The sequence below is a fragment of the Physella acuta genome, unplaced genomic scaffold (genome assembly GCF_028476545.2).
Source record: "Physella acuta isolate Inbredline_101_S28 unplaced genomic scaffold, ASM2847654v3 ptg000078l, whole genome shotgun sequence".
Lineage (NCBI taxonomy): Eukaryota > Metazoa > Mollusca > Gastropoda > Physidae > Physella > Physella acuta.
In genome coordinates this window covers 544,879-808,199 of record NW_026731598.1, presented here as the reverse complement: position 1 = coordinate 808,199, position 263,321 = coordinate 544,879, and the positions used below count along the sequence as shown (strand labels likewise).

General features: G+C 38.5%; 11 protein-coding genes across 23 annotated transcripts; 4 read left to right on the top strand and 7 right to left on the bottom strand.

Moving 5' to 3' along the window:
- Nucleotides 1–7,250: 7,250 nt before the first annotated feature.
- LOC131954444 (ATP-dependent translocase ABCB1-like) lies at nucleotides 7,251–30,990 on the bottom strand. The gene is made up of 28 exons (XM_059318119.1): nucleotides 30,859–30,990; nucleotides 25,112–25,284; nucleotides 22,017–22,240; nucleotides 21,605–21,711; nucleotides 20,960–21,131; nucleotides 20,295–20,466; nucleotides 20,015–20,139; nucleotides 18,597–18,771; nucleotides 18,326–18,439; nucleotides 18,043–18,153; nucleotides 17,787–17,912; nucleotides 17,280–17,483; nucleotides 16,694–16,864; nucleotides 16,160–16,321; nucleotides 15,956–15,974; nucleotides 15,700–15,809; nucleotides 15,534–15,551; nucleotides 14,528–14,677; nucleotides 14,323–14,424; nucleotides 13,587–13,664; nucleotides 13,137–13,220; nucleotides 12,670–12,873; nucleotides 12,204–12,445; nucleotides 11,405–11,564; nucleotides 10,613–10,810; nucleotides 8,803–9,009; nucleotides 7,970–8,116; nucleotides 7,251–7,547 (listed from the first exon to the last, which is right to left on the bottom strand). The coding sequence occupies exons 1-28, from the start codon at nucleotides 30,899–30,901 to the stop codon at nucleotides 7,350–7,352; spliced, it is 3,996 nt and encodes a 1,331-aa protein (XP_059174102.1). The 5' UTR covers nucleotides 30,902–30,990; the 3' UTR covers nucleotides 7,251–7,349.
- Nucleotides 30,991–39,222: 8,232 nt separating this feature from the next.
- LOC131954352 (tubulin alpha-1A chain) lies at nucleotides 39,223–47,677 on the bottom strand. Its single transcript, XM_059317970.1, has 3 exons — nucleotides 47,162–47,677; nucleotides 41,641–42,577; nucleotides 39,223–39,867 (listed from the first exon to the last, which is right to left on the bottom strand). The coding sequence occupies exons 1-3, from the start codon at nucleotides 47,442–47,444 to the stop codon at nucleotides 39,732–39,734; spliced, it is 1,356 nt and encodes a 451-aa protein (XP_059173953.1). The 5' UTR covers nucleotides 47,445–47,677; the 3' UTR covers nucleotides 39,223–39,731.
- An 841-nt stretch (nucleotides 47,678–48,518) lies between these two features.
- On the bottom strand, nucleotides 48,519–52,792 carry LOC131954421 (uncharacterized). Its single transcript, XM_059318088.1, has 3 exons — nucleotides 52,205–52,792; nucleotides 50,779–50,925; nucleotides 48,519–50,135 (listed from the first exon to the last, which is right to left on the bottom strand). Exons 1-3 carry the CDS (start codon nucleotides 52,413–52,415, stop codon nucleotides 49,840–49,842), a joined length of 654 nt encoding a protein of 217 aa, XP_059174071.1. The 5' UTR covers nucleotides 52,416–52,792; the 3' UTR covers nucleotides 48,519–49,839.
- A 2,481-nt stretch (nucleotides 52,793–55,273) lies between these two features.
- LOC131954254 (uncharacterized) lies at nucleotides 55,274–62,029 on the top strand. Its single transcript, XM_059317835.1, has 8 exons — nucleotides 55,274–55,441; nucleotides 57,032–57,175; nucleotides 57,470–57,572; nucleotides 57,810–59,958; nucleotides 60,165–60,368; nucleotides 60,663–60,781; nucleotides 61,153–61,282; nucleotides 61,607–62,029. Exons 1-8 carry the CDS (start codon nucleotides 55,383–55,385, stop codon nucleotides 61,771–61,773), a joined length of 3,075 nt encoding a protein of 1,024 aa, XP_059173818.1. The 5' UTR covers nucleotides 55,274–55,382; the 3' UTR covers nucleotides 61,774–62,029.
- An 816-nt stretch (nucleotides 62,030–62,845) lies between these two features.
- Nucleotides 62,846–67,472, bottom strand: LOC131954429 (nicotinamide riboside kinase 1). Of its 2 annotated transcripts, none has more exons than XM_059318101.1 (8): nucleotides 67,364–67,472; nucleotides 65,441–65,971; nucleotides 65,242–65,332; nucleotides 65,031–65,085; nucleotides 64,464–64,590; nucleotides 63,915–63,986; nucleotides 63,577–63,680; nucleotides 62,846–63,103 (listed from the first exon to the last, which is right to left on the bottom strand). In XM_059318101.1, the coding sequence occupies exons 2-8, from the start codon at nucleotides 65,479–65,481 to the stop codon at nucleotides 63,003–63,005; spliced, it is 591 nt and encodes a 196-aa protein (XP_059174084.1). In that variant the 5' UTR covers nucleotides 65,482–65,971; nucleotides 67,364–67,472; the 3' UTR covers nucleotides 62,846–63,002. The 2 variants fall into 2 exon arrangements, with proteins under 2 accessions (XP_059174084.1, XP_059174089.1); XM_059318106.1 differs by having other exon boundaries at nucleotides 65,441–65,494; nucleotides 67,364–67,426.
- Nucleotides 67,238–71,588, top strand: LOC131954389 (coiled-coil domain-containing protein 124). Of its 7 annotated transcripts, none has more exons than XM_059318069.1 (5): nucleotides 67,238–67,304; nucleotides 69,330–69,517; nucleotides 70,106–70,271; nucleotides 70,699–70,816; nucleotides 70,929–71,588. In XM_059318069.1, exons 2-5 carry the CDS (start codon nucleotides 69,359–69,361, stop codon nucleotides 71,137–71,139), a joined length of 654 nt encoding a protein of 217 aa, XP_059174052.1. In that variant the 5' UTR covers nucleotides 67,238–67,304; nucleotides 69,330–69,358; the 3' UTR covers nucleotides 71,140–71,588. The 7 variants fall into 7 exon arrangements, with proteins under 7 accessions (XP_059174052.1, XP_059174044.1, XP_059174025.1 ...); XM_059318061.1 differs by lacking the exon at nucleotides 67,238–67,304 and adding an exon at nucleotides 67,527–67,637; XM_059318042.1 differs by lacking the exon at nucleotides 67,238–67,304 and adding an exon at nucleotides 67,527–67,694.
- A 315-nt stretch (nucleotides 71,589–71,903) lies between these two features.
- LOC131954459 (HAUS augmin-like complex subunit 6) lies at nucleotides 71,904–91,236 on the bottom strand. Its single transcript, XM_059318161.1, has 21 exons — nucleotides 91,156–91,236; nucleotides 88,499–88,616; nucleotides 88,057–88,152; nucleotides 87,860–87,941; nucleotides 86,671–86,800; nucleotides 86,240–86,411; nucleotides 86,004–86,111; nucleotides 85,818–85,902; nucleotides 83,427–83,600; nucleotides 82,984–83,086; nucleotides 82,116–82,206; nucleotides 81,621–81,732; nucleotides 81,261–81,372; nucleotides 80,793–80,916; nucleotides 80,232–80,400; nucleotides 79,458–79,556; nucleotides 79,203–79,278; nucleotides 78,969–79,073; nucleotides 77,051–78,502; nucleotides 72,654–72,704; nucleotides 71,904–72,481 (listed from the first exon to the last, which is right to left on the bottom strand). The coding sequence occupies exons 2-21, from the start codon at nucleotides 88,594–88,596 to the stop codon at nucleotides 72,435–72,437; spliced, it is 3,486 nt and encodes a 1,161-aa protein (XP_059174144.1). The 5' UTR covers nucleotides 88,597–88,616; nucleotides 91,156–91,236; the 3' UTR covers nucleotides 71,904–72,434.
- A 1,819-nt stretch (nucleotides 91,237–93,055) lies between these two features.
- Nucleotides 93,056–108,627, top strand: LOC131954373 (uncharacterized). Its single transcript, XM_059318002.1, has 4 exons — nucleotides 93,056–93,134; nucleotides 98,643–98,703; nucleotides 105,295–105,488; nucleotides 106,590–108,627. The coding sequence occupies exons 3-4, from the start codon at nucleotides 105,303–105,305 to the stop codon at nucleotides 107,487–107,489; spliced, it is 1,086 nt and encodes a 361-aa protein (XP_059173985.1). The 5' UTR covers nucleotides 93,056–93,134; nucleotides 98,643–98,703; nucleotides 105,295–105,302; the 3' UTR covers nucleotides 107,490–108,627.
- Nucleotides 108,628–114,251: 5,624 nt separating this feature from the next.
- LOC131954198 (scavenger receptor cysteine-rich type 1 protein M160) lies at nucleotides 114,252–165,627 on the bottom strand. Of its 5 annotated transcripts, XM_059317767.1 has the most exons (46): nucleotides 165,536–165,627; nucleotides 157,838–157,960; nucleotides 153,399–153,562; nucleotides 152,646–152,820; nucleotides 150,384–150,550; nucleotides 150,008–150,170; nucleotides 149,381–149,499; nucleotides 148,907–149,147; nucleotides 148,354–148,534; nucleotides 147,823–147,980; nucleotides 147,457–147,643; nucleotides 146,849–146,976; nucleotides 145,631–145,960; nucleotides 144,824–145,144; nucleotides 143,939–144,107; nucleotides 143,637–143,794; nucleotides 143,152–143,466; nucleotides 142,195–142,518; nucleotides 140,693–141,025; nucleotides 139,823–140,001; nucleotides 139,214–139,352; nucleotides 138,390–138,689; nucleotides 137,560–137,719; nucleotides 137,159–137,340; nucleotides 136,619–136,948; nucleotides 135,479–135,787; nucleotides 134,542–134,871; nucleotides 134,261–134,371; nucleotides 133,634–133,858; nucleotides 133,376–133,390; nucleotides 132,840–133,045; nucleotides 132,561–132,675; nucleotides 131,473–131,658; nucleotides 131,145–131,285; nucleotides 130,378–130,710; nucleotides 129,819–129,991; nucleotides 124,974–125,133; nucleotides 124,135–124,494; nucleotides 123,250–123,474; nucleotides 122,882–122,992; nucleotides 122,074–122,229; nucleotides 121,762–121,932; nucleotides 120,900–121,226; nucleotides 119,279–119,431; nucleotides 117,390–117,548; nucleotides 114,252–116,522 (listed from the first exon to the last, which is right to left on the bottom strand). In XM_059317767.1, exons 2-46 carry the CDS (start codon nucleotides 157,953–157,955, stop codon nucleotides 115,882–115,884), a joined length of 9,648 nt encoding a protein of 3,215 aa, XP_059173750.1. In that variant the 5' UTR covers nucleotides 157,956–157,960; nucleotides 165,536–165,627; the 3' UTR covers nucleotides 114,252–115,881. The 5 variants fall into 5 exon arrangements, with proteins under 5 accessions (XP_059173750.1, XP_059173734.1, XP_059173742.1 ...); XM_059317751.1 differs by lacking the exon at nucleotides 133,376–133,390 and having other exon boundaries at nucleotides 132,840–133,060; XM_059317759.1 differs by lacking the exons at nucleotides 133,376–133,390; nucleotides 165,536–165,627 and adding an exon at nucleotides 158,411–158,473 and having other exon boundaries at nucleotides 132,840–133,060.
- Nucleotides 165,628–176,042: 10,415 nt separating this feature from the next.
- LOC131954534 (pyruvate kinase PKM) lies at nucleotides 176,043–186,489 on the bottom strand. Of its 2 annotated transcripts, XM_059318305.1 has the most exons (10): nucleotides 186,197–186,489; nucleotides 185,305–185,497; nucleotides 184,037–184,069; nucleotides 183,020–183,231; nucleotides 182,472–182,587; nucleotides 182,071–182,248; nucleotides 179,886–180,072; nucleotides 178,313–178,382; nucleotides 177,399–177,626; nucleotides 176,043–176,431 (listed from the first exon to the last, which is right to left on the bottom strand). In XM_059318305.1, exons 1-10 carry the CDS (start codon nucleotides 186,437–186,439, stop codon nucleotides 176,221–176,223), a joined length of 1,671 nt encoding a protein of 556 aa, XP_059174288.1. In that variant the 5' UTR covers nucleotides 186,440–186,489; the 3' UTR covers nucleotides 176,043–176,220. The 2 variants fall into 2 exon arrangements, with proteins under 2 accessions (XP_059174288.1, XP_059174281.1); XM_059318298.1 differs by lacking the exon at nucleotides 184,037–184,069 and having other exon boundaries at nucleotides 185,272–185,497.
- Nucleotides 186,490–211,338: 24,849 nt separating this feature from the next.
- LOC131954023 (uncharacterized) lies at nucleotides 211,339–214,435 on the top strand. The gene is made up of 3 exons (XM_059317508.1): nucleotides 211,339–211,510; nucleotides 211,827–212,161; nucleotides 213,563–214,435. Exons 1-3 carry the CDS (start codon nucleotides 211,447–211,449, stop codon nucleotides 214,304–214,306), a joined length of 1,143 nt encoding a protein of 380 aa, XP_059173491.1. The 5' UTR covers nucleotides 211,339–211,446; the 3' UTR covers nucleotides 214,307–214,435.
- Nucleotides 214,436–263,321: the final 48,886 nt, after the last annotated feature.

The following is a 263,321-nucleotide window of genomic DNA, read 5'->3' as shown; positions in this document are numbered from 1 at the left end:
TTACATCTTTACCACCATGTAATGTCTACCTTACTACTGATTACATCTTTACCACCATGTAATGTCTACCTTACTACTGATTACATCTTTACCACCATGTAATGTCTACCTGTCTGATTACATCTTTACCACCATGTAATGTCTACCTGCCTGTTACACCTGGCACACCTGAGCTGCGCCCTCTAACGACCTTACGTCGGGCCGCCAATCTTTCTCAGTCAGGCACAACGTTACATTTCTTCAACCGTGACGTGGATACTGCAATCATGCCATACAATTTCTCAAGCCTTTTTATATAAGGAGGTCACTTTACATGGAATTTTCGTTTTTATATGGGTGACCTTTGTTTATGGCCTACATTTGGATATTCATTTATTTCTCTAGAGATACGTGTGTATCGATACTTTATTTAGAAGTTCAGATGATTAATCGAAAATCTGATTCATTGAAAAACTGATTCATTAAAAACTGATTCATAATAAAAAAACTAATTAAATATTCGTTACATTTCAAACCCTCTTTGTAATGTCATGTGATGAGTCTACACGTCTACCCCCCCCCCCCCCCTTCCAGCCTTCACTAGTGATGTCTGTCCATGATGTAGATCAATACGTTAAAAAAAAACTTCACCAAAATCTGTTCACGCTACAAAAACTAGATTAACACCAAACACTTTGTCAATTATGACGAAAATTGTTCCTCAGCTTATTAAACTCCCTAACCTAACCACTATACACCAACCATACCACTATACACCAACCATACCACTACACACCAACCATACCACTATACACCAACCATACCACTATACACCAACCATACCACTATACACCAACCATACCACTACACACCAACCATACCACTACACCAACCATACCACTATACACCAACCATACCACTATACACCAACCATACCACTATACACCAACCATACCACTATACACCAACCATACCACTATACACCAACCATACCACTACACACCAACCATACCACTACACCAACCATACCACTGCACACCAACCACACACCAACCATATCACTACACCAACCATACCACTATACACCAACCATACCACTACACACCAACCACACACCAACCATAGCACTACACATCAATCATACCACTATACACCAACCATACCACTACACACCAACCACATACTAACCATACCACTACACCAACCATACCACTACACACCAACCATACCACTACACCAACCATACCACTATACACCAACCATACCGCTACACCAACCATACCACTATATACCAACCATACCACTACACATCAACCATACCACAACACCAACCATACCACTGCACACCAACCACACACCAACCATACCACTACACCAACAATACCACTACACACCAACCACACACCAACCATAGCACTACACATCAATCATACCACTATACACCAACCATACCACTACACACCAACCACATACTAACCATACCACTACACCAACCATACCACTACATACCAACCATACCACTACACATCAACCATACCACAACACCAACCATACACCAACCATACCACTACATACCAACCATACCACTACACATCAACCATACCACAACACCAACCATACACCAACCATACCACTACATACCAACCATACCACTACACATCAACCATACCACAACACCAACCACACACCAACCATACCACTACACCAACCATACCACTACACACCAACCATACCACTACATACCAACCATACCACTACACATCAACCATACCACAACACCAACTATACCACTACACACCAACCACACACCAACCATACCACTACACACCAACCACACACCAACCATACCACTACACCAACAATACCACTACACACCAACCACACACCAACCATACCACTGCACACCAACCACACACCAACCATACCACTACACCAACCATACCACTACACACCAACCATACCACTACACCAACAATACCACTACACACCAACCATACCACTGCACACCAACCACACACCAACCATACCACTACACCAACCATACCACTACACACCAACCATACCACTATACACCAACCATACCACTACACACCAACCATACCACTACACACCAACCACACACCAACCATATCACTACACCAACCATACCACTACACACCAACCATACCACTACACACCAACCATACCACCACACACCAACCATACCACCTACTTCCGAGTACCTTACCCCCACTATTGCCATAACTAGGTTACATCAGCCCGACCCGAGCGTCCTTATACCCTAATCTAGAAAACTGGATTTGTCAACTGTCTTATCTTTACAGCCGTGAAAGCATTAGGGCTTTTATTACTGTATTGCTTGCGGTGAGGTAAATAACCCATTGAAAAATAAAGTATTTGGAATAAATTTACATTGACAGGCTGCAATAAACGATGTCGTTTTTGACAGACATTTTTGTATGCCGCGCGTGTATTATTCCCAAATTAGGCAACGTAGGTCACATATATTGTGACACAATACTAGGCTAAACGAATGAGAATTTTGTCGAGAGCCAAATGTCAAATTTAAAAAAAAAAAAAAAAAACAATGAGTCGGAACCAGCAAAAAAAAAAGATAATATAAAATTGATAGGTTAAAAACATTTTTGGCTATTATTGTTAAGATAAAGGTTAGTAATTTAAAAAATTGAATCGCTCTAGTTTATTTTGCCCTGTTAATTATTCTATGAAAATGGCCAATAGTTCCCTAGTGAATGATCACTCTAATAACCGATGTTCTAGGGCGCGGATGCCATAAAAAATAAAGAAAAACTGATACATTATCTACAATATCTTTAAAGGTGAGTATAGATTGCCTATGCCAACATCTCAAAGATGAAAGGGCTTACACTTACATACCAACTTTTTACTTAAGCTTTTTAATCTCACGGAGTTAATGCCCTCTGTATATCTACGTCTTTTCTGTACTTAAAGCATTAAATCTAAACGATTTTTTTTATTGAATAAACTACTTGATAATAAACGATAAAGTATAAATAGAAATAGGAGATTCCCGAAACCACGTTACCCATCGCCATTTAAAAGTCACTCGAGCGTGTCATTGGTGTCTGACATGCGCATTGACTAAGCCAATGAAATGCGGTCAAGCCAGTATCTAACATTGGTGTGGCTCTGTTTGCTTATCGAGTCTGCCATGCATCAACTTCTCACTCCTAACAGTCGCTAAGAAAGCCATTTCCTGCCTGTATCGTGATGGCTATGGAGGTTGGTAGAGGCCAAACAACGAAACAGTTAAACTTTTGTTGAATGAACTTATGGCATTTGATGGAAGATTCCCGACTTAAAACTTAAGCAGGGCTTCTTTGTTATAACAACAATTTATATTTTGTTATTATACCTATAAGGAAATATTTCTGACGATTTTTACCTCCCCCCTCCACATTACCACAAAAAGTCAAGATGCCAGAGTCTACCTCTTTGAACCTCGCCACACATCGTCCCAAAAGTCCGACTCCCCCCCCCCCACCACCCCAATTAACATGCGCCTTGTTAGAGACTAATTATGCTAGCCAATTAAAAGACTGTCTTGTTAAAGACTTACAAGGCTAACCAATTAACAGACAGTCTTGTTCAGAGTTTCTTCCAGGCATCTCTTCGGGGGGGGGGGGGGGGGGGGGGAAGAGAAGAAAGTCTACCGACCCCCCCCCCCCCCCCCCGAACGAGATGGATTTTATATAGTAAACATACACTTTACTAATGTCCGACCCCCGAAAATTTCAAGTGCCCCCCTCAGAGAAAAAAGTGGAAGAAACACTGAACCCAACTCTAGACGTTGATTTAAGCCTAACCCTAATCCTGACACTAGACCAAGCCCTAGCTGAACCTCAAACTATGACGGGGGGGGGGTGAAGGTGTGTGTGTGTAATTGACAGGGGGGTAATGCCCTGTTCCCCAAATCCATATGTATTATAAGCTTATGAACCACTTACATTTGGAGTGTTTCTTAAAGAGAAATAAATGTTTTAATGTAGTTTGTCTATTCTAATTGTTTTGAAACTATTCCATCTGGACTCTAAAGGGTAGAAGGCTTTAAGAAGAGTCCACTATTGAGCGAAACAGGGGTGAAAGTTTTTGGAACATTTCAATAATGTAAAGATAACAGTCTAAAATTACTCTCCAACTTCAACAGAAATGACTTAATTACAGTAGCCCTTTAATAATTGCTACATAAAAAATAACACAATGCTCTATTCACATTTTCTCTTTAATTCACAATACAATGATAAATATGTGCTGTAGATAATAGGCACCAAATTCTTATATCATGAACAAATTCAACACTCCACATATTTTGAAATTTACATGAATGAAACTGGTAAACTAGTTGTAATAAATTACTTTAAATCAATTAACATGTACACAAAATTAAACTCGTGTATTTAAGTACAAATGAAAAGTAATTTTACGCTGTTAGAAACACTACTATTATGCTTTAGAAAAATATCTATGGCCTGAAGAAAATGTTTTTATTTCATTCCCAAATGTACGCCTCAACTAGCAAGTCAATGCAAGGAAAGAAAGTCATATGAAAACTGCAACAGTCAGAAACAATATGGGTCATATTCTCAAACTCATTGATTCACACCTGGTCTAGATATCTTATCTTTTAAACTGATGTTTCAATAACACATTCATAGGAAGTAAAGCTGAACATTACATGAAATAAAATTTAAAAAACCAGACTTTTGATGGAAAAAAAGCATTAAAAAATTACCTACTATAATAAGAGGTAAATTAGAACAATATCAAATCAATCATATTAAAAAGTCAGTGATAACACAATACAAATTCACCTGGATATGTATATTAATTTTTAACAGTTACATTTAGAAGCAACACGCAGATGGGCAAAAACTGCCTGGTCAAGTGGAGGAGTTGAAAGAAACACCGGTTGAGGGGTTTGGTCTAACCTACTGGCATTATACACATACAGCATGGCAAGTTCATTGAGAACTTGAACTTTGAACTTTGAAACATTGGACAACAAGTGAATGCCAGTTCACCAGGTTTTAAAGATTCAAGTTTTTAAAATCCTGATTATATCATTAACACAGATTTCTTATATCTTTCATATAACATTGTGCACATCAGTAAAAACATATCAACAAAAAAACAATTTAATTTAATTTTTAACAACTAAATTCAACACTTTTAAAACAATGATTTTTAAAATTCCTCACATAAGGAATAAAGCTCATAAAACACGACTAAGTTTTAAAATGACTAGCATCACTAACTATTTTAACTTCAGCTATGATATACAAAACCTAAAGATGTCACACCATGCATAAATCTTTTTTATTTTAAACAGAAACTGAAAAAAAAACACAATTATTGCAAAGAATAAAAAGATTGTAAAAAACTGACATGAATTAATTTGATTTCAACATTTAACAACAAAGTGTATTGATAACATAGAATCACAGAATTATCTATTTACAGAAAACAGATCTTAGAACATCAGCTATACACTTAGCCAGAAGTAAAATATATCACCTCAGTTGGTTGTAAATTGGTTATACAAATGGATTTCTAAATTTGTAAAAAATAATTTATGTCTGTATAATTAAATTAAATAGGTTGATTAAAAAACACGTCATTATTAACTCATGTTATCAGATTTAGCACTACAACTTTAGCAAATAAAATCTGGACATTAAAAAAAGACAATGTTTGTAAACTAACTGGTAACTCTAGTTACACATTGTTGCCACGAATGTCAATCCAATTATCAAGCCCAGGTGGATAAACTTCCAGAGGTGTTGAGGTCACTGGGTACAGTGAAGAGGTTAAATATAAATATTTCAATGACAAAATAACAAACTGGCATTTAAATAAATATTGCAAGTATGACAAAAAGTAAATATGACAGAAATATAAACTAGTGTAAAGAAAAATATTTTTGTACGTGTTAAAGCCTGTTAGTTTGTACATGATTATTTTCAAAGGACCTGAAATATCATAAAGAGATGGAAACACATTAGTGCCTCATTGAGGTCTTGACCAGCTTATAATACAAGCCCTGTTTATAAACCAAATTATTGCCTCATTGAGATCTTGACCAGCTTATAATACAAGCCCTGTTTATAAACCACATCAGTGCCTCATTGAGCTCTTGACCAGCTTATAATACAAGCCCTGTTTATAAACCAAATCATTGCCTCATTGAGCTCTTGACCAGCTTATAATACAAGCCCTGTTTATAAACCACATCAGTGCCTCATTGAGCTCTTGACCAGCTTATAATACAAGCCCTGTTTATAAACCAAATCAGTGCCTCATTGAGTTCTTGACCAGCTTATAATACAAGCCCTGTTTATAAACCAAATCAGTGCCTCATTAAGCTCTTGACCAGCTTATAATACAAGCCCTGTTTATAAACCAAATCAGTGCCTCATTGAGTTCTTGACCAGCTTATAATACAAGCCCTGTTTATAAACCACATCAGTGCCTCATTGAGTTCTTGACCAGCTTATAATACAAGCCCTGTTTATAAACCACATTAGTGCCTCATTGAACTCTTGACCAGCTTATAATACAAGCCCTGTTTATAAACCAAATTAGTGCCTCATTGAGTTCTTGACCAGCTTATAATACAAGCCCTGTTTATAAACCACATTAGTGCCTTATTGAACTCTTGACCAGCTTATAATACAAGCCCTGTTTATAAACCAAATCAGTGCCTCGTTGAGCTCTTGACCAGCTTATAATACAAGCCCTGTTTATAAACCAAATCAGTGCCTCATTGAGCTCTTGACCAGCTTATAATACAAGCCCTGTTTATAAACCAAATCAGTGCCTCATTGAGCTCTTGACCAGCTTTACAAGCCCTGTTTATAAACCAAATCAGTGCCTCATTGAGCTCTTGACCAGCTTATAATACAAGCCCTGTTTATAAACCAAATCAGTGCCTCATTGAGCTCTTGACTAGCTTATAATACAAGCCCTGTTTATAAACCACATCAGTGCCTCAATGAGCTCTTGACCAGCTTATAATACAAGCCCTGTTTATAAACCACATCAGTGCCTCATTGAGCTCTTGACCAGCTTATAATACAAGCCCTGTTTATAAACCACATCAGTGCCTCATTGAGCTCTTGACTAGCTTATAATACAAGCCCTGTTTATAAACCAAATCAGTGCTACATTGAGCTCTTGACCAGCTTATAATACAAGCCCTTTTTATAAACCAAATCAGTGCCTCATTGAGCTCTTGACCAGTTTATAATACAAGCCCTGTTTATAAACCACATCAGTGCCTCATTGAGCTCTTGACCAGCTTATAATACAAGCCCTGTTTATAAACCAAATCAGTGCCTCATTGAGCTCTTGACCAGCTTATAATACAAGCCCTGTTTGTTCAACAGCTCCGTGTGTGTGCCAGACTCGGCAATCTTCCCATGGCTGACCACACAAATCTTGTCAGCATTCTTGATGGTGGACAGCCTGTGAGCTATGACCACACACGTCCTGCCCTCCCTTGCTTTATCTAATGCTTCTTGGACAATCTGCAGTACAAGAAAATAGAAGCACCATTACAAACTACAGAGCTATGTTAAGATAAATACATTCAGCAATAGGTGTTGAAATAGAGGCCTTATTTAGAACAGCTAACTCTCTATAAGGACAATCGGCCACACTTGGGTAAATTTCATGTTTACATTTAATTCCATTATATTTGATTTTAAATGACAAACATTGATTTTTTAAATCATTAACATTGAAATAAAATGCAACTCCGCTTAAAATTCTATACTTTTTAAAAAATACAATGTTTATGTATATTATAGCACTTTAAATTTTTTTAAATATATGGGTTAGGAGCAGTGAAAACTGCCTTCAACAAAAAACTATTTTAAAATTTTGATTTTTTAAAACGAAATGCCTTCAACAAATAAAAAAAAAAAAAAAAAACATTAAAAAACCTGACCTTTTCACTTTCTGTGTCTAATGCTGATGTAGCTTCATCCAAAAGAAGAATCTTGGGATGACGAACCAGTGCTCTAGCTATAGCCACTCTCTGTTTCTGACCACCACTGAGTTGTGTCCCCTTGGAGCCAACATTTGTATCATAGCCCTGGGTAGAAGAATTTGGAGAACATTCTATCAATAGGATCTGGTGCTAAATATATACCAACATATGGCAGCACTAAAGGGGTGTACGATGACTAATGATCTAGTGCTAAATGTATACCAACATATGGCAGCACTAAAGGGGTGTACGATGACTAATGATCTACAGAGTTTGTTCCAGGCATCTCTTCGGAGGGGCTCTGCCCCCCCCCCCCGAACGAAATGGAATTTATATAGAAAACATATACTATAACCAGTGTCCGCCCTCCCCACCCCCCGCAAATGTCAAGTGCACTCCAGAGAAAAAAGTCTGAAAGAAACACTGATGATCTAGTGCTCAAATTATACTAACATCTTCAAATGTGGAAATACTAACAGATGATAATTGTCCCAAACCCCAACACCTAACTTGCTGACAAAGTTAAATTTCCTTTTTTTAAGATGGTCTGTACATAAACAAATTACAATACCATGCCTGTTATTTCACAGAAGTAATAAACTCATAATTTGGAAATGTTCTTAGAACAAGAAATTGGTGTTGTGTTCTTAGGTAGATGGGTTGGCATTTTGCTAGTCTCAAGGTCTGGTGTTTTGTTACTGGCATTTTGTTACAGTCTCAAGATCTGGCATTTTGCCGCAGGTCTAAATGGGCCTTCTGTTTTAAAACAATTGTATAACCAAACCACTCACCTCAGGTAAGTTTGAAATAAAGTCATGAATGTTCGCACCACGAGCAGCTTTGATGATTTCATCCATTGAGACTTCACGCGAGTTGTCTCCGTAGGTGATGTTCTCAGCTATACTCCGGTCAAACAAAATGGGCTCCTGGGATACTATCCCAATCTGGGCCCTCAACCACTGAAGATTCAGTGCCTTTATTTCACTGTTGTCAAGGAGCTATATGCAATTTTAAAATATTAGCTTTTAGAGTTTACTAGTGCATTTACCTATGAGAGTAATTCTTAACAAAATCACAACACTAACAAACACAGGACTTTTCAATTAGAGCCAGTTTAAACAATCAACAATCTTCCACATCATAAAACCTCTCAATGAGCTAAACAAACTCACCACACTTCCACATCATAGAACCTCTCAATGAGCTAAACAAACTCACCACACTTCCACATCATAGAACCTCTCAAAGAGCTAAACAAACTTACCAACTTCCACATCATAGAACCTCTCAATGAGCTAAATAAACTCACCACACTTCCACTCTCCACATCATAGAATCTCTCAATGAGCTAAACAAACTCACCACACTTCCACATCATAGAACCTCTCAATGAGCTAAACAAACTCACCACACTTCCACTTTATAGAACCTCTCAATGAGCTAAATAAACTCACCACACTTCCACTCTCCACATCATAGAACCTCTCAATGAGCTAAACAAACTCACCACACTTCTACATCATAGAACCTCTCAATGAGCTAAATAAACTAACCACACATCCACATCATAGAACCTCTCAATGAGCTAAACAAACTCACCACACTTCCACTCTCCACATCATAGAACCTCTCAATGAGCTAAATAAACTCACCACACTTCCACTCTCCACATCATAGAACCTCTCAATGAGCTAAACAAACTCACCACACTTCTACATCATAGAACCTCTCAATGAGCTAAATAAACTAACCACACATCCACATCATAGAACCTCTCAATGAGCTAAACAAACTCACCACACTTCCACTCTCCACATCATAGAACCTCTCAATGAGCTAAACAAACTCACCACACTTCCACTCTCCGCATCATAGAACCTCTCAATGAGCTAAACAAACTCACCAACTTCCACATCATAGAACCTCTCAATGAGCTAAACAAACTCACCACACTTCCACTCTCCACATCATAGAACCTCTCAATGAGCTAAATAAACTCACCACACTTCCACTCTCCACATCATAGAACCTCTCAATGAGCTAAACAAACTCACCACACTTCTACATCATAGAACCTCTCAATGAGCTAAATAAACTAACCACACATCCACATCATAGAACCTCTCAATGAGCTAAACAAACTCACCACACTTCCACTCTCCACATCATAGAACCTCTCAATGAGCTAAATAAACTCACCACACTTCCACTCTCCACATCATAGAACCTCTCAATGAGCTAAACAAACTCACCACACTTCTACATCATAGAACCTCTCAATGAGCTAAATAAACTAACCACACATCCACATCATAGAACCTCTCAATGAGCTAAACAAACTCACCACACTTCCACTCTCCACATCATAGAACCTCTCAATGAGCTAAACAAACTCACCACACTTCCACTCTCCGCATCATAGAACCTCTCAATGAGCTAAACAAACTCACCAACTTCCACATCATAGAACCTCTCAATGAGCTAAACAAACTCACCACACTTCCACTCTCCACATCATAGAACCTCTCAATGAGCTAAATAAACTCACCATACTTCCACTCTCCACATCATAGAACCTCTCAATGAGCTAAACAAACTCACCACACTTCCACTCTCTACATCATAGAACCTCTCAATGAGCTGGACTGAGGTACTTTTACCACAGCCACTGCTGCCCACCAGCGCTAGGGTTTGACCAGGGGAAACAGAAAACGTCAGCCCTTGGGCAACTTGAACAGTGGGGCGTGTTGGATATCGGAAGGTCACATTTTCAAACTTTATTTCTGCCTTGTAACTTTCCTATACACAGATTTCAAAGTGTTAGAATCATTTTCAAATAGAAAATAAATGCTATACATCACAATAATGCAAGCGATCACTCTACTATAAGCGATCAAAAACGTGATTTTCTTACAGTTTCTAATACTGTTGACTCTCTACAAGCTCCCTGATAAAAGTCAATAGTATTATCTAATCAATAGTAATATAACTTTTACTTCGGCGCCCCACGTTTTTGATCGCTTATAGTAGAGTGATCGCTTGCATTATTGTGATGTATAGCATTTATTTTCTACTTTTTAGTTCAATCAGAAAACGTGGGTTTTTTAAAACTTTTTTAATGATTATTATTTTAAAAATTTACAACCCATGGTCATCTATTTTGCTCAACATTAGTTCATTTTAAGGAACAGTCTTCAAATTATTTTTATAATTAAGTATAATAATATTATTATAATTATAATAAGTCATTAAGAAGTCATTATAACTAAGTTTAAGTTCTAAAAAATTTAAGTCCAATTATATGTTAAATAACTTTTTAATTTGTTAAAATATTTTTAAAAGTTTCTAAATGTCCCACTTTGATACAGATAACAAAAATACAAGCCAACTTACAGGCAACTTCTGTCCATCAGTGGATGTGTAATCAAGAGTGGGCTTAGAGTCCAGTAAATATATGATGTGTTTAGCAGCATTCTGAGCCTTGCCAACATCTGGGGCAAAAGCAGTTGCATTCCCCATGCCCATGGCTCCAAACACAATAGCACCAAAAACCCTAGCCAGATATTAAGCCAAAATTAAATTAACTGGCAATATCATACTGGTGTTAATGTATAAATTTATGTATTCACAATAATCCTACAAGAAATAAACTGTTTTGCCTCCAAGCCATTTGGATTTAAAGTAAATTTAATTGCAATGTAATGGGTAAAGCACATTCTGTAGTTTAGAAGTTTTAATGCAGATTAGCTCTAAAGCATCTTCAGATCAAACCTGTTCATATCTACTCATGATTGGCATTTTTAATTTACCAAAGGTAAAACTAAACTAAACAAGGGAATTCACTTTTTCCAAAATTGGCAAACTGGATGGTCAACTAAATGGGGTTAGGGACAAAAACAATGGTGAAATCTTGACTTTTGTGTACAATTTTCTCATTCAAAATTTTGGCAATGCTATTGATTAAACATTTTTTTAAAAAATATATAGGGATGGTTAAGGGTAGGTAATCAAATAATATACCGGTCTTAAAAATATAACTTAAGTACTTTTTCCACTGAGCCCTTCATATAAACTTATATTTTTTTAAAAAGAGAACACCGCATATATTGGCATTAGCAGATAAATAATGATAGAAAACTTAATCCCCAAAATCGATATTAAAAAAAAATCTATAAAAATCACGTTTGCTTACAAAAAGACATCTTCAAAATCCATTTCTTTCTCTTCAATAAGATAAGCACCCAAAACAAAAGCCGCAGCGTAGGCAAAGTAGATGATGGCCTGAGAGAAGGCGTAGGTTAATCCCACAAGATGAGCTCTCTTCAGTGCTTCATTGTACGGTGGCTCCACCTTCTCCATATACTGCTTGAAGAACAGTTCTTCCTTGGACAAGGATGCAACTGTACGAATATTTTCAATACTCTCCACAGCAACCTTTAAAATTGAAATTTGTATTAGACATGAAATATTGAAATGTAACATTGTAATGTGGACTACATTGCTCAACAAACATTATGTAGAAAAAAATCATAATTAGGCACACATGTCGAACAAAATAATTAGACAAAATATAATAATGTAAGCAACATAATTCAGCAAATGACCTACTCATACAAACAATCTAAAGCGTCTCACTAGAAAACCCCATAACGTTTTACCTTGCCAGCTCCTTCCAAAGCTTTTTTATTCTTGCCAGCTTGCCCAGCCAAAAGTTTGACCTGCATCATCCCACCCAGAGCAATAAATGGCATGAAGGCCAGAATAAGTAGGGTCAGCTGCCAGCCGTACACAAAGGAGATTATGATAGCCACACCCATGTTGGAAAAGGCCATAAGGGCCGTGCCCAGTCTGATACCTGTTACCTACAGTAGGGAAAACATGACAGATATGACATTGTAGACATGACAATTGACAAGTGAAGGTTGACATGAATAATGACACTGAAGATGGCATGACAAATAACACTGAAGCTAACATGTTGTCATGACAAATGACAAAACAGATGACACTGAAGATGACATATGACAAAACAGATGACAAGACACAAAAGAGAACATAACAAATGACACTGAAGATCACACTACAAATGACATTGAAGATGACATAATAACAGATGATTCCCTACCCCCTGGACAAGTGAAGCATCAGTAGCTAGTCTTGTAGTGAGTGCCCCCACACTGTTCTTATGATCATCATACCAGCCTATGTCCTGTAATACAACATACACTTAGTAATGTAACTTTAGATGGCTCCAATTGTATTAGATAATACCAGCCTATGTCCTGTAATACAACATACACTTAATGTAACTTTAGATGGCTCCAATTGTATTAGATAATACCAGCCTATGTCCTGTAACACAAAATACACTTTCAAATAACTTAAGGCATAAAAGTAAAAGATGGCTCCAATAGTATTAGATAATACCAGCCTATGTCTGACAACGCAACAGGACTTGTTAAAAACTTTAAAATTATCTTTGACATGTGACTATAAAATCTGGACAATTGAGAAAATAAACAATTGAGCCATGAAAAGTCGGACATATATTTTTTTGTAAAAATGTTGAAGTTACCTGTCTCAACATGGATCTGAAGGTTAGATTACGTAGCCTCATAGTGAGTGCTTCACCTGAGCGGCCAAACATGTAGCCCTACAAGTGAAATCAAATTTCTAGTCTTAGAATTTACATCTTATTAATATTACATACATTTCATTACATTATTATTTAAATTTACATCTTATAAATATTACATACATTTCATTACATTATTATTTAAATTTACATCTTATAAATATTACATACATTTCATTACATTATTATTTAAATTTACATCTTATTAATATTACATACATTTCATTACATTATTATTTAAATTTACATCTTATAAATATTACATACATTTCATTACATTATTATTTAAATTTACATCTTATTAATATTACATACATTTCATTACATTATTATTTAAATTTACATCTTATAAATATTACATACATTTCATTACATTATTATTTAAATTTACATCTTATTAATATTACATACATTTCATTACATTATAATCATTATTTAAATTTTAAAAATATTACATACATTTCATTACATTGTAATCATTATTATAATCATTATTTAAATTTACATCTTCTAAAACACTAGTCTTTTTGAGCAATTAGTTCATCAATAAAGGAGAGTTTTTGTCCCTTTCTATCGAGCTTACAACAACAAGAACAAATTACCTGTAAAAAAAGTGTAACAAATTACCTGTAAAAAAGTGTAACAAATTACTTGTAAAAAAAGTGTAACAAATTACCTGTAAAAACATTGTAACAAAGCTTATGAGGCCAAGGCCAAACAAGAGCAAACTGTAATCGCGGATGTCATCTTCTTGTTCATCTTTGGGTTTGGAAAACACCTGGAGACCAAATAAAATAACATGGGTCAGTGCCATCTGTTCCATTCAGTGTGGGGGTGGCTACATATTTTCTAAACTTAATTGTTTATATTAAATGACTTACAGCAATGATTTTGCTAAAAATAACAGCAAATGCTGGCTGAACTCCACCATTGACAATACTTCCAAAACATCCAAGAATAATAAAGTACCACTCTGGTGAATTTAGGGCCATCAGTCTTGTGAATGGGGCGTTTGTTAACTTTTCTTCTTCCTGTCAACAAGCCAACAGTTGAAGGGTTAAAATAAGAAGTATGAAAGAGGCATTTGTTAGCCATTCTTATTCCAGTCAAGATGACATTTATAGGGTTAAAATAAGAAAGTATACATAATATAGAAACCAATACACTATTCCTGTCAACAATCAAACTTGTTAGGGTTAAAAATGATACATATTACATAACCCAATACACCATCAAACACAGGTTTCTATAGACACCAAGATAAAATATAAAATGACTTAAGTCATATTCCCCTTACAGTCCAAGGGGCAGATGAAGTAGAGTTCATGTTTCTTGATTTCTAATGTGAGTCAAGTACACATTAGAGCTGGGTGGACTCAGGGACATCCTGCAGTCTTGAGTCTAGAACAAGATCTGAACTCCAGACCTTAGGTTAAGCAGTCAAGTGCTCTACTACCCAGCCATGTCATCCCTGACTAAATTAAGTCTTTTAATCAAAGAAATTCTTCCTATAATATAGTGAGCTTAAGGCTTTTATATTGTGCACTTGTGTTTTTCTAGATTGTTTAAATAAATGGTAAAATTATTTAAAGTGAAATCAATTCTTAAGATACAACAAAAATTGAATTTTAAAATAAAAACATGCAACAAAATAAAACTATGTTAGTATGTGCGCAATAAAATAACTTTTCAAGTTGTAGTTTTTTCCAAGGAAGTATTTATGTTAAAAAATAATAGGCATTTTAAATGTTCATCCCCCTTCCACAATAGAGTATTAATTGTGTTTAAAAAATTAAATTGTAATAATTTAAAAGCAATTACTTCAAACAAAACATTGTAATTATTTAATAGAGCAATTAGGAAATACAATCATGCAATAATTCATACCTCTTTATATTCAAAATCCTTTTATTTTTGCAACAATTGAAGAGAAATAATAACATACAAAGCTTGATACATTTATTTCAAATATTTTTAAGATCAGGTAAATAAAATGTTTTTTTTACTAATTTAATTAAAAGGAAAAATAATTCTAAAAAATAAGAGCTATTACCTCATCAGCTTTAGGATCAACACGAGAAGCCTGCCTCATAAGATCCTTTTGTCCTGCTGAAGATGGTTTGTGCTTGACTTCGCTAAGATCAATGGCGTTTTCTTCTTGTTCTTTTAGATTTAAAAACATTGTTAAAAACTATGTTAAGCCTAATTTAAGATAAAAAAAAATATATTTTGTATACGTTCTGCCTATTTTAAGATAGAAAAACAAACATTACAAATAACAATAGTAAAAATAAAGTAGTAAACAATACCTTCTGCCTCTTTCTGACTCTGTAAATGCAAAATAAAATTGTAACAATCATTTAACTATTTCTAAGTATACTGTATCAGTTATTTTTAAATTTTTATAAATTACTTATGCTTTTAAAAAATGCAACCATTTTAGTATTTCTAACATGACTTTACCATCAGGATAATAAATGATTGATTTATAAATTTGTGAATTCTAAACATACCTGATTAGTAACAAGTTGATGATAAATCCCATTGATGGCCATCAGTTCATCATGTGTGCCTTTTTCTGCTACAACTCCTTTGTTAAAGCCAACAATAATGTCTGCATTTTTAATAGTTGAAAGGCGATGTGCAATCACAAGAGTTGTTCTTCCTTGTCTTGCCTGAACAAAAACATTCAATTTATTTTAATATAATTTAAGTTCAAATTAATTGTAATGCGTTCCATAAGGTAAAATCTAAGTCCAATTTATATAACTTTAATTGTACAGTAGTTTCAAATTTGAATATTGTTTTAAATTAGCACATATAATAAAAACTTTTTAGCATAAAAACCTAAAATTAAAAAATGTTTGAAAATAGATTATATAAATTAAGAATGAGTTCAATAATTAGTCAAACTAAACTTTAGAAAACTGAAAAAGTGACTAACAAGTGACTGTAGTGTTGATTAAAAAAATTTCAAGTAATATTATATTACTTTTTCTTTCAATAGATACAGTGCTATTTAATCCATTTAAAAAATGTCCCCCAACCTTATCGAGGGCATCCTGCACTATTGATTCACTCTCTGTGTCAAGGGCTGAAGTGGCTTCATCAAGTAACAGAATCTTTGGATCTCTGACCAGTGCTCGAGCTATGGCTATTCTCTGTTTCTGGCCACCACTAAGCTGAGCTCCTCTCTCACCAACCAGCGTTTCAAATTTCTGGGGAGGAGGAAAAATAACATCAAACCTTAAACAGACAGGCAAGAATTTTTCCTTTTTTCTTAAAGAAATTTAATGCTTGTTCAAATCTAAACAAAAGGAACATAATTTTTTTTCAAGCATATATAAAAAATTATCAAACTAAGTAACATGCTATAAACTGATTATAAAACAACAAAATCAGACAGTGCTATAGAGTAGATACAATAGATTCAATTTTTTTTATCACTTGTCCAGACCAGTGTCAGATTGAAGTTTACAAGCACTCTGTCTACACTCCATACCAATGGTGACTCAATTTACATTCAAAATCTAAAGATGTTTATCACATCAAAACTCCTAAAGACAAAAAAAAAAGCAACAACAAAAAAGAACCCCAGACTCTAAGTTAGCATCACAGGGCATGGCTACTTACATCAGGTAATTTCATAATAAAGTCGTAAGCATTAGCATTTTTGGTGGCTTGAATGATCTGATCTTCAGTCACATCATCTCTACCATAGCGAATATTTTCCTTAATTGTTGTAGCAAACAGCACTGGCTCCTGGCTAACAAGCCCAATATTGCTACGCAGCCATTTGATGTTCAGCTCTTTAATATTTGTTCCATCTAGTTGTACCTAATTATCACAAGAAAAAACCACTAGAGTATTGTATGTTACTATGTTAAACTATCTTGAATATTCAATGTCTCAATATTTTTGTGTTAGTTCTTAAGTAGCAGCAAATATTAAGATTCTTGAAAAGTGTAGATCAGAATATATGGGTTTTATGTAGGTTTCTTTTTTAAACACATGTATTGGACAAATTTTTAAAAAGCCTACAACATAACATATTTTATATTTACAAAAATATTTTTTTAAAGTTTTGCTAATCATGTATTAGACCCATTAATGAGGTTTAATAATTAAATCTATGCTTACCTCTCCATCATGAGGATCATAAAATCTTAACAAGAGCTGAACTGTTGTACTTTTACCACAACCACTGGAGCCCACTAAAGCAACAGTCTGGCCAGGTTTAGCCTCCAAATTCAAGCCATTCAAAATCTGGACAATAAATTAAAGCATTTTACTAAATTAAGTAAATATTTAATCTGAGGCAAAATTTAAAAAACAACCTGGATATAAAACACTAAAGATTCAAAGGCATTTAAAACAATTTTAATATCAACTTTACCTTGACACTTGGACGAGATGGGTAGCTGAAATGAATATTCTTAAAATTGATAGTACCATGCACATTTGGGAGAGTCTTGCCTTCTTTTGAACTACTATCAATGGCAGATTTCTGTTAGAAAAGTTTAATAAAACAAATTACATTGGAAAATATTGGTAAAGCTGGAAGTCCATTAAAAAAAATATGAGTTGGGATTTGCCCAGAAAATAATTTGAAAGATGATGAAGGCGGCCCAACTTACCAAGTCAATAATTTGAAAGATGATGTAGGCGGCCCAACTTACCAAGTCAATAATTTGAAAGATGATGTAGGCGGCGCCACGTGCTGTAGCTAGAGACTGTAAACTGGGAGCAGCATTACCCAATGAAAACGCCCCAATTAGGACAGAAAAGAAGACCTGAAAAGAATTCAAAGTTAAATCTAGCTGCAGGTTTTAGTCCAGGAATGAACAATTTCTATATTTATTATGCTTTAGAGCATTCTTAGATTACAGTTAAGTTTATAAACCCAAGTATACCTCAACATCAATATTCTATGGCTTATAAAAAACTTACTACAATCATTTTCCCAACAGTGTAGTGGTCGTCTTCTCTGACCAGTTTTCCACCATACCAAAAGCCTAAAGCATAACAGCCAAAAATAACAAGCCAAATAAATCCCATTGAAATTCCATTGGTCAGTCCTTTTTTGATACCAAATTCATGAGCATCTTTTAGGTTGACAGTGTATCTGTTCAAACAAAGATCATATCAGTAATATCAGTAAGGATGGGAAAAAGAAACTCTGTAAATTTAAAATAAAGCAACCAAGTAACAATACTCAATGAATAATGTTCAGTAAAAAATGTTTTAAAATCTTTATTAACCAACAAAAGGTCTGAATACTAAGAAAACTGACTATAATAATGATTAAACCATTTAAAAAATGAATTTTTCACATAGAATATTAAAGTGAATACTACCAAACAGGCATTAAAAAAATGGATTCCTTGTCAACAAAAAAATGTATAAGAAGCTATAGAAAATACACATACATTGTTTTTAAACCCTCAAATGTATTGGCTTTATTATGAATTTCACAAGTAATGCTAGCAAGACATAATATTTCATACATTGTGAAGATATCATTTAATTACAAAACATAAGACATTGACTTGATTAACATTTTAATTGAAGGTATTTATTTTTTGAAAGACGAGCCCATCCCACAACTATTCTGCAATGACAATCTGGGTATAATTTAAATATGTTAGCTCACACAATCAAATCAATTAAAACTTATAAATTACTGTACTTTTATAAGTTGGATTAATTTTAAGTCATATTTTATCAATACCAACATGTTTATTAACAAAAACAGTAGACATTCTTAAACAAACTTAACCAAATTCCAATTCATTCATGCAAGAAGTATGAGACATCCTGGATAGATTATTAATTCAAGGCCAACATTTAATAAGCCTAATTGGGCTTCATGCATTTTAAAGCTGAGGGAAGTGGTTTTCAACACATTTAATAATTTAACTTGATCAGCATCAAACAGGAGTTTAAATTAGGGTTGTAACAGGCCTTTTATATATCTCTATATCATGAAAAAAATGTCTTTTACCTGTGCACGTAACCTGATAAAAATGATGAGCATTCTATTTTAACTGGTAAAAACTATATCAAAATGATGGGCATTCTAATTTAACTGGTAGAAAGCTATATCAACTATCATCTAGCTTGTAACTGATACACAAATAAGGGAGTTAATTCAAAGGAAAACAATCTATAACAATTTAAATGATCATTTGCAACAAAACAAATTTGAGCAACTTGTATTATTGCACTAAAGCAATATGTGTAGCAAACACACAACAAACAAATTGCAGCAACTTGCATCAATAGACTACAGCATTTTGTATAACTCACACAACCAACAAATTCAGTGAACTGGCAGATAACATACTTCTATTGCAGAACTTCCTTACCTCTTAGCCTCTTTCTCCTGGCCACCAAAAGCTACAACAGTCCTGATAGCCCCAAAAACTTCCTCCGCTATAGCACCAGCTTTAGCATAAGACTCTAACTCTTTTGATGTCATTGAAGATGCCAACTAAGAGTAGCAATTTATTAAAACAATTTTTAATTAGACCGAAGTATTTTAAAACAATTTTTTTCATATATATTCCAAATAGGCCTACCTGCATGACTTAACAATTGAACCTGACCTTGTATCAGCCATATAATTTTAACGTTTTGTCAACTAACCTTGCTGAAAAGTCCAGCTGCACCAACCAACAATGGACTGACTGCCAGAATCACAAGAGTTAACTTCCAACCATTGGCAAAGCCAATGGCAAAACCAGCAATAAAAGCTGCAAACCACTGCATGAAGGTGCCCATTTTATCTCCTATTCCGTCTTGGATTTTCGCCACATCACTGAAAATAGAAATTCAGATTCCATACTATTACTCTGTAAATCTAGTGCTTAATTGTGGAATATTTGGTGTTTTCTTTTAGGCTACATGGTGTTTAGTTTTAGGATATGTGGTGTTTAAACTTTCCTTTTTGACATATGACATATATGTGGCATATGAAGCAGAGTTAATCTGTTTCTGTGACATCAGCATATGAAGGAATATGAGCACTATTCCCAGCCACCTACCGGTAACATGCATCTGGTATACATCAGGGCTGGGTGGACTCAGATACGTTATCTAGACTTGAACCCAGATTCAAAATCAAGACTTTACGGTTAGCAGTCTTATGCTCTACCATTTGACTATGCCATCCCATGTTTTAGGCTATATGGTGTTTCTTAAAATATGTGGTGGTTTAGCTTTGGCATGTCAACTCATCTTGTGTAAACTTTTTTGTAAAGTCAAGTCACAATCCTAAGCTAGTCTTAACATTTGTGTTAATTTCAACTCACTCCGCCAATCTTGTGTTGAGTTCAGCAGCTTCATGTGTATCAAACCAACCAATGTCTTGTCTCATGACATTCTTGAGAAATTCCTGCCGGATGCGATGTGCCTGACGCTCAGCCGCAGTCATCCACAACGCCACTTGTAGATAGGAGGCAATGAGTACACCTGCTCCAATAACTGTAAGCAAATGGATTGAGTTTAGAACCATACTCTTCTATACACTAGTTTAACCACGCTTTTTTTAATAACAAGAACTAGTTTGGTTTAGAAAAAAGTTTATGTGATTGAATAAAAAACATTTAGACATCTATTGGTTGTGTTATGGTAGTACCCTTTTGAACCTTTTGGTTCGTGGGGCTGGTGAAGTAAACTTCACCTGTTTTAGTCACAGTGGCGAATGAAGGGATAGTGTAATTAGCACTATGCTCAACTACATTTACTTTCTCTGAGTCAGGTACCCATCAGAACTGGGTGAACGTCCTACTGACTCAAGAATTTTGGGTTAGCAGTCAAGCACTCTATGGTTCTACTATACCATCCCATTTATGTAATGCACACATCATCAGATTCAAGAGTTACACATAATAGAGTTAAGACATACATTCTTAGATGTTATCTTTGATGATATTGTAAGCACAATGTCTACTTACTGCAATAGTAGATGGCGTATTCCTGCATGTCATCGACAATGTCTTCTAAAAGAATGTCACAGTCTTTGCTGTTGTTGTAGTATTTTTTAATATCATCACAGTTATTCCTTCAACACAAACATTAGATTAGTGTAAATATTTGATTAACAATGTAAATTAAAAAACATTAGATTAGTGTAATTATTTGACTAAAAATGTTAATAAAATTTTAAAAATAACATTTGAACCCTTAAACACAAAGATAGATTAGTGTAAATATTTGATTAAAAATATAAAGTACAATTTCATATTTGACATACTTCTAGGGGAAACATAAAAAGCCAATAATTTTTAAAAAATGTAAACAAACAATATAAACAATAATAAACTGCTATATCTGATATATATTATATATTGTTTAATATGAACTTACTGTAAAAGAGATGGGTTTTTTATCACTTGGGATTCATTGAGTCCTTTATATTGTACATATTCTTTTAATTCCTTGACCAGCAACTCAATGTTTTCTGTGTCTACAAACGTGTCAATCATTTCCCCAAAGACAATAATCATGACAGGGAGAGCAGCACCTGCAACTGCGGCAGCTATTGTTCCAATCACCATCATCAACTTGTCTACTGAATCTGAAAACCTGAACTGTAAACAGAAAGTACAGGAAAAAGATTCATGTCAAAAATTTACAAAATAACAAAACAGCACAAGAAAGTATTGGTAAAAGATTCATGTCAAAGATGTTATGAAAATAACAACAACACAGAAAGTATAGGTAAAGGATTAATGTCAAAGGTGTTATGAAAACAACAACACAGAAAGTATAGGTAAAAAATTAATGTAAAAGATGTTATGAAAATACCAACAACACAGAAAGCATTGGTAAAAGATTAATGTCAAAGATGTTATGAAAATAACAACAAACCAGCAGAGGCGTACTACGGGGGGCGGGGAGGGCGGCTGCCCCGGGCGCAGCCCCTAGGGGCGCCAAAAGGGGTAGAAAAAAAAATTAAAAGCTCATTTTAAGCAGCAGTTTTTAATTATAAACAGTTAAAGTAAGAAATTTAACGATTAAGAGCTTTTGCATACGGATTTAACTATTTTCTACCTTGATTGTGTAACTTTAAAACGTATAACCTTAAGAAACAGTGACCGGAAAAAAATCGCTTTCCAGGTTTCCTAGATGTGGGGGGGGGGGGGGGGGGAGAGCGCTTTTTCGAAAACTAAAATAGTAAAATAGCAAAAATTCACACCGGGTTAAGGAATAAATAACTGATATCACTTAGAAAAGAAATTAAGAAACCCATAGTACTAAAGCGTATTTACGATTGTGTAACATAATAAACCGGGAGTGATCTCCCCTAAACTTTCTCGAATATTCTTATATAACTTGGAATATAGACATGATTTTTAATTAATTTAACTTTTAAAAATATAATAGAATCTCATAGAAAAAAGAATTGCGCACCAAGCGAACACAAAAAAAATGTGCATAATCGTGCGCAATATTATTAGTACTTTATAATTTTACATGCGTTTTTTGAGAAATCGGAAATAGCGTAAATTAGTACTTCCGGTCAACGGAAATTACCCAAAATTTGACAGAAGGTAGAGAATTAGATCTTTTACTTAAATGTTAAATTTCATTTATCTATCTGAAATAGTACTCAAGTTATAGGCTTTTGAAAAATTTAAAGTAGAAAAAGTACCACTTCCGGTTATCGGAAATCGCTCAAAAGTTTATACGGATCTACGATTTTGATAAAATACTTATATATGAGATTTCAGCAACCTAGCTGTAACGGTACTCAAGTAATCGTGTTTACACACACACACACACACACACACAGACAGACACACAGACATACGGACAAGATTGCAAAATTATGTTTTTCCGTATCAGTGAGATGTAAAACGTCGAGATTTGTAAAAATCTCGATTTTTTTTTTTGCACGATTACAAGACTTTCTCTATACTTCGTATATACGAGAAAGTAAAAAAAAATTAGTAGGTGACGTTTACAATTCGCTCTACCATTTTTGTCAAAGATGGTGGGTGGGGGGGGGGGGGGGGAGGGGCGCTTTTTCAGCAACAAAAACCGCAGGATTTGTACTGGATCGGTGAGTAGATAACTCTTTTAACACATAGAAAAGAAAACGCTTATTAACACTTAATGTACGATTTCACTACCCAGTTTTGCTCTGAAATAATGCGACTAGTTCTTTGTAAGATTCTTACGATTCTCTCAACTTCAACGTGAGAGATCAGATACTTTTACTTCATTGCATTACATCTTACCTGGATCACTGCATTAAAGAGAAATAAATATCACGAATTATTGTATCACTATCCGATCAGTAAAATAGCAGACTGGTGGGTGGTGGAAAGCGACACTCTTTGCCAAAATTTTAAGTGAGAATAAAATTAGTATTTTGTACTGAACAGACCATTTTTTATTGCTTTTTTCTAACACTTTACTCAACTTAATTGATAATTTAAAATTGTAATATGGGCCTACTATTATCGAAATTGTTCCAAAGACATGACCAAAAGTAGACCAAATAAGCTTGCACCTTCTACAAAGTACACTCTAAAGCAGTGGTTCCTATCTTTTAACTAACAGTTTCATATGCGCAATCACCGAACCCTTCTTAATAGTTGTATCGTCCACACTGACAAAATCTGATCGTGAATCATATGGGTCAGGCGTGTGTCTTGACCTCCGCAGAAGCCCTGAGACTGACTTACCGAGCCTCTTGGGTTCGATGCAACCCACTGTTCTAAACTCTTTTGATTTTCTTCTTATTAGTTTCGGTTTCCTAAGGAAGCACAGCCTCCTCCTTCTCTATTTCAAACGATTTCCTTCAGGACTTATTTGGTATTGTTCTCTTCTCCTTTCCCCGTGGACCTCACACAAGCACCTGCATAGTGATGTTATTTTTTGTCTTTCTCTTATTGTGTCCTAACCACACCTTTTCATTCTCCACTGTCTTTAACCTAGCTCCGAGCCATACAGTAAAATATACATTATATTTAGCTATAGATCATGATTGAATTTTTACTTTCTCGTATATACGAAGTATAGAGAAAGTCTTGTAATCATGCAAAAGGAGCGACAATCATACAGCGTAATTATTAATTTTTTTTCCTGACTGTCGTACACACATACACATATGTATATATATATATATATATATATATATATATATATATATATATATATATATATATATATATATATGTGTGTGGGGGGGGGGAGGCGCCAAACTGAAAGTTCACCCCGGGCGCCGGGAGGGGTCGCTACGCCTCTGCAACACAGAAAGTATAGGTAAAAGATTAATGTCAAAGATGTTATGAAAATAACAACACAGAAAGTATAGGTAAAAGATCAATGTGAAAGATTCTATGAAAAAAATTAAAACAACACAAGAAAGTATGGGTAAAAGATTAATGTCAAAAATTTACGAAAAACAACACACACGCTAAATTTACTTATCAACAGATAACGAAACTTACCACATCTAAAGGCCCAACCATAGGAATAGTTTCCTTTTTCTTCTTTTTTTCATCCTCATCTGTGGCCTTATTTTCTTTCCCATTAGGTACATCAGAGAGATTTCCATTGGTATAATTTGTTATATGATCTTTTCCATTTTGATAATCTGGAGGCACTGTAACATTGTGATATTCTGGAATGTAAAATATTTATAAACACATGTTTAATTATAAGCCTAAATCTATAAGACTGTAAGTTGATAACGAATAAAATTAGATCTAGGGTTAACATAAAAAATGTTACAAATTAGTAGAAAAGTTTTCAATCCAATAAACATACTGTTTTCAATTTTTTTTACATGTAGTCTATATATATAGTATATAGGCCTTGAGCTATATAGTTAAATATAGTAGTATCCAGTCACTAGTGGCAATATAGTATAGGCCTATTTGTCTATTTTATTTATGGTGCAAGCAAATCTAGTAAGTAGAGTACCCTACAGATTTAAGATTAAACATAACTGGCCTGAATCTAGATCTGAGTACATTTGATCTAGGGTCTAGAGGCGACTTAGACCACATGCCTCGTACTAGATCTAGATCTACTTACTTAGTTTGTAGATTAGTACTTAAGTTTTTAGACATCTAGCTAGATCTAATACTGACTAATACCAGTGGTGTAGCTACCATAAAGCTAGCGTAAGCAAGGCATAGGGGCCCAAGGCACTTAGGGGACGTTTTTCCTCTAAAAAATAAAACTTTTACATTGGGATTTTAATATTTGTTTTATATAAATAATTTTAAGAAGAAAATGAAAATACAGTTTCTTTTCTATTGTAGAAATAATTAAAAGTTCCAAAAAGCCCCCCCCCCCCCAGTCCTTTATTACTTTACAATAAGTAGTAGGATTCAGTAGGGGGGGGGGGGGGGGTTGAACAGGGCCCATGCCTAATAATCAGAGATTCTTCCAGACATCTCGGGGGGGGGGGGGGGGCTCACTTTGTATGTTTGTATGTCGACCTACAGACTTAATAGTAACTATGCTTATCTATAGTCTGTTAATAATACAGTTGGATGTAGCATTTTTTCTTTATATTTAGCAGATTCACATCATGGTGTCACCTCAACCTTGTAATAATTGTCAATTTGTACTTAAAAGCCTATTTAGCTTTAAATAATCATTAATGGAAATGGCAAAAAGGGCATTTTTCTTCTGTATATTTTGCAATTTTTTGCCTTGCTGTCACCCCCCAAAATGGTGTCACCAGGTCAGGGGCGGAACGCCATTTAGGGGCCCAGAGCCGACCATAATAAAAAAATTAATAGTTAAAAAAAAGTAAATTTTCTTGCATTTTTGACTTGATGGTTGTTTTTTTTTAAAAATTACAGTAGCTGCGGTTGGATTATCTTTATTCTATAGACACCACCCCACGCTCTTGTATCTTCTTTTTCCCTTTGTTTTAAACAACTGTGAAAGCCGAGTCTTTCTCCTACAATTAAACTTATCAAAGATAAGCAAATGTTCAAACCACTTCCCTGACTTATTTCCCTTATTTTTAAAATAGTCAAATAGGGGTGATCATAAGTTCCTTTTAATAGATTCGTATTAAACAAATTAAAAAAGCAAATATCTTCCCTTAATTATTACTTTTTATAAGTAATTTTTAAATAATAACATTGTATAAAAAGGAAGTGTATTAAATCTATAATATTTAAAAAATTATTAATATAAATACAAAAAAAACATAAAATAAACCTAACTTGAGATACCATTACTTATAACAAAGCTTTCATGTTTTATATTATTTTGACTGACTAAAGGTTTAGAGGGCTTCTGTCAACAATTAATTAAAACTGATTTTCCCACAAAACAGACTAATGCACTTATACACATGACAAAATGTTGAAATTTCATTAAATTGATGTTTTTCAAATCCCGAACAGGCCAGCAATGAGTATCCTATGTTCGTATTTTGTGCTTATATATATATATATATATATATATATATATATATATATATATATATATATATATATATAAGAGGGCCTAAAAAACTTTTTTGCGGGGTGGCCCTTGTTTTGTAGTTCCGCCACTGCACCAGGTGCGGTCCGCACCCCCGCCCCGCCCTAGCTACGCCTCTGGGTGTAACACTACGTTTACACGTGTTTACATCATCCCCAACAATTTAGCATTTTCGGTAGGGTGTTACTATTCTTTTATTATTTTAGCTGGATACAACATAGTTTTGACAGTAAAATTTACAAGGTTTTGTCATGGTGTCGCGCCTAAGTGTTGTCACCTCTTCCCCAGCATTATGATGCTACTGTAAAAACATCAACTGTAAGCCTGTAACATTTTACAAAACTACTTAATAATATAGTGCAAAATACATCAGGATCACTGATCATTTTTGCAAAGGGGCCCGAAAATCCTAGCTACGCCACTGACTAATACTAATCATACTAATGTAATTAATAATAATAATACCAATTATTATAAATCCTAATTTATAAATCCCCACGTTCGCACATCTCTCTCTCTCTCTCTTTCTCTGTCCGCAAAAAATTTTCGCCGGACATCACGTCAGAATCGGCAGCGATATATCGAGAACTTTTTACGGACTTTTGTTGAAAAAAATATGTTAGATGTTTTAAATGTATAACCACAAAATTATTTAAAGAAGAAAAATAAAAAATAAAGGCGTATTCGAATGTAGAGAAACAGTATTATTCATGCAACCGGAAAAGCATTAATATATGTGAAAAAGAACGCATAAAACTGTGACGTCGCTATTGCTTATACATTAACTAATGACGTCATCTGCCGTGTTTAGAATGAAAAGAAATGAACTATTTCATTCAAATTTGATTTAGATCTACGTACACTATGAAATGTATACAATACAATTTTTCCGGCCTAAACTCATAAAATTTATTTTATGTATTTGGATTCTAGATCTAGAGATTCTAGATCTAGACTAAATCTAAATCTAAATCTACGCAATAACTAGATCTAGACGTAGACGCTAAGATCTAGATTTAGACTAACTTCTCTAAAATCAATACCAAAAATAAATTTCTATATTAGGACTAAACTATTTCAAGACTTATTTATTTAATACAAAATCTTTGTTTGGAACTGGCTAATTTGGGATAAAAAAATTAATTTGAAAGAATAGGCATATTCGCGTAAGTTAAGATTTTAAAATACGTGTTTCATTTTCCGTATTTCATCAGGTGCCTAAAAAAAATTAATTTGAAAGAATAGGCATATTCGCGTAAGTTAAGATTTTAAAATACGTGTTTCATTTTCCGTATTTCATCAGGTGCCTAAATAGCGGATATGTTAGTGTACTTTTAACAACGCAGGTGGTGCGGGTTCGAGACACACCAAGTCAACTTGGTTAATGTATTTTTTTTAATATACTCGGGCTAAACTTAAAAAAAAATTCTATTAGGAATCTAGATCTAGATTGTCGGGTGTCCGATAGGGCACTTCCCGGCGCCGCAGGCGCTTCAAATTTGGCAGGATCTTGCCTTGGGGCGACAGAACACGGGGGCCGGTTGGCCGAAAAGTCTACGATGAGGGGGTCAAAACTGACCTCGACTGACCGGTACCTTATATGAGCTATAAATCGAAAAAAATGTCCACGGAGGAACCTCTTCATAACTCTTGAGGTCGTAGACCGACCCTCGGGCGAATTAATTAAGCATTCAAATTCTCAATGTTTTCGAAAGCCTAAGCGAAGCTGGGCAGCATGCCTAGTAAAACTATAATGGGCCACGTTCGCACATCTCTCTCTCTCTCTCTCTCTCTGTCCGCAAAAAATTTTCGCCGGACATCACGTCAGAAACGGCAGCAATATATGGAAAACTTTATACGGACTTTTGTTGAAAATAATATGTTAGATGTTTTAAATGTATAACCACAATTTTATTTAAAGAAGAAAAATATAAAATAAAGGCGTATTCGAATGTAGAGAAACAGTATTATTTATGCAACCGGAAAAGCATTAATAGATGTGTAAAAGAACGCATAAAACCGTGACGACACTATTGCTTACTAATGACGTCATCTGCCGTGTTTAGAATAAAAAAGAAATGAACTATTTCATTCAAATTTGATTTAGATCTACGTAGGCTACACTATGAAATGTATACAATACAATTTTTCCGGCCTAAACTCATAACATTTATTTATACAAAATCTTTGTTTGGAACTGGCTAATTTGGGATAAAAAAATTAATTTGAAAGCATAGGCATATTCGCGTAAGTTAAGATTTTAAAATACGTCTTTCATTCTCTGTATTTTATAATGTGCCTAAATAGCGGAGATGTTAGTGTACTATAAACCACGCAGGTGGTGCGAGTTCGAGATCCACCAAGTCAACTTGGTTAATGTATTTTTTTTTATTTTGCTCGGACTAAACTTAAAAAAAAAAATTCAATTAGGATTCTAGATCTAGATCTAGATTGTCGGGTGTCCGATAAGGCACTTCCCGGCGCCGCAGGCGCTTCAAATTTGGCAGGATCTTGCCTTGGGGCGACAGAACACGGGGGCCGGTTGGCCGAAAAGTCTACGATGATGGGGTCAAAACTGACCTCGACTGACCGGTACCTTATATGAGCTATAAATCGAAAAAAAATGTCCACGGAGGAACCTCTTCATAACTCTTGAGGTCGTAGACCGACCCTCGGGCGAATTAATTAAGCATTCAAATTCTCAATGTTTTCGAAAGCCTAAGCGAAGCTGGGCAGCATGCCTAGTTATAAATAAAATTCTAGATTCTCGACCTAGATCTAGCCAGACGTTATCTAAACTATGATAATGAAGTAATAGATCTATATATCTGTAATTCCTTCTAAAAGCGTCCACATTATAATTGTATTTGTGTAGACTAGTGTAGAGAATGTCTGTTTAAAAACACGCATCCTCTTGAAGTTTACACACTGGCCCATCTTTTTTTACTCCGCTAGATAGGCCAAAATCTTTAATTAATTAAAATAAAAAATACACAGTTATTAGCCTAATAATTTTACACTTTTTTTACAAGCTTTTATTTAACTCACTTCCTCTGTCGTCAGTCTGTCGACAGTCTGTCTAGATTGAAACGCAGGAGTGAAAATTCGGACAGTTCTACTTGACCGACACGATTCACAGTTGGCACGTGGGTCAAGACATGAAGACAATGCAATCTGAAACTAAATTTGACTTAATTGGATGCCTAATTGATTTTTTATGAATTAATTAAAATTTGGACCGACTTAGTAGGCATGTCTAGCCAACCACACCACACGCGTCATCAATAGCTGCGCCATCACGACCACGTAATGGCTGCGTTCAAAAACCATTGCGCGCCTACTGAACGTGATGTTCAGTAGGCGCGCAATGGTTTTTAGTCATGTAACTCTATTATAGATAAAACATGTAAAGTACTGAAAAAAAATTCATAAAAAACGTTTTAATAACAAGCTTTTATGTAATGATGCACTAAAAAGTAGAAAATAAATTATAGACTACTATTTAAATAACTATAAAGAAAAGCGTGGGTGTCTTCCTTAACATTAGTAAAGGTCAAAGGTATCCAATAGATACTAAAGTGACCCACGCTTTTCTTTATAGTTATTTAAATAGTAGTCTATAATTTATTTTCTACTTTTTAGTGCATCATTACATAAAAGCTTGTTATTAAAACGTTTTTTATGAATTTTTTTTTATTAGATCTAGACTAGATCTACATTAACAAAACATAACTAAAATGATTACCGTTATCCGTCGATTTTGGTGAATAATTTCGAAGTTCAGCCATATTGTACAATCACCAAAGCCGAACCGTACGCTCCACGATTAAAAACACAACTGAAATTCTGCTACGCTTTGCCTCACCCAGATCCGATCTTTTTATTCGCGGCAGTTACATATACTGAACCGGCAGGTACCCACCCGCGTGCTGGCCTCAGTGGCGTGCAGAGGGGGGGGGGGCGGATGGGGCCCCGGGCATCCACATCAAGGGGGCATCCACCAACGGGGTAAAAAAATTGTTTTATATATATGTGTATATGTATATATATATATATATATATATATATATATATATATATATATATATATATATATATATATATATATATATATATATAATTATATAATATATATTCTATTTTTTTATTTTTAGGAAAATTTAAAGACTTCTTAGGTTTGTCTACCTAGGCAGAATTATCAATTTGCCGAATTCACCGAAATGTGTTTTTACAATCAACAAAAGTCATTGTACTGTCCGTGTCATAACACTTCAGGGAGAAAGGGGCATCGGTGACATAGTAGTCATTGATATTCCCCGAATAAATGTATGCAGTCTTTCAATTAATTGAGTATCTGATACTTATTTAGGTATAGTGTAGGTAGGGGTATCTTTTAGAGAACATGTCCATAATCATTTTATACTCTTATGGTCATCCATAGAGTATTAAAGCCCATGATTATAATTTATACACTGTAGGGGCATCTTTAATGTAATTTTGCTTATATTCATCATAATAGTTTTGTGGGCATCCAAACAGTAATTATGCCCGCATTCATTTTATATATCGTCAGGGCATCTTTAAAGTAATTTACTTGTATTCACGTTTGTATTTATATAATTACAGCAGTTATGCCATATCCGTTTTATATATTATCGGATGATATTTATTATGCTTATATTCATTATTGAATGTCTGAAGGGCATACATACAGTAATTATATGCCGATGTTCGTTTCATATATTATCGGGACATCTTTATTATGTTTCTATTTATTGCATGATGTTTGTAGGGCTTCCTTACAATAATTATGCCCATATTCATTTTGATGGACGTAACGGCATTCGTAGAGTGTTTAAGCACATAGCCTGTTTTTTAAAATTGTAATGATGTTCTTTATAATATTCATGACCATATGGTTGTTGTTTTTAAATATTGTAGGGATTAAATACAAACTTTACAGTGCGTACTGTTTTGATACACACATTGTAAAGTTGTCCTGAAGTCTCACACGTATTAATTACCGGCATTCACGGCCGCCCGGTAGTACCGTCGAGAAACACATAAATAAGGTGTAGCTGGCTGTCACTTGGTTACCTCCCTCAATTTAGACACAATCCTCCTATTGAACTCGAATCTGGAGACTCTGTTGCTTTTTTTTTTTTTTTTTGGTTTTCCATCCGATAAGCATAAATTTAAATGCACAGTCTGCGTGATCCTTTACCTCACCCCACCAACTTTCACCCACCCCAAAGCACCAACTCATTATCTTAATTGGGGGCACATTATATAGACCCAGTTTTATTTCATCTAATAGTAGAGCCATCTGTATAGTAATTGAGCCCAAATTGATGTAATGAAATGTGGAGGTGGGTTCAGGCCATGGTCAACATTAGTGGATTTCCCCCCCACCTGAACTGGACAGAAGGCGTTACATGGATGTTAAATTTGAGAAAACACGTCCAAGTTGTAGGGAGGTTCTGACATAACGAAGTGAATGGTTAGACATGGACCGATGTTTTAGCATCACATCTCCTTAAAGCATTGACCTTTTGACCGAGTGGTTTAGAGATTTTTAAAAGCCCGTCCCCTCCGTGCATGACAGTAGCATACTCTTATGTACACGTTCCCTAACGGGATTTAGATCTAGATTAGAAGTTAGACCAAGCAAACCATGAAGAAATCGAAACAAGGGTTAGGAACCGGATGTGACCTCAAGTGACCCTACGACTACCGATGCTAAAAATGATGCGTTCAGCTACAGAAAATCTTTCATTTTAACATTTATCTTCCAAAGTAAAGAATACAGCTCTCGCCATAGATATCGTCAACACACTAGATCTACATGTTATTATAGAGGAAATTGTAGGTAATCCTGCATAGAACAATATATTTTAAATGACGACCTTTAACATTGACTGAAGGGAGGGTTGGGGGGGGGGGAGGGGGGGGGGGTCCAATGTGGGCGAGGGAGAAAAGGTCGGACTATTATTTTTTGTTGGCATCCAGTGTTATGATAAAGTTATTTTTTAAATGTTGTCTGACTTTGACGAAGCTTCCACTTATATATAATGTTTTCTTTCGGTTATAAAGCTTCCAATTATGTAATGTTTTCTTTCGGTTATAAAGCTTCCAATTATGTAATGTTTTTTTTCGGTTATAAAGCTTCCAATTATGTAATGTTTTCTTTCGGTTATAAAGCTTCCAATTATGTAATGCAATCAATTGAAAATAAACCACGAGATCAATATTCATTCAATTAAAACAAATGTAATTAAAATACGTAAATTGATATAACTGGTTGTGGCTACTGTTATATCCAAAGCCTTCTAAGACAATGCCTTGTTTGTTAGACTGCCAGTTTAGACACCCACGTCCTATCCCACTTTGGACCTTCAATGATAATGGCAGGGTGGGGATAGGCGTGGTCGAGTCGGCAAAGCTAAACCGAAAAGTCTAGAGTTTGAACCCTCGGGCAGATGAGGCTCGTTAGCTGGGGACAGCCACTCTTCTAGGAGAGACAACACCAAAATCAAACAACTGCTTCCTTTTAGTTTGTTCTTGGTTGGACAAAGGCTATGGAAGCAAATCCAAAAAGAAAAGCAGGCTGAAATCGGAGTCAATGGCCTCAATGGCGCATAACCAGTTGACACGTATCCTTAACTGATGGAGGCGTGGTCGAGTCGGCAAAAGCTCATGGTTGATACAATCGGAAAAGTCTCGAGTTATCTGGCAGATAAGGCTCGATCCCTTCCAACACTAACAATTAAGAACGAAGAAGAAGAATGGCAGTGTTTCTTCCGGAGAAACTCAGTTAATGGACGTCCAGATAACCATATAGTTCTCTATAGCCCGACCCCCAATTTACCCATACAATAACATGTGGTGTGTATGTAGATCGTTGCCACATGTTTTAACAGACGCCAGACCCTACTCGTTTCTATAGGTTTGAGGCGAGAATTTTAATTGGCCAAAATATCGGATGTGCCAAATTGCTCGGCGATTGTTTAAACGTGTGTATTGGCCAGGGCGACATTTTTTACTTCTACGGTCTTTGCGGCGCGGGCACATTCGACTTGGTTTTTCTTTTTCTTATTTAATATCTAGGCCCAAACTTTAAATTAAAAAAAAACATATTAGGCACATCAACGCAAATACTAAACAAACAAAATATATTTTGCTTGCCGTGGAAAATCGGAAAAACAAACGAACAAACACTCGCCATTTGAATTTTCAGTCAATTAAAAAAAATGCTTGAAAAAAAATTTAGGCTAGGCTAAGTTTTAAAATTCGTATTTAATCAAATTATATTCTTATTTTGAAACTTCTGTTTACAAAACTTATCAAAATGGCGGGTATTTTGATTCAGCTTTGTTGCTGATGTGGCCATTCAAATTTGTTCTGAAAAACTAGGTGTTGAGGGGGTGGGGGAGAGATGTAGTAGTGTATAGGCTAATCACGAACTGTTTCTACGATTGCGCAATGTAAATGATGTCTATAGGCCTATGGTGATTTCGTTCTAAAAAATGTAAGCATTTTACCGAGCAAAAAGTTTAAAGTCCACGCAGCTTTGATGGGTAACATTGCTATAAGTTTTGATCTTAACTTGCAAGTAATCACAGGCATTGTATTTCTTGATGGTCTGCATGTTTTCGGTCGCCAGTAAAAAAAAAAACAACCTTGAGTTATTTCAAACTTGCGATTTGCAGTTTAAAGCATGGCATCTAGTGTCAGAGCAAGATGGAGGCCCACGGAGATCCCTTAAGAGTTTACAAAATCTAATTTTAAATTGATGGAAATAAGACATTGTAAACATAACTTTTTAAAGAAAGCACAGACGTTTTGCCACTCTGAAAGTGTGTAAGCCCCCCCCCCCCGAACAAAATGAAATTTATATAATTTATATAGAAAATATATTCTTTTAACAGTGTCCGCCCGCCGAAAAAGTCTACCGCCCTCCCCTCCCCCGCCGAAAATTTCAAGTGCCCCCCCCCCCCCCCGGAGAAAAAGGTCTGGAAGAAACAATGGTCTTGTTAAAGACTTACAAGGCTAACCAATTAACAGACTGTCTTGTTAAAGACTTACAAGGCTAACCAATTAACAGACTGTCTTGTTAAAGACTTACAAGGCTAGCCAACAAACAGACTATTGTTCAGACTTATCATGCCTAGCCAATTAACAGGCTGCCTTGTTAAAGACTAATTATGCTAGCCAATTAACAGACAGACTTACCGCGCTCAAATTAAAGTTGGATTATGCAGACATTTTTAAATCTCGATAGCCAGGTGATGCTCTTTCTAATTAAACGTGATAGGACACATTTGTTCATTGAAATGACACCATGACATTCAGTCAGTGAAATGACACCATGACATTCAGTCATTGAAATGACACCATGACATCCAGTAATTGAAATCACACCATGACATCCAGTCAGTGAAATGACAAGCAGACGTGCAATAAGAGAAATCACAGTATGACATTCAATCTGTCAAATTACACCATGACATTCAGCTAGTGGTATCACACCAAGCTAATCACCACCGAATGAGAAGCCAATCACCACCAAACGCCAGCCAATTAGTCACCAAACACCAGCCAATCACCACCAAACACCAGCCAACCACCACCAAACGCCAGCCAATCACCACCAAACACCAGCCAATTACCACCAAACGCCAGCCAATTAGTCACCAAACACCAGCCAATCACCACCAAACGCCAGCCAATTAGTCACCAAACACCAGCCAACCACCACCAAACACCAGCCAATCACCACCAAACACCAGCCAACCACCACCAAACACCAGCCCATTAGTCACCAAACACCAGCCAATCACCACCAAACACCAGCCAAGCACCACCATACACCAGCCAACCACCACCAAACACCAGCCAAGCACCACCATACACCAGCCAACCACCACCAAACACCAGCCAACCACCACCAAACACCAGCCAATCACCACCAAACACCAGCCAACCACCACCAAACACCAGCCAATCACCACCAAACACCAGCCAACCACCACCAAACACCAGCCAATCACCACCAAACACCAGCCAACCACCACCAAACGCCAGCCAATCACCACCAAACACCAGCCAACCACCACCAAACGCCAGCCCATTAGTCACCAAACACCAGCCAATCACCACCAAACGCCAGCCAATTAGTCACCAAACACTAGCCAATTAGTCACCAAACACCAGCCAATCAATCACCAAACACCAGCCAATCACCACCAAACACCAGCCAACCACCACCAAACACCAGCCAATCACCACCAAACACCAGCCAATCACCACCAAACACCAGCCAACCACCACCAAACACCAGCCAACCACCACCAAACACCAGCCAATCACCACCAAACACCAGCCAATCACCACCAAACACCAGCCAACCACCACCAAACACCAGCCAACCACCACCAAACACCAGCCAATCACCACCAAACACCAGCCAACCACCACCAAACGCCAGCCAATTAGTCACCAAACACCAGCCAATTAGTCACCAAACACCAGCCAATCACCACCAAACACCAGCCAATCACCACCAAACACCAGCCAATCATCACCAAACACCAGCCATTTACCACAAAACACCAGCCAACCACCACCATACACCAGCCAACCACCACCAAACACCAGCCAACCACCACCAAACACCAGCCAATCACCACCAAACACCAGCCAATCACCACCAAACACCAGCCAACCACCACCATACACCAGCCAACCACCACCAAACACCAGCCAACCACCACCAAACACCAGCCAATCACCACCAAACACCAGCCAATTAGTCACCAAACACCAGCCAATCACCACCAAACACCAGCCAATCACCACCAAACACCAGCCAATCACCACCAAACACCAGCCAACCACCACCAAACGCCAGCCAATCACCACCAAACACCAGCCAACCACCACCAACCGCCAGCCCATTAGTCACCAAACACCAGCCAATCACCACCAAACGCCAGCCAATTAGTCACCAAACACTAGCCAATTAGTCACCAAACACCAGCCAATCACCACCAAACACCAGCCAATCATCACCGAACACCAGCCAATCACCACCAAACACCAGCCAACCACCACCATACACCAGCCAATTAGTCACCAAACACCAGCCAACACCAACCAAACACCAGCCAATTACCACCAAACACCAGCCAATCACCAACAAACACCAGCCAACCACCACCATACACCAGCCAACCACCACCAAACACCAGCCAACCACCACCAAACACCAGCCAATTAGTCACCAAACACCAGCCAACCACCACCAAACACCAGCCAATTACCACCAAACACCAGCCAATCACCACCAAACGCCAGCCAATTAGTCACCAAACACCAGCCAATCACCACCAAACACCAGCCAATCACCACCAAACGCCAGCCAATTAGTCACCAAACACCAGCCAACCACCACCAAACACCAGCCAACCACCAGCAAACACCAGCCAATCACCACCAAACACCAGCCAATCACCACCAAACGCCAGCCAATTAGTCACCAAACACCAGCCAACCACCACCATACACCAGCCAACCACCACCAAACACCAGTCAATCACCACCAAATGCCAGCCAATTAGTCACCAAACACCAGCCAACCACCACCATACACCAGCCAATCACCACCAAACACCAGCCAACCACCACCAAACACCAGCCAATCAATCACCAAACACCAGCCAATCACCACCAAACACCAGCCAACCACCACCAAACACCAGCCAATCACCACCAAACACCAGCCAATCACCACCAAACACCAGCCAACCACCACCAAACACCAGCCAACCACCACCAAACACCAGCCAATCACCACCAAACACCAGCCAATCACCACCAAACACCAGCCAACCACCACCAAACACCAGCCAACCACCACCAAACACCAGCCAATCACCACCAAACGCCAGCCAACCACCACCAAACGCCAGCCCATTAGTCACCAAACACCAGCCAATCACCACCAAACGCCAGCCAATTAGTCACCAAACACCAGCCAATTAGTCACCAAACACCAGCCAATCACCACCAAACACCAGCCAATCACCACCAAACACCAGCCAATCATCACCAAACACCAGCCATTTACCACAAAACACCAGCCAACCACCACCATACACCAGCCAACCACCACCAAACACCAGCCAACCACCACCAAACACCAGCCAATCACCACCAAACACCAGCCAATCACCACCAAACACCAGCCAATCACCACCAAACACCAGCCAACCACCACCAAACACCAGCCAACCACCACCAAACACCAGCCAATCACCACCAAACACCAGCCAACCACCACCAAACACCAGCCAATCACCACCAAACACCAGCCAATCACCACCAAACACCAGCCAACCACCACCAAACACCAGCCAACCACCACCAAACACCAGCCAATCACCACCAAACACCAGCCAATCACCACCAAACACCAGCCAACCACCACCAAACACCAGCCAACCACCACCAAACACCAGCCAATCACCACCAAACGCCAGCCAACCACCACCAAACGCCAGCCAACCACCACCAAACACCAGCCAATCACCACCAAACGCCAGCCAATCACCACCAAACGCCAGCCCATTAGTCACCAAACACCAGCCAATCACCACCAAACGCCAGCCAATTAGTCACCAAACACCAGCCAATTAGTCACCAAACACCAGCCAATCACCACCAAACACCAGCCAATCACCACCAAACACCAGCCAATCATCACCAAACACCAGCCATTTACCACAAAACACCAGCCAACCACCACCATACACCAGCCAACCACCACCAAACACCAGCCAACCACCACCAAACACCAGCCAATCACCACCAAACACCAGCCAATCACCACCAAACACCAGCCAACCACCACCATACACCAGCCAACCACCACCAAACACCAGCCAACCACCACCAAACACCAGCCAATCACCACCAAACACCAGCCAATTAGTCACCAAACACCAGCCAATCACCACCAAACACCAGCCAATCACCACCACTAAATGAGAAGCCAACCACCACCAAACACCAGCCAACCACCACCAGTAAATGAGAAGCCAAGCCAGAGTTGAATAAAGACGTTGTATTGCCACCATGGACCAGACCAAACCATCCACACCAGGATCTCGGCCGGTCTAAACACATCTCTATCGTACAGTGGTTTTCTTTCAAAGAATTCAAAGTTCTACAAATTAAAAGTTCGATCTAAACATCTATATAAACACAATACTCAAAGTTATATCAAGTCTGTATGTATCTCTGCTTCTGTGTACGAACAATTATATGCGTACACAAATATAAGGTGTATATCGTCGTCTATAAAACGTCCATGTATGCAGTATATAAATATAATTAAAAGCTAATTGTTGAAAATGATATTCCTTGTGTAACCATCCGTCATGTCGTCACAATATCCCGGAAATTCATGAATTATGAAAGACCAGTTCTAGCAGTCAAAAACTGTCCGTCACACAAGAACAACAACACCAAAGATGTCACAAAGTCAGTCAACAATTCTCCTCTGTGGCTTGGGTGGGGTAAACAAATGGTCGCCTCATCTTCTCTGCTGGAACTTTTTTAGTACTCTTCGCCTTCACCCTCGCCTTCTTCCGCCACCGAATCCAATCCAACTTCTTCATAATCTTTTTCCAGGGCAGCCAGGTCTTCACGTGCCTCGGAGAACTCACCCTCTTCCATACCTTCACCAACATACCTGGGGAGGGGGGGGGGAAGAGGTGCTAGAGACAGGGCACTACTCAAACACAACGACAAGTATCTAAATTTGGTGACATGAGAATGAAACATAGATCTTGACAGTACTCAAACACAACGACAAGTATCTAAATTTGGTGACATGAGAATGACATATAGATCTTGACAGTACTCAACACAATGACAAGTATCTAAATGTGATGACATGGGAATGACACATAGATCTTGACAGTACTCAAACAACACAATGACAAGTATCTAAATGTGATGACATGCGAATGACATATAGATCTTGACAGTACTCAACACAACGACAAGTATCTAAATGTGATGACATGGGAATGACATATAGATCTTGACAGTACTCAACACAACGACAAGTATCTAAATGTGATGACATGGGAATGACATATAGATCTTGACAGTACTCAAACAACACAATGACAAGTATCTAAATGTGATGACATGCGAATGACATATAGATCTTGACAGTACTCAACACAACGACAAGTATCTAAATGTGATGACATGGGAATGACATATAGATCTTGACAGTACTCAACACAACGACAAGTATCTAAATGTGATGACATGGGAATGACATATAGATCTTGACAGTACTCAAACAACACAACGACAAGTATGTAAATGTGATGACATGGGAATGACACAGATCTTGACAGCACTTAAACAATACAACGACACGTATCTAAATTTGGTGACATTGGAATGACACTTGACAGTATTCATACAACACAACGACAAGTATGTAAATGTGATGACATGCGAATGACACATAGATCTTGACAGTACTCAAGAAGGGAGCAGCATAGACGAAGATACAAATACATTTATTTCTAGCACTATTATACTTTGTTGATACTAACGGATTAAGAGTTCTACATCATTATGGGGCGAAGCTACTTTCGCCATGATGGCAAGTTATTTGATAGTGATGAGTGTGTTTGGATACTCACGAATGTAAAATGATAGTGTTGTGTGTGCTATGGGTGTATACTGTCCGAAGTAATTTGATAAATGTAAATTAGCTACGTTTGACTACCTATCAATTAATTAGCTAAGTGTGACCACATATGGATGTGCAGTAAACTAGTGTGTGATCTAGGCGTGCTGACTAACTAATGTAATTAGCCAAATGTTAATCAGCTAAGTGTATGTACATATCCTTACATAGTGTGTGATCTAGTGGCGGTGACTTACCGATGTAATTAGCCAAATGTTAATCAGCTAAGTGTGACGACATATCCCTACATTGTGTGTGATCTAGTGGCGATGACTTACCAATGTAATTAGCCAAATGTTAATCAGCTAAGAGTAAGGACATATCCCTACATAGTATGTGATCTAGTGGCGGTGACTTACCAATGTAATTAGCCAAATGTTAATCAGCTAAGTGTGACGACATATCCCTACATTGTGTGTGATCTAGTGGCGATGACTTACCAATGTAATTAGCCAAATGTTAATCAGCTAAGAGTAAGGACATATCCCTACATAGTATGTGATCTAGTGGCGGTGACTTACCAATGTAATTAGCCAAATGTTAATCAGCTAAGTGTAAGGACATATCCCTACATAGTGTGTGATCTAGTGACGGTGACTTACCAATGTAATTAGCCAAATGTTAATCAGCTAAGTGTAAGGACATATCCCTACATAGTGTATGATCTAGTGGCGGTGACTTACCAATGTAATTAGCCAAATGTTAATCAGCTTAGTGTAGCGATATATCCCTACATTGTGTGTGACTTACCAGTGGACGAATGCACGTTTAGCGTAGAGCAGGTCAAACTTGTGATCTAGCCGAGCCCAAGCCTCCGATATTGCCGTCGTGTTACTCAGCATACACACGGCCCTCTGCACCTTGGCCAAGTCACCCCCGGGTACCACCGTGGGCGGCTGGTAGTTGATGCCCACCTTAAAACCTGTCGGGCACCAGTCGACAAACTGGATGGTTCTTTTGGTTTTGATGGTGGCGATGGCGGCGTTGACGTCTTTGGGCACGACGTCCCCTCGGTAGAGCAGGATACAGGACATGTACTTGCCGTGGCGGGGGTCGCACTTGACCAGCTGGTTCCCGGGCTCAAAGCAGCCGTTGGTGATCTCAGCCACGCTCAACTGCTCGTGGTACGCCTTCTCTGCTGATATGATGGGGGAGTTGATGACTAGGGGGAAATGGATGCGAGGGTAGGGGACAAGGTTGGTCTGAAATTCCAGAAGGTCCACATTCAAAGCTCCGTCAAACCTCAAAGACGCTGTGATGGACGATACAACTTGCGCAACAAGACGGTTTAAATTTGTGTATGTCGGTCGTTCAATGTCCAAATTTCGTCTGCAAACATCGTACACGGCTTCATTGTCGACAAGAAACGAGCAGTCGGAATGTTCTAGAGTGGTGTGCGTCACTAGGATGGAGTTGTACGGCTCCACAATGGCCGTCGAGATCTGTGGCGCGGGATAAATGGAGAATTCAATTTTCGATTTTTTCCCGTAGTCGACAGACAGCCTCTCCATGAGGAGGGAGGTGAACCCCGAGCCCGTGCCCCCACCAAAGCTGTGGAAGACGAAGAACCCCTGTAAGCCCGTGCACAAGTCGGCCAGTTTCCGTGTCCTGTCCAGTACCAAATCCACAACTTCCTTCCCGATCGTGTAGTGCCCTCTCGCGTAGTTGTTGGCTGCATCTTCTTTACCTGAGCACAGAGAGAAGAGAAAACTTTTATACAACTAGATTTAACATGAAAGTAAATCTGTTGTACCTGTATACAAACATTTAAAAAACGTTAGATAAGTTTCTTAAAAAAAAAACATTTAATTTGAATAGTGTGTTGGGCGCTAAAAATAATTGTAAAGCCTGCTTGAGGTCAAGACGACGATTAAATGACGATAACGATTTTCGTGTCAGTTACTGTAAGTAACTGCTGTTACATGGATGTAACAAACATAAAGGCTAGACCCTATTTCACACCATTACACACAATAGAAGTTATTTTTAAACTTCATAAAATATCTTCTGATTCTTAAAGATTGAATATTCAAACCAAATTTACAGCTTACAACCCAGTTATAACCCACAAAGTGATATAATACCCTTGCTTTCGTCCTCTAGTCAGACCACACTGTGACTGCTTCATTTCTACAGTTTTCTATACATCTTCATGACTAACTTGGTGCGATCTTCATAAACCCTAATCATTGCTATTTTTTCAACACATATAACTTGCTACGACCTTCCTAATCCTAACCCTAACAATCTTCGTGGCATCGTTTAGTTACCGATGTCATACTTTGGTGTGACCTTCCTAATCCTAACCCTAACAATCTTCGTGGCATCGTTTAGTTACTGATGTCATACTGCGACTGTCCTAACCATAATCCTTAAAATTTTCCACTCATCAATTCTAGCAGAAAAAAACAACAAGCTGATTAGATAGTGTCATGCCCTGTACTACCTTACAGAGGGAGACACCAGTACCCATCGACAGATGGACATCAGACCATGTCCATTTGTAACTCAAGTCCCGCTAATGAGCACTTCACATTTCTAATGGCCCCATCGATACCTGCCGATAAAAGCTTTCACTTGTTCAAAGGTTTCAGCCGGCGATCAAATGATCATCGATAACAAATTTTAATGCCATTATCGTTCAAAAATTATGTCAACACATATTTTAGATGTATTTAAGTGTAATGTCCGCTTTAGCTAATTAGAGTTCTAGGCATATATGTGGTATCACACTACGACACATGTCGGTTAATTAGTTCTACTTCTTCTTCTTCTTCGTTCTTAATTTTTTAATGTTGGAAGGGATTCTCTCCATCACAATTAAGGATACGTGTCAACTGGTTATGCGCCATTGAGGCCATTGACGCCGAGTTCAGCCTGCTTTTCCTTTTTGGATTTGCTTCCATAGACTTTGTCCAACCAAGAACAAACTACAAGGCAGCAGTTGTTTGATTTTGGAGTTGTCTCTCCTAGAAGAGTTGCGTCCCAAGCCTCATCTACCCGGGATTAGTTCTACACAATAACATATTATGGGACTCAGTGATCGCTTACTCAGATATAAAAGATCAATAGTTTTACAGGGCGTGCATCCACACAGAACCATTCGACATAATGAAAGTAAAACGTTCATTAGGAATTACAGTTATTGCCCTTTGGAAACATAATATTTTTTTACTGCTTGTGACTGGCAAACGTATTTTGCCACCAGGTGTCGCCTAATGAGGTGATATGTCACAAAATACACGGAGCTAATCATTATAAAATTGGGTGGGGAAAACATCTACACATTTATCTATGTTTATAAAATAGATCGTACGAATCTTTATAAAAGTTATGGTAGGTCTTGTTTGTATGTGTTCCGCACGCAACACGGATAAAGATTAAGATAATCTGTTAACCCCGTCTTTATCCCAAATGTGATAGAAAATCGTTTATCCACACGTCGATTATAGTATTCCTATGTAATTGTTTAATTGTTCTGATGTAGGTACTTATACTTTCTAGCTTAAGACAAACCTAAACCATAAGACCTAATGTAAAAGTAACCATACAGGAACACAGTCATCTTCATAAATTGGATAAGTGTGTCGATGATGTTCGCTAGTACAACATGAAGTGATTTTTAAAGCTCTATTAGCTCTAGTCATAATCCTAACCTTTATCCTAAATATAAACTGACACGTTAAGTATCGGAAGGAGTGATAATAGCTATATGAATATGTTAAGTGGTATCGCTGTTATAGGCAAGGATTAAGGACTGGGATACTAACAAAAATGGGTTCAATACTATATAAGACTTTTACCGTTACACAATCGCTTTGTCATGATGCAAGAACGGTAATCCAAGAAATTATACCAATAGCTACACAACAAAACTTAACGCCCTTTGCTCTACTTTTTTGAAAATTGAACCCATAAATAGAAGCCAATTATTTTTCAATGTTGGTCTAGTCACATTCTAAAGACTGACAAACATATTTCACAGAAGCTAATGCTTATAAGTCTTTCCGTGAACCCTGGCAATCACTCAAGATGTTCTATTATTACACGAAAACTAAATTCAGTGTAACAACGTCGGCAGAACATGACAATAACGTAACGATGCTTGTTTTTCTGCCGCTAATGTCGTTAGGATCAGGGCTAAGTAAGATTAAGACCTTATAAACAGCCTACATTACAATGAAAAATCGTTCCATTTCTACTAGTGTCATGATTAGGTTCGGAGTTAATATTAATTAGGGTTATGGTTAAGGATAAAATCAGTACAGGGCTAGAGTTAGGGTAACAATAAATAATAGCTAGCATTCATGAAAACAGAAAAAAGCCCCAGCAAACAGGATCGTTTTTTCTACAAGTAAATTAGGTTTAGGGCCAGAATCAGGAAAAAGTTTGGGATTGGGATAAGGGCAAGGGTTTGAACCAGAGTTAGGGTTATAGAAGAGACACTGTTAACAAAAATTACAATCTATAATCAATCTTCAGATTTACCATTCTAAAGTAGAGTTCACGAGGCGCATATAAGGGGATGCTTTTTTAAAAAATAAATGTAATTTTTTTTTTATAATTCCAGGAACTATTTTGTTAAATTCCATCACTGGTGACTAAAACAACAGGTGACTCAAGATAAATCCAAAGTGTCGTGCAAGTGTCCTGACACACTTGAACTACCACACCAAAGTGTCCTGACACACTTGAACTACCACACCAAAGTGTCGTGCAAGTGTCCTGACACATTTGAACTACCACACCAAAGTGTCGTGCAAGTGTCCTGACACACCTGAACTACCACACCAAGGTGTCGTGCAAGTGTCCTGACACATTTGAACTACCACACTAAAGTGTCGTGCAAGTGTCCTGACACATTTGAACTACAACACCTAAGTGTCGTGCAAGTGTCCTGACACACTTGAACTACCACACCAAAGTGTCGTGCACACTTGAACTACCACACCAAAGTGTCCTGACACATTTGAACTACAACACCAAAGTGTCATGCACGTGTCCTGACACATTTGAACTACCACACCAAAGTGTCGTGCAAGTGTCCTGACACACTTGAACTACCACACCAAAGTGTCGTGCAAGTGTCCTGACACATTTGAACTACAACACCAAAGTGTCATGCACGTGTCCTGACACACTTGAACTACCACACCAAAGTGTCGTGCAAGTGTCCTGACACATTTGAACTACAACACCAAAGTGTCGTGCAAGTGTCCTGACACACTTGAACTACCACACCAAAGTGTCGTGCAAGTGTCCTGACACACTTGAACTACCACACCAAAGTGTCCTGACACACTTGAACTACCACACCAAAGTGTCCTGATACACTTGAACTACCACACCAAAGTGTCATGCAAGTGTCCTGACACACTTGAACTACCACACCAAAGTGTCGTGCAAGTGTCCTGACACACTTGAACTACCACACCAAAGTGTCGTGCAAGTGTCCTGACACATTTGAACTACAACACCAAAGTGTCGTGCAAGTGTCCTGACACATTTGAACTACAACACCAAAGTGTCGTGCAAGTGTCCTGACACACTTGAACTACCACACCAAAGTGTCGTGCAAGTGTCCTGACACATTTGAACTACAACACCAAAGTGTCGTGCAAGTGTCCTGACACACTTGAACTACCACACCAAAGTGTCGTGCAAGTGTCCTGACACACTTGAACTACCACACCAAAGTGTCCTGACACACTTGAACTACCAAACCAAAGTGTCGTGCAAGTGTCCTGACACACTTGAACTACAACACCAAAGTGTCGTGCAAGTGTCCTGACACATTTGAACTACAACAACAAAGTGTCGTGCAAGTGTCCTGACACACTTGAACTACCACACCAAAGTGTCGTGCAAGTGTCCTGACACATTTGAACTACAACACCAAAGTGTCGTGCAAGTGTCCTGACACATTTGAACTACAACACCAAAGTGTCGTGCAAGTGTCCTGACACACTTGAACTACCACACCAAAGTGTCGTGCACACTTGAACTACCACACCAAAGTGTCGTGCACACTTGAACTATCGAGTTTTAATTCATGAACTACTACATTTAACTGTTAAATGAATGTTACATTTCAACATGAATAAATCAAAAGTTTAGAATAAGAATGTCTAAGTCTACAGGCCAACAGCTGTGTTTTAAAGTTAAACAGCTGTAGTCTTAGATCTTAACCTAAACCTAAACTTCCTATGTCAATTACAACGCATCAGTACACACGCACCCCCCCCCCCCCCTAAACATCACCTGGACTTACCTGAGATCAGCTGCTCGGGATGAAAGAGTTGTCTGTAGGTCCCTGTCCTCACCTCGTCTACCACCGTGGGTTCCAGGTCTAGGAAAGCTGCCCTAGGGACGTGCTTCCCCGACCCCGTCTCGCTAAAAAATGTGTTGAACGAATCGTCACCACCACCGATGGTTTTGTCGGATGGCATCTGGCCGTCCGGTTGGATCCCGTGTTCCAGACAGTACAACTCCCAACATGCATTACCTATTTGGACGCCAGCCTGACCGAGATGAATGGAAATGACTTCCCGCATGTTGGCTGGTCTTTCAGCTTGTGTAAGGGACCTACCTTAAATTCCAGCAACCTATTGCTTTTTTTATATCTTCTAAATAAAATGGGGTGAATTTAATTGTTTAATTTCTCCAATATTTAATAAATTTTTGACTTTTTTTTCTTTAACAACACAAACAAGAAAGATGGTTTCTATGCAAGAGTGTTCTGACGTCATCATCGATACGTCAATCCACGGTTGTTCTTTTTGTTTTTCTTCCAGAAAGAGTGCCGGCATTTTTATTAGCAATTTTCTTCGAGATTATTTATTTATGTTATGAAATGTTTCCAAATATTCTTTTTCAAAAAGTTTAATTTTGATCTAGCAATGATGGCGCTTAGTTTAAGGACCAATGCACATTAGATGAGATATATAAAATATCTTTTGCTTTTGGTACACATATTTTCTATTTCAGTTTGCTTTAAACATCTCATGGATTGTAGTTATATCATACAACACGAAGTCGGTACGGAATGTGTGGTTGTATGTAACATATACAAGCTAAGCTGTTAACCTTTTTAGTAGTTCGTTTTTATTAAATTGAACATTAGAAAAGTTTAACCAATACACACTTTTCGGAAAATCGACGATCACAATTTAGTTTTACTTGTATTTTTCAACTACTCCTGTACTCATCAAAACTTAAAGACCAATTTTGTAACTTTGCTTCTAATGAAGTCGGTCTTTTGCATTGAACTGTGTCGAGATCTGTGGCGCAGGATATAGGCGAGATGCTATCTACAGTATGTAGGGTTTGTATGTTATTCTTAAGAGTAACAAAACCTGGCACTTTCTCTAGTAACTTTTACTTTTTTTTATATGCCACATATGGAGTCATTGTATGCATATGACATTGGTAATCGTATTATTTAAACAGTGTTGTATTAATAAAACAGTGTTAGAAATAAAATTCACGCGCGCCGTTCTGCTTATTAAGGTGGCCAGATTTTTACAAATGTTGTACCAAACTAGTTTTTAACCCTCTGAACACAACATAAATACTGTCTCAAACACACATTCCATTCCAGTTACAATCATAGCATGATAACAAAAAAACTTGTTCTTTAATTTAATTTTAAACTTGTAACAAAAATTGCCTTAAGCACAAGACAAAGCGAGATGTGACGTCACTGAATGTGTGTGTAAGTGTGAGTCAAATGTGGTGGTCAAGTCGAGGTCCAAGTTATAAAAAGGATAAACAGTAAATTCATTGAGTAAAAACATGTCATTTTTTTTTCTTTAAATATAAGTGAGACAGATGAAAAGCTAATAATAGAATATGTGTACACATAGGTAAACGTGTTAGTCCCATGGTGCCGTCTAAGGTAAACGCATATCACAGCAACTTTACCTTTTAATCAGGTAGGGCACGGGATTTGGATACAGGTTAACGTATATGTAAGCTTATATACATATACATGAAGTTAGACAAGACAAAACATTGGGCGAGCAACTAGGTGCTAGAACAGTTAAACTGTAGAGTAACTCCACTGGTCGTTATAGTTGTGTTATAATTTTTTTTCATCTCAATGGACAGTAGCAGCTACAACATTTACAATCAAGAGGACGTGTTGGATTTTATATGTCACAGAAACAATATGTTTGTTTATGTTTACCTCAGTAAATCTGTATATCTAGTAGAAGAAAACAGTCCAAGAAAAAAAAAGAAATTTCTTATCGCATGATTATTTTTTTCTTATTAACAACAAATTAAAACGCCGAATTAAAAAAAAATATATCTGTGAGAAAGCCGAAAGGTTTGGGGGACGTGGGGTGTGGTTGAGTAAGTGCTGTATTCAGCTTAGTGTGTGGTGGTGGTGGTGCGTGTTTATGTGTGTGTGGGGGGGGGGGCGTGTGTGTAGGGGGCGTATGTGTAGGGTGAATAGTGAGGGGTGGGGGCGAATATACAAGGCGAATCTATTTTGGCTTCGTGATTTCTCTATACATGGAGTTGTTTTTATTTTTATTTATAAGCCAATATAATTTATTTTCAATTTCCTTCTTTTGAAAACACACACATAGGCCTATACTTGTATGGCGAATTTTTAAAGTAAGCAAGAGTAAAAAAAAATAGAAAACATTTTAAAATGGAGTTGGCCTATTTGGAAATAGTACTTTACATCCTTTTAGACTGTGTGTGGCGTTGATCATTTGATATTTTCATTGATGTTGATATTAATGTGTTTACACTGATGTTTACACTGATGTTTACACTGATGTTTACATTGATGTTTACACTGATGTTTACATTGATGTTTACATTGGAAGAGTTAACACAGCACCCATACAGCACGCTGTCATCTTATGGGCTGTTCTTCCATACAGCACGCTGTCGTCATAGAGGCTGTTCTTGTGTTACCTCTTCACCTCAGCTCCTCTAGTAGCTCCTCCAACGGCTCCCCTCCACCCCGCCCTTGTAGGAGATGGGCGTGATTCCCCGGGAGGGCGGGCCTCGTTTCCGTATGGACATGGGCGAGACGACACTGCGTCGGCGACCGTTGTAGAACTCGTCGTCGTCGTCGTAGTCGGACTCGAAGCTGTCGGGGATCATGAGGGTGCCGGCGATAAGGATGAGGGTCATGGCGATGACGGTCAGACCCAGGGAGAAGGACACGACGTAGGGGTCGGGGACGGTGGTGATGAAGACAACCATCCCGACAAAGCTACAACCACCTGAAAATAGATAAGCATTGGTATATTATAGGCTGGTTATAAACAACATGGACGTACAAAACCTAACGCTAAAGACAATATGGACGTACCAGCGATACAGTTAGGAACAAACACACAACAAAGACATACCAGCGATACAGTTAGGAACAAATACAATATGGACGTACCAGCGATACAGTTAGGAACAAACACACAACACGGACGTACCAGCAATACAGTTAGGATCAAAGACAGCACACAACAAGAACGTACCAGCGATATAGTTAGGAACCAACATACAACAAGAACGTACCAGCGATATAGTTAGGAACCAACATACAACAAGAACGTACCAGCGATATAGTTAGGAACAAACACACAACAAAGACACAACATGGATGTACCAGCGATATAGTTAGGATCAAATATACAACATGGACGTACCAACAATGCCGTACCAGCGATATAGTTAGGAACAAATACACAACAATGCCGTACCAGCGATATAGTTGGCAACAAACATACAACAAAGATGTACCAGCGATATAGTTAGGAACAAACATACAACAAAGACGTACCAGCGATACAGTTTAAAAACAAAGACAGCATACAACAGCGACGTACCAGCGATACAGTTGGCAACAAACACACAACAAAGACGTACCAGCGATATAGAGCAGCGACATGATGACGGCCGCCACCGTAGGTTTCCTCAGCCCCTCAGCACACATGTAGATCATCAGGAGGACGGCCACAAACACGGCCAGACAGAAGGTCACCGTCTCCAGCCCTCGGACAGCGTTAAAGGCATCTGTGGGGTGGGGGAGAGAGGGGGGGGGGGTCACATAGGTTAGTCATAAGTTTATTCATTCACATCGATCTAATGAAGTCGGTACAGAACTATTTGTGGAGTGGGGGAGAGGGGGGGGGGGGGGGGTCACACAGGTTAGTCATAAGTTTATTCATTCACATAGTTCTAAACGTGAGTTTGATGATGTCGATATATGACAACATAAAAACCATAATAGTTTAATGATGTCAACATATCACAACACAAAAACATGACAGTTTGATGTTAATACACGACAAGACAAAAACCATGACATTTTGATGATGTATGTACTGTAGACTTTACTGTAAAATCATAACAGGCAAATGATAAAACTAGACATCCCACTAGGGCGCTTGTACTTTACTGAGATTACAAACAGCTAATTCGTATTAAAATACATTGAGAACCCCTTATAAAAGATTAAACTAAAGTAAGTCTTATGAAATATTACACCTGTATTTAAAAGAAAATCAGTCTATATATGATATGATAAGCCTATAAGATATACGAGGGTGGTGACATGTAGTGTCTCCTCCATATGGGCGCCCATACACCAACATAACCTGCACCGATGTATTAGAAAACCCAGAAAACACACCTCTAATTGAAGTTATCGTGTAAAGAATGAACACCAGTAAATAACCACAACTACAGATTAATAAGACCATGGGACAGACGAAGTAGAGTTCATGTGTTTCAATAACCTCGGCATACAAGGGGATAGTGTGATCAGCACTATGCCAAGCCTCTTTTTGTTTCCATAACGTGAGTCAGGTACCCATCAGAGCTGGGTGGACTCAGGAACGTCTTACAGAATTGAACCCGGTATCTGGAGAAACGAACTCGAGTCTTTCGGGTTAGCAGTCTAGCGCTCTACTGCTCGGCCACGCCGTCATCGAACTCATTATGTCTGAGCTATTTGTATTCTAGTTACACCTAGTGCAAATAATAACACAATTATTTCAATAATTCAAAATAGTCACCAGTTCATTAATTAAAATCTTAAATAAACAAAAAATTGTATTTATTAGTTCATTAATTAAAATTTGCACTTAATTAATCCAATGTAGTTACCAGTTCATTAATTAAAATCTACATTTAATTTAGCCAATCGAGTTAGCAGCTCATTAATTAACATATATAATTCGTTAAGCTAATGTAGTTACCAGTTTATTAATTAACATGTATCATTAATTAAGCTAATATAATGTAATTACAAGTTTATTAATTAAGATACATAATTAATTAATGTAATTACCAGTCTCGTACTGTGATGCCACCGTGGTGTCCGAACAAGTCCCCGAGTTACACGACACCATCCTCCAGAGGCCCACTTTGGTCTCCACCACATTGTTGGTGGTACTGTACGTCATCCAGCTGGTTGTCGCCCAACCCGCGATGTGGATGGCTATCCCAACCAGCAGGATGATCAGGGCGAACTTAGACCAACCCGAGGCTGATCCACACATCTTCTAGACTTTGTGAATCAACTAGACTTGACAAATTTCTTCACTCGTCTACAACACAAACCTAAGATTTCCCGACTTCCTTAACAAAAACTTGACAATCTTTTCACTGCTCTAGAACGATCATACTCCCAGAATCACAAAATCCCTACCACAGTCTCGTATACAGAACTCTTCTGTCAAACAAATCCTTCCAGATCAAATTCCCAAAACTTACTTTCCTCGGGCTAAAAATAAACACCCCCGTCTTTGTTATTTCCACCATTTAAACCCCTCCCATGCCCTACGTCATGGACCTATCAATACACGTTTGCCAATCGCTTGTATGGATCGAATACATACAGTGAACATACTACATACTGGCCGTGTGACGTTTTAACTTTCTATGTCCACAGATGTGGAGGGGTGAGGGGAGTGCTATCAATATACAAAGTTTGTGTCCCTGCTGTTTGTACTGGTATCAATATTTAGCTCCATGACGTCGTGAACAGGTACGATCAGACCAATCGATAAAATTTACGTGCCCCTTATGTAGGGGCTTTGTAGGCAGCTTTTTTTTTCATACGTATCTAGGTTCTGAAAATCAATAATGTTTTTTTTTTCAAAAAATCGATACGGAGATTATCGATTTATTGGCGTGGCTGTGATTTTTAAATATATCAATTATGCACATTTATTTAAGAATTACTAATGGTTTTAACGCAATGATGAATTCAAATTAATTAGTGTATCAACAATGGTAATGTTAGCTTCTAAATAAAACGAGAAGAGCATTTGAAATGATATATATATATATATATATATATATATATATATATATATATATATATATATATATATATATATATATATATATATATATATATATATATATATATATATATATATATATATATGTGTGTGTGTGTGTGTGTGTGTGTGTGTTTTCTAGGCACGATAATAAGCTGGTTCAATGTTTGTGTAATAAAATCGTTGATGGGTAAGGGAGACAATAAAGAAATGATTGACAACCACGTCTCTGCACGCAGCCTCTGCTAAACAAGGAATCGTGCACATATATAACACTTTTTTACCCACACCTACCAGACTCTTAAATTACATTTCCCATGATCCACTAACCATTAATTATATAACATGTTTTGGTTAATCTATTTAAATCGGCATATATCTCCTTATATGACAAAACAAGGAGAAAAAACAATCCTTCATGTTATCTAGTCTATGCCATGTCTGTTTTATGGGTCTATTCATAAAATCCCTCTGGTTCCTTCAAAATTTTGAAGTAATTTTTTTGCCTTATGGTTTAAAAAAAACGTCTTGTTTGCATGGACGTCACCGGGTGACGTCAACGTTTGACTACCCGAGTAGCCAAAAGCTGTGTATGAGTCAGGTGTACTGCTATGACAAAATGATTTCTGAAAACAAAATGTGTCGCCGGTCAGTGTGTGAATTATTCATTTTTTAAAAACTGTCAACAGCTTTTCTGAACGTAAACATAACTTTTTTCCTGAAGCGTGTGTTTAAGTCACCACTATATCTTGATACATAGCCCAGTCATGTCACCACTATATCTTGACACATAGGCAAGTCATATCACCACTATATCTTGACACATAGGCTAGTCATGTCACCACTTGACACATAGGCCAGTCATGTCACCACTATATCTTGACACATAGGCCAGTCATGTCACCACTATATCTAGACACATAGGCTAGTCATGTCACCACTATATCTTGACACATAGGCCAGTCATGTCACCACTATATCTAGACACATAGGCCAGTCATGTCACCACTAAATCTTGACACATAGGCCAGTCAAGTCACCACTATATCTAGACACATAGGCCAGTCATGTCACCACTATATCTTGACACATAGGCCAGTCATGTCACCACTATATCTAGACACATAGGCCAGTCATGTCACCACTATATCTTGACACATAGGCCAGCCATGTCACCACTATATCTAGACACATAGGCCAGTCATGTCACCACTATATCTTGACTCATAGGCCAGTCATGTCACCACTATATCTTGACACATAGTCCAGTCATGTCACCACTATATCTTGACACATTAGGCAAGTCATGTCACCACTATATCTTGACACATTAGGCAAGTCATGTCACCACTATATCTTGACACATAATCCAGTCATGTCACCACTATATCTTGACACATGAGTCAGTCATCTCACCACTATATTTTGACACATAGGTCAGTCATGTCACTCCATCGCTAGACACATCTTCTAATAATTGCCCCCCCCCTCCCCGAAACGATACACACGTTCCCCTATCTAAAGAAACCCTGGTCATGGGCGACCTAGTCCAGACGGTATTTCATTGAGGCCGTGGGCGACAAACTCGAGAATCCTTCCTTTGGCTAAAAGATATAGATCTGGGCCAAGAATATAGCTTTGCCATATCTTGTTTTGTATTGACACGATAAAGTAAACATTTAGGATTTAAGGAGTAATGTTCAGTGTGGTGTCCTGCGGTCAATCGTGGAAACATTTTCACACCTCGCAGTAACAAATTGCCTGCAACAGTAAAAAAAATAAATAAGAATTTAGTTTTTAAGTATTTTAAACTTGCAATTATACTACCCCCCTTTCCTTAACAAATATTCAATCGGCCTACTATATCTATATAATAATCTGCATTTGATTCTGCAGATTTGCCACATGTCTAGGAATAAAAGCGCCCCCCCCCAGGAATAAAAGCGCCCCCCCCCCCCCCCCCCGCAATACATGTTCTATGACCTATGAGTATGAACCATCTGGGAATCACTGATCAATGAGCAGGAGGCTATTTGCTAGCAGTTTAAAAATTAAAGGCTTGCGGAAGCGACTGCGGGAAGTTCAAAGTTGTTTACAGTAGTTTACAGTTATATTTCACAGAAATAAATGGGCCTAAATATTAGAATCTAGAGCTACTAGAAACAAATAAAGGATGCGGCGATGAAGAATTTAATACAGATTCTAATATCTGATATCACTGCTTTTGACGAAAAAATAAAGTGAATACAAAAATAGATAAGCAAGCCCACTGACTACTGACTTAAGACTCCGTAGAGTGTAGAGACTTGATCTAGTCTAGACTCTAGACAGCTAGACTGTCTAGAGTCTAGACTCTAGACTAGAGTCTAGACTAGAGACTAGTAGACTCTAGACTAGTCTAGAATCTAGTTCTAGATTTAGTGTTCTCTAATCTAGACCAGGGGTCTCCAAACTTTTCAGACCGAGGGCCGCATTGACTATCAAATATCAGTTCGTGGGCCAGAGTTTTTTTAAGGCATATCTTCGGTGTTATGGACCCCCCCCCCCCCCCCCGACAAATTTCAAGTGCCGCCACCCCCCGACAACACACTCGGGGTCCAAGTTTGCTCTCAAATTATTCTTCACGTATTCCATATCTATGGTTGAGCCCATGTGACCTTATTAAATTCGCCATCTTCACCAAAGGGATTCAGTACACCGCTAATGTCCATGTATTTTGTACACAAAGCTAGCTGGTGAATAATACAGTGCAGTAACGTTGGTTGTAGAATATTTTTCTCGTTCGCTTGTCCAACCAAGACTTTCTTTATGCCACTAATGTACTTTTCCCCATCAACAGTCAGGTAACTGAGGTTAGTCCAGTCCAAGTTATAATCAGCAAATGTTTTCTTAAACTCATTGCATATATCCTCTCCGGTAACAGTGCCATACATATTATGTAGGGAAGCCAGCTCTTGTGTTATGGTCATGTCTTCAGCCATACCCCTAATGAACACAAGAAGTTAAGAGGTGGAACAGCTGTCCAGCGACTCATCCATTGCAATTAAAAAATAGTCAAACGTGATTGCATTTTTCGCTATTTAAGTCACAATGTCTTCACCAATGTCTGCAACACGGTGGACAAAGGTGTTAGCACCCAAAGCTACATTTTCAAATTATTTTGAATTTTTTGGACAAAGTTCCTCAGCCACCTCTAACAGACATTTTTCCGTGGACAAAAAGATCTCCGCGGGCCGGATGAGAGGACCTTGCGGGCCGCATCTGGCCCGCGGGCCGTAGTTTGGAGACCCCTGATCTAGACTAATGAGATATTAGATCTAGAATCTAGAACTTTTAAGTCTAGTCACATTATTATTAATATTATTCATTAACAATTAACAGTGATTAACTGGTGCCAGCTACTGCGAGTTAAAAACTTTACTTTAAGATTTATTTTTATTTTAAGTCTTGAGAAGTTAAGGGTTAATTAAGTAAGACAAAGTACTAGCCATCTATATTCTACTATATTCTACTAGTCTAGAAACATTAACCACTAGATTCTTAGATCTAGATCAAGCACTAGTGAGGTATAACAAGTAGGCCTACTACTACAGTAGTAGTACTAGAATCTAGTAGTAGAGTTCTAGCTTGAATCTAGTATAGAAAGTTAATGAGCAGACAGACACTCTGGTGTGACTAAATTTAGTCTAGATCTAGTAGCTAGTTACTGGATATAGATTGTAGTAGAAATTTTAAATGCATAGACTTTCAAAATGCATAGATTTATATTTATGGGGATTTAGAAACCAATTCTAAAACACTTTTGTCTCAACATATTCCTAAAATTTCAGATTAGTTGAAAAAGAATTGAAAAATGGTGTGGATCCAAATGCAGTTTATGATGCCTACGATGTGTCCGCAATGCATCTGGCTGCTGGGCAAGGATTTGTTATTACAGAATTAATTCTGCGCTATGGGGGTAACCCAAATGTTGAGTAAGTTAAAAACCTTTATATATATATATATATATATATATATATATATATATATATATATATATATATATATATATATATATATATATATATATATATATATATATATATATATATATATATATATATATATATATATATATATATATATATATATATATATTCATTTATTTATTTATATATATTGACCTGTATGTAACTTATTGATTTTTAAAATTTGTCAATACAATTTTGAATAGTACAAAAAATAAAAAATGTGTTGTATCAGTTTCTGAACTTAATTTGATTATTCAGATCCTCAGAAGGTGTAACACCACTTCATATTGCTGCTTCATGGGGTGATGTCAAGACACTAAAGTTGCTGTTTAAGTATGGGGCCAAGGTCACTCAAGATCAGGTATTTGTTTAAGTATGGGGCCAAGGTCACTCAAGATCAGGTATCTGTTTAAGTATGGGGGCAAGATCATGTAAAAACAACTGTAGACAACTTATGAAATCTTTACCCACACATAATCAATTTTAACGTAATTTATTTCTGTACCAACTCCACTAATGGTAATGAAAACTAAACATTGACCAGTTGTTCTTTAAAAAAATGACCTCATATCTAAAGAAGACTCAATACATTTTTCAGGATGGTAAAACAGCGTATGATTTAGCTGTTGAGGAAGGCCATGATGAATCTGCCAAGCTGATCCGCCAGTACACCGTCAATACAGTTATCAGAGATTATGTGCTCTCAAGTTTGGCTGATGACAAACAACATGAGCTTCAAGACCAGACCCTTGAATACGATCAGTTTCAAATAGGGGAAGATCTTCAACAGCCTGAGACAATTACAGAACAGTTGTACAACTTTTTAGAGGCTGGCCAGAGAGTTTATTTTGATGCCACCTCTCCCAACAACATCAAGCTAGGATCAAAGCTGTTGCAGAACAAAGTGGGGGGCAAGGGGGATTTAGATGAAGCTAAGGATGAGGACAAATTAGAATCTTTTCATGATTCTAATGTTTTTCAAGAAACTTTGAGTGTAAATAAATCCAAGTTACAGCAGTCAAATCCAAATAGTAACAATAATTGTAAGAATGTATCTCTTATTCAAGAAAAAGCAATTACAGGTGGGAAATCCCCTTCTACTGAATTTGTTGTACCTGAAACACTTACATCTCATAGTAAATTATATCCAACCCTGGATTCTGAGAACCACCTAGAGCAGCCAATGCCAAAAGATCTGGACAAGACTCCTGTCAAAGCTGCAAGTCCCTGGTCAAAGAGTGAGCAGAGAAAAGAATCAAGTGATGACTCAACTCTGACACTTGTGAATGACCGGTCTAGTGGGTCCACTCAGGTGTGCACATCACAGGCCAAGGCTAAATATTTAAAGTTCAACTTGCCAAAATCTGTTGCTAGTCCACAAGACAGGGTGGCAGAATTTATTTTAAACTCTGCTAACTTTATGGACAAGTGTAGTATTCTTGAAGCTGATCAGAAAGATAACTCCATTCAGCCATTAGGCAAGAGAGGTAACTCATCTCATCCATCTGCTGCACCTGGGGTAGAATTGGTTCCAACAGAACCAACCAAAGGTAAACAACCTCTACAGTCCTGTGTAGGTAACAAGAGTTGTTTAAATGACACAGGTTTATCTTCAGATTTGTATACAACTTGTGATGAAGGGTTTGATGAAAACACAAGTAACACAGCTCAATGTGACATCAACAAGCAGTGGCCACATAAGTTTGTAGGTTCAAGTCCCATGAAGACTGACCAAGTATTGCCATCCAAGTTACCAGCATTAAGTCAACTGGACACAGACCAGCCCAATCAAGTGATGAAAGCTTATAAGCCAGGCTGGAAGTCCCCCACACAGATGTTGTTGGATGACACTTTGATGACATTAGATGGCAGCTTTCATGTTCAGCACCCTCAGGCTTGTGGCACACACAAGCAGAAAACTACACAACTCTTACAACAACCAGTTCTTAATGGTAAGGACAAAGTATTCGCAGCTCCTTGGGAGAGTCTAAGATATTCTCTAACAGCTCCAAAGAAACGAATTTCCAATGAAAGTATTTTCAGCACAATCTCAGTGAAAGATATAGTGGATGGGAAAACTGGCCTGACACTGGTAGAGCGCCTGCTGCCATCTGACTGTGGCAGCCTCAGTGACCGCAGGTCTCTGGACAGCTCAGTTACCACAGGATCAACTTTCTCTGAGGAGACGCAGATCTACGACTGGTCCATGCTGCAGACCAGGCCAAGTAAACCAGTAGTCCAGCAGACAGGTAAAACAGTAGCCCAGCAGACAGGTGAACCAGTAGCACAGCCTGCCAAAAGCACATCAGACACCCCAAAAACCTCCCATACCAGAAAAAATGATACAGGAAAGAAAGAACCAATCAAAGCCAACTCCTCACCTGCCAGATTGAATGAAAACCTGAAGACAAAAACTTCTTGCTTGGATTCTGAAGCAACTCAAGCCTATGACTGGTCTTCAATTCAAATTACCTCTCCTGACACAAGAACTCACAAACACCTTGCAGAAAGTTGTGATCCATCACAGACCAGCAGCCCTGTCACCAGATCAAAGGTCGAGTTGGACAATAATATTTTGGTGCCAAACCATCTAAAGAAGTTGAGTTGTGAAGAGGTTTCAGCCCGACTTAAAAACTATGGAGAGTTGCTGGGTCCTGTCACTATAGCCACTAAACAGGTCTACCTACGTCGCCTTGCTAGCCTGGAGTCTAACCCTGGTCTGGTGACGCTAACCACTACTTACCCAGGTAAATATTACATTTAAATTACATTAAAATTTGTAAACTCTGTAGATATGTTATTTTCCACAATTTTTAAAGAATCATCCCTCCTTAAATAAGTGCATAACTTAATTTTCCTACTAGTATCAAACTGTTTTTAAAGATAAAACAAGTAAAGATTTATTTTAAAAAAACATATCTATTTAAAGAAACCTCTCAACTTCTCTGCCTAGATTACCCACCAGAAATGATCCAAGCATTGAATGGCAAGTTTGATTCTGCTGGACTAGACCATTTAGAAATGAAGCTGATCGAGTCATTCAATGCCAGCACAGGCCACCAGTGGAGGGAAGGCTGTGCTAAATCATCCTTTACTTACCTCCTCCTTGATCCAAGAGTGACTAAAAATTTACCTTTGAGAGCTAAAGACATGACAGGTTTTTAAAATATTTCGTCTTAGTTTTTGAGTTTTTTAGCAAGTTAATATAGCCACATTTTTTGAAGTAACAATATTTTTATATTTATTTTGTTTATAATTAAAGTATATTATAATTATTTTTATCAATAAAATTGTTGCAGTGAACACTTTTCCCTCCAACAATAATTTGTAATATTCATGTTTATCAACTGCAGTTGATCAAAAAAATGTTTCAAGTACTTAACTGTAACATTATTTATCAGCTTGAATATGCTTTTATTCTCTTGTATATTAACTTTTCTCCATTTCCCAGATTTGGAGGTGTTTACAATCTTCATCAGTGCCATTTTTTACATAGGCAAAGGAAAAAGGTCACGACCCTACTCACATCTATTTGAAGCTTGTTCTAAGCTGAACAAAGACACTTCTAGGGTAGGTATCTTTACAGCAATTAGTTTCATATAGCTAACAGGACCCAACTAGCATATAGTTTAACAACAATGAATTTGTATGTAACTTTTTAACAACAAATTTTCATATAGCTTTACTGTTTTGTACTTTAAATTTAAAAAAATTTTTTTGGTATGTAATGTTTAGATTGTTTTTTATTTTACTTACACTACAGTCTAAATTTAACTCATGGAACAACTCTAAAACTTCAATGAAATGTTAAAATATTACCTTTACTGATATTTAAAGTAACCTGGACACATTTTCTTTAAAACTGGATTGTGACATCTTCTTTTATTATTTAATTTTTCTCTGTATATTTTTCCTATACACCACTATTTTTTTTTCTTCAGATGGGTGCTAAAGTGCAGCATATCTTAGGGATCTGGAGAGATGGTCTGGGTGTTGTATCACTGCATTGTTTTCAGTCAGTTATTCCTGTAGAAGCTTACACTAGAGAGGCATGCATGTTAGAAGCAATTGGTTTGTAACATTTTTTTTTTCAAACATTTACTTGCCTTATAGTTTTCTAATAAGGAAATTTATTTATATAGCCTGTGTAACTGGCCTGCTTGATATCTAAATAATGAGACAACTAATATATTCCATGTTGAACTTAATTACAATTTTCTAATGATATCTTATTAAAAAATGTGTCTTAAGTTAGTTTAAAATTGTTCTATTTTTATTGATTTAACACAAGACAAAAGTATAACTTATCAAATAATTTCTGACTGCTGTCATTTTATTTTTAAAAAAATGTAATTGAGCTGCAGATTTTAAAGTATATTCGAAACAATTTTCTAGGTATTCACAAAGTGACTAACATAAGAAAAGGAGATTTTTATGGAGCTGCTACTAGTTGGAGTGCACAGCAAAGGAGAAAAATGGGTGTCTACCTTTTTCAAAAGGCGTTACAGATCTTTTTAGCTGAAGGGGAACGTCAAATATGCATTCCAGATCTTAAAAACTAGCAAACAATTTTTGTTGAATTAGTTGAGAATTGTTTTACTTGTGTTACTATGTTCTATGTGAAGTTATCTCCCATCATTGTATTACTACATTCTATGTGAAGCGATTGTCTCCCATCATTGTGTTACTACACATCATACCCGTTGACCAATGGCAGCATAAATTCCTTTTTTTTAAACATTTATTCATATTGCCAAGACTGCTGTTTTAAGACTGTTTTATTTTTGTATGATTTTATTTTTTGTAAATACAATTTTTATATTTTAAAAAAAAAATTAAAATTGTTGACACAAACTTGTTAGTCTTTCTTATGATAATTGTCTGACCTGAAACAATAATAATTGTAATACTTGGTTTCAAAAAGGCTGACACCTGTCTGGATATTGGTTTTAGTTAAGCAAGTTAGCATCATAATTTTTACATATTTTAAAAAACCCGGTTGAATACATTTTTAACACCCGCCCACTCATAGGGAGTCCAACCACCTACTACCGGGATGAGAAAGTGGGTATATCGCAAGATCTGCTAATTCAAGGAAGGGGATGGATCACACAAAAACTCCACCACCTGTGGCGGAAGTTGTACCCTACCCTCCTCCTACCTATGGGTGGAGGGTGCACCCCTCCTATCCATGAGGGGGGGGGGCAACCCCCCCTCCCCATCTGTGGGTGGAAGGCTCATTCCACCCCTTACTATTCACCCACCTCTGGCGCACACCACCCTCTACCCCCCACCCTGTATGATGCAAAGAAGAGCACACCACCCTCTACCCCTCCCCTTCATTTTGGGCTGGGATAAGTTCCCCCCTCCACCCAAGAATTAAGATAAGAATTATTGTTTTTAATTAGCTCTGTGTGCTATTTAATCATTGATTTATGTAGTAATCATTGATTTCCACAGTAGGTTATTCAAGGACCTGGAGTTACTCTTTCAGGAGCTGAATTGATGGGGACCATTTATTGCTGGCCCTTTTGATATGGTAGTTTTTCATTCTGAGTTTTTAATATTTAATGGTCCATGAGTTGCTACATCAACTTTATAAAAACAACAAACCGCAACACAAACTGTTCCAGCAAGTTATATATAAACAATTTTTAATAATGTCCATCAGCAATAACAATCAACTTTAATTAAAAATAGTTTACAGAAAAATGTCATGTATGATTATCAAATGAAATTAACAAATTAAGAATGTAGCTTTGCATATGAACTATATGAGCTGACTGACTGGCTATGTTCCAATACAAGATGCTGTTGTCTCTATTGCTGAATTGATACGTTGTAAGATTTCACTGAACAATGTGTTTAAATCTAACATGCCATCTATAAATTCTGAAAAAATAAAATTTTTGTAACCTTTTTTATTTTGGTATTAAGCTAACTTGATAAATTTACATTCAATCTTAATCAAATGACTTCTCTACAACCATCAATTATACTAATGACTTAACATCACAATTAAAGAAGTTACTACAAGAAAACTATTCCTTTATTGTCCAAAAAGTATAAACAGTGCCAATACTTTTTGAGACTGTTGCCACCCTCCCTTCTTGAGAATACACATTATACTTCTCCATTATAAATACCTCCATATCCCTAACTTATCCTTCACCTATTCCAAACCCTATTAGGTATAGGGTCAATAAGTAATCAACAAGGAACAATGTCCTACTACAGTTTTTGGGTGTGGAAAGGTGAGTTGGTAATGTCCTTTTCCCCAATCAAGTACCTAAAGCAATATTCTAGCATTAAATGAAGAGAATGAGATCATCCCCAAACTATCAAAAAAGAGAGGTTGTAATTACCAATGTCATCTTTATCAGTGATTGCTTCCAAATTCTCCAGGTACATTGGCCACACATAGTTTTCAAAATAACCGGGAGGATCTGGGGGTACATACACACGTTTTCTGAAATGATTGAAATTTGAATTAAGCCTTAAGAGGAATATGGAGTTTTAAACCCATAAAACACCTACATGAATATCATAGGGAGCTTCACATATTTTTCAGTGGTACGGAGGAAAACTAGTGATGTTGCAGGGACATTTTTTTCTTTCATGGTCCCAGGGTGAAACATTTTAAGTTGAACCCCAAGCAAAATTGGGTTTTTATAAAATGGAGAAAATTATTCTCAACACTTACATTCTACGTTCCTTACATGTTTCTTGGTTTATTTGAATGAAGTACTTATAATCCATTAGGGATGAAAGTTTACTGAAAATGAATACAAGAAAAATATGCAATGAACAATATATATTCTTTCTGAAGGTAGTTCTTTTAAAAAAATTCTTTTTACTTTATTGGTAATTAAGGACAATTACAAATTGTTGATGATTTTTACCAAGTTACTCTTTGAACCTGGCAGTTTATAGGGACTCGAGTCAAAGGTCTAAACTTGAGGGGCTAGCACTACTGTCCAGCAACTGATTCTCAATAACTGGAACTAATTTAAACTGTGTCAAGTTAAATTTAATGACAGATTATTTTGGTGTGCGCATTAAGATGTTGTAAAAGATTTTCAACACTTTTAAACATATTCATCAGTGCAGATGAAGGTTAACACAAATATTTCTGTATAACATCAAGCATTGGTATTACAGATAGGCTTTTAATTTAGTTAGTTATTTATTAAAAAAATACTAGGGATACAAACAAATGATTGCCAAGATAAGTCTTGTTTCAGAAACATACCTGTGATTAAAGATGAGAAATCCTTCAATGACTAGAACAGATATCTGGTCTGAAACTTTACTGCTGTGTTTTGCTATCCAGGTCTCAACATCACTTGTCATCTTGTTCATATTCAAAGCACTTAGTTCTATTTGTGAAAAATAATTAAAACTTAAAGGTGGAACACATGATCAAACTAATTACCCTTTTGAACCTAGTAGTTCATGGGGCAGATTGGGTAGTTAACCTGTTTCTGCCAAGTCGTATTTACTTTCCCTAAAGTGATAGTGAGTCAGTCACCCATTAGGGCTGGGTGGACTCAGAACATCCTACAATCTAGAGCCACAGGTTAGAAAACAAGACTTTTTGGTTAGCAATCATGAACTCTATGATTTGCTCAAGCAATCCCAAAACACATTATCAAAAGAAAGTTTAAATGTCATACTAAAATAAAAAGTTTTTTTAAAATATATTTATTTATCCTTAAAAATCTAATCAGAAATAAAAATCAGATACAGGATTAAAAAGATTTTTAGAATGTTTTTAGAGATACTCTTCTGCTGAATATGCTAGTCAGGTGTTACTCACTCTCCCAGTTTCGTACGCCATCTTCATCTCTTTCAATTTGAGCATCGTCTGGATCCTGTATTTATGAATAAATGTCTACAGTTTTGCTTATTTCACGTTGTTCATAGCATAATAAAAGAACAAATGATACTGTTAACAACAGTAAACATACAGTATTAAGGTAAAATAATATCAAATGCACTGATTTAAAAAGGGAACTGAGGTCTATTACCAAAAAATAATTATCTTGGCACATAACTTCAACAAATGGTAGATTTTTACACAACATTGCTGCAATCGTTGATTTTCCACTATTAGTAATTCTGAAATAACAAAAACTCAATGAATCTTTATATTTTAAAATGCAGTTTATAAAAATGATTTCTTCTTGTTAATCTAATAAGCACAGAGTAAACAAAAATCTGACTTACCCACCAAGCCCAAAAATCAAATATTTCTTCATTTTTCCCATGCCTTATATTGAACTGGAATGTTAAAATATATCTATGGTTTAAATTAGCCTGACAAGGTAGAGAGTCAATGATACTTCAAGAAAAAAGTCAATTCAAACTGTGTATTTCACTTTAGTCCTTTTTGTCTTCACTGTCATTATCATGATTATTGGCACAATTTTCAGATGAATCAAAATCAGAATTTTCAGAACTATCCACCTCTTCTAAATCTGCAGATGGAGCATTGAGTCCAAATGCAACAGTATTGTCATTCTGGTTTAGCCGACTCAAAAATGCCTTAAGAAGTTTGCTGTTAACATGATCAGTCTGAGTGATTTTTCTTTCAGGAATCAGCTCCTCTGTTGGATTTACAGCATCATTTTGAACTTCTTGGCTATCTTCATTTGGCTGAATCATTTTAAAGTATCTTCTAACTATACAGTTATTTTAAAATAAGATCTTCAGATGTTAAGCTCAACAATTAAGTTCTATAAAATGGTGTAAGATAATCTGAAAATTATACAGAGTATAAGCTTTAGTCATTGAAAGGTTAGAATCATGTTTAAAAAAAAAATCAGTAGATCTAGTGACTAATGTTAGTAGATCTAAGTTAGTTCAAATAGTTGGGTACTGAAAATTCAATTCAACAATCAATGCTAGATCTAGCACCAAAAATATGTTCTGTACTGGCAATTTTCCACTAACTAAACAACAAAACGTTGTCCAATGTCACAACATATTATAATCATTATTTTCATGCTTACTGCATTCTAAATTAAAGTAAATTTTAATTCTCTAGCGCCTAATAACAACTCAAAGAGCCAAGTTCTTAGTTAGTCAGCAAATTGCAACTGAGAATAGCCATTGGACACCAGCGAGAAAAGTCTCAAAGGTATTTGAGAGGTGTATAAATTCATTTAAAAATCATGCACAGCGTAGTTACAATTAATCTGGTTATAAAATCCTGCCTGTCTGGTTTTTTTTCGGACTTTACTAAAGATTGGATGTATTTGATGTTTATAATATTTTCGTTAACTAAATAAAAATTTTAAAAAAAAGCAAAAACAATTTGGTTTTCACGTGTAATGGCGACATAAACAATGGCATCCTGCTATTGGATAGGCCGCCATAGATTTTATTGTACACATTGTAAGCTAAAAATAGAAAACTAGGTCATGGGGTTTTAAATTTGCATTGTTATTTAAAAACTTGATCTGCAAAGTTTTGTAAACAAATAGTTATCGATCACTAAGTTACTGTACAGCCAATCAATATTTGTCTTACGAAAGTGAAACATCCGGTTATAACTTAGGCTTGATGAACATAAATAGAAATGTAGCCTTAAACTCAACAAATTATTTTCAAGTTCTCTGGATTTGCAACTTTTATAGCATTTATTCTAAAAATATAAAATTTCTAAATTAATTTTAGGCTTAAGTTTTTATTTTTTATTTTTTTTTTACGGTCTAAATCTAAAAAGCACGTTTTTATTCCATGTCAACAACATTATGGAAGGAATCTCGTCAACTCGCTGGTGTCCATTGATTGTGTTGTCAGATGGGGGGGGGGGGGGGGGACAGTGGTAAAAGTATATGCTTTCTATGTAAATTCCATTTCATATGGGGGGGGGAGGCTGGCAGAGAGCCCCCTGGAATAATACTTGATCTAGATCTAGATTTAATAATTTAATATGACAGACAGTGAGACACAAAATAAAAAATGAAAAATGTCACATGACCGGAGGTTTTCTCCTTGAGTTCTTACATTTTACTAATTTAATTTAGGTAAGGGCCTACAACCTCGCAAATTTACCATCACCCCGGCGTAACACCTACGTAAAAGGGTGAGTTACTAGTCTAGATCTCTAGTAAATTAGTAAACTTTATAATGTAATCTACGAACCTGGGAAAGATTCTAGGACTACTAAACTAAATAATAAAATCGCTGGTAGGTTGTGAATGTGAATTACGTCCCGTGGCGATCTACTCTTCTATGTTTCCGGATTCATATGAATCCCAAATAAATAACGACAACTTAGTTTAGTAATAAGTTTACTAATAAAAAAAATAATAATACTCGGTTTTATTTTTATAAGAATCTTAGATCTCTAGATCTAAATTGGAATAGAATTGAATAGATCCTAGATAAGATAGATCTATCTCTTAAACTCTTGATGGTAAATTTAGGTATCTAGATCTAGATCTAGTCTAGAGACTGTAGACACTGGATCTCGGTAAAACTCCATTTGGTAATCTATCGTTTTACTTTAGTTTTAGTTTAGGCAGGGGTACGTAAAATCGACCGCGACTAGTAATGTGAAAAACAGGTGACTCCTTACATTTTAATAATTATTTCACATTTTGAGGAGGATTTATGTTTTGAAAAATACAAACATGTTTCCTTGTTTCATTTATGTACCTGTTTTTAAACAATTAAATTAAAACTTTTCAGTAATAAATAATTTTAAATTAGTAATAAATGAACACTAGCGATGTTTCCAACAGATGCAACCATGCTCATTTACTATAGCAGCCATCTTGTTAAAGTTTTATTTTTATAGACTTACAGCGCAAGATTCAGGGGGAAGTCACTCTATTTTACAAATGGCTGCTGTTTATATACTAAAATATAGCAAATCTTGCTGCAGACACTGCTGTTTAAAGTTAATTTCTGGCCTATATTGATATATTTAGCCATTGATTTAGGTTTATTATTCATTTATCTACAATATTTGACACAAACATATCACAATATAGGCCTACTTTTATTACAGCCTTGACAATGAGGTAACATTTTCGTACATTAATAGCCGCGGGCAATTTTACGTACCCAAAAGGATAGATTACCCTCCATTTTAGCGTATTTTATTTTATTCCCAGCTTCACGTTCACCTCCAGTCAAGCATATTTTATTATTATTATATAGATATAAACACAACCGAAACACAAAAACGTTAGGAAAACAATGGGCTTATTTCTTTATGAATTTTTGTTTTTGATAATTACTTTTGTAAAAACTTAAGAAAAATCCAAATTTGGAATATTGAATGTGCTATGACTATGTTAAATGTTATGTAGATCTATGTACTATGTAGCATAAGTATGTAAGTATGTATGTTCTTGACGTATGCTGATAATTAAAGTCAATGTGAACTCACGGTGAACCCTCGACTGTGTAGGTATTTTTTTCACGCTATTCATTTCGAACTGTCCTAATGCATTTTTATGGTTTTTTTAAATACCTTTTCTAATTAAAACTCATCAAAAAAGTAGATCTATATCTAGCTCTAATCTAATTCTAGTGTTTTGCTAACGTGTTTGTGTGTTACGTGACCTGAAGTTTTTGCTCCCTTCTTGCAATTTACTGCCTCACCATTTCGCGTTTCGCAGTTTTCCAACACCCACTTCACTGAACATAATTGAACTACTATAAACTTTTTTGTTAGACTGCTTTTCTCTTCATTGGTCTTTCCCATGCTTTTTTTGCCATGCTTTCCTCACTTTCACATGCAGGCAGTTTTTAAAAAATCTATCAATTGAAGTTTCCTCATCCCTTTCCTCCTGCCTAATGTCGCCAAAATTAGTTAGACAAGTGTCATTAAGTAGCTCAGATGCCAGAACAGTTGCAACTTTTTTAGGGTAGTTAATCTTGGATATTATCCAATACAATCTGTATAAAAAAAAAACAATCGTAAGCAAAATTTAAATTATTAGTGCTAAATTATTAGACACAATTACAAAAACAAATGGATATTTATGTATTCTGTACTGAAGGTTAGGTTTAAAAAACTAGGCAAATAAAGCTATAAATATGTTAGATAAATGCATACAATAATACAATTGATTGTCTTTAACTTTTCAATGAACAGAGGCTGAAGTTGCTTGATTTGATATAGCAATGCCCAAAAAATTTAAAGGTGAAAATTCAAAAGCAGCAGAGGCAAAAGCTAGAAAAGATGCAGCAAAGCAAGCAGAAAATGAAAAAACTCAACGGCAGCTAGAAGACGAGTTATGGAAAGATGATGACAAGCATATTGCTAGAAAACTGCAGAGAAAGGTATGTTAGCTATCACTTAGTCTATCAAGCAGTGGCTTAGGCAGGATGTCTTAGAGACCCCCCACCCCGCCTCACTATTTATCCCTTAAATAAAAATTGTCTCATGTTGAATGACACCTATTGGTGACTTTGCACTCACCTCACATTGTTTACATTTTCAAAAGTGTGAATGACTTAAAACAACAATTGTACATTTGGAAAATCTTTATGAAAAATATGGTCTTCTACATTTAATGGAAACACATTTGAACCCCAAATCATATGACAAATTTCTGCCTATGCCACTGCTATTTAGCACATATAATTCTGCCAATTTGATTAATCATATTATATTAAAGATATCTTGTGCTGTCAAATATTACATTAAGTCATTTTAATGTGCAAGTGCATTAATCATTGAATCAGATATTTAAAATGCCTAGTTGTTAAAATTTTAATAGTTTTTACAATGTAAAATAAATTATCCTTACCAAGCATATTTCCTCTGTTAAAGTATTAATATATCATATATTTAAAAACATTTTTATTGAGATATATATATAATCTGTGTACATTCTTTAAAAAGCATAAGCCAATTTATAATTTAAGGAAGAAAAAGAGAAGAAGAGACTTGAGCTTGTGGAAAGAAAAAAAACACTTCAACAACTTCATGAAGAAGAAATGAGCAGCATCAAAGGTGCTAAGTCACAAGCAGCTAAAACAACAAGAGCACAGATAATTGAGAATCAGGAGAGAATGGCTGCTGCTGCAGAAGGTTGGTAGAGCACATGTTTAAATCTTGGTACTCAACATCCAAACACTTGTGTGGTAAAGGTTTTGTTTTTGGCTCATTTTGAACTCATTGTTCTCACCCACATTTGTTGCAGTTTTTATCAGCTGGTCAATTTAGTTTATGCTTTTTACTGACTTTCAACACAATTTTTTTAAACAACTGGAAAAAACTTCTGTAACTCTAGCATACAACCCTTTGGGGGCACATATTTCATATAAAGTCTTCAGTGGAATAGAGCAAAGAAATGTGATGGGTGCTAATCTTGCCCCACCCTCCAACCTATAATGTAGCTGTAACCCTCCCTGGCAACTATCTAATTGACACTCTGAAAATCAAAACACTAAGACTTGATTTTTTAGTTCATAAAAAAGTGATTGTTTTTACATTTTTTTTTCTAACCAATCAACAGCTGCTAAAGCAAAGGAAAAGATGACTCATGTGGAGAAACCTCTTGAAGAGAATATTAACCGAATAGAAACAGATGGCGATGAAGCTAGAACAGTGGAGGAAGCTATTTCTATTTTGAGGTCATTATTTTTTTTTGTCTTATAATTTTGCTGTGAATTAAACAATATTTTTTTTTTAAATGTGATATTTAAAAAGTTTATCGTAAAGTTAAATGTCTGATTTCCTTTGTAGTGTTGGGGATGAGGTACAAGTTGATCGTCACCCTGAAAAAAGAATGCGAGCTGCCTATATTGAATATGAAGAATCCAGACTCCCAGCCCTGAAAGAAGAAAACCCAAACATGCGTCTATCCCAATTGAAACAGATAGTAAAAAAAGACTGGATGAAGGCACCAGAAAATCCATTAAACCAGAGACACCTGTCTTACAATACAAAAACATAAATCCTCTGTCAATCTACTCGACTGAAGTTAGTTGTTGTGCCCTCCATCTTGCATTCATAAGATCGCAGAGAAAGCAATACAAAGGACGCGTGTAAGCCAGGATATATGTATTAACTGTTTACCAAATGAAAACTTCCTTTATCGGGTATTGTAATTCTGTACATTTAACGTCTTAATGATTTGTTATCCTTTGGACTAATTTCTTCTATGTGTATCCTATTTTAAAATTTATTTTGTGTATCAGCGCGCCAGTGATAAGGTGAGAGGGTGTGTACTTGTCATAGATCGTTTAGTCTCTGGTGGAGGAGTTTCCCCCCAAATGATTTGAACAAGTATCTTTTGGGTTTCTTAATGCTACCTAACCATTAAGTAAGGATCATTAATAGAAGAAATAGTTTAAGACATTTTAATATGCATTAATTCATGAATAAATAAGTTTTATTCTTAAATGTGCTGTTACATTATATTTTCCATGTATGCAGTGGTATGTATTTTTCACCATAAATGTTGATAGAGCTCTATCATTGTTGACTTAACCAAACAACTTTTTAAAAAATTGTATGAAGGTTGTTGGTCACTTGGCTTTTTAAAAAAGGGCTGGCCACTGAAAGAAGTTTGGGAACCTGTGAACTATGCTCACTCCAGGCACATTGACCCACACGAAGGTGTTAAAGCAACCACCTGCCCAACATAGATTGAAAAACATACTCATTTCTACTTGTAATGAAATATACCATAAGCACTCTTTTTAAATACACTAAGTGAAAGAAATAAAATAGTTTATTCAGAAGATGGCAAGTACAAATTTCAACTACTGTTTTTTCCAAAACATGTTAGATTTGTTTTGAGTAAATGTGATTTCATGTTTTATAAAAATAAGGAAAAGCAGTATATCATTTTATATAATAAAAAAACATACAAAGCTTTACCCTAACATAAGTTTTCAAGTGTTACATGATAATTCCTTCATACAATTAGACAATAGTCTAAACATAGCTACCATTTCATTTATTGCAATAGTTCTTGACGAAGTACACTAACTAATATCATCTTATAACATCCACTATAATTAGTGATATACATACAAACATGCAATAATAAACTATAAAACATTAAAATTTTGCCATTGTAGATGAAATATGAAAAGAATCTATGAATGTATAATTCTTTGATTTACTACAAGTTAACTACTATGGTCAAACATTAAATAGAAACTACATTAAGTAGATGTTAAGTACAATCAGCTTTCTTAAATCATATTTACAAAAACTTGAATCAGGCACATAGTTCAAATATTATTTGCTGTCATTTGGATTAAACTGAATGAGATCATCTAATCCATCTGGAATGGAGAATAATAAAAAATATTAATTTTTTTATGTTTAAAATAGATTATCTAAATTATATCGTGTTTAATTCGCTATTAAGTATGTTAAACCTACTGATCAATAAGAAATATTATTTAAATTATCAAAACGGTATAGTGTGAACTAAAGTCATTCGAATATACTTGCCTAACAAATCAGTGTTGATCAAATCAGTACTTAAAAGCCCCTCACTATCATCTGGAATTTATAAAATTAGAACTTAACATTTAAGGAATAATATTAGAGAGCACATAAAATTTAACCTATCACTAAATCAATCATTTATTGCCAGGACTCATTATATTAGAGGTAAACAAAAATTTAGAAAGTTGCTTGTTGAAATAATTTATCTACATTGTTACTGCAAGTTTAAAAAAAAAATCAGTAGCTCTTCTTCTCTGTGGTAGGGAGTGTACTGAGTAAAAGGCTATAAAAGTAATTTTCACCATCTGCTGAGGCTACAAAGTTAGGTACTCTTACAACAGCTGGCAGTTTTCTTATGGTCATTTTGCTACTGTCTATAAGAGTAATTTTAGTGCGTAGTTCGGTCTCATATGCATCCTCGTCAATATTTAATGTCATAACATCTTGTTGCTTTGCATATTAAGGCTCAAATAGCATTGCGAACTCAATTAAGCACATTTGGTTGAAATTGTAGTCTACATGTTCCAGGGGTCTTTTTTCATAATGATCAAAAATATTGGCACAATATCCAGTTGAATGGCCAGACTGGTGAAATTTAAGTACTCTGTACCTTTGTTGTGGCTGTCGAGTATTCAGGAAGATACATTTGTGTGAGCTGTCTCTGACATTGACATAATCTGTACATACATTCACAAGCAGAAACTTGCCGTTTGATCATTATTCTCATGCAAATCTTGAACAGTTTTCGAGACACATCTGAATCTTCCCTCTGGATTTCTTGTATTGCTTGTCTGATGGCAAGTGCTAGTTCAGTAGTCTCTGATTTTGCTATGTACTTTGCTATATAGTATGCTATAGACTCATTTGATCCACACGGTTGTATATCCATATTTGCACCCCAAATCTTTAAAAGAGTAGGATTGTAACTGTTTACCCATATATCCTCCTGTCTTCTTTTCAACAAGCATATTCTTCTGCCATTTTTAATAAAATCATCGGATGTTTCTGCAATCATAGCAGTTGCAGCCTGAATCTGTCTTGAAAATTGAAACAGACACACTAGTGAAGGGTTATCCCCTTTCTTGCAGGTGCTTGTATGACGGTGAATTTGACATTTTTTGACAAGTTCACACAAATCAGAACTCTCTAATGGGATCTCACACTTACACATATTTGATCCAACATTGCGATTCCCTCTAGCCTATCAAAAGAGGGATGGTTTTCAATCCACACTAACATATATAAGTGGGGACTACCACGGTTTTGAAACTCTCTTCGCCACCAGTAATCCTTTAAATGACCTCCAAACACCTCTTGGTTGTTCTTTACAAATTTCATTAGCGCATTGAGTCGTATTACAAATTGCTGACTAACTACAACAGGAAATTGTTCAATCAAACGCTGTGTTTCATATGTGGTCAGATTGTTCGGATTCTCATCCAGTCTTCCGACAGCTACCAACAAAGCTTTGCGCATGTCAAGCCAGTGTAAATCATTACTGCTCAGTGTTACCAAATACGTAGGTAGCCCCAGACATTGTATTGGCCCAATCAGTTCATTAAGTGCCTTTTGCCAATAGGCTGCGGTTCCATGAACATTTTTCAGATACAAATGAATATCTTCGACCTGACCATCTTGCCCTTGAACCAGTTTTCCACATGCAGAAATGGAAGCCTTCACCTTATAAAATTCATACATAGACAGTGCATAAAAAAGATAATCGTTTTGTTGAAACCTTGTGTCACTCCCCATAATTCTGTATTGGTAATAGTCCAGAGGTGTTATCCTTACTTGCCTATCTTGTTTTAAATCCATTAATTCCATATGGAAAGAGAAAGAACCAGGCAAGCTCCTCAGCTTTCAATTCGTGCGTGTGATTAACAATATTATCATTAGTTTTGCGAAAGATTTCATTGATATTATTTGACACTTGAAATTCTTCATCTACGTCTGGCTGGTTACAGTTGATTGGTGCCATGACAGATGTCTCCACGGGTATTGAATGTACATGTTCAGTTTGTATTGGAGCTTCTGTTGACATGTGACTGACATAATCGGGGGATGTAACTACTTCTGGTTGTAGCTGTTGATGTGTGTCATTTTTGTTAGCGTCATTTATTAGATACACGTCAATAAAATTGCATATATTGCATATTTTTTTACCCAGTTGCTTTTTTACAAATGCGATGTATTTCCTCTATTGAATCGCACTCAATAATGCATGCTCTGCCGTTATCAGCGCATGTGCCTTTTGGACCACATGAATGGGAATCGGTGAAATAATATTTGCCTTCATATTGCATAACCCCAAGCGATTTTGAGTTAGCAATTAGAATGCCAGCTTGGTGTTGACAGAACAGTTCATTAAGAGCTGTTCTCAACGCCATGCCTACTCCATTTTTTAGATTTACTTCATCTTGCAAAACTCTATAAAAAGATGTATTGTCATCATATGTGATGGAAAATATCTTTTTAAAAATGGTAAATTTGTTCTTGATTACTATAAAATTTGAAACTTCCAAAAATCCACTTTCATCTATTGGGTGTTCTGCGCTTGGATGAATTAGAAACCGTATCATAGCATACAGCACTGAAGACCAGCAAAACCTGATGTAAAAACATCAGGATTTGCTTGATGCCACGAAGCTCAGAGGATTCTTGATAAATCGTTTATAGGCATGTAAGAACTTACATGTTCTGTGTTCTCCATTAGCAGCACCTGGTTCTTCTTTGACACGAACCAAATCCTGTTAATTAAGTTCTGCATCCTGATCTATGATGACATCTTTGTACAGTGGATTATTGTTATCAACTAGCCAGTTCAGCGCGTCAAAAACCCTGGTGCGAGAGATGGGGAACTCACATGTTGGTCACGACCCCTTATCAACTGCAATTCACGTTCTTCGAAGCATTCTTCTACGAACCGTTTTCTTCGCTTTACAAGTCGTTTATCTTTTTCTTCTTTGTTCTCTTTTGAATTCATTTCTTGGTATTTTTTTCTTTGTTTCTCCAACATTCTTTTTCGCTGAGTACATGTTTCATTACCTTTTTTGTTCATTTTACTTTATTAAATCCTCATAAAAAATGAGGTAAAGAGGTTCAATGCTTAAACAGTATGCACACACGGCTGTATATCAATATGTCCACCCCAAATCATTTAAAGAGTTTACCAATATATCTTTATTTTCTTCCGCCATTACAAGTAAAATCACTTGATGTATCTGCATTCATATCAGTTATGGACTGAATTGGTCTCAGAAATCAAAACAGAAATACTAGACGCAGATGTTTGTTTGAAGATTACCCCCGTCTACAACATAGAGAACAATGGCTGCAACCCACTAAGCCTGCTGATTTGTAAATAGTTCTATATTAGAATTTATTACATTCGAAATATTTAACTCATCATGTAATTGTCACAAAATGTCTGATTGTTTGTTGTTGTTGACTTACTGATGACATAATAGGAAAGAAAGTGACGTATTTCACATTTTAAATCCTAGCCTATTAGATTGAATCAAATGGATTGTGTCTATATCGGTGCACCTATTGAACGCACCGAGTGACTTCAAAAGCGCGTTACTACCGATTCTACCATAGAAAAAAACTATTAGTACTTTATATAAGAAAATTTCAATGGTTTTTAAATTAATTTGGTTATTTTAATTATTTAAATAGTAGATCATTATATATTTACAGAATCTTTTTTTTTTTTTGCTTTTTATTACATAGTATTATGGTATGGCGTAGTCTACTGGTAAAGAACTAGACTGCTGACCCAATTGTCTGGAGTTCGAATCCAGGTTCATATCAGTAGATTGCCCCTGAGTCCACCCAGCTCTAATGGGTACCTAATTCACGTTACGGAAACAAAGGCGGCTAGGCATAGTACTGACCACATTAACCCTTCATATGCATAGGTTTCTCAAGCAGATGAACTCTACTCCATCTGTCCCATGTGTCTTGGGCACCAACGGGAAAAGATGGAGATGGTGATTACATAACAGCTATTAAAAACATTTTTATTTTTCAGTACTTTGCCTGTTTTATTTACACTAGAGTTGCATGACTAAAAACCATTGCGCGCCTATTGAATGCGATGATGCACTATTGAACGTGATGACGCGTGTGGAGTAGTTGGATAGAACTGCCAACTAATTTGGTCAAAATTTTAATTAATTCATAAAAAATTAATTAGGCATCCAATTAAGTCAAATTTAATGTCACGATGCAATGTCTTCATGTCTTGACCCACGTTCCAACTATGAACAGTATCTATCAGTTAGAAGTGTTCGAAATTTCGCTCGGGCGTTTTGATCTAGACGGACGACTGACGACAGAGGAAGTGAGTTAAATAAAAGCTTGTAAAAACACCTAGTTAACAAACCCAGTGTACATACCTAAGTTCTGAAGCAGACTCTGGACATCATTGCTCCATGCACTGAAACTTGAGTTAGCAGCACCTTCACCGTGTACAGATCCTTCAGATGAGCTGTTTAATATATGGGACACTTTCTGTTGGAGCATGGCCAACTTTTCAACAATGCTGTCTGAGGGGGTCTGGGCCAACTTTTCAACTGTCCTGTCTGAGGGGGTCTGGGCCAACTTTTCAACTGTCCTGTCTGAGGGGGTCTGGGCCAACTTTTCAACTGTCCTGTCTGAGGGGGTCTGGGCCAACTTTTCAACTGTCCTGTCTGAGGGGGTCTGGGCCAACTTTTCAACTGTCCTGTCTGAAGGGGTCTGGGCCAACTTTTCAACTGTCCTGTCTGGGGTGGTCTGGGCCAACTTTTCAACTGTCCTGTCTGAGGGGGTCTGGGCCAACTTTTCGACTGTCCTGTCTGAGGGGGTCTGGGCCAACTTTTCAACTGTCCTGTCTGAAGGGGTCTGGGCCAACTTTTCAACTGTCCTGTCTGAGGGGGTCTGGGCCAACTTTTCAACTGTCCTGTCTGAAGGGGTCTGGGCCAACTTTTCAACTGTCCTGTCTGAAGGGGTCTGGGATGAGACAGAAACATTGGCTATGGTTTTGACTTGGCTGGAAGTGAGTAAAATGCCTTGCTTGACAGGGGCGTATGACCGGTCAAGTCCGTTATCACAACTATCTTCACTGTCACTGTAGAAGCTCAGAGGGCCAGGTGACACAAGGTGATCTGCTGCAGTCTCAGTGATCCCTGGGCTCCTGTCTGAAGGTGTACTTAGAACAAAACTCATTTTATCCTGTGTCCTAGGGTGTCTTTCTGAAGGTGTACTAAGAACAGAATGATTGACACATTGAAGGTAGGTTGATGATGTCACCCCACTATCAACAGCTGCACTGTGTTGTTTCCATGGGCTCTGGTATAAATCTTGAGCAGAGTTCCTTGGGCTCTGGTATAAATCTTGAGCAGAGTTCCTTGGGCTCTGGTATAAATCTTGAGCAGAGTTCCTTGGGCTCTGGTATAAATCTTGAGCAGAGTTCCTTGGGCTATGGTATACTTCATTCAGTAAAGCATATTGTGAGACTGGGGTCTGTTTGATTTGGGTCTGGTTAACTGGGGTCTGTTTAACTGGGGTCTGTTTGATTTGGGCCTGGTTAACTGGGGTCTGTTTAACCGGGGTCTGGTATTGCTCTTGCTGCCGAGGATTTCGAAACAGATGTGGAAACGTTCTCTGTTGTAACAAACTGGCCTGCCCATCAGCAGGTGGACGTTCACTGTGACCAGCTCCAGCTGTTGGTTCAGCATCATCACTCAAATAATGGTCAAACATGGAGTTGTTTGAAGCACTTTTTCTGGCAGATGCATTGAGAAAATCTAAGTAACCAGAGTAATCCTTTCTGCCGTCAAATGTTCCCAACTGGGGCATGGAAGGCTCACCTAAAACAGAGTATTGGGTTGTAAAATTTACATGGAACAGTTCATGTAAGCAAACATAAACATTTTTATAGAACAACTTTTAACAGCTGAAATTTTGTTTTAAAACTGTGAATATAAATACTACATAAAAATACATAATTTATTGTTGAAACAGAAAAAGTTACCACGGTGATGGATATAATTAATGTGAGCCTCAGAACAATACAAAATCTAACCTAATGTTTAGCTATTCAAAGTTTACAATGTATGACTTTTAAAATCACACCATAATTACAAAAAAGTTAAACTCATTGTCTTTAATGTTTTAATTTACTTTCCTTCTGCTAGATTTCATTTAAAAAAAAACTATTATAATTTTATTTCAACAACTAGTTTATTGTTTATAATAACAGGTCAGACTTTTAAATCTAAGTTATACTCTCCTAAGTTATAAATATTCTCCTAAGTTAAAAATGTGTATTCGAACCTGAATATTCTTCGATCGGTGAAATCCCATCCTCTTCCGTACCATAAGTTTTTACTTCTATGGGACTTCTGCCAACTAAATTCTTTGTCAAAAATGCTGAGTTGTCTGAAAAATAAAAACATCACTGATTACACTGACATTAGAAGCCTCTAGAACATGTATTGCCTAATGGTGGTGTTAGGAGAAACTATCATCAACTACCACTGGAGTGTTACACAAGGAATGTAAAGTTACCTAGCTGTCCTGGTAGTTCTAACAAATTTTCTCCAATCAAATCTCTTCTCTCATTACTTAACACTGATTCAACAACCTGAAATATAAGGTGAGGATTATAAGAAGAAACAAATTATAGGAGGTAATTCATTAATTTTAGATGTCTGCAGTGTTAATTTCTACAGGTTACTCTAACAAACTTGAGTCACAGACGACAAGCAAGAAGGTCTTACTGTCAGATAAATGAAACAATGAAGGATTTAAGAAAAAACATACTGAATCAACAAGTTCATCAACAGCTTTTTGTTTTGATGTTCTAGGGGTGGATGCAACAGATGACACTTTGGTGGATGCAGAACTTATTTTACCTTTAAGCTGAAATATTCAAATAAATAAACATTGACTTTTGATTATTTTAACCCTTTTAGGCATTAAGCGTGCCTGCTCATATTAAACAAAATGTTACTCCATGTGCCATTTTGAATGTTTTATTAATTTTTCTACTTCTTTGTGCTATCAATTTATGCAAAACAATTATCTAAAGCACTTCCACTTTCATATAAATGACAAAATATATTTTTACAGTTAAGTTTAAAAATGTATTTTGTTGATTTTTGTTATAAGAATATTTCTTCCAGCTGCAGGGAAAAATGGAACACTGTCACCTGGTTGATTACCAATATGTAACAAAAAAAGACTCACTGTCCTCGTTTAAAAGTAAAATAAAAGTTTAGACATATTATTTATTTTTCTTTTATATTATCAAACATAAAATTATTCATAATTAATAAAAAAAAGAAGAGAAATTTTATAACCAAGCACATTTTTACTAACTCTTACTATTTATAAAATCTATTAACCATTTTAATTATCAAACAGAAAAAGAGCACTGCATCTCGTCTCCCAAAACTGAGTTGATGGCAAAACCAGGAAGTAATGGAACTTAATACAACCATGTTCTTAGAATTAGAGTTATTAATTTTTCTGAAAGATTATTTTTTTTAAAGGCTAACATTTTTTATTCTTTAAAAAATCATTTGAAAACAAAACCTTTATTTTTGAATCCTCTTTTGTATGACTCTTCTCTTTTACTGATGGTCTGAGCGGCTTTTGAAGTGCAGTTGACAGATGTGCTGTGGGAGGTCGCTTTGCTTTCTTTGATGGTTTTGAAGGCTCAGTATTATTATTGGAAGACTTATTCTCATTTGTACCATTTGTTCTAGAATTTAATTGTTTAAAGAAATTAGTCTTTTTTATAGCATAAAACAACAATCTTGGTTGCTTAGCAGTTTAAAATGTACTAAGAAGTATAATCATGTTTCTTTTGTGCCCTGTTCTTTTTATTCATGTTTTTATCTGAGTGTTTTTATCAAGATTTTTATCTGGCTGCTTTGTCAAGCTTTTACTTGAGTATCTTCATCACGTTTTTAAACCAGACTGTTGTCATCAAGTTTCTAAACCAGACTGTTTTCATCAAGTATGTTACCTGAATGTTTTCATCAACTTTTCACCTGAATGTTTTGATCAACTTTTCACCTGAATGTTTTTATTAAATTATTAACTGAATGTTTTGATCAACTTTTCACCTGAATGTTTAGATAAAGTTTTTACCTGAGTATTTTCATGAAGTGACCAGGCATGACTTGTAGAGCTTGAGCAGGTTTTGGTTTTGAAACATGTTTGGAGATTCCAGATTCTATTTTGTTAGAGACTGACACAATGACATCTGGAGTACCTGTGACAAACAAACCAATGGTTAAATACACTGATCAAAAGGCAGCTCACAGAGATGTCTAGAACAATGGCTCTAATCCTTTTTGGAATTACCAAACCCCACTAGTTTCATATGCGCATTCATTAAATCCTTCTTTATAGTTCTATCATTGTACTGACAAAATGTGATCATGAACCATATGAGTCTGGTGTGTGTCTTGACCCCCTGAGACAGACTCACAGAACCCCTGGAGTGCAACAGAACTCAGGTTATAGAAACACAGGTCTAGAAAAAAATCAGCTACACTATACAACAAATTGTATTCAATACAGCAGAGAAATATTTAAAAGAATTTTTTGTCTTACTTTTAGTAGAGATGGAAGCAGCTAGAGGTCCTTTAGGGGTCCCTCCAGTCTTAGAACTTTTGACTGGGGCAGGTTTTATATAGGCCGGGTCAGTCAACTCAAACCTGAACTTCTTCATGGCAAACAAAAACAATTTTAATATTCTAAATGAAATCAAGTAAACAAATATTTCTTTAAAAAATTATTATAAGAAACATGTTTTACATTATCACACTAGGTTATGAAAACACAGTTGATGAGACCACACAAAATGGGACCACTTGATGAGACCACAAATTGAGACCAGGACAAGACCAGAGAGAATGAAACTACAGGTACAGGGCACATGATAAGACTATATAACAAGATCAAACAACTTACATCAGAATTATCAGAATTCAATGACCTGGGCAAACTTAATTTGTTCAATTTCTTCTGTGCCAGTTCAATGTCCTGCTTTAATTCAGGCATTGTTTTTTTACTCAACTCTTCCCTGTAGACAAGTGACATTTTTATACTGATATCTGATAGAACACATGACAAAATAACATGGAGAGGCAAATGATCTATGTTCAAATTTCACAAAACAGAACTTCATTTGATGACATATTCAACTATATTATTTTTATTACAACAGTCTAAACATAAACAATGTAAAATGTATGTTATTACATATAATAAAGTAAATCAAGGGCAATATTGTATTGGTTTTTTTTCCAGATTTCTCTATACAAAATTAAATCAGAAAGTTAATGAAAAAAATTAGAAATCTCCATTGAGCAATGGTTGATAAACAAAAAGAAACAGAACTTAAAAAGGATTGTAAATACAATAAATATACATGATCAAAGCATATGTGCATCAATGATCAGTTACCTTATTTCTTGTGTAACCCTCAGGAGACTGTGATGTTTATGAGCCTGAGCACTTATGTGTGGAAGTTCTTGTGAAACATCAGGTAGTTTCTCTGTAGGTTCATAGCATTAAATTATTAGTAAACGGCATTGGAGAGAGGGAAAAAGTTAACATCCAGACAGATTTTGATAAACAATTAACAATTGTATACCCTAATTTAAATGGAATGGTGTGGTCGAATAGTAGAGTGTTTAGTTGCTGGCCCAAAGGTCTCAAGTTGGGATCTCAATATAAACCTGTTACTGAGGGAGGTCTCTGAGTCCACCCAGCTCTGACTTACATTGTGGAAAATACAGAGGTGGGTGGGCATAGTGCATACCACACTTTATCTTTTTATATGCTGAGATCAAGAAACATATGAACACCCAATGGATTGCTAGGTCTGTCTAAGAGGAACTTTACTTTTTTATACTCTAGGAATGTAAATTATTGTTATTCTGAATTTTATTTGTAGATTGGCATAGAGCCCTAAAGATTATCTCCCTTATTGATTGACTGCAACCTTTCAAATGGTCAGGTAAACAAAATGGGCAATCAAAATGTGAAACCTCTACCGTCGATAATATTGGCTATCAATGTGAACCTCTACCATCTATAATATTTACACTCAAAATGTAAACCTCTACCATCTATAAAATATTGGCTATCAAAATGTAAAACCTGTATAGCTCATAAACATCAAATAAGTTGTAGACAATAATATGGGTTTTTCCTTGGAAGTCAAAAACTGTTACTGTTAAACTGATTTATAGAAAATGCCACAGAAGTATTGAAATGATACTAGTTAAGTTTATAAACCGCTAAGCTTATATGAACTAACACACCATACCTTTTTCTAATTGTTCCTTATAAAGCTTTAAACATATGTTCCACAGTAATACAATTGACACAAGATTAAGGCAACCACCAGTATAAACATTGTCGATTTCACGCTGAAAATTTATATCATTTTTTTATGAACAGTTAAAAGTTTAATCTTTAGGCTGATTGACTAAATAAAATACACAGCTTAACAAGTCAATATTAAATTAATAGTTTTTGAAAACATTTTAATTTTGCTTACAAAACGTTACAAGAAAATGTTATACGAATTTCTTAACTAATTTGGTACTTATTCTAGGGCTAAATAGTACAAACAGGTGTAAATAAAATCTCTAAAAAATATTTAAGAAGTAATACATGTTAAAAAATAAATCTAGAAACATCAAATAAAGACCTATTTACTTACACAAGCAAAGTACCAATAAGATGACACTAAAAATAGATTCTTACATTATGAATTTCTTTGTTATGCTCCCTCAGCAAAAGTCCTGGTACACGGACACCCATTTCTGTTCCATCTATTGTATATTTTGAAGCTGTCTTGTTCAGAATAGACTGAATTATTTCCCTTTTCTCTGCTAAGCTCTCATTAAATTTTGACAGGAATTTCCACATGGACCTCACCTTAACGAGTCAAATTATCACAAAGTTAGAGTTTCTCTGCCCTTTACACAAACACACATATAAGTAATGTGAAGCTACAATACATTTTATGAAGCACCTTTCAAAACTCAGGAAAATGGGTAACTAGTCATTCTACTTTAAGGGTAGACACCACGGATAGATTTTTTTTTTTAATTTAACACATTTCTGGGTATTTAATAAGTACATATGTTAGTAGTTGTTAAACTATTGACAAAAATAATATGTGGCCGTCAATAGCAGTACTGGTTGCCATGGGAACCGCGAAAAGGTGTGAAAACTAACACCTTTTCAAATCGCTAAGGCTTTGTTCCCATAAGCAATTTTGTAAAGCGGATGAAAGATTTAGATTTACGAAACCAAACTATACATTTCTACGTTTGTTCATTGCGATAGCTTGTACTCAATTTTTATTACAAATTTTTACGTAAATTTAAGTACAAAAATTAGGGGGTGGTATAACATAAGTATTGATATTTTCTAAAGTATTGTAGTAAACTTAATGTACAAACGTAGTTTTGTAGATGGTATAATGCTAAATGCATGTGGAATGTTTCAGTGCTGTAAGACTAAGGGTTCCAAAGCCTTAGCGATTTGAATGTTGAATTTTGAGTAAAAATGCAAAGTTGAGAAAACGTGAAAAGAAAGGCAGAAAAAGGCACTGTGCGTTTCCTCTTATAGCAAACAGAAAATGACTTCTTGTTATGTGTGGAAGAACCATTTGGCTAATAAAATACGCGTTGATTCATGTTGTAAGTTTTAGATAGATTTTTCTGCGTAAGCAGAAAATATGCATACAACAGAAAATAAATTAATGACTGTTAAGTCTTAAACATCCTATCATTTGATTGTTATTCTCAGAACAGCTATCATCAAACCAGATTAAGTTTTGTTTGTTAGCCGGTCTTCTCACGTCAATAGAATGTCTATTGTAGCTTACACAAGTTTATTGCCTTATGATAATAGCCTACTACACAACGCTGGGTACAACGCTTGAGGTTAGACACGCCCCTTCACCCCACCCCACCGCTGGATAGTGCGTGAAGAACCGATGAGCCATAGATTACCAATGTTCATTCAACCGTGAATAACACGTCTGTGTAGATAGGGTCAAGTACAAGGCCTAAGTGAATGCTTATCAGCTATCCCATCTAGTATTTCCATTCGTTGCTAGCAAACCCTGTACGGAGAGATGGGCGGGCATACACATTAACACAGGTGTCGTATACAGTCCGGTGTAAAGCCTGATAAACGCGTTCAAGCATATCACAGCATGCCGTAACAAGATTATAAAACAGCCGTTGGTTGAATGGCGAGAAGGGGATGAGGGGGATAAAGGGGATGGACTTAGTACATTCTTCAAACTGATAGACATGTCCATGACGCATTGTTTCAGCTTAGTATAATAAAGCGTACGAAACAGTGTTTAATAGTGTTCCAGTGACAATCAACAGAACATTTGTTGGTAAAGTTTCAATTATTAAACTTAATGTTGTTGTATAACTTTAAAACAACAAATAGAAGAGTATACGCTAATGATGTAAACAAACAAGACAGGTGATTGTTTTGTTTATCTAGAAACAAGATGGCTGCCTTGCACACGTGGTTAGTTGCAACCTATCGCAGATTATTTTGATTTACTGTACTATTGTATGATTGGTCAAACGTATCAATGAATCTCTTCCCATTCATAATTTTTACGCACATGCCCATATATGGACTTTGACATCAAATTTTACTTGGTAGAAAACAACGTTTATCCCACTTATTTGTAGAACAAAAGAAAAAGTCACTACACCAGCGGGTACACGAGTGCTTGGCCCTTAGATTGCTGTAAAGTTTATGGTGCCTCGCGGGCAATAAATGATGTAATACTCGCTCGAAGATAGCCGCTGTCCACGTAGTAGTGTGAAAACTTGCCGGGGGGTACCATGTTTCACATGGCAATAAACGGATAACCGTAAGGCGTAGAAGTCCGAAATGTTCGGGTTAGATAGATAAAAGGTATTAGTACCGAATTAAGAAATAAAAATTTTGGGGAGCAAAATTATTTTTTTATCGAAAACATGGGTATCTTGTATCCTTAATAATTAATACAGCAGTAAGGGCCCTATGCTCTGATTTAGATTGGCAATTGCAGTTGATTATGAACACGCTGCCTGTCATACAAAATGAATAAACAATGATAAAATATTTTACTTTTTCCATTCTTTGAGCCCTTTTCACAGTGTAAGCATCAGTGCCAGCATCAAACATCGTCAATGTTCTTTTAGCAGGGAGTGGGCTGTGGAAAAAACTTGATCAATTTAGTATCAGAAAAACTTTCATTGTATTTAGACTCACAACTTCACAATGTTAAAAGCATAATAATAGAGTGTTCCATACCAAGCATGTTTGATAGCTGAATCAGCAGTTATGTTGACTTGTTGCCTCTTCTCGTTCTCTGAATCTCTCAATGACTTAGACAGAGACCTGTATTCTTTCACCAGTTCCCTGAAATTATCAAAACAGCTCATCTTATACTTAGGTTCATTAAAAAACTCATCTTACATTTTCGTTTATTATTCATGTTACTAAAATATCGTTTAAACCTTTTTCAAGCCACTCCGTCCAATACTAACCCACAGTACTCTTTCCATTGATCGTTAGTGGCCAGAATCAATTGTAGGCTGTTAGAGAACTGCCATCGTTCTCTACAACAACTGTCTTGAATGGATGAAACCATGACATTACCCACTGCACTGAGATTTGGAGTCATCGTTGGATACACTAATGCATCCTGAGATTTCCAGCCTGTTGGGAGATAGGAAATTATAATTTTTTAAATATTATCATTTAAGATTTATAAGAAAAATGTTTTTATAAAATTCATTTTCAGTTCATGTAATGTTGAAAAATAAAAATTGCCTATTGTTGGTAAGTAAGGATTAGCAAAAAAAAAAACAGCAACCAAAAAAAAAACAAACAACAAAAACAAAACCACACAAAAATGTAGTATATGTAGAGATTGATTAGAACAAGCTGAAGGTATTAAAAAATTATTTCAACCCACCATGCTCCATTTTCATTACTTGCAACAAAACAAAAGTAGAAAAACTGTAGAGCAAATGAATAAATTTGCGACCACCAGGTGACAATAACAGTGAAGCATTCATTCTAGGAAGATGGGCATCAGGTTCCTCCTAGAACAAAAATGGTGGACAAATAAATTGATTCTACGTTATAAATAAACCTTGTGCTGAGTGCTATTAGGCCATAGTACCTACAACAATTTTTCTGGCTCTCTCAACTATTAGTTACAAAGCTACATGAGACCCCACAGTGGATAACCTTGACTATTTCCAGATTACATTTAAATGTCCCTGGGACAAACACAATCACCACACAAACAACTCTAGCTAACATCAGCTGTTCCGTGGGCCTGGATCCCCTGTCATATACCATCTGGCTGTTACGTCCCTTACATGTCCCCTGCTTGTGTGTGTGTGTTGTGTGCTGGAACGGCAGGTACCCTCCCTTTGGTGTATAGTTGTATCCCTTGGTTGAGTGTGTTTAAATGGAGCGAGAGGTGTTCATGTGAGGTGTGTCAAGTGACGGGTGACAGAGCGTATGCTAGTGTGTGAAGCAGTTAGTTGTAGTGTGGCTGTGGACGTGGAACGTGGTGTTGAGTATTGTTATTTATGTTGTAGACCCCTTTGATCTTTTATTATTTTATTACTGTATATATATTAAATATCTTATTATTATTATTATTATAGAGTGTTAGTGTTATCTACTGTTGTATACGTTATATTTGTCTGTTGTTATATATATACACCCCTAGACAGAAGAACCCAACACTGGCTACAGGCAACATTCCCTCTAAAAAGCAAAACCTTATCAGCAGCTTGTATTTTGTGTGCACTCTGTTCTCAAATTAGTTATACCAAGTTATCTGTATATTACAAAATGAATTCACAGCTTAGAGGGAACATTCATTGGATATAGGTTAACACTTGAAACCCTACTTTAACAGAGGTCAGAGTCACTATAAACCTGATTTAAAAATGCTATGATTTCAGCATATTTCCTCCAATAGGTTTCTAACAAATATTGAAATATGTGAGAAAACTCTTTAAAAACATGATGAATCAGCGGTTACATGCCAATCCAAACCTGGCAAAAAGAGAATTCCACACAACTGATACTTAACAAATAGTTTTTATAAAACAAAAAGCATTGTAGACTTTATATTCACACACCTTCTGAACATGTGTCAACCAAGCGTTGCAAACTTTCCTGAACTGTAACTCTGTTTTCTTGTCTGTCACAGGCCAACAGTCTCTGTCAACACAAGGAGACTTTTAAACATGGATTGACTGGTCCATTCATTGCCAAAATAAAGAAAATCTAGTTGTTTATTGAGAATGTTAGCTTTAGTGGGTGTAAAAATTCTTACCTAAACTGTTCTCTGCACAAAGATGGATTAAGACGATTAAACAGAAAATAAAATACTGCCTCTGAGCCTGCTTTGTTGGGAAGGTTGAACATATTCCTAAAATGAAGCGTGGATTATTTCAATAAGTATACCATGTTCAATATTTTCTAAAAATGTATTTAACAATATTATCTAATAAACTTGAACTGCCTTTGAAATCAGGAAAAGCAAATGAAATCACTTGTACTCAATGCTAGTTAAATATACCAAAAAAATTCTAGTTTTCAAAACCTTCATATATCATCACTCTACACTTTTAAACTCCATTACTTACATTAGACTTCAGAAATAAATTAAAAATGTTCCCACTGATTAAATGTAAACAAAAATCATGTTTTTAAAACACAAGAAATTGTATTCATTAGATGGGCCTTATAATTATAAATAAGCAATCAAGTCTTACTTGTTGAAAGGAATTTTGTACTTTGCTTCCATATCAACAATGTCCATCCCAAGCAGCTGCAGGTTTGTGAATAATATTGTATTCATTTCTTCATCCATTTTATCCTTTTATTTCAGACCTGTGGGACACAGATAACACAGTTCTAAATAGGCTTGAAAAGTGGTTCAAAAGTGTAGTTGTCAGGTCATTGTGAGAAGATTACATAAGCTTCAATAAGATCAAATTTAGATTTTTTTTTAAATATTAAAATATCTTAAAATTATAGCTCCTATAAGTGCTTTCTCATTGTTTTCTTGTCAGCTAGAGAAAATACAGCAGTTTAAGGGTCACCTTTAGTGCATATAAAATCTTTTAATATAGGTCAAAGCCTGAGCAATAGTAATATGACAAAGATGCTTTGAGTCATTGTGAGTTAATATAAACTTGTATGCAAGAGAAATATTCAGCCATTCGTCAATGTAAGGCTAATACTAATAGACCTAATGATATTTAACATTTTGTATTGTTGTACTTGTAGAAAGTGTAAAAGAATTAATTAAAAATTTAAAAAATGCAATTTATTTTTTTAAATATGTAATTTTAGCCTAATTATAAACATTTTTAAAAATCAACAAAATTGATATTTTGGCCTATAGAATACTATAGATCTATATGATGAAAAAATTAATTGAAGGCAGCAGTAACAAAGAAGTTGAAAAATCATCAGCATGTCAAGCAACGGAAAAATCAAAGTTATAACAATACAAACAAAACATTTTTGAAGTCTGTATTACAATTAAAGTAAAAAAGATGTTCATTGTAAATCAGGTGCTGTATAATTTTTTGCAGACATCTGTCATTATCATAGTTATTCATAGTCAACTATTTGTTGAACTTTCATAGTGATCTAAAATCTAATATTATTAATATCATATAATTTAATAGGCCCTTTTGGTAAAACTTCATTTTAGCGTATTTTATTCTCCGCTTCTTGTTTACCTCTAGTTGAGCGTATTTTATTATAACAACCGAAACACACCAAAACATTAAGAAAACACGATTTATTATTTGTATTGTATTTTTGTTTTAACAAATGAATAAAAATGAATAAAAAAACAAAGAGACTGACTTTTTTATAGATTTTGATAATTTACTTTTGTTAAAAGTTGAGAAAAATCCAAATTTAGAATATTTAATGTGCAATGTGCGTGCGTCAGAATTTTCATGGCAATGGGTGAAATACGTAAAAACGTAACTCACAATTGGCTGCAAAGGCGTTTAAGTTTGTATTGTTACAAGTATTTCCCAGGCATGATACTCTATAAATAAACATTAATGAACTCACAATGACCCCAAAACTGAGGCCTACACAATTTCAAACAGCTATTGCCCGAGCTATGACATATGCTGATAATTAAAGTCAATGTGAACTCACGATGAACCCGCAACGGTGTAAGGCGTGTAAGGATTTTTCTCCCACTGACGACCACACAATATTTAATTGGAACGGTTCTAATGCTTTTTTATGTTTTTTTGCCTTTTCTAATAAAAAAAATTGCATTTATAAAAAAACAATAAGTAGATCTGTGTTTTCCTAACGTTTTTGTGTGTTTCGGTTGTGTTTACAATAAAATACGCTCAACTGGAGGTGAACGTCAAGCGGGGAATAAAATACGCTAAAAGCCTAAAATGGAGTTTTACCGGCCCTTTCAATACTTTCATAATAATAAAATTTTTAATAATTAATAATGCATTTTACCCCCTAGGGGCTAGGGTTTTCAAACCCTTCTCGCAATATACCATATTTCCATTTTGGGCATTTTGCAAATTTGAATTTATAATTTGTTAGGCCTACTTAGGCTATTTAAATTTTTATTGAATTTACCAACATCACATCCTGACCAGATCCTAGAGTGACCTAGAGAATACTAGATCTACTAGTCACTAGAGATCTAGATTTCTAGTAAAAAAAACGGTAATCTATCGTTTTGGGTACGTAAAATCGCCCGCGACTAGTAATGTGAAAAACAGGTGACTCCTTACATTTCAATAATTATTTCACATTTTGAGGAGGATTTATGTTTTGAAAAATACAAAATGTTTCCTTGTTTCATTTATGTACCTGTTTTTAAACAATTGAATAAAAAAATTTCAGTAATAAATGAACACCAGCGATGTTTCCAACAGATGCAACCATGCTCATTTACTATAGCAGCAATCTTGTTAAAGCTTTATTTTTATAGACTTACGGCGCGAGATTCAGGCGGAAGTCACTCTATTTTACAAATGGCTGCTGTTTATATAGCAAATCTTGCTTGCAGACACTGCTGTTTAAAGTTAATTTCTGGCCTATATTGATATATTTAGCCATTGATTTAGGTTTATTATTCATTTATCTATAATATTTGACACAAACATATCACAATATACTTCTATTACAGCCTTGACAATGAGGTAACGTTTTCGTACATTAATAGCCGCGGGCGATTTTACGTACCCAAAACGAATCAAACGATAGATTACCAAAAAACTAAAAGTGTGGAAATTATTATTATAAATTAGATATTTTATAGACTAGTCTACTTGATCTCCCTCTAGTTTAGTATTTTGTACTACTATTAGTATTAGTATTACTATTAGTTAGATTATCTAGAATCTAGATCTATTCTTAATCTTACCTCTTGGCATAAAATAATTTAAACTAGAAATGTAGAGGGGAAAATGAAAATAAACATTGAGGACAGTTTTTAAAGAACCGGTGACTCTAATTGACGAACAGCAACAAACTGTACTGACGAACAGGAATATGATAAGAGCGCTTTGCATAGCGAATATTAAAAATTATTAATGAACTCCAATGATAAAGATAAACGCATATAAATGATACTATATTCCAAAGATAGTAAAAAGTAGACATCGCATAGCCTATTAAAGACGAAACCTTTAAGTTCACTCCATTTACGTAAACAACTGACATAGTGACAAAACATCGTTTTAAGTTAAAATCTTAAGCACCGGGAAGTACCCATTCTAGGAGTCATTAAAAATTTGGTATTTACCTACATAACGTAAAATTAATAATGGATAATAGTTGACAGCGGTTTCATTTTCAAGTTCGCAGCTTCTGTAATTTTTGTAACTGGAATTAAAAAAAAAAAGCTCCAAAAAGACGTCACTTTCCAAAACGGTTGTCTTAGAGGGGCGGTTTCTCTCTCTATTCCCCCCCCCCCTCAACCTAGATTACGTCTCTTTCTTGATTTGTTTCAATTAAACAAAGGACATACTTGCTGTTAATTGCTTTACAATATAGCCAGATTGTTTTTGCCGAAAGCATTGCTATTCATATTAATTACATGTATATACAAATATGATTATGAATGCTCATATTTTTAACAATGTCTCGTCAAAGTCAGGTAGATTGGCCTCTCAATATAAAGTTCGCAATATTAACACGTTTCCACCCCCCCTCTACAATACAAAGTTCTAAGGATTTTCTTCTCTTGCTGGCGCTGACATTGGTAATTTTTTTGATTTGGTCCATGCATGGTTTCATCTACTCCATGATTACCTAAATTACCCTGTGTGATTCATCATTGTCTCAACAGTGCGTATGACTGCCGATCGTTTCTTGTTCCAGCTTAATACGAATGTACCTTGAGATTAAATTGATTTAAATAGATTAGATTTTACATTTAAACATAGGCTAACACACACGCATGCACACACGCGCACTCACACATTTACATTTTTAAAAAAAAATTGTTTTTGCCCTAAATCACCAGCTTATAATTATACTAGTTATAGCCGAGGCCAATGACAAAACCAATATTCGACTTATTGACCCCGAACCAGGGACCAGCGACAAACTGATCCCATTAAGTCAGCTCTATACAACAATTTCCTTCCAACAGAATGAGAAAGGCGCCATTTGGGAGCATGGCATACAATTTTAAGCAGAGGTGGCTGGGCATAGTGCTGGCCACATTATCCCCTTGAATGCCGAGATCATTGAAACAGATGGACTCTACTTCATTTGCCCATTTATCTTGGACACAAACGAGAAAAGATGATGATGATCATTATATAGTATAGGCTTCTGACGAAACGGCCTCAGTCAATACTGTAGGATCCATTCCTCAATGCACTAACTAAAGAGATAGCTAGCCAATGCACTAAACTAGTAAACAAAACACGTCTGTCTTACTAGCTCGACATGCATTTATTAATAAAAAAAATTAAATCATCTTCTAACCTAATAATGTTTAGGCATATTTAAATTTGTTGGGCGGGGGTCATCCCTATTTGCCATTGGCGTGTTAAGAGCAAGGAGAGAGTGGGATCTTTCCACCCTATTTGTAGTATTTGAGATAAAAACAATTCGTAAACAGCATTATTTATCATTACTATCTTGTCTAAGACTAGCATATAACTATAGTATTTTAGCAACACTGCATTGATATTGAGTATTAGTTCGATCGCTCAATATCAATGCGATAAAATACGAGATAATAATTTAGATCTCGCTGATCTAGATTTTGTGTGTAGGCCTAAACTACTATCAACACGATCACAGGATTTTGTAAGGGTCGTCAGTGACAGTGACAGAAGTAAAAAAAATAATTGAAAGAAATATGGTGTGTAAGCCTACAGTCACAATGTATGTATTTGAACTTGTTTCTAACTAGATTAGATGTGCTTATTTTTAAAAATTCTTGAAAACGTTTTGGTTTCAATCTTGAAAACGTTTAGGTTACCGGTTTAGTTTCAATTTCTTCTGAAAACAGATGGGAGAGTGCTCAGAGTCTCTCTCGAGTCTCTAGCTAGATCTAAATCTAGATCTAGTGACTAGACCTAGAATCTAGATTAGATCTAGATCTAGATCTAGTCACTAGTCTCTACTGACTACTGACACACTAGTCTACAGTCTACAGTCAGTAACAGTCTAGTGTAGACTGTTACAGACTCCAGTACAGTACAGTACTCAGTACAATGATAGTGAGTCTACACTACAGTTTAACTACTAACTAGTAACTACAGTCTAGTCTTCTTCTACACTTCTACACTAATCTACACTCTACCTACACATTACACACACTCTATGGCTCTAGTCTACCTACAGTTCTATAGTCAAAGTGACAGAGTGTAGTCACAGCAGTAGACTGTAACACAGATCTAGTAACATTTCTTAAGACTAACAAGTAACACTACAGTCACAGAACAGTCAGTAGTCTCCAGTCTACACTCAGTACACTAGTCTACACTCTACACTAAAGTCAAAGTTGAAAGTCTACTCAACAACACACACACACACACAGTTACAGTACACTGACACTCACAGTCAAACTCTGACAGTGGGCTTTATCGCCAAATGAATAGCTAGACTAGGTCTGAAGAGGATTCTTGACTTTTTTTGTACTTAACTCATTTATTGTGAGTTTTTTTTCCAGACATGTAGGCCTTATTACTTATTATTATAGTATACATATTACATACATAGATCTACAAGATTCATCATAATTCATGTTAGGTGGAAACGCAGTGTTAGGCTAGATCTGAGTCTGAGATCTAGAATAAGATTTCTAGATTTTAATTTAAATTATTTGATTGGGCCTGTAGCTCACATTAACTGTGTAGTTAGTTACAGTAGTACTAGTAGATCGAGAATAGTCGCAAATCTGCCAGTTTTTATTTCTGCGTTTCTTAAAAAAACTTAAAACTAATTTACTACACTTGACTTTATTATTTATATTTAGATCTTTAAACTGTTGCCTCTTTATGTCGATTAAACTTGAAATTAAGTTAAAACATTGATTTTAATTTAGTTCTTACGACTTTATTTGTATTACATTCAAACTGTCAATAAACAATGGTTTACAATAACTAATGCTAGCTAATGTTTACGAAACTCAACAAACATCAAATAATTTCCGATGCTATACTGAAGATTACCTGATTCCCTAGCAAAACGAGACCCCAGCCAGGCCTGAGCCAACCAATGTGCATAGAGTCAAATATAAACTCAAACAAAAAAAAACAACAAAAATTCACCAATTTACCTAGCAGTTTTACTAGATCACACCTTTTTATAATAGAAATAGAATTACAATTAATTTAATTTAATTATCAAGAAAATGTACAAAAGCGCAAATGGGGATGGATTGGAAACACCTTACATAAATCAGCTTTCAACATGACTAGACAAACATTAGACGGAAATTCACAAAGAAAGAGGAAAGTAGGTAGGCCAAAACAAACTTGGAAAAGATCATTTGCCAGTGAAACAGAGGCAGTTGGAAGGTCTTTATTAGACCAAACTTGAAGGGATGGCCCTAAACCGGTATGATGGAGAGGTGTGGTTTCTTCTTTATTATGCTTCAAAAGAGGTCCACAGGAATGATGATGAAGATTAAGAAAATGTAAAAAGAAAACTATTTATGTCATTGTAGTTAAATTAAATAACAACACCTGATATATTGGTAAGGTATGGATACTAGTATCCTTGACCACCTTAATGTTGGTTCTAAGCGATAACCTTATTTCTCCTAGAAAGAGACTGTTAAATTTATGTATGTGAAACAGATATTTAAACAGGAAAGAAACTGACAGAGAAAAAGACAATTGACTATGAGAGTACAGGTGAAAGAATGTGCAAATAATTATTATGATAATTGAAATTTAATGGAAGACAATCATGAAATGTATGATCTTCCAGTCTACTTGAAAAAAAAATTCTGCAATTTTTCAGTCCATGGTGCAGGTGAATCAGAGTGTGCCTTTTTCAGTTACCTTGTCTTATGTAGGGATAGTGTGGTCAGCACTCTGCCCAGCTGCTTTTAATTTCCCAAATGTGAGTCAGGTACCCTTCAGAGCTGGGTGAACTGAGGGATGTGTGGACAATCTGGACTGGGGGATGTGTGGACACTCCAGGTTGGGGGATGTGTGGACACTCCAGGTTGGGGGATGTGTGGACACTCCAGGTTGGGGGATGTGTGGACACTCCAGGTTGGGGGATGTGTGGACACTCCAGGTTGGGGGATGTGTGGACACTCCAGGTTGGGGGATGTGTGGACACTCCAGGTTGGGGGATGTGTGGACACACTAGGCTGGGGGGGGGGGTGAAGTGTGGTCACTCTAGACTGGGGGATGTGTGGACACTCCAGACTGGGGGATGTGTGGACACTCTAGACTGGGGGATGTGTGGACACTCTAGACTGGGGGATGTGTGGACACTCCAGACTGGGGGATGTGTGGACACTCTAGACTGGGGGATGTGTGGACACTCCAGGTTGGGGGATGTGTGGACACTCTAGACTGGGGGATGTGTGGACACTCTAGACTGGGGGATGTGTGGACACTCCAGACTGGGGGATGTGTGGGCACTCCAGGTTGGGGGATGTGTGGACACTCTAGACTGGGGGATGTGTGGACAGACTGGGGGATGTGTGGACACTCCAGACTGGGGGATGTGTGGACACTCTAGACTGGGGGATGTGTGGACACTCTAGACTGGGGGATGTGTGGACACTCTAGGCTGGGGGATGTGTGGACACTCTAGACTGGGGGATGTGTGGACACTCTAGACTGGGGGATGTGTGGACACTCTAGACTGGGGGATGTGTGGACACTCCAGACTGGGGGATGTGTGGACTCTCCAGACTGGGGGATGTGTGGACACTCCAGACTGGGGGATGTGTGGACACTCCAGACTGGGGGATGTGTGGGCACTCTAGACTGGGGGATGTGTGGACACTCTAGACTGGGGGATGTGTGGACACTCCAGACTGGGTGATGTGTGGACACTCCAGACTGGGGGATGTGTGGACAGACTGGGGGATGTGTGGACACTCTAGACTGGGGGATGTGTGGACACTCTAGACTGGGGGATGTGTGGACACTATAGACTGGGGGATGTGTGGACACTCCAGACTGGGGGATATGTGGACACTCTAGACTGGGGGATGTGTGGACACTAGACTGGGGGATGTGTGGACATACTTGAGGATGTGTGGACACTCTAGACTGGGTGATGTGTGGACACTCTAGACTGGGGGATGTGTGGACACTCTAGACTGGGGGATGTGTGGACTCTCCAGACTGGGGGATGTGTGGACACTCCAGGTTGGGGGATGTGTGGACACTCTAGACTGGGGGATGTGTGGACACTCCAGACTGGGGGATGTGTGGGCACTCTAGACAGGGGGATGTGTGGACACTCTGGACTGGAGGATGTGTAGACACTCTAGACTGGGGGATGTGTGGACACTCTAGACTGGGGGATGTGTGGACAGACTGGGGGATGTGTGGACACTCTAGACTGGGGGATGTGTGAACACTCCAGGTTGGGGGGGGGGGGGGTGTGGACACTGGACTGGAGGATGTGTAGACACTCTAGACTGGGGGATGTGTGGACACTCCAGACTGGGGGATGTGTGGACAGACTGGGGGATGTGTGGACACTCTAGACTGGAGGATGTGTGGACAGACTGGGGGATGTGTGGACACTCTAGACTGAGTGATGTGTGGACACTCTAGACTGGGGGATGTGTGGACACTCCAGACTGGGGGATGTGTGGGCACTCTAGACTGGGGGATGTGTGGACACTCTAGACTGGGGGATGTGTGGACACTCCAGACTGGGTGATGTGTGGACACTCCAGACTGGGGGATGTGTGGACAGACTGGGGGATGTGTGGACACTCTAGACTGGGGGATGTGTGGACACTCTAGACTGGGGGATGTGTGGACACTCCAGACTGGGGGATGTGTGGACACTCTAGACTGGGGGATGTGTGGACACTAGACTGGGGGATGTGTGGACATACTTGAGGATGTGTGGACACTCTAGACTGGGTGATGTGTGGACACTCTAGACTGGGGGATGTGTGGACACTCTAGACTGGGGGATGTGTGGACACTATAGACTGGGGGATGTGTGGACACTCCAGACTGGGGGATGTGTGGACACTCTAGACTGGGGGATGTGTGGACACTAGACTCGGGGATGTGTGGACATACTTGAGGATGTGTGGACACTCTAGACAGGGGGATGTGTGGACACTCCAGGCTGGGGGATGTGTGGACACTCCAGACTGGGGGATGTGTGGACACGCCAGGTTGGGGGATGTGTGGACACTCTAGACTGGGGGATGTGTAGACACTCTAGACTGGGGGATGTGTGGGCACTCTAGACTGGGGGATGTGTGGACACTCTGGACTGGAGGATGTGTAGACACTCTAGACTGGGGGATGTGTAGACACTCTAGACTGGGGGATGTGTGGACACTCTAGACTGGGGGATGTGTGAACACTCCAGGTTGGGGGGGGGTGTGTGGACACTCTGGACTGGAGGATGTGTAGACACTCTAGACTGGGGGATGTGTGGACACTCTAGACTGGGGGATGTGTGGACAGACTGGGGGATGTGTGGACACTCTAGACTGGAGGATGTGTGGACACTCTAGACTGGAGGATGTGTGGACAGACTGGGGGATGTGTGGACACTCTAGACGGGGGGGGGGGGATGTGTGGACACTCCAGACTGGGGGATGTGTGGACACTCTAGACTGGGGGATGTGTGGACACTCTAGACTGGGGATGTGTGGACACTCTAGACTGGGGGATGTGTGGACACTCTAGACTGGGGGATGTGTGGACACTCTAGACTGGGGGATGTGTGGACACTCTAGACTGGGGGATGTGTGGACAGACTGGGAGGGGGGTGTGGACGCTAGACTCCCAAGATTAGACTGCAAGATGTGTACCACTCTATGGCCTCCCAATATTCCGTGATTTCAATCACTTTAGATTTTAGTTAAAATAATCGATTTATTCATATTTTTTCAAGTTTCATTTTGTGTGTTGATGTTTTGCTGTGTCATGTGGAGTATCAGATCAGTCTTAAAATCGTCGATTGCCCATTTCTCCATTGGTCCATACAGTGATTATTGATAACCGATGGGTTTTGTGTCTACCATTTCATGTCCAACCTCATGTTGTCTAGAGTGTATCCATGGCAACACACGCTCACATGTAAACACACCAACACACTGACGAGGTCACTAAACCTGTCTATTATTTAACAGGATACGCTCCGCTGAACTCATTATCTGAGAAATATAGGCCATACACATTCTCTTACGTCATCGATTTTTTTGTTTTGTTTTAGTGAAGGCGATATAATGGCGTGCTAGTGACAGTTCGATTTGAGTTGAACAGAATACACCGAGGTAAGTCCATATGTGCTTACGTTTAATTACAGCATGTAAGCTTGTTAGAAGACGTCACAGTGTTTTCCCAATTAAATCCATGTTCTTTTCTTTTTTTAACGAAGTCTGGATACTACGTGTTTAATTGATGCAAAATTGTAATTTCCTGTGGTAAAAACGGTGTAGAACCTCCCACGGCATATTGTACTAGGGGTGTGGGCTATAGATCTACCCTTATGTGCACATTTTCCCCTTTTGTTTAACGTGTGTATGAGGAGGCAAAGAGACGTGTCTGTTGACTAAAGTGTCGCACATAGCGGCTGACATCCTGCGTGTCATAGATCACGTGAGGGGACACGCTTGTGTGTGTGTCGCTACCCTAACCAGAATCCTAGCCTTTGGTCCAAAACCCATACCGGTAGACATGAGGTACCTGCTGGCATGTTTTATTAAAAGATGTATTGAAATATACGTATCAGGGCTCTTACATAAATGATGTCACGCTTTTTTGGAGGACTTTTACATCAGCATCGTCACACATCGTCACAAAAAAAAACAGATTCCCTTAAAATGACTTCACACTTCAGCCTACCCCCCCCCCCCCCATCTCAAAATGGTAATTTAATTGTTTAAAACATCGATTTCTTTCTAAAATATTGACTGAGCTCGGTCAACATCGAGTAGTCTATATTAAAATCAATTTCAATTATACTTGACCTAGACAGTTTCATGAATCGCGAAATGATGGCTATATTGAACTATATTCACTTTGTAACATTACTTTTTTAAAAATTCAAAAGTGTGACGCTACATTATCTGAATCCCCATCGCCACCAAATGAAGAAACCTCCCCACTCCCCTATTGGTGTGTGATGTCCTTTAATTTGATAAGTTATTACATTTTAAAATAAACAATCATTACCAAAAGTACAACTTTTATTTCTATCGTTGTTGTCTAAAAGCGTTAAGCCGATACAAGTTAATACACGTTATGTAAAAAGACAATGTGAATGATTGCCGTGGATGAATGATTTCAGTGACGACTCAACCATAGGGGCCAGAGTTTTTCTTATCCAGTTACTGGAACACCCGGAGAATGTGCAATCATCCATAGCGTATCGCTTCGCCTCAGCCCATATAGACATTTCACGCCTTGTAAGCCGTTCTACGGCTATCTCGATGGTTGGCTAATCGCGGTTTTTCTTTGTTGTTGTTGCGTTTAATAGTTTTCCTTTCACACACGTCCCTCCGTTCGAGCCAGGAGTTCTCTGCACGAAAATGGTACATGGTAATACACAGCCCTTTACACAGTTTGTACATAGGTACCATTTCTTTCTTGTCTCTTGTAGCTCTGGCTTAGGGCATTGTTTCACTTCTAGGTACGCGAGTTCCTGTCAAGTACTTAAAATACACGACATAACATGATCGCTTCTCTGTACGGTTGATCCGATCAAATTTCTTTATCCGTGCTTCTTGTAACTTGTGACAATCTTGAGTGTTTGATCTTTTGTTGGTAGTTGTATCGGGGTTAGTTCCGTAGTGTTGAAGGTTATAGAAGTAGAGTGCATCGGTGTTGTTTCTTGTGAAAGTAGCTGTCCAAACTGAAATTACCTATTGATGGCAGACTTCTGTTGTGAGTATGCCCTGAAAGAACTTTTAATTGTAAGCTCTATGACATTAATTATATAAAAATATCTCAATAAATAAAATAGTTATGCGATTTAAAAAAAAAGCGAACTGGTAAAAAATGATTTTCAAAAAGTGCCATTTTTTAGAACCCACTCGAGGCTGATAGTCTACTCCAGGGGTTATATGTTTATTGAGGGCGCGGCTTCGTGGCTGTAAATGAGAAATAAGTGAATTTACAACACATTTTAAAGTTTGAAAACTTAATTTTTCAATTTAGACATCAAGCGATCGGCTCTTGTGCGTGTCATTAAGATTATGCTTCTACGATGCGAAGCTGCGACCAAATGAAACAGTATTGGTATTGGTTCGATTGGTACTCGCAAAACGGTCAATTTTATTTTTCGTAACCGATACTTTTCAAACAAATATAACACACATTCAAACATGTGTTACTGATATAAAAAATTCGATATATAATGATTTCGACAGGACTTAAACTTTAACATTTGTGTAATAAGTACAAAATTACTTCCGGTTTCATTAAGGTTAGAAATAGACAAAGAAATAATTGCTAGTAAAATAGTAGTAATTTAGCAATAACTTTTGTTTTAACATTTGGATTAGTAGAGTCAGGGTGTTATGGTGATTGGGGATGTCATATTATTTAATAAAAATACAATACTACCCCATACACCATAGATCACTATTGTGTATTTTTATCATGTAGAACAATTGTTCTGACTTTTATTGTTTTACTCTTCCTGGTCATTCCGGTAGACATATGTCCCCGGGCGCCGGCCGTAGGGGGCGCCAAAATGGGTTGGAAAAGTAAATTGAAAAGTTGAGGGGGTGCAAATCGAAAGTTTGAGGGGGCGGTGCAAATCGAAATCTTGAGGGGGGGGGGTGCAAATCGATAAGTTTGTCCCCGGGCGCCGGGAAGGGTCGCTACGCCTCTGATCGAGTTGACGCATCTGAGGTGTTGGTATCGAGTTTATGATATCAAGTGGAATGTGTCGAGTTGGTGCTTTTGAGTTGTTGGTATCGAGTTGCTATCGAGTACATGATTTTGAGTTGTTTTTTTTTGTGTCTAATTGATGGTATCGAGTTGGTGTTTTTGAGTAGTTGAGTATTGTTAATGAGTAGTGGTGAGTTGAGGTTTCAGTCGAGTCTGGACGGAAACATCCCAGGGTTACTCCTAGGTAGGCGTCGTGGAGCTGAAAATTTTACAAAATAAACCGGGAGTGATCTCTTTAAACTTTCTCGAATATTCTTATATAAAACAACAGGGGATGGGAACTTGGGATATAGTTATGATTTTTAATCCATTTTAAATACATAAACTTTTTAAAATAAAATAGAATCCAATAGAAAAAAGTATTGCACACCAAGCGAACGCCGAATAAAGATGTTCATAATGGTGCGCAATATTATTAGTACTTTATAAATTTAGATGCGTTTTTGAGAAATCGGAAATGTCGTAAATTAGTACTTCCCGTCAACGGAAATTACTCAAAATTTAACAGAAGGTAGAGAATTAGATCTTTTACTTACATGTGAAATTTCATTTATCTATCTGAAATAGTACTCAAGTTATAGGCTTTTGAAAAATTCAAAGTAGAAAAAGTACCACTTCCGGTTATCGGAAATCGCTCAAAAGTTGATACGGATTTACGATTTTGATAAAATACTTATATATGAAATTTCATCAACCTAGCTGTAACGGTACTCAAGTAATCGTGTTTACACACACACAGACACACACACACAGACATACGGACAAGATTGCAAAATTATGTTTTTCCGTATCAGTGAGGTGTAAAACGTCGAGATTTGTAAAAATCTCGATTTTTTTTTTTTTTGCACGATTACAATACTTTCTCTATACTACGTATATACGAGAAAGTAAAAATGAGAATTAGCCACGCCCATATTTCAGTCACCAGAATACACGTACTTGGTGACTCTTCTCCAGGGCCTAGTGCATTCGATGGAAGTGAAGGCGCTACCCCACAGCGGTCGTTGATTTATTGTTGCCATTGATGCTATGAGTTGAGGAGTTGGTTTGACCGCTCTCGGCCCCGACAGTCAGACCTAAAAAGGACTGACGAACCAAATGACCAAGATCCGTACAAAATGTTAACAGATACCACACTTTGATCTCAGCCATAAGGCCGAGGAATGCCAGAGATTAACAGCGTTGGTGGCTAATCGCTGTTTTATGCCGTGTTACGGGATTTTTACTGAATCGTGGACTGTTTGATATATAAAGGTCGTCATATATCGTTTTGTGTGTGTGTGTGTGTTGGGGGGGGGGGGGGTCAGGAGGGGTGGAGTTCGATAAACGCATGACCGTATCTCCTGTTTTTGTTTTTTTAGAGGGGAGGGAGGAGGGGTGGTGTTTTATACATGCATCGTCACGTCCCACGTGTGCGTTTATGTTGGGGTGGGGTGGGGGCACAGGTGTTCGTTACGATTGTAGGAACAAAAGTTAAAATAAAAAGTCACAAATGTGTATTTGACTGGAATCTGTTAATGCGATTATCTAAATTCAATGTAACTATTTCAGACACGACTGTATGCTGTTTTCTTATGGTAATATTTAGAACACACGTAAAAATATTTAGTCTGAAGTATATAGGTTTTAATTCCGTTATACACATAATATTTAATAGAATTTGGTAGAATTTTATAGTATGTTCCAACCTACTGAGTTTTCTTCGCCTTTTAAAAAAAAAAAAAGCTAAATTAGCGTGGAATGGGGAAAATGCATAGTTAATGTGAATTGATGTCCTCTACACATCGCAACATTAATACTGCCTACTTTTATCACGCTCATTACATAACAAAACATAGAATCAAGAATTTAAAAAAGCCGACAGGGTACAAAGGCTGTCACTGACGCAAGCGTCAACAATACATACAGTGAACGGACAAGGTCAACATAGGAAAGGCCTACGGCATAAAAAAACAACACAAAACACAATGCTCTGCCTACTTTTCTTTTATAATCCATTTTTTCTTCCTGGTATTCAAATAGCCTACACATGTAACAAAATTTCAGGCCGCTGTGTAAATTATTTTAAAATATTTATTCTCGTCCTGTGACTTTCCCCCGCTCATCGTTTGTTACACTTGTCGTCCTATCTCGTATTTGTTGAAGGGATGCTGACTAATGTACGGCTCCCTATATCAGCATAGGATCGACGCACAACGCAAATGTAAAAATTGCACCGTCACATCTATTAGCCACACCCCCCATGTCACCAGCCAGAATTCCACCACTCACTGCCTGCGTGACGTCATAAAAAAAAGCAAAACCGGGCGTGCTTGAATGGATGTATCAAACCCCGACTGCGACATTTACTCCGTAGAACTAACGCCGTATCTCAGAACTTGTAGGGCTGGCTTGGTGCTGCCACACACTTGTTTGATAAAACTGGCAGCAGCTTTTTTTTTTCGACCCATCAACGAATGACCCACGGGTCAAGATATGTAACAAGCCACCCCGCCCCCTCCCCCACCAGTGCCGAGACATTTGAAGGTTAAACTTTTGGCTCTATCGCCTTTTAATCTCTACTTCAGTTGTTTACATAGACATGTACAACAAGGCCATATGACAGAGTCACTATTTTTTTTTCTTTTTAAATCACGTTTATTCAATTGTTTCTGGGTTTTTTAAACATTTCCTCCCGACAACAATTTTACTACAACACAAGCAGCGGCCTGGGCAGGAATTGGTCATGGGAGATGGGGGTGGGGGGTTCAATGGGGGATGGGGGGGGGGGGTTAAAAATGGCTTTCATACCACCATTACAAGTAGCTGTAATTTAACACAAGACACCTTTTGGAGGGCCACATAGCAAGTGGGTGTGGTTATAACCCCCCTGACCCCCCTGTGTACACAAGACAGAATGGATGTGTACAGCCCATCAAGCCTGGTGTGAGGAAGATGAGCTCAGATTCCTGTCTTTTGTTCCCCACCATTTCTAAGAAGAAAAACTGATTCTAAGTGTCAGTCATTGGGCTACATCTGTTCTCTGTTGTCCAGGCATTAATATAGAGCTATATTAGGCTACCCATCATGGAAGGTCAAAGGTCCTCTGTGTGCTGTAAGGTCCTCAGTGTTGTAAGGTCCTCCATGGTATACAGTCCTGTGTGGTGTAAGGTCCTTTGTAAGGTCCACTTAGTGTTAGGTCCTGTGTGATGTAAGATCCTCTGCACCATGTTTTATCCCATACTTTGACCTGCATGTACATCTAGCTGTGCTGTATTATTTTTAGCAGTTGCACAATACAGGGCTTGAATATTTTACATAACCATCAATACATTTCCTTAATTTGGTTTAGATCAGGGGTCTCCAAACTTTTCAGTCAGAGGGCCGCATTAACTGTCAAATTTCAGTTAGGGGGCCAGTTTCTTCCAGGCATGTCTTTGATTTTTCTGGGTAAAGTTCCTCAGCCATCACCAACAAACGATTTTTTTGGACAAAAAGATCTCCGCGGGCCGGATGAGAGGACTACGAGGGCCGCATCCAGCCCGCGGGCCGTAGTTTGGAGACCCCTGGTTTAGATGGTTCATTCTGTATAGTGCTTGATGTCAATTGGATACAGAATCTTCAAACACTGAACCTATGTAATGGTATCTTTATATTGACGTAGTAATTCAAGACAGACTTACAGTACTTATACTCCCTATTGGTAATGCATACACTTACATTGAAAACTTGAGTAAGCTGATATTCATCTGCCCATTTACTAGCGCTTAATGACAATTCTAAAATAACGATTTTATTTATTTATTGTGTGAGTTACCTTATTGCCATGAGAGCTACACACACACACGCCTGAGACTGCAGTAAAGCGTGTGATGTGTAGACATGTGTGAAGTATTGATTGCACCTAAGCTCAGCTGTTTGGTTGCAGCTTATATCAGAAGCTTTAAATCTCCCAATGTGTCAGCTCTGTTTCTTGCTCTGCTCCACAGCCCCCAACATGCGCTCTAAAAGATGGCCAAGTTTAAAATGGGGCCGCCACCCAAAACATTGTATCTGGAAAATGTTGAAGTTGCTGGGAATCATCTTGGTACTGATGGTGCTCATCATCCCCATACGTAATGCCATTCTTCAGTTTGTTCTACCTGGGATGTGGCTGGAACACAGCTCCTTGTTTTTATTAAAGGTTTTTTTTTTCTTTCACATTTTACATCACTGATTAGATTTTGTTTAACTGTATTCTTTACACTTACAGTTTTATTTAATCTCATAAACAATAGAGCTATAGGAATGTTATTTGACTTTATATGTTTTAAGAGTCTGGCTTAAAATTCTATTTTAGCTATTTATATATTGTAACCCTCACTCAGTGGGGATGCTTTTACCCACTGAGGTGTTGTGGTTTAAGACGGGCTGACCCTGAGATTAAGTACACACCGACGCCGACAGTTGTTGTCAAGTACTCGTTTATTTATAGCATCGAGCCATGACGGCGATGCAACACAGTAGTACAAAATGAACTAGCCAAGATAGACCAAAAGATCCAAACAATCCAAAAGACCAAAAGATCAAAAGATCAAAAGATCAAAATAGAAACAGAAACTGTAGCCCTAAAACAAATGTAAAATAAAAAAGTTACATTCAGGACAACACCACGTGTAAGCTACAATATACACGGGTACAATAAATTATGTTTTCGGCCAGTACACAGTACTGCCAACAAGTACCAATAAGTAGTACTACAAAATAAATACTTAATTTAATACATCACCCTAACTAGTGTGCACATGCAGCACTAGCAGGAATACATAAGTATTTTAACAAACATAATTTAAATATCTACACTACCTTCATTAGGTCTACATCTTGGTCCACAGACAGCAGCCTTGCGTGTGCGACACGACTAGGCACATGTCACATGACATGGAACACAAGTAATTTCGCTCACAAAAGCATAAAAAAACGTCAACAGTTCAGTTGCAGTCCCACAGGGGCCGCAACCCAATGAATAAAAACTTCATAGTTTTATCCCCCTTTGGCTGGTAACCATATGTGTTACAATATAACGATTAGCTCTAGATCTATGTCTTGTGTGGTGGTAATCAAGCTCAAACTACAAGATTGGATTTATTTAGACCACACATAAGAAGAAAATAATGTTTTTTTTTAAAAAAAATTAAGCTTTCTTAGAAATAATAATGCTGAACGCTTAATAAAAATTGCCCATCTCCTGTGAGTAACAATGCTGTAGCCTTATAATGATTGTTTATTTTCCCCTGTGATTTAGGTACTGCTAGATAATCAAAGACTACCAGTGAGTGAAACCCCTCTTGGAGAGAGCCCTATTCAACTCAAGATCAACCTGGACGACATCAAAAGCAAATTCACCTCACGGGAAAAAGCTTACTCTAAATACTATGAAAGGGTTTCCTACTTGAAGCAGGAGTCAGACGTGGCGGCCAGCGAGGAGCTGACGGAGCTGCTCAAGTTCCAGCCCATGATGTCGGAGTACGAGAGAGCCGTGGCTTTTTTCACGCTGGACACCTTCATTCAGGCGTGTGAGGCGGCCAACTTGACCTACTTCCTGATCTCTGGCTCGCTACTGGGGTCAGTGCGCCACCATGGCATGATACCCTGGGACGATGACATCGACATCATACTTAACGCCACCCAGTGGCACCGGGTGCGCAACGTGCTGGGCAACATCCAAGGGTTCGAACTTTTTTCTCCAGATAAAGTCCAGTGGAAGTTTTTCATGAGCTCTCTACCCAAAGGCAATAGGCCATTCAAGTGGCCCAACCTTGACCTTTTCTTCTTTAATGAAGATGAGACTCACATATGGGCACAGACATGGGGTGCTAAAGCCTCACTGTGCAGTAAAAAGACAGACATTTTCCCCCTGGGTAGGAGGAAGTTTGAGCTGTGGAACATGCCGGTGCCTAGGACCTCCAGGGCGCTGGTGGCGGCTGAGTTTGGAGAGTTCAGCTCAGCCTGTAAGACAGCCAGCTATGTTCACAAGACCAACGTGGCCTACCCCTCCACCAGCTTGTTTGATGTGGACTGTCACAGGCTGCACCATGTCTTTCCTTTTGTCTTCCTTGAGAGGGGTAAACCAGGCACTGTTAACGAGCTGCGCAAGGTCGGGGGTCAGCTCGTGGAAAATATTAGTCTTATACCTGAGGTGTAATCAATACTAATATTAGTCTCATACCTAAAGCTGAATTCAACACAATACTAGTCCTATTGTAAATTAAGCAACCTTACATGATAAATCATTCGCGTATATCAAAATGGCATGATAAATTATTGTAGTGCCTATATTGACTGATTTTTCTGGACTATTGCTATTGTAGGTTAACTAGGTTTTAACATGGTTCAGTTTTTCTGATTGAATGTGTTCACTATGCAGAGTCAAGTTACAACAGGTTTTTAATTAGTAATATAGTTGTTGATTTTAATGAGTTCATTGCACCAAAACTAAAATGTGAGGAATTAGGCCTCTGTACTGATGACATTGTTTCTGTCTGTGAAATACCTTGTTGATAAATGACTTCTTCTAATCAATCATGAAATTTATGATCACATTTTTACTAATCAAGATCATGTTATTTCACTCAGCTGATTATTACAGCTTTGTAATGCACCATGCTCATAGTCATGTTCATAGTTTATTCTTGTTCCTAGTTTATTTTAGTCATGTTCATAGTTTTGTCATGTTCATAGCTTATTTTTAGTCGTGTTCATAATTTATTTTTTGTCATGTTTATAGTTTACTTTTTGTCATGTTCATAGTTTAATTTTTGTCATGTTCATAGTTTATTTTAGTCATGTTCATAGTTTATTTTAGTCATGTTCATAGTTTATTTTAGTCATGTTCATAATATATTTTTTAAAAGTGAAAGCTCATGTCAAGCCTCCATACAAATGGTGGATGTCAGTTCAACATTCGACTCCATCTAACTCACCTTGTCTACTGGTGTGTGTGTGTGTGACCTTGATCTCATGTCAAGGCTCAATATGTCAGTTCACACACCTATTCATCTAACCCACCATGTCTACTGGTGTGTTGTACAATATTCTGATATGAACCAATTAATCTTCACATATTTTTGTAGCATACTTGAGAGAAAATGTTTACCCAAGGAACAGTTTCACTATATTGCTGTGTTCGTTTATTACTATAATGAAAATGATTTCTTATCAAAAGTCAGACTTTTATAACTTTTATACTGCATCATACTTGTATGATACTGCTGACACGAAATGCTTATTATGACCGGTATAATGAAGAATTGTTTTGTTATCATGAATGTTTTTTCTTTTCTATTCTAACATTTAAAAAAAAAATTCTCTAAATGGTAAACTAATATTTTTGTCTCATCAAACCCAGAGCTCATTTAGTTTTGGGACATGTTGCAATGTAATTATTGAATTCTGTTGTTCAAGGGCAGAAACTTGACTGAATATGTGAATTTCTATGTCAGAAAGTGCTGTGTATGTATACGTTACTGTATTTTGTACTTTGCCTAAGCATTCTATATCAAACATAAAAAGTGTAGAATAAGGTTATTCCATGAAGAACTTTAGCAATTTGAGACATACTGAGTTATTACAATGATCTAACAAGGCAAGAAGATCTTAAAATATAGAGTGAAGAGTAACTCTAATCATTACAACCATAAACCTAATCTTAGTCACACCATACTCCCTAAACCCAAAACTGATTCATAGACTAATCCTAATGTTACCTTATGATTTTATTCTAATAGTCAGTTAGTATTTTTTCCTTTACTTTTAGTTGTATTGTTGCTAAAAAAAATTTGACAAACATAACATATTGTCTTGTTCATTTTGTAATTCTTAGTTTAGCTGTACCAATTTTATCTAACTCTCTCCAATATTAACATTTTGTACTTAACCTAAAAGAGCACTTGACAACATTGTATAGAACTTCTAGGCAAAGTATACAATACATCTAATGTTTATACAAGATATTTCTTACTCTAACTGGCATTATACTTGTGAGATACTAAAATAAATATATTTTCTATCTGTGACAACTGTAGGCAGTGTTGCCTTTTTAAAAGCTGTTACTTAGGTGCTCATGTCTGTTTGTAGGTTTGTGGCAAATCTTTTCACTCAAATTTGACCCAATTCTAATGCAGCAATTTCAGGTACACTCATCTCAGAGAAAACTAGAAAATAAAACAAATATAAAAAGCTTTAAAATATATATATTTTTTTTAATTGCTTTCTTTCTGTCAAGAAATAACAAACACATTTACAATATTACAACCAATCTTTTACTAAAAAAAATAAGTTTGTTTTATTTTTAAAATTTTCAAAGTACTTAAGAAGTTTTTAAAATTTGCTTTATTAAACAAATTTACAATACACTTTTAAAAACCATTGGTAACATAACATTGAAGCAGTAAAAAATTCAGACCTACAAAGTAAAGACTTACTAAGCAGAATAAGAAGATTGTTTGATGAGATATTGCTATGGCTTACTTGATCATTGTTTTTAACATATTCTGTCTAGGATTGTTTACGTGTACATTACCATTGGTGTGTTTGTATGATGAAATGTGCTGAATACCAGTATGTCTACATTATGCTGGTGAGTTTATAGCCAGAACAGTCCACTATTGATTGTTATACCACAAACATCGACTGGTCTAGGGTAAAGATCCTCTCAACACTCCACCAACAACTATGGTAAAGATCCTCTCAACACTCCATCAACAACTCTCTAACAAGCTTGTGCTGGTCTAGGGTAAAGATCCTCTCAACACTTCATCAACAACTAGGGTAAAGATCCTCTCAACACTCCATCAACAACTCTCTAACAAGCTTGTGCTGGTCTAAAGATCCTCTCAACACTCCATCAACAACTCTCTAACAAACTTGTGCTGGTCTAAAGATCCTCTCAACACTCCATCAACAACTCTCTAACAAACTTGTGCTGGTCTAAAGATCCTCTCAACACTCCATCAACAACTCTCTAACAAGCTTGTGCTGGTCTAGGGTAAAGATCCTCTCAACACTTCATCAACAACTAGGGTAAAGATCCTCTCAACACTCCATCAACAACTCTCTAACAAGCTTGTGCTGGTCTAAAGATCCTCTCAACACTCCATCAACAACTCTCTAACAAACTTGTGCTGGTCTAAAGATCCTCTCAACACTCCATCAACAACTCTCTAACAAACTTGTGCTGGTCTAAAGATCCTCTCAACACTCCATCAACAACTCTCTAACAAACTTGTGCTGATCTAAAGATCCTCTTAACACTCCATCAACAACTAGGGTAAAGATCCTCTCAACACTCCATCAACAACTCTCTAACAAGCTTGTGCTGGTCTAAAGATCCTCTCAACACTCCATCAACAACTCTCTAACAAACTTGTGCTGATCTAAAGATCCTCTTAACACTCCATCAACAACTTTGGTAAAGATCCTCTCAACACTCCATCAACAACTAGGGTAAAGATCCTCTCAACACTCCATCAACAACTAAGGTAAAGATCCTCTCAACACTCCATCAACAACTAGGCTAAAGATCCTCTTAACACTCCATCAACAACTAGGGTAAAGATCCTCTCAACACTCCATCAACAACTCTCTAACAAACTTGTGCTGATCTAAAGATCCTCTTAACACTCCATCAACAACTTTGGTAAAGATCCTCTCAACACTCCATCAACAACTCTCTAACAAACTTGTGCTGGTCTAGGGTAAAGATCCTCTCAACACTCCATCAACAACTAGGGTAAAGATCCTCTCAACACTCCATCAACAACTCTCTAACAAGCTTGTGCTGGTCTAAAGATCCTCTCAACACTCCATCAACAACTCTCTAACAAACTTGTGCTGATCTAAAGATCCTCTTAACACTCCATCAACAACTTTGGTAAAGATCCTCTCAACACTCCATCAACAACTCTCTAACAAACTTGTGCTGATCTAAAGATCCTCTTAACACTCCATCAACAACTTTGGTAAAGATCCTCTCAACACTCCATCAACAACTAGGGTAAAGATCCTCTCAACACTCCATCAACAACTAGGGTAAAGATCCTCTCAACACTTCATCAACAACTAGGGTAAAGATCCTCTCAACACTCCATCAACAACTAGGGTAAAGATCCTCTCAACACTCCATCAACAACTCTCTAACAAACTTGTGCTGGTCTAAAGATCCTCTCAACACTCCATCAACAACTAGGGTAAAGATCCTCTCAACACTCCATCAACAACTAGGGTAAAGATCCTCTCAACACTCCATCAACAACTCTCTAACAAGCTTGTGCTGGTCAACACTCCACCAACAACTAGGGTAAAGATCCTCTCAACACTCCATCAACAACTAGGGTAAAGATCCTCTCAACACTCCATCAACAACTCTCTAACAAGCTTGTGCTGGTCTAAAGATCCTCTCAACACTCCATCAACAACTCTCTAACAAACTTGTGCTGGTCTAGGGTAAAGATCCTCTCAACACTTCATCAACAACTAGGGTAAAGATCCTCTCAACACTTCATCAACAACTAGGGTAAAGATCCTCTCAACACTCCACCAACAACTAGGGTAAAGATCCTCTCAACACTCCATCAACAACTAGGGTAAAGATCCTCTCAACACTCCATCAACAACTCTCTAACAAACTTGTGCTGGTCTAGGGTAAAGATCCTCTCAACACTCCATCAACAACTAGGGTAAAGATCCTCTCAACACTCCACCAACAACTAGGGTAAAGATCCTCTCAACACTCCATCAACAACTAGGGTAAAGATCCTCTTAACACTCCACCAACAACTAGGGTAAAGATCCTCTCAACACTCCATCAACAACTAGGGTAAAGATCCTCTCAACACTCCATCAACAACTAGGGTAAAGATCCTCTCAACACTCCATCAACAACTCTCTAACAAGCTTGTGCTGGTCTAAAGATCCTCTCAACACTCCATCAACAACTCTCTAACAAACTTGTGCTGGTCTAGGGTAAAGATCCTCTCAACACTCCATCAACAACTAGGGTAAAGATCCTCTCAACACTCCACCAACAACTAGGGTAAAGATCCTCTCAACACTTCATCAACAACTAGGGTAAAGATCCTCTCAACACTCCATCAACAACTAGGGTAAAGATCCTCTCAACACTCCATCAACAACTAGGGTAAAGATCCTCTCAACACTCCATCAACAACTCTCTAACAAGCTTGTGCTGGTCTAAAGATCCTCTCAACACTCCATCAACAACTAGGCTAAAGATCCTCTTAACACTCCATCAACAACTAGGGTAAAGATCCTCTCAACACTCCATCAACAACTCTCTAACAAGCTTGTGTTGGTCTAAAGATCCTCTCAACACTCCATCAACAACTAGGCTAAAGATCCTCTTAACACTCCATCAACAACTAGGGTAAAGATCCTCTCAACACTCCATCAACAACTCTCTAACAAGCTTGTGCTGGTCTAAAGATCCTCTCAACACTCCATCAACAACTAGGCTAAAGATCCTCTTAACACTCCATCAACAACTAGGGTAAAGATCCTCTCAACACTCCATCAACAACTCTCTAACAAACTTGTGCTGGTCTAGGGTAAAGATCCTCTCAACACTTCATCAACAACTAGGGTAAAGATCCTCTCAACACTCCATCAACAACTCTCTAACAAACTTGTGCTGGTCTAGGGTAAAGATCCTCTCAACACTCCATCAACAACTAGGGTAAAGATCCTCTCAACACTCCATCAACAACTCTCTAACAAGCTTGTGCTGGTCTAAAGATCCTCTCAACACTCCATCAACAACTCTCTAACAAACTTGTGCTGATCTAAAGATCCTCTCAACACTCCATCAACAACTAGGGTAAAGATCCTCTCAACACTCCATCAACAACTAGGGTAAAGATCCTCTCAACACTCCATCAACAACTCTCTAACAAGCTTGTGCTGGTCTAGGGTAAAGATCCTCTCAACACTCCATCAACAACTCTCTTACAAGCTTGTGCTGGTCTAGGGTAAAGATCCTCTCAACAACTAGGGTAAAGATCCTCTCAACAACTCTTCTCTCTGAATTGAGGGTACTTGTTGCAGCTACTTCTTTAGTCTGTGGAGTCCTTTTATGTGTAAATAAATATATTTGTGGGTAAGGGGTGGGGGGACTCAGTATCTTACAGGAAGATTCACAGATGGTGCTTAAAATGTTTTTTTTAAACTTTTCTATTTCTGATATACTGCTGATGTTGGTGTACTTGTCTTTCTAATTAAACGATTTATTCTGTGGTAAAATTCTCTTTCCACTTTAAATGTTTTTCAACACTAGGCAAGAGACTCGCTATACTGTTAATTGCTTGTTTCAATGTCCAGCTATGTATCAGATATTTGTGATTAGTAAAGCTTAACCTCTTGTCTTTTTTCCAAGTTTAAAGCTATCAGATGTGAAGTCTAGTGATTTACGGCCAGTTACTGTTCCAAAAAAAAAAAAAACAACCATATGCTGATAGTTGTTTGAACTTCTTGTATGGTGATTTTTCTTCCATTTGTTTTCATTTAATACAAGTAAATAAAAAATATTTATTTTCAAACAGCTTTTTTTTAAATTTGTCATTTTGGAATATTTAGCAATACCAGCAGGTCAAGAGAGGTATCATAATGGGCAGCCCATGGTCTGTTGATCTCATGTCCAGCTACAAGCCCTGAGACCTCATACTTTTAAAAAAAATTGAATTTCTTACATTTTTAAACTTTTAATAAAATACAATTTGTCTCTGAATGTGTAATGCTCATCTGTTGTTTTTAAAGACACATAGGCCTACATTTTTAAAATTTTCAATGTTGCTAATACCAGTTTGATGTCATATTTTTGCTTACATTCATTGTATTAGACAACCATTTCACATGCTCTATCTGGGATTTACATTCAACATTCAAAAAGAAAAGACAAATAACTATTTACATTAGAAAAGTATATTTTATTAAATTATAAATATTTATGTTAGTATTGCATATAATTTTAAAAAATAGGAATAAGCTGCGCAAACTGTTCAAATTTTGAATTTGATCTAAGTTTTGCAAAATACATAATGAAAAACAGTTGTGTGAGGTGTTGAATTATGCAACAACTGTAGACAAACTTTCAAGGAAGGCAGAATCAACCAGTTTTTATAAATTAATTCAAATGAAGCAGAAACATTTTTAAGGAATATTTTTTTAATTAACATCGTTTGTAGTATTTAATAAAATTAAAAGATAAAAAGTTTTTAAAATACTTAATATTTCAAAAAAGTTATTGCCAAATTTAAAAAAATAACATAACCTTTTTTTATGTGATGAGAACTGGAGTATAGCACAGGCAAAGTAATTTTCACATTAATTATTGGATACTTGCATAGTGGAATGGCAATTGTTGAAGTAGACTTGTTAGAAAGATTTTTATAACAATCACTGCTATATACTTGCATAGTGGAATGGCAATTGTTGAAGTAGACTTGTTAGAAAGATTTTCAAAACAATCACTGCTATATACTTGCATAGTGGAATGGCAATGGTTACAGTACACTCCTGTTATTTGAGCTTGTAACAAACAGTTTTCATAATAACGTAATAAAAGTTAAATTACAACATGTGCATGGTAAATCTTTTTAAATCAACTCTAACAGTATTTTTTTATCATGTCACAGAGAAAAATAAACCACACATTAACTCCTGTTAGGATGGTATCAGTAGGGATGTAACTTAATACATTCTACATCGTGGTGTTAATGTTAAACTTCTAAGAGAAAATTAATACACCTTTTTTTTTCCTGATATTCTAAATAAAAGAATCAATTAATAATTAAACTCACATAATTTTCTTTCAAGACTTAAACATATTTTTAACCAGGAAGAAGCTATAACATCAACAAACTTTTATAAAATGACAAAATTAACCTAGCATTATATGTTACACAAGTGATTAAAAAAGTCTTGCAATAATTATTTAAGTCTGGTCATCTCCAAACTTCAAATATTCTCTTGTTTACAAGGACAAATTACTTATATTAATTTTTAAATATCAACGATAAGTTGTGAATTATATCTAACAATCTAAAAAGATTTTACCATGAAATATACATAGCACAAGAGGAAAATAAATATACATTTTAAAAAACACAATTGTATAAAAATTCTTCAAATTATTATTCATGATTACAATTAATTTGCAGTTTTAAAAATTAGTTAATTTTTTTGTGGATTGTTCATAAAAATCATGGATTTAAAAAAAACTAACTGAGAATAAGCATATATTATTTATTTCTAAAATAAATGTAAGAAATAAATAATTGCTAGTTTAAATTTTATTACATATTTTCTGCTTATATGCATGCTTGAGTCATTAAAACAAGGATTTCTATTTTAGCTTTGTCAATGAATAAATGTTATTGTATATGCGCCGTAATAATTGTAAAACATTAAACATAGTAAAATGAAAGAATGATGGATATTTTTTCAATAATAAAAAAAAACAACAACATAAATATGTTGCAGTAAACGAAACAATTATTCACATGAACTAAACAATTTTGAATGTCTCAGGTGACAGAGTAATGGCTGCTGTCTGTATGGTCAAGGTCTGTGGTCACAGGTTGTGTCACTGCGGAGTATAAAGGGTTAACAAAACCTGTGTGTCCATCTTGGTCTTTTGTTTCTGGGGGGGTACCCTTGGAGAACGTGACATATCCCGCGCGGTCAAGATGGACCTCTGGGCCTTCAGCCATGTACTGGCTCATGGGGTCAAAGTTGCTGGGGTTGGAGATGTCAAACATCCTGTTGGGCACAGCTACAGACATGTCCTGCGTCTGCTCTATCTCGTTGTGGAACCTCTCATGGGGGATCCCAAGCTTGAAGTGGCCTTTGTATCGCAGCACCACCACAACGATGACAACGATGAGAGTGATGGCAACAACAATGACAATGCAGGCTGCAATGACGACTGTATTCTTTTTCTCCTCTTGGTCCGCTTGTTGCTGAGTCTCCAGATCACTGGGTGTGGTTGTGCTGGTACTACTGGATGTTGTTGTTGTTGTTGATGCTGTGGTTGTTGAGGGAGTGGAGAGTTTGGTGGTGGTAAGTGGTAAAGTTGTTGTCATGGTAGGTTTAGGGGTGGGTGTGGTCCTAACAGTTGTTGGTGGACCAGTTGTTGAAACTTGTACAGTTGTTGTTCTTGTATGATCTGTGAAAATATTTTGTCCTTTCATTAGCAAATACAAGATAGCCATACCTGTCTAGTTATTAACTATTATCACATATAATCATTCTTTAATCTATAGGGTAAATGTAAAAGTTTATTGATCACAGCTAAATTAAAAGGATTTATGCATTTCTAGTTTGTGATACTGCAGATACAGGTGGATATTTGGTACAGAATTGAACACCAATATAGTACAGAAAGATTGTAATAACTTACTAAAGCATTGAACACCAATATAGTACAGAAATATTGTAAGTAACTTACTAAAGCACTGAACCCCAATATAGTACAGCAATATTGTAGTAACTTACTAAATCATTGAACACCAATATAGTACAGAAATATTGTAGTAACTTACTAAAGCATTGAACCCCAATATAGTACAGAAATATTGTAGTAACTTACTAAATCATTGAACCCCAATATAGTACAGAAATATTGTAATAACTTACTAAAGCATTGAACACCATCACAGTACAGAAAGATTGTAATAACTTACTAAAGCACTGAACCCCAATATAATAAAGAAATGTAATAACTTACTAAAGCATTGAACCCCAATATAATACAGAAAGATTGGAATAACTTACTAAAGCGCTGAACCCCAATATAATAAACAAAGGTTGGAATAACTTACTAAAGAAAGATTGGAATAACTTACTAAAGCACTGAACCCCAATATAATAAAGAAATGTTGTAATAACTTACTAAACCATTGAACACCAATATAGTACAGAAATATTGTAATAACTTACTAAACCATTGAACCCCAACACAGTACAGAAAGATTGGAACAACTTACTAAAGCATTGAACCCCAATATAGTACAGAAAGATTGGAATAACTTACTAAAACATTGAACCCCAGCATCTTCAGAGTGCTCACAGTTGTGTGTCGCGATGCCCTTGTGCTGACACTGAGAGAAAGATTTCTCTGTGCCCTTACAGCTGACGTCGTCCAGCAGGATGTCACCGGTACCCAGCTTGTAGCTGCCTGATCTGGCAACACCTGGCAAAATAGAGGCTCAAATAGTTAACATTTCACGTGGCTGGGTTGATTGGAGTTCAATATGTCAGCATTAATAAACATATGAGCTCAACCTGAAAGTTTGAGCTCTGTTCTCAGACTTGAGTCTGTAGGACATCTCTAAGTCCACCCAACTCTGTTGGGTACCTGATTTATTACGGAAAGTAAAGGCAGACGGGCATACAGATTAATAAAGTGATGACTCTACTTCATCTACACTATGGAACATCAGATCTGAAAGGAGAAAGAATTCAATCCACTTTTTTTCTCTTTTACATAGTGAATTATTATAAAGTTTCATTAGTACTTATAAAATGTTATTCTAATGTGTTAGGTCTCACCTATTAAACAATTTAACTCTGCTGTAATCTGATTTAAATTGTTTGATGGGACATACAAATCACATGCACCTCAAGGCTGTGTTCAACTTACCATCATCAAAGCCCAGATTTCAACCAAGCCTAATGTTCAACTTACCATCAACAAAGCCCAGTGTACAACCTACCATCATCAAAGCCCAGTGTTCAACCTACCATCATCAAAGCCCATTGTACAACCTACCATCATCAAAGCCCAGTGTTCAACCTACCATCATCAAAGGTCAGTGTTCAACCTTCCATCATCAAAGCCCAGATTTCAACAAAGCCCAGTGTACAACCTACCATCATCAAAGCCCAGTGTTCAACCTACCATCATCAAAGCCCAGATTTCAAACAAGCCCAGATTTCAAACAAGCCCAGTGTTCAACCTACCATCATCAAAGTGTACAACCTACCATCATCAAAGCCCAGTGTTCAACCTACAATCATCAAAGCCCATTGTTCAACCTACCACCATCAAAGCCCAGTGTTCAACCTACCATCATCAAAGCCCAGTGTTCAACCTACCATCATCAAAGCCCAGTGTTCAACCTACCATCATCAAAGCCCAGTGTTCAACCTACCATCATCAAAGCCCAGTGTTCAACCTACCATCATCAAAGTGTACAACCTACCATCATCAAAGCCCAGTGTTCAACCTACCATCATCAAAGCCCAGTGTTCAACCTACCATCATCAAAGCCCAGTGTTCAACCTACCATCATCAAAGTGTTCAACCTACCATCATCAAAGTGTACAACCTACCATCATCAAAATGTTCAACCTACTATCACCAAAGCCCAGTGTACAACCTACCATCATCAAAGTGTACAACCTACCATCATCAAAGTGTTCAACCTACCATCATCAAAACCCAGTGTTCAACCTACCATCATCAATGTGTTCAACCTACTATCACCAAAGCCCAGTGTACAACCTACCATCATCAAAGTGTTCAACCTAACATCATGAAAGCCCAGTCTTCAACCTACCATCATCAAAGTGTTCAACCTACCATCATCAAAATGTACAACCTACCATCATCAAAGTGTTCAACCTACTATCACCAAAGCCCAGTGTACAACCTACCATCATCAAAGTGTACAACCTACCATCATCAAAGTGTTCAACCTACCCTCATCAAAGCCCAGTGTTCAACCTAACAATCATCAAAGTGTACAACCTACCATCATCAAAGCCCAGTGTACAACCTACCATCATCAAAGTGTACAACCTACCATCATCAAAGTGTTCAACCTACCCTCATCAAAGCCCAGTGTTCAACCTATCAACCTACCATCATCAAAGCCCATTGTTCAACCTACCATCACCAAAGTCCAGTGTTCAACCTACCATCATCAAAGCCCAGTGCTCTACAGAAGACTCCAGCATCTGTATCATCCCAGTCATCATCACAGACAGTCCCCCAGACCCCCATCCCTGAGGCAAAAACTTCAACTCGTCCTTCACTCTCCTGGCCATCTCCTATTCTAAAGTTTGTGATCTCTAACACAAGAAAAAAGATAAATACTTTTTAAAGTCATTGAACAAATCACAAAAATTATGTGTTTTAAATTTCAATTTTCTTAGTCTTAAATACGTCAATGTATTGTCTAAAGCTGCAACCAATTGAATAGAAGTCAAATTTGATGTCAGTTGGGTCATCTAGTTATATTTTAATATTTTAGGCTAGACATGAAATATTTTTAAAAATAATTTTTTTTAATTTAATCTTTTTGGGTGTCTTCCTAAATTTCAATTGATTGTTTAGTTGAATAATTTATAGATTTTCAGTTGCTTTTTATTGTTTCATTTGACTATATTGTTGGGTTAATGCTTGTTTTTACTTTCTCGTATATACGAAGTATAGAGAAAGTATTGTAATCGTGCACAAAAATCACTTGAAATTTTAACAATTTTCACCGTATTACACCTCAGTCCTTCATCACATCCGAAGTATAGAGGACTTATTTTAATCGGGCAAAAATTATCAATCCAGATTTATCAAAATTAAGAGGTTTTATGCGTAATCCAGTCTGAAAAACTGGGCTTTGCAATTCTGTCCGTATGTCTGTGTGTCTGTGTGTGTGTCCGTGTGTAAACACGATTACTTGAGTACCGTTATAGCTAGGTTGATGAAATTTCATATATAAGTATTTTATCAAAATCGTAGATCCGTATCAACTTTTGAGCGATTTCCGATAACCGGAAGTGGTACTTTTCCTACTTTGAATTTTTCAAAAGCCTATAACTTGAGTACTATTTCAGATAGATAAATGAAATTTCACATGTAAGTAAAAAATCTAATTCTCTACCTTCTGTTAAATTTTGAGTAATTTCCGTTGACCGGAAGTAGTAATTTACGCTACTTCCGATTTCTCAAAAAACTAATGTAAATTTTTAAAGTACTAATAATATTGCGCGCTATTGTGCACTTTTTTATTTGGCGTTCACTAGTTCACTTGGCGTGCAATTATTTTGTCTACGAGATTTTATTCTATTTTTAAAACTTTAAGTATTTAAAATGGATTAAAAATCATGTCAATAGCCCGAGTTCCCATCCCCTGTTGTTTTATATAAGAATATTCGAGAAAGTTTAGGGGAGATCACTCCCGGTTTATTTAAATTTGTTTCTTCAAATAAAACTTTTTCAAATATTTCAATTTTTTATTTTCCAGAAACAAATCTTGAATGTCTTTACTAAATAGAATACTAGACACAATTCTCATTAATCTGCTAAATGTTAAGTATTTCATATTAAATAATTTTTCAGTATTTTAAAAAAAAAATTTAATTTAAATAAATCCACTTAAGTTTCACTAGTCTGTAAACAAAATAATTTGGAATATTTTTACTGCCGGCTATAGAAGAATACCTACAGTAAATAAATTATTCAAGAAAGCCAATCCTTGTAGCTAGACTACATGAAGTATACAAGAAAACCATGAGTGTAACACAACAATGTTAGACTTACTGACTTCTTCATTGTAGCACTGAGTGTATGAGTCACCTCCGCATATAAAAACATGATTCCCACCATCAAATCCAGAATTCAAACAGGAGAACAAATTTTTCTCTGTGCCATCACACAGGAAAAAGCTCATGTAGGGATCCATGCTGGTGAGTGAAGAGTTGACCTCGTGTGATGGTACACCGTCCACATAGCCCAGGGACCTACACAACACCCTGGAGTTGGCTGCGTGCCAGTTGATGCCACACACTGTGCCAAACTTCCCATCTATACCTATTTCAACTCTTCCTACTTGGGCAGATTTACCTCCCCTCAGCCTGTATTTTACACCTGAAACAATAGATACAACACATTTCATTAATCAGAATATAAACATTCATATACATTAGAGATAGGTATAAACAAAGCTAAACTATAACTGTCCATATAAACAAAGGTAAAAAGCAGTGGATAACATACCCTCCCCTTTAAAGCACTGAATGACATACCATCCCCTTTACAGCAGTGTATAACATACCAACCTCCTTAAAGCAGTGGATAACATACCCTCCCCTTTAAAGCACTGAATGACATACCATCCCCTTTACAGCAGTGTATAACATACCAACCTCCTTAAAGCAGTGGATAACATACCCTCCCCTTTAAAGCACTGAATGACATACCATCCCCTTTACAGCAGTGTATAACATACCAACCTCCTTAAAGCAGTGGATAACATACCCTCCCCTTTAAAGCACTGAATGACATACCATCCCCTTTACAGCAGTGTATAACATACCAACCTCCTTAAAGCAGTGGATAACATACCCTCCCCTTTAAAGCACTGAATGACATACCATCCCCCTTACAGCAGTGTATACCATACCTTCACCCCTATAGCAAATGACCCCAGCATCATTAGACTCATAAGAACAGTTGGGATGGTGGAGGCTGGAGTGCTGGCACTGATCTAAAGAACTTTCATGTCCAGAACAAGTGACTTGATTCCACAGCACTGGTAGGCGATTCCGGAATAAATGTAGATAGGGGACGCCACCTGAACAAAGTGGAGTGGACTTAACATTCACGCTAATACAGGAGAATCTGTAGGTTTAGTTCAAATACTTTTAAGCTGGAAAACAATATAACAGCATAACTAATTATAAAAAAATGAAAAAAAAAAGCCTATAAATGTTACCAGTGTAATTTCCAATTTGTTTGCATGCCACATTGGCCTCCAGCTCTGTAAAGTTGTTGTTACAGACCCTGCCCCAGGCTCCATTGACACGAACCTCCAGTATCCCATGATTCTCATTTGTTTTGATTGTGTCATCTGACAACCTGACTTTAAACTCTGTACACAGTGTTAGAACATCTTGTTAACTTTATCATTAGAACTTCTTGTTAACTAAATGCTCACATTTATCATTAGAACATCTTGTTAACTAAATGCTCACATTTATCATTAGAACATCTTGTTAACTAAATGCTCACATTTATCATTAGAACATCTTGTGAACTAAATGCTCACATTTATCATTAGAACATCTTGTGAACTAAATGCTCACATTTATCATTAGAACATCTTGTGAAATAAATGCTCACATTTATCATTAGAACATCTTGTTAACTAAATGCTCACATTTATCATTAGAACATCTTGTTAACTAAATGCTCACATTTATCATTAGAACATTCCATATTGACTAAATGCTAAAATTGATCACCTAAGTTGTTTTTGCACCATACTCAATTTTGTGGCTTTCTATTTGTAAAATGTAGCATTGAAACTTTTAAGATCTCAAAGTAAAATGCATAATATTAAAAGTAATACAGAATTATAGTATAGCAGTGTTTGCCATATGTAACTAATAATGATGCTAACAGGTGAATATGTAAATGACACCACCATCCTTATTGAGTCTCATATGCTTTGCACTTCTTTCAAAAATTTAAAATTTATGTCAGAAAAACAGTCAAACCATCCATGACTGAGGTCAACTTACTGAAATCCTCAGAGGTCAAAGGTTGAGTGAAACAAGCAACTGAGATGTAGGTTTTTGATGTACAGTTTCCAGTGGAGGTCACCTGACACTGGGACAGGGAGGTTTCTGGACCTGCAGGATCAAGCAAAGCTACATCAGGTGGGCTACATGGGAGATTTAAACTGGACTAAATAACACTTTAATTAGGCTATTTTAACTTTATATAGAGAAACAAATCATTGTTATTAATTAAACCTATTTTTTAAATATAAAAAAATGAATTCTGAATAGGTCTGAATGTATATTAAGCTTTAACTTTTAAAATATAAATAATCTCTGCTAAAATCTCCTTAATTTAGTCAAACAATTGTAAAACACATAAACCTTACCTGAGCAGGTAACAGAAGTAACACCAATGGACAAGGCAGCATCCATGTCACCAAACAAACCACCACGTATAGCGACGCCATCAACAAAGTTCTGCAACAAACTTTTGCATGCAACCTTGGCCTCTCTCTGAGTGAAGGTATCCGAGTCACAAATGTAAACCCATCTCTTGTTGTGGCTGTAGAGCAGAGCCCCACTGGTGACCCCTAGTTTCTGCTGCAGCTTCACTGGTAGGGAAATGTAAAACATAGACAGTCAAGGGTTGCTAGTTTACACAACTAAAATTAAACATTACTAATGGTTTAACCACAGAAAATAAATTCAATTATAATTGGTTTTTAATTAAAAGCTAAATATCAATTACTTAATTATTTAATAGTTTATAAAAAGATTTCCTCTTCTTTTTTTTTAGTTCTTAATTGTAAAATTGGAGGGAATTTCCTCCAACTCAGACAATGTATTATGTTCAACATAATGGGCTATCAACTCCAACTTTAGCTTGCTTTTTAATTTGGATTTGTTTCCTAGATTGGTGGCTGACCACAGCTAAGCCCCATTGGCCCAGGGTTCAAACTATTCCCAACAACTTTGAATAATTAATAAGTCTGACCAGCCCAGTACCAATTAGTCAACCTACCCAGCATGACTGAGTTGTGGTTAAAAACTTTGAATAATTAGTGTGACCACTCCTACTTCAATTAGCCAACCTACACAACAAGGCTGAGTTGTAGGTTAAAACAGAATAATAAATTAGTCTGACCAGTCCAGCACCAATTAGCCAGCCTACATAGTATGAGTGAGTTGTAGGTTAAAACAGAATAATAAATTAGTCTGACCAGTCCAGCAGCAATTAGCCAACCTACACACCATGACGGAGTTGTACTCACCATCCTGGAAGCAGAACAAAGTGGCATCATCATTATGGTCTGAACATGGTGTTGGTAGCCAAGGGAAGGCATTCTGTTCTGGAGGATCTGCTTGGAAGCCAGTGTGAGGACATTTATGCAGGGCGGATTCATCTCCCTTACAGTGGATGTCCCTGAGCCAGGTGGGGCCATCACCTCTGCCATATTTTCCCGGAGCCTCGGCTTCACCATCAGTAAAGCCTATCTGTTTACAGGCCACACCAGCATCTCTGTTGTCCCAGGAGCGACCACAGATGGTGCCCCATTTGTCATCAATAGCCATCTCTATTCTACCAGAATTTGTTTGGTTAGAGTTTGCTCCCTTCAGTCTGTACTGAACACCTTGAGTAAAAGCAAATTTAAATAAAATTTAGCATAAAATACAACAAACATATACTAGATAGGTTTTTAAATATTTTTTCTGGGGAAATTAAAGTTTTTAATAATTCTGTTGAGGAGTACGGCATATTAATTGTTAAAAATCTGGCTGGCAATGAATAATCTGTCAACTATAAAACTTCTAATCACTTTAAGGGTCTAATCTGTCTAAATCAGTCAGCACCAGCATAGTCTATGTACCTTATACATTTAAAACTAATTTTAATGTAGCTAAACTTTACATTTGAACTATTTCATAAGCCAGTCCAACCATTTTTAAGATTTTGGCCCCAAACCTTGATCAGCATATGAAAAGTTTGGCTTTGGAACAGTTGTAATTTTATACATTAATAAGTTTAAGATAGCTACAAGTATTATATTAGATTCCATCATGATTATAATAAGTTAGGTAGATGTACTAAAATAGTGCAACAGCTACCAACCTGTGGTGGAGAAACAAACAACAGCAGCTGAGTGGGCCTTGGTGCAGTTCCCCAGAGTTAACCTCCCTTGATGCTGGCAGTCTATCAGTCTTGCTTCACTCCCTTGGCATGTGACATTGCTCAACCAATAGGGACCTAGGCTGGAGGCTGAGATGTAGCTCTAAAACAACAAAACATTTAACCATGTGACATTACTCAACCAATAGGGACCTAGGCTGGAGGCTGAGATGTAGCTCTAAAACAACAAAACATTTAACCATGTGACATTACTCAACCAATAGGCTGGAGGCTGAGATGTACCTCTAAAACAACAAAACATTTAACCATGTGACATTACTCAACCAATAGGGACCTAGGCTGGAGGCTGACATGTAGCTCTAAAATAACAAAACATTTAACCATGTGACATTACTCAACCAATAGGCTGGAGGCTGAGATGTACCTCTAAAACAACAAAACATTTAACCATGTGACATTACTCAACCAATAGGGACCTAGGCTGGAGGCTGACATGAAGCTCTAAAATAACAAAACATTTAACCATGTGACATTACTCAACCAATAGGGACCTAGGCTGGAGGCTGAGATGTAGCTCTAAAACAACAAAACATTTAACCATGTGACATTACTCAACCAATAGGGACCTAGGCTGGAGGCTGAGATGTAGCTCTAAAACAACAAAACATTTAACCATGTGACATTACTCAACCAATAGGGACCTAGGCTGGAGGCTGAGATGTAGCTCTAAAATAACAAAACATTTAACCATGTGACATTACTCAACCAATAGGGACCTAGGCTGGAGGCTGAGATGTAGCTCTAAAACAACAAAACATTTAACCATGTGACATTACTCAACCAATAGGGACCTAGGCTGGAGGCTGAGATGTAGCTCAAAAATAACAAAACATTTAACCATGTGACATTAATCAACCAATAGGGACCTAGGCTGGAGGCTGAGATGTAGCTCTAAAACAACAAAACATTTAACCATGTGACATTACTCAACCAATAGGGACCTAGGCTGGAGGCTGAGATGTACCTCTAAAACAACAAAACATTTAACCATGTGACATTACTCAACCAATAGGGACCTAGGCTGGAGGCTGAGATGTAGCTCTAAAATAACAAAACATTTAACCATGTGACATTACTCAACCAATAGGGACCTAGGCTGGAGGCTGAGATGTAGCTCTAAAACAACAAAACATTTAACCATGTGACATTACTCAACCAATAGGGACCTAGGCTGGAGGCTGACATGTAGCTCTAAAATAACAAAACATTTAACCATGTGACATTACTCAACCAATAGGGACCTAGGCTGGAGGCTGAGATGTAGCTCTAAAACAACAAAACATTTAACCATGTGACATTACTCAACCAATAGGCTGGAGGCTGAGATGTAGCTCTAAAACAACAAAACATTTAACCATGTGACATTACTCAACCAATAGGGACCTAGGCTGGAGGCTGAGATGTAGCTCTAAAACAACAAAACATTTAACCATTTGACATTACTCAACCAATAGGGACCTAGGCTGGAGGCTGAGATGTAGCTCTAAAACAACAAAACATTTAACCATGTGACATTACTCAACCAATAGGGACCTAGGCTGGAGGCTGAGATGTAGCTCTAAAACAACAAAACATTTAACCATGTGACATTACTCAACCAATAGGGACCTAGGCTGGAGGCTGAGATGTACCTCTAAAACAACAAAACATTTAACCATGTGACATTACTCAACCAATAGGGACCTAGGCTGGAGGCTGAGATGTACCTCTAAAATAACAAAACATTTAACCATGTGACATTACTCAACCAATAGGGAGCTAGGCTGGAGGCTGAGATGTAGCTCTAAAACAACAAAACATTTAACCATGTGACATTACTCAACCAATAGGGACCTAGGCTGGAGGCTGAGATGTACCTCTAAAACAACAAAACATTTAACCATGTGACATTACTCAACCAATAGGGACCTAGGCTGGAGGCTGAGATGTAGCTCTAAAACAACAAAACATTTAACCATTTGACATTACTCAACCAATAGGGACCTAGGCTGGAGGCTGAGATGTAGCTCTAAAACAACAAAACATTTAACCATGTGACATTACTCAACCAATAGGGACCTAGGCTGGAGGCTGAGATGTAGCTCTAAAACAACAAAACATTTAACCATGTGACATTACTCAACCAATAGGGACCTAGGCTGGAGGCTGAGATGTAGCTCTAAAATAACAAAACATTTAACCATGTGACATTACTCAACCAATAGGGACCTAGGCTGGAGGCTGAGATGTACCTCTAAAACAACAAAACATTTAACCATGTGACATTACTCAACCAATAGGGACCTAGGCTGGAGGCTGAGATGTAGCTCTAAAACAACAAAACATTTAACCATGTGACATTACTCAACCAATAGGCTGGAGGCTGAGATGTAGCTCTAAAATAACAAATGTTTAACCATGTGACATTACTCAACCAATAGGGACCTAGGCTGGAGGCTGAGATGTACCTCTAAAACAACAAAACATTTAACCATGTGACATTACTCAACCAATAGGGACCTAGGCTGGAGGCTGAGATGTAGCTCTAAAATAACAAAACATTTAACCATGTGACATTACTCAACCAATAGGGACCTAGGCTGGAGGCTGAGATGTACCTCTAAAACAACAAAACATTTGACCATGTGACATTACTCAACCAATAGGGACCTAGGCTGGAGGCTGAGATGTACCTCTAAAATAACAAAACATTTAACCATGTGACATTACTCAACCAATAGGGAGCTAGGCTGGAGGCTGAGATGTAGCTCTAAAACAACAAAACATTTAACCATGTGACATTACTCAACCAATAGGGACCTAGGCTGGAGGCTGAGATGTACTTCTAAAACAACAAAACATTTAACCATGTGACATTACTCAACCAATAGGGACCTAGGCTGGAGGCTGAGATGTAGCTCTAAAACAACAAAACATTTAACCATGTGACATTACTCAACCAATAGGGACCTAGGCTGGAGGCTGAGATGTACCTCTAAAATAACAAAACATTTAACCATGTGACATTACTCAACCAATAGGGACCTAGGCTGGAGGCTGAGATGTACCTCTAAAACAACAAAACATTTAACCATGTGACATTACTCAACCAATAGGGACCTAGGCTGGAGGCTGAGATGTAGCTCTAAAATAACAAAACATTTAACCATGTGACATTACTCAACCAATAGGGACCTAGGCTGGAGGCTGAGATGTAGCTCTAAAACAACAAAACATTTAACCATGTGACATTACTCAACCAATAGGGACCTAGGCTGGAGGCTGAGATGTAGCTCTAAAACAACAAAACATTTAACCATGTGACATTACTCAACCAATAGGGACCTAGGCTGAGATGTAGCTCTAAAACAACAAAACATTTAACCATGTGACATTACTCAACCAATAGGGACCTAGGCTGGAGGCTGAGATGTAGCTCTAAAATAACAAAACATTTAACCATGTGACATTACTCAACCAATAGGGACCTAGGCTGGAGGCTGAGATGTAGCTCTAAAACAACAAAACATTTAACCATGTGACATTACTCAACCAATAGGGACCTAGGCTGGAGGCTGAGATGTAGCTCTAAAACAACAAAACATTTAACCATGTGACATTACTCAACCAATAGGGACCTAGGCTGGAGGCTGAGATGTAGCTCTAAAATAAAAAAATTTAACCATCAATTATGTGGGAACAACAACAACAAAAAGCTTCAGAAGTTAACATAACATTTGCCCATGAATCTTCCGGGAACCAAGGTAGTAAATAGTTGTTTTTACATATAAATATTTTAACAAAATCAAAAGCTATTATGCTTTTAAAATATATTTAGAATTGTGAACTCATGATCACTAAAACATTTGTAACAAAATTTTACAGCCTGTATTTATATGAGTGTGATGTTATGTGGTAAGCTTCCAAAAATATGTGAGACACTTTGATAAAAACTGTAGATAGACTTTATCTATATATCTCTGCAACTTATCTGTTTTACTGTGTGAAGAAGACCATAAAAGACTTATTTCCATGCATCTGACAACATAAGATGATAACTCAATAGTTGATACACAATGATATCTACTGATAATTCTCTTGAAGCAGTAACTCCATGCACAATATTTTTTAGAAAGTTATCTGAATAAATAATGCACTATACAGTATTTCTCATCATTAATTAAGAACATTGAGAGTTATCTGAATAAATAATGCACTATACAGTATTTCTCATCATTAATTGAGAACATTGAAAGTTATCTGAATAAATAATGCACTATACAGTATTTCTCATCATTAATTGAGAACATTGAAAGTTATCTGAATAAATAATGCACTATACAGTATTTCTCATCATTAATTGAGAACATTGAAAGTTATCTGAATAAATAATGCACTATACAGTATTTCTCATCATTAATTGAGAACATTGAAAGTTATCTGAATAAATAATGCACTATACAGTATTTCTCATCATTAATTGAGAACATTGAGCTGGGGTATATTTAAGAATGTTCTCCTCCTCACTAAATTAATGCTTTTAATTTCTACAATATTCTGTGTACTAACTACTCTGCCATCCAGCCTCTACCGTCTTGTTTGTTATAACCTACAACATCTACAATCTACGCCACCACAATAAGAATGATTAAACATAACAGTATAGACTTGTTTTATATATCCCTGCAACGTATCTAATTATCTAACTATGCCACCACAATGATAATGATTAAAAAAGGTTTCTCCCTTAGATTTGTTCACAACAGGGCCACAAACATTTCCACCTACCTCAGCATAAGAGTGGTAGTAAGCAAAACCATCATCGTAACGTTTCTCTTTACAAAAAACTTTAGCTTCCTTATCAGTCCATCCATGGCTACAGACGCGACCTGACACCCCCAAGTAGGTGACACCTATGGTACCTATCCCAGGTGAGCTCTCCACCAAACTTAAACTGTAGTCTGGAAATTAGAAAACATTTCATGGTTTAATATCATACACAAGTTTGGTCAACTGCTGGAGATGTTTTACAATTAACTTTTTGAAATAAAAATGGGAAGTATTAGAGAATTACAGCCGCTGTTGGAAGAGTAACTAGTTTATAATTGCAGGGGAAAATATCTCAAAACTAATTATAAATTTAACATCTGTTTGTTTATTCTAAAACAATTCAAATAAATAAAAAAATGTTAAACAACTAGTGTTTGACCTAAGGAACCAGAGCTTTCTTCAAAAGTAAATCAAAGGCATAGAAACTAAACTACTTTATAACATGGTAAGTAAGAAGATTTCCACTTTTCAATATAAGAAAATCAAAAGCGTATAAATACAATAGAAAGACATTTACTCTGATCAGACTTAGTAGAGTTGATTTCAAAGCATGCAACCGACGCGTAGAGACCAGATCTGCAGACTTCCATACGCACACAGTCCTTGAGGCTGGCCTCTTCCCCTGAGCACTGGATAGAAACATTAGCATGGACGGCCTCAAGGCTTGCAGTCTCCCCGTCGTAGGCGGAGCAGCAGAGAGCCTGTCCGTCATAGAAACCCAACTCCTGACACACCTTCCTGGCTGACATGTCAGTGAAACCGTCGTCACAGATCTTATACCATTCTCCGTTTTCAAAGTAGTGGACAGGCCCATGGAAGAACGATTTACCTGCACCTGTGCCTAGTTTTACTGTCAACAGAAACAAATTTCTACGAATGTATTTCTCCGTACTGAAATAAGTTAACTATTACTATTACCACCAATAATAATAAAACCAACAGTAACATTTGTGATACCAGGCCCAACTATATATACAGTAGGGTGTCTTATCTCATCAGATTAGTGGCTGAGAGACTAAATCATTTAGAATTATCTTAAAGAGAAAGTTAACATTAGGCTTTTTTTTTACTCCAACAAAATATCATAATTCTTTTTAAACAACAGAATGGAAATGTACTAAATGTGATGCTTGTATAACAAAAATATTGAAATAAATAAAAGTATACAAACATTTTTTTTTTAAATTTACTAACCAGAAGTATTAAAAAATGTAAAAAAAAAAAAAAAAGAACCAACCAGAAGTACATAAAATGGTTCAAATTAAAACAAACAAAAGAACCCACCAGAAGTATAACAAAAGACCCCAGCATCCCTCATGTGACCAGAGCAAGAATTGCTGATGTTGGATTTCCAGCCCTCATGAGGGCACATGTTGATGTTGGTTTCTTTCCCCACACACCTGGGGCTGATCTCCCACACAGGTCCTGAAAGTTGCATGTTTGTGTCGTGACTTTAATTATCTCAAGGTCACTTTAATTTGATTTCTCAGATTGTACAATAGAATAATCAAGACCAACATTAACTGTAGCACATTAACCACCATTAATCATACCACAATGACCACAGTAAACATCCCATGTTTTACATTGCTTGAGAGAGAAAACAGATTACCTGTTGCCCTTACTAAACCACTGGTTTCAAACACATCTCCATTGACAAATCCAAGCTGGCGACAGAGTACAGAGGCATCTCTAGAGTCCCAGTAGCGATCACACAAGGAACCCCACACACCATTGATGCTAATCTCAACACGCCCGTAGTGGGCTTTATCAGTGCCAGAAATACGGAACTCAATTTCTACAAAAAAAATTTTTTTTTTTAGAAACGGATGGTTTGGGTGAGAAAAGTACTAAGTTAAAAACAAATCAATTGATACTGATGATGCTAAAAAATCAATAACTGAAACCAAATTATTCTGCATCACAGACTATAATCAAATATTTAATTACAATTTTATTTTACACATAATATTATTTTTTTTACATTAGAAATGCAGTTTTAACAGGAAAATCTTTGAATATAATAATGTCATCTAAAGTAGTTCCAATGCATTTTCTTACCTCCATTTTTGTACAAAGAAGGCCAATGTATTTTCTTACCTCCACTTTTAGTACAAAGTAGGCCAATGCATTTTCTTACCTCCACTTTTTGTACAAAGTAGGCCAATGCATTTTCTTACCTCCACTTTTTGTACAAAGTAGGCCAATGCATTTTCTTACCTCCACTTTTTGTACAAAGTAGGCCAATGCATTTTCTTACCTCCACTTTTAGTACAAAGTAGGCCAATGTATTTTCTTACCTCCACTTTTTGTACAAAGTAGGCCAATGCATTTTCTTACCTCCACTTTTAGTACAAAGTAGGCCAATGTATTTTCTTACCTCCACTTTTTGTACAAAGTAGGCCAATGCATTTTCTTACCTCCACTTTTAGTACAAAGTAGGCCAATGTATTTTCTTACCTCCACTTTTTGTACAAAGTAGGCCAATGCATTTTCTTACCTCCACTTTTAGTACAAAGTAGGCCAATGTATTTTCTTACCTCCACTTTTTGTACAAAGTAGGCCAATGCATTTTCTTACCTCCACTTTTAGTACAAAGTAGGCCAATGCATTTTCTTACCTCCACTTTTAGTACAAAGCAGGCCAATACATTTTCTTACCTCCACTTTTTGTACAAAGTAGGCCAATACATTTTCTTACCTCCACTTTTAGTACAAAGTAGGCCAGCAAAATGACCAGATGAACAGGAAGTGACATCACCAACAGCTGTATGCTTGCAGTCTGCTAGACGTGATTCATTTCCTGAGCATTCAACCTTCAAACAACAAATGGGAGTGAGGATAACAAATCTAAATACACAGGAGTTGGGAGCAAGTATAACTAGTTAAGTTATAATAGTAAAAAATGTAATAGTATATTGGCCTTTAACATTGTAAAAGCTAATAATAAAATAAAATGTAAATAGAGATAAATAGTTACATTAGAGATCCAGAAAGGTCCAGCGTTATCATTTAAGGTGAAGGAAGGTCTAAAATGTGTGTAAGCTTTCCCGTCAAGAAATCCCAGCTCCCTGCAGGCTACCCGAGCAGAGGAGTCGTTCCACTTGTCATTACAGACTGAGCCCTGGGTCTCCAGGTAGGTCACGCGCAGGAGACCTGTGTGGGCGTTGCTGCTTGATCCTACCAGAGCTAGTGTAAAATCTGTTGGAGGAGGGCAGAATTGTGGGAATCAAATCATACAAATAGACTTCAAGGCTAGTTGAAAATCTGTTGGGGGAGGGCAGAATTGTGGGAATCAAATCATACAAATAGACTTCAAGGCTAGTTGAAAATCTGTTGGGGGAGGGCAGAATTGTGGGAATCAAATCATACAAATAGACTTCAAGGCTAGTTGAAAATCTGTTGGGGGAGGGCAGAATTGTGGGAATCAAATCATACAAATAGACTTCAAGGCTAGTTGAAAATCTGTTGGGGGAGGGCAGAATTGTGGGAATCAAATCATACAAATAGACTTCAAGGCTAGTTGAAAATCTGTTGGAGGAGGGCAGAATTGTGGGAATCAAATCATAAAGGGGTAGTTAAAATTTTTTTGTGGATGACAGACTTGAAGGAATCCAATCGTACTTGTAGAGAGGTTTCAAATTTAGTTTAAAATGTGTCAGATTACAGAATTTTAGGAATCAGATCATACAAGAGCATTATTTGCAAGCCAAAAATATTTTTTAACAACCATTAATTATTACTTTGTATTATGTGATGTATAATTTTGGTCACCTCTGGGTTTAGTTCCATTGTAACAGGTGAGCCCCACATAATCCTGCCTGCCACTGCAGAAGTAAGGTGTGTACACCTGGGCTGAGTCGTAGTGACATTCAAACAAAGACTGCTCCTGCCCAGTGCATTTAAAGTTCTTGTGGTAAATGTCGTAGTAGTTATAGCCAAAAGGGAGACAACAATGTGTCAGACCATTTTCAAAGCCCAACATTCTACAAGCCACAGCTGAGGATTACAAGACAATAATTTAGAAACTTTGATGTCAGATGATTTTAGAAAATTTCAGTAAGTACCATCAGGCAGAAGCTTTTCATGTTTAAATTTAAATTAAAGCTATTTTCAGCAATATTTTTGTATGGAAGAGAAAATAGAAGCGCATTTTATTATAGAACTAATTGTGTAGTCTTTATAAAATATAAAGATTCCAGTGCATGTTTGTGAACAACGCACGTTTTTATTCAACCATGGAAATTAATTAACTATTCAAAAAATGATTACAGAATTTTTTAAGATAATTTTTGTACTAGTGCTTAAAATATGCTTAAGCATTAAAAGGGTTTTTTCATTGCTTTTATACTTATCATATTAAACTCAAGCATAAAATATAATGTAAGACTGAACACTTACTTGTTTCATTCTGTCCAAAGTTATTATTACAAATGGCACCAAAATCTTTCAGCTTGGCGTTGTAAAGTGTGAGGATTCCAGCTGAATGAGTGGGGCCTTGTTCAAGCTCCACTACAACAGATAAAACCAAATTAATTAAACCAAATATTACTTAGTGATCTCAAACAATAATATTTAATGCATCTATACCAAATCATTTTAATCAGGTAATAAGGAATCCAATCTTGATAAAGACTTGGTTAAAAAACTAAAAAAGTTTGCATGACAAAAAAAAACTTTACCAGCACGATGACATATGAAGTGAGCTACTTTGCTGCTGGAACTCAAATACTTGAGGGTAAAGTTGGCCTTACAGTCCAGGATGCTGCTCTCATTCCCCTGGCAGATGACGCTGGACATCATCACCTGCAGGGATGGCAACACGTCTGCTGTTTGACCTGAATACAAACTCCCATAGGCGTACATCTTGGCGTTAACACTGCGGCAGAACACTGACGCTTCATCTGACCCCAGCCCTCGACTCTCTATGAGAAATGGTTTGTCATCAATGATGATCTCAGCTCTACCTGAATGGGCTGAAGTCTCGGAACTGATGCGGTATGATATGGTAGCTAAGTGAGGAGAAACAAGATTGAATGATAAGAAGAAGACAAACAAGTAGCAGTGTAACAGAAATAAATAAAATCATTTGAATTAGACATTGTGTGGAACTTATGGACCTACAGACACATGCAGCAGTTTTTTTATAGCTATAATAAGTTTGACAAAGAAAAGAGTAAAAGAAATGAACATATAGGCCTGCTTTTTTTATGTTGATTCTGTAGTATGAGTTGTAAAATATACTTTTAGGTATGAATCCTGATAATGACTGTATTTAAGACTAATGCAGTATGGCGACTTTTTTGTGAAACCAAAGGATAGTTATATTTGTATTGGCAATAAAATAAACAACCAGAACACAGATGTAAAATGTCAGAAAACTAGAATGCACATATTATGTTCTAACATAATACTTTTCACTATTTTAATACGGGAATTAATTTAAAAACTCATTTTCTTGAGATTTAGTTTTTTGGAAATAAATTTCTTTTTACATAACATAACGTGGTTAGACTAAAGATGTTAGACAACAACAAAATTCTAATCATAAGCAGCATTTAGACTTGTTTCATGCGCAGACTATAACTTTTAAACTTCCATTTAAAAAGATGAACCTACCAAAAGTTCTCTGACAAAGTATCTGTGCAGACTGTCTGGTGAAACAGGTTCCTGTACTGGCCATGCTGGGGTAGGTACATCTGCTGACATTTCTGTCCTGGCCTGTGCAGTTGAGTCCATTCAACAAACAAACCTCATTTACTGAAGCATTGGCCGGCCACAGACGTCGCCCCCCTACATATCCCATATCCCTACACATAACAGCTGCCTCAGTGTCTGTTACATTCTGAGCACATATATAGCCTTCAATTCCATAACGGTGAACTTTGGGCACTCCAACAAAACTTTCCATGGGTCCAATGAGGAAATCTAGCAGTTATAAAAAAAGTAAATATATATATTAATAAAGTTTCTTTAATCTTTGATTAATCGTGTAGGGGGTCGGCGTGGTCGAGTCGGTAAAGCTCATGGTTGCTAAACCGAAAAGTCTAGAGTTCGAACCCTCTGGCAGATGAGGCTCGTTAGCTGGGGACAGCCACTCTTCTAGGAGAGACAACTCCAAAATTAAACAACTGCTGCCTTGTAGATTGTTCTTGGTTGGACAAAGGCTATGGAATCAAATCCAAAAAGAAAAGCAGGCTGAAATCGGAGTCAATGGCCTCAATGGCGCATAACCAGTTGACACGTAACGCTTAATTGTGTTGGAGGCGTGGTCGAGTCGGCAAAAAGGTCATGGTTGATTAATTCGAACAAAGTCTCGAGTTCAAACCCACTGGCAGATAAATCTCGATCCCCTTCAACACTAATAATTAAGAACGAAGAAGAAGAAGATTAATCGAGTCAGTTTATTATGACTGCTCATTATGGAGAGCCTACAAGAAACCCACCATGTTTTCTTGAACTCCTACCCCATCATCAGTATTAGTTTGTCTAATGCAATACCTAAGCACCAGACCAATTACATGATGTTATTAAAAACATAAGTATTCCACTTCTTTTTATTTTACCCATTCAGGAATATTTGAATTTATATTTGTCTTAATAGCAGTATAAATTATGATCACTCCATTTATTATTAAACTTAAACAATCACATTATTTTGTTGCTTCATCAGTGTAAATAGGATTTTCTGATCCCCACTGATTATATATTGCTTAATAATCCTGTTATATTGGTTTATAAAATGTAAATGTCACTTACTTTCCTCAAGAAAAGCTGTATTGCTACAGTGGACATAAGCATAATTCTGGCTGGAACAGGTCCCCCCTCTGGTGATGCTGCACTTGTTGACATCAGTCTCAGTCCCGCGGCAGGAGATGGATGTGACAAATGTTGCCAGACGTGAAACCCTTCCTGCAGCACTACAACACTGCTGCTTGCCAAACTTGTAGCCCAGACTTGCACAGACCACTGTTGCCTCTGTGTCTGTCACCCCAGCATCACACACATACTGCCAGCTGCCTGTTGTGTTGTCCTGGATTTGTAGTTGACCTCTGCCTTCAGCATTGGGTGGGCCATTGACAAGTCTTGCTTTTATAAAAGACAACATATAAAAATATAAAAACTTAAATCAAATCAATTTCTAACAAAGTAGCATATATAAGCTAAATAAAATGAAAAAGCATAAAAGCTAAAAAAAAAAAAGAGAGTCAGTTTGTTCAAACAAAATCTAAAACATAAAAAAAACCCACAATTTATGTAGATCTACTAGTAAAACAACAAAGCAGAAAAGTGACTTACCGCCTAGATAGCACTCAATTGCTAGATCAAAAAGATGACTTTGACAATCACTATCCTCGTTTGTATACAGGACGAGCTGGCAGTCTTTAAAGCTGGTTTCTGATCCCGTACAGTTGATGCCTGCCAGCCATATTTGCCCGGCATTTTGTGAAAAAGTACCAGGTGGCAAAACTTTTCCATCCCTGAAAAATGGAAAAAGTTAAACAAACTATTATAAAGTAATAAGCTACACTCAATGCAATTGTTTATTTTACTTCAGCTTATTTGTTTACAGTTACACTCACTATTATAACCATGGAAGACATTCAAATTATATTTATGATTATAGTCGTAGTCTTTGTACTCATTTTTATCAGAGATGGTTGATAACTAACAGTTATAGTCCTAGTTTTTGTACTTACTTATATCCAAGCTCCTTACAGATTACAGCTGCTGCATTATGGTTAGCACTGAGTGTATTTTTAATGCACACACTCCCCCACACACCACCTATCTGAACTTCTAGCCGCCCCATGTTTTTTGATGTTCCATCTCTAAGTTGTAACTGCATAGAATCATCTTCTGGAGTTTAGAAAACAAAAACAATTGTAAACAGTGATAGTTGTGTATTTTAAAACAACAAACCCTCAAGAAAAAAAAATCAAACTTCTATTAAAACATGTTTTACTATTTAATGGAACACAATTTAAAAGTTGACAATAAAAATATTGGTTTTAAAAAATGTTGTTATTTGACTCACATTTTGATTCAAAATGTATTGAAGGTACCGTCTTAGCATAACACAGGCATAAACTTAAGACTCAAAAACCAACTAAATACACCAGATTAGGAGAGGTACAATCATACTTTAATTTTACCTGAGCCCAACATTTAAATTAAAACTCATTTCTCATAATGTTAATATTCTAGAAGCACTGGTATTTTGTAAGAACACAATTTTATGCTTAATAAGATGGGATTAATACAATTTTCAGATTTTTCTCCCCCTATTCCCCATTAAAAATAAAACAATATTTGCTATAGAGATTACCAACTCATTAATTAAACAGCAAAGAAAATGCACTTGATAAATATTCAAATATTGAACAGCAAAGAAAATGTACTTAATAAACATTCAAATATTAAATAGCAAGGAAAATGTACTTCTAAATAAACATTCAAATATTGAAAGCTAACCCTATTTATCCCACATTCATTTACTGGCAATAAATGAGATAATAAAAATACCAACCATTATTTCTCAGACAGTAAACACTGGGTATCATCTGACAAGGTTTTGTCTTCCCTAATGAAAATTTGGAGCACCTGTCAATTCTCGCCTCAGACCCCTGACATTCTATTTGAGCTGCCCAGGTAAAATCAGCTGACCCAGCACTCACAAAGGCCATCCCATTATTATATCCAGCCTCTCTACAAACTACTTGAGCAATGTTTTTTGTCAAGTTGTTATGACACATAAATTTATTTAAACTATAATAATTTATATTAATTCGCCCGTAGTGTGATTTTTCCAAAGATAAAGCATAGTTTTCTGGGGAAAAAATATGAAAGAATTTTTATTATCTTAATAATTCTAATAAAATGGATATTCATAAATCCAATTCAACAAATGAAAACTTTGATTACAACTATTTTGTATAACAACATAAAACAACAAACCATGAAATGAATATAAATAAAAACTCAAATTATCTATCTTCTAGCCCACACTGTTGGGGTTGTTTTAAAAGTGTAAATAACATGAAGCAATTATGATATAAATCTGTGCTTAGTAAAGAAAAAGGTAGATTTAGATTCTCTATATATCTAGCTATTGCATGTATGTGCACAAAGTCTTGATTATTTCTCTATACATCTAGCTATTGCATGTATGTGCACAAAGTCTTGACTATTTCTCTATACATCTAGCTATTGCATGTATGTGCACAAAGTCTTGAGTATTTCTCAATATATCTAGCTATTGCATGTATGTGCACAAAGTCTTGAGTATTTCTCAATATATCTAGCTACTGCATGTATGTGCACAAAGTCTTGACAACAAAAACATTTTTTTACCAGACTGAGGAGTGAGAGAGCAAGCAGCTGAAGCATACAGCTGGGAGGGGCAGGAAGATTTCTCCAGTGTTTCAGCAAAGCTACAGTTTATCAAAGATTTTTCTGATCCTCCACAGTGCATGTGGCTTATTCCTATTTCCTGCCAAGTAAAAACAAGTACCATAACTTTATAGCAATCTCAAAATGAGGTCAATTAATACAACAATATTGGGTTGTACAAGTGCCCCATTCAGCTAGCATTAAACTTATTACTACTTAATTTAAGTAGGTAAGAATGAATAAACTGACATAGAGTGGGAGAGCAGGGGGTGTTAATGTTTAGAATAACAGAAGGACACAGCTTTAAAAAATTCAGTAAAACCTAAAACAGAAAAGATTATTATCTAAAATGGGTTGCTGGACATTTGCCCCAAAGGCTATTTTCTCAACCAGAAAACTGTAGCAAGGATGATTTTGTTATGTGTGATTCTGCACAGGTTTGACCTAACTTTTGATTATTGTAATATTATCAATTAACTGACTGACATTACATACAGAACAAAAAACAAAAAAGTGAGATTAATAAGACTTTAGAGAAACAGTGATGCCACTTAACCAGCCATTACTTACTGAGTGTGGGACACTGATCCCAGAGCAGCAAATGGAAACGCCGCCTATGTAACCCATGGCAGAACAAAACACTGAAGCCTCTGTGTCAGTAAAGTTGTCTGAACATATGAGACGATACGCTCCATTGGAGATCAGAGATACGGCACCGTAATGGTTTTCAGGGAAGGGGTAGAATCTTTCTGATGACACAAAGTAGGGGATTAATTAATTAAATGGTGGTATGTAGCAAACTAGAGGTAATGGTTCTCAGGGAAGGGGTAGAATCTTTCTGATGAAACAAAGTAGGGGATTAATTAATTAAATGGTGGTTTGTAGCAAACTAGAGGTAATGGTTCTCAGGGAAGGGGTAGAATCTTTCTGATGAAACAAAGTAGGGGATTAACTCATTAAATGGTGGTATGTAGCAAACTAGAGGTAATGGTTTTCAGGGAAGGGGTAGAATCTTTCTGATGAAACAAAGTAGGGGATTAACTAATTAAATGGTGGTATGTAGCAAACTAGAGGATTAACTTAAACTATTTAAATGGTGATTTGAAGCAATACAATTATTTAACATTAATAATGCATTTTTTTTGGAACACCTTGGTTGTGTAGTGTAGCGCTTTACTACAAACTGAAGTCTCTTGACTGATCTCAAGTCTGGAGGATGTCATTGAGTGCGCTAAGTTTTGATGGGTAGCTGAATCACATTAGGAAAAGGTGGCTGGGCATACTGCTGACCACAGCATCTGTCTATATGCCGAGGTCAAGAAATATATGAACTCCACTTCTTCTGTCACATGGATCATTAGGTCTGGAAGAGCTACTTTAATTTGATTTTTTTTAAAATTAAGACTTAAAAAAAAATGAATGCTTGTTTTCCCAACTTACCTTTTGTGTAACAAATAACCTCCAAATCATCAGCATGCGTGCAGTTTGATGTTTCGGACCATCCAGCGTTGAGACAGCCCAAAAAATGAGAATCATCATGGTTGCAAGCCACGTCCTTTAAATAAATGGGCCCCGTTCCATTGCCATAACGTTTGGGTGAGCTGGGCAGAACAACGCCATCAATGAAGCCCAGCTCCCTACACAAGACGCGGGCCTGCAGCCACCCCCCATGTTGGTTACACACCGTCCCCCAGACATTGTCCACCTTCATCTCCACCCTACCAGCAAACAAGGTCTGGCGCGTGTTGTCCATCAGCCTGTAGCCAAAGGAGTCTGTAAGTGGGAAAGTTATATATCACTTGATATAAACATGCATGTGTCTAGATTTTTTTTGTATGAAGTTATATCATGTGATATAAACATGCATGTGTCTAGATTTTGTTTGTATGAAGTTATATCACTTGAAATGATGAGAATTAACAATAAACAGGAGGCTCCAGTGACAATAGACGGAAGACAGGTAAATGATGTGCAAGAGTTTGTCTACCTTGGCAGCAAGATCGGCAAAACGGGAGGCACAGAGGAGGACATACGAGCTAGAGTTAATAAAGCCCGCTGCGCTTTCACAGTCCTGCGACCAATATGGAAAAGTTCGGCCATCTCCATTACCACAAAAATTAGGATATTTAACTCTAATGTCAAGGCAGTTCTGCTGTATGGATAGTCTCCATGGCAAGCACAGCAAAGATACAGACCTTCATGAATAGATGCCTTAGACAGATACTGAAACTGAGATGGCAGGACAAAGTGCCGAACTTGGAACTATGGAGGAAAGCTAGGCAGGAGCCTATTGGTGTGCCAATAAGAAGGAGGAAGTGGCGCTGGGTGAGTCTTCTTGAAGAACTGAAGCCAACAGGGATGTCTTGGTAGATGTCAAAATTAATAGCCGAGGATAGGAAGAAATGGAAGGAAATGGTGGAGGCCCTATGCTCCATAAGGAGCAAAGAGGACTAAGTCAAGTAAGTTATATCACTTGATACAAACATGCATGTGTCTAGATTTTGTTTGTATGAAGTTATATCACTTGATATAAACATGCATGTGTCTAGATTTTGTTTGTATGAAGTTATATCACTTGATACAAACATGCATGTGTCTAGAATTGTTTAGGATATTTCCTAGTTATATATCTCTAAATAACATAAATAAAAAACAAAACTATAAGATGACATGAAACTGAAAAAAATTCCTTAACAATTTTGCTAAAACAAAGCAGGAAGAAATTCCTTACCACTAGTGATAAATGAAAACAGAAAGAAATTCTTTACCACTAGTGATAAAGGAAATAAGATAGAAATTCCACTAGTGATAAAGGAAATCAGATAGAAATTCCACTAGTGATAAAGGAAAACAGAAAGAAATTCCTTGCCACTAGTGATAAAGGAAAACAGAAAGAAATTCCTTATCACTATTGATGAACAAAACAGAAAGAAGTCCCTTACCACTGTTGCTCAAACAAAGAACTCCAGCTGAATAGGACTTAGACAAACATTCCCTGGAGACATTCATCTGTAGAGAACATTGCTCCACCCCACCATCTAGTGTAGAACATTTAGGGGGTCCAAACCACACCAGTTCTCTGCCACTAGTCTCTGTGATCTGTGTAGAGCTCAGGGACTTCCCTGACATGTAACCGTTTGCCTTACATATTTTAATAGCATCTGCATCACGGAAGTTCACTGGACAAATGACACCTGAGTACGTGTCCAGTATGTCTGACCTCAGTCGACCTGGTGCTTGACTGTTATAAGACCAGCGATTTAAATCTGTAATCAAACAATCAACTGGTAACTAATTGGATTAAATGGCCTGCAGTATAAATTTGTTCTTGAATAGTTCAAACAGCAGTGTAAAATTAAAAATCTTTGGCAAGCAATTTTGAAAAATCTAGTGGAAAAAGTATAAAAACTATTCTTAAAAAATTCAACATTTTTTAATAACAAGATTTTAAGGAAATACAAGTAAAAAAAAACCTAATTTACTTAAACTATTTCTGACCCAATATTTTTCTATTAAAGCAAATAAATTAGTTTAAATTTTAAGCTTTTAAGTACATTTAAATTTTTTTTTTAGAGTTTTGACAATGGATTAATTAGGCATTGCAACATTCCTGTTGTGTAAAGGGGGGGGGGGCATTGGTAATAGACATTACATTAATTTTCTGATGATTTTTACCTCATCCTACCTCCCTTACCTCACACATCATCTTAAAAAATAAGCCCCCTCCCAACCTTTTATAAATTAAGATAAAAACTGAATAAAAACTCAACATTAACCTCATGAATGTCTCTAAAAGAAGGTTAATTGCTACTTAAAAACCCACTTTATTACAGTATGATAAATTTATGAACATTTCCACAATTATTCATGCACTGAGGCTTACAATATGAATATTTTACCATTGAGAGGGTTCTGATAACAGAGCAGACGGACGTGCCCATGGCTGCAGTAGCCCACACTTGTCTGGCACTGGGCTAGACTTTTTGCTGATTCCGTGCAGTAAAAAGTTTTCATCATGTAGAAGCGACTCAGATCATCAGTGGCCGCTGGCTTGAGTATGGCAGCATATCTGTAGCCAAGCTCTGAACAGGCTAATTCTGCCATCTTAAATGTGAAGGACATATCGTAGCAGACGTCATATTGTCTGCTGTATTTTGTTATCACTAGTTTACCAGATATACTTTCTCTTGTGAAGGTTGCATTGGTCAAAATTACTGAAACAAGAAATTATTTTTTTAACAAACAATAAGATCATAGTTTGAAATTAATGCTTTCATCCAAGTACTTAATATTTAGTTTGGGCCTATTTTTTTAAAGAATGAAACACAGATAAATAATTTAAAATGTTCTAAAATGCATGAACAAAATATCCAAGCTGGCATACCATTAGTTGAGCAGATTACACCAGCTTCTTTGACACTGCCCTGGCAAGCCACATTACTTTTACTTCTCCAGCCATCATTTTTACAGTGGAATAAACTCAATTCACTGCCTGAACATTGCAGCCCCGACATGAAGAATTCCAGGTTACTTCTGTCGTATCTGATAGATATGGAACAGGAAATATTAAAACAAATAATAGACTGTTGCTTTTGGTTTATTTTGGTATATAAAATTTTAAAGTACCAGGATAAACAAACAGACAACACCAATCCAGTATACAAATGTAGGTCTAAAGAGACTTACAATTTAGCTATCCCAGTCACAAAGTTTGGGTTGATCATCTTACAGGCTACCTCAGCATCATGGTCAGTCCACTTATCTCCACAGATGGCACCTGTCTCACTACCAATGGTCAGCTGAAGTCTCCCAGAATGCACCTGGGTGTGATCTTCAACCAAATTTAGGCTTGGAGCTGTGGTCAAATAGAAAATCAGTTAACCATTGTCTCACAGATAACTGATATTTATATAAGTGTATATAGTCTGGGGTGGCACTGTGATGAAAAACTTATATAGACAAAAGAAATCCATAAAACTAAATGTACTAGAAATGGTGCTGGTCAATATTATGAGCTAGAGCTAGCACTAGTGAAATGGATAGGATGGTATTACTGGCAAAATATCTTTGATATGACCTACTTGCATTTGAAAGTATATCAAAATGTTTATACAACAGTTCAAACTAAAAAATTAGGTAGTATTAAACTAATTTCTTAAAACAAGTATTTAAAAACATTACACTTAAATTTAAACAAAATAATTATTTAATATATGACATAACACTTTTTAAAAAAATTTTTACTGACCCCCACCTCTTTTTCACAGTATAACAGAAATAAGACCCCCCCCCCCATAAAACCATTACGCCTAACCACCCTAGTTGCAATTTTTGTTGTATGAAACAGCCATTTTTTTCTATTTGCTGATCATTTGATTACAATTTTCAAAAAGACTTCTAACATACGTCATGTAACTGCCAGTATTCAGCTGCAAAAAGTGTTATTACACTTTCTGAACCCCCTCGCCACAAAAGTTTTATTCAAACCACTCCCCCCTCCCAGCAGTGTTATGTTATTTGTAGATGTTCCTAAATAACTAAGGCACTTCTATTGAAAGAAACTATTTTTACCTCCAGAAGTAAAGCACAACACAGCAGCAGCTTTAGCAGCAGAGCAGAGGAAGCGGCTACTTTTACAATCTTGTAACACCGTGTCATTGCTGGAACAGTTGGGGAATGAATGGAAGTAAGGTCCAGTAATGTCATAGCCAGCGTCAAACTTAATGCCCCTCTGGAAGTTCTGCCCTGTTAACTTCCCTATCTCACTGCAATACACCCTGGCATCGTCATCTGTGAACATCTCCTCACACACGTAGCCCCAGGTGTTGTTTTGGTAAACTTTGACAACACCCGATACATTGGATGATTGATTCGTTTCTAGAGAATAACTATCTGGAACAACAGAGAAGATTCAGTCTTCAAGCAAATCTTATCACAGTCAAATTTAAGAAATACTTTCAATGCATGTAAAACATAATTTATTCTGAATTTAAGATCTTTATAATATGTAACAAACTTCAAAGTCATTACTGTCCCCATTAAAACAAGTGTTGTGTATGTTAGGTCTATATAATATCTGTTCTCACTTTTAAGTTCAGTGCTGATCTCATCAAAACAGCTGATATACATGTTAGGTCTATATAATATCTGTACTCACTTTTAAGTTCAGTGCTGATCTCATCAAAACAGCTGATATACATGTTAGGTCTATATAATATCTGTACTCACTTTTAAGGTCAGTGCTCATCTCATCAAAACAACTGATGGATATACATGTGAGGTCTATATAATATCTGTACTCACTTTTAAGGTCAGTGCTGATCTCATCAAAACAACTGATGGATATGCATGTTAGGTCTATATAATATCTGTACTCACTTTTAAGGTCAGTGCTGATCTCATCAAAACAGCTGATGGACGTGTAGCTGCTGTATAAGTTGCAGCCGGCGGTGGTGATGTTGTCGTAAGGACAATCACTGATGGAGCTCTCCTGTCCACGACAGCTGACATTGAATCTCCTGTTGGAGGAGTAGTACGAGCCAAAAACTCCTGCGGGCAGCACGGTGCCAAGCTTAAAGCCCAGCTGACGACAAGCAATGGTTGCACTGACATTGGTAAATCCTGACCTACAAACTGTTTCCCAGGCGTCCAGTTGTTGGTTAAAGACTTGTAAAATTCCAGTATTTTTCCAGCCTGGATCAAGTTTTACTGGAAAGAAAAGATCAAGTTTTACTGGAGAGAAAAGATCAAGTTTTACTGGAGAGAAAAGATCAAGTTTTACTGGAGAGAAAAGATCAAGTTTTACTGGAGAGAAAAGATCAAGTTTTACTGGAGAGAAAAGATCAAGTTTTACTGGAGAGAAAAGATCAAGTTTTACTGGAGAGAAAAGATCAAGTTTTACTGGAGAGAAAAGATCAAGTTGAGAAATGTGATGTAGACATGGAAAGTAGACTTTTCACTTATATGGAAATAGCCAAGAGGAGCAACTTTCTGTCATATGTAATCATATAATTTACAACACAGGAAGTTGAAGTTATACTATAATAAAGTTCCCTGATGGTCCATGAGGTAAGTGAAGTAGAGTTCATTTCTTTCTGTGACCTCGGCATATGAAGGGATACTGTGGTCAGCATTATGCGGAGCCACCTTTACTTTCCCTAATGTGAGTTAGTAACCCATCAGAGCTGGGTGAACTCAGGGACATTCTCCGTACTTGAACCCGGATTCGAAATCTAGACTTTTCGGTTAGCAGCCGTAGGCTCTACCAGTCGACTAATTCATTCCTTCCATTCTTCAATGCACCATACATTCTTTGTGGAGTTAAATAAAATAACTGTGGAGGACAGCACTGAAGATGGTTTTCTAAGGGTGGATGTAGTCTGCTGCATCTTTCATGCCTCAACATTTTCTACACACCCTCACCTTTTGTGAAATAGCTATTACCATCTTTCATGCCTCAACATTTTCTACACACCCTCACCATTTGTGAAACATCCAACATCATCTCTCATGCCTCAACATTTTCTACACACCCTCACCATTTGTGAAACATCCAACATCATCTCTCATGCCTCAACATTTTCTACACACCCTCACCATTTGTAAAACAGCTAACACCAGCCTGTCCTTTGTGACACTGTGATGCATCAATTTCCCATTTGTCCTTGACACATTTGTAAAAAGTCTCATCAGATGAATCACAAGACACAGAGCCAATCACAGTCCTGAAATTACATGAGATAGTATAAAAACACAAAAGTTATATTTATGAATTTACTGGATAAAACAAACAAATAAACAAAGGTTTAAACTTTAAAAATATTGTATTGATAATCTTTTGTGTTTTGAACAAACAAAAATGATTGGGTACATGAAAAAGTAACTCGTATGTATGTAGTTAAAGACACTCACATTGGCAGGCTTAACTCTAATACACCTACAGGTCAGAATGTATAACAAAGATAATATTGCTGATTTTAACATCACTCACCTGGTATTGATGTCTATGACATCAAATACACACCTAGTGTAGCTGACACTGATATCACACACATGGTTTTGATGACACAGTTATCCCAGACGTCATCTATGACAATGACATTTACATACTCACCTGGTATTGCTAACATTGTCATAACACACCTGATTTTGATGACACTGACATCACAGACATGACATTGATGACAGTGACATCACATTCTCACCTGCTATTAATGCTCTGGCTAGTCTGCGGTGTCCAGGTTCTCCCCCCAGTAAATTTTAAAACTTTACAGGCAGCGTCAGCCTCTAGGTTAGTCCAGTTGTCAGCACACACACCTGATGTTCTCTCGTCATGAACAACACTCAACAAGCCTGTCTGGTTGTTGAACTGCGTCAGATGCAGGTTAAGATCTAAATAGGGATTAAAAATAAAAAGGTCACATGACTAATTAAACAGCAATGACATGTCTAATTTCTTTAGTTAAGTTATTCTAATACAACAACTTGTTATTTATTTTTATGCTTTAATTCACATGTGGGTTACTAATTAAAAACATTTGACAAAAAAACATCAAAGAACTGTCAGTTACCTTTCCTGAAGCAAACAACACGGACAGGTGTGTCACAGCTATCCCCAGGTGCACCCCAGTCAGGTGTAGAACACTGAGCAATGGCGCTTTCATTGCCCTGACATTGGAACCCCCTCAACCAGATGTGGTGTTTGTCAGCAGACGTCACAGGTCCCAGTCTGTCAAGACAAATCTCACATTTATTAGATGATATAAATAGAACATTGGGTTGAAAACAGATAAATACCTACTGAATCTTAAGTGTAGTGATAAATAACCATTAAACTTGTACTTGTAAGCAATAATACATCAAACACACCTAAATAAAACATCAATAAAACTAATTAATAATTCAGAAACACCTACATAAAACATCAGAAATATCTAAATAATACATCAATAAACCTAATTAATACATAAGAAACATCTACATAAATTATCAGAAATATCTAAATAATACATCAGAAACATCTAATTAATACATAAAAACATCTAAATATTATATCAGACACAATTAAATGACACACCAGATTTACAAAGAACATCACTTACCTTTTGCCACCAACATAGCCCATCATCTTACAAGCCACAGTTGCTTCCCTGTCTGAAACAGCTGAAAACTTGGAGTTTCTCCCACCATCACAGACCCTACCCCAGACACCAAAATGTCGCAGCTCTAGAAACCCTGCATCCGACGAGGCTCCAGCATCACTGGCTATACGGACAGCATCCGCTGAAAGGAGAAACATCAACAATTTATATGGACAGCATCCACTCAAAGTAGAAACATCAACAATTTATACAGACAACATCCTCTGAAAGTAGAAACATCAACAATTTATAAGGACAGCATCCACTGAAAGTAGAAACTTAATAATTGAACATTTGAACACAACATTGTACCATTACAATTTGAGGTCACATGTAAAAATAAATATTTTAAGTTACAATGTAAAAGCAAAGTTTAAAAATCATAAAAACTTGAAGCTTTTGGCATGTATGATATAAAAAATGTATACTTTAATCACACTCAAGAAACTGAAGCCAATGAAGTTCCACTTTAAATCATCACCATGTTACAGTTAAACAGAAAGCTGGTACCTACTCATGTCAACTTGAGCCAGCGACGTGTTGTAACAGATGACTGATGCCAGGTCAATGATGGAGTCGCGGAACTCACACAGTGTTGTCTCTTCCAGTGAACATTGCGACAGCGTGGACTCTGTGCCATCACAGGACACGTTGGTGTAGGAACCCGCTGCTGTAAAGCTGCCGTAGGCAACAGCCCCTAAACTGTTCCACTGGAGGGCTTTGCCATCTGTAAACCCCACCTCCCTACACACTACCTGATGTGTAAATATTACATTAAATGTAGTTTTGTTAAATCAATACATACACATGTGCTGATTATAACAACATATATTTGCTGACTAAAATAAAAAAATTGGTAAAAATTTGTTTGCATTTTAAAAACTCTTAAAGCATATAAGTGTGAAATTTTTAAATTTGTAAAACACTAAAATTTGCATTGATAAGCATGATATTTTCTAAATAAAAAAATTAAATTAATAAAAAAAACCTTTGCATTCGAATCTTTCCATCCCACACCACAAACTTCAAACCAGCCTCTTTCCTTTTCATTGTATAGCTCAACAGTTCCAAGATGAGAGTCAGTTTTGACAAGAGACAACAACCGCACTATAAAAAGATAAAAATTATTATTATCTGTTTGTGTAGATCTAAATCTAGATAGCAATAAAATTATCCTCACAGAACTTGAATAATTAATAGATAATGGTAAAATAAGTTTGTGAATAGGCCTAACATTCATTTAATTATATTTTATATTTATAACAAATGTTATTCAGATCTAGGGGGTATATGAACACAAATAATTAAAATCTAGATTCTAGTTCTAGCTTTATATCTAGAGTTGTAGAGTCTAGTCACTAGTCTTAAGAAGAGACTTAATTAATAATTATTAATAATAAATAATATTTTAATAAAAGATATAATAGGCCTAACTCAATTTATTTTATTATTATAAGACTTAAACTTTAAACACAATATAAGTCAATATTCAATATGGCAATGAAGCATAATAATTAATATTCACTATTGTGTAACTTTTTAAACTTGTGTACAAAGTTTGTAATATAATCTAAATTTTAATATTGTGTCGTTCAAGAAGGGTAAGTTCAAGTACCATTTGTTTTAATACAGGAAATGGCCACATCTTCAACGCGATTGCAATCATGAATGCCCCAAATATTGTGGTTACAATCTAGAAACTCCTGGCCAGCACTACACGAAACTTCATCTAAGAGAGTTTCACTTGCCGTTGACCCTTCACCTTTGTCTTCTGAAATCTTCAAGACACAACAAGAAAACATGCGTTCTATTGAAGTAAGAATTTAGGCAACGTTTGTAATCTAGCTGATTTAAAATTTGTAATAGGCCTACAAGTGAGGCGATGGATCATATTTTAAATTAAATAAAACATTGCAAGTTAATCTCTAAATCAAACTAGAATCTAGAGATCTAAATGAAAAAAAAAAAAAATTAAAAGAAAAACAACTTACCTCTCCTATTTTGAAACCAAGATATCTGCACGCCGATTGTGCCGATTGATCAGTGAATGTGTCGTCACAAACAGAACCCCAGTCTAGCACGGGAGACAACCTGACCTCCAGACGACCAGACATTTGTACTGGTGTTCGAACTTCTTTGCTTAGTCGCATCTGTAAAACTAAATGTGTGTAGACAGTGAGTTGATCTGGACTAACAATGGGTCATCCATAAATGACGTCACACTCGAAGGGAGAGGGGGTGTCCGTAATTTTGTGACGGGGTTTGATGAGGGGGAGGGGGGGGGGGGGTTCAGATGGCGTGAAGCACACTTTTGTTTTATAAAAAGCAATGTTAGAAAACGAATTTTAGCCGTTATTTCGCGTTTTAGAAAACTGTTGTAATAAATTGTAATAGGAATTGATCAAAATACTCAATGTTGACAGAGTTCAGACAAGATTTTGGAAAAATATAGTTTTTTAAGAAAAATTCAACTGCAATTTTGAGGGGGGTTGTGGAGTCATTTTAGGGGGGGGGGGGGGTCTGGCTTTTTTTGAGTGCGACGGAGGGGATGGAGATGTAAAAATCGTTAAAAAGGCGTGACGTCACTTATGGATGACCCCCAAAGCATAAAGTAAAATCTGACATTAAGTAATGCATAAAGTAACATCAGACATGACATGAAGTGTGACTACTACTCAGTGGCGGAACTAGAAAAAAAGGGCCACCCCGCAAAAAATTTTTTTAGGCCCCCCACCCATATATATATATATATATATATATATATATATATATATATATATATATATATATATATATATATATATATATATATATATATATATATATATATATATATATATATATATATATATATATATATATATATATATATATATATATATATATATATATATATATATATATATAAACACAAAATACGAACAGAGCATAGGATGCTCATTGCTGACCTGTTCAGGTTTTGAAAAAAAAATGTTTTTTTTCAATTAAAACAAATTACTACATGTCATGTGTGTAAGTGCTTTAGTGTGTTTTGAGAAAATCAGTTTTCATTTTATCTGTTATGGATTCTCTTAACATCTATCTGGCCAAAAGAATATAAAACATAAAATCTTTGTAGAAGTAATGGTGTCTCGTGTTGTGATTATTTTTGTGTTTTTTTTGTATTTATATTATTAATTTTAAATACATTTCCTTTTTATACAAGGTCATTCTTTAGAAAGTATTTTATGAAAAAATATTTAGTAAGAGAAGTAATTGCTTTTTAATTTGTTTAGTACAATTCTATTAAAAGGAGCTTATGAGCACCCCAATTTGACTATTTTAAAAGGGAAATAAGTCATGGAAGTGGTTTGAACGTTTCCTTATCTTTGTTAAGTTTAATTGTAGAGGAGAGAGGACTTGGCTTTCACAGTGGTTTAAAAAGAAAGGGAAAAAGAATATACAAGAATATATGGTGTCTATAGAATAAAGATAATCAAACCGCAGCTGTGGTAATCGTTTTACAAAACAAACATCAAGTCAAAAATTGCAAGAAAATTAGATTTTTTAACTATAATAAAAACTATTAGGGTCGGCCGTGGGCCCCTAAATGGCGTGGGCCCCCCCGCATTGCGGGGTCTGGCGGCACTGTAGTTCCGCCCCTGCTACTACTACTTGACAGAAAATTTAATGAAATCAAGAAGTCATTTAATCAAGCTTATTAATGTCTTGACTAAAATTAAAATACAATCGTCCCACAGTATAGCAGCTAACAAACTTTGAATGACTTTTAACCTAAGACCTCAAACAAAACGTTCATTTTCTGCTGAAAAAACGATTGAAACAAAAGCTAGCTAAAGTGACAGGCAGCTAGTTAATACTTGCTAAACTATTCAATTACTGGGCCGAGTTTCCTATAAATTCTTCAGGACAATTGGAGGCTAAGAGTATTTACATACATTAGCGTCAGGAAGATTTCAAGATTGTTGTGCTAATCCCAAAAAAAAAATCTAGAATATTCTAGCCAGCCTTTTCTCGAGTAAAGGCCTGAATAGAAACGTTAAGCTTTTCTTTATTGTGAATCCACAGATAATTGTATCTGCACATGCAGCGAGTGGTATGGTGGGTGGGGGAAGGGGGGGGGAGTGTCAGTGTTCTGTTGTCGACGTGATTCAAAAAGGCTGGTTCATAATGTGTTAATACCTTAATTTTACAATTTTACATCCAGGTGCTAGTTGACTTACCATCACTGATGTTATTAAAACACGACTTACCATCACTGATGTTATTAAAACACAGGATCCCGACGCTCTCGTTAGCGTGGCACGTGATGAAGGTGTTGGTGAAGTCCATCTCACACAGGGTCAGGCTCTCCTCGTGCCCAGAGCACCTGAAGTCATGGGGGAAGCGGCTGTGTGCGCTGGTACCTAACCTGCTGCCAGATATTGCCTGGGCGTGGTGGAGATACAGGTGATTAGGGGGGGGGGGTATACAGTGGGGAAGGTGATTAGGGCGGGTATACAGTGGGAAAACTACATCTAGATCTACAGCCAGTTGTAATAGTCCTGAGGCTGCCAGTCAATAGACGATGCAATAGCCATATATGCCACCTATAGGCTTATAAAGTTGACCACACTGACCACACTCCACTACCAGAAACTCCCAGTGCTGTAGTCAACCACTGACCACAGACTTACAACATATATTCCCCACACTGACCACATTGACCCCAGTCTTACAACATATTGCCCCACACTGACCACTTACCACATATTCCCCACACTGACCACTTACCACATATTCCCCACACTGACCACAGTCTTACACCATATTCCCTACACCGATAAACATCTCTGTTTGACCATTGAGAATTGAGTCCGAATTATTAACGTAAACTACAGTAAACTAAGGTCGTAGCACAACTGTCTGACACACACCCCTGCTAGTTGTTAATTAGCGGGGTTAACTCATAATGATTGATATAGTTTCACACAAAATACTTGTATGCATGTAATTCTATTGATTACCTCCCCTCGTGTGTAGTTGAACATCCGGCAGATAACTCTGCTGGTTTCTGTTTCAAAGTTTTCATGACAGGGGAATCCCCACGTCTGTTGGTTGGTAGAAAGTTCAAGCCCGCCATACACATATTTCTCTGTCTTGGTCAAGTTAAATATACGAACAGAAACTCCTGTTGAACAAAGATGAAACTAAGTTCTACTTCAGGATTTAAAAAAAAAACTAAACGTATCGTCTTCAAGTGAAGAAATATTTTAACGAGATTCCGCCCAACACTTGTATAGGTCGACGTTAAGGCAACAGGTTTGGAATTTAATTTAAGGGACTAATAATCTCACAAGATACCTCCCGCAGATGCAGTAGAGTTCATCTGTTTCGCTGACATCGGCATATAAAGGGATCGTGTGGTCAGCACTATGCCCAGCCGCCTTTATTTTCCCTAAGTTAGATACCCACCCGGGTGGACTCAGGGACGTTCTACTGACTTGAACCCGGATTATAACTGGAGACTTTTCGCTCTACCGCTAGACCACGCCGTCCCTAAGCGTAAATGCCACGTAAAAACGTATTCGATAGTAAACGTTTATATTTCAGGTGAAAACTTGTAACGATGTGTCTGCGTGTATAAAGATGAAAACGTGTTATTTGTCGATGTAATTCCGTATGTTGAGAGAAAACTAATACAGACATGGAATAGGAATTAGTTGGGGATCGTGGACTTGTATAACACGAATGGGGGTGTAGGGTGTTTATCAATCGTCTCGTTGTATTTTGTTTATGAAAAGCTGGGGGGGGGGGGGGTGGACAGAACGGCGGTATAGTGCAATGTTATATAACTGTTAGTATAAGCTCGCTGATTGGTTAAAAGTCTTCAGGTCTTTGCTGTGATACTTACACGCTTGGTGTCCGGATTCCCCCCCCCCCCCCACTCCATCCCTTAAGTCTGACCACACGCAATACACAGACGAGACCACTATATCAGAGATACAACCATCTGCAGATCTGACAACCAGGAAACTGCTTCAACTGTACTCATCAACCCGCGTTAAACAACAGTTAACATGTGACAACCATCCTCCCTGGTGACAACCATCCCCAAAGTGACGACTATGCTCACAGTGACAACCACCCCACAGGGATAAATCCCCCCCCCCCATTTAATATCCATCTATATTTGACACCTATACCCACAATGACAACCATCGTCACGTTACAACCAACCCCTTAGTGACAACCATCCCGCGATACAAGAAGCTCATCATACGACAACCAGCACCAAACAACCCTTTCTACAAGTGACAACCAGTCCTCAATGATATAGAGCCTGCTAGAAAACAAAGAAATCTTACCCTATGTTTTCACAATTCAAACGCCTCGGATTTCAATATTTGTGCCAAGTTTGGTTTATTCCCGTGTTTATGCCAAGTTTTGTTTATTCGTGTGTTTGTGCATGCATGTTTGTGAGAATATTTATGGTAAATATTTGTCTTTGTTTACTTTTGGAAGGTCCTACAATTTAAGTAAGTCTATCATAACAAGAGAGGTAAATCCCCGCTTCTCAAATATCTATATCTACATTTCACTTTAAAAACATCCTTAAGTCAGACATATATGGCAAGAGTGAAGCGAACATTGTTTTCTGTATGTGGTTTTGTCAGTCTACCTACACGAGCCCTGGGCGATCTTATTTTAAATGATCACAAAGATCACGTTTTAGATAACAACGAAAGATAAATAGAGTTTTGTGCCGAGTTGTCGAGTTCAGTGGGGCGCGATTGTTATGTTGATGTTATGTTGTCTAATGATGGGTTTGTTGATGTTATGTTGTAGACTAATGATGGGTTTGTTGATGTTATGTTCTAGACTAATGATGGGTTTGTTGATGGTTTGTTGTAGACTAATGATGGGTTTGTTGATGGTTTGTTGTAGACTAATGATGGGTTTGTTGATGTTATGTTGTAGACTAATGATGTGTTTGTTGATGGTATGTTGTAGTAGACTAATGATGGGTTTGTTATGCTATGTTGTAGTCTAATGATGGGTTTGTTGATGGTATGCTGATGTCTAATGATGGGTTTGTTGATGTTATGCTGTTGTCTAATGATGTGTTTGTTGATGTTATGTTGTAAACTAATGATGGGTTTGTTGATGTTATTTTGTAGGTACACTTATGATGAGTTTTTTGATGTTATGTTGTAGACTAATTAGGAGTTTGTTGATGTTATGTTGTAGACTAATGATGGGTTTGTTGATGTTATGTTGTAGTAGACTAATGATGGGTTTGTTATGTTATGTTGTAGTCTAATGATGGGTTTGTTGATGTTATGTTGTAGACTAATGATGGGTTTGTTGATGGTATGTTGTAGACTAATGATGGGTTTGTTGATGTTATGTTGTAGACTAATGATGTGTTAGTTGATGTTATGTTGTAGACTAATGATGGGTTTGTTGATGTTATTTTGTAGACTAATGGTGGGTTTGTTGATGGTTTGTTGTAGACTAATGATGGGTTTGTTGATGTTATGTTGTAGGTACACTAATGATGAGTTTTTTTATGTTATGTTGTAGACTAATTAGGAGTTTGTTGATGTTATGTTGTAGACTAATGATGGGTTTGTTGATGTTATTTTGTAGACTAATGATGGGTTTGTTGATGGTATGTTGTATACTAATGATGGGTTTGTTGATGTTATGTTGTAGACTAATGATGTGTTAGTTGATGTTATGTTGTAGACTAATGATGGGTTTGTTGATGTTATTTTGTAGACTAATGATGGGTTTGTTGATGGTATGTTGTAGACTAATGATGGGTTTGTTGATGTTATGTTGTAGGTACACTAATGATGAGTTTTTTGATGTTATGTTGTAGACTAATTAGGAGTTTGTTGATGTTATGTTGTAGACTATTGATGGGGTTTTCTCACTGCATTGTTTACTGTTTGTTGAATATTTCTGGGCCAAAAATCATAGCGGTAACTAACAGATATTCAAGGTGCCGTAGTCCAAAGGTTACGTAGCATAAATGTTTGCATCGACTTTATTCTGTCATGAAATGTGTATATGCACTTATAACTCTGTCGTGAATAGTGTTAAAATATTTCTATAGTATATTTGGAGATTTTTAAAATAGTTTTATCATAGTATATGAAGAGATGTTAGGATGGTAGCGAATATATCTGTGCTTTGTGTCCAGACCTTTTTCTAGGGGGGTGGGTGGGGCACTTGATATTATTGGGGGGGGGGGGTCTAAATTTTCAGGGGGGACGGGACGGTAAAAGTATAAATTTTCTATATAAATTCCACTTCGTGCGGGGGGGGGGGGGGGAGGGGGGGGGGGTAGACTTTGCTCGTAAGGGGGGGGGGGGGCGAAATGATTCCTGGAAGAAACTGGTTCTGTGATGAAATGTGTAGAAATGTTGGAATGGTAGTGTATAGTTCTGTGATGAAATGTGTAGAAATGTTGGAATGGTAGCGTATAGTTCTGTGATGAAATTTGTAGAAATGTTGGAATGGTAGTGTATAGTTCAATGATGAAATGTGTAGAAATGTTGAAATGGTAGCGTATAGTTCTGTGATGAAATTTGTAGAAATGTTGGAATGGTAGTGTATAGTTCAATAATGAAATGTTGGAATTGTAGTGTATAGTTCTGTGATGAAATTTGTAGAAATGTTGGAATGTTAGTGTATAGTTCTGTGATGAAATGTTGGAATTGTAGTGTATAGTTCTGTGATGAAATGTGTAGAAATGTTGGAATGGTAGTGTATAGTGTATAATTCTCTCAGCAGTCCGCGATGACTGTAGAAGGGAGGTAAACAGAGTTATCCGCTCCTGGGACGGTGTAGGCACGTACCGAGCCTCACCGTACACGACCGGCCGACATCTACAAACTCTAGGATGGGCCAGGGCGTGCTGGCCACTGGCCACGACTGTCACTTACTTCTCTGGCTGCACACGCACACACACGCACACACACACAAACACACACATCATTAAGAATCCGTGGGGATAAGGTCCACTTAAAACTACCTTGTAATAAAATGCGTTTAGCAGTCTATTAGCAGTGTCATTAAGGTCTGGTTAGACACTGTCACAGCTAGACAGAGCTTAAGTAAGAGCTAGAGAGAGATTTGAGTGGATAAGCAAGCAAGTCGTCCATGTGACACAAATACCTTGTAGTCATTTCATATACAACGACTGTATGCGTTTTTCTAAAACATTTAGATAACATACGATAGTAAATTTATTACAACTAAAATATTAAAATAACGATAAAATGTGTGTGGTTGTGTAGATGTAAATGTACGTATTTTTGTATGTCTGTAATACGTATGTAGATTATATTTGTGTACATATGTATATGTGTATGAATATACGTGTCGACCTACCGTTATCATATTGAGTTTTGTGTACACATGTATATGTGTATGTATAAACGTGTGGACCTACCATTATCAAACTGAGTTAAGAACGGTCCCGGAGAGTCCAACTGGCAACTGCTTATATCCAAGAGCGCCAAACCAATCAGCAGACACAAAGTCGTCCTGCTCGACCAGATTCTGGCCATATCGTCTGCAAACATGATACAAACATTTTAATTTATACACAGAGTGTTAGATGATGCTTAAAAAATCAGATTTACTGATAAAAGTTGCGTTTTTTTTGTGTTCCAAATAGATTTAGAAATATAATTTTTGGTATCACGGAATAAATTAAGAGCAAAAATTTATTGTTTTACAACATAAATTTATAAATAAATTATCGTCAAATAAATTAAATGATAACACCTGTTGTGTCTTAATAAAAGCTAAGATTTAGAAATGATGTAGGCCTAGTCCGTAAGACAAAAATAAAATAAAATAAATTCTAAACTTCACAATTCCAGTAACAAGATATAGAATATCTGAGCACCTAGCTGATTAAAGCACTACCGGTGCACCAGCACCAGCACAGTGTCAATACCAGCCGGTGCTAAACAAGCTGATCTTTGGCTAATCCCTGGCAATTAAAACCAGCAAATACCTTAAGCCTCTTTATGCTGAGATAATCCGTCCAGTGAGAATTAATTATGCAACAAACCCCGTGACTTTATGACAAGTTCTAGTGCGGCCCACCACAAGCTGTGATGTAACTACTGCACCACTGGTTGTACAGGAATGTTAACAGCTTGTATAGGAATGTTAACAATTTGTACAGAAATGTTAACTAGTATAGGTATGTTAAACTGTTCATCATGAATGTTGACTTGTTGTATATGAATCTTGACTTTTTGGACATGAATGTTGACTTGTTGTACATGAATGTTGGCTTGTTGGACATGAATGTTGACGTGATAGACATGAATGTTGACTTGTTGGACATGAATGTTGGCTTGTTGGACATGAATGTTGACGTGATAGACATGAATGTTGACTTGTTGGACATGAATGTTGACTTGTTGTACATGAATGTTGACTTGTTGGAATGTTGGCTTGTTGTACATGAATGTTGGCTTGTTCTGTTGTTAGATATAGCCACCCAACCTCCCCATTCCCGTTTTATTCATAGCCCCATAGCTTCTCTACTTATAACCCCACTTGTCTGTTACACCCTCCCCCTCACCACACCGAGACATGGCTGTTGTTGTAATCAGTTGACCCGGCCAGCACTAACATTCAAGGTCAGATCAGTGCAAAGATTTGTGATAACACCCTTCATTAAAGATCTTTAACATCTGAATCAATTAAAGATCTTTGATAAAATATTACATCAAAGATCTTTGATAAAAACACTTCGTTTAAGATCTTTGATAACACATTTCATTATAGATATTTAATAAAACTTAACATTAAAGATCTTTGATTAAATGTTACATCAAAGATCTTTGATAAAAACACTTCGTTAAAGATCTTTGATAACACATTTCTTTACAGATCTTTGATTAAACATTTTATTACAGCCTTTGTACAAATATCAGCAGTGCATTGAGTCAAGGCATTTGGTGACACATTACAAACAGGGGCGTATTAAGCTTGGGCGGGGCCCCGGGCTAAAACTTTTTGGGGTCTCATGATATAAATAAAAAAAAAATATATATATATACCTATATATATATATATATATATATATATATATATATATATATATATATATCCTAATCAACATACTATTCAAGATAATAATGGATTATTATAACTTATAGGAACATTCGACACCGATTTTTACAAAACTGCTAATTTAAAAAACCGTCAATTATGTTCAATGAGCGGTAAATTGGATACAAACATCTAAGCAAAATGTACTAATTTTTAGCAAGATTATATGTTGCCCCCCACCCACTACCACGACTCACACACTAACAAAACACAGAGGCGAGATCCATCCGCTACGTCAGCAGTACTAAATATATGACTGTTTACTTTAGGCCTGTAGAAGTTTCCGACCTCTGAATCATAACAAATTGTTATTCGACTGTCAGTCATGTTTTTATATTGGGGGCATGAAAGCTGGATATGTAGACTAACATTGAATAAATATAAATTTCCATCAGAATATTATAATGTCGTAATAGAGCAGACGATAAAAATTGTTGGCACTTGTTTGCGTGCAGACGCAAAAAGAAAACGATAATTTCAAACCACTCTATGTAGGAAATTATTAATAACATACAAAGGTTAAACTAGGCCCAACTAAAACAGTAAGCACGGTATAAGCGTAAAAAAAACCACACCTCCATCCTCTTAGGTGTCATCCATTTATGAGGCCTTCAAAAAGTTGGATTTCCACAGACGTCCATTTAATTAACGTCATCCCTGGCCTCTACACCCAATATTAATCGTTCACTAAAAGTTAAGGCCTATAAGTGTTTTTAAAACTTTAAACCATAGAGTGTCCACAGCAGATTCATTTCCTATATTTCTCTCTAGGCCTAATTTAGGCCTATTGTCGTTTACCGTATTATAGGGCCTAAATAGGTCTGCCGCGACATAATTGTCCATTGAGTTGGGTTAAAATAACACGAGCACTGCTGTATTTGTTTTTACAATGTTTTTGCAGTCTTATTTGTGTTATAAACAATACAGAGTATAATTATGATGCCCACATAGACCCTCCCCACCTTCACCCAAACGCCGCCCACGCTTATCCACAATTGTCTAAAGTTTTAGTTTTATAAATTGATTATTCCTTATTTTCTTTAGATAAATCTATCCCAGATCTCCCTTAAACTTTCTCCAATATTCTTACATAACACTACGGGGGATGGCAACTCGTGATATAGACATTATTGTTAATCAATTTTTAATTACTTAAACGTTTTAAAATAAAATCGCGTAGAAAAAAGAAATGCGCACCAAGTAAACGCCAAACAAAATGTGTATAATAGTGCGGAATATTATTAGTACTTTATAAATTATAAATTCACATGCGTTTTTTGAGAAATCGAAAAAAGCGTAAACTACTACTTCCGGTCAACGGAAATTACTCAAAATTTAATAGAAGGCAGAGAATTAGATCTTTTACTTATATGTGAAATTTCATTGAAAGTAGAAAAAATACCACTTCCGGTTATCGGAAATCGCTGAAAAGTTGATACAGATCTACAAATTTGATATAATACTTATATATGAAATTTCATCAACCTAGCTGTAACGGTACTCAAGTTATCGTGTTTACACACATACACACACACAGACAGACATACGGACAAGATTGCAAAACTATGTTTTTCCGACTCAAGGAGGTGTAAAACGTCGAGATTTGCAAAAACTCGATTTTTTTTTGCACGATTACAATACTTTCTCTATACTTTGTATATGAGAGAAAGTAAAAATGTAAAACATCTTTCATACCTTTCTTAGTAGTTTAGCGGGTAAGCAAAGACGACCAGGCAGTTTTTCATTGACTGTTTTGGCTGGTCAATAATGTTGCTTGTCTGGATGCTTGCGAGTGAGACTTAATTCAGAATGTAGACCATATGTCTAGGCCCTAACATTTGTATTATTTTAATTTTGGCTACCACCTCACTACACGATCTGTCTGACGCTATCTGACTAAATAACTTTCAAGTGCTGTGCATTTTTCAAAAGGCGTAAATCGTAGACTCATGTGTCAGAATTTGACCACTGTTTGTGTTTTTAACTGTAAAATCAACCAATTTTATTGTCATAAGCGAACGCTGTCCGGGCTATTTATTTTAGCCAACGTCGGCTTTATGTAAACAATGTATGGGTAGGAGGTGATGACAGCTTGTATTTGTACTAAAGTGTGTGCTCGAGTTTGATATTTTTTAACACAAATTGAAATAAGCTTGTGATTCAAATATTAAAACATTGGTGTTTATAGTAAAAAAAAACCCAACAATTTTGCTTTAAAGGGAAATTTACTACGATTGGAAAAATAAATTTGGGGGCCCCTTAAAATCGGGGGCCCCTGACTGCAGCCCTCTCAGCCCCCCCCCCCCCCTCTTAATACGCCACTGATTGCAAGTTGGACGTTTTATGTTGAAAAGTTGCAAGTTAAAGATCTCTGAAGTTTATAGCTACAGGTAAAATAATCTCTAGTATAAATTTGTAGCTTATGATGTTTGAATTTTCTAGTCACAATGTGCAAACAATCTTAGTGAAAAGTTGCAAATAGTTTCAGAAGAAAATGCAACTGAGTAAAACTAAACTCCCCAAACAGGAAATGTCATCATCAGCCGTGTTGGTCAGGTCGCGGGCACATTTGATGGTAACAAGCTCAAGAAATTTATGCGGACACGCACGGAGCGTGACCAATGACTTTTGTTCTAAACGATGTACGCTCATTAATTCAAAGGTTCGCTTATCTGATCTCAACCGCTTTCATTTTACGGAGGGAAATAATAAACTGGGGGGGGGGGGGGTGGAGATGTCCGCACCATTTTCTACTCTGCTATAAAAATTTATGTGAGGTGAGAAAATCGTTAGCGCTAAGGTGTTCAGCCTAACTCCGTTATGAATTGGGGGGGAGGGGTTGAATTGGGATGTGAGGGAGTTGATGCCGACTTGAGAACGTATATCAAATGTTTTACAATGTTAATAACGTCAACGTTATATATATATATATATATATATATATATATATATATATATATAATATATATAAATATATATATATATATATATATATATATATATATATATATATATATATATATATATATATATATATATATATATATATATTTATATATATTATATATATATATATATATAAATAAATAAATATATATATATATATATATATATATATATATATATATATATATATATATATATATATTAGCACTTAGGTGATTATATTTTTATTTCAACCATAGCCCCGGACAACATTTTGTTTCTCTACAGTCAAATACGTTTTAACTCTATAAAAGATGTTCTGTTTACAAACTTGACACGCAATTTAAAGCGCAAGAAACGGGCGAATATTTACAATAAATAACCTACGGTGTCGTCGTTAACAAAAAACATCCTTGTGTAGTTTACCTACCGAATGTAAAGCAGTCATTCGATACCTTCGTGGGGCCTTGCAGTATCGATACCTCTCCTAGAGATTTGTCAACAAAAGCCAGCAGTGCCGGAATAGGGGGAAGGGATAATAGGGATATGGGGGGGGGGGGGGGGGGGGAGCACATGGTATAATAGGGATAAGAGAAAAGTACTTGGGATAATAGGGATAAGGGAGGAGCAATCGGGATAAGAGAAGAGCACTCAGGAAAATCGGGATAATCCTGATCAATGGATTAAGTGGGGTAATGACCCCCAGCTCCATCAATAACAAATTCCTCCTTACACTTACAACACATATCATACACAGACCCACCACCCTTCCTCTACAGCCAACAGCCCCCCCCCCCCCTCTGTCCCCAACACACGACACAAACTAAATAAACAATATACCAAAGCATGCATATTTTTTTTTTGGAATTACCCTTTTCAAATGTCTCAAATGGAATTACCCTTTTCAAATGCCTCCCCAATTATGTAAATCAAGTTGCTACAAACATTCTACCCGACCCTGCAGCCGTCCCATTGAAAGTTCTGTTACTGCCACATCGTATTACAGACGGTCTACCTAGGCAGGAACAACAACAAATGTACTTTCAAACGCAGAGAGCAGCCAAGAAAATTAATCGCGCACCAGAATCTGACACCAGCCCCCCACCCCCACCCTGTGACACTAAGCTTATATCAAATAGGGGCACGGGGCACCGGGCTCGCGACCTTGGGGCTCGGGGTTCGCGACCTTGGTGACAGGGATGTTGTTTTCAAATGTCGATCAAATTTTAGAATTTCTCCCCGGTATTTACGGCAGTCAATACACAAAGAACAAGAAAATATAGGGGACCCAAAAACACAAGGCAAAGAGATATTGGAAAGGTAGGAAAATTAGGGGCAAGAGTTGAAAAGAAAAGAAAACAAATAGAGAATGACAAACGGGCATAGACATATGTTGTAAATATGCTGCACTGGAAGTTAAAAAGAAGAAGAAAAATGGACGGCGGTCAATACTATGAAAACTTTCTCTTAATTAGTGCTTTAAGAAGTGCTAATTAAAAGCCGATCTTAAGTTCTGTACTCTCCCTAGACTGACCCTATCATTTTAAACTCTCCCTAGACTCTCGTTTGATCCTGCACGGCGAATGTCTCCCATGATTTATGTAAGAAAGGTGTCAATATTCGAGACGATGAATTGACCAGGAATTCAAAGAATCATCCTAAAAACATCCGTGTTTTTCTCCTGTCAACGAGGTGAAGGTCATACAGTACAACACATCGGTCACCAGAAGATCGGTCTTATTATATGGGATCACATACGTTTATTTGAACAGACACATGTATATGAGGACAGCGATGTTTCTATCCTTGTTGTTGCTTGATAATGTACAATGACGGGAACTATTTCATCAAATGGGGATCACAAAGGCACGTCATGGTTCTTTATAAATATCTCTTTAATACTAGCCTGCAGATTACAGATACCCCACACATACAGATACCATCACACACATATATTTACCATCACACACATACAGATACCATCACACACATTCAGATACAATCACACACATACAGATACCATCACACACATACAGATACCATCACACACATACAGATACCATCACACACATACATATACCATCACACATATACAGATACCATCACACACATACAGATACAATTCCACACCTACCCCACACATACATATACCATCACACACATACTCCGCACATACAGATACCATCACACGAATACCCCACACATACAGATACCATCACACATATACAGATACCATCATACATATACAGATACAATCCCACACCTACCCCACGCATACATATACCATCACACACATACCCCGCACATACAGATATCATCACACACATACCCCACACATACATATACAATCACACATATACACCACACATACAGATACCATCCCACACATACCCCACACATCTATATACCATCACACACATACCCCACATATAAAGATACCATCACACACATACAGATACCATCACACACATACCCCACATATAAAGATACCATCACACACATACAGATACCATCACACACATACCCCACATATAAAGATACCATCACACACATACAGATACCATCACACACATGCCCCCACACATACCATCACACGTAAACGAAAACCTGACAGCAATATAGATCTACTCCTATAAAACTCGGAAGCTTTTTAAAAACTACCAAAACAACCATACCTAAACATTCGAACACTGACATAATTTCAATTACTTTAAAAATATCTTATTTAATCCTTAGCTAATCCTGTGCAATACGAGGATTTACATTGCTTTATTCTTCCATGTAATTCATGTGTATAGCTAAAATTTATTTTTATAAGAGTGTCATCTGCGTAATTAGATTGAAATTACGTTTTGGGTTCATTTTATTCGTAGTATAAACATCCTATTTTGCGCTTTTAGTTTTAGATTTAGATTCTTAAAGTAAAAAAAAAAAAATACAGTGAATTGAAAAAAAAAATTCAATAATATACCTCCCAAAATTCCGTAAAAAAAAAGAAACACAGAATACCTGGTGTAATAAAATTTGAAGGAAAACAAGCAACCAAAAACAAAACACAATCATGCGCTAGATAAAAACAACAACTCACTAGAATGGGGAGGTAATCCCGTCACTTACTGCAAGACGTGAATGTCATCAATGCTCTATGGCTGGCAATCAGCGGCAAGCCATCAACACCAGGGGCACGGGGGGCGGGGAGAGGTGGCTGGGTGACGGAGTAGCTGGTAATGAAGGTGACTGCATGCTATGTCACGGGGGGGGGGGGGGGGCTCGGGCATTTGTCTCTCCTGTGTCCCCGCCCGCCACGCCACGTGAACTTGATGAAGGTAAGTCCTGCTGGGGTTCAGGCGCAAGTCAAGACAAACTTTATTCTTCAATTATTCATGGGCTTTCATTCACATACGTCTTAAGTACCATGACTTTTATAAGCATAGCTAGACGGAAGAAAGTTTGATACATTAAATGTGATTTTTAAGTGAGAAATTACACATCAGCGTTTCATGTTTTAAGATTTTTATGAGATTTAATGTCAAAGTTATGTTAAAAAGTGATGTCATTTTAACCTCATCGAACCATCGTCGAACATCTTCACAAAAAGTCAGATCAAGTGAGACCAACACTTTTTCTGTCCAGTGAATGTCCACACCTTATGTGTACTGTCCAGTGAATGTCCACACCTTATGTGTACTGTCCAGTGAATGTCCACACCTTATGTGTACTGTCCAGGGAATGTCCACACCTTATGTGTACTGTCCAGTGAATGTCCACACCTTATGTGTACTATCCAGTGAATGTCCACACCTTATGTGTACTGTCCAGTGAATGTCCACACCTTATGTGTACTGTCCAGTGAATGTCTACACCTTATGTGTACTGTCCATTGAATGTCCACACCTTATGTGTACTGTCCAGTGAATATCTACACCTTATGTGTACTGTCCAGTGAATGTCCACACCTAATGTGTACTGTCTAGTGAATGTCCACACCTTATGTGTACTGTCCAGTGAATGTCCACACCTTATGTGTACTGTCCAATGAATGTCCACACCTTATGTGTACTGTCCAGTGAATGTCCACACCTTATGTGTACTGTCCAGTGAATGTCCACACCCTATGTGTACTGTCCAGTGAATGTCCACACCTTATGTGTACTGTCCAGTGAATGTCCACACCTTATGTGTACTGTCCAGTGAATGTCCACACCTTATGTGTACTGTCCAGTGAATGTCTACCCCTTATGTGTACTGTCCAATGAATGTCTAGACCTTATGTGTACTGTCCAGTGAATGTCCACACCTTATGTGTACTGTCCAGTGAATGTCCACACCTTATGTGTACTGTCCAGTGAATGTCCACACCTTATGTGTACTGTCCAGTGAATGTCTACCCCTTATGTGTACTGTCCAGTGAATGTCTAGACCTTATGTGTACTGTCCAGTGAATGTCCACACCTTATGTGTACTGTCCAGTGAATGTCCAAACCTTATGTGTACTGTCCAGTGAATGTCCACACCTTATGTGCACTATCCAGTGAATGTCCACACCATATGTGTACTGTCCAGTGAATGTCCACACCTTATGTGTACTGTCCAGTGAATGTCCACACCTTATGTGTACTGTCCAGTGAATGTCCACACCTTATGTGTACTATCCAGTGAATGTCCACACCTTATGTGTACTGTCCAGTGAATGTCCACACCTTATGTGTACTGTCCAGTGAATGTCCACACCTTATGTGTACTGTCCAGTGAATGTCCACACCTTATGTGTACTGTCCAGTGAATGTCCACACCTTATGTGTACTATCCAGTGAATGTCTACACCTTATGTGTACTGTCCAGTGAATGTCCACACCTTATGTGTACTGTCCAGTGAATGTCCACACCTTATGTGTACTGTCCAGTGAATGTCCACACCTTATGTGTACTGTCCAGTGAATGTCTACACCTTATGTGTACTGTCCATTGAATGTCCACACCTTATGCGTACTGTCCAGTGAATATCTACACCTTATGTGTACTGTCCAGTGAATGTCCACACCTTATGTGTACTGTCCAGTGAATGTCCACACCTAATGTGTACTGTCCAGTGAATGTCCACACCTTATGTGTACTGTCCAGTGAATGTCCACACCTTATGTGTACTGTCCAGTGAATGTCTACACCTTATGTGTACTGTCCATTGAATGTCCACACCTTATGTGTACTGTCCAGTGAATATCTACACCTTATGTGTACTGTCCAGTGAATGTCCACACCTTATGTGTACTGTCCAGTGAATGTCCACACCTTATGTGTACTGTCCAGTGAATGTCCACACCTTATGTGTACTGTCCAATGAATGTCCACACCTTATGTGTACTGTCCAGTGAATGTCTAGACCTTATGTGTACTGTCCAGTGAATATCTACACCTTATGTGTACTGTCCAGTGAATGTCCACACCTTATGTGTACTGTCCAGTGAATGTCCACACCTTATGTGTACTGTCCAGTGAATGTCTACCCCTTATGTGTACTGTCCAATGAATGTCTAGACCTTATGTGTACTGTCCAGTGAATGTCCACACCTTATGTGTACTGTCCAGTGAATGTCCACACCTTATGTGTACTGTCCAGTGAATGTCCACACCTTATGTGTATTGTCCAGTGAATGTCTACCCCTTATGTGTACTGTCCAGTGAATGTCTAGACCTTATGTGTACTGTCCAGTGAATGTCCACACCTTATGTGTACTGTCCAGTGAATGTCCAAACCTTATGTGTACTGTCCAGTGAATGTCCACACCTTATGTGTACTGTCCAGTGAATGTCCACACCATATGTGTACTGTCCAGTGAATGTCCACACCTTATGTGTACTGTCCAGTGAATGTCCACACCTTATGTGTACTGTCCAGTGAATGTCCACACCTTATGTGTACTATCCAGTGAATGTCCACACCTTATGTGTACTGTCCAGTGAATGTCCACACCTTATGTGTACTGTCCAGTGAATGTCCACACCTTATGTGTACTGTCCAGTGAATGTCCACACCTTATGTGTACTGTCCAGTGAATGTCCACACCTTATGTGTACTATCCAGTGAATGTCTACACCTTATGTGTACTGTCCAGTGAATGTCCACACCTTATGTGTACTGTCCAGTGAATGTCCACACCTTATGTGTACTGTCCAGTGAATGTCCACACCTTATGTGTACTGTCCAGTGAATGTCTACACCTTATGTGTACTGTCCATTGAATGTCCACACCTTATGTGTACTGTCCAGTGAATATCTACACCTTATGTGTACTGTCCAGTGAATGTCCACACCTTATGTGTACTGTCCAGTGAATGTCCACACCTTATGTGTACTGTCCAGTGAATGTCCACACCTTATGTGTACTGTCCAGTGAATGTCTACCCCTTATGTGTACTGTCCAGTGAATGTCTAGACCTTATGTGTACTGTCCAGTGAATGTCCACACCTTATGTGTACTGTCCAGTGAATGTCCAAACCTTATGTGTACTGTCCAGTGAATGTCCACACCTTATGTGCACTATCCAGTGAATGTCCACACCATATGTGTACTGTCCAGTGAATGTCCACACCTTATGTGTACTATCCAGTGAATGTCCACACCTTATGTGTACTGTCCAGTGAATGTCCACACCTTATGTGTACTGTCCAGTGAATGTCCACACCTTATGTGTACTGTCCAGTGAATGTCCACACCTTATGTGTACTGTCCAGTGAATGTCCACACCTTATGTGTACTATCCAGTGAATGTCTACACCTTATGTGTACTGTCCAGTGAATGTCCACACCTTATGTGTACTGTCCAGTGAATGTCCACACCTTATGTGTACTGTCCAGTGAATGTCCACACCTTATGTGTACTGTCCAGTGAATGTCTACACCTTATGTGTACTGTCCATTGAATGTCCACACCTTATGTGTACTGTCCAGTGAATATCTACACCTTATGTGTACTGTCCAGTGAATGTCCAAGCCTTATGTGAACTGTCCAGTGAATGTCCACACCTTATGTGTACTGTCCAGTGAATGTCCACACCTTATGTGTACTGTCCAGTGAATGTCCACACCTTATGTGTACTGTCCAGTGAATGTCTACCCCTTATGTGTACTGTCCAGTGAATGTCTAGACCTTATGTGTACTGTCCAGTGAATGTCCACACCTTATGTGTACTGTCCAGTGAATGTCCAAACCTTATGTGTACTGTCCAGTGAATGTCCACACCTTATGTGCACTATCCAGTGAATGTCCACACCATATGTGTACTGTCCAGTGAATGTCCACACCTTATGTGTACTGTCCAGTGAATGTCCACACCTTATGTGTACTGTCCAGTGAATGTCCACACCTTATGTGTACTATCCAGTGAATGTCCACACCTTATGTGTACTGTCCAGTGAATGTCCACACCTTATGTGTACTGTCCAGTGAATGTCCACACCTTATGTGTACTGTCCAGTGAATGTCCACACCTTATGTGTACTGTCCAGTGAATGTCCACACCTTATGTGTACTATCCAGTGAATGTCTACACCTTATGTGTACTGTCCAGTGAATGTCCACACCTTATGTGTACTGTCCAGTGAATGTCCACACCTTATGTGTACTGTCAAGTGAATGTCCACACCTTATGTGTACTGTCCAGTGAATGTCTACACCTTATGTGTACTGTCCATTGAATGTCCACACCTTATGTGTACTGTCCAGTGAATATCTACACCTTATGTGTACTGTCCAGTGAATGTCCACACCTTATGTGTACTGTCCAGTGAATGTCCACACCTTATGTGTACTGTCCAGTGAATGTCCACACCTTATGTGTACTGTCCAATGAATGTCCACACCTTATGTGTACTGTCCAGTGAATATCTAGACCTTATGTGTTCTGTCCAGTGAATATCTACACCTTATGTGTACTGTCCAGTGAATGTCCACACCTTATGTGTACTGTCCAGTGAATGTCCACACCTTATGTGTACTGTCCAGTGAATGTCTACCCCTTATGTGTACTGTCCAATGAATGTCTAGACCTTATGTGTACTGTCCAGTGAATGTCCACACCTTATGTGTACTGTCCAGTGAATGTCCACACCTTATGTGTACTGTCCAGTGAATGTCCACACCTTATGTGTACTGTCCAGTGAATGTCTACCCCTTATGTGTACTGTCCAGTGAATGTCTAGACCTTATGTGTACTGTCCAGTGAATGTCCACACCTTATGTGTACTGTCCAGTGAATGTCCAAACCTTATGTGTACTGTCCAGTGAATGTCCACACCTTATGTGCACTATCCAGTGAATGTCCACACCATATGTGTACTGTCCAGTGAATGTCCACACCTTATGTGTACTGTCCAGTGAATGTCCACACCTTATGTGTACTGTCCAGTGAATGTCCACACCTTATGTGTACTATCCAGTGAATGTCCACACCTTATGTGTACTGTCCAGTGAATGTCCACACCTTATGTGTACTGTCCAGTGAATGTCCACACCTTATGTGTACTGTCCAGTGAATGTCCACACCTTATGTGTACTGTCCAGTGAATGTCCACACCTTATGTGTACTATCCAGTGAATGTCTACACCTTATGTGTACTGTCCAGTGAATGTCCACACCTTATGTGTACTGTCCAGTGAATGTCCACACCTTATGTGTACTGTCCAGTGAATGTCCACACCTTATGTGTACTGTCCAGTGAATGTCTACACCTTATGTGTACTGTCCATTGAATGTCCACACCTTATGTGTACTGTCCAGTGAATATCTACACCTTATGTGTACTGTCCAGTGAATGTCCACACCTTATGTGTACTGTCCAGTGAATGTCCACACCTTATGTGTACTGTCCAGTGAATGTCCACACCTTATGTGTACTGTCCAATGAATGTCCACACCTTATGTGTACTGTCCAGTGAATGTCTAGACCTTATGTGTACTGTCCAGTGAATGTCCACACCTTATGTGTACTATCCAGTGAATGTCCAAACCTTATGTGTACTGTCCAGTGAATGTCTACACCTTATGTGTACTGTCCAGTGAATGTCCACACCTTATGTGTACTGTCCAGTGAATGTCCACACCTTATGTGTACTGTCCAGTGAATGTCCACACCTTATGTGTACTGTCCAGTGAATGTCCACACCTTATGTGTACTGTCCAGTGAATGTCTAGACTTTATGTGTACTGTCCAGTGAATGTCCAAACCTTATGTGTACTGTCCAGTGAATGTCTACACCTTATGTGTACTGTCCAGTGAATGTCTAGACTTTATGTGTACTGTCCAGTGAATGTCCAAACCTTATGTGTACTGTCCAGTGAATGTCCACACCTTATGTGTACTGTCCAGTGAATGTCCACACCTTATATGTACTGTCCAGTGAATGTCTACACCTTATGTGTACTGTCCAGTGAATGTCCACACCTTATGTGTACTGTCCAGTGAATGTCTAGACCTTATGTGTACTGTCCAGTGAATGTCCACACCTTATGTGTACTGTCCAGTGAATGTCTAGACCTTATGTGTACTGTCCAGTGAACGTCCACACCTTATGTGTACTGTCCAGTGAATGTCCACACCTTTTGCGTACTGTCCAGTGAATGTCCACACCTTATGTGTACTGTCCATTGAATGTCCACACCTTATGTGTACTGTCCAGTGAATGTCTACACCTTATGTGTACTGTCCAGTGAACGTCCACACCTTATGTGTACTATCCAGTGAATGTCCACACCTTATGTGTACTGTCCAGTGAATGTCTAGACCTTATGTGTACTGTCCAGTGAATGTCCACACCTTATGTGTACTGTCCAGTGAATGTCCACACCTTATGTGTACTGTCCAGTGAATGTCCACACCTTATGTGTACTGTCCAGTGAATGTCTACACCTTATGTGTACTGTCCATTGAATGTCCACACCTTATGTGTACTGTCCAGTGAATATCTACACCTTATGTGTACTGTCCAGTGAATGTCCACACCTTATGTGTACTGTCCAGTGAATGTCCACACCTTACGTGTACTGTCCAGTGAATGTCCACACCGTATGTGTCCGCCCCCCCCCCCCCTTTGCCAAACACAGCCAAACATGCCGCTAAAAAGATAGCTAAACAAAACGATAATAACAAAACTGAAAATTGGGCTAGTAAAACTAATTCCGAGGTTAAATGAACCCAGAGCACAGCTTAGCCAAACAAAAAGTTGCAATAATTGCAACGATTAAATTTTACATTAAAATATTTTTTGTACAACTGTGGTAGCAGGGAGAAGTCTAATCCTAGATAAAATAGTTTCGTAGAGAGCTTTGACAAGATGGCGTCACAACAGCGAAGATTAAGAGGATTTAAGCGGGGATTGGAGGTAAGTGCACAGCAAAATCTGAGGGTTGAGGTGACTGTTGTTTGTACACATGTACACCACCAGCATCAACTTTACACGTGAGTCTAGGATGTACACATGTACACCACCAACATCAACTTTAGACGTGAGTCTAGGATGTACACATGTACACCACAAACATCAACTTTAGACGTGAGTCTAGGATGTACACACGTACACCACCAACATCAACTTTAGACGTGATTCTAGGATGTACACACGTACACCACCAACATCAACTTTAGACGTGAGTCTATTATGTACACATGTACACCACCAACATCTTTAGACGTGAGTCTAGAATGTACACCACCAACATCAACTTTAGACGTGAGTCTAGAATGTACACCACCAACATCAACTTTAGACGTGAGTCTAGAATGTACACCACCAACATCAACTTTAGACGTGAGTCTAGAATGTACACCACCAACATCAACTTTAGACGTGAGTCTAGGATGTACACACGTACACCACCATCATCAACTTTAGACGTGAGTCTAGGATGTACACCACCAACATCAATTTTAGACGTGAGTCTAGGATGTACACATGTACACCACCAACATCAACTTTAGACGTGAGTCTAGGATGTACACACGTACACCACCAACATCAACTTTAGACGTAAGTCTAGGATGTACACATGTACACCAGCATCATCAACTTTAGACGTGAGTCTAGGATGTACACATGTACACCACCAACATCAACTTTAGACGTGAGTCTAGGATGTACATGTACACCACCAACATCAACTTTAGACGTGAGTCTAGCATGTACACACGTACACCACCAACATCAACTTTAGACGTGAGTCTAGGATGTACATGTACACCACCAACATCAACTTTAGACGTGAGTCTAGGTTGTACACACGTACACTACCAACATCAACTTTAGACGTGAGTCTAGGATGTACACACGTACACCACCAACATCAACTTTAGACGTGAGTCTAGGATGTACACATGTACACCACCAACATCAACTTTAGACGTGAGTCTAGGATGTACACACGTACACCACCAACATCAACTTTAGACGTGAGTCTAGGATGTACACCAACAACATCAACTTTAGACGTGAGTCTAGGATGTACACATGTACACCACCAACATCAACTTTAGACGTGAGTCTAGGATGTACACACGTACACCCCCAACATCAACTTTAGACGTGAGTCTAGGATGTACACACGTACACCACCAACATCAACTTTAGACGTGAGTCTAGGATGTACACACGTACACCACCAACATCAACTTTAGACGTGAGTCTAGGATGTACACACGTACACCACCAACATCAACTTTAGACGTGAGTCTAGGATGTACACATGTACACCCCTAACATCAACTTTAGACGTGAGTCTAGGTTGTACACACGTACACTACCAACATCAACTTTAGACGTGAGTCTAGGATGTACATGTACACCACCAACATCAACTTTAGACGTGAGTCTAGGATGTACACACGTACACCACCAACATCAACTTTAGACGTGAGTCTAGGATGTACACATGTACACCACCAACATCAACTTTAGACGTGAGTCTAGGATGTACACACGTACACCACCAACATCAACTTTAGACGTGAGTCTAGGATGTACACCAACAACATCAACTTTAGACGTGAGTCTAGGATGTACACATGTACACCACCAACATCAACTTTAGACGTGAGTCTAGGATGTACACCATCAACATCAACTTTAGACGTGAGTCTAGGATGTACACACGTACACCCCCAACATCAACTTTAGACGTGAGTCTAGGATGTACACACGTACACCACCAACATCAACTTTAGACGTGAGTCTAGGATGTACACACGTACACCACCAACATCAACTTTAGACGTGAGTCTAGGATGTACACACGTACACCACCAACATCAACTTTAGACGTGAGTCTAGGATGTACACATGTACACCCCTAACATCAACTTTAGACGTGACTGTAGAATGTGTACATATAAACCGATAACAACCTAATGTAAGATTCTTTAGATGGTTTCTTAAGGTTTAGATGTGTTTGAAGTTTTAAAGCTTCTACTTATTTCAGTAGTTTTATTTTCATTCTTTGTTCCTTCCATTTTCTAGAATCAAACAAAACCAAAAGTGAATTCTTTGGTTATTCTTTTTTTTTTACTTTCTCGTATATACGAAGTATAGAGAAAGTATTGTAATCGTGCACAAAAATCACTTGAAGTTTTGACAATTTTCACCGTATTACACCTCAGTCCTTCTTCACATCCGAAGTATAGAGGACTTATTTTAATCGGGCAAAATTATCAATCCAGATTTATCAAAATTAAAAGGTTTTATCCCTAATCCAGTCTGAAAAACTGGGCTTTGCAATTCTGTCCGTATGTCTGTGTGTGTGTGTGTGTGTCTGTGTGTGTGTCTGTGTGTAAACACGATTACTTGAGTACCGTTACAGCTAGGTTGATGAAATTTCATATATAAGTATTTTATCAAAGTCGCAGATCTGTATCAACTTTTGAGCGATTTCCGATAAACGGAAGTGGTACTTTTTCTATTTTGAATTTTTCAAAAGCCTATAACTTGAGTACTACTTCAGATAAATAAATGAAGTTTCACATGTGAGTAAAAGATCTAATTTTCTACCTTCTGTTAAATTTTTGAGTAATTTCCGTTGACTGGAAGTAGTAATTTACGCTACTTGCGATTTCTCAAAAAACTAATGTAAATTTTAAAAGTACTAATAATATTGCGCACTAGTATGCACTTTTTTATTTGGCGTTCACTTGGTGTGCAATTCTTTTGTCTACGAGATTTTATTCTATTTTTAAAACTTTAAGTATTTAAAATGGATTAAAAATCATGTCTATAGCCCGAGTTCCCATCCCCTGTTGTTTTATATAAGAATATTCGAGAAAGTTTAGGGGAGATCACTCCCGGTTTATTTTGTTTAGCCAACATTCATTTAACAAAATTTTACAAAACATCGTTTGCTAAAGAATATACTTCAATAAACCAATACATCTTTTATGTCAACTTTTAATATCATAAATGTAAATTTGTGAAAAGGTAAAGTAAAATTGTTATAAATGTACAAATACCATCTACTTAAAAATATAAAGTAAATAAACATTTATTTATTAAAAAATATTAAGTAAACATATTTATTTATTAAAAAAATATAAAGTAGTCACACATTTTTTAAAAAAATATTCATTTAAAAAGTCTGTAAATGACCAAATAAAACACACAAAGGCAATATAAAAATATAAGTATTACATACATATATATACTTTGTATACAGATACACACACATATATTGTACACATACATACACAGATAACTATGCTTAAAAGCATAAATCCATTTGAAAAGTTGCTGAACCTACGGCCTTCTCTGCCCCTGACGACTGTAAACAATTTGTAAACAATTGCTCTCTTCCTTGCCCACATCCAGTCCCATGACCACGATGACTGGATCGTTGAGAAAAATGACGCCCATGCTGACGCCTCTGTCCATCCCAGCCTTGACCCTTGTGTTGACGTCATCCGGCCAGCTTTTCCCGGTAGGGGACATCAGATGGGGTACCACAGCTCTGTGGGGTAGAGGAGGTGGGTGGTACGTTAGGGTGGGGAAAATATAGTTTCACAGAAATTTTTAGATGTAGACAAATCAACGTCAAATGTATATGTCCAACGTGTTAGTTCATTGTTTTTACATCCTTATTGGTCGAAGTCTAATGCTGTGTGATAGTCTCAATTCTTTGGTAATGTGCGAATCTTCGAAATCTCACATGTATTAAGACATGTGTTTAGCTATGTCATCTCACCTGTAGTATATCAGGTGTTTAGCTATACATCTTACCTGTACAACAGCAGGTGTTTAACATCTCACCTATACAACAGCAGGTGTTTAGCATCTCACCTGTACAACAACAGGTGTTTAGCATAACATCTCACGTGTACAACAGCAGGTGTTTACCTGTACAACAGCAGGTGTTTACCTGTACAACAGCAGGTGTTTAGCATCTCACATATACAACAGCAGGTGTTTAGCATCTCACCTGTACAACAGCAGGTGTTTAACATCTCACCTGTACAACAGCAGGTGTTTAGCATCTCACCTGTACAACAACAGGTGTTTAGCATCTCACCTGTACAACAGCAGGTTTAAACATCTCACCTGTACAACAGCAGGTGTTTAGCATCTCACCTGTACAACAACAGGTGTTTAGCATCTAACCTGTACAACAGCAGGTGTTTAGCATCTAACCTGTACAACAGCATGTGTTTACCTGTACAACAGCAGGTGTTTAACATCTCACCTGTACAACAGCAGGTGTTTTTCTGTACAACAGCAGGTGTTTAGCATCTCGCCTGTACAACAGCAGGTGTTTAGCATCTCACCTGTACAACAGCAGGTGTTTAGCATCTCACCTGTACAACAGCAGGTGTTTACCTGTACAACATCAGGTGTTTACCTGTACAAAAGCAGGTGTTTAGTATCTCACCTGTACAACAGCAGGTGTTTAGTATCTCACCTGTACAACAGCAGGTGTTTACCTGTACAACAGCAGGTGTTTAGCGGCCCTCTGGTTGTATGTGACCATGATGATGGGACAGCGGGGCCTGTAGGAAGACACGAGCTGGACCGTGCGGCCAGTCTCACACAGCACGATGATGGCTGAGGCCATACACTGGTATGACGCGGCCACCACGGCCAGGGCCAGGCTGTGACTCGAGTCGACGTTTCTGGGCGTCAGTTCCCGCAACTCTCGGAATATCGAACGGCTGGAATTAAAGGGAAACAATCAGCGTCCAGATTAAATCACAGATACTTGCGGATTAGAATTATCCTTTGTAGGTCTACACTTACAGTCATACATTAAATGTAGGTTTACACATAGAGTCAGACATTAAATGTAGGTCTACATATACAGTCAGACATCAAATGTAGGTCTACATGTACAGTCAGACATCAAATGTAGGTCTACATGTACAGTCAGACATCAAATGTAGGTCTACACATAGTCAGACATCAAATGTAGGTCTACACATACCGTCATACATCAAATGTAGGTCTACACATAGAGACAGACATCAAATGTAGATCTACACATAGTCAGACATCAAATGTAGATCTACACATAGTCAGACATCAAATGTAGATCTACACATAGTCAGACATCAAATGTAGGTCTACACATAGTCAGACATCAAATGTAGGTCTACACATAGTCAGACATCAAATGTAGGTCTACACATAGTCAGACATCAAATGAAGGTCTACACATAGTCAGACATCAAATGTAGGTCTACACATAGTCAGACATCAAATGTAGGTCTACACATAGTCAGACATCAAATGTAGGTCTACACATACAGTCAGACATGACTTACTGTACAAGAGGACTCAGACAACGAATCACGTGACCCCTAGATATGACAACAAACCACGTGACCCGACGACGACTGACCTGTTGACCACAGACTCGGCCTCCAGACACACTGCTGCCATGTGGGAGACAGCCTCGACTGGGTAATGACCTGGGGGGGGGGCACAACAAAGTTAGGGGCATTAGTGGGCAGAGGGGGTAGCTGAGATGTTAGGGGCATTACTGGGCAGTGGAGGTAGCTGTAATGTTAGGGGCATTAGTGGGCAGTGGTGGTAGCTGTGATGTTAGGGGCATTACTGGACAGTGGAGGTAGCTGTAATGTTAGGGGCATTAGTGGGCAGTGGTGGTAGCTGTGATGTTAGGGGCATTACTGGGCAGTGGTGGTAGCTGTAATGTTAGGGGCATTAGTGGGCAGAGGGGGTAGCTGTGATGTTAGGGGCATTACTGGGCAGTGGTGGTAGCTGTAATGTTAGGGGCATTAGTGGGCAAAGGGGGTAGCTGTGATGTTAGGGGCATTACTGGGCAGTGGTGGTAGCTGTAATGTAAGGGGCATTAGTGGGCAGAGGGGGTAGCTGTAATGTAAGGGGCATTAGTGGGCAGTGGAGGTACCTGTAATGTTAGGGGCATTACTGGGCAGTGGTGGTAGCTGTAATGTTAGGGGCATTAGTGGGCAGAGAGGGTAGCTGTAATGTTAGGGGCATTAGTGGGCAGTGGTGGTAGCTGTAATGTTAGGGGCATTACTGGGCAGTGGTGGTAGCTGTAATGTTAGCGGCATTATTGGGCAGAGGAAGTAACTCTAAAAATTGGGGCATACATGGAATAGGCGATGGCTGTAATATTTGGGGCATTTCATTGCATTATGCTGGAGTGGTAACATTAGGGGAGAGGGCAGCTTGTAGCTCTGCTAAGGTTTGGGGGCATTTGAGAGCGGTGGCGGTTGTTGTTATATTATGGGCAATCAAGGGCACAGACGGTAGCTGTAGCTACTGGCATTTGAGGGCACATTTGGAAATTTGTAGTGAGGTTTTTTATTCTGGTCTTACCCCCCCCCCCTCAGCCTAGGTTTTATATTAAATATGTCTGAAGCTGACCTATGAAATGTGGTCTGGTGGAATGTGGTTTGACTGACTTCTTCGTTCCCCATTGTAATGTTGGACGGGGTTTCCCCAACACAATTAAATATTACGTGTCAACTGGTTATGCGCCATATAAGTCTTTGAACCTGATTATACACCTGTTTTTTTTTGTTTTTTTTTTGCTTCCCCTTCCGTAGCCTTTTGCAGTTGTTTGATTTAGGAGTTGTCTCTCCTTGAAGAGTTGCTGTCCCCTGCTATCGAACATCATCTGCCTATTAAAGTTGATTGTGGTTTGACTGACTCACCTACAGATTGACCTACAGTGTTTCTTCCGATTTTTTTCTCGGGGGGGGGGGGGGTGGGGGGGAGAAGGTGGAAAGGGGGGGGGGCTAAAATTTTCGGGGGAGAGGGGCGGACACTGTTAAAAGTATATATTTTCTATATAAATTCCATTTCGTTCGGGGGGTGGTGCGGTGGGGGGGGGGGGGGGGGCGGTAAACTTTCTTCGAGGGGAAGAGATAAGAGATGCCTGGAAGAAACTCTGCTGACCTATGACGTGGTTTGACTGACTGTCTAACCTTTAGCTGACTCCCCAGACAGCATGACGCAGTCCGCCCCGTCGAGTACAGCGTTGGCCACGTCGTTGGACTCGGCCCGTGTGGCCCTCGGCTTGTAGGTCATGCTCTCTAGCATCTGGGTGGCACAGATCACCGGCTTGCCGGCCAGGTTACACATTGAGATCATGTACTTTTGGGCGATAAAAACCTAAAACATTGAGATCATGTACTTTTGGGCGATAAAAACCTAAAACATTGAGATCATGTACTTTTGGGCGATAAAAACCTAAAACATCGAGATCATGTACTTTTGGGCGATAAAAACCTAAAACATCCAGATCATGTACTTTTGGGCGATAAAAACCTAAAACATCCAGATCATGTACTTTTGGGCGATAAAAACCTAAAACATCGAGATCATGTACTTTTGGGCGATAAAAACCTAAAACATCGAGATCATGTACTTTTGGGCGATAAAAACCTAAAACATCGAGATCATGTACTTTTGGGCGATAAAAACCTAAAACATCCAGATCATGTACTTTTGGGCGATAAAAACCTAAAACATCGAGATCATGTACTTTTGGGCGATAAAAACCTAAAACATCGAGATCATGTACTTTTGGGCGATAAAAACCTAAAACATCGAGATCATGTACTTTTGGGCGATAAAAACCTAAAACATCGAGATCATGCACTTTTGGGCGATAAAAACCTAAAACATCGAGATCATGTACTTTTGGGCGATGAAAACCTAAAACATCGAGATCATGTACTTTTGGGCGATGAAAACCTAAAACATCGAGATCATGTACTTTTGGGCGATGAAAACCTAAAACATCGAGATCATGCACTTTTGGGCGATAAAAACCTAAAACATCGAGATCATGTACTTTTGGGCGATGAAAACCTAAAACATCGAGATCATGTACTTTTGGGCGATGAAAACCTAAAACATCCAGATCATGTACTTTTGGGCGATGAAAACCTAAAACATCGAGATCATGTATATTGAGGGAGATAAACCCGAAATAAACAACACTTTTACTAGCTAATTTTAATGATGAGTAAGTTATAGGCCTAGGGCATTACCTCTGTTAATTATCGTTCATTAACACCCCTTCCATTTACACACCCATCCCCACCCAAGTGATTTGTTATTATTTTTCTAGTGGATGTGAGTCACGCCACTTACGTCATTCAGCATATTCTAGTTGGTGTCACACCACTAACGGGGCATGCAGCATATTCTAGTTGGTGTCACGCCACTTACGTCATGCAGCATATTCTAGTTGGTGTCACGCCACTTACGTCATGCAGCATATTCTAGTTGGTGTCACGCCACTTACGTCATGCAGCATATTCTAGTTGGTGTCACATCAATTACGTCATGCAGCATATTCTAGTTGGTGTCACATCACTTACGTCATGCAGCATATTCTAGTTGGTGTCACATCACTTACGTCATGCAGCATATTCTAGTTGGTGTCACACCACTTACGTCATGCAGCATATTCTAGTTGGTGTCACACCACTTACGTCATGCAGCATATTCTAGTTGGTGTCACGCCACTTACGTCATGCAGCATATTCTAGTTGGTGTCCCGTCACTTACGTCATGCAGCATATTCTAGTTGGTGTCACGCCACTTACGTCATGCAGCATATTCTATTCTTGCCACATACACTTGGGATTCCACAGTCTAAAAATAGCCTGGTGTTGTACAGCAACAATTATTTACGCATTGCTGGACCTCATTAGTGCACAAGCCACGCCCACCTGTCAGTACAAATCAAGTCTCCTGGGTTCATTTGGCGTGGTGGTTTCCTTGAGTTAAACGAGTTTTACGTTCTCCCTCGTATTTCCTGACTTAAATCTTGTCTTTTTAGTGGTTTAACTGGACATCCCATGACAACTGTACATCTAACGACTAAGGTTTACGTGTACGTACAAACACTAAAATTTAATTATGCATGCAACAAGCAACGTCATCCAACGACTAAGGTTTAACAGATCATTTATCGACTACAACCAACGAATAAAGTTAAACTGGAATCAAAAGACTATAGTTTAACTGGACATCCAACAGCTTAAGTTTAAAAGAACCTAATGTGTCAACCACAGCCTAAACCACTATTTAAACCACAAGCTACACCAGCAGCTAAACCAGCAGCTATACCAGCAGCTACACCAGCAGACGACTGACCTTCTCTGGGGGGATCTCTATCCCCATATCCCCCCTCGCTACCATGGCGCCGTCACACTCGGATAGAATCTCGGCGAAGTTGTAGATGCCCTCGAAACTTTCAATTTTGGCGATGATCTTGATGTGCTTGCCCTTCTCGCCAAGTATTTGACGGATCTGTCGTATGCCCGCACCGTCCCTAAACATTTGTGGACACAATATAAATCATTGGATGGAACGACTGTGTTGTTATAAAGTACATCAGTTGATCACCTCATCTGGACTATATTACGATAAAACAGCTAATGCTTTAAGAAGCTCAGATTGCTTGGCCATAGTTAAAGTAAAACAGTTGTAGCGCTAACCAGCTCAGACTGCCTGAGCTCAGACTTAAGCTGCCTGAGCTAAGATGGACAACTCACTGGATGAATGAGGCGAACACCATGTCGACATTCTGGTCGACACCAAAGAGCAGATCTTGTTTGTCTTTGCCAGACACCGCGGGTAGGTCAATTGGTGTCCCGGGTAGGTTACAGCCCTGTGGTGACAAGTGGTGTACTGGTGGTATGGTGACAAATGACTGGTGGTATGGTGACAAATGACTGGTGGTATGGTGACAAATGACAGGTGGTGTGGTGATACAAGACAGGTGGTGTGGTGACACAAGGCAGGTGGTATGGTGACACACGACAGGTGGTATGGTGACACAAGACAGGTGGTATGGTGACACATGACAGGTGGTATGGTTACACACGACAGGTGGTATGGTGACACATGACAGGTGAACTTGTGGTATGGTGACACATAACTGGTGGTATGGTGACACACGACAGGTGGTGTGGTGACACAAGACTGGTGGTATGGTGACACAAGACTGGTTTAATGGTGGTATGGTGACACATGACAGGTGTACTGGTGGTTAGGTGACACATGACAGGTGAAGTAGTGGTATGGTGACACACCAACTGACCTTTTTACTCCCCAACTTGCCGCCATTGAGTATGGTACAGCGCAGGTGATCGTTGCCCTTCTCATTGACCTGCAGCGAGATGAGGCCGTCGTCGATGTAGATGACGCTGCCCTCCTTCAGGACACTGATGATGTTCTTGTAGTCCACCCACAGGAACTCGGGGCTACATTTCTCTTTGTACTCGTCGTTCACGGTCACTGTGATCTTAGCGCCTGTATCAAACAGATAGTTTTACTGTCACTATGATCTTAGCTCATGTATCAAACAGATAGTTTTACTGTCACTGTGATCTTAGCGCCTGTATCAAACAGATAGTTTTACTGTCACTGTGATCTTAGCGCCTGTATCAAACAGATAGTTTTACTGTCACTGTGATCTTAGCGCCTGTATCAAACAGATAGTTTTACTGTCACTGTGATCTTAGCGCCTGTATCAAACAGATAGTTTTACTGTCACTGTGATCATAGCGCCTGTATCAAACAGATAGTTTTACTGTCACTGTGATCTTAGCGCCTGTATCAAACAGATAGTTTTACTGTCACTGTGATCTTAGCGCCTGTATCAAACAGATAGTTTTACTGTATCAATCAAAGAGTTTTCTAACATTTGTCTTAGTTTAAAATGTAACTTGCATTATTTAAAAATGTCTTAGTATCTGCTGTATGACTGTATAAAACAATCACTAGAATGTCTTGGTCTTGACTTAATGACTGTATGAAACAAACTTAAGTCTTGGTGTTGACTTCATGACTGTATGACGGTATTAATCAAATTGAAGTCTTGGTGTTGACGTATGACTTAATTACTGTATGAAACAAACTTCTGTCCTGATGTTGAGTTCATGACTTAATGACTGTATGACTGTATGAATCAAACTTAAGTCTTGGTGTTCACTTTATGACTGTATGACTTAATGACTGTATGAAACAACCTTAAGTATTGGTGTTTATTGTATGACTGTATGACTTATGACTGTATGACTGTCTGAAACAAACTTCTGCCCTTGTGTTGACCTACCCGTAACGAGGTCGACATCCGAGGTGTCCCCACCTATCAACACCCCCGTCCTGATGATGACTTACCCGTAACGAGGTCGACATCCGAGGTGTCCCCACCTATCAACACCCCCGTCCTGATGATGACTTACCCGTAACGAGGTCGACATCCGAGGTGTCCCCCCCTATCAACACCCCCGTCCTGATGATGACTTACCCGTAACGAGGTCGACATCCGATGTGTCCCCACCTATCAACACCCCCGTCCTGATGATGACTTACCCGTAACGAGGTCGACATCCGATGTGTCCCCACCTATCAACACCCCCGTCCTGATGTTGACTTACCCGTAACGAGGTCGACATCCGATGTGTCCCCACCTATCAACACCCCCGTCCTGATGTTGACTTACCCGTAACGAGGTCGACATCCGATGTGTCCCCACCTATCAACACCCCCGTCCTGATGTTGACTTACCCGTAACGAGGTCGACATCCGATGTGTCCCCACCTATCAACACCCCCGTCCTGATGATGACTTACCCGTAACGAGGTCGACATCCGATGTGTCCCCACCTATCAACACCCCCGTCCTGATGATGACTTACCCGTAACGAGGTCGACATCCGATGTGTCCCCACCTATCAACACCCCCGTCCTGATGATGACTTACCCGTAACGAGGTCGACATCCGAGGTGTCCCCCCCTATCAACACCCCCGTCCTGATGATGACTTACCCGTAACGAGGTCGACATCCGATGTGTCCCCACCTATCAACACCCCCGTCCTGATGATGACTTACCCGTAACGAGGTCGACATCCGAGGTGTCCCCCCCTATCAACACCCCCGTCCTGATGATGACTTACCCGTAACGAGGTCGACATCCGAGGTGTCCCCCCCTATCAACACCCCCGTCCTGATGATGACTTACCCGTAACGAGGTCGACATCCGAGGTGTCCCCCCCTATCAACACCCCCGTCCTGATGATGACTTACCCGTAACGAGGTCGACATCCGATGTGTCCCCACCTATCAACACCCCCGTCCTGATGATGACTTACCCGTAACGAGGTCGACATCCGATGTGTCCCCCCCTATCAACACCCCCGTCCTGATGATGACTTACCCGTAACGAGGTCGACATCCGAGGTGTCCCCACCTATCAACACCCCCGTCCTGATGTTGACTTACCCGTAACGAGGTCGACATCCGAGGTGTCCCCCCCTATCAACACCCCCGTCCTGATGATGACTTACCCGCAACGAGGTCGACATCCGATGTGTCCCCACCTATCAACACCCCCGTCCTGATCTCCGGGCCCTTGGTGTCGAGAGCCACAGCCACGACTGACCCCTCAGGGAGCCGTGACGCCGCTTCCCGAATGTTCTGCACGGTCTGTCCGTGGTACTCGTATGAGCCGTGGGAGAAGTTGAGCCGGCAGATGTTCATGCCCGCTTTCATCAGCTTCGGCAGCATGTCCAGCTGGTGGAGGTACATGGCGGTTAGCGATAGGTCACATCAGGTCACGTGGGTCATCTAGCTAGGGATAGGGGGCGCTTTAAACAGCGCAGTATGTCTGTTTGTGTGTGTGTGGGGTGAACTAAAATTATATTAACCTCAGCACTTAACCTAATCCTAAATTCCTAACTATACATGCAACCGAGAGAAGGAACACTATGATACTTAATTCAAGATACTGTACTTGTCTGAAACTAGTACACTAGGGTTAGGCGTATCATGGTGGAGGGGGGATATCTCCACTTTTTAACGATGTGATATTGGCGGACGTTAGGGGTGGGGATGATATGGCGTGTATGTTTTATGTTATTTTATGTACCAAATGTACACGTGTCAATGCACTTTTGGCGGGTGTAGGGGGCGTATATAAAACACCCCCATTCAGCAGAAGTTTGAAATATTTTGGAATCCAACCCCATGTCATTACCACGTGACACAACATAAACCTGACCCCATGTGGTGACCCCCGACCCCATGTCATCACCACGTGACACAACATAAACCTGACCCTATGTGGTGACCCCGACCCCATGTCATTACCACGTGACACAACATAAACCTGACCCCATGTGGTGACACCGACCCCATGTCATTACCACGTGACACAACATAAACCTGACCCCATGTGGTGACCCCACGTAAGCACCACGTGACACAACCTACCTCCCTGGAGGCGGGGCCGAGCGTGCAGACGATGTGTGTCAGCCTGCAGTTGCTGGTCTTGGAGTCGATGTCTAGCACCACGTTGTGGCAGTGGAAGGACTCGGCCATGTACGCCTTCATCTGCTCGGCTGTCGGCAGCGTCGCGGGAGCTGTGGACTTCATCGTGGCGCGAGCAGGCCCGGGCTGACCTGACCCGTGCTGACCCCCACCCTGAGGACCCAGCTTTGCCAACATTAAAGCCATTCTTGATGTCAGCTGTAGGAAGAGACAAGCTTAGAAACGTGAATCACACAGCTTTCATGTGGTTTAGTTTGGTGCGTTCAACATCTGGTCATTGGGAGATTCCCGTTTGGTAAAACATATACAGTGCGACAAATTTTAAAAGACATTTCTGTTGAAACACTTTCTAATTAATAGTTTAGTGTAATTAAATTATAACAGTGGATTAATTAGCAATCGTATTAATTGATAACTTAAAGAGTGGTAAATAACATGTATATATACACTAATTACACGCTGGAAACTACTATAACTTAATGTTACCAAAATTACATAACTGCAGTTGGTCATGTTGGCACCAGGTTCCTACATCCACACAACACGTGCACCTGGCCAGTGGGTCGGAACACAACATTGTTGCACACAGCAATACACCTAGATGAGAGCCAAAACATTCACCGGTGTTAGACATATAACACGTGCATTTTAACAACGTTGGTCAAAGGTTATTTAATCCTTTAAAATTTAAAATTTCTCTAAATCTCTCTCTTGTATTATATATATATATATATATATATATATATATATATATATATATATATATATATATATATATATATATATTCTTTAACGATTCTAAGCATATAGCTGTGTTGGCGTATGACCTTTTGAAATCGTGACCTGTGAAAGCTACGAGAATGCACCTACGCCACCAGATAAAGATTTACCTCAGATGTTACTATGGAGGTCCACTATCACCCCCTTTGCCTCCGCCACTGGGTATAATACACCAACAGTAAAGTATTGCCGGTAAAAATAAGTTGCACCTGGGTGGGTGCTAGCGTGCAGGTGAGGTGGACGATGGCGGTGGCCAAAATAGAGATCGATTGTACGCGGCCTGGGACCTTTTATAGACCCTGAGGTGGACCTTGAGCCGTGAGAGTTGTGGTAGTCACGTGACTGGTCAGTCCATGCTGTCTGACTGGACAGTGTGCAGGGTCAGAGGTCGATGCAATAGCCCTCGCCAGCTGATGGTGTGGGGGGGGGGGTAGGAAACACGTCGTAATGATAGCGGTAACATTTTTCTTCATGAAGTTTGTACTCAAAGTAAAACGTTGGTATACTGTGACAGCTGAATGACTAATGTGTACTATTTTTGCAACTGATGCTTTCCGCATGTTTTAATTGTTGGCCTTATGTAAAGGTAGCTGTTTTTAAATGTCAACCAAGTCATTTATAAACGGTAGTCTTGACCAACTTCAATGTTGATTAAGTGGTCAAGTCTCAAACTAATTGGCCTGACTTAGGTTTTAACCTACTTAATTGTTGTGTAATATTGGGTTAACACAAAAGTTGATGTACTACATACAGATGACTGTCTCAACTGACCTTAAGATGACAGTATCACGTGACATTAAGATGACCTTGTTACATGACCTTAAGATAGCGGTGTCACATAACCTTAAGATAACTGTGTCACATGACTTTAAATGACCGTGTCACACGATGACCGTCACATGACCAAAAATGATCACGTGACATAAAGATGAGCTTGTCACATGACCTAAAGATGACCTTGCTACATGACCTAAAGATGACCTTGTTACATGACCTAAAGATGATCTCGTCACGTGTCCTTAAGATGACCTTGTCATATGACCTAAAGATGACCTTGCTACATGACCTAAAGATGACCTTGTTACATGACCTAAAGATGATCTCGTCACGTGTCCTTAAGATGACCTTGTCATATGACCTAAAGATGACCTTGTCACATGACCTAAAGATGACCTTGTCACATGACCTAAAGATGACCTTGTCACATGACCTAAAGATGACCGTTTCACATGACCTGACAGTACAACCCTCGACGTTCGACTAATCTTTAATCCTAACACCTGGATCAACGTCACCAGGAAGTAAACATGTCATTAGTCTGATGGTGTCACACACGAGGACAAATGACGTCACCACACGCAGGTTTTAACTGTCAAAGTGTCGGGTAATTGACCAGTTTCTTTCAGTCAGTGAAGGCAGTTACATGGGATCTGACTTACACGTGATCTGACTTACACATCATCTGACTTACACATGATCTGACTTACACATCATCTGACTTACACGTGATCTGACTTTGATCTGACTTACACATGATCTGACTTACACATCATCTGACTTACACGTGATCTGACTATGATCTGACTTACACGTGATCTGACTTACACATGATCTGACTTACACGTGATCTGACTTACACATCATCTGACTTACACATGATCTGACTTACACATCATCTGACTTACACGTGATCTGACTTACACATGATCTGACTTACACGTGATCTGACTATGATCTGACTTACACGTGATCTGACTATGATCTGACTTACACGTGATCTGACTTACGCGTGATCTGACTTAGATAAAGTCAGCATATTCAAGGGGGTTCAAACATCTGTGTGATCACGCTATGGTAGCTACAAATTTAACTGACCCAATCCACATACTCACACTCTTACACATGCTCACCCCACACGCACTCGAACAAATACACCTACACATCCACCTACCCACACCCTCATATACTACCATAAAACAACATCCTCTCACTCACAGATCCATACCCACCCACGCAAACCCACCCACCCATCGTCACAGACACACACATCAACACCTACACATACCCTCACACCAACAGTCTCTAAAGCAGAAGTTTTGACACGTCACAAAACTACCCCCCTCCTCCCACAGCTTTTAAATTAATGACACATTCTAAGATCCCTCCGTACCCTGTGACGGTCAAATCACGTGTTATTAAAAAAACGTGAAGGTTGGAGGGTTAGGGAAGGTCTAAACATTAAATGTCACGTGACTTCAAGCTGAACTATTACTCACGTTAAGCTAACCGAGTCGTGTGACCTAAAATGACCACGTGACCTAAAATGACCACGTGACCTTAAGTGACCTGTCACCGTAAGATAACGGTGTAAGCCTGACGGAGAGATTACAACAACAAATCGTTGCTGGAACCAGCTGGTGTTGGTACCTTAAGATGTGGTCGTCATTTCGTTACATGGTGGTGATGCTGGTCATTTCGTTACATTGTGGTGATGTTGTTGTCATTTCGTTACAGTGTGGTGATGTTGTTGACATTTCGTTACATTGTGGTGATGTTGTTGTCATTTCGTTACATTGTGGTGATGTTGTTGTCATTTCGTTACATTGTGGAGATGTTGTTGTCATTTCGTTACATTGTGGAGATGTTGTTGTCATTTCGTTACATGGTGGTGATGATGGTCGTTTCGTTACATTGTGGTGATGTTGTTGTCATTTCGTTACAGTGTGGTGATGTTGTTGACATTTCGTTACATTGTGATGATGTTGTTGTCATTTCCTTACATTGTGGTGATGTTGTCATTTCGTTACAGTGTGGTGATGTTGTTTTCATTTCGTTACAGTGTGGTGATGTTGTTGTCATTTCGTTACATAATAAATAAGTTCTCTAGGCTAAAAGAATCGGTTCAGTTTTAATATATTCTTATATACTTTATGCCTCGTAACCCTCGCTTTACATAACCTTTTGCTTAAGTTTTATGATACCAACATTCTGGTCTAGACATACATTGTCATCGTGTGTCGTTTGTCAGAGTTGAACCGTTAACGGGGGTGTACGCACACGTACAATGCCACCAGGACACACACGGTACAATGCCACCAGGACATACAAGTACAATACCGCCAGGACACACACGTACAATGCCACCAGGACACACACGTACAATGTCACCAGGACACACACACACGGTACAATGCCACCAGGACACACAAGTACAATACCACCAGGACACACACGTACAATGCCACCAGGACATACATGCCACCAGGACACACACGGTACAATGCCACCAGGACACACAAGTACCATGCCACCAGGACACACACGTACAATGCCACCAGGACATACATGCCACCAGGACACACACGTACAATGCCACCAGGACACACACGTACAATGCCACCAGGACACACACGTACAATGCCACCAGGACACACAAGTACAATGCCACCAGGACACACAAGTACAATACCGCCAGGACACACACGTACAATGCCACCAGGACACACACGTACAATGTCACCAGGACACACACACACGGTACAATGCCACCAGGACACACAAGTACAATACCACCAGGACACACACGTACAATGCCACCAGGACATACATGCCACCAGGACACACACGTACAATGCCACCAGGACACACACGTACAATGCCACCAGGACACACACGTACAATGCCACCAGGACACACAAGTACAATGCCACCAGGACACACACGGTACAATTCCACCAGGACACACACGGTACAATGCCACCAGGACACACGCGGTACAATACCACCAGGACACACACGTACAATGCCACCAGGACACACACGGTACAATTCCACCAGAACACACACGTACAATGCCACCAGGACACACACGTACAATGCCACCAGGACACACGGTACAATGCCACCAGGACACACACGGTACAATGCCACCAGGACACACACGTACAATGCCACCAGGACACACACGTACAATGCCACCAGGACACACACGGTACAATGCCACCAGGACACACACGGTACAATGCCACCAGGACACACACGGTACAATGTACCAGGACACACACGTACAATGCCACCAGGACAAACACGGTACAATGTACCAGGACACACACGTACAATGCCACCAGGACACACACGTACAATGCCACCAGGACACACGTACAATGCCACCAGGACACACACGTACAATGCCACCAGGACACACACGGTACAATGCCACCAGGACACACGGTACAATGTACCAGGACACACACGTACAATGCCACCAGGACACACACGTACAATGCCACCAGGACACACACGTACAATGCCACCAGGACACACACGGTACAATGTACCAGGACACACACGTACAATGTCACCAGGACACACACACACACGGTACAATGTACCAGGACACACACGTACAATGCCACCAGGACACACACGTACAATGCCACCAGGACACACACGTACAATGCCACCAGGACACACACGGTACAATGTACCAGGACACACACGTACAATGCCACCAGGACACACACGTACAATGCCACCAGGACACACACGGTACAATTCCACCAGGACACACACGTACAATGCCACAAGGACACACACGGTACAATTCCACCAGGACACACACGTACAATGCCACCAGGACACACACGTACAATGCCACCAGGACACACGGTACAATGCCACCAGGACACACACGGTACAATGCCACCAGGACACACACGTACAATGCCACCAGGACACACACGTACAATGCCACCAGGACACACACGGTACAATGCCACCAGGACACACACGGTACAATGCCACCAGGACACACACGGTACAATGTACCAGGACACACACGTACAATGCCACCAGGACACACACGGTACAATGCCACCAGGACACACACGTACAATGCCACCAGGACACACACGGTACAATGTACCAGGACACACACGTACAATGCCACCAGGACACACGGTGCAATGCCACCAGGAATGTCGTCCTAGAGATCTGACTTGACCCTGGATGGGGAAAAAACAACGAAAAAAAAAACCAAATTGTCAATAAAGATCACATAGCTCTGTGGGGGGCTAAGTCCGACAATCCGGATCTCCCAATGACCTACAGAGTAGCGACCCTTTGTTAAAGACTTACACTGACTAGACGCACGCGAACATACACAAATTAATATGGCCCAAATAATATTCAATCTAAATGAAGAAGGTGCTAGAAGAAAAGTGAATTTGTAGAAAGTTCATGACTGAAGGGGGGGTGGGATAGCATTGATCCAATAATGTGTCGAGTGGAGTTAAAATTTGATGATGACTGTTTAATCTTCAAATGATAATTTGTTGTTGTCATTGAGTTCTCTAATGCTTATAACTCCGCCTGTTAACGTTACAAAGAAAGACATTTCCCTCTGTAGTGCTCACTGTGTACACGGAGACCGTGTACCAGACACCGGTCATTGATCCCAACTTTCACCCAACTCATGCCAGGTACTCATCAGCTGGAGAGTCTCGTTCAGGTCCTGAGTTCAAATCTAAACGAGAATATTTTTTTGAAAACTTAAAAATATAGATATGTAACTAATCGATAACTAAAATTAGATTGATGCATGCGAATGTAATAAAACTAAATACACGTAAAACATAATAACCAATCGAGAAATAAAACAATGTGCATTCAGTTCATGTTAGTGACAAAATCGATGGTCCATAAGTTACGTCACAGTTTTGTTGATAATGTGTGATTGGGGGGGGGGGGGAGGGGGCGTGCTATAAACATGTGCTTCTGTAATATTTTTAATGATCATACACACTTTTTGAAATTTTAAAATGTATCAATTCACCTTATTTTAAGCGGATTATGTACACGGTTTTTTTTTTGTCTTTATCAACCTAACTGGTATAGCAATATTTGACATCAAGAGTTATTTCAACGTCACAGAATATAGTCCTTGGATACACAGAACAGTTTTAACTAGACGGGATCCGAACCCACCACTCCACACGGCACCAAGTCGCCTCGCCTACATGTAAGTTCAACCTAGCTGGCAAACAGAGATTATGGGTTACTTCCCCTACCAAAGGGAAACAACTCGAACAAATAAAACTGAAATCTATAATATAAGCGGGCTGAGCGTGTGTCAGTCCGTCATCGCTATTGGGTGTTGCAGTAATACTTTGCTATATAACATGCTATTTTTCAAAAAATTATATAAATTAATTGGCAAGCGCTAAAATTATGTTTTAGCTGTCAAAAATTAAAACAAAATATTAAGTATCGATTTCTACGTGTTTTGAATTTTTCACTTCAAGAGAAACTATTGAAAATAATTTTTGAAATAATTAATAATATTAATTCATTAATCCATTCCAAGTTTTGGAAAAACTTCCGCCAGGGAGAGATTAAATTTTCCAAACTAAATGAATTATTGTGATGATGATTCCCATTGATAAAAAAAACATGGCGGCTGCTTGTTTCTTGACTTCGCTTCAGCATTTTAAACTCATCATGAACTCCCAATATGCAACAAATATACAAAATTTCAAGTCTATTGTGTACGTACGGTTGGGAAGTAATGTATTTGCATTCACTTCTGACAGAAAAGTTTTGTGGCGGTAAGTAAATTAATTATTTTTTAAAGTTAATGTAAGACCTAGCAAGCCTAGCCCCAGGGGACATTACTCCTACTGGACGATTTGGTAAACAGTAAACAAACGTTTATCAAGTTCGACTTTACTCTTTACTTCAGCATATTGCAACTAGATCTAATAGTAATAGTACTAATAGATCTCAATCTACCTGATCCTAAATCTGTTCTTTATACTTCCTTAACTATACTAATCCCTCTAAATAAAAAATGACAGTGATTAGGCCTAGATTTTTTTAGTGTGTGTTTGTAGAGATCTAAGTTAAGTTACTAGATTTGATTTAGATCTAGAATCTAAGTACTAAAAGTAGTGACTTCGACTAGTCTAAGTGTAGACTGTAGACTACTGAGGATGTTAGTGTAGTTCACTTGAGCGTAGTTACTGAGTGTAATAAATTAAAATGTTAATAATATAGATCTATGACCTAATGATGATTAATAAATAATTATAATAATTCTAGATCCAGTGAGTAGGTCTGTGAGTCTTTAATTTTTTTTTCTAAATCTAGCTAGTTAACAACAGTGCTAAATCTAGTTAGTAACTAGAGAAATCTAGATCTAGAATTATTTAGTTTAGTAATTTAGTAGGCAATAATTGTAATAATATTAATAAAATTAAAATGTTGACATCTGTTGCTACTGCGAACCTATCTAGATTTGATTTAAGAAGTAGATTTAAAGTTTAGTTGACTGCTAAAGATTAAGAAAGTCTGCTACTAACTAGAGTCGTAGGCATATGGTTACTTAGAAATCTAGATGTAGCAAGTATATGTGTAAATCTAGCAAGACCCAGTTATTTTGTAGGCATTGAATTATGGTTATTAGATCTAGAGTTTGGATTTAGTAATAGATTTGTCAATATTGACCTGAAGTTATAGATTTAATGGCTAGTTTTAATTGCAATTTTATTTATATTTTTGATACGCTTGATAATGTAAACTATGATTATAAGACAAAATTTTAAGTATAAATATTGTGTGTAAATTAAATCTATTTTTCAGAATACCTGAATGAAATCAGTGCATATAGACCTCTAGTAAACACAGAAGAAAGTACCCTACACATGTTCCAGGCAACCTTATCTAAGACTATCAACAAAACACAGGAAATCAAAATGTGTTTTAGAATGAAGACTTCATCTGAGTCTGCAATTTGTGAATAACAATATTTGATGCAATAAAAAATGTCCCTGAAATTATGGGACAAATATTACATTAAATAAATTGCCTTTATCTTTACATACTTAATAAATTATTAATTTATTTAATAAAAATTGAGCTTGTCTTAATCATTGAATTTGTTTATTGATTGTAATTGTTATTGTTAGTGTATGAAAATATTGTAAACTACAGTGAGAGTTGTAAAGTTCATGTTTCTAGCCTGTTGGTTCATGGATCAGACTGCAATGAGTTCACCTGTTTCTGTGACTTTGGCATATGAAGCGATGATGTGAGTTAGGTACCCCTCATTGCTGGGTGCACTCAGGGACTTTTTACTGACTTAAACCTCAATTCAACTTGATACTGTTGGGTTAGCAGTCTAGCGCCAGTGTGTTTTGCTTCATATAAAATTTGCAAGTTAAAAACACTGTTTAGTATCCTCAATCACTACAGCTTTTCAAAATTATTGAACTAACACACACACAAAGAACGTATTAAAACAACACTCAATACAAATAAAATAAATGTTAATGCTTGATCAAAATAAAAGAATTTATTTAGGATATATCAATATATATTTTTACAATGACCTACAAATACTAAATTGGGATTCATTGGTCAAGCAGTAGAGCACACAATTGCTAATCCAGAGAAGTGGTTTGAGGGCTTGAGTACATTAAGGGTAACTGGCTTGAGATACTGACTTTTAAGTGTAAACCACACAACTGTTTTATTAGCCTAAGTCAAAGAAACAAGACATTATTATTACAAGTGGAACATACTTCATCTGTGGAATGATACTTTCATTAACACTAAAAATAAATATTACATAGTGTAGACAGACACTAAAATACATGCTTACTGTAAAGCAAGAGAAATTATTCTAAAACAATGTAATATACATTAGGCCTACTACTATTTAATCATATCTGTTTATTCTGAGTGATATAGGCAGAATACTGTAATTAATAGCATATTTAATTTCTACTAAGTAGGCCTTGTATAGCAATATGAATTTAGCGATATAGATTAATTGAAGTTGATGATTTTTTTTAAATCTTGGAATTAAATTTTCAATGTTAAATTAAAAACACAATGACAGTAACACAAAGCCAAACAAACCTTATTAAAATTAAACTAATTTATGTTAGTAACTATTAGATTAATCCAATTTTTAGGCTCACTTTGTGCTTAAATCAAAATTTTAATTTCTAGAGCTACTACTTGATATAAAATTTGATCTAGTAATACTGGTACACTATAACATGTCTATATAGCTATAACTATGTCTACGAGGACTAACTACTAAGCAGATGACTAATTAGTAATTAGTAATTATGGTTATTAGGCCTAGCCTACTGTGTAATAATATCTAGTTTATCTACTTCTAGATCTAGTACTAAAAAAAAAGTACTAGGAAAAGTAAAAGGAATTATTTTTAAAAATATGGCATTGATTTAAAATAGGGGCCTATTTATTAAAATGAATAAAGGCAAAGTCTTTATTACTAAAAATAGACCTAATTTAAATTTGGGGCCTATAGGGCCTAATTAACTATGTTAATAGGATTAATACATAGGGCCTAATTACTAATTTAATTACTAATTAGGCCTAAAGTTTCTCCGCAAAAGAAAGTCTAAAGAAAAATTTATGGGCCTAAATTCAAAAGTTTAGTCTAAAGGCCAAAGGTTTCTGTTTTACAAAATGTTTGTAGATCTGTAATTTGCCACTAGTGACTAAAAGTAGAGTAGGCTATTAGTTTAGTCTAGCCAATAGAAAATCTAGCTTATTATTCTATTATTACTAGCTTAAATACTACTTATTAATTAAGTACTAAACTAATACAAACACCTATGAATAAAAGTATTCATGTAGTTTACTATAAAAGAAAATAAAAATTACGTAAGCCTACTACTATACATAATAGTATTTTTTCTAACTATAGTAGCTTATATATATATTTATATACTTAATACTATATACTAGTATATACTAGTATATAACTAAAATAAGGCATAGAGATAGAGATCTAGAATTAGAATCTAAATAAAATACTTAGGCCCTAGTATCAGTAGATATAGTAGGAAATAATACTAAATACTACTATTTGACGATTTGTTATAATATTATGTCTAGGCCTACTGTTTATAACTTAGTGTATGACGTATCAGTAATATTAATTACTAGATCTAATTACTAAGTAAGTACACTAAAGTTCTTAATTCTTTAGACTTGGTCACTTGACTTTACGTCTTCTCAGTCTTCTTTAAACTACGGTCCCTACCTCTCAAACTAAAACTAAATCTAACGAGTCGGTTGTATTCTAAATAAAATTCTAGATCTAGATTCTAGATCTAGATCTATATTAAAATCTGCAAAGTCAATTATTTATCTAAATCTAGATTTAGAATCTAGATCTAGATTCTATCTCTATTTCTAGTTCTAAATTCATAAAATTCTGATACATTTAGAATCTAAAACTTGAGTTTGTTTTGAAGCCAAAAGCGAAAGTAGCTTTCCTAACTTAAAAAAAAAAGATTTAATAAAAAATATTCAGATTTGGTTTAAAAAAACGCCAACCGGCAGGACTCCATTTAGACTCCACTGCAACAGCCTATAGATTTTGGAACCATAAAAGTAAACATTGCACCATGCTGTGCTTTTCAGTGCACCGCAGTGTCTTATTATAAGTAATAGAGTAGGGTTTGTTTATATAACGACATAGAGCTATTTTATAATTGCCACTGTTTTTACTTTTTTGCATAACGTAAAGAAATTTTAAATACACGCACACTGCTAAAACATATTAAAAGTATTAATGTCAAATATCATTTTCGTTTATATTCCCAGAAAAAGTGGATACATTTCAATAACATAATAACAGTACGGTAGAAAAATCAAATTAATACATTAAACTCACGCTAATAAAAAATGTGAATGCAAATATACGTTCGTCATAGAAGGAATTAGTGTTGCAATAATATAATTAGCAAAATGTGAATGCAAATTATTCGGATGTGTAAGAGGAAATTATTGTTAGAAAATTATAATTAGCATGGATTGATAAAAGGCAAACTTTTATTTATTTTATTCACTAAATGTAGGCCCTACTGTTTATTACTTATAACTTTTAATCAACTATTCAGCACTATTATAGACGCGTCATCACGTTCATTAGGTGCGCAATGGTTTTAGTTATGAAACTTTATTGTAAATTTTTAAAATTTAAAGTACTGGAAAAAAATGCGTGAATGGATAAAGTGAAATATTGTAGGTAAAACACGGATATTTTAAATACTGCCTATTATTTATACTGTTTACTAATTATTATTCTATCTTTCGGTTTGCGGACAAGCTAGGGGTTTTATAGGAGAGGCGTAGCGAGGGGGGGGGGGGGGGGCATATGTCCCCGGGTGCCGACCTTAGGGGGCGGCAAAGTTGGTTGGAAAAAAAATGCGAGGGGGGGGGGGATGGTGGAAATCGAAAGTTTTAGGGCGGGGGGGGGGGGAACAGGGGTGCAAATCGAAAGTTTGAGGGGGGGTGCAAATCACCGGAAAGGGCGCGATTTGGCGCTACGGGCTAGACTGATTGCATCTAAATTGTGTTTATGTTATGAGTGTTGTGTTTGTTTTTTCGTTTGTGTTATTTTTATTACGTTCTTTTGTGTTGTGTTTAGTTTTGTTATGTTCCCAAGTTGGTACATTTAAAAAAGATTTACCGTGGCGGAGCACGGGTTGCAGCTAGTAGGGTTTATAAGTCGTTCTCTCTCGCTTAAAATTGTAAATCTCGCCAGCAAGGGAGAGATATACATTGTTGTAAACAAGATTCCCACTAATAACAAAAAACATGCCGGCCTAAATGCATCTACTGTAAAAAAAATTCTAATAATAGAAGCAAACTAACTACCTGTACGGCTTGGTTATTCATAATATTATATTACTATTGTAACTACATATAGGAAAACTTGTTACGGATTCGAATAAAAAATAACAAACTGTATGTTTCTTTAAAATTTACAATAGACTATATTCCTATAATCTATCATTATCATTGTTTACGATTTTAAATAACATTAGCGGAAGTAACGTTTTCTATTTTTAGAAGCTTTTATTTAACTTGCTTCCTCTGTCTGTCGTCAGTCTCTGTCTATCTGTTGCCATAGATCGAAAAGGGCGAGTGAAATTTAGGGCACTTCTAAAAGACATATTTGTTTTAAAGTTGGCACGTGGGTCAAGACTTGAATACAATGCAACGTTGTATTACATTTGACTTCATTGGATGCCTGATTAATATTTTATGAATTAGTTAAAACTTTCTAGTTAGTAGGCTGTCTTATCCAACTATTCCGCGTTATCGTGCTCATAAGGTGCGCAATAGTTTTTTTGTCATGCAATTCTACTGTATTAAAAATTGTAAGTACTGAAAAAAATGGCATAAAAAACGTTTTAATAAATATCTTTATGTAATAATGCACAAAAAGGAGAAAATGAATGATTTTCTTTAAAAATATAATAATACACTACTATTTAAATAACTACAAAGTTATTTATAACTGTATAACTCCCCGAAAGATACCTGAAAGTAACACTAAACCCAAGGTCTCGAGTTCTAATCCGGGTGCAAGTTCAAGTCACTAGTCCATAGAACGTCCATCCAACTAACTCTCAGGGGAAGTAAAGCGGCTGGGCATAGTGCTGACCACACTATCCTTTTAAATGCTGAGGTTATAGAAATAGATGACCTCTACTTTTCTTGACCCTATGGGCCGTCAGGTTCGTTAAGTGAAGTTTACTACTACTTCTAACCATTTCCTATTAATTCACGACAATTTTTTTTTTTTTAAATCAAGGGTAAATAAATGTGCTAGGTGCTTAATTTATTTAGTTACTTCCCTTGGTATTGAAAGTGTTTTCACTTTGAGCCCGTGTTCACTGAAGCTTTAGGTCAACAATCAATTTTACACACTACACATGATCACCTGTGTTGTGTTGAGATGTTATGTTTTTGTAGGGCTGCCATCTTTCTGATCAGAGTTATATTTGTATATAGAGAGATGTAGAGAGAATAGCACTTTAAACTTTAAGAAACAACCTAGACAGTGGACAACACTCTAATGGGCAGCCAAGACAGTGGACAACACTCTAATGGGCAGCCAAGACAGTGGACAACACTCTAATGGGCAGCCAAGACAGTGGACAACACTTGAAGAAGCAAACGAGTGAGAGTGGACACCTCTTTGTGAACGTGATGTAATGTTGAGGTCTCTAAGATGTGGCTATATTCAGGGCTTAAAAATACGGGTCTAGATTATATTGGGTAGGGTGGAATGGTTTAATTTTTGTACACACAAAATATCAACACCCTCCCCTCTCTCCCAACTCTATCCAAACACTGAAATTAAAAAGGGACCTCTGAAGTTAAAGAGACCACAGTGGACTGAGGTGGCCCCAGAGGTATTCAGCTATTAAATACAAACTTGTGGGCCTCTGATACAAACTTGTGGGTCTATGATTATACCAGTGGCCAAGATTTCAAACGTGTAGGCCTATGATACAAGCTGGTGGGCCTATGGTTCAGATTGGTGGGCCTATGGTTCAGATTGGTGGGCCTATAATACAGATACAAATTGGTGGGCCTATGACACAAACTGTTGGGCCTATAATACAAACTAGTGGGCCTATAATACAAACTAGTGGGCCTATAATACAAACTAGTGGGCCTACGATACAAACTTGCAGCAGAGTATTTATTACATGGAAAACTAGAAAAGCCATTAAAAACATTGAATTTATATTGATACCCCCTCCCCCCTCAATGAATTAGCAACACAGTTAAGTTTTGAGCACAACTTTAAAAAGTTGAACACATTGACTAAATAAAATTAGTAGTGTGGGCGGGTTAATTGTCTGATGGCGTGAGGCAGTGGCGTAGGCAGAGGGGGGGGGGGGGGGTTAGGGAGGGTCATAACCCCACCCCAGAGACCCCTCGGTATATATATATAAAGTATGAGGAGGGGTGCAAATCAAAAGTTTGAGGGGGGGGGGGTGCAAATCGAAAGTTTGAGGGGGGTGCAAATCGAAAGTTTGTCCCTGGGTAAAAATTGGACCCCCCCCCCCTTGAGACGATCCTGGCTACGCCACTGGCGTGAGGGTTTGTGTTGTGTGTGTGGGGGGGGATGAGCCTGCGTGTCCGGCAGTCTCAACTAGCCTGAGACATCCTGTGTGAGGCGGAGCGAATGTATGACGGCGTGTGGTTGTGTGGGGGTGTGTGTGGGGGTGTTTGTGTGTGTATGGGTGTATGGGGGGTGAGACATCCTGTGTGAGGCGGGGTGAATGTCTGATGGCGTGTGGGTGTGTGGGTGTGTGTGTGGGGGGGGGGGTGAGACATCCTGTGTGAGGCGGGGTGAGCGGCTGACTGCGGTAGCCGAGGATAAACGTGTCTCGATTCCACGAGTCACGCCACGGATTCATCCATCCCCCCGACCACACCACCACAGCAGCCCCACCCCCCTCCCTTCAAATAATTACAAGGGGATTAATCCTTCGACTGTGTATGTTTTGAGAGAAAATGGGGGGAAAATTGGTCGTGAGTTGTTGCCCCTTCGACAGCGGCAAATAAATCAACCGGGCCAACGGAAATTCTCTCTTCCGATTGGCTGTAATAGCTAGGGTTTACCCGCGACCTAGGAATAGCGCCGCCGGTAGAAACGGGGGGAGAGAACTTGGGTGCCAAAGATTGGTTGACTGATTTCTGACCAATTCTCCCCCTATAACGTTGTCAGCTAACCATTGCCGACTTTAAACACAAGGAACGCAATCGATTTGCTGCCCCTGCTTTATTAGGCAGTATCGATAATTCGGGCTAAGGGAGACTATTAGGGGGACTAAAGAGGAAATTCAACCAGACAGTCGAGATGGGGGTAAAAAAAAAAAAAAGACGTATCGTCTCTGTCTATGGGGGACTGGGAAATTTATCAAACCGCTGGCAACTCTTACGTTACCTTAACGTTAACTATAATCAAAACTAGTTTTGTGGTGTGTCCATTGAATTAGACCCTTACCCACACGTTAACTATAATCATAACTAGTTTTGTGGCGTATCCATTGAATTAGACCCTTCCCCACCCCCCACCCCCCTTCCCGTTGTGAATTTGTTGAATTTCCTGACTTTTCACACTTGTATAGTCTTAATGCCAACATTTAGCTTTATACACCTATTTGATATAGACCCATGTTATACAACCAAGTTATATGTCTGATATAGACCCTAGGTTATAAAGTTATACAGCTGATATAGACCATAGGGTTAGCTATTGTCTTCTCTATATTTGTACCCAAACTATCGGGTACTGTCTAAAGTTTTTTTCTACTTAAAACCTGTTTGGTCGATTTTAAAATCACCAACACGCATATGATGTTTAGACTCTACTGAACGTCACACCCAAAATCCCTTCCACTTCTGACTCCTGAGACGCATATTCATCACTACGACTCCTGACTCCAACGACTCCTAGTGCATAAACCTATCCCTACAACTCTCGAAGGAACTAACAAAAAAATCTCTTGTAATTTTGTTCTACTATTATAATAAATAAACAAGTGGGATGGTCCATTAAATGCGCCCTACTCCCCGCCCCCACCCCCTTTCCTTTCTCCTCCAACATTAGTCACGTGACGGGATCGCGTGATATCGGGTTCCCTAAATCCTTATTTGAATAACGCAGAGCAAAATGGTCAACCCCCGGACCAACTCTAAATGACTCTATTTAAATTGTCATTAACGTTTTTTTCTAGAGGGGGAGGGCGGTCAAATTTAAAGGAGAAACGGAGAGGCTAGAATTGCTCTAATCGGCGGCCAAGTAGACGGCCGCACGGCAAACCCCCGGCCCGTCTCTGATGGATGGACGGAGGCTGGACGCTGGCCCCGCCCGACGGTCAAGCCGCAGTTAATAATATTCAGCCGGAAGTTGCCGGTTTTTTCCCCCATTTGTATTACTTGACTGCGATTAACTGAAACGGAGCCGGCCATTTGTATTGTGTTCTTTAGGCTAATCAGTATTTTTAATATCCAATTAATTTTCTTTTGTTGATTTATCGTTTGAACAAATCTAAAGGGGACAATAATCATTATGTCAGTTTAGTGACGTGTAGGTTGGCCACTTGCGTTCGTTCATTCACTAACAAAAAACCAACATTTAGAAGGAGATTTTATCAAATCAATCGCCTGAAAGTCTTCATGTAAAAACCGAACACGTCACCACTAAACACCCGGATTAGCGCGTGTTTGTTTAATCAATTTAACATTAATCCTTGATGGGTTTTACTGGGATGGTGTGAAAAAGGGTGGGGTCATGATGGTCTGTCTGTTCGTCACTGTAATAATCAGTATCGGTAAAACTGTAATAAGTATCTGTTATGTAATAAGCAGTATCGGTAATGCTGTAATATGTATCGGTTATGATGTAATAAGTATCGTTATGTAATAATCAGTATCGGTTTTGCTGTCAAGTATTTCCTCCAGAAATATCAACTTCGGTAGTCACACCTGCTTTGTGTGCGGATGTTGGTGTGTGTGTTTGGAGAAAGTGGGGGTGGGTGGGTGGTTGATTACCACCACCCTGCGATGTAAGACCCATACATACACACATATCACCTTGAACTTGTGCTAAAAACAGTCTGAATCTGCTTTTAACAAGAGATAGAGAAGGGAAATAATCAGGCCAAGTTTAATAAAAGCTAGATAGAGAAGGGAAATAATCAGGTAAATTTAATGAGAGGTAGCTAGAGAAGGGAAATAATCAGCTTAAAGCGAGACGGCGGTAATTAAATCCATATCTCCTTCTCGTTTCCAGTTTTGTTAAAATTAAATTACAATCTTAATTACTTGCAATCTTAATTACTTGCGTTTAACGAGGTTTAAAAATGTTTTTTTTTCCTAAATGCTGCCTGCATAGTAATTTACGCTTCTAGCTGACTCGCAACGTTTGACAGCATCACAGCAGTGGGGCCAGTGGGGGTGGTGGTAGGGGGGGGGTTTAGTGGGGGAGGGAGATGGTGTTGCTGTAAGACAACATTTATTTTTGCTGCGACTTAAAAGCTGAACTTTAAACATCCCACGCAACTATTCCCGGCCCAATCAACATCAATCAACACACCCGACATGACGGGGGGGGGGGGGGGGGGGGGGCTGGGGACAGAGAGCAAACTAGACGTTCAGCCTGAGCTTCGTGTGAGCACCAACATTCGTGGGGAGTAAAGTGCAACATCTCTAATGGGCTGGGTACAACATCTCTAATGGGCTGGGTGAAAAGTGCAACATCTCTAATGGGCTGGGTACAACATCTCTGATGGGCTGGCTGAAAAGCTATAGATAAATACCGTTAATAAAGACAGCAATACATTTGCCCCGCTAATAAAGACAGCAATACATTTGCCCCCCCCCCCCCCCCCAATAAAGACAGCAATACATTTGCCCCGCTAATAAAGACAGCAATACATTTGCCCCCCCCCCCCCCAATAAAGACAGCAATACATTTGCCCCCCCCCCAATAAAGACAGCGATACATTTGCCCCCCCCCCCCCCCCCAATAAAGACAGCAATACATTTGCCCCGCTAATAAAGACAGCTATAGATTGATCCCATTAATAAACAAGGCGTTTCAACATTGACCTTTGGAAAGTAATTACAGCATCTTAAACATCGTAATTAAATTTTTTAGCAGACTCCGTCTAATTAATGCTCTATAGATAAACATTTTAAGCTAATTAACTTCTATCTGAGTTGACAGTGATTGCATGCTGTCATCGCTGATTAGGCGCAGCTCGTCCAGGTAAAGTTAATTAAGGTCGAAGATGAAAGTGGCGCTATGGTGTCAAACACCTCACGCTGGCTATAGGGGCACTCGCTGGAAATACATGTTGATTGATACACAGGTGTATTACCGGCACCATGTTCTCTCTACAGTTTACACACAGTTATGCGGTACTCACTTTATATATATATATATATATATATATATATATATATATATATATATATATATATATATATATATATATATATATACGCCCGCACACAAATATATATGTGTGTGTGGGGATGGGGTGGGGGGGGGGGGTGGGGATGGTAGTGCTTATTTCGTCGAACGATAGAGGAAATACGGAACGTGCTAAGATTGACACTGAGAGTTAATAAACACTATGTTTATTTCCTCGACAGGGTGTGAGAGGATTTAAGCGCTTGCGTATTTCCTCAACAGTATGACGACATTGTCTGAGGAGAAACAAAGACACATCTATATCAGCGATTCTTCCAGACTTTTTTTTCCGGGGGAGGGGGGGGGGGCACTTGAAATTTTCGGAGGGGGGGGGGTGTAGACTTTCTTCGGGGGGTGTGGGGTGCGGATACTGTTAAAAGTATATATTTTCTATATAAATTTAATTTCGTTCGGGGTGTCGGTAGACTTTCTTCGGGTGAGGGCTCAGCCCCCCCCCCCCCCCCCCCCGAGAACAGATGCCTGGAAGAAACTCTGCTCGATATAAAATGAAATTAAATACATTTCATTCATTCAATTAAAGTTCGTAATTTTTTTTTCTGAAATTTTTTTTCTAAGCCTATGTCTAACCCTAATCCCTAAGCCTAACCCTAATTAAGATCTATGCGTCAAAAATAATCTATTGAATGGAGCAGCCTCTCTTAAACACTCTAAAAATAACACTCCAGTTCAAAATTCCTAAAAAAATGTGTATGCTTATAAATAAAAGCTAAGATGTTATAAGCACCGTGCTTAATTCCTCTGTAGTTGGCGGACAGCCTACATAGTTGGTAAATACAAACTGACCAGTAAACTGACCAGTGTCCGTGTATGTTAACTGACCAGTGTCCGTGTACGTTAACTGACCAGCGTCCGTGTACGTTAACTGACCAGCGTCCGTGTATGTTAACTGACCAGTGTCCGTATATGTTAACTGACCAGTGTCCGTGTATGTTAACTGACCAGTGTCCGTGTACGTTAACTGACCAGCGTCCGTGTATGTTAACTGACCAGTGTCCGTATATGTTAACTGACCAGTGTCCGTATATGTTAACTGACCAGTGTCCGTGTACGTTAACTGACCAGCGTCCCTACATATATACTGACCAGTGTCCGTGTACGTTAACTGACCAGCGTCCGTTTATGTTAACTGACCAGTGTCCGTATATGTTAACTGACCAGTGTCCGTATATGTTAACTGACCAGTGTCCGTATATGTTAACTGACCAGTGTCCGTGTATGTTAACTGACCAGTGTCCGTATATGTTAACTGACCAGTGTCCGTGTATGTTAACTGACCAGCGTCCGTCTATGTTAACTGACCAGTGTCCGTGTATGTTAACTGACCAGTGTCCGTGTATGTTAACTGACCAGTGTCCGTGTATGTTAACTGACCAGTGTCCGTGTACGTTAACTGACCAGCGTCCCTACATATATACTGACCAGTGTCCTTGTATGTTAACTGACCAGTGTCCGTGTACGTTAACTGACCAGCGTCCGTGTATGTTAACTGACCAGTGTCCGTGTATGTTAACTGACCATTGTCCGTGTACGTTAACTGACCAGTGTCCGTGTACGTTAACTGACCAGTGTCCGTCTAGCTGAGTCCAATTTCCCCCAGGCCTAAGATATGATCGCCGCCTAAAGTCACATCCACTGGTTGCACAAGCCTGGTCATTGATGGCTGAAGCTGACCCGTGTCCAGTGTACCCCAGTCCCTTCAGGGTCCTACCCACCCCGGGGACAGTGCTTATCACCCTCATTGTCATCTGCCCATCATCGATTTCTCGCGATGATTTGCGACATCGTTAACCGTCATCTCGACTGTCCTATAATATCGATGTAACTCGAGGCTTTAGGGTTTGGGTTAGCCAAACATTTCACTTGCTGGGAGAAACATTTTTTTTTAAATGACGCGGGCAGGTGATGTGGGGAAATAAAGAAATCATTAGGATTTTAAGGTGGGTGATATCGACAGATTACATAGATGTTGAGACATTCTGTATTGTGTCTTATCATCTGTCTACATTGTGTCTTGTCTCAGTGTTTCTTCCAGACTTATTTCTTGAGGGGGGTCACTTGAAATTTTCGGGGGTGCGGACAAAAAATTTCTGTTGGGGGGGGGGGGGGGACGGAGACGGAGACGGAGACGAACACTATTAAAATATATTTTCTATATAAATTCCATTTCGTTGGGTGGGGTGGGGATGGGGGAGGGGGCTTGTCATCTGTCTGTATTGTGTCTTTTGTCTTCCGAAGTTGTACAAATTGTATCTTTTCCACAACATGTTTGGGATGTAACATTTGTTGCATGTTATGGGCTAACTAATGTGGTAATCACATATACACACATTTACATAAACTGCCACACACACTCCTGTCTAACACACACACACATACAACAACGCACACATCTATGTTAACATACGCTCTCATATTTGATCACACTAAAAAACGATTAAAGAAAAACATCAAGTCCAAGGAAATCTTGAATTGTAATCAAAGATGTTTCACCTCACCAAAGTGGTCGTCTGCTGTCAGACAATTGGAATGACGTCACGAGCCCAGGGTTGGGGGTGAGCGAACAAAGACCCGAGCTCTCGGTTTCTTTAGCAGACGTATGACAAATTATCTCCAATGGCGGTTAGCCACGTGTTCGCCAAGGGACGTCACCCACTCACACCTCATCGTGTTGTAGCGTTCTGTCTAGATTACCTCCCCCATCGTGTGGCCCGCTTCAATGGGGATGAAAAAAAACCATATTAAAATTTGAGTGCAGTCTTTTCAAGCGAATCAATACTACACAATTGTAAATTGTAAATTCATACCGAATCAACATTCTCCACACTCGCTTCGTCAATGTCAAATCGGGCGTCGACCCACGCATTGTCTGGCTAAATTAATTGCATTAATTTTCACAATTAGAGTTTATTTTCATTTTTGTGTAACCCTCCCGTCGCCTCCATTATTTCTCACGCAAACTTTAAGTGGGCGCGTGAGTGAACGTTTTTTTTTAACCTCACATCAAATTTTGGTGAGTTTGTGGCAGGGGGGAGGGGGAGGGTGCGCAGATCGTAGCGCCATCTATTGTCACCTACCCGTATATCGCGTGAGTACAGCGCCCCACGAGCATGTGACCGCGCGCGCGTGTTAGTTTAATATCATGTGGGCGCCCTCCCTGCTCTCATAAATCTTTACGACTCCACATTTTCATTTTTTTTTTTACATCTACTGAAGTTTAAAAAAAAAAAATCTAGTGATTGAACTAAGATCAGCCTCTTGCTAGTTCTGCCACGTCGTTCAAAGCTCATGTTTTAAAGCCCGTCTTTAATTCCAGCAAAAACTACATCCACCTCAGGTTACAAACCGCCGCTAACAAACATCTTTAAGGCGACAAATGTTGTTTTCTCACACGTTACATCTGCTTGTTCAAATCCCGTTTTTACCTGAAGCACTCACGCTTAAAGGAAAGAAAAAACAAATCAAACACGACAGTCAAACCACCAAGAGATTTTTTTAGTGTATTTTAAATCCTACAACCTTCAACCCTCGCTATAAGATCTTTTTTTTTTAGTCTGCACCTACCAGCACGCCACTCGTACACGCCACTCCTAGGATTTCTTCCCACTCTCACCTTTAGTGCCAGCAACGAATGTCCACTCTCTCCCCGTGATCGGTCAACTGTTGACAAAGCGGTCGACCACCAACCACAGTGACCCTTTGAGGACCGGCAACAACCAATCAAAACCGGCAATTGCCGGCTGATGTCTCTGTGATAATTAAAGCATAAAGCAATCAAAAACATTTGCTCGTTTTCCTCGCGTAAAAAATGGACAGAAAAAAAATGGCCATTAAGTTTTTATTTCAGCGAAAACACGATATTCACAGGTTTTAGAAACATTTGATATTCACAGGTTTTAGAAACATTTGATATTCACAGGTTTTAGAAACATTTGATATTCACAGGTTTTAGAAACATTTGATATTCACAAGTTTTTGTCCACACAAATCAAAGTAAACAAAAAACTGAAGAAAATAAAAGTCGAAGAATTCAACGTGAGAAATATACAAAATAATTCAAGTAGGCAAGATGATTTTATATTATTCAAAACGAGGAATGATACTTATAAAATACAATTTGGAAACATGAGTTTTATCATTCAATAGAAAATAAGAGTTTAATCATTACATTGAATAGATAATTACTTCATTTATATTAAAAAATAATTGTATCATTAAATAGAAACTATAATTTTATTATTTAGTGGAAAAGATAATAATTTCCTCATTCAATAAAAAAAAAACTTTCATCATGATATAGGAAATATAGATCTAATAATTGTATAATTCAAAACAAATAATTATAAATTGATCAGTCTAATTTTCACCAAAAAAATATCTTTAAGGGAGCATGCTCAGTTTATTTCTATTTTTTTACAATTTAAGATCTGAAGCCTTTTGAATACTTTTACCGTGTTTGGTACATAAAAGTAAGTATTAAACAGCAAAAATAGGGTTAAAACACTTTTTGGATGTCATGGAAACCCAAAAAAACCTCCGCCATTTTGAATTTTTCGGTACTTGTAAAACGTTAAGGCTTTTTTATTTATGCACTGATAGAAGTCATTTTTTAAAGGCTTATATTTCAGTATTTTTTAAAACTTTTGTCTCGACAATTTTTTAAAGAGCTACTGGTCAGAATTTTACAAGGTCAGAAAAATTGTATCCTTTTTAGTATGCAAAAGTTTAAAATTTGGATATTATTTATCATAATTTTTTTTCTATGTAAGCTATCACTATTCCCTCAAGACAAAAGTAGAATAAATTAAAAAAGCAGTAGGCTTTTTAGTTGTAAAAAACTGCGAACTGATAAAAACAGTAAAAACCAACGAAAAAATAGGTCACGAAAATACCATATCTGTGTAATTTGTAAAGCCGATTGTAAGCTTAGGGTGTTTCCGAGGTGATGGAAAATACGATTAACAAATACATGAGAAATCCAGCTTTACAGTGATGCCAAGTCCAATATGATGACGGATATAAAACTTGTAAGATTGGGGAAAATGATTATTTTTTTATTAATAAGGTAAAAAAAAATGGTATTTAAACAGCTAAAAAAATGTTTTTCTCATTAAAGTTATTATTTTCCTAATTAAAAAAATGGACAAAGTATCCAAAATTGGAAGAAACCCATCATGAAAAAAAATATCTGAATTTTGATGATTTTGTATTGAGCGTATCTCCTTAAAGCCTAACCGTTAAAACGATGAAAGGATTATCTTTTTAAATGTAAAATATAATTGTGGAAGTTTAAAATAGAAGATCTGATTGTAAAGTTTTAAATAGAAGATCTGAGGCTATACGTTTTAAATTGACGAAATAAGATTTATAGCTGCGACGTGAACGTTCCTTCAAACACATTTAGTGTTGAGCTATTAGCCCAAAACTGGCCTGTATCATCACTACAACCTACCCCTGCTTACACAAAAATCTGACCGACATGTCTCAAAATGTAGGTCTACTTTACCCTAGATAGTTTTTACAATCTGTGACCCCGTTGTCCATCGACTGGTGACAAGTATGGTAGCAGTACAGATGTCAAGTAGAGCTACTTCAAACACTTGGACTGTTTAAGATTTTAAAAGCGACACAAGTCTCACGAAAACGGTGTGTGTTTGTAAAAGGTAACCGTTATATTTTATCCTTCGTCAAAACGAATTTACATTCTTCTTAAACTTTATTATACACTATGTTATGCAAATCACGACGGTATATTTTCTTTGAATAGATCAGAGAATGTACAAAACCCCAGCTCAAGTCAAATGTAACCTGCTATTGATTCTGTTTGCTAATAGATACATGCTAAAATAACCTAACAACATTCCAAGTGCAAACTGTAAGGCACCATTTCTTTTTTTTTAATAAATAAAAAATAAATCTACCACTTTGCAATCATGAAAGTGAAAACAAAAGCTATTATTTTACTCTAGATATAACAAATAGGCCTACAGCAAACAAACTAAATATTTTTCCTACATAAAAGAAAAAAAATTCTCTGTATATAACAAAATCAAATATTTCCGCTTATTGAATATAACAAAACCAAATATTTCCACCTAAATATAACAAAACCAAATATTTCCACCTAAATATAACAAAACCAAATATTTCCACCTAAATATAACAAAACCAAATATTTCCGCCAATGTAATATAACAAAACCAAATATTTCCGCCTAAATATAACAAAACCAAATATTTCCACCTAAATATAACAAAACCAAATATTTCCACCTAAATATAACAAAACCAAATATTTCCACCTAAATATAACAAAACCAAATATTTCCACCTAAATATAACAAAACCAAATATTTCCGCCTAAATATAACAAAACCAAATATTTCCGCCAAATATACCACGAACTCATCCTACACCGTGCGGTCAGCGTAAAAATTTTGAATCAGTAAGTCAGGTCATGGCAAGATCTGATTACTCAAGCCGTGGTTAGCTTAGGTCAGTCAGTGACTAGTCAGCCATCAGTCAGTATTGCCATCAGGGACCTATCTGTAGAGCAGGACACCATGGACAGCATGTTGTGGGCAGTGGCTGGGATTCTGACCGTTCTACTCACATCTTCTGTTAGAGGTAGGTTGGGCCTAGTTGTATCACGTGGTCTAACGGTCAGTGACCGACCAGTAGGTCATAGTTCGAGTCTAGGTAAACAAGACATTTTATGGTAATACCAGACTAGTCTTTTGTGAGGGAATGAGTACTGAAATAGTAACATAATCAGACATCTAAGACGTCTTTAAATTGTTGGGCTGATGTTTATGTGTTAATGGCATCAATAAACGCCATTATAGGAATACCCCCCCCCCTCCTCATGATATTCCGTATATCTAGTATTGGCTAATCTTGCAATGGACTTTATAATCTCACGCTTTCTTTCAATGTGTCCAAGCCGACTCCCTATCCTCCTCCTCCGTCTACTACAACACCAAGACGACAACAACCACATCCACATGCCACACCAGCACCTCCCCACACTTACCGCCACTGGCCGCTGATGTCACGGAACCAAGCAGTCCGCTGGACGATATAGGAACCTTGACCTTGACCTATGAGCCCAAGCGAATAATCTCGAACGTCACGGAGTTTCTGGACATCAACTGCACCTTCGTTAAAAACGGGACCAGGGTGGACAAGGTCATGGCTATCGGGATCTTTCGGATTCGGGACAAGAGTCCAAATAAGGGCAAGGAACAGCTGGCATTGGTGGGGCCTCGTGCTTTGAACGTGAGTAACATTTTGTGTGTATGTGTGTTGGCTGGAACTAGTCCTTTAAACGTGAGTAACTTTTTGTATGTGTGTTGGTTGGTTGGATCAAGTCCTTTAAACGTGAGTAACATTTTGTGTGTATGTGTGTTGGTTGGTTGGATCTAGTCCTTTAAACGTGAGTAACATTTTGTGTGTATGTGTGTTGGTTGGTTGGATCTAGTCCTTTAAACGTGAGTAACATTTTGTGTGTATGTGTGTTGGTTGGTTGGATCTAGTCCTTTAAACGTGAGTAACATTTTGTGTGTATGTGTGTTGGTTGGTTGGATCTAGTCCTTTAAACGTGAGTAACATTTTGTGTGTATGTGTGTTGGTTGGTTGGATCTAGTCCTTTAAACGCGAGTAACATGTTGTGTGTATGTGTGTTGGTTGGTTGGATCTAGTCCTTTAAACGCGAGTAACATTTTGTGTGTATGTGTGTTGGTTGGTTGGATCTAGTCCTTAAAACGTGAGTAACATTTTGTTTGTGTGTGTTGGATCTACTCCCTTAAACGTGAGTAACATTTTGTTTGTGTGTGTGTGTGTTGGCTGGTTGGATTTCGTCCTTTGAACGTGAGTAACATTTTGTATGTATATGGTTGTTTGATCTAGTCCTTTAAACGTGAGTAACATTTTGTATGTATATGGTTGTTTGATCTAGTCCTTTAAACGTGAGTAACATTTTGTATGTATATGGTTGTTTGATCTAGTCCTTTAAATGTGAGTAACATTGTGTATGTGTGCTTGTTGGTTAAATCTAGTCATTTGAGCGTAACATTTTGTATGTGTATGTTGATTTGTTGGATCTTATCCTTTAAACGTGAGTAACAATCTATATGTGTATGTGCTTGTTTGACCTGGTTCTATCATTTAAAATAGATATATTCACGACATACAATGGTACAGCGCCATGGTCCACTGGAAAACATATCACTATTGTTTAAATCCATGCAGTCACCTAGTAACGTCTACAGTGGTCATTATGTTATGACGTCCACGCTAGCTGGGCTGGGGTTATCCCAAAACATTGACTTTTATGGACGCGTTTGACATGGGTTGGGGGAGGGATGGGTCAGTGAAAACTACAGCATGTAGAATTTGACATCAATGCTTTACTTATATGTTGCGACATCAACGTTTCATTAATATGTTGCAACAATTAGATTTTTATAGTCCACCTAAAGGAGGCATGTTGGTTTGATGTAAAATGGGGTATGTGAAATTCCAATATTTTGTGGACGTCATAAATGTGTGACTCCATATCGAGAAGTCATCAAAATACGAGATCAAAATACGAGATCAAAATAGAGAGATCAAAATGTCAACAATTGACCTATTCCAATCAATTTTGGTCTCAAAAATCAAAACATTTTGTTCCCCCAGAAAACTTTACCAAAGCTTGACCTTCTTGGGGAGCTGAAACAAGATGGCGCCTCTTTTCTGAACGTCCGGTACAAGCTCCCCCTGGAGGCTGACCTCGGGACCTTCAGGTGTAAGGTCATGGCACAGGACAAGTCGGGCGAGCCGTTCACTCAGAGCGCCAGGGTGGGGATAGAGGCGGAGACAAGCGAGCCGAGCGTGGAGCGTCAGATAGAGGCCGTCAGACAGCAGCTGGAGAGGGCGATAGAGAACCTCAGCACCAGACTGGCGGTCGTGGAGAACTTTGAGCACGGCATCAACACCAGGATCTCCAGGACCCTCACCTCGCTGTTTGACGCACCCCTCCAGCAGAAATCTTTGAGCTTTTACGTTTCTAAAAATAACTTCCAAGACCGCAACACCGCGGCAGCGACATGCGCCATGTTGGGCGGCCATATTGCGGAGATCGAGAACGCCGGGGAGCTGAAGGTGATCGTCAGCTTTATGATGGTCCGCTACAAGCACATCGACGGGCTGCTCATCGGCGCCGTCTACGACAAGGAGCGGTGGGTGCACCATCACGAGGTCGACGACCCCCCCTACCTGGACTGGTGGGCAGGCGAGGCGCCGGTCAATCAGACGGGGCGGTGCGTGTTCTTGTGGCGAGCCTATAACTGGCAGATGGCATCTAGGCCGTGCCAGAACGACGACTCTGTCACCAAATTTATTTGTGAGATTTCTAAAGACGAGAAGCAGACCAAGCATTGAACACATTTGTCGTCTTGCTTTTCTTACCTTAGGATCTTGTCACATCAGTTTGTGTATATTTGTACAACTACTTGTAACATGGCTAAATGTATAAATATATATCACGCTGTCTGTATAAAACTTTACACATAATAAATTTCAAGTTTCAACTATGTGATTATCGCGCTTGTTTTGTATTTGCTCCAGTGCTCCAAGATAGCCAAGTGATAGTTGTTTTTTTTTTTTGTGATATCACACCTTCACATATCATACATGGGTGAGGTGAAGTGGGGGGGGGGCAGCTGATGTTACACAACTTTCCATTTAGAACCAAAGTTCACAGTCAGCACACGAAGACAAAGACAAAACAAAGCAAGGCCCGCCACTAGTGGTGATGGTTTAGACAACCCCAGGTGGCGCCCCACCCTGAGACTCGCGACTGCGCAATTTCCGGGAAGACGATCAAATGTCCGCCGCGACAAATAATCTTGTTAGTGATGTTAGAAAAAAAATGGCCGACGCTAATTTGTGGCACAGTTTTGTCCACGCATCCTCAGAACGGCTGGATCATTAGAGGCTATCAGGGTGACGCCCCATCCCCATCGAGGCGCCCCCCTCCTCCCCATCAGGGTGACGGGGTACGGCTGGGCTCTATTTCAGTTATTGGGGTACGGCTGCCTTCCCCTCCCCCACCACAGTGTGTGTTGTGGGGGGGGGGAGCAGTACCCAAAACCTGAGTGACGTTACATGGCGTCGACCCTACCTTCCTTAATGCAAGAATTTCTGTTGGCTCATAAAATTATCTTTTGCTGTGTCGGTGAAGGTTTTTTCCCTTGATAGCCCACCTAAGTTGTGAGTTGTGTACACTACCCCCCCCCCCCTTCCATATTTCTAACTGCAATACAGTCACGATGTCATGTTGTATTGAGTACATGCTAGTCGAGGCGCACACAAAGAGAAAGTCGTCCTTCCAACTTTACACAAAGTCGTCCTTCCAACTTTACACAAAGTCGTCCTTCCAACTTTACACCCAACTTTCTTTCTCCCGCAACACGCTCATTATTTTTCCCCCAATCAATGCTTTCCGCGGTTGACCTTTTAATACTCTTGTGCAAAATGAATTAACCGTCCTGATAGCTCCAATGTTCAGCGCATCAGACGGCCAAATGAAACGGGAAAACTGTTTGAGTGACACCGGAAATCTAGCCGGCACGGGGGAGGCGCATGTTGTTGTATGTGTGTGTTCGAGGAAATACAAATGGTCGCCTCTCTGCCGGCAGCCGGGCCGGCTTGTGAGGCGAGGCCGGCAGCCGGGCCGGCTTGTGGGACATCACTCACTGACAGGGGGAATGTGCAGTGGGGGGGGGGGGGGGGTGAATGTGCAGTGGCGGATATTCGTGAGGCTGGAGTGTGGGTGTGGTGACAGTGTGGTGGCAGTGTGGTTAGGTCCTGTCTGAGGTGACACAATGTCACCTTGTGATAGATGACACAATGTCACCTTGTGATAGATAACACAATGTCACCTTGTGATAGATGACACAATGTCACCTTGTTATAGATGACACAATGTCACCATGTGATAGATGACACAATGTCACCTAGTGATTGATGACACAATGTCACCATGTGATAGATGACACAATGTCACCTTGTGATAGATGACACAATGTCACCTTGTGATAGATGACACAATGTCACCTTGTGATAGATGACACAATGTCACCTTGTGATAGATGACACAATGTCACCTTGTGATAGATGACACAATGTCACCTTGTGATAGATGACATAATGTCACATAACTAAAGATGACACAATGTCACTTAAAGATAGATGACATAATGGCATCCAACGATAGATGACACAATGTCACACGGCATTAGTAGGACATGAACAGTCCGATCATGGACAGTCTACTGGACTAAAGCTTGTAAGTAGGTCACCCACATCTTGTTATCCTACTTGCCAGCTAGCGCTGGTCAAACCAAAGGGGGATATTTTTATTCAATTGGTAACAAATAGAAAATTTACTTCCGCTATTATTATTTAAAATCTTAAACAGTGATAATGATAAATTACAAGATGTGGACTAGCTTAATAAAAAAATTTAGCCTTCGTTAAGTTGGGATTTTTAAAAAAGTTTGACATTTATTCGAATTCGTAACAAGTTCTCCTAAACGTAGTTAACAATATTAGTATAACATTATTGGGAGCCTAGACCTACCGGAACTTAATATGATTCAATTTATTCTATTATTAGTAAAATAATCTAATTTTTTGGGGTTCTTATGGTATTTTAAAACCCTTAAAACGAGGCATAGAAATAAATAGCCTGCATGTTTTGTTTTTTGTTTTTTGTTAGTGGTAATCATGTTCACAACAATTAATGTAGTTCGAAAAATGTATATTTCTCCCTGGCAAACAACGTGATTTACAACTTTCAGCGAGAGAGAGCGAGACTTATAAGCCCAATTGGTAGGTGCGTGATCAGGCGGAAATCCAACGACAACATCATTTTTTAACTTTGTTCGCTTGACATCCAGAAATCCTGGTTCCATAGCCGCGAAGGTTTGCCATTCCTGTCTACACCTGCTGCTAATTTTCCTGTTTAACATCAACATTGTGTTTCATTTTTTTAAATTCCACGAACACAAAGAACTCTTATCTATGTTAAAATAAGAATAAATAAAATGTAAAATCTAGTTCAGGTTATTTTGAACAACAGAGCAAATATCACTGATGACGTAGGTGTATAACCTACTCTAGAACATATATCTGATCAAATGATGTACCCGACACCACGTTTAAGACATTCGCTTCCACTCCTTCACAAGCGAGCGTTGACCAACATTTTCATAAGTACTTTAAATAAATTTCTCTTAAATAAGTAAAGCACCTTGGTAGCAAAACATTATATATATATATATATATAAATAAATAAATAAATAAATATATATATATATATATATATATATATATATATATATATATATAGTTCTATCTCTTTGGAATACATATATCTATCTATAGTTAACCGTTAGGGGATGGGGGGTAATTACCCAGGAGGTAATTAATACAGGGTAATGTGATATATATATATATATATATATATATATATATATATATATATATATATATATATATATATATATATACATATGTATAAAAAGTAATATACATATATACATATGTATACTAATATATAACAATGTTATCAATTCAATACACAACCATTTCTTCTCGCTCGCCCACCCCTCACAAATCACGTGACTGGACAGTTGCAGCCATCAACCACCGGCCATAAACAACGTCCAAGTTGACCAGTGTCACGTGACTGGCCGTGTCTGGAATTAATACAAGCCTGACCGAGCTGTTGGAGCTAAACGTTGGATAATTCTCGCAGATAAGGGCTCAATGTACTGGAGCCGTACGGTGCTATGTGGGGCCGCATGTACTGGAGCCGTACGGTGCTATGTGGGGCCGCATGTACTGGAGCCGTACGGTGCTATGTGGGGCCGCATGTACTGGAGCCGTACGGTGCTATGTGGGGCCGCATGTACTGGAGCCGTACGGTGCTATGTGGGGCCGCATGTACTGGAGCCGTACGGTGCTATGTGGGGCCGCATGTACTGGAGCCGTACGGTGCTATGTGGGCCCGCATGTACTGGAGCCGTACGGTGCTATGTGGGGCCGCATGTACTGGAGCCGTACGGTGCTATGTGGGGCCGCATGTACTGGAGCCGTACGGTGCTATGTGGGGCCGCTTGTACGGGAGCCGTAGGGTGCTATCTGAGGGCGCCGTACATGAGCCATGGGGTGCTGAGGGCGCCCTACATGAGTTATGGGGTGCTGAGGGCGCCCTACAGGAGTTATGGGGTGCTGAGGGCGCCCTACATGAGCCATGGGGTTGTAACGATGAGACCAGATATGAATGTCACGTGGTGTGTCTGAGATAAGCGTGGGGGTGGGGGGTGGCTGGGAGTAGCTAATTAGTAGGCGATTATAGATTGATTAGCTAAAGATTTAATTGAACAAGTCTGCAGGTGTGTGTGGTCTGGGATAGTGGAGGTCAGGGGGTCAGGGGTTAGGGGTTAGGTGTTGTCCTGTAATGGCGGGCCAATATGTGATAGAGGTTGATTAAAATCTTAACCATGAACCTAACGTTGCTGTTGTGAACGGGGCCCTTAAAGCAACCACTACAGATTTCTAGAGCCTTATACTAAGTTGACTACATACATACAGACAAGGTTAAAGAAATCAAAGTTTTAGTTTTGAATCAATGATAACATTTTATGGCAGGGAAAAAAATCAAGTTATATTTAAAAATAATAAACAGTTATTAATTGTTTCATATTCGTCAGAAATAAATTAGCCCTTTACATCCGATGGAATGATAGCACATAAATAATGATGACGGCTGTACATCGGGCTAACTATATTGCTACAACTATATGCCTACCACTATAGGGCTACCATTATCTGGCTTCCTCTATATGGCTACCACTATATAGTGACGTTTTTGGGCTACGACTATAAATATTATCTTCTATGATATATTCTACACCCCACCACAACATTACCCCCCCCCCCCCACCACAACGTTACCCCCCCCCCCCACCACCACACCATTACAGACCCCCCCCCCCCCCCCGTGTAGTCATCAATCTGCAGGTGCCACAAACATGTAATGAATGCAGGTCCGGCTGGCTACGGCCCACGTATTCCCTGCACTTAATCCCTTTCAAGTCCGTCTTAGGCCGGACCATACACCGCGCTGATAATTAGCTGAGATGGCCGCGGTGGGAGGCCTATCTGGCCATGGTTGGCCACTTCAATGCCAACATTCGGCCCGGTGATATCACCAAACGTCTACCTCTGTTTTATGTCAGCAGTCTTTAATGACCTCGCCCCTCCCTCCCTCCCCACCCCCCAGCTGGACAGACGCAACAAGGAACTGATTGAACGATTTCACGCTTCTGACGAGCAGCGCACCTCATTAGTACAGCCACTTAGCGCAGCTCCCATGGGACACCCCCCGACACCTCCCGTTTGAACTTTGCCCTCAAACCAAAACCCACCTCAGCACCGGGGAGTCTTTTATCATGATCACCCCCATTCTATCCCGCGAGGTCACATGATCACCCCCATTATCCCATAATTCCCATGGGCTCGCTTAAACCGCGAATATCTCACCCCTATGGCCCAGACAAACTGCGACCTTTGATCTTTGAATCAATTTAAGCACTCCATCGAACATCTTTTATTCCTGACTAGATCAACCAAGGCTCTGAGTATCTCCTCCAACAATGTCGGCCACCGAGGGACGTCTTTAGCCTGTTCTACACAGTGGCGAGAGGAGAATGCCACAGTCAATATTGTTTGGTTAAATATTGTTTTATTTTAAGCTTTGTTGTCTCCCGGCTTTTATCATTAAAGGAGAAATGGTTTATGAAACATGCACACACACACACACACACACACGCATATAGGGCCTATATAATATATATATATATATATATATATATATATATATATATATATATATATATATATATATATATATATATATATATATATATATATATATACATACAGTAACGTTGCTAGGTCGGGTATCACCTAGAGGTGAATTTTGGTGTCACCCCCCTCTCCCCTTTGATAGGTCTAAACTCTGCACAAATAATAGTAAAGTTGCTTATATATGGTCGGTTATTTATACAGCTTGATATAACATCTCTATAGTTAACGTCATGATTTCACACCCCCCCCCCCCCCCCCTTCCCACCCTTGTGTCGGAATTTTTCAATTTTGCTCTTAAAATACAATTAAATTCAAATTAATCATTAATTTAAATGGAATATAATATTTTGCTATTTTTACATTGGTGTCAACCCCCCCCCCCCCCCGCTCACGCACTTGCTAGGCCTATAATATATATATATATATATATATATATATATATATATATATATATATATATATATATATATATATATATATATATATATATATTGAAATGAGGGAGGGAGGCTATATTTGGGGTGGGGGAGGGAGGAAATGAAATCTCTTAATGAATCTGTCTATCGGTGGTATAAAATAATGAGTGATTAAGCTTGAATTCAATTTACTTGGATCAATGGCCCGCGCACTAAACTAGACAAACAACAAAAGACGTTTGCAGGAAGTCTAGTTTAAACACAGCATGCCACACGCACATAAGCGACACACTGGGGCAGATAACTCCTGCAATAGATTGGCTTTCGCCCCTGTGTTTGCCATGTCTCCGCTACATTCACGCTTTTATTGCCTCTAAACAGAAGCCGCTTTCAGCGATGAGACATTGCCGGGCCGGCTATGTGTTCTGCAAGGATTTGTTAGGTCTAGCGCGATACACCCACAATAAAAAAAAACACAACGTTAGCCAGACTAGAATAGTTGCCCTCCCTTTGAATGTAGCGCAAATAGGTTCTAATGTGCAACTAACTGCAGGCCTATTTCCCCGGGAGTCTCATCTCGTCTAGTGGCCGGGACAGGAGACACTTATTGACGTCACTAGGCCGGGAGATCCCGGGGTCGGGGCAGGCTGAATTAGCTCCTACCCCAGACTGTGGAGCCGGGACTGACATTGATGTGTCTCTCGGTCCTGGCTTCATGTTTTTTTATTGCATCGTGTTGGGAGAGCGGGGGGACGTGTCACATAGCCGGTTATCTCAGGTATATCTAGCCGGCAACAACAGGTATATGCCGTTAGGTAACCGGCTACAACAGCTACCAGCCGTGATGTAACCGGCTACAACAGCTACCAGCCGTGATGTAACCGGCAACATCAGCTACCAGCCGTGATGTAACCGGCAACAACAACTACCAGCCGTGATGTAACCGGCAACAACAACTACCAGCCGTGATGTAACCGGCAACAACTACCAGCCGTGATGTAACCGGCTACAACAGCTACCAGCCGTGATGTAACCGGCAACAACAGCTACCAGCCGTGATGTAACCGGCTACAACAACTACCAGCCGTGATGTAACCGGCAACAACAACTACCAGCCGTGATGTAACCGGCAACAACAACTACCAGCCGTGATGTAACCGGCTACAACAGCTACCAGCCGTGATGTAACCGGAAACAACAGCTACCAGCCGTGATGTAACCGGCAACAACAGCTACCAGCCGTGATGTAACCGGCAACAACAGCTACCGGCCGTGATGTAACCGGCTACAACAGCTACCAGCCGTGATGTAACCGGCAACAACAGCTACCAGCCGTGATGTAACCGGCTACAACAGCTACCAGCCGTGATGTAACCGGCAACAACAGCTTCCAGCCGTGATGTAACCGGCAACAACAGCTACCAGCCGTGATGTAACCGGCAACAACAGCTACCAGCCGTGATGTAACCGGCAACAACAGCTACCAGCCGTGGTGTAACCGGTAACAACAGCTACCAGCCGTGATGTAACCGGCAACAACAGCTACCAGCCGTGGTGTAACCGGTAACAACAGCTACCAGCCGTGATGTAACCGGTAACAACAGCTTCCAGCCGTGATGTAACCGGTAACAACAGCTACCAGCCGTGATGTAACCGGCAACAACAGCTACCAGCCGTGGTGTAACCGGTAACAACAGCTACCAGCCGTGGTGTAGGTACCAAGATGGCGCAGTCCTACACCTAGAGTGGTGCACACCTTAATGCCATTCAAATACCGTAATAATGGGATCTTAAAGGACTAAAGTACTCTCAATATAGCCTACAAATAAAATTCTCATTAATTACGTCTTTTAAAACATGTGATTGGCATTTGAGTATCCTCTGTGTCATCTATGTGACATTTGATTGTCCTCTACCTATTGTCATAAGCTACCAAGCCCAAACCTACTACAAAAGCCCCCCCCCCCCCCCCCCCCCCCAACATTTAATTAACCAACGATTGAAGCGACCAAAAATTTTGTGTCAAGAAAACTCATTAAAAGCTTGAATTGAAGCTAACTTTTTAAATGTTTTCCTTAATGAAATTTACGTAAAAAAAAAACTCTAGTTAACTAGCAATTGTGTATACGAGATTTTTTTAACGAGATTTTTTTTACGAAGATTGTTTTGCATTTTATAAACGATTATGTTTCAATTTTTTTCACACGTTTGTTAATGATTTATTTACGTTTTTACACGAACTTGATTTAAACTCAATTTTCTGCATGCTTTATTTTTTTTTCACACTTTCGTTAATGATTTATTTACAATTTATACGAACTTGATTTAAACTCAATTTTCTTCTCACTGCTGTACATTCTCTGCTGGTAGTATCTAGGAAACATGGTTGAAGATCCTCAACCCATAAGACAAATCAACTGATGAACACAGACCAATCAAAAACTGTCTTACATGGTGTGGTGTTTCTCACTTTTAGGCCAATCAGAAACTGGCTTGCATTGTCTCATTTTTTTAATTATTTGAATGGTAGGCGTTTCAATGGACTTTTTATTGGTGGCTGGGTGCTAAGTCTTGAGTCGTTATAAAATGTAAATGTGATGTTAATTAAACCACAAACTGAGACGATATTTTTTCAGCCAAGAGGGACAACTCCGTGAAGCTACCTGTGGCTGGGTCAGTTCTGGGTCATTTTATTTGTTTCATGTTGTGGGTGACCCAGGTCTTGAGGCGGGGTTGTTATCAATGTATCTATTTATAGATGTGTATTAGAGTCTCTGTGTATCTAGGTGCGTGTGTGATTGTGTCTTTTAGTGTTTGTATATGATTATGGGTGTGTATCTGTGTGTGTGTGTGTTTTAGTGCCTGCATGTGTGAGATTATATGTTTGTGCAAAACGCCAATTTCCAAACCAACTTTTTGTTACCCTGATCCCCCATTGTTAACGTGCGGGTGAATTGAAACCTATTTGATTTAAACGACCCACCGGCCCGCCCCCTGACTCCCGCGGGATTAACGGCTCCCAGGAAATGGCCGGATGAAGATTAGACCATTTTACCTTGTACAATGCGGCATTTAAAAACTCGCCCGTTCCCCAGTCATCTCCCTTTATACAGCAGGAAATTAAAGATGGCGACACGGGTCTCTAGTTGGACGAGGCTCACGGAGTCCGCTGGGGGCTGGAAGATTCCATTTGTTTAGACAGCATTGTAAGAATCTGGCCGCCATTTTTCTTTTACCTGACCACGTGAAGGACCTGAGGGAAGGGGCGGGTCAATCAAAGTCACGTGATGTAAATGAGATTGATATTTCTGAGTTGATTGTTTGTTGTGAGCGGCGTCGCGGGCAGAGAAAGATGCGGCAAGAGAACACACTAGCTTCTCTAATCCTGGGGTGATAGTTTTGTGAAACGTGTTTTAAACGATCTGACAATCTAAATCACATCAACGGGCCCACTTCCGGTTCTAACCTGCCCACCTACACAAAGTGGACGTTACAGATCTAATTACATTAATGTGGGTTTACACTTATATAATGTTTTAAACATACATGTACGGGTACACTTTATGAATTTTTAAATCATAAATCATTACAGATATTTAAAATAAAATTTGTTTTGTAGCCGATTTCCAATCCATGTTTAAAAAATAATACTGGTCAAATTCATAACATTTTTTTAATACCAAACATATTACTTAACCGAATATATTACTTTAGTGAAAATATATTACTTAAGTGCCGATTATATTACTTTATTGTCAAATATATTACTTTAATACCAAACATATATTTGGTACTAAACATATTATTTACTGCCGAAGATAATTTTTAGTCAGCGTATTGTTTATAAAGAGGTCTATTACAGGCAGACGTCCAGACTTAGACGCCGACAAACTGGGCAGACAAAAACTGACCTGTCACTCACCTGCTCATTCATTTTGGCGGAAGTTTAACGTTAACTCGTCCCTGGGTTTAGGGTTTAGTTGCAGGCAGCCGCTGACCACAGTTTGGCCAGTCCTAATGGCCGGCAACAAACATTTATGACCACGAGATGAATGTCTAAACCGGCCGGCGAATTAACTTCATCAAATTCAAATAACAGGGTAGCAGTGTCGCAGTCAAGGTTGCCGGTTCATTTCCGGCGTCCGGCAAGAGTGTATGAAACCCCGGTTAGCCGTGAGTCTCGTGGGCTGACCAGCAATTGATCTCCCCCCCCCCCCCCCCAGTTTATCAGGTGTTCTGATCAGAGCTGGCCCAGACAGGTAGTTAAGATAACCATCTGGGACAGGAGCAGAGAATACAGGGGCGGTGACTACTGCTGGAAAACAAAAAACCTGTGGGATTGGTCTCCGAAACTTGCGAGAGTTATCTGCCGGTAGCATCTGGAGTCATCCCCCCCGCTGGACATCCCCGCTTAACAAATAGGTTTTTGTGGTGTTAAATCACCCGGATTAGGTTTTTGTGGTGTTAAATCACCCGGATTAGCTGCGACATTTTGCTGACCAGTTCTTCTTGTAGAGCGCCAAACTAATAGAAAATAAATAAAATATTTGACAGGGGCAGTCTAGTTTGTCAGTCTGCAAACAGAAAACAACAGCCGCAAACCGAAAACAGCAGCCACAACAGAAAACAACAGAAAACAACAGCCACAAACAGCAAACAACAGCCGCAAGAAATGGATGATTTGATCTAGATTAACACTGAAATATTTCAAACTACTTAAGACAAAATCCCGCCATATTTTTCTGTATTGAAATAATTGAATAAAAACAATGCTGTGATTTTTTTTTCCCTGGCACTTGAGGGGGATGTGGTGGTTGTTTTAAGATCCCATTTAATTATTCAACGCTACATGATGTAATAACTACATACTACTCTTGGTCAATGCTACACGCTACATGTGGTCAGTGCTACATCTGGTCAGTGCTACACGCTACATGTGTTCAGTGCTACGCACTACATATGGTCAGTGCTACACACTACATGTGGTCAGTGCTACATGTGGTCAGTGCTACATGTGTTTAGTACTACACGCTACATGTGGTCAGTGCTACACGCTACATGTGGTCAGCTCTACAGGTCAAATGTTAGTCTTGGATCAACCATTTCCCCCTGTATTTGTTGTCCAGTGTATCGCTAATGTCTGAGCCACCGATGGATTAAACTACACCTGATCTACTGGAGATAAGGGACGGCCAGGACTGACCACTGTCCACTGACCACTGTCCACTGACCACATTGCGGGCATGATTTACCTGCGATTTTTATCTTTTTATTTTCTTTTGACCGGATGTGGGTTGGCCAACAAGGGCACTAACTCATTTTTTATTTGAATCATTATTGAAGATAAACGACAGGGGCGGTTAAATGGTTGAGTCTCTGCTCCAGTGACCTCCCTTTCTTTCTGCGAGAAAAGGCGAGAGGATCACACCGGAAGTGGGGGTTTGGTTTCGATTTCAATTCAGCCGGTAGACACACAAGGGGAGCATAAACTGTTGGAGATTGACCAATTGAGTGACCGTTTAACAATAAATTGACACCACGTGATCATAATTCTCTCTAAAGGCGCCGGGGTGGAGGAGTTGTAAAGAGGGTGTCACGTTGGGCGTGATCGTGGACGCCTCTCGCCTAGCGTGATCAGGTTTCTCGCCTAGCGTGATGTGGTTTTTAGTCTGTTGAACACTTTCCGATGGAAACTAATTTGTGTGTGTGGGAGGGGGGGGGGTTGACGTCAATGTGATAAATCTGATAGGATGAAGTTAATTTGTGGGGGACGTGCACTAATTTAACACACTCTCTCACACATTTGTGTGTGGTTGGGAGTTTACGCTGCCACAATGATACATGGTAATAGTAAAGGTTAAAGTTTAAGTTAAAGGTAAGGTGAGGGTCAGAGGTTAGCGACCAACTATACATAGTTTACCAACATTTGTGTCTTTTTTTTCTGTCTTCAATCATTTAATATTATTACTTATTTACTATCTCCATTAAGTCAACATTTGCCTATACATTTGGCTTCTCTCTACCCATAATACGTCATGTTCCAAAACCATTTCTTTTATTAAGAAATAAAAACTACAGCTCCATATATTAGAATCTCACGTCGATGTGCACAAGTGATGTAAGTACCACAACACAGACAAGCGATTTGTGCCAGTCACCGCTATGGGACGCCCCCCCCCCCCTAACTCATGCGACAAAAAAACAACACATCACGACGGCGGGCAAATGAGACGAGTGATTGACTTGATACGATTAATACGAGGAAATAAAACGTGTTTAGTAAACGTGAGCAATAAAAGACTGAAGCAAACCGTCGCAGACGTGACGAGGTCGTATGGCTAAGTTTGAACGTGTTGCATGTCACATTCAGGGGAAGATCTTTATGGGAGGGGATTTGCATTTCCTTTCAATCGGGAATTCTTGTCGTACATTAGAAAACAACATTAATTAACAGTGTGGGGTTAAATTGTCGCGTCAAAGCAACAAATAGGTTAGATATCCTGACATTTTGATTTCAGGCAACTTTAAACTAATCGGGTGGGAAGAGAAATAGACGTAACTTAATTCCATTCAATTGTCTTTACAATAAGTGAGCCTTCTATTTAATCTCTCAATTAGTTTAGGTGACAAATTATTTTTACGCTTGTATTTTAAAGAATTTTTTTCTTGAAATGAGAGAAGCAGTCAATTAATCTTAAATACATCGGGATTTTATTTTATTTCCAAACATACCGATCAACATTTTAAAAGCTTACCAATAAATATATCAAGATTTACCAATAAACATATCAAAGTTTATCAATAAACATATAAAGCTTATCAATAAACATATCAAAGCTTAACAATAAACATATAAAGCTTAACAATAAACTAAATATATCAAGGTTCACGAATGAACATTTCGTGGAAACGATTTCCTTTAATTAACAAAAAAAAGAACCATTGATTTAAATTCAATAATACATTTTTTACCCTTATTAGGAGGACTAATTGTTTCTTTGAATCTTGTTTTATTTTTTTTGTGTGAATCTAATTGGAATGTTCCAGACTTTGTGACTTGAATGTGTCCCCAATACGTCACACACCACTGGCGTATGACCGTCACGGTCCGGCCTCACGACTGCCGGATACACGAGCGGCACTTCCGGTAACTTTGTTGACGTCAGGATGTCAGACATGGGTAGCCCTTCAAGGACTTTATGGGGAGGGTGGGGGGGGGCGACGACAGGTTAAACAATCATCTATTCACTCTAACTAACGCAAGTTAAACTACATTAAAGTTAACTATACCAGGCTGAACCAAAAAAAGTTCACAAGGTTCTCAAATTTTCAAAGTAAACCCACAAATAATGTCTAGACCACGTTCATCTAAACGTGTAGTTAGAATCAAATCCTAGACCTCTCCCTCTCCCTTGCACTAGATCAAGACGCTAGCGACGCTGTTCAGAATATGCAACTCGCACTCAAGCGGACAGAGACGTAATTAAAAATATATTTAACTTCTAAAAAATATTCTGAGTTTTTTAGTACTTCAACAAGCGACGCTCCCCCCCCCCCCCACCCCCCGGGCGTGTGGGTACAACACAACAGCCCAGCTTCCGCCAGAGTCGCGCCCCACTGCGGGGCTATTATTTGATGCGGGCCTACCGCCACTATTGTAGACTGATAATTAGCAATCAAGAAATTTTACGGTCCGCCGCAGACAGGCACGTGATCAAAGATCATTAAAAAAAGGCAGACTGTGGCCAGAGAATCGCTCGACTGGAACCCTGGCAATACAACCAGGCAAGCCAAAACAATTTGTGGAACGGAAGTTTGTAAATATAATGTGCTTTAGTTTTATAAAAATCAATTTGAACAATACATCAGCGGTATTCAGAGCTAATCGATAGTTCAATGATACGTTATATTCAGTCCTATACATTTTTAAAAATATTCATCTTGTTTGCTTTAAAAAAAAATTCGTTTGAAGGGATCTATTTGAAGTGAACTGTTATTAGAAATCTGTTTAAAATTTAAAGGGATCTAATATAAGGCATCTCTTTGAAGGGACCTAATAAAAAGGGATCTGTTTCAGGGACCTAATATAAGAGAGCTGTTTGAAGGGACCGATTTGAATTGACCGAATCGAATTGACCGAATCGAAAGGACCGATTAAAAAGAAGCTATTTTAGAGACCTATTAAAGAGACCCCTACTATAGCACTCATATATAACGTCCCCTACTGAAGCACCCCATATATAACGTCACCTACTGTAGCACCCCATATATAACGTCCCCTACTTAAGCACCCCATATGTAACGTCCCCTACTGAAGCACCCCATATGTAACGTCCCATACTGAAGCACCCCATATGTAACGTCCCCTACTGAAGCACCCCATATGTAACGTCCCCTACTGAAGCACCCCATATGTAACGTCCCCTACTGAAGCACCCCATATATAACGTCCCCTATTGTAGCACCCCATATGTAACGTCCCTTACTGTAGCACCCCATATGTAACGTCCCCTACTGAAGCACCCCATATGTAACGTCCCCTACTGTAGCACCCCATATGTAACGTCCCCTACTGAAGCACCCCATATGTAACGTCCCCTACTATAGCACCCCATATGTAACGTCCCCTACTGAAACACCCCATATGTAACGTCCCATACTGAAGCACCCCATATATAACGTCCCCTATTGTAGCACCCCATATGTAACGTCCCCTACTGTAGCATCCCATATGTAACGTCCCTTACTGTAGCACCCCATATATAACGTCCCCTATTGTAGCACCCCATATGTAACGTCCCCTACTGAAGCACCCCATATGTAACGTCCCCTACTGAAGCACCCCATATGTAACGTCCCATACTGAAGCACCCCATATATAACGTCCCCTATTGTAGCACCCCATATGTAACGTCCCCTACTGAAGCACCCCATATGTAACGTCCCCTACTGAAGCACCCCATATGTAACGTCCCCTACTATAGCACCCCATATATAACGTCCCCTATTGTAGCACCCCATATGTAACGTCCCTTACTGTAGCACCCCATATGTAACGTCCCCTACTGAAGCACCCCATATGTAACGTCCCCTACTATAGCACCCCATATGTAACGTCCCTTACTGTAGCACCCCATATATAACGTCCCCTATTGTAGCACCCCATATGTAACGTCCCCTACTGAAGCACCCCATATGTAACGTCCCCTACTGAAGCACCCCATATGTAACGTCCCATACTGAAGCACCCCATATATAACGTCCCCTATTGTAGCACCCCATATGTAACGTCCCCTACTGAAGCACCCCATATGTAACGTCCCCTACTGAAGCACCCCATATGTAACGTCCCCTACTATAGCACCCCATATATAACGTCCCCTACTGAAGCACCCCATATGTAACGTCCCCTACTGAAGCACCCCATATATAACGTCCCCTATTGTAGCACCCCATATGTAACGTCCCTTACTGTAGCACCCCATATGTAACGTCCCCTACTGAAGCACCCCATATGTAACGTCCCCTACTATAGCACCCCATATATAACGTCCCCTACTGTAGCACCCCATATGTAACGTCCCCCATTGTAGCACCCCATATCCCCCCATTGTAATCCCCTCCACCTAGTCCCATGAGATCCAGCATGAAGCAGATAAAGTTTACCTCTCGTTTGATGATAACATCAACACAGCCAAACGCTTCGTCAAATCAATTTATCGCTTAATTTAAAACTAGAATGAGACGCCAAGAATCGTTCAGCATCGGGACTTGGCACGGTATCGTTAAGTCAGCGCCGCGGCTACGGGTGGGCGATGGGGCAGAGGGTGGGCGCCGTCACTGCGGGGGCGCTCAGTCTACGGTTCGGCGTCGAGGCTACGGTAGGGCGTCATGACTACGTGGGCACCAAGTCGGTGGTGTGAAACTTCAACTACGGGGGCGCTTAGTCTAAAGTTGGCAGATTTAACTACGGGGGCGCTAAGTCTAAGGTTGGTTGATTTAACTACTGGGGCGCTAAGTCTAAGGTTGGTTGATTTAACTAAGGGGGCGCCGGGCCTAACTTTGGTAGCGTTAACTATGGAGGCGCCGAGTCTACGATTGAAGGACGTAACTACGAGGGCGCCGTGTCTACGATTGAAGGACGTAACTACGGGGGCGCCGTGTCTACGGTTGAAGGACGTAACTACGGGGGCGCCGAGTTTACGGTTGAAGGACGTAACCACGGGGCGCCGAGTTTACGGTTGAAGGACGTAACCACGGGGCGCCGAGTTTACGGTTGAAGGACGTAACTACCCTTACCTCCAACAAAGCGTGTAGGGTGCATTTAATGTTAGCTTTTATCGTGTGGGTGATATGGGCGTATAATAGCAATTAAGTAGGGCGCTGAGAGCGATGAATTGAATATTGAAGTCATGTGATAAAAGATGTTTGTAAATACATGAGTCTGTACTGTACGGATGCTGTATTGAGTGCTTTCATGTGTAAATTACAATCGTTTCAAGTGAAAGTTTTTTTTATTGCAGCTTCTGAAGTTTTACTTCCACGAGCGACAGGTGGCGGGGGTGGGTTGGGGTGGTAGTATGGATATGGATAGGGGTGGGATGGTAATATGGATATGGATAGGGGTGGGATGGTAATATGGATATGGATAGGGTGGGATGGTAATATGGATATGGATAGGGGTGGGATGGTAATATGGATATGGATAGGGGTGGGATGGTAATATGGATATGGATAGGGGTGGGATGGTAATATGGATATGGATAGGGGTGGGATGGTAATACGGATATGAAAAGGAGTAGGATTGTGATATGGATATGGATAGGGTGGGATGGTGATATGGATATGGATTTGGATAGGGGTGGGATGGTGATATGGATAGGATGGGATGGGGATATGGATAGGGGTGGGATGGTAATACATATATAGATAGTGGGATGACGATACGGATATGAGTGTATATTGTTGATGTAAACTGACATCCTGATACGGAACTAATATTAGCAGATAGTCCATAGACTACGTACTGCGACAACAACATCAGCATACGCCCACATTTTGCAACAACATCATGACGGTACGGCCTAAATGTACCACACTTTACGACAACAACATCACGACGGTACGCCTAAATGTACCACACATTGCGACAACAACATCATGACGGTACGGCCTAAATGTACCACACATTGCGACAACATCATGACGGTACGGCCTAAATGTACCACACATTGCAACAACATCATGACGGTACGGCCTAAATGTACCACACATTGTGACAACAACATAACGGTACCGTCTATATGTACCACACAATGCGACAACAACATCATGATACTGCCTATATGTACAAGACATCGCGATGTGGCCCATCTGAATCACACACCGCCACAACATCGCGATGTAAATATCCATACATCGTATCCCTCGCCACATAGCGCGGCTACTAATGGAACAGCCTCCTCTCCTTTGAAACGTGTATACAGCCCATATCTAGATCTACACATTTTCTTTTCATCTCCTCGTCTGCACCAAATTAACGCTAACAAATACAATTACGCGCTCAGGCGCGCAGTAAGGTGTGTGGGGATATGCGAGGGGGTGGGGGTTCGGCCTAAAACTCCATTAGGGCGTCCATTTCAAACGGCCGTGTAGATGAAATCTTATTGTCACTCCAAAATGGGGCTAGCTCTGATCCTAGCCGGTCCCGCGTCGTTGGCCTCTAATACGGCCGTGGATGTGATTGGAGTGATCTCCCCGCCGTATCTCCTCGGCCCATCACCCCGTAGACCATGATACCCTTAGCTTCCTCCTCTATGTACGCAGTTATCTTCCCGTTTCTCCTGCTACACAAGCCGGTGTGTCAGCATATTTAGTGGCGATCGTTGGGGTTTAACACCCGCTCTCCAATCGCCCGAATGTCTCTGTCTGTTTCATCCATCTATGGGACTTTTTTCTTGGACTTAATGATTTGATTTCAGACATAAGCCACTGGCGGGCTGTCGCCTAGGGGTGAAAGGTCACCTCAGTCGCGGGATGAATTTGTAATGAATTCTTTAAGTCGCTTTTTTTGTCGCTATGCAAATAGCAAGGTCCGTGATTTAACCAGAATATCCAATGTTAGATGGGAGATTGTCCCGCGACCATCCAGCAATGGACGACTTTCCTGCATTCCTTAATTATACGGAGTCTTTTGTACAACGTATAAATCATATCACGTCTTTTGTCACAATTGTAAATCATACCAAGTCTTTTGTGACAATTGTAAATCATACCAAGTCTTTAGGCCATTCGTAAATCACACGAAGTCTTTTGTCAAATTTGTCAACAACATCGAGTCTTTTGCACATTTGTAAATCATACATAGTCTTTTGTGAATTTTGTAAATCATACATAGTCTTTTGTGAATTTTGTAAATCATCTCCAGGACTTTGGACATTTGTAAATCATACATAGTCTTTCGTGAATTTTGTAAATCATCTCCAGGACTTTGGACATTTGTAAATCATACATAGTCTTTCGTGAATTTTGTAAATCATCTCCAGGACTTTGGACATTTGTAAATCATACATAGTCTTTCGTGAATTTTGTAAATCATCTCCAGGACTTTGGACATTTGTAAATCATACATAGTCTTTCGTGAATTTTGTAAATCATCTCCAGGACTTTGGACATTTGTAAATCATACATAGTCTTTTGTGAATTTTGTAAATCATACATAGTCTTTCGTGAATTTTGTAAATCATCTCCAGGACTTTGGACATTTGTAAATCATACATAGTCTTTCGTGAATTTTGTAAATCATCTCCAGGACTTTGGACATTTGTAAATCATACATAGTCTTTTGTGAATTTTGTAAATCATACATAGTCTTTCGTGAATTTTGTAAATCATCTCCAGGACTTTGGACATTTGTAAATCATACATAGTCTTTTGTGAATTTTGTAAATCATACATAGTCTTTCGTGAATTTTGTAAATCATCTCCAGGACTTTGGACATTTGTAAATCATACATAGTCTTTTGTAAATTTTGTAAATCATACATAGTCTTTTGTGAATTTTGTAAATCATACATGTACAGTTTTTAAAGTGTTTACCAGCGTATGGTGACGTTTGAGCTCTACAGAGACAAATATTTCCCAAGTATGTCAACAACATAAACAACAGCAAAAACAACATCAACAACAGCAACAACAACAGCAACAACATCAACAACAACATCAACAACAGCAACAACAACATCAACAACAGCAACAACAACATCAACAACATCAACAACAACATCATCATCAACAGCAACATCATCATCAACAAGAGCAACAGCAGCAACAACAACAACATCAACAACAACATCATCATCAACAACAACAGCATCATTATCAACAACAGCAACAACATCAACAACAACATCATCAACATCAACAACAACATCATCCTCAACAACAGCAACAACAACAATAACAACAACAACAACAACAGCAACAACAACAACAACAACAACAGCAACAGCAACAACAACATCAACAACAACAACAATAACAGCAACAACAGCAACAACAACAACATCATCGTCAACAACAACATCATCATCAACAACAGAAACAACAACAGCAACAACAACATCAACAACAGCAACAACAGCAACAACAACAACATCAACAACAGCAACATCAACAACAACATCAACAACAACATCAACAACGACATCGACAGCAACAACAGCAGCAACGACATCAACAACTACAGCAACAACAACAATATAAACAAACTAAAAAGTACTTTCAAATCGCTGTAACAAATGTAACAAACACACACAACAAAGTGCCCAACAGTCGCAGTTATTGAGGTAAACAAAACAGATGAACCACTGCGCGCAGGTTGTAACGACGCGAACGTCAGTGTAAGCACGATTAGCCCCATCTACGGCCTTGGTGCCGGGGCCAGTCTTGACGCGAACGTTAGTGTAAGCACGATTAGCCCCAGCTACGGCCTTGGTGCCGGGCCCAGTCTTGTGGAACACGGTGCCTCTTTGAAACAGATCTGGTTTACCCAGCCGGACGCTTATCTGCTACCGGCTATCTATGCATACAGTATCTGCACATAGTATCTGCACACAGTATCTGCACCCATCATCTCCAGCCATCATCTCCGCCTTGTCTCTTCAAAATATTCGCCACAACTTTTTAATTTGATCTTCTAGCATGGCGCCACTGCCGGTACAACCTCACACACCACACACACCCCATACAACCCCACACACCCCACACAACCCCACACACCCCACACAACCCGCCATCCACCGTGACCTAAACATTTTACTGTTCACATGCTGGTTATTAAATCAACGTTTTAAAAACAACAAGAATTAGCTCCTAACAAACAAATTAGCTCCTAACACAAAGAATTAGCTCCTAACAAACAAATTAACTCCGAACAAACAAATTAGCTCCGAACAAACAAATTATCTCTGAACACAACGAATTCGTTCCCTTCCTCCGTTTGAGTTAAGACGGGTGTTGACTGAAGTCTATCAATTACTGCGGACACTCGGGTTAGGATATAATTTGATCATTGATAGCTTTAGAGTGACGTAGAGGAGGCTCTTTCATGGGCGGGGGGGGGGGGGGGGGGGAAGGTGGAATTAAATAAGCTGCGTGGGTCACTGGATGTAATGGTACTTGTGGCTATATGTCCTATGGCTACATGTCCTATGGCTACATTTCCTATGGCTACATGTCATATAGCTACATCTAATGCAGCTTGTGGCTACATTACTGTGGCTGGGGCTACATGTTCTTTAGCGTTGCTTCACTTAATTTAATTAAATTCCGCAATACGCCGACTAGACAATTACTTTTCATCCATTTTAGACTTATCAAAAAATATAAGAAGAAAATAGAAAAAAAAAAGGTCGTACAAAAGTGCCAGTCTTGTGACAGAAACTGGACCTTGGGTTGTTTAGATCCTCTTGTGATAGAAACTGGACCTTGGGTTGTTTAGATCCTAGTCCTCTTGTGATAGAAACTGGACCTTGGGTTGTTTAGTCCTCTTGTGATAGAAACTGGACCTTGGGTTGTTTAGATCCTAGTCCTCTTGTGATAGAAACTGGACCTTGGGTTGCTTAGTCCTCTTGTGATGAAACTGGACCTTGGGTTGTTTAGATCCTGGTCCTCTTGTGATAGAAACTGGACCTTGGGTTGCTTAGTCCTCTTGTGGTAGAAACTGGACCTTGGGTTGTTTAGATCCTGGTCCTCTTGTGATAGAAACTGGATCTTGGGTTGTTTAGATCCTGGTCCTCCTGTGATAGAAACTGGACCTTGGGTTGCTTAGTCCTCTTGTGATAGAAACTGGACCTTGGGTTGCTTAGTCCTCTTGTGATAGAAACTGGACCTTGGGTTGCTTAGTCCTCTTGTGATAGAAACTGGACCTTGGGTTGCTTAGTCCTCTTGTGATAGAAACTGGACCTTGGGTTGCTTAGTCCTCTTGTGATAGAAACTGGACCTTGGGTTGCTTAGTCCTCTTGTGATAGAAACTGGACCTTGGGTTGCTTAGTCCTCTTGTGATGAAACTGGACCTTGGGTTGGTTAGATCCTGGTCCTCTTGTGCTAGAAACTGGACCTTGGGTTGGTTAGATCCTGGTCTTCTTGTGATAGAAACTGGACCTTGGGTTGCTTAGTCCTCTTGTGATAAAAACTGGACCTTGGGTTGCTTAGTCCTCTTGTGATAGAAACTGGACCTTGGGTTGCTTAGTCCTCTTATGATAAAAACTGGACCTTGGGTTGCTTAGTCCTCTTGTGATAGAAACTGGACCTTGGGTTGCTTAGTCCTCTTGTGATAAAAACTGGACCTTGGGTTGCTTAGTCCTCTTGTGATAGAAACTGGACCTTGGGTTGCTTAGTGCTCTTGTGATAGAAACTGGACCTTGGGTTGCTTAGTCCTCTTGTGATAAAAAATGGACCTTGGGTTGCTTAGTCCTCTTGTGATAGAAACTGGACCTTGGGTTGCTTAGTCCTCCTGTGATAGAAACTGGACCTTGGGTTGCTTAGTCCTCTTGTGATAGAAACTGGACCTTGGGTTGCTTAGTCCTCTTGTGATAGAAACTGGACCTTGGGTTGCTTAGTCCTCTTGTGATAGAAACTGGACCTTGGGTTGTTTAGATCCTGGTCCTCTTGTGATAGAAACTGGACCTTGGGTTGTTTAGATCCTGGTCCTCGCACATCACTGTCCCCGGCCAATGTGATATGTGAATTAATCGTGTGATACAATTCACATCTCCACACCGTGGTTACATTTCACATGTTCCCCTCACACTTGCCGGCCCCCACAAAAGATTCCCCCCCCCCCCACATGTCGCCGTCAATGTGGTGGTTGGCGGGGCCACGGAGCAGGGCCGTATGTAGATATGCGGATCCCCCGGTAGCGTGAAAGTGCAGCCCTATTGTATCCCAGCGGGGGCTTTGAGTCTAGAATCAACATCAAACGTTAGTCTGACGCCACTCGGAGAATATGGGCCCGTTTCTTTTCAAAGGCGCACACGATAAAAAAAAAAACGTATTAGAATCAATTTTTGTTATAGTGTGAACTAGAGAAATAACACAAACTTCTCGTGTGTTCTTTATTTTCTCCGGTATGCAGATAATAATATTCTAATTGAAGTATGGGGCGGGGCGGTGAGTGGAGTGGAGTGGGCGGGGAATCAGCGCGAGGAATTAAATACATGCAAGGGCGGCTAACGAGTGGGGGGAGGGGCGAGGGGGTGTATTAAAAATGTCGTTAAAATAAATTGGTCGTGAAATCAAAGATTAAAGCCGATACGTAATTAAGTGAATGTAAATAGACTTCACATCAGACGTCCCGCGGGATATGAACTGTCCTGACATAGATAGTTCGCCCATTTGCTGTTTGAAATGGGATCGCTTCTATTGTCGCTTCTTTAATTGTCGTCCTATAGATCAGCGTATTAATAAGCTTTTATTTTGAAACTTTAAAAACCATCACTGCCATTGTGGCTTGCGTGTCTAGCTGATATCAGTGCTGAATGGATTAGCTGTCTAGCTGATTACGTTTTTATCCTCGTGATTGATTTTCCTTTACCTAAACAATAATACAGATCTATGTATTGTCTGAATGGGCAGATATTTGAGCCGATAGTCTCTATTGCTTCAATTTTGTAAGGACGTAGGGTCCTCTATCTCTAGAAGTTTATAAGGACGTAGGGTCCTCTATCTCTAGAAGTTTATAAGGACTTATAATAAAGTCCCATGTAGACGTATAATAAAGTCCCCTATCTCTAGAAGTTTATAAGGACGTCTAATAAAGTCCCATATCTCTAGAAGTTTATAAGGACGTCTAATAAAGTCCCATATCTCTAGAAGTTAATAAGGACATAATAAAGTCCCATGTAGACGTATAATAAAGTCCCCTATCTCTAGAAGTTTATAAGGACGTCTAATAAAGTCCCCTGTAGACGTATAATAAAGTCCCCTATCTCTAGAAGTTTATAAGGACGTCTAATAAAGTCCCATGTAGACGAATAATAAAGTCCCCTATCTCTAGAAGTTTATAAGGACGTCTAATAAAGTCCCATGTAGACGTATAATAAAGTCCCCTATCTCTAGAAGTTTATAAGGACGTCTAATAAAGTCCCCTGTAGACGTATAATAAAGTCCCCTATCTCTAGAAGTTTATAATGACGTCTAATAAAGTCCCATGTAGACGTATAATAAGTCCCATATCTCTAGAAGTTTATAAGGACGTCTAATAAAGTCCCATATCTCTAGAAGTTTATAAGGACGTCTAATAAAGTCCCCTGTAGACGTATAATAAAGTCCCAATCTCTAGAAGTTTATAAGGACGTATAATAAAGTCCCATATCTCTAGAAGTTTATAAGGACGTATAATAAGTCCCATATCTCTAGAAGTTTATAAGGACGTCTAATAAAGTCCCATATCTCTAGAAGTTTATAAGGACGTCTAATAAAGTCCCATGTAGACGTATAATAAAGTCCCCTATCTCTAGAAGTTTATAAGGACGTATAATAAAGTCCCCTATCACTAGAAGTTTATAAGGACGTATAATAAAGTCCCCTATCACTAGAAGTTTATAAGGACGTATAATAAAGTCCCATGTAGACGTATAATAAAGTCCCCTATCTCTAGAAGTTTATAAGGACGTATAATAAAGTCCCCTATCTCTAGAAGTTTATAAGGACGTCTAATAAAGTCCCATATCTCTAGAAGTTTATAAGGGCGTATAATAAAGTCCCCTATCTCTAGAAGTTTATAAGGACGTCTAATAAAGTCCCATGTAGACGTCTAATAAAGTCCCCTATCTCTAGAAGTTTATAAGGACGTCTAATAAAGTCCCATATCTCTAGAAGTTTATAAGGGCGTATTATAAAGTCCCCTATCTCTAGAAGTTTATAAGGACGTATAATAAAGTCCCCTATCTCTAGAAGTTTATAAGGACGTATAATAAAGTCCCCTATCTCTAGAAGTTTATAAGGACGTATGATAAAGTCCCATATCTCTAGAAGTTTATAAGGACATATAATAAAGTCCCCTATCACTAGAAGTTTATAACGACGTCTAATAAAGTCCCATGTAGACGTATAATAAAGTCCCATGTAGACGTATAATAAAGTCCCCTATCTCTAGAAGTTTATAAGGACGTATGATAAAGTCCACTATGACTAGAAGTTTATAAGGACGTATAATAAAGTCCCCTATCTCTAGAAGTTTGTAAGGACGTATAATAAAGTCCCATGTAGACGTATAATAAAGTCCCCTATCACTAGAAGTTTATAGGGACGTCTAATAAAGTCCCATATCTCTAGAAGTTTATAAGGACGTCTAATAAAATCCCCTATCTCTAGAAGTTTATAAGGACGTATGATAAAGTCCCATGTAGACGTCTAATAAAGTCCCATGTAGACGTATAATAAAGTCCCATGTAGACGTATAATAAAGTCCCCTATCTCTAGAAGTTTATAAGGACGTCTAATAAAATCCCCTATCTCTAGAAGTTTATAAGGACGTCTAATAAAGTCCCATGTAGACGTATAATAAAGTCCCCTATCTCTAGAAGTTTATAAGGACGTCTAATAAAATCCCCTATCTCTAGAAGTTTATAAGGACGTCTAATAAAGTCCCATGTAGACGTATAATAAAGTCCCATGTAGACGTATAATAAGTCCCCTATCACTAGAAGTTTATAAGGACGTATAATAAAGTCCCCTATCTCTAGAAGTTTATAAGGACGTCTAATAAAGTCCCATGTAGACGTATAATTAAGTCCCCTATCTCTAGAAGTTTATAAGGACGTCTAATAAAGTCCCATGTAGACGTATAATAAAGTCCCCTATCTCTAGAAGTTTATAAGGACGTCTAATAAAGTCCCATGTAGACGTATAATAAAGTCCCATGTAGACGTATAATAAAGTCCCCTATCTCTAGAAGTTTATAAGGACGTATAATAAAGTCCCATATCTCTAGAAGTTTATAAGGACGTATAATAAAGTCCCCTATCTCTAGAAGTTTATAAGGACGTATAATAAAGTCCCATGTAGACGTATAATAAAGTCCCATGTAGACGTATAATAAAGTCCCCTATCTCTAGAAGTTTATAAGGACGTATGATAAAGTCCCATATCTCTAGAAGTTAATAAGGACATAATAAAGTCCCATGTAGACGTCTAATAAAGTCCCCTATCACTAGAAGTTTATAAGGACGTCTAATAAAGACCCATGTAGACGTATAATAAAGTCCCCTATCTCTAGAAGTTTATAAGGACGTCTAATAAAGTCCCCTATCTCTAGAAGTTTATAAGGACGTCTAATAAAGTCCCATGTAGACGTATAATAAAGTCCCCTATCTCTAGAAGTTTATAAGGACGTCTAATAAAGTCCCCTGTAGACGTATAATAAAGTCCCCTATCGTGCTAGAAGCTTCCATTTTCCCCCTCTCGTCTGGCCACAGACCCCCCCCCCCCCCCCACCAACCGGAGACCCCAGCATCCTTGCTGTCCTGACAACCACGTGACTACCGTTTCTTTAATTGTTCAAATTGGCGGTCCTAGATCGCTGCTAACTACCATTAACTGCCCATGCTAACTACCGTTAACTACCCATTCGTGCGCTAGCTCGTCGAGGGGAAAAAGTAGTGAGATGGAATAGGGGGCGGGGACTAGGCTCGTGAGTTATCGGCGCCATCTTTGTCTCCAGACCGGAAGTCGTCAGTTAAAGAGGTCACGTGACTGCTATATTTTTCCCCCTCCGAGGTCTCTAAAGCGAATGTCTTTGCTTTAAACTGGCATCGTAATAAAGAGATCAGGAGATAATTCCAGAAATCCTGTTTCTGTTTTTGGTGGAGGGAGGGGGGGGGGGAGAGGTTGGTTGAAAATAAACGACCGGTGATTACCTTATTACAGCCAGTATTTATTAGATAGCCGTTTTACGGAACCGGAAGCTGCATTAAAGAGTAGGGAGTAACACATCAATCCTAAATGTTGAAAGTAGTCGAGGGCTTAAGTGGGGGGAGGGGGCGGGGTTAGGCAGGCGGTGGGGGCGGGGGGTAGGTTTACGTAAGTTTCAAGATGGGTGCTGATCAAAAATATTACTACAGCTTTCAAATACGTAGGCATATGAATGTGCAGATAAATGTGCACATGAATGTACAGATATCTGTCCGCTTAACCGTCCAGTTATCTGTCCGGTCAGCTGTCCGGATAGCTTTCCGGTTATCTGTCCGGTTATCCTGTTCGGTTATCCTGTCCGGTTATCCTGTCCGGTTATCCTGTCCGGTTATCTGTCCAGTTATCTGCCTACTTATGGTCAAGTCTTAAATGACTTACCTCAATCCTCTTTACTCCCTGTGGAGCCTGGGACCTCAACCATAACCTTCCATTTTGTCCGGTCCACGGCTGTTGGTTTTACAACCTCTCAAGACATCCCTGCCGTCTTCAGGTCTTCAAGAAAACTCCAGTGGTCAATTCTTGTAACTCAATTTTGTCCCGTTTACAGTGTGACACTATCTGTAAGACGTTGCAGATAAGTGCTTATCCGATAACAGATTAAGAATATCTATTTTTTCCTGATTTATCTTGTTTGATTGTTAACTAGTCTTTCAAATTCAAATGTAGCGATTACCTCCCTTGAGAAACAAAATAACGAACTAGTTAGTAGCGACCTCTACAATAGTGTGAGCTGAAGTTTACGAATATCAAAGACGAGGCTGTCGGCAGTAAGGTGTAAATACACGCAGAGGCGTAGCGAAAGGGGGGACGGGTGGGTACATATGTCCCAGGGCGCCGACCCTAGGGGCGCTAAAATGGGTTGGATAAAAATATTAAAAAGCTAATTTTAGCTGCATATTTGAATTATAAACATAAAAAATATATTGGGGGGGGGGGGCAAATTGAAGGTTTGTCCCCGGGCGCCGGGATGGGTCGCTACGCTTCTGAATACATGTCGTGTGTATCAATTGTTATAAGCCAGGTAGATCGTGTTTAAAGCAAATCGTCCTTGAACGAGTCAACTCAAATGAGATCGGCGTGGAAAGAATTAATACCGTACTGAACTTTTAAAACTTTATTGTTATATCTTCACAATTTCTAAATACTAAAAGGACATAAAAAGCAGAGTAAAACACATTATACAAAACTTTTTATTGAATAAATAAAGCGGGAGTGATCTCCTTTATATTTTATGGTTAAATTCTTATATAACAATAACGGTTGGGGTGGCACGACAAGTATAATCGGGTTATTTAAATATAGAAGTTTGTAACACAACCGCTCGTTTTTCGAACAAACAAGTAGCCTACAGGCGAAACGTTTTAGAATAAACTGCTTTAAAATATCTGGTGTAATGGTCGAAATTTGGTCTACCTACCTGAAATGGTATTCGTGTTATCCGTATTTTAGAAATTAGAAATGAAGTACCGCTTGCGGTTTGTGTAGGTCACACAAAAATTTCAAGTAATCTGATGATAAGATCTTATATGCACAATCTCTAGTACCTCACTGAAACAGTGCTCAAATTATAGTGCTAAATAGAAAAATAGTGCGGTACCCCTTCTGTTTACCGAACTTTGTTCAAAAGTTTGTACAAAATCTGAGAATACAACTTTATAGTTATATATGAAAATAAGTCGTCATTACTCAAAAGTTACTCAACTTCTTAGTTTAGACCAAGTATCACTTCCGGTTAGCGGAAAAAACCTTAAAATATGATAAAAACTACAAATTTGATAAATAACTTATACGAAATCTGATCAACATAAGTGAAACGTTAGCCAAGTTATCGTGTTCACAAAAATATAAGAGATGGCAACATGCAAGAGACGAGCAGATATTGCAGACCCGGACAAATATGATACGGTTTTCCTACTCGCGGGTGGACACGTAAACGTTCAGATTTTGATAAACCTTGATTTAGATCTTTTGCACGATTACAATAAATTAAACGGCAAAAACTGTCACTATTTCATTTACTTTATTCACGATTAAAATACTTCCTGTGTACTCTGTATACGAGAAAGTAAAAATTAGAAACTTTCCATTAACTAAACTAGAAAAGGCAACAGCTTTCATAAGATTTCTAGATCGACAAATTTCTATCATAGCGAAAGAATAATTAAATTTTTATTTCTTTTTCATAAGATCATCTGTGTTTTATTAAAAATGATGTAGAAATTGTTCGACCGATTCAGATATACTTCAGTACATTTCTGTTACCCAGTTGTGTGTAGTAATTCAGCTTATGATCAGAGGCGTAGCGACCTATTCCGGCGCCCGGGGCGGTTTGCCAATTTTACGCCCCTCCCTCACATTTCTATATATAGTTATTCCTGTCTTTGAAAAAGCCCCCCCCCCTCCTTCCCCAGTTTGAAATGTTTGTAACGCTTCTTACCAGTTACTATACCGTAACATCTTCAATTTCGGTGTCACAAAGTGTTAAATTATTGTGTAAAGCATTGTAGTCGTTTATTTTCGTAACTTACTGTGGCTTATTTAATACTTCAGCTTAGAATGAGCTTTTAAATTAATTTTTTACCCGTTTTGGCGCCCTCTTAGGGTCGGCGCCTAAGGCGGCCGCCCCACCCGCCCTCCCCTAGCTACGCCACTGCTTATGATTAGAGTTTTTAAATATTTTTTAAATAAAAGCATTGTCTCTAAAAAATGTTAGAGATCTCATGAACGATTTTATTTTTTTAAAAAGCAAGTTTGTTTTATTTCATTATTTTCAGTGCATTTAAAAACTAATGATTATAAGGGATTTAAAAATACTAGTTTTATTTGTATTCATTTTTTAAATGTATGTAAAAAGTGTAAACAAAAACAATTTCTTTCCCTTAAAAACTTGAAATAAAAACTGGCACTGTCGTAAGTAAACAGCCCCTCCAATAAAGTACACCTCACTACCCTACCCTTTTGCTTAAAGAATTTCCCAATGAACGATTCTTGTGCCAGAAGTTTTCAAACATGTGAATCCATCAGTTTTAACGTCACGTGACTCACGCGCTACACTGCGAGCTGATTGGTTAATAAAACAAACACAAACAGTATTATTTTTTGGGGAGGGGGGGGGGGGGACCGCAAACCCACGAAAACACCAGATCACGTGTTGACAAAGCATCATGGGTAATGTTTTGTTCAGCGCTCCCAACACAACGGTAGACACCGCATGTAATTATATCAATCCGACTCTAACGATAATGTATTGGCGCACCGGAAATGCCACGCGATCGGTACCACTTGAGCCTTTCACCAGACGTGTTGCTTTCATTCTCGTCTGCTCCCACAACCCGTTATTCCCTCCCTTTTTTTAAAACCCCGTCCTTAGAAACCCATTAGAAAAATATTTAATATCTTGCCTCATTCATCACAATTTCGCCGGCCGCCGAGATAGTAGCTTTTACGTAAAAAAAAAAAGGTAAATGATTGTATCACAACTCCGAGATAGGATTCTAGAATGTAATATTTCTTGATGAATACCCAGAAATTGTTTTTTAATTTTGATTTTAGGTCTGAAATTATTTATTTTTTAAAACGGTGTTTTTTATTTCCATTTTATGATTGATTTTAAATTATTTATTTTTCCTTTCTCTTTGGATTTTTTTGTTTAGTTTAGCTGCATGGAACAGTTAAATTCATCCCAGCTAATCTTTCTGGATTAGTTTAATGACTTTTCTTGGGCTCGTTCACGAGAGTCAACTGCTCGTTCGTTTTGTCGTTAGAACGACTCTATTTAAAAAAAAATAGTTGAAAACAGCAAGTTATAAAGAAAAGAAAAACTGGGCTAAAAGAAAAAAATAATAATTTAGTGGAAAATTTCCTGCCGTGTGTGGTGTTTTAATCTGGCTGTAATGAACGTGTGGGTGTGTGTGTGTAGTGTGGGGGGAGTTATTAATCAACCCCCACACAAGCTGGTTATGCTGGGATTAGGCGGGGGGCGGATGATCCGGGCAGTTTATTTGTCTAGAGCCGGGTATGTTGAATGCTGTTGTTATCATGCCCAGACGCCATGTTTTAATGGGCTCGTACAGACAATAGAGTTTTAATTATTTGTTGGGTTTTTTTTTAACTAACAACCTGCCACCATAAGGCCATTAAGGTTTTTACTTATTGATCTGTGGTGGTTGGGGAACGGTGGGTGGGGTGTTGGGCAATGTTCCCTCTAAGGGGGAAAAGCCAATGTGCAAAATGTATTTCTGTGCGCGCTGTTCTAAAAGTCTTAAGTCTTATAAAAGGATATATTTATTTTACAAAATCACTGCGCGGCAGCTCAAAACTACTGCGCGGCCGCGCAGCCGCGCAGCTTAGAGGGAACATTGGGTTGGGTGTGTGTGGGGTGTGTGGGTAGTGTGGGTTTTGTGTGGGGTGTGTGTTGAGGGTGTATGAGTGTGGGTAGGGCGTGTGGGTATGGTGTGGGTAGGGTGTTGGTGGTGTGTGTGGGTCGGATGTTGTATGTGTGGGTAAGTTAGATTGTGGGGTGTGGGTAGGGTTGACTGTGGGGTGTGTGTGGGGTGTGTGGATAGGGTGTGGTGTGGTGTGTTGGTAGGGTGTGGGGTGTGTGGGTAGAGTGTGGTGTGTGGTTAGTGTGTGGGGTGTGGGGTGTCTGGGTAGAGTAGAAAAGACCTGTTTTTACGACCACAGAAAAAAACTTTGGCCCACTCAACTATGACTGCCGGGTGTGGTCATTGGTCAACTCTAACACATCCTCTACGTCAGAACTGGCTAGTTCTGTTGACATTCTAAATCTCTGGAACTTGCACAGGTCAGCTGTCTTGTGATGGTACAGGTCAGGACACCAACAGCAATTGTCACGTGACGACCGAACATCCCTCCCTCCCCCTCCCTCCCCCACCTCCTCCCTTCCTCCCCTCCCCTCCCCTCCCTCCCCCTCCCTCCCCCTCCCTCCTATTCACGACGTCAGCGCACCTTTTGTTTAGCAGGCGTCAACTACTGCTTCCTACACGGCACCCTTTTTACCCCAACCCCCCTCCCCACACCGCCTCACCCAGACGCCCAAATGGGACACAGGGACAAAGCATCTCTAGCCGGATCAGGTCACGTGATCTGGTCTAACCCTCCCCCCTCACTAAATAGATACATTTCATTTGAAAACTCTCGTTTTGTCCCTAGCCGAGGTAACTAACACGGGAATACTGGAGCAGATAAACCAACACCCCCCACCCCCCACCCTAGTGGCGCCAGGATAAATACAGGGGGGAGCAGTCTATTACCAGTCTTTATTTGCCCTTTTATTGAGGGCTTTCAGACTGGCTTCTCCCCCTTTATCGAGGCTTTATTAAGGGTTTTAGGCTCATTTTTATTGGTTTGACCAAACAAGAAGGGTCAAGCTAGAGCAATGGGAGGCGACTCCTTTACAGTCTAATTTGGCAATCCATCTTTATCATTGTCTCATGTTAATTTGCGGTTGGGGCAATGGGCGTGCGAGGTGCGGGGGTCGGGATTTGAACCCGTGGGCAGCCTTTTCCATGCCGATGGGCGGTGGCCGCAATAGTTGATATCGTGGAGAGAGGTCCGGACAGCGGAACTCACGGCTCTCCGGCAGATGGCGCGCTCGGGTCTATAGGGGAGCTAACCCCTGCTCGGCTTCCGTCAGGGGGGAGCACCGGAGAACGGACCCGACACAAGCCATTAATTTATTGTCCCGAGAAAGTCTACTCGCTTGTAATGTGTCTTTAGATGATAATGTTCCAGCGATGGGCGCGGGTAATGATGATGATAAGAATTAATGCCGGGCTAGCAAGGGGAGAAAACCGCATCTCGCGGTCCGACATATCTGTCAAGTGATTTCCCCTTAAATCCGTAGGTCTAGCACACAAATGATGGTATAGGGGTTTAAGCGAACCCCTCCCCCCCCCCCCCCCACACACACACCTCCCGTTTATCGGAACTCTGTCTTCAGCGCTGTGCATTGTGGGGGGAATTACTGAAACAGTTTTAATAAATAGTTCATTAGCGGTGAGGGTATTAACTGAGCTTATCTATCAGCCCTGGTCTGAAGCTCTAGCCCAACGTCAGGGGTTGGGTGTCTGGCAGGGGGTGGGGCAGGAGGGGGGTGGGGCAGGAGGGGCGGGGAATGGCGTGTCATATTATCTGGAGAAATTATGGAGGAACAAAATGGTAATTGTTCCTATCTCGGTGATGGAGACTGTCCCATTTGTTTTATTCAAAAGTTATTGTTGTGTCTAATAAAAGTTACTGTTGTGTCTTATAAACGTTATTGTTATGTCTTATAAAAGTTGTTGGTGTGTCTTATAAATGTTTATGCTGTCTTATGTTATTTTTGTCTTACAAAAGTTATTGTTGTGTCTTATAAAAGTTATTGTCGTGTCTTTAAATGTTTATATGTTTATGCTGTCTTATAAAAGTTATGTGTCTTATAAAAGTTATTGTAATGTCTTTTAAAAGTTATTGTCGAGTCTTATAAAAGTTATGTGTCTTATAAAAGTTATTGTTATTATTGTGCCATCTAAGAAAAAAATGCTCATTCAGTGCCTGAAATAATTAAGTTAAGTTTGTTTTTTAAGACAAAAATATTCTCTTGGTCGTCCAGTCGTCCGTCTAATTAATTTATTCATATTCTCGAACTGGGAACCTGTCAATATTGAAAATTTATAGAATTAATTGAACTTAAAATAAACGGAAAAAATAGAGTATGGTTAAAGCGATAGCCAAAAAATAATAATGCATAATAAAGCAGTTAAATTTCAATCGACAAATTTAGTAGTCTAATGCCGGATTGGAATCGGTGTTAGCTTTGGAGAGAACAATATCCTGTCATATTGAAAATTAGCATTACTTTTCCGGTTGCATAATTAGTGTTTTTACATTCGAATACGTCTTATGTTTTTCCGTTTTTAAATAAAATTAAGTTTATATATTCAGTATAAGCAACATATTTTGTTCAACCAAAGTCAACATCTTTAAGTCAGTTCTACACATAGCCGGAAAAACTGATCTCAGGGCCTTAGAAAAAGTGACAAAGAGAGGGAGGGGAGGGGGGAGAAGGGCGCACATTGGCCTTTATAAAAGTGTGTATCGTGTCTTTTAAAAATTTGTATCGTGTCTTTTAAATTTATGAAGAAATCAAGTTTTTGGTGTTGTTACTCCCATCTGTGATAAGATCCACGACTCCAACATCTTACCTAAATCTTTTCCCCGATACTCCTGGGGTATCAAGCAAAGAAATGGCGGGGCTAATTTTTTAGGCGATTTCTAATGACCACCAACGATACATCACTCTCATAGCCGGCACTTCATGACCGGCACTCCATAGCCGGCACTCTATAGCCGGCACGTAAAGGCCGGCATGTTGAGCGGGTCAAATCGTTCAAGTGTTCACGCTTTTGACGGGCACTTCAAGTCACACCGTTAGAGGGCGCTAAGTCACACCGCTAGAGGGCGCTAAGTCACACCGCTAGAGGGCGCTAAGTCACACCGCTAGAGGGCGCTAAGTCACACCGCTAGAGGGCGTCAAGTCACACCGCTAGAGGGTGTCAAGTCACACCGCTAGAGGGCGCTAAGTCACACCGCTAGAGGGCGCTAAGTCACACCGCTAGAGGGCGTCAAGTCACACCGCTAGAGGGTGTCAAGTCACACCGCTAGAGGGCGCTAAGTCACACCGCTAGAGGGCGCTAAGTCACACCGCTAGAGGGCGTCAAGTCACACCGCTAGAGGGTGTCAAGTCACACCGCTAGAGGGCGCTAAGTCACACCGCTAGAGGGCGCTAAGTCACACCGCTAGAGGGCGCTAAGTCACACCGCTAGAGGGCGTCAAATCACACCGCTAGAGGGCGCTAAGTCACACCGCTAGAGAGCGTCAAGTCACACCGCTAGAGGGCGCTAAGTCACACCGCTAGAGGGCGTCAAATCACACCGCTAGAGGGCGCTAAGTCACACCGCTAGAGGGCGTTAAGTCACACCGCTAGAGGGCGCTAAGTCACACCGCTAGAGGGCGCTAAGTCACACCGCTAGAGGGCGTTAAGTCAAACCGCTAGAGGGCGCTAAGTCACACCGCTAGAGGGCGCTAAGTCACACCGCTAGAGGGCGTCAAGTCACACCGCTAGAGGGCGCTAAGTCACACCGCTAGAGGGCGCTAAGTCACACCGCTAGAGGGCGCTAAGTCACACCGCTAGAGGGTGTCAAGTCACTCCGCTAGAGGGCGCTAAGTCACGCCGCTAGAGGGCGCTAAGTCACACCGCTATAGGGCGTCAAGTCACACCGTTAGAGGGCGCTAAGTTAGTCAGTCATTCTCAGACCCGATGTATTGGTCTCTTATTTTTCTCTGCCAATTTCTTCCCTCAAGACGTTTCTACCAGTTCCTCACACGGTACAATATACAAACCTTTTTAAGTAATGAATACTGAAATAGAGCCATACATACAAATATATATATATAGGCCCTACCCTATATATATATATATATATATATATATATATATATATATATATATATATATATATATATATATATATATATATTTATATATATATATATATATATATATATATATATATATATATATATATATATATATATATATATATATAATGTGTGTATATGTGTATGTTTGTGTGTTTGCCAAATAAAATAACCGTTTCTCATAATGCTTAATGTTTTTGTACATCTTATTTAGCGCTTCCATTAGGCTGAGATTTCATGTTTACAAGAAACATTAGCGCATGCGCAGCGTGACTTGTAAATTGTGCCCGCACAGATTGTAACAAAATGTTCCATTACACAATTTGTAAATACTTACTCCTACTCCCTCCCTTTCCCCTCACTCCCACTTAAAACCCGCCTTAAGTAATGTCCAGCCCCCTGCCCCCCGCTCTTTGTATGAATGATAAGAATATAAAAACGTCATTCCATTCTCGTTCACTCCAAGAAACTATAAATAGCCATTAGCGGCCGAAGATTTGGGGAATGTTCTAACTTACCAATTACAGCCATCCATTTAGGATCTTCCCGCATCCAACCCCGCACTGAAGCTCCACGCTGTGCTAGGTAATGGGCAGCACTTCTGGTTCACGTTACGCATGCGCAGAAGCTAATTCGAGGCGAATGTGGTGCTGTGAAAGTGGTATGTGGCCCGAACTGGTGGTAGGGTGAGAGAGATCTGTCCTTGTCCAAGTACTCACTGCAGGCGGATCATCTGGACGGCGAGTGGTGCCATCTGACGGCTGCTCTTAGAACATGGATTAAAACTGTACCCGATCTAACGGTCAGATCACCGGAGTTGTACCCGATCTAAAGGAGTTGTACCCGATCTAAAGGAGTTGTACCCGACCTAACGGTCAGGTCACCGGAATTGTACCTGATGTAACGGCCATGGTACTAGAGGTTTAACCAATCAGTTTTAATGGATGACCACAACGCCCAATATGTAAAAGACAGCCAGTGTAACCACTCACTGGACGGCCAGTGTAACCACTCACTGGACGGCCAGTGTAACCACTCACTGGACGGCCAGTGTAACCACTCACTGGACGGCCAGTGTAACCACTCATTGAACGGCCAGTGTAACCACTCACTGGACGGACAGTGTAACCACTCACTCGACGGCCAGTGTAACCACTCACTGGACGGCCAGTGTAACCACTCACTGGACGGCCAGTGTAACCACTCACTGGACGGCCAGTGTAACCACTCACTGGACGGCCAGTGTAACCACTCACTGGACGGCCAGTGTAACCACTCACTGGACGGCCAGTGTAACCACTCACTGGACGGCCAGTGTAATCACTCACTGGACGGCCAGTGTAACCACTCACTGGACGGCCAGTGTAATCACTCACTGGACGGCCAGTGTAAACTATATTCTATTTTGACGATCATAATAGCTTGGTTTAAAAATATCAGATGTATGTCTACAAAACACCAAAGAATTGCTTTTCCAAACCCCACATTGTATTCTTCCAAAACTCCAAGTTGTATGCTTCCAAAACCCCACATTGTATGCTTCCAAAACCCCACATTGAATGCTTCCAAAACCTCACATTGTATGCTTCCAAAACCCCACATTGTATGCTTCCAAAACCCCACATTGTATGCATCCAAAACCCCACATTGTATGCATCCAAAATCCCAAATTGTATGCTTCCAAAACCCCACATTGAATGCTTCCAAAACTCCAAGTTGTATGCTTCCAAAACCCCACATTGTATGCTTCCAAAACCCCAAATTGTATGCAGACAAAACCCCACATTGTATGCATCCAAAACCCCAAATGGTATGCTTCCAAAACCCCAAATTGTATGCAGACAAAATCCCAAAATGTTTATGCTTTAAAAAATAAATCACCAAAACATTATCACAAAATGTGGCCCCGACACATTTTCACTTTATCGCATACAAAGTATATGGGAAGTAATGTACTCGTGCACAAAATCCAAATGGAGATTTTCATAAACAAGAGTTGTGTAGAGCCTGGTCAGCTGTGGTGGTGAGTCCTCTCGTCTGGCCATCCTAACACTGTGTGTGAGGTGGGTGGGGAGCCATGTGCTTGCCTCGACTGGACAGTGACGTAACTGTCCATTTGTGCCTGCTCCTCTTCTGATGGGGCAGGGATGGGGCAGGGAAGGGGCAGGGATGGGGCAGGGATGGGTAGGGGTGTCTTGAGGGGTCATTTAGGGGTCTCCAGAAGTAACTCAGGGGTTTTGTACGGGGTGTCTTTAGGTGTGAGTGTGTACAAGACAGGTATAGCTACTCACACTCTCACCTGTAGAGATAAAAAAAATTCTCTTTGGACTCAGCGATCCATTGGGCCGATGAAGTAGAGTTTATGTTTATTGACCTCGCGTTTAAAATGATGGTGTGGCAGCACTATGCCCAGACGCTTTTACTTTCCCCAGCGTAAGTCAGGTATCAATCATTGCTGGGTAGGACTCAGTGACGCACTACAGATATAGTTTAAACTAACTTTAAGCCTCATATTTTCCGGGTATAATTAATATATGTGATACTGGGGTAGGCAATGTCATGTTTTTCTTCTTCGTTCTAAATTTTAATGTTGGACGGGATTTCATCCAACCCAATTCAGTATTAGCTTGTTTAGCGCCATCTAGACCGTTGGCCAGCCTGCTTTTCTCCCTGGATTTGCTTCCATAGCCTTATCCAACCAAGAACCAACTACAAGGCAGCAGTTGTTTGATTTTGTCTCTCCTCGATGGGTTTATGTGCCTCGTCTATCTGGGTATTCGAACTCGGTACTTTTGGGTTGAACAACCAAGAACCTTACCGACTCGACCACGCAGGTGATTTTATGTTTGAATGTGATTACTGAAATCGTGAGAACAAACCTTAAGTTCTGATTGGCTCGCTTATTTTAGACATAAGTATTACGTCATTATCTTTACTTACTCAATTCATAAAAGAGATAGGGTTGGATTGTATTTCGATCTCCGGTAAAATAATCGCATTTTTAAATTAATTTTTATATCAGCTGGAAAAAAAAATAGTATAATTGTATTGACCAATGCTAAAATTCTTAGAAAAAATAATATAAATGTATTGACCAATGCTAAAATTTTTGGAAAAAATTAATATAAATGTGTTGACCAATGGTAAAATTCTTGGAAAAAATTAATATAAATGTATTGACCAATGCTAAAATTCTTGGAAAAAAATAATATAAATGTATTGACCAATGCTAAAATTTTTGGAAAAAATTAATATAAATGTATTGACCAATGCTAAAATTTTTGGAAAAAATTAATATAAATGTGTTGACCAATGGTAAAATTCTTGGAAAAAATTAATATAAATGTATTGACCAATGCTAAAATTCTTAGAAAAAAATAATATAAATGTATTGATCAATGCTAAAATTTTTGGAAAAAATTAATGTAAATGTTTTGACCAATGCTAAAATTTTTGGAAAAAATTAATATAAATGTGTTGACCAATGGTAAAATTTTTGGAAAAAAATAATATAAATGTATTGACCAATGCTAAAATTTTTGGAAAAAATTAATATAAATGAAATGACCAATGCTAAAATTTTTGGAAAAAATTAATATAAATGTGTTGACCAATGGTAAAATTTTTGGAAAAAAATAATATAAATGTATTGACCAATGCTAAAATTTTTGGAAAAAATTAATATAAATGTATTGACCAATGCTAAAATTTTTGGAAAAAATTAATATAAATGTGTTGACCAATGGTAAAATTCTTGGAAAAAAATAATATAAATGTGTTGATCAATACTAAACATCTATTTTAGTTTGTTAATAGAAGATTAATCGTTAGTAAAACCTCTTCAAAATAAATAGTCGTTGTGAATTTCTAGAAATTGTATTTTATTCTTAACTTAGCACTTCGTTAAAGCACACTAAAATTTTGACGAGTTGGACAAAGATAATATAGATGAGTTTGTAAAGGACAAAGATAATATAGACGAGTTGGTTAAAGGACAAAGATAATATAGACGAGTTGGTAAAGGACAAAGATAATATAGATGAGTTGGTAAAGGACAAAGATAATATAGATGAGTTTGTAAAGGACAAAAAAAAAATTCAGACGAGTTTGTAAAGGACAAAGATAATATAGATGAGTTTGTAAAGGACAAAGATAATATAGACGAGTTGGTAAAGGACAAAGATAATATAGACGAGTTGGTAAAGGACAAAGATGAATATAGATGAGTTGGTAAAGGACAAAGATAATATAGATGAGTTTGTAAAGGACAAAAAAAAAATTCAGACGAGTTTGTAAAGGACAAAGATAATATAGACGAGTTGGTAAAGGACAAAGATAATATAGACGAGTTTGTAAAGGACAAAGATAATATAGATGAGTTTGTAAAGGACAAAGATAATATAGACGAGTTGGTTAAACAACGTAAATAATAAAGATGATTCGGGCATATGATGGATGGGTTAATACCTTGCAGCAGAGAGCTAGGAACGAAAATAAATTGTAACTTGCATTTAAAGTCAGAAAGCATTTGACAAACAAGAAAAACGTGAATTCATCAGCCGGCAAATTCCCCCCTTGTTTATTGAAGAAGTGCTTGATTATTTTCAAATTAGCCTTCCACTTGGGACACTCTTTGATTCCACGCTCATCCTTAGATAGGTGTAGTCACGGCGTCGGTGGGCGGGGGGAGGCACTTGAGGGTAGTCCACGGGGCGGGGGTGATGGGGGGCACTTGAAGTGTGTTTTAAAGTGTCGTTTCGGGGGAAGGGGGGTAGTGGAGAAAAGAAAAGCTGAAATGAAAAAGTGGTAAAAGTCCCGAAACAAACCCGAACCGTCCATTAAGCAGTTTATTACCAGCGCTGAACACTTGAGGCGCCCCGCAGCTTTCTTTCTTGAAACCAACAAAATTAGAGACGTTTTCGGTCGCGGCTAATTCTGCCCCCATCTTTTATTTATATATATATATATATATATATATATATGTATATATATATATATATATATATATATATATATATATATATATATATATATAAACAATGCAATGTAAGTATAGGAGCATGGTGAAACAGCAGATGGTCTGTATGTTAGTGTAGGTTGTTTTGACCAGACTATGACGTGTTACTGTCCACCTTCCCGCCCCTTACACCGCCCTTAAATGGCCTGTACAAAGCGGAAATTACTCACCATACATACAACGCTAACTGTCGAGGATTTATGCACGCAATCGTCGTGAGACTGAATGGCCCCAAGAGTTAAGCATGATAAACTATAAATATTTCCTCTTGTTCATGTCGCTCACCCTAATGCAAGATGAACTACATCTACCGTCAATACATCGGACCTAACCTTTATATATAGTCTAATACATCGTATAAGATGGAGAATTTCGAACAAAATATAAGTCGATAGAATAATATAAAAATTACGTAGTTTACCTTAATATAATACACATATTATTTTGTAGTTTCTTGCTATATAAACCACAGATAGTTATGTAATTTACCTGTTATATATTTCCGTACCCTTTGCCTAACTGCACACGTTTTGTAAATTACCGCTTATTTATAGAAATTATTTTGAAGTTTCCTAGACGAGCAATGGAGCACAGAGAATCTTCTCATCAGCCCGTACCTCCAACAATTGAATTGGATTGCCTCAAGAACGACCACTCTCTTCCCCCCTACATTACAATTATTCAAGTGAATTGTCTTTCAGCTTGATGCGTTGTCTTGCCTTCTTTTCGCCGCTAATAGAATTTAAGAAACGAGAAATTCGTTCTTAGAAAATCTTTCTTGCATGCAGCACCGACCACAAAGAGGCTCCAGTCCCCGCTAATCCCACGCACCACACCTAGGCTTTAAGCTGGATGTGAGCGCCTTAGAACATTTGGTAACAATTTGACCTGGTAATTGCCGACGTTCTTCTCGACCCAGCCCAGACTAAAAGGCTCACTTAGACCAGGTTTTAAACATTGGAAATTCTGTTCAGGCACACTCAAGCGATCAATGCTAAGTAGATTTTTCTGTTGCGACTCAGCTCAATCTTCAGTCCCAGCATTAGTTGTACACAGGCCAAAATAGACCGGAGCAAAAGAACCGCTAGAGGGAGGAGGAAACGTTAACACAATTTATAACGGCAAAATATCATCTTATATATCAATTCATATTATAATATATTTTTAAAGACGTATTATATATATATATATATATATATATATATATATATATATATATATATATATATATATATATATATTTATATATATATATGTAAATTTATACATGTTTGTGTGAATTTTTATATATGTAAAGCCTGAATATATATATATATATATATATATATATATATATATATATATATATATATATAATCATGACGTGGTGAATTCCTTAAGTGTAACGAGTTAAAAGTAAACTCAAGTAATCGAGGCTAGAAAATGTTTAACTGCCTCGTTTAGCTGGAAAATTTCCTTTGATCGGCGTTTTATATTTGAACGTGTCTGCTATTGCGACAACAAACTTTTAACCCAGAATAAACGTAGCGGTGATAAAAAAAAAACTTCGACACTGCAGCCATAGCCGAGACAATAGCGAGGGTGTCCGGACAATAAACTCAAGTGTGTGCTAAAAAACAGATCTCACAGAACTCCTCTTAATGGCATCGTTAGTTCATGTCTTGCCTCATTCTTCTTGGGAAAATAAAAAATAAAAACAGTCTTGAACACATTTAAAAACCGTTTAAACTTTTGTTTTTCATAGTGGCTCTTCTCATCAAAGAGATTCTTGTAATTGGATTTGTTGGATTTGTTGGAGATGTTCCTGCAACAAAAGTGCCAGTACGACCTGGAACAAAACTCATGGCTGACGTCTCGAGGTGACCTGGTTGACGTCACATTTGTTCGATATGCAGGTCATTGAACGTCCCTACCAACCATATTTGCACGTCCCTAGCAACCATAGTTGTACTTCCCTAGCAACCATATTTGTACATCCCTAACAATGTAGCAACCATATTTGTCTTCCCTAGCAACCATATGTGTACATCCCTAGCAATGTAGCAACCATATTTGTAGGTCCCTAGCAACCATATTTGTATATCCCTAGCAATGTAGCAACCATTGTCAGTCTCAAAAAACCATAGTTGTACATCCCTAGCAACCATAGTTATACGTCCCTAGCAACTCTAGTTGTACGGCTCTAGCAACCATAGTTGTATGTCCCTAACAACCATAGTTGTACATCCCTTGCAATGTAGCAACCGTATTTGTACGTCCCTAGCAACCATATTTGTACGTCCCTAGCAACCATATTTGTACGTCCCTAGCAACCATTGTTTATTGTTCCCTGATCGTCTGCACATCGGTATCTTCTGGCCAACCATCACCAAACTCCCAAACAGCATGACGTCAGGTGTTGAAACACTTGTTTTGTTGAATCACATTTTTTGTTTTATTTGAATCACATTTTTTGTTTTATTTGAATCACATTTTTTGTTTTATTTGAATCACATTTCTTTAAAATTTGAATCACATTTTTTGTTTTATTTGAATCACATCTTTTTACCCGAGCATCTGATTTTATGCGGCCGTTTGGACCCAAGTAACGATAAAAGAAAAAAAAACCGATTAGACTTCATTAGACGTTCGAGTCCCCGCCCCTAGTGAGGCTAGAGTTCATGCCCCTGATAGAGATCTGATCCACTTGGACTCGGCAGGGCACCGGCGTCTGGCATAAATTTCTGGCGACCAGACCAGGGCCTTTCATATTTTTCTCTGAAGGGGACCAATTTCCTATCGTTACCAAACTGAGCATTAAGCTGATAATAAAAGGGGAGGGAATCGGGAAGTTAATGGTGCTAAGTCTCGAAATTATCTCCCTGTCATCTCATTTAAAGATTCGGCAGAGTTGCCCGCTCCTATATATTTTTCTCGCAACCTTAGGATTATTTCCCTTTACTGTCAACACATCGGCTTGTGTCATTGGGCAGCCATATTGTTTTGGAGACCCTTGCCTCGTTTTGGGCGTTCATTGGCCATTGATCGCACCCGCGGATAAGGCGTCGAGAGGGGGCTCGTCCGGCCCCTCGTTTCAATTACTGAATTTGTTGATATGCCCGATAGCCGGGCGGTCTTTCAATGATCTGGGACCCTGGAATCGTAATTGAAAATCTCGGCACTAAATGCCAATTGTCCCATTGATTAGCTCGGATGGCTTAACGACATGCAAATCAGGAGCCGATGGGGCGCGCGCAGTTGCATCTTCATCGTAATGTCAGCATTGGGAGAATCAAAGGGAAGTAAGCAGAACTAGATATATTTAGAGAATTAAAGGGAAGTAAGCAGAACTAAATATATTTAGAGAATCAAAGGGAAGTAAGCAGAACTAGATATATTTAGAGAATTAAAGGGAAGTAAGCAGAACTAGATATATTTAGAGAATTAAAGGGAAGTAAGCAGAACTAGATATATTTAGAGAATCAAAGGGAAGTAAGCAGAACTAGATATATTTAGAGAATCAAAGTGAAGTAAGCAGAACTAGATATATTTAGAAAATCAGATGGAAGTAAGCAGAACTAGATATATTTAGAGAAGTAAAGGGAAGTAAGCAGAACTAAATATATTTAGAGAATCAAAGGGAAGTAAGCAGAACTAGATATATTTAGATAATCAAAGTGAAGTAAGCAGAACTAGATATATTTAGAGAATCAAAGGGAAGTAAGCAGAACTAGATATATTTAGAGAATCAAAGTGAAGTAAGCAGAACCAAAGTAAGAATGGCGCTTATGACGAATGCAAATGTTGAATGATTCTACTCAATCAGAAATTAACACGTCGAGAAAAGGTTTAGTTATTTCTGACATGGCACCAAATAGGACTCTCTCTCTTTTTCCTCTGTCTCTCTGTCTCTCTCTCCCTCCTCTTTCTATCCAGAGTTTCTTGCAGGCATCTCTTCGGGGGGGCGAAGCCCCCCCCCCCGAAAATTTTTTACCGCCCCCCCCCCCCCCCGAACGAAATGAAATTTATATAATTATATAGAAAATATATACTTTTAACAGTGTCCGCCCCCCGAAGAAAGTTTACCGCCCCCGAAAATTTCAAGTGCCCCCCCCCCGGAGAAAAAAGTCTGGAAGAAACACTGTTTCTCTCTCTCTCTCTCACTCTCTATCTATGACGTCATATATATTTATCAAATAAATAAATTGAGATGAAAGCCAACCATTTAGGTTTATTATCGTCGCATTGAGTTGTTTTTTTTTTAAATTATAATCTGTGGTAATCCACACCCAGATTTATTCTCACTTCAAACTCAACTAATGTTAATACAGGCAGAGTCAAACACACAATGCATGTCGAGCCTAAGATCCAGTCCAAGTTTTCCCAGTGAGCAAACAGTGTAGCGGTTACAGTTGGATGTAAACCTCAATGTGGAGTCAATATATAAATCTAACTATTAACTTAAACCTTAAACATTACATTTCAATTTTTTTAGCTTCAATTTTTAAAGTTTAAAAAAAGTACACCTAATCCAATGACGGCACAAAAACACATTTTTGGTCCATGTCAAATAAAATGATCTGGCCATATAGCATTCAGTGTTCCTTGAAACAAAAGGGGAAAATGTAGAGCCAAATAAAAGTGTTAACTTCTTTATTTTGTTAACTGTATGGGAACAAGGTAGGTCTACAAACTTATATATATATATATATATATATATATATATATATATATATATATATATATATATATATATATATATATATATATATATATATATATATATATATATATATATATATTGATCTCAATTATAGCCGAGTGTCCTAAAAGAATCCTAACTTCACCAAACATAGCAATACTGTCACAAAGTGATAATATGGTTGATATATCAGCTTTTAGGGCCGTAAATTACGTAAAAGCTGCTTAAGTAAGTCAAAAACAAATAAAATAGACACAATGAATCTAGTATAACCCTCACCGGATCCACCCCTTCCGTTCCCTTACTTCACCGACACCTACCTTAAATACAAGGACTTTATTTTTTTGTTTCTTGCAAGTTTACACAATGTGTACCATCAATCAATATCACTGGGTGCAAAATATCAAGTTGTTAAAATAAACAGAGGTAATTAAAAGTATATTTAAAGATTTCAAAGTAAAAAAAAAATAGATTCATTGATCCAGTTCGACAATTTACAATTATTGTTAATATATTGCCTATGCGAGTTCGAATCCGGGTTAATGTCAGCAGAAGATTCCTGAGTCCACCCAGCTCTAATGGGTACCTGACTCACGTTAGGCAAAACAAAGGCGGCGGGACACAGTGCTGAGGTATCTGAAACAGGTGAACTCTACTTCATCTGCCCCATGTGTCTTGAGCACGAACAGGAAAAAATGATGGTATTGTCTATGGGTACAGGTCATACCCCCCCCCCCTTTACTTTATCTGAGCCCTACACCCGGTTAATTAACCCTTTAACCCCCATCCCCCCCCCCCCCTTCGTGTATGTTATCCCCTGCCCAAAAAAATAAGAGTAGAATCTTGTTGTTTACATATTAACATTTCTGTTGTTTACATATTTACATTCATGTTGATTACATATTTACATTTCTGTTGATTACATAGTTACATTCCTGTTGTTTACATATTTACATTCCTGTTGTTTACATATTTACATTCCTGTTGTTTACATATTTACATTCCTGTTGTTTACATATTTACATTCTTGTTGATTGCATATTAGCCTTAAAGCTAAACTCAACAAGACGTTAAGCCAGAATTGTAAGATTTACGTTAAGGATAGTCTTAAGGTAGTGTTGGGGATAGGGCTCGGGCAAAGATAGGGCAGGGCTAGGATAGGGATAGGGATAGGGTTAGTGCTAGGATAGGGCTAGGGTGGGGCTAGGGATTGTGATATTGATAGGGCTATACAACAACAAAGGTCTTCCTAAACCCGGGCTAACTACCAACTTTAACACGTCAACCACAACATGAGATGAAAGTTGTTTTCCTTTTTGTGTGTACAACCATAGGCATTTAGCAATTTAACCGTCGACGTTCTCAAATGTCGAGGAAATTACGGATGTCAATCTCCCTCCCCCCGCCAACAATTGTTCATCATTTCCAGCTCCAATGGAGCTCCCACAAACACCTTCTTTCTTCCACCGGCTGATTTAAACAGTGCGCATGCCCACTCATCACCAGCAACAATGGCCGTCCCACCCTCTTTCTAGTCCTCCTGGGGGACGCCCCTGCGACTCAGGCCTGTCCATCAAACATTCAGGTCGGGCCGAGTTGGTCCCGGTAGGGTTGCGTGTCTCGCACCTAGCCAGGCGTCAAAGCTCGCACGCTGCAGTGCCGGCCCGGCTTTCACAGACAAGGGACGTAAGTCAGGCTCCAGTTCACGGCCTCACATTACTATATGGGCTCTTTTGTGCCCGGTTATAGGCACAAAATGACTTTGTCTTGGAGACTAGTTGCAGACACAAAACGACTTTATTTCTTTAAAGACAGTAGTTACAGACACAAAACGACGTAATATTATTTAGAAATTACAGACACAAAACGACGTTATATTATTTAGAAATTACCGACACAAAACGACTTTGTCTTAAAGACATGATATTATCTCAAAATTAGTTCACTAAGCTGTACATTCTAAGTCTGTATATGTGGTGGTGTATGTGGTGGTGTATGTGGTGGTGTATGTGGTGGTGGTGTATTTTTTGTATGAGGTATAAGTGGTGTTGTATATAGTGGTGTATTTGGTGGTGTATGTGGTGTATGTGGTGGTGTATGTGGTGTTGTATGTGGTGGTGTGTGTGGTGATGTATGTGGTGTCTGTGGTGTATGAGGTGTATGAGATGGTTATGTGGTGGTGCATTTGGTCGTGTATGTTTTGTATGAGGTGTATGTGGTGTTGTATGTGGTGGTGTGTGTAGTGGTATATGTGGTGTATGAGGTGTGTGAGGTGGTGTATGCGGTGGTGTATGCGGTGGTGTATGTGATAATGTATTTGTTGTTGTATGTTGTGTATGTTGTAGTGTATGAGGTGTTTTATGTGGTGTATGTGGTGTTGTATATGGTGTTGTATGTGATATTGTATGTGGTGGTATATGTGGTAGTGTAGGTGGTGGTGTATGTGGTGGTGTATGTGGTGATTTATGTGGTGGTTTATATGGTGGTTTATGTGGTGGTTTATGTAGGGTGTGTGTGGTGGTGTATGTGGTGGTTTATATGGTGGTTTATGTGGTGGTGTGTGTGGTGGTGTATGTGGTGGTGTGTGTGGTGGTGTATAAGATGGTGTATGTGGTGGTGTATGTGGTGGTGTACGTGGTGGTGTTTGCTTTTTACTTTCTCGTATATACGAAGTATAGAGAAAGTATTGTAATCGTGCAAAAAAAAAATCGAGATTTTTACAAATCTCGACGTTTTACACCTCACTGATACGGAAAAACATAATTTTGCAATCTTGTCCGTATGTCTGTGTGTGTGTGTGTGTGTGTGTGTCTGTGTGTCCGTGTGTAAACACGATTACATGAGTACCGTTACAGCTAGGTTGATGAAATTTCATATATAAGTATTTTATCAAAATCGTAGATCCGTATCAACTTTTGAGCGATTTTCGATAACCGGAAGTGGTACTTTTCCTACTTTGAATTTTTCAAAAGTCTATAACTTGAGTACTATTTCAGATAGATACATGAAATTTCACATGTAAGTAAAAGATCTAATTCTCTACCTTCTGTTAAATTTTGAGTAATTTCCGTTGACTGGAAGTAGTAATTTACGCTACTTTCGATTTCTCAAAAAACTAATGTAAATTTTAGAGGTACTAATAATATTGCGCACTATTATGCGCTTTTTTATTTGGCGTTCACTTGGTGTGCAATTAATTTGTCTACGAGATTTTATTCTATTTTTAAAACTTTAAGTATTTAAAATGGATTAAAAATCATGTCTATAGCCCGAGTTCCCATCCCCTGTTATTATATATAAGAATATTCGAGAAAGTTTAGGGGAGATCACTCCCGGTTTATTTGTGAATAATGTTTGTAACAATTCCAAAACGAACGCGTTAGCAGAAACTAAAATAGACACACAAATTATAATGAGCTTTCGACAGGCTTAAATAAAGTTCGATAGCTAAAATCTAAGACTACCATCCCATTGTAAAAGAAAAAGGAAAAATTAGATTAGGCTACCATCCCATTGTAAAAAATGGGAAAAGTTTGATGTCTTGTGTTTACAGGCTACCATCCCATTGTAAAAAATGGATAAAGTTTGATATCTTGTGTTTACAGTTTGTAAAAAATGGGAAAAGTTTGACAGCTGGTGCACGAGCTGGTGACGGGGGATTACCCCCACGCCAACGTTTCGCGTGACTGAAGCACGTGCGGTCAAAAGAAGGTTCCAGAAAATGACTTGCTATCACGCCTTTAGACGCCCCACTACATTTTTTAAATCTGTTTCTTTATATTGTCAAAGTACCGTGCAGGACAAAATGTCGTGTCTTCACAACGGTGTCCAACAATTCGAGTTAATCCTCACGGGGATATTGATTGGTTAGTTACGTCCCTTGTTCAAGCAATTTAGGTGTTAGCATTACTTCCCCTTGCCGTTGATACCTTTGATGCAGGTATTAGGGCGGGGTGTCTCACACCAGCGCCACCCGTCTTTGATGGCTACAACATCGTGTACAGGAAGGAAACATTGGATAACAATTTAAAATTGGACGTGTAGTTTCATATAGACCTCGTCAGTATATGCTGGTTGTTTCTCTCAGTGTACACGTTTGGGTGTGTGTGTGATAGTGGCGTGACACGGTAGGGGGGGGGGTTGGGTTGTAGAGTAGGGGGTTGGGTGGTGGTGGGGAGGGGTATGGTGGTAGCGTAGGGGGTTGGGTGGTGGTGTGGGGGTATGGTGGTAGAGTATGGGGTTGGGTGGTGGTGGGGGGTTGGTGGTAGAGTAGGGGGTTGGGTGGTGGTGGGGGGTTGGTGGTAGAGTAGGGGGTTGGGTGGTGGTGGGGAGGGGTATGGTGGTAGAGTAGGGGGTTGGGTGGTGGTGGGGGGTTGGTGGTAGAGTAGGGGGTTGGGTGGTGGTGGGGAGGGGTATGGTGGTAGAGTAGGGGGTTGGGTGGTGGTG

Excerpts from the sequence above, each read along its gene's own strand:
- LOC131954444 (XM_059318119.1), bottom strand. The coding sequence starts at position 30,901 with ATGGCTGAACTTCGAAATTATTCACCAAAATCGACGGATAACG. Across the intron at positions 18,440-18,596 it reads CTGTTGGGAAAATGATTGTA|GTCTTCTTTTCTGTCCTAAT; the intron begins GTAAGTTTTTTA and ends AATTCTTTTCAG. Across the intron at positions 13,665-14,322 it reads TTGTTACAATGTTTTTACAG|GGCTACATGTTTGGCCGCTC; the intron begins GTAATTTGTTAC and ends TTTCACTTGTAG.
- LOC131954352 (XM_059317970.1), bottom strand. The coding sequence starts at position 47,444 with ATGCGGGAAGTCATTTCCATTCATCTCGGTCAGGCTGGCGTCCAAATA. Across the intron at positions 42,578-47,161 it reads TCCCGAGCAGCTGATCTCAG|GTAAAGAAGATGCAGCCAAC; the intron begins GTAAGTCCAGGT and ends CTCTGTGCTCAG. Across the intron at positions 39,868-41,640 it reads AAACGTGCATTCGTCCACTG|GTATGTTGGTGAAGGTATGG; the intron begins GTAAGTCACACA and ends CCCCCTCCCCAG.
- LOC131954421 (XM_059318088.1), bottom strand. The coding sequence starts at position 52,415 with ATGTGTGGATCAGCCTCGGGTTGGTCTAAGTTCGCCCTGATCATCCTG. Across the intron at positions 50,926-52,204 it reads GGCATCACAGTACGAGACTG|ATGCCTTTAACGCTGTCCGA; the intron begins GTAATTACATTA and ends CCCACCCCACAG. Across the intron at positions 50,136-50,778 it reads GTCGCTGCTCTATATCGCTG|GTGGTTGTAGCTTTGTCGGG; the intron begins GTACGTCTTTGT and ends ATCTATTTTCAG.
- LOC131954254 (XM_059317835.1), top strand. The coding sequence starts at position 55,383 with ATGAAGAATTTAATACAGATTCTAATATCTGATATCACTGCTTTTGAC. Across the intron at positions 57,573-57,809 it reads CCAAGGTCACTCAAGATCAG|GATGGTAAAACAGCGTATGA; the intron begins GTATTTGTTTAA and ends TACATTTTTCAG. Across the intron at positions 60,782-61,152 it reads TGAACAAAGACACTTCTAGG|ATGGGTGCTAAAGTGCAGCA; the intron begins GTAGGTATCTTT and ends TTTTTTCTTCAG.
- LOC131954429 (XM_059318101.1), bottom strand. The coding sequence starts at position 65,481 with ATGGGAAAAATGAAGAAATATTTGATTTTTGGGCTTGGTGG. Across the intron at positions 65,333-65,440 it reads TTGATTTTTGGGCTTGGTGG|AATTACTAATAGTGGAAAAT; the intron begins GTAAGTCAGATT and ends TTGTTATTTCAG. Across the intron at positions 63,104-63,576 it reads CACTGATAAAGATGACATTG|AATTTATAGATGGCATGTTA; the intron begins GTAATTACAACC and ends TTATTTTTTCAG.
- LOC131954389 (XM_059318069.1), top strand. The coding sequence starts at position 69,359 with ATGCCCAAAAAATTTAAAGGTGAAAATTCAAAAGCAGCAGAGGCAAAA. Across the intron at positions 69,518-70,105 it reads CTAGAAAACTGCAGAGAAAG|GAAGAAAAAGAGAAGAAGAG; the intron begins GTATGTTAGCTA and ends TTATAATTTAAG. Across the intron at positions 70,272-70,698 it reads AATGGCTGCTGCTGCAGAAG|CTGCTAAAGCAAAGGAAAAG; the intron begins GTTGGTAGAGCA and ends ACCAATCAACAG.
- LOC131954459 (XM_059318161.1), bottom strand. The coding sequence starts at position 88,596 with ATGGATGAAGAAATGAATACAATATTATTCACAAACCTGCAGCTGCTT. Across the intron at positions 83,087-83,426 it reads ATAACAAAGAAATTCATAAT|CGTGAAATCGACAATGTTTA; the intron begins GTAAGAATCTAT and ends ATAAATTTTCAG. Across the intron at positions 72,705-77,050 it reads GAGTCTGCTTCAGAACTTAG|ATGATAGTGAGGGGCTTTTA; the intron begins GTATGTACACTG and ends TATAAATTCCAG.
- LOC131954373 (XM_059318002.1), top strand. The coding sequence starts at position 105,303 with ATGCGCTCTAAAAGATGGCCAAGTTTAAAATGGGGCCGCCACCCAAAA. Across the intron at positions 105,489-106,589 it reads GCTCCTTGTTTTTATTAAAG|GTACTGCTAGATAATCAAAG; the intron begins GTTTTTTTTTTC and ends CCTGTGATTTAG.
- LOC131954198 (XM_059317767.1), bottom strand. The coding sequence starts at position 157,955 with ATGGCCAGAATCTGGTCGAGCAGGACGACTTTGTGTCTGCTGATTGGT. Across the intron at positions 150,551-152,645 it reads TTTTAATAACATCAGTGATG|TTTTACAGATGCGACTAAGC; the intron begins GTAAGTCGTGTT and ends ACACACATTTAG. Across the intron at positions 143,795-143,938 it reads GTGACTGGGATAGCTAAATT|ATACGACAGAAGTAACCTGG; the intron begins GTAAGTCTCTTT and ends CATATCTATCAG.
- LOC131954534 (XM_059318298.1), bottom strand. The coding sequence starts at position 186,439 with ATGGCTTTAATGTTGGCAAAGCTGGGTCCTCAGGGTGGGGGTCAGCAC. Across the intron at positions 185,498-186,196 it reads TCGGCCCCGCCTCCAGGGAG|CTGGACATGCTGCCGAAGCT; the intron begins GTAGGTTGTGTC and ends TACCTCCACCAG. Across the intron at positions 180,073-182,070 it reads TAGAGATCCCCCCAGAGAAG|GTTTTTATCGCCCAAAAGTA; the intron begins GTCAGTCGTCTG and ends TCAATGTTTTAG.
- LOC131954023 (XM_059317508.1), top strand. The coding sequence starts at position 211,447 with ATGGACAGCATGTTGTGGGCAGTGGCTGGGATTCTGACCGTTCTACTC. Across the intron at positions 211,511-211,826 it reads ACTCACATCTTCTGTTAGAG|CCGACTCCCTATCCTCCTCC; the intron begins GTAGGTTGGGCC and ends AATGTGTCCAAG. Across the intron at positions 212,162-213,562 it reads TGGGGCCTCGTGCTTTGAAC|AAAACTTTACCAAAGCTTGA; the intron begins GTGAGTAACATT and ends TTGTTCCCCCAG.